Source organism: Pithys albifrons, chromosome 4 (assembly GCF_047495875.1).
Source record: "Pithys albifrons albifrons isolate INPA30051 chromosome 4, PitAlb_v1, whole genome shotgun sequence".
NCBI lineage: Eukaryota > Metazoa > Chordata > Aves > Passeriformes > Thamnophilidae > Pithys > Pithys albifrons.
Window position 1 is genome coordinate 22,131,224 of NC_092461.1, and position 257,325 is coordinate 22,388,548.

A 257,325-nucleotide genomic window follows, 5' to 3' on the forward strand; every position below is an offset into this window, starting at 1 on the left:
AAACTTTTTTCATTTGACAGAAATTCATATAATTTCTTCTAACTCTGAAGATAGTCAGGAGACTTCAGTTTGCAGGTTTTTGATTAGGACCTACTTTCTGTTCATACTGATGACTAACAGGACTCAGTGGTTTAAATATTTTCCGTCAGGAAAAAAATTATTCAAGACATAAATTGCATTTACTCTGAATAGAAGCCTGCTCTGTGAGGTCCTTGAGGACACTGTGGTTATTCATTCAGTAGCATAATACTCTGAAAGTGTAACCCCACCTTTTTCATATCAGCTGTGGGTAAAGACATATTGGCATCTGGCCCACAAACATCCTTTACCATTGAGTTCCTGCTCAGTAAAACTACAGCTGATGGAAACGTGGTCTTTGTTTTGAAAACAGAACAAAGAGACCACAAAGCCAAATACACAAACAAATTCTGGACTAATTCAGCAACTAAAGATATATTTGAAACCTGAGGTCTCAACAAAATGGATATGAATGAGGAGAAACTTCCTACAGCTTCTGTAAAGTCATTGCTGCTTGAAAGTAATGATGTACAAAGTCCACACAAATAATATAGAATGTAAGTATTTCTAATATTTATGGACATTCTTCAAAAAAACCTGTTACAGTAAGTGAAATGAAAATATCCATAAGAAGAGTAGTGTGTTTTATGAATGCTAAGAAAGCAATGGAAAGGTTATCAAGTTTCAGGAAAATCTGGATGATACTAGTAAATTCTGCTCTGGGTTTGAGTTCAAATGCTTTTGTTCACATAATGCCTACTGAAAAATAATTAAGCAAGATGCACCATACTGACTTCACCTATTACATAAATTACATTACCTGTGGAATCTGTTAACACTATTGCAGAGAAGTGATATTATCTACAACATTTATTCTTGAGCTATTTGGAAACCAGCTGCTGCTGGAAAATCTTAACTGAAAAAAAAAGTGTTGTGCTGGTTTTGATACATGTCTGGCCAATCACCAACCATATGAAGTTCAACAAGGGGAAATGCTGGATTCTGCACCTGGGATGGGGCAACCCTAGATATTCATACAGACTGGGGAATGAGATGCTGGAGAGCAGCACTGCAGAAAGAGACCTGGGGGTTCTGGTCAATGGCAAATTGAATTTGAGTCAGCAGTGCCCTGGCAGCCAGGAGGGCCAACCATGTCCTGGGGGGCATCAGGTAAAGCATCGTGAGCTGTTTGAGGGAGGGCAGTGTCCCGCTCTGCCCTGCACTGGGGTAGCCTCACCTTGAACATTGCATGCAGCTTTGGGCACTGCAATATAAGAAAGATATTAAGCAATTAGAGAGAATCCAAAATAGAGCAATGAAGGTGGTGAAGGGCCTTGAGAGGAAGCTATATAAGGAGCAGCTTGTTGGTAAGGTCTGTTTAGCCTGGAGAAGAGGAGGCTGAGGGGAGACCTCATTGCAGTTACAACTTCCTTGTGAGGGGGAGAGGAGGGCTAGACACTGATCTCTTCTCTGTGGTGACCAGTGAAAGAACCCAAGGGAATGGCCTAAAGTTATGTCAGGGAAGGTTTAGGGTGGATCTTAGAAAAAGATTCTTCACTCAGAGGGTGGTTGGGCACTGCAACTGGCTCCCCAGGGAAGTGGTCACAGCACCAAGCTTGACAAAGTTCAAGCATTTGGACAATGTTCTCAGGCACATGGTGTGGCTCTTGGGGATGGTCCTGTGCAGGGTTAAAGGTTGTACTCAATGATCCTTGTGGGTTCCTTCCAACTCAGTATATTCTGTGATTATATGAAAACTTGCCATGAAACACTGACAAAGGCAATGTCAGAAAGAATGTAGCACGCCCAACCCCCAAATCTAGTGATTTGAGAGTGAACAAGTACACTTGATTTGGGTAGATTGAAGCTTACAGTCAAGGTTTCCCACATCACTGCTACAGTCCTAAGAAAAGGACTGGTTCATAATGTGGTGAAGTATGTGCAATGGTCTAGTTGACAAGTGGTGATCAGTCAAAGGTTGGACTTGGTCTCAGAGGTCTTTTCTAATCTAAATGGTTCTGTGATTCTGTGACATTGGGGCTAGAAGTTCTACCTGAGTGAAGTTGCATTAGGAAACTGTTATGGAAGGCAGGAGGGCTCTGCAGAGGGATCTGGATAGACTTGAGAGATGGGCTGATTCCAATGGGATGAAGTTCAACAAGGCCAAGTGCTGGGTCCTGCACTTTGGCCACAACAACCCCCTGCAGCGCTACAGGCTGGGCACAGAGTGGCTGGAGAGCAGCCAGGCAGAAAGGGACCTTGGAGTACTAATTGACAGGAAGCGCAACATGAGTCAACAGTGTGCCCAGGTGGCCAAGAAGGCCAATGGGATCCTGTCCTGTATCAAAAATAGCGTGACCAGCAGGACCAGGGAAGTGATCCTTCCCCTGTACTCTGCATTGGTGAGGCCACACCTTGAGTACTGTGTTCAGTTCTGGGCCCCTCAATTCAGAAAGGATATTGAGGTGCTGGAGCGGGTCCAGAGAAGAGCAACAAGGCTGGTGAAGGGACTGGAGCACAAGTCCTATGGGGAGAGGCTGAGGGAGCTGGGGTTGTTTAGCCTGGAGAAGAGGAGGCTCAGAGGTGACCTCATCACTGTCTAGAACTACCTGAAGGGAAGTTCTAGCCAGGTGGGGGCTGGTCTCTTCTCCCAGGCACTCAACAATAGAACAAGGGGGCACGGGCTTAAGCTCTGCCAGGGGAAATTGAAGTTGGATATCAGAAAAAATTTTTTTACAGAGAGAGTAATCAGGCATTGGAATGGGCTGCCCAGAGAGGTGGTGGATTCATCATCCCTGGAGATTTTTAAACACAGATTGGACGTGGCGCTGGGTGCCATGATCTAGTAAATGGACTAGAGTTGGACCAAGGGTTGGACTCGATGATCTTGGAGGTCTTTTCCAACCCAATCGATTCTATGATTCTATGATTCTATGATTATTAATTTCTCACTATTTTTTCTCTTTTTTTTTCCCCATGCTTGCTTATGTTCTCAGATATTTTCATACAGAGGTTTCTTCTTTCATAGTGTTTGAATAGGTACTCAATGGGACAGGTCTGATGTTTTGTGGATCCTAAGATTCAGCAGTAACCTAATAATTTTGTAGAGAAGAACAAATTTATACTATGGTATTCTATTTTTTTATAGCAGCACTTCTGATAGTCATCCTTGAATTAGCATTTGTTGAATTCATTAGGGAACATTCATATTTGCTAAAGAGCAGATTTGGTTAATAACTCAGTTTTTTTCTTTTATAACATGATTCTCACATTTATAAATGTGATTTATTTGCAAATAGGGTAAGCTGTCAAGGACTGTCTTTAGACAAGAAAATGCACAACATAACAGCAAGGAATGGAATGAGTTGAGAGGTTGAGGTAAAGGACTGTAACATTCAAATAGTAGACTTGAAGGAATTTTCTTTCCTTTCTAATGTGCTAAAAAAAATTGCCTTCACTTATTTTGCACTCTTTGGACTGTCTTCCTTGCCATTTGATATGATAGAAATTCCAAGGACATTAGAGACTGCTGCGTTTTAGACTAGTGACTTGGTAGGAACTCTTTCCTGCTCTTTTCACTCTACATCAGTATTATGTGGACTAAATTCTATTTATCAACTACAAAGAGGTCCTGGTGCAGATTTCCACCCTGTCTAATGTATTCTTTCTCATCTATCAGAATGATATCTCTCTTTATACTTAATGGAGAAAGAAAAAGAGATTTCTCTAAAAATCAAGAAACTGAAGTGCTCTGAACTCAATTCCATCTCCTGGAGGCAATGTCTAAAGTAAGAGCAGATGAACTTAGTTACACAAGTTAAATGCCTGGAGGTAACAATTCCATAATACCACTGACTTCAGTAAGGGATGAGAGCATTAATTAGCACCCAAGAAGTACTCGGGTCTTTGAGAGCTCCATCTGCTACTGTGTAACAAAGATAACCAGCAGCTACCCCACAGCAAACAAAGTAAACAAGACTTAACTTTACAGATTTGGTTTTGTTTTTTTCCTGCAGAAAGTACAACTCGTTTCACAAGAACACCCTGAAGGAGATTCACTGCAAAGACCAATGCAACCAAGTATCAGCTCTGCAGACACGGTCAACCCACAAGCACTATTACAGGGCAAAGTCACTGAAGGCATCACTTCCCTCTGCTTTTCCCTTCTCTCTCTTATGCAGTAATTGTGGAAAGACTTTTTGCAAGGATCTTACACAATCATTTGGATTTTAAGTGGGCTAGAGACTGCAGTGTTTAAAATTGTTCTTAATGTTCACCATCAAATGCTCTTTACACATAACTATCTAAAGGACTTTTTTTTTCTTACAGTTTAAGAGCTTTCCATGGGAGGAACAGAGTAAAATGGGATTATATGCAATGCTATGGTATTGCTGCTATAAAGCTGAGCCTTGGAGGCTGCCTGAAACAGTAGTGGGGAACATAGGAAAATGCAAGCAGTATTTTACAGTTGTAGTGAAACTAAAGTGAGAATTATTCCTGTGAGCAAAGCAATTTTTTAAAGAAATAACTCTACTCTAAAAGTGACATATTGGGCTTCATTCTGTTACTGGATGCTTAGTAAAACTCCTTCTCAGCTGTCTTTTTGGATCACAGGGTCTGTGGTCCTCCACTGCAGGCAGGGCCATTCCTGATAGCATTGGTTAGACAATCCAGAGGGTGCCTTTGAGATGTATGTACCCAGGATTTTGTGCACAGCCACTCCCAGTTTTCAGCAACTATGAATAATGAAAAGACTGCAAGAAGAAATATGGAGGCATGCTTGAGATGTTGTTGTTTATCTTATTATACAGTAAAGAAAGTTCAGTAGCCATGAGTGTGTGCATTACCAACAAGGTGCATGAAGACAGGCTGAGAGAGTTGGGGTTTTTCAGACTCGAGAAGAGAAGGCTCCAGGGAAACCATATAGCACTTTTCACTACCTGAAGGGGTCCTACAGGAAAGCTGGAAGCAACTTTGACCAAGGATGATGGCTTCAAACTGAAAAACAATAGGTTTAGATTAGATATTAGGAAGAAATTCTTTACTCTGAGGGTGATAAGGCACTGAAACAGATTCCCCAGAGAAGCTGTGGATGACCCATCCCTGCAAGTGTGCAGGGCCAGGTTGGATGGGACTTTGAGTAACCTAGTCTAGTGTAAGGTGTCTGCCCTTGGGAGGCAGGGGCTTGGACTATAGACAATCTATTAAGTCCCTTCCAAACCAACCATTCAGTGAGTCTGATTAAACACTGAAAAGGAAGGTAAGGGTGATAAGGCAAATGATCCCACCTAGTGACCCTGCTGTCTGGAGGTTTATTTACACTTTATCTGTTCATGTGGTTTCTACATCAGTAAGTGGTCATATGCCTGGAAGCATACAAGTGTATCATTGTTTGTGTGTGCATGTTACAGAGAGTTTACTGGATTTATTCTTTATATTGTTTGACTGTTTTCCTGAGAATGGGTTTCCCCACTGAAATGGAACCACCCTCTATCAGCTCTGAAAACAGAGCTAACAAAACAAACAAAAAGCAAAGAAGGAAAAACATTCTCTATGAGCACAAGAAGCTGCTTCTCCCTGACAGGCAGCAGCTGCCTGCATGGAGATGAAACTACTGGTTGTCAGTTGCAGAGCTTGAAGACATTCTGTCCTGGCAGTAGAAGCATCCTCCCCATTTACTACTGTAGTGCCCTACTAACATTCTTGAGATCAGCCATGGTACCTTAAGAGATTGCCTGTGTGGAGAAAAATTGAAGGAAAAATGGCAATTGCCAAGAAAGCATAACTTTCAAACTCTGTTAACACACCCGGGAACCTGAGGATGAATAATTTCAGAAACTATATGAGTACTTCATAGCTAAGCACACAGACATGAGCACAGTGTGATGTGATGTCTGCACACGATCTTATCTCAGTGCTTTGGAGAGAAAGGGGGATTTTTTTCAGTTGATGGGAATTTGATATCTATGTCTCCTGAGTATTTGTTGGAAATTTTACTGTGAGGTTTATCTGTTTAGACATGCATTCAGCAAAAACTGGTTTTGTTTGAGGGGTGTTGGGGTGGGATTTTATCTGAATAAGGGTGGGAACAGGCTAGGTTCCAAGTTTCTTTTTTTTTTTTTAATGTTCTAACAGATTCACTCTACCTATTACAAAATGTAATGCATATCAATGTACTTTCAATGAACTGCTCCCCCTCTGAAGAATTCTGATGCCAATTAGAAAGCATGGCTATTTATCTTGTGGACACCTAAGACATGGGGAAATTGTGTGTCATGATTATTGCACCTTTTCTTTTCTCATAATGGACAATATTTTATTCTGCATGGGGGCAAAACATGTAACACATTTCCATAAGTCAAACAATGGAAATGGAAATATATCAGCTGGAGATATAGAATATCTTTTACATACTGTGGTCAAAAATGCAGTTCATATTCAAGTTACAAAAATCTAAGAGACAGGTACTACTTCTGTGAGTGTAGCAATAGTAAATCCCTTGTACCATCTTTTTTTCCCCCAGATGCTTCTGGTCTGTTCTTTCTCGTTAAAAACATAACTCACCAAGGTGCGTAGAGAATTAAGAGATAGAGATCCTTGAGAAGACTGCTTTTAGATTCTGAAATTGAAATTAGGATTTTGTTCAAGCCATCTCTGCAACTTTTGAATGAGGGAAAAGGACTGAAAAGTGAAAAGTAAAAGGTGGGGTAGGCATGAGATGCCACAAAATATTCTCTCTCCATTCCACTGGGAATGGAAGTGTCTCACTTTTTCAGTTGCATTGGTTGACCAGACATGAGACAAGACTGGTGAATGCAAGACTCTTAAGACATGACAAGACTCCAGTTTAAATTTTATATGATTCAGTGCTGGTGAGGGACAGACCTTTTCTCTATGAAATTTAAATCTACTGACTAGATGGGTTCCATTTGCCATTAAATGTCATGAAACATGCTGAGCATGTTATCAGTCAAAGGAGATTATATTTTTAATTGAGCTTAGTATTTCCAGAATGTTTGAGTACTCTGTGGTGCTCTCAAATGCTAATGTTTGTGTTAAGACACCATATTAGCACATATGCAATGTGCTTCAACCCATCCATCATACCATCAGGGCATCCATCTGCCTGGTAACCCTCCTCAAAGGGGGAAGCTGAGCAGCATTTAAATTCAGATCTCATTTTTGCTTAAAAACAGACAAGTACAGGGACAGTCATGTGCAGAGGTTTTAAAAACAAAATCCCCTCTGGATCAGACCTGCCACCTTTGTGGAGATTTACCTCCTTGCAGAAAATAGTGAGCAGCCAGCATGAACTCTTGTGTGCAGAATGGAAATATCAAGCTGATCAACATTTCCGCATTGCTAGCAAGATAATCCTTCATTTGAGCTGCTTATCTGAAATCTGTCTCATGAATCTGATGGGAGGATTTGCCCTAAGTAGTTAATTATGGTGTTGCTAAATTTCCTCCTCTCTCCTTATTCCTTCACTTTAAGAAAAAATCACACAACAATAAAGACTATAAACTTAAAAACAAATGGAACATTTACTAAACACTTATTAAGGCACCTGAAATCATCTTTTTAACTTTCATTCTGATCTTACTCGCTTCCACAGATGCTCAGTGTTGGTGGATTTTCATTTAGAGCTAATCTGGCTGTTCTGATAAAATTGTGGGGTTTGTTGATTGGTTGATTGGTTTTTAGTATGTTTGGAGGATTTTTGTTTGCTTGGCTCTTTGGGTTGGTGTTGATCAGACTAAGGGCACTTAAATGGAGAATTCCTCTGCATTAGGCTAAGCCTTGTCTGTTGTCCTAGCCTGAACCTGGCTATGAGGGAATAGCAGAGACAGAATAAAGATGCTGCCAGATTAATTATTTCTAGGGCATGTGAGACTCTTATAATCTTCTGCTCTAACTTATACTGCAGACAGGAACCATGGTTAAGGAATTTAGGTTTAAGGAATTTAGGAATTTAAGGTATTTTGTACCTAATTGAGATTTATGAGGAAGCTGTAGTATGTTTTGCAATTTTTAAGTGCCACTTTTGACCCCTATGTGATGGTCAAAAAGCATTGCAAGGACATGCTGGCAAGCAGGATAAAAATATACCATGGTAATATGGGAAATAGTTGGGTTCATTTCTCCTGCACATGATAATGTTTTGTCCATGAGGAAACATTTCACTGGTTATTCAGATTTCTCACCTGACCTCTCTAGGAAGATCCTGTTCAGGTTCTGTTTGCACACAAACTTTCTTTTCCCTCAGAATGAGGTCATTATGTTTTTCTTGGTGCAGGCACCAAATGAAACTGGATGTTCACTGTGCAAGCAGGCCTGCCTTAGGATGGGACTTCTTATGCAGCTCAACAAAATGTCCATGTCCTAAGACATGAGAGAAAAGAACTTGAATTCAAGTAGTGAAAGGCATTTCCATATCAGAAAAGAGATAATTGTAAGATTTGAGTTTTACTCAAATAGTTAAAAAAGCTCTCATCTGCCTTTTACTGAGTTGCTAAACAAGAGAGACCTAGCTGTCATGTGGTGCAGTTCTGATCTCTTAGGAAGTTGCTGGGCACAACATTTATCCTGGAGACCTCTCCTGCCCAGAGCTGGGCATGTTGCTCTCTGCAACAATCCAGACCCTAACGCAAAAAGAGCAAAATATTATTCTCACTATGAAAAATTACAATCTCAAAGGGATTGTCTTCTGTCCAACCTCTTTTATGAATTCCTAAAAGAGGCAAAAGTTTCTCTCTGGAAGGTTTAAGATTTTGGGGATGCTCCCAAATTGCCTCTCATTGACTTTGCATAGCTTAATTCTGGATGAATCCTAGAAGTTCCCGCTTCATCCTCAGGAAGGTTTAGACTCTGGTATTTCAAGAGCAGAGGCATAAGTAAATGTTTCATGATGTCATCTGCTTAGGCTTTACACCCCTTTCTCCCCTTCATCAGGACAGGTGTTACCTTACCTCTTACTCGTGTTCATGACTGTTGTAAAATTCTTAGGAGCATACTGAATGTATGTAGAATTTTGCTACATGTGAACTTATTTGAACAAATCAATGTTTCCTGCTAATTACTCCAACCAGGCACTCTCCAGGCCATGTTGAAGTGTTACAAGAGTTGTGGTTAAACCATGACCATAAGCTTTTGTCTTCCCCATGGATTCTAACAGTATGTTCTTGCACAGCATGCAGAGAAACTGTGCAGGGGTCCTAGTCATTTACATCACCATTTACCCAAGACCAAGTATTGAATTATGACAGATTTAGTATGAAACACAGCTTCAAATTTTGTTTTGCATTTAGTTTCTGTTAACACCTGTGTTGAGCGGCTTTAGCCGCCCTGAAGCAGTAGGATTCTCCATGTGTGCCCAGTGGTTTGATGCCCAAAGAAATTTATCAGTTCATGGAAACTTGCGTGGGACTAGCTTTTAACTTGTGTAGGCCCTTGTTACATAGGGTTGTATTTTATTATTACATTTCATAGGAGTTTTGTAACTCGAGCAACAAAGCCTGCAAAAAGAATGTGAGGAAATAAAGTAACTTTTCTTCTGCTTTCTTGAATTAAGAAGTTCTTTCCTAAGGCTATCTACTTAACTGCAGCTGCTGTATGTGCCTGGAGATATTAGAAGAAATGGCATTATAGCTCAGAATAGCAGCTTAATCTCTGGTTTTGATTTCTTCTGTGTTTACTACCAAGCCCATTGGGGCCTTTACGCTACCGAGATTGAGCAGGTTGTTAAAAGCCCATGAGGTGGAGGGTTTGTTTCCCCTTAACTGTTTTTCATGGTTGGTGGCAGGAAAGTTTCTTGCCACTCCCTTCTCTGAGGTTTATGTAATGAATTGATCATAGGCAGTGCTCTTTTTGAACTTGTTCCAGTTTGGCAGAGCTCGGCTGTTCCTGAGTCACTGTGACTCCTGGAGGAATTTTTCCTGACTTTAGATGTAGGTAGGCAGTTTCTCCTTACCATGGGCATTTTGAAAACAGTTCCCAACAAGAATTAGGCTCTTGAAGAGATACTGAAATGCCACTATTGTATCGTCATGCTCTGAGGTTTGAGTCCAAAAATATGGACCAGCTCTGACTCCAGGACACATGTTGAACTTTCTGCTCTCTGTGCTGTGCCTCACTGAACAAGATACTCTAAGTGCATTCTAAATAACTCTGCCTACTAGGTCAGTTTGAGTCTCCTTACATGAGAGTTTTAACACATGTTGTCACTCATGCACTCTGTGTATATATGTGCTTTCTCATAGTCACTGACTTGTTTTCCCACAGACAATACCTAAGTGTATTCCCATTATCCCAGCAAATAATAAACTCAACCTTTTATCAAAAAGTAATGATACCAGATGTAACACTTCTCAAAAAATAACTCTGCAGGCTTCTGTGCCTGGAAGATTCTAGATGCTGAACTGAGCAACCCAGTATTACACTGATAAATAGCCAAAGACAGCAAATTGGAAGTTTTTCTTAGTGGTTACCAGCCTAGGGTAAGCAAAAAGCAGAACTTATCATAAAGTAGCAAACAGTAAGTCGTCAAAGCTGCTAGCACATGTTGAACTCTATTGATAGTCTGGTGGGCTCCCTTCACAGGCAGTGGGTTTTATGATGATGGTAGTGAAACAGTGAAACAGGTTTCCCAGAGAGGTGGTGAATGCTCCATCCTGAGAAACATTCAAGCCAAGCTGTATGGAGGTCTGTGCAACCCGGCCTAGGTGAAGGGGTCCCTGCTTATTGCAGGTAGGTTGGATCAGATGACTTTTAAAGGTCACTTTCAAACCAAACTATTATATGAAATCACTCCAAAGTAACATACTTCAAAGTAATGTATCAAACTGCAAAATCACCCCCAGCCCCCCAAAAAACACCTAACTCTGTATGGTATGGACAGTGAGGTGCATTTGCCCAAACTTCTCTCTCAAACTGTAACTGTAGGCCAGGCAGGGTTGCCTGCTGGCAAGAGGTAACTCCTCTTTTTTTTCTCCTTGAGTCTCTTTTTGAGTTTATGATTCACTTTTTTATCTCCTAAGATATAAAGAAAATAAGGTATATCTGTAACTACTGCTGCAGACTCCCTGGCAAACAGCAGTGTTCTCTCTGTTCTCTGGAGAATTTTTTCTTCTTCCTCTTCACCAACAGGTGGAGCAGAGATGTTTTGCCTCAATCACTCTCCATAGGAACCTTGCAGTAAAAATAGTACACTTGCTTGTTTGTCTCCACAGAAAAGACCCTAAATCTTGGCGTTATTTCCCTAGCCTTTTTTTTGCCAACTCAGTTTTGCCACTTGTGTGTCTGTTCTCCACTGGCAGAATGCAAATATACCAGGTGTTATCAACTGTCAAGGCCTTTTTTTCCCCTCCTTCTAAATATTCAAGGTTGTAAAACAATTTTGCAGCACCTCTAATATAACAGAATCACAGAACCAGCTATGTTGGAAAAGATCTCTGAGATCGTCGAGTCCAATCTTTGACCTAACACCACTTGTGGCAGGAAGTGCCACATCCAGTCTCTTCTTAAACACCTCCAGGGACAGTGACTCCACCACCTCCCTGGTCAGCCCATTCCAATGCCCAATCACTCTCTCTGTAAAGAACTTCTTCCTAATGTCCAACCTAAATCTCCCCGGTGCAGCTTAAATCTGTGTCCTCTTGTCCTGCTACTGGTTGCCTGAAAGAAGAGAGTGATGCCCACCTGGCTACAACTTCCTTTCAGGTAGTTGTACTGAGTGATAAGGTCTCCCCTGAGCCTCCTCTTCTCCAGGCTGAACAACTCCAGCTCTCTCAGCCACTCCTCATAGGACTTGTTTTCCAGTCCCTTCACCAGCCTTTTTGCCTTCTCTGGACCTGTTCCAGCTCCTCAACATCCTTCCTGAATTGAGAGTCCTGGAACAGGACAGAGTACTCGAGGCGTGGCTTAATCAGTGCCGAGTACATGGGCAGAATCACTCCCCTGGTCCTGCTGGCCACACTATTCCTGATACAGGCCGGGATCCCATTGGCCTTCTCGGCCACCTGGGCACACACTGGGTCTTGTTCAGCCTCCTGTCAATCTAAGCCCCCAGGTCCCTTTCTGCCTGGCTGCTCTCCAGACACTCTGTCCCCAGCCTGTAGCGCTGCAGGGAGTTGTGGCCAAAGTGCAGGACCCGGCACTTGGCCTTGTTGAAGCCCATTATAAATAAATAAATAACACCAATAAAACTGCTTACTCTTTAATGTATTTATTCCTATATTTTGTGTAGGATACTCTCCCAAACCTATGCTTTGCTTCCACATTACAGAAAGCAGTCTTTTGAACTGCTAGCAGATCCTAATAGCATGTGTAAATGTTGCACAACATACACATTCCTAAGAATTAATGTTTAACAACAGAGTGCCACCGCTGAGAAGGTATCTGTAAACAGTGCTTGTTTATATGAGAACCCTTAGCATATCTCTGGCGGTGAAGAGCAGATCTCAAAATTTTGCACCTGAGTGACTGATTTAGAGTTGTTCAGCTAAGGCAGGAGAAAGCCAGCTTCCTGCAAAATGAGCATGTGACTTCAATTACATATTTGTAACTTGGTTTTAGGTATTCTAAATGAGGCTGCTTCATTTTAGTCATATTTTGCCTTGTGCAATTACTTTAAAACAAGCATAGGTGTTCAGCTGTGGAATTCAGGTTCACTCAGGAAAATACATATAAACTTCAGGAAAAGTAGAATAAGGTGTTTGCAAGTATGCAAGGCACATACTTTGCCTATGTTTGCTAAGTTCATCTTGGGCCCGCTTATGCAGGATTAACAACTCCAAAGCATTAATTGAGGCCAGTGTCTCATTATAGTACCTAAAGATAAACACAGGGATAGAAGGGTGTTGACATCTTAATGGGTCAAACAATTTAAACATATATAGATATGTAAAAAGAACCTTTTTTCCCTCCATGGCTAGAACAGATAGCACTGTACTTGCCTGTTTTTATTTAGACAAGTCACCAGTGGATCAGGGCTGATGGGCTGTGACCTCTAGAAGTTAATATGTTACTGCAATAATAAAAACAGTGCTAAGTTAGCAAATGTCAAAATTAGCACCTACTCCAGGGCGTTTCTAGTCCAAGTGTCTTTACTGCTCCCCTGTTTCACAGTAATCAAGGTATGCTGCTGTACTGTCATCACAGTCTGAAGACATCACTGCACCACCCTCTTACCCCACCCCACTCCAAAACAGGAAACCCGTATGGGTTAGCAAAGCCTTACACTATCACTCGTTGGTTTTCTTCCCTGTTGTAATCATGATAGCTGTAACCTGGAAGAGGCACGGGGAGACCAAAAGTGTGTCTTGGAGCAGCGGGTTTGTCCCTCTGGGCAAACTGCCTGCCCTGCTGCATATCGTGCAGAGACAAATAAAGCTGCTTTGTGTGAGAAGGTGGGAAGAGAGGAAAAAAAAGAGGGAATAGCTTTGTTGGGTACAGACTAGCAGGCATGATTCCTCCTTTCATAATCTGTGCCAACTTAGATTATCTTGAAGGGACTATTAAACTGCAGTCTAAACTAAGTTTCATCCCATGTACCCAGCATTATTCCTAATTGCTCAGAGACAAAGAGTCTGTTGGAGTCTGGGATTGTATTTAATTATTTTAATACATTGCTCTTTTATTTCCTAGAATCTTCTTGTTTGCTTTCTTTTCTAACTAATGAGATAGACTACACTGCCTTAGTATATACTCAGACTACATAATTTCCATCCTACATACCAGTGGTAGCAGGGATCCTCTGGAAAAAGAAGAGTTTAGTCATTTCATTGAAACACTGCTGCTGTTGTTCAGAAGTGACCTTCCTTCCAGGATGTGACTGGCAGCAACAAGGTCTGGGTTCAAACTGAAAGGAGTTGCTCCAAAAGTGGTGTCTTGAGGCCACACCTGGGCAACAACAAAAATTATACTGAACTCTAGTATTTCAAAAGCAGAGGCATAAGTAAGAGGCAAACATGAGTCAAACAGTTAACAAAGATTTTGAGTTTGTTTTTCTTTTTATTTTTTTGGTAAGAGAGAATAAAAATATGTCCAAGTAGACAAACAGTGTTAGTAACTGATTGTTACAGTTATTCTTTAACTATAACAGTTCATAGTCTTTTTCCTCTAAGGAAGTGATTTCCAGGGTAGACTTTTCCCCATCATCTACAGTAAGTGAAAGCTAAGACATGTTTGGGGATAAATTGTACTGTAAAGCAATGCTCTGGTAACTGCTTGGCTTCCTGATAGCTGTGCCTCTGGCTGCTTTGTGGACCCTGATAGCTCTGCCGAGAGCCCCTTCGCTCTTGGTTGGCTGCTCCCAACCTGGCACAGACATCTGCACAACTCCTGTGGCTACAGGACTTCTACAGTGCTTTAATGCTGAGAACTACCCATGGCCAGCTGGCTGAACTGAACCAAGTGGGGAGCTGGACATGGATCTTCAAGGAGGCAGGAAAACGGGGTTTTTTCTGCCTCCTATGTGTATACAATCTGCAGGACAGAATCTTGTGAATACCTGCCCAATCTGGCTAAGCATAACCGCTAATCTTGTACTTTGAGCTTGATGTTAGCTATTGCCTTATCCTGGCAGAGCAGTTTGCCCAGACACATTTCACAAAATTTCAAATAAATTAGAAAACTATAAATATCATTGTTGAAGTTGCAAACTTTTCCCCAGTCTGTAAACTCCATTTCTCAGCAATGCCTCTCGAGAGCAGTAATACAACGTTAAAAGAAATATTTAGGGCATGTCTGCTGAGGCTTTCTGTTTACCTCACCCGACTGGATGGCAAAAGAATCTCCTCTGGTGGGGTTCAGAACAACCATGGGCTCAGGAACTCAGAATCTTTTGTCTTAGTTTTGTACCTCTCTCTCATCAAAACTGGAAGCTCTGATAACAAACCTACCCAGGGCATTCTTTCAGCTTCCTGCTGCAGCTTCACTTTTATGATGGCATTAGCAGGCTCTTTCATCATTTGCCTCCCCAGCATGTCCCCTTTAACGCTCACATGTTTCACTCCCATTTGATGTAAAAAGTAAAATACTGTTTGGCTTTGCTTAGAGCATAGCAGGGATTACAAAACCAGATATGATTAAAATAGAGCCAGACTGTTCTCTTTTCCAGGAGGTAGTAACATCCTACTGGCTTCACTGCCTTAGGAAAGGAGTTGACCTCTCCTTCCACAGCTTCATTCTGGGACTATCAGCCTCAAGTCCTCAGGGAGCAGTAACAGAGGCCTCCCAGTGGAAGGGTGCTGGATACAAACATTTAAAAGACTAATTTTGCAATAAGACCTTGGGGAATTTTTGGTGTTTGGGATTTGTTTTCCTGCCAATTGCTTTCTTCCCTTTCTCAATCATCAGTCTTTCCCAAGCCTTATCCAATTATTAAAATGTTATTAAGATTTTCACTGGTCACTTTCTTGATACAGATTGCCACAAGACAGTTGAAGAAATCACACTCATTAAAATTTCCTTCCCGGAGTTTGACACAGCCTATTTTATGATCGTACTGTTGGACAACTGCAGAAATACTCATTTAATTCTGAGCTTCTGTGATATAATTTAAACTAGAGATTAGTTCATATCCATTTTGTTGGTGCAGCTGCTAGATTCTGTTTCCCTTGAAAAAACTCCATTCAGGAATAAGTGTTCTGAATCCTGGGGTTCTGATAACAGTTGACCTCAAATATCCTTCGTTTGCCAACAATGAATCCCGTATTCTCACCTGAGTCCACTACCACAGATACTCAAATCCTCACTTTGGCCACTTTGACACTCAAGAATCAAAGAGTGGTTTGGGTTGGAAGGAGCCCTTAAACATCATCTATAGTCCAATCCTTTGGCATTGGCAGGGATATCTTTCATTAGACCAGGTGACTCAAAGCCCCATCCAATCTAACCTCGAACATTCACAATGATGGGGCCACCACAACTTCTCTGAGCAATTTGTTCTAGTCTCTCACCACCCTCACTGTAGAGAACTTCTTCCTTATGGCCGATCGAGATCTACTCCATCATAGTTAAAACTGTTACCCCCTTGTGTTATCACTATACGGCCCTGGTAAAAAGTCTGTCCACATCTCTCTTATTTGCTCCTTTAAGTATTGAAGGGATGCAGTAAGATCTTCCAGAAGCTTTCACTTTTCCAGGCTCAACATCCTAAATTCTCTCAGCCTTTTTCATAAGGGAGGTGTTGCAGCCCTCTGACCATTTTTGTGGCCTTCCTTTGGATCCAGTCCAACAGATCCATGGTTGTCTTGTGGTGAGGGCCCCAGAGTTGGATGGTGTTCTTCAAATGTGGCCTCATGAGAAACCACAGGCATCTGAAGCTTTCAAGGAAGTCAGCATGCAAAAAACAACAACAACAACAAAAAGAAAACAGAAACCCCACAAAACCCCACAAAACCAACCCCACCCACCCCGAAGAAAACAAACCTCTAGAATCATCAAATTATATATGTATGGATAGACATACACATTTTACAGTCTATGTTACATCTATCCGAAAATTCCAGGTTTAGCCATGCTTAGCGTTCATTCACCAGCAAGGAATGAAGTACTGATAAAGCAATAAAGTAACAAATGTAGTTTTCAAAATCTGTATTAGATAGCAGCTTGGAAGTACAATTGTAACGTGCAAATGAACTGCAGTTTTTAATTTTATAGGGAATCACCTTAAAATTGAAAACATGCTAGCAAAGTACTGTGGATTTTCAGTCTCATTCTTGTACACATCATCCTTTTCCAAAGCATAAAATACACCACACTTCAAGTTGGACAAATATTCTTCTATGCTAAGACAATAAAATCTCAGAGAAGGGGGAGGTTACCTCTGCACTGAGGTGACCTGTTGTTTAAGATACATTGTGAGTTTGGCAACAGTCCAGCTGGGATTGGGCAACCCCATAGAGGTAGTTGTGGCAGCCACAAGCCGAGGCTGTGGTGGGGAATGGCATGGGAACCTTCTGCCTGTGGCACACATAAATGTTTGCAGGTGGGACCCCATCATGTTCCTGTATCAGGACAGGACCCGATGTTATCTTCCGCACTTGAAAGGATAAGAACAAGCAAGGGGTTGCTCACACCAAGCACCCTGAGAAACCTTCATGTAATTGATGACAGGCTGCAGAGGTGGCTGCAAGACCCACAGCTGGTTACTCGTGTGCACCCACAGGGGCAGACACTTTCTTCAATAAGTGTTTGGAAAACACTCTCAGACACATGATATGATTCTTGGAGTTGTTCAGTGCAGTCTGACTCAATGATCCTTGTGGGTTCCTTCCAACTCAGGATATTCTATGACTCTATGAACACTGGGGTAGTATGGTACATCAAATGCAAAGTACATATGAACAATTAAAGTGTCACTCTCTGACTTTTAATTTTCTCTTGTAAGTTGCAGATAGGTTGCAAAAAATTTTTTGAGTGAAAGTTTCCGAAGATTTCCATTTGTGTTTTGGTTCAGTACAAATGCTAAATTTAATGTGGCTTTTATGACAGACTTAAAACACAGGTCAGTGCTGTGAAAGCACCTCCATAGTTATTGTAGGTGTTAGTCTAATACATTTTAGGGGGATTTACACCTTTGCCATCTTCTAGTAAAAGAAAAAACTGCATGTAAATCTGAAGGTTCCTTTAATATTGAAGTAGATTATGAATAAGTTTAAAACCAATGTAATCCTTTATATTTCTATGGACATGTGCCTATTTACTTAAGCGTTTGTACCTTTATCCTAGATCCTTCATGGCTACTAAGGCCTTTCTGTGATAGATACTTGCATTGTGAAAAAAGATGGGTCTCTTTGGGACTATTATTTTCCTCTCTTGACATCAATCTCGGTTGAGAGAGAAGAAGGTGGAGAAAAGGTGTGGCTCTGGCTCACTGCCTGCTCTGCTGGAAAGGTAAACTGTGCCAACAGGCTGGGCAGCAAGTGCTGAGCCAGACACCAGCTGCTGCCAGACGAGCTCTTGCCACGCGGGCAGAGGAGGAATGAAGCACAGCCCTTTGCATCACAGTTTGTTTTCTGGGCTGTCCCTGAAGTGACAAAGCAGCATACCACCCTGTGTAGCAAATTCCCAGGAAGCTTTCTAATCTGGTTATGCTAGTCTGCAGCTGGGAACAGCAGGAAAGTAGTTCTCTTTATTTGTAAGTTAGCTGTGCTCCATATTTATTTTTGCAAAGGACTTCTAAGGAGCTACTTTTGTATTCTTAATACCCTGAACTGAAGGTAATTTTCATGCTGTATATTTTCTTGATAGCTGAAAATGGCTCACGTGAAGAAAGGGAGTGTTGTTTCATTTTAGTTATGTAATAATTTGTACCCCTTGTCTTGACTGAGATTTCAGGGTAAGGAGAGCTGGCAAGCCAGGAGAAGACAGAGAAACAAAAAAGATCCAAAGGTTCTTCAACCACATCATGTCAGGTATAGGGTGTTTAAACATGGCAGACTTTATACCTTCAGATTGTCTTTTAGGGGCTAGTAAACAGCAGACTCCTGTGTAGATTCATGTAGCACCAGTACAACTGGCTAGAGGTAGGATTAAGATGTGATTAACTACACATTCAAAAGGAAGAGGGGAGCAAATGAGAGAATAAAGGTTGTGTAGAACAGCCAGTCATTACTGCCTGTGTTTGCAAGTGATGCAAATGATTTAGAAAAAACAGCTGGCATCAGTAGAAAATCACTCAATATCAGTTAGCTTTGGATCAGCACAGTGATAGTGTCCAGATAATCCATATTTTCTCCACCCCTCTTTGCTGGACAGTTTCTCCAATTCTTGAAAACTTAAGGAGAGTTTTTCTGGTTTCTAATTATGTGTTGCTTACAGGAACAGGGTGAGGAAGGTGACTGCAAACCTTTCAAAAGAGAGAAGTGCTACCCTGTTTTGTCCTTGAGTGACCACGTCTGCCCAATGACACCGTGCTGAAACAACTGTCTACTTATACACTTCATCAACATCTCCTGGATTTGTACCACCAGACATCTTTGGAACACCTCCTTCCTCTTCCTTTGCCATACCTTGTTAGCCCTGATCTTCTGGAAAAAGAAATAAGCAGCAGGATTGGTCTCAAGGTAAGTTACCAAAAAGAAAATTATTACTGTCTTGTAACTCATTGAAATCAAAGTATAAAGCTTATGAGAGTAATGAAGCTTTTGTGGGCCTCAGAGAGTCAGGTGACAGGAAAGTCACCCTTCACACCACTGACTATATCATGACATGATGGTGGTTAGAAAAGTTTTCTTATACATGATGTCAACCCAAATATGCTTACAGAGAATTCAAGGTATGGAGGTAAGTTATTTTCTTATTTGCCCCCTCATACTTGTGACTTAGGTCTGAATTATAAGGCTTTATGTATGTCAGAGTTCATCTGCTTTCTTCAGATGCTTTCTTGACAAAAGCACCCATTAATCTATCCTTCAGGGCTATGAGTCTCATATTAATATAATTTAGTGATTCCAACAGGTTCATGAGGTCTGCATTAGGGGTGGGAATGAGTACAACGTAGGCCTTTGGAAGTGCATGTAGCAATTTAACAGCATGCAGCTATTCAAGTCACTGTTCAGTTAATGGGAATTCTAGAGATGAGATGAGACGAGAGGAGATGAGATGAGATGCTATGATATACGATATATCACATATCGTATATGATATGCTATGCTACAATATGTGATATATGATATAACATATATCATATATGATATATCATTATCTCATATGTCATATGACATGCTATGATATTACATGCTATGGTATATGTCATATATGATATACTAGATATTGTATCTATATGATATGTATATTAGATATGCTCAGCTATGCTTTGCTATTCTATGATACATCTAAGGGTCTTTTTTTCCTAAAGAATTAAGGAAGTTAAATATACTATTGGGGACCTTTCACATGCATATAAATCTTTTTGTGCTTTCAGTTGTTGTTGAACTAAGGCAATCATAAATTAGGCAACTCAATAGAAATATTAGCAACCCCAAGCCTGCTACTTTTCTTTTTTTCCATAAATACATATGTATTTGTCTTTATCCATAGTGTGTTAATTTTGACTTAAACACAGAACCAAATCCTGTTTTCATTTATGTTGCTATCAATCAGGACTAACTGAGAGGTTCATCAGATGATGCAAGTGTGAAATGAGAATTATGTAAGTAACTATGAAAGTCTACAAAATCTATGTTGTACCTTATCCATCCTTAAACTCAAAAATGAAACCACTACCTCCTAACCATGGCAACTTTCTAAATTTCATTGAAATACTGTACTGAAAAAAAAAACAAACCACTGTTTAAAAGTGGTAGAAGTTTAACCCAGCCCATGAGCTAAAAGACAGTTGGGGACAATGTTAATAAAACTTTTCTCATAAAGTGTTAAATATTTAGAGAGAGGACTGTCAGTGGATATAATTCTTCTGATTATAGCATGACTATATTATAAATATCAAAAGATAAATAGCTTCCTTGAAATAGAAATCCTTGTATTGAATATTCAGTACAGACACAGCTCACTTCAGAACTGTTTTCTAAGGGCATTTGAGACTAATGTCAAGAACGACTCCAGCAGTTAATAGCTGAAGCCCCACATGACAGTCAGTGCTTCAAAGGCAGCAGGTGCTCCTCACTGCCGTGGCCTTCAGCTCCAGCTGTATGTGCTGGATGGAGGGCTGGGTGCAATGTATGAGAGAGGCACAGGCTGGATGCAGTGGTGGAGGCGTGTGATGTGTACACAATGTGCTGCACAAGGAACACTGGGATCCTGTCACATCCGTAGCTTACAGAGAGGAGTTTTCTGCTTTATTCTGGCCCTAGACTATGCATGGAGCATCCCTACTGCCATCTTCTTGTCAGTCCTGCCTGACTTTACAAAAACCTGGCCTGTCTGTACCCCACTAACTGGAAAAACATCATGCCAAAGTCAAGTGCTGGGCTAAGACCGTATGCCACTTCTAAATAAACTGTTTTCAGATCTGAGGAAAGTTATTTACACAGAAGTCTCATTAACTTTTCCTTTCTGATCATTCTGCTGAGCTGAGTGGCAGAAGATATCTATTTGTCTTTCACAAAAATTCTGAAAGAGAAGGCAATTCTAAGCATTGTAAAACTTATTTTCATTCTTACTCCAGAAAGAGGTAAGGATGAAGGGAATTTTACTGGCATCAGCATCTATGAGGTGGTCAGTCACATCTCTGAAATGCTGCTTTCACAACCTCAGACTCTCCTTGGCATAGCAAACAAAGAGCAAATACCACACAGAGAGGAATGGCTGTGGCTGGGTCATCCTGACCAGCACACCCAGCAGGATTACCCAGCTCAGTACAATTAAATAAGCCTACATAACTTACCTAGTGTTTTGATTCAAATTTGTTTTGTAAAGTAGTCAAGACTTCCCAAAGGTTTTTTTCAATCATATAATATGACATGGTCTTGAAAACTGACTTTATATTTCTCCTGGATAGATAGTATTATTGTCTTCTCTGACACTGTTCAGAGAAGTATGTTCTAAATGTTCAGATGAGCTTGAGTCACACAGCTCTTTAATTTTGAGAAGCATCTTACATTAGCATCTTGCCTAGGAAGGTCCTCACCACAGTTGAGCCCAAGAATATGAGCTTTGGCCCGCTGGGTTTGTGCAGGTAAATATTCTTTCATTAATGTCCATTCAGTTGCAGACGAGGCCTTGGGTTTCAAATCCTGAAAAAAGTTCACATAATAGTATAAAAGAGAGAAAACTGAAGGCTACTTGTCTAAAATACATAGAACAAAATGTTAGGGCAAAATAACTGTTGGGGAAAAAATTAGGAAGAATAAGCATATAATTAATACTTGACCATTAAAACAAAATCCCCAAAGTTCTACAGTTCTTACTCAAGACTGTCTGAGCATATTATAGAGATGTATCAGCTTCAGTCTGAGCTGCGCAGTTGTCTGCTGTGTCCACTTTTAGACACATTTAAAATAGCCCGTGTTTAATTTCCTGATGGCTGCATTGTTCACAGAAATTCTTCTTGCTCTATTCACATCGTGGGTTTAAAGCATTTCCCCATCTCTTTTAGTGTATGTCACATTCCACTTCCTGCACACGTGCACTGAAATACTCTCTAAGGTAAAAGACCCTCCCTTTCCAGAGTATTTTCGCATGGCATGACAGTGCTCAATATGTGGCCCCCGAGCGATGAATCACATGCCCACTCGTCTGCGGGGCTGCTCTGTCCCTCTATCCACCTCACCACTGTCAAGAGCACACCACGGTGTGAAGGCAGGAGTGAACGTTCAAGTAAGGGTTTTCTCAACAGCCTTTTCCATGCAAAGGGTGAGCAAGAGTCTCTAGCTTTCTTCACCACACTCACAATTCTTTTTTGTAGGTGTCTTAAGGCCAAATATTCACTAAACTATTCACTGCCTTCAGTAAGTTTTGGGAAATAAAAGAAGGAATCCCAGAAGGGATCCATCTTAGAACAAGCTGAGAAAGAACAAGACAAAGGACAAGCTTCAGTATATCTACATTCAGAGGAGGCAATTACCTGATAATTCAGAAATAGTATGAACTCCGTCAGCAAAAGCTACACAAAATGTATCCGTCTCCATATTCACATGCTCTTTCACATGGCTTGTCATGTTCTCATAGGATTAGCAGCTTTTTTGGTTCTTTCTTTGTGATCCTCAGTTGACAAGCTTTTTACATACAGGTCTTTAAAACCGTGAAGACAATTAAAATTGCTGTTCCAAAACTCCCAGGTTGTTCAGGGCAGGAACTGTCTTTGCTTTCTGGTAGATCCTGTATTAGTGCAGTTTGGCATTGAGTCACAAAGGAGGCTTCATAGCATCACACAGGACAAGTAAAATACAAAAGATGAAGCAGAAATTTGACAGTAATTTGCCATGTGACTATGGTCACGTCCAAGCACAATATCCTCATGCCCCACTCATTGAGTTAAGATGTCTTTCTGAAGCCAACTCAACTCTTCAGCGGTATTTGATAATGTTGTGTTAGGCTGGCAAGGACTGGCAATGACATGATATTTTTTAAAAAATACTAATAATTTTTATTCATTATTTTGATGCATCTCTCTAAAATTGATATCATTTGCTCAGTTATTTCACTTTTCTAAAAAAAACAGTAGGATCTGTAGGGCCAAATCCCCAAACAAATTTATGAAGTGATGCTCTAGGACTTAAATGGACTAGAAAGCTCTGCAAATCACATTTCCCTTTTTCTTTTTCTTTTGTTTTTTTTTTCCTGTGGAGAGCACAGTAAAAGAAGTTTGTGAGCTTGAGGCTACACAGCTCCAATTGCTATAATTACACAGGCAAGAATTTTAAATTTGTATAGTAAGTCAACTCTCTTACAGGGACTAATGCTTAAATTGCAACTTCTAGATTGCTTAGAATGGGAAAAGGATTTATGTGGTTAAAAATGTGTGTTTGCTAATAACCAAACCTAACCACACTGACTAACTTCTATTCACAACTTTTTCTTGCTATAAATTAGAGTTTGTTATTTCTGCTTTGGTTTTTAAGCTCAAACCTGGTTTCTGATTTTAGGATAGTACTCAAGTGAATCATAGGAAGAGATTATATGCTAGACTAGAGAAAAAGCTTGGTTAACTGGTGCATGTTAGATAACCTGAGCTAATTTTAACCTCTTTTTCCTACCTTATAAACAAATTCTTTGGTATTCGACTCGTCTTACTAGATTCCTTACGTGTTCAGTTATGTTTTTACTATAAACTCAAATTCCTCAAATATAACAGGCCAGTTTTAGCAGAAGAAAAATGTAGCGTTAAAGGTTTGATTCAGTAATACTACTAGCAGTGAAGGTAAGGAAATATAGGAATAACGCTGTAAAGACTGTACAAAAGTATAAATGGAAAATTGCTCTGGTGAGTGACTTATTTTTATTTTTAAAGGCCTAAACTATTTTCCAATGATTTTGTTATCTAAACGTCTAGATTTTCTTAGGAAATATAGTGAGGAGGTCCATCTAAACAGAGATAAAGCTATGCAGACATGAAAGGGTTAAAAGCAATCTAGGGGTGGGATTGAACATGTCAGTCCCACAGATATTTTATGAGACTGACAAATACTTGTACAGACTCTCTCCAAACTAATGCCCTTTGCCTAAAAAATGAGCATAGCATCACAATCGTGAGGATTAAAATGCACACTAGAAATACGCCTTTGCCCTTTTAAAAGCCAGGCCCAGTGCCAAAGGGCCTGGAGAAAGGCAGATTCCAGTGTCGTATCACAGAATGTACTCCCCACATTTCACCCAGTTTTCCGTCAGCTAAATGGAACTGAAGAACAGGAGCAGTAGTTGTTCCAGCTGGCACCCCTGAAATACAAGATCATGAGTTTTGTAATTAATAGGCTTTCACTCTTTTGCTGTGCTATATAAAAATAAATGAGCATAATAAGCAAATACTATTGTGTTATTTTGCGCTTCATACCTCTGCTCAGGTATATCACGGTAGAGTAGAAGTTACAGCTGAGGCAAAAGAAGTCCTTTCAGGTTCTTGAAATAAATGGCACAGTGTAGTTTGCACAGACAGGCGTGAGGGGTCTGTAGATGTTTGGTGTCTGTGCAGCTTTAGCCTCAATTTTTGGATAGGGAAGAGTTCATTGAGATTTCAAAGTAAAAAGGGGAGATGAAAAATGCCTGAATAGATGATGAACAGACCTATGAAATCAAGTTCCCATGATTTAATAGATCACCATTCATTTCTGGAGCTATGTTAACTGAGAGCATGCAGTCACTGAACCAATCCACTTGCAAAAAAAAGTATGTAACCTAACCTATTTATTTTCATAAGGGCACAAATTAAGATCATGCATGTGGCTCATTACCATGGCATGGGGCTTAGATGACCAGGGTAATTACTGAACTGTGGCGACTCAGTCAACTTCTACCCATGGTAACAGGGAAAGTAGAGATCAGTATTTTGCTTCTGCAAATTCGTATTTTTGTTTCTCTACCTACAGCTAAGACTGCCAGCTGCCTCCCTTGCCCTTAGGCCACCTGTCTGTGTGAGGAAGTAACAGAAGTCAGCATTCTTAACTGTCTGCTGAGGAGATGGGTATTAAGGGGAGACCTCAGGTTGCCAAAGCGAGTGAAGACAAAGTTAAGGATGACCACACAGTAATATTTCCCTGTCTGTTATACACCGGGATACATACACAGAAGCAGGTATTTTGAGCATAATGCAAAAGCCTTGTTAGACAAACGTGGACATTTAGAGTAGTATTCCACTCACGCAGTACAGAAAAGATGAACATATCCTTTTTCTTTCTGTTACTGACAAATTATTCCAATGTTTGAATGTTTCAAAGCCTATACTGTCAGCCTGGAGCAGGGGTTTCTCCAGATAGCAATGCCATCATTTGCATACAGCTTCTGATCCAGATCTGCCAAGTCTTGCTTGCTGAAGAAGAAACTCCCACTTTTGGAGCCAAAGAAGCTGCTTGCATTTACTTTGATTACTGAGCTGGCCAAGACACTTTTGAATGGGCAGAATATGTAGAGGTATGAGCTCAAGCCTGAAGGGAGGGAATTGTTTTGGGGGAAGGGATGACCGTTAAGCAGAATCTTGGGAATATCACCAAGGCAGCCAGGTGAAAAGGCAAGTCAAGCAGCATCTCCCATTCCCATTTCAGTTCCTCACCCAAGTTTCCCACCGTCACTTCACAGCCTGCTTGCTCCTGTCTCCTCGTGCCTGTGTTCACTGGTGGCCTGACCTGTCTGCTATCCTCTCACTATAGTCAGGAAAGCAGTGTGACGCAAATGGAGAGGGTTGGAGACGAGGAAACTCCCGAAACGCCAGAACGAGGCCCGGCTGCCCAACGCCGGGGAGGACGAACAGCGGGTACGCACCGCAGTAATACCAGCCAGGCTCCCCCGCCTCCAGCCTGTTTCTCCTTTGACACACAAGTGCAACAGTTGGTATTCTGTGGAAACAGCAAGAGGGGAATATTCTTGAAATGGCACGCAGAGATTTCAACGAGATGCCTGCGTTGCCACGAAGGCGGTGCCGTCGGACGCCCCGCACTGCCCGGGGCGTGGGGCTGCCTTCCCTGTGCTGGGCTCGCACCGCTGCAGAACCTCGGGAGAAACCTGCTGTGCCGTGCCTGCCCGGCCACGGCCCTGCACCCCCTCTCCTCGACCAAAGCTGCTGGTAGTTTTATATTAGTTGTTTGTGCCTCCTCTGAAAGAAGAATAAAACATCTTGAGAACAGAAGTGACGAGAAACATGCCGGAGGTGGCAGAACAAGGGTCTGATCAGAGCGTGAGGCTGAGGAAAAGCGTCCGCTCAACGCGGGGTGCAGCCTGGGACACAGTCGCCTGGCAAGCACCGGGTTTGCCAAGTTCGTGGTAAAAGAGGAGGAGGGTTCTCGGAGGTGCTGCTGGAGGAGGCGTTTGTCGCTCCTCTCCCCCGCTGGTCACCCCATCCCCTTCTCTCCCACGCCGCGGGGGTGGCGTGGGCGACCGCCCCGGCAGTGCCCGCGGGGGCAGCTGCCGTGTTTGCGTTTGTGCCGGCCAGTCACATGGAAACCGGCTTGCAGCGCCGCCGCCCCCGCACGCCGGGGCTGCCCGGGCAGCGGCCAGCCGAGCCCCGCCGAGCCGTGCACCGAGCCCCGCCGTGCCCGGCCGTAGTGTGGCCGGGCAGCCGAGCTGGCAGCGCCCGCGGCGCGGCGTGGCTTCCCTGCCGGCCCGGTAAGACGGGCGGAGGCCGCCTCAGCAGGGCATCCCCGCCCGCGGCCGGGCAGGGCAGGCGTGGGCGGCGGCGGCCCGGGCAGTGCCGCCCGGCGGCGGGGCGGGGAGCGGGGGAGGTGGGGGCGAGGGCGGCTCTCACTCCTCTGCTCTCCTCTCTTCCCTCCCTCTCGGTACCCCCGCCTCCGACCTTCGCCGCTGCCCCGCTGCGGAATCGCGTCTCGGACCGGCCGGTGCCTTAAGTGGCGAGAGGGGCACAGCCATGGAGACCCTTGTGCGCCCCGCGGCCAGCAAGCCTCCCACCGGGTAAGCCCCCCACCCGGGACCCGGGCCCGGCCGGGCACCGCTCCACGGAGCGGCTCCGGACGGCGACAGTGGCCGTGGTGGCCGGCGGGCCGCGGTGCCTTCCCTCCCTTCCTGCCTTGTCTCCCTGTCTCCCTTCCCGCTCTCCCTCCCGCCTGTCTCCCTTCCCTCTTGGGGTAGCGAGACGGAGCCGGCGCGCAGGTGTCGGCGCCCGACCCGCTCCGAGTACAGCCCGAGGGTAGAGGGGGCACGGCGGGGAGCAGGGGCCGGCGGGCGGTGAGCTGGGGTGCAGGAAGGTCAGGAGCGGGAGAAAGTGCCTGCTTCGCCTTTGCCCTGCGGGAGGGGTGCCCGGCCGGGCTGCCGGACCTGCTCCTCTGGCTGCGAGAGCCGAGAGCAGGCTCGGAGCCGGGGCCACGGAGGGTCTCAGGGCGGACCCATCCGGCGGAGGGGTCCGAGGGAGCCCCCGCGGCCACAGAGGTTCTTGCCCGTCTGCCGGAGCGCCAGGACACAGCTGCCAAAAACCTTTGAAAGGTTTTTTCAGCCGTCCCAGCTGTGGGTGCTGTCCCTGGGCCCCACAGCACGGCCACGGCAGAGGAAGTAAAAGCGAGGCCAGCCGCGAATTAAAAAACTTGTCCGAGGTTGGTGGGTGACCACAGTGCCGGCCGGACCCAGCGCACCTGCGGACGCTGCTCCCAGTTCCTCCTACCTTCGGTGACAGGCATCGCTCCTGCAGCACTGTTGCTAAATGGCAGTCAGCCCTAGTGCAAACCATGGCTGGGTTTGGGTTTTTTCAAGAGAACAGGCAAATAAAAGAATGTGCTAGCAGTGAATTTATTAGTCCGTTAATTAAACGACAAGAGCAGCAGCACGCTGAGGTCCTAAGTGATCTCTTTTGTCAGAGTAGAAGCTGGGCAAGTTTTAAGAACTGTGCTGTCTGCTTGCAGCAATTTACTGCTCTAGTTCACACTGTCTGCACGGACTGAAAGAGACTGTGATTGCTTCAGCTGCATTTTTATTTTTAGTTCTAATGTTTATGCCATAAATTTATTTTAAACGAAGTAGGAAACAGCTTTAAAGTACGTGCTAGTGGGCTACAGTAGTTTTCGTTTCCTTAGTTTGTGTTTAATAGGGAACCTTGTAGTGCCTAACACAGAAAGTAGTACAGAGAGCAATGGGTGAAGATGCCATTGTTAGTGAGGGCTGTGGTGATGAAAGTGTGTGCCATGTTCTTTGAGTTGCAGAGAGTGACATAGCTGGCTGCTCTTTTTGGAAATAAAATAATTCCAGTTGAAAATGAGCCTGTTTGATCATGACCTTTTAGATTAGCCTTCCAGGAAAAGCAGTAGATAGAAGGTGCTTCCCCTTCTCTGTGTTTAGTTAATGTAATAGTACAGCTGCTTTCTAAAATCCTGATGATCTATAATGACAATTTACATGTGTGCTTTGAAGAGTAACTCAGATGCAGTGCTGATTAAAAATTTATTTCAATTTCTAGATATCCAAAGATTCATTAAAGAGTTTGAATTTGCAATGGGCACATGTGTTGTTAGTGCACCTCAGAGATGAGCACTGGAGTCTGGGGGAATTTCTGAACAAACTCCTGAATCCTTTATAATCACTCTCATCTGTGTAAACTTTTCTATGGCCAGACTTGGACATCACGTACAGGAACAGAAGTTACAGTAACTACATTAATTTCAGATTGTTCCTGACATGGCTAAGGAGATGAATCTAGTTGTAAGGTGCAGATGCTCTTGTGATATTGTATAACAAAGTGTGTGGTTGCTAATCTGCTCCTGGGGAAGCTGATGGGCAGCACTGTCATGTGCACTGAGGTGGACTGACTGTGTTTTATCTGAACTCCGAATTTCGCCCTTGAAATGCTTCTTGTTGCTTTTTCTTGCAAGTCAGAGGTTCCCAGCCTGAACACGTCCATGCTGTTAGCAGCGGGCTCCACTGAGTGGCTCATAATTGCCCGAGTTGCTAACAGTCATACTGGATGTTGGTGGATATTTGGGCCCTAATCAGATTTTACTTACTCAGTGACAAAATCTCTGCTAGGGTCAGGCAAGTGTGGCGAGAGGACAGCTTTGTCTGTCCTTTTTGGTTTCCATATTAATCCAGACGTGAGCTGCAGGTGTGGACTGTGCCCAGGGACCTCTGGCTGTTAAGGCCGTTGTGCCAGAAATACCTTCCTTTCAATGACAGAAGAAATGGTATACGTGTTTCCAGCTTATTGATTGGGTTAGTTTGCAGTTATGAAAGAGAGGTCAAAATGACTGCAACTTCCCAATTTTAAAAAAAATTTAGGCAGAGCTGTTTTGTCTCTGTGTAAATCATTAACGGCAACGTTATGAGTTTTCCTTGTTAAACAGTGGACAAATTTAATGTCTCATTTGGTGCAGGGTAGAGCTGCTCTGCTCTGTGTGTACACAAATAAATTGACTCTGTGTATTTCATGGCACAGCTGCTTGAGAATCACACATTTAAAAGGATACTGTTGTGGGTTTTTTGTTTTAAATGGCAAAGGAAAACTGCAGTTTGTGCTGGTGTTGCAGGGTTTTCCCCAATTCTCAGTTTAACAAATAATTGTAGACTTAGCACCAAGAATTTTTTTATTACTAATTGCTAAGCATGAGTTTCATAAAGCATTACCAAATCCATAACGCTTTATTTACTTAACTTTTTTTTAGCTTCTGAAGGTGAATTTAAGACAATCAGTAGCATCAGCAGAAATTACAATTTACTCTGTGATCGTGCAACAGATGACAGAAATACACTGGTTTAATATCTACTTCTTTGGTGTCTGCATCTGCCTTTATTTCATGAGAGAGAGCAGAGATGACATAAGTTTCTCTAGGTGTCTTGGTTGGTTACTTTTTTGACTATAATATGACATAACAGATATGCATTGGTCATAAGTGGCACAGCTGGCTGAAGCCTAAAATGAAACTTTACAGGATCAGTTCTGTTCTGCTCTGTTAGGAGCCTTGGAAAGAGCAGAGCATCTTCCCCTTTCCCTGAAGGCATATCCATCTCCCACAGAAGCCAGCAGTTTTGTGGTTCCATCTTCATGCCTTTATGTCTAAGCACAGAAAAGGTTTTTCTGAAGTATGGCAAATGTGGAGAAAGTTTGTATGTTAAAGAGGATGTATGAGCACTTTCTGTAAGTAGGACCATTATTTTCTGATCTTCAGCTTCCTTCCCGTTCTTACAGGGCCTTATAGTACTAACAAATACAGGCACACAGTAGCACACCTACTTTGGAGTGAGTTACCTGATGGATTGAAGTGACCCTGGAAGTCAGTAAAGGGTGTGAAACATCAGTAATGTTTACATGCAGAACCTGGGAAAGCCAACCCCCAGGTACAGAGCAAGTTGCTCATCTCAACTTACTGAAACCTTTCCTTACTATTTTATGCCTTCTCCACCTAGTTGAACAGGTTATTTTGTAAAACTGCACATTGAGATTTTTAAAAAAAAAAACCCACAATTATTCTTGTTAGGGTTTTATTTTCTTGTCTAAATAAGCCTGGAGGGCAGTGTTGTGTACAGAACATCTATGTGAATGTCTCTGTAGCACTGCTTTACATTGTACTCTATCTCACCTACAGGTGTTGCAAGATTTAGGGTATAAAGGAACAAGTGTAGTTAATTTTTAAATAAAAATTGGAACACTGAGCAATTTGTATATGTTTGTTATGTATTTCTATGAGATTCTGTATAATGTACAGAGTAGTGGATGGGCAGTGAGTGAAATTAGAAATGTGGAGTAGCAATGTGGTAGACTCACAGAGTGGTTTGGGTTGAAAGGGACCTTAAAGATCATCTCGTTCCAACTCCCCTGTCATAGGCAGGGACACCTTACACTAGACCAAATTGCTCAAAGTTCTGTCTAACCTGGCCTTGACCACTTGCAGGGATGGGGCATCCACAGCTTCTCTGGGGAATCTGTTTCAGTGCCTTATCACCCTCACAGTAAAGAGTTTCTTCCTAATATCTAAAGTAAACCTATCCTCTTTTAGCCTAAAGCCATTGCCACTTGTTCTATCCCTGCATGGTACCAACTTTGGAGATTGCTGCCTTGACCAGCTGCAAGACAGACACGAGCTTTTGTCATTGTCCTTCATTTTGCGTCCCTATTTGGATCTGCACAGCTTCTGTAGAATTCAGTCAACACTTCTTATGTGTCCACCTGAGACAAGGAGCTTCTCTGTGATGCATTTTTCTGGCACCGCAGTCAGCAGTAGCCCTACCTTCTCTCAGTCTGGGTCCAGAGTACTTCTTTCCATGTCAGTGAAGATACATCACATTAAATAGAACTCTGGTAACAGTGACAGAAGAATTGTGCTTACAATTGCATAGAATGAAACAAGGCAGTTTTTGCTGTGTTTTGCACCTCTATGTGAAAATAACTATTGAGCCAATATACTGTAAGATTTTTATTTTCTGTCGTTACTAATATCTCAGGATTGCCAAAGATAATATTACTAACAGTGAGAGTAAGTTAAATGGTGAGATAAATGCAATGCAATCCAGTTGTGACAGCTGTTCTTTCTGAATTCCAGCCTCTCATTTCTCATATCTTATTTTTCCCACTTTCTTTCCTTTTCCTTTCTTTCAGAAATCTACTAGTCTTGTACCAGAGTAGAGGATGAAATAGAAGGCTTTGTAAAATCTCCTTTATTTCTGGACTGTCTAGAATATTGAGGGTTTGGTTTGACTTTCCCCGTGTCCCAGTCATCTCCCATTACATTCTTTCCATGGTTATCTTTTATACTTTTTTGTCTTGCTCTTTTATGCCACTCCTGCCATTGTTACAGGAAATTGAACCTTCTCTTTCCTACTGTCACCTGCCTCAGTTGTTCTTCATGTTCTTTCTCTTATAATTGCAGATTAATTTTTCTGCAGGTTTTTCTCTTGCATATGTACGTCTTGGTCAAATTCCTAGTCTTCATGGAGGTGGCACTACATATTGATAGGGCACATTTTACTTACCACCCCATCTGGGCTGGCTGCTTCACTAGGGAAGGGGGGGTGTTAATTACAGTTTTGAACACTCCCAAGGGTACACTTTTAGATGATGCTGACCATTACAGAAAACCAACTCCCTAAATATTTATATTGAAGTCAGTTCAGTAAATAAATACATGGCTGCTTTGTGTGTAGTTAATCGGGCTGGAGAAGCAGTATATTTCTTCCTGCTGATTAATTCAGATCACAAAGCATGATTATGGCCTGAATGAATGAATTTTTTTTTGCCTTCAGAGGAATGAAAGTTCTTTTGAATATGTGTACTTATTCTTAAACATCTGTTATCATGTAAAATTCTGTTGTCACAGACTTGATTTATCTTACAAGCATTTATGAAGACTTCCTAACTATACTAATCTGGGTTGAAGAAATGCACATAGGAGACTCTGTATTACTTATATAGGCAAAAGTGTAAACACTTTTACATGATCAGCTGCAGAAGTATCCAGGAGGCCTGTGTCAGAGTCAGGGAAGTACCTCACTTCTCCTGAATTGCAATTCAGTGCCTTAACAAGTATTCCCCTATGCCCAGCCTTTAGCTACTCTGTTAGCATCAGCAAACACTTGATTTTCTGGCAATGACTGCATTCTGTATAGTGCAGCTTTTTGTGTTCCTCTGGCATTGTGATTTCCATGAAAATTGACAGTTTTCACACTTTAATGCTGCTTCTAAGAGATTGAGGGCCCTTAAGAAATTTTTTTCCATAGTGGGTTAAGTCAGCTCCTGCATTAGAAACTGAGAACAGTAAAATCTGCATTTCCAGCCAATATTATGATTTAAGGATCTTTTAAAACTAGCTGCATTTCCAGCTAAGGGAAATTAAACCTCTATTAATATATTAATCCTCTTAATATAGAGAGTGTTTCCAGAGCTGTCAGTTGTCCAGTGAGCCAGGCTGCTTATCATTAAATAAGTGATGCTGGGAATAGTGTATTGTTGTCATAGTTTCAGCATGAGAGTGTCAGTGATGAGCCAGGGACTTAACCCATGCCAAAGAGTGAGTCACAAAGCTGGCAGGGCTGTGCTGCAATGGCACTGGCACACAGCATCACATACCCACTTCAGTCCCCTCCCACCAGAAACAATGTCTTTTCAGTTTCATTAATCCCCCAGATAACAAGCTGTCCCAGGTGCTATGCATTTGTGCTGTGTAGTTATCATAAACAGAGAAATGGGAAAGAAAATGGATTGAGAATGGTTTTTCTGTTCTTGTTCCTTTGTTCTTACTATAGCTTCCAGATTCAATGTCCTTGGGACAAAAAAAAAATAATTTATTACTCCTGCCCCTATAAATTCAAACTGATATTACATGTTAAGCTATGTTTTCTGTGTTCCTTTGGCTGTGTTGTATGGAAGAGAGCTGGCAGTCTCCTTTGACAGTTTCAGTGATGAAATGTGAGTTACAAAGCTTTCTCTAGTGGTCAGAAAATTATACAACCCAGGTATACTTTTTTAAACATCATTAAAGCATGTAGGAAAGGTGAAAATGAAGTGATATAGACTGGTCCAAGGTACTTTCAGATTTGCAGTAGATGAACTGTGTTTTCAGGTTTGGTTCTGCACTCTCCAATGTCGTGTTTTATTAAAGGTGGTTGACCTGTAGTATAAGTATTTAAGGCTGGTTTATGAGTTATTCTGCCTCTCTCTCTCTCACTGATGAAGAGTCCCTCACCTAAGTAATCATCAGTCAGGTGATTAGGGAGATCTCTTACAGAAATCCCACGTTCAGGGACCTAGTTGGCACAGGAAGGGCTGAGGATTAAACCTGCAGTAGCTTTTACTACACTGATTTGCCAGGACCACCCTGCAACCTGGAGGCCTTGTTCTTCCTTTGAGCAAGAAGCCAGAGAGATGTAAGCTTCAATATTCCTGAAGCTGTTGTGGTGTTTCTATAGCAAGCTTTTACTAGTGACTCGAAAGCTACAAAAAATACGGTGTTTCTGAGCCACGTTGGTTTTGTGGTGCTAACAATGAAAACTTCCTTTACACGACAAAATAAACAGATAAGGTGCAAAGTCATGTCTCTGGCATGGAGCTTGAGCAAGAAAATTACATTTAGTATTATCAAATGTTCTAAATATAGCCATAACTAAGGTTCAACTGCAAGTACCAATCCAAAAGTAATTAATCAGATAAGCATTACTTTACATTTTCACCATGGATGACTAACAGGCAGTATGATTCTCTGTTTGCCACACCTGCTTTCCATTTCAGTGTGTTGGGTTTTATTTATATAAATGCATGCTGATCTGATCAACCATTACTGAGGTGTTATTGTGAAGTTGAGCCAAGAGGGTAGAACTCTATTGTTTTTTTCAGTAATCAAGGGTTAATGATTTTTTTTGAAGACTACACAAATACATAGAGATTTAAAGCAGGTAACATTAATGGTTGATGAGATGTTTCATAATTTTCAAGGGCCTGAATATGAATGCACAATTGTTGTGCATTGTTGTCACCATCTCCCAGGTTGTTCCTCCTAGTCTGCCAGTCCACATCTTCCCTGAAAAGACAGGGTTTTTTTGCGGGGTGAGGTGTTTCTTCCTGGTATTTGTGTTGTGTGATGTCAGGAGATAGTGTGATGATGGCCTGAGCAGAAGTTTGTCTTCTGAAGCTGTGTGAAGGCCCCCATGCAAAAATGTACATAAGATCCACCAGTTGCAGAATCATCTTGGTCAAAGCCAACATCTCCAAGCACATGGGAGGAAAGCTCTGTTTTATATTATCTAGATTGCTTTTGTTGTAAAAGCTCATTTCTTCCTTCCTGTCCCATGCATCCCACAACTGGCATTCTCCAGTGCTTGCCCTAGAGGTCTGTTGGGCACTATGACAACAGCTCTCTGAGGTAAGAGAAATTAAACTAGTGAATTCTGTTCAAGACCCTTTAAAATACTCATCTTTTTTTTTGTGACACAGCAACAATTAGTTTTTCCCTACCTTAGTAGGTTCCAAAAAGATTTAAAAAATCCAAATTATTTTATAATAAAACATATTATTTCATTTTTTATTATTTCTGTGCTTAGATGGCTTTTCTTTCTGCCTTTTTCTTTTTACATTTGAGGTTGGTATCTTGCATATGCAGCAAAAATACCACCTAGGTAAATACATCAAGCATGGCATGTCTGATCTTACTGTGCACAGAACATGTATTTTCCCTTCTGTTTTAGTCTGAGTTTGCCATGAAGGAAGTCTCCAAAATCAATAAACAGTTGCAGACAAATTGAAAGAAAAAGGTGTTCTCTATGCTTTTCTTCAATCTCTGTTCTTTTGGCAGCGCTTCATTTCTGAACATCACAGCAATGGTTCAGGTGTTGAAGAGGGAATATCTTGGTGCAAATCCAGATTCTTTCTGTTTCTTTTTGTGGTTTTGAATTCCGTTTTATTTTTCTTTTTTCTTTTGAATATCTTCTCATGGCACTTTTGGTACCAAGCCTACACCTTTATGGATACGAAATAAATTACTGCTGCATTCCCTGGGGGTACAGCTCATGTTTCAGTGTCTGAGCAGTTTTCTCTGCTCTAATAGGGCTGGTGGTGTTGCTCATGGTCATTCTCGACATGAAAGACTACCTGCTAGAATAGGGCTTTCTTCTTGGGAAGGAGGCCAGCCTTTGGCTTCTACCAGTAATAAAATATTGGTACAGTGACACCTCCAGGTGCTCCTAAGGCTGACTCTAGCAATTCATTAAATACAGTTACAAATAGGTCAGATCATGTTGCTAAACTGCCATTCTTGTAATTAACACAGTTTTTGGTTGCTTTTAATTATCTGTTTTTCTTTGACTGTACTGAACTAGAGAATCACTTGGTCACCTCACAGCAACACAGAGCAGCATTGAGTGATAAAATAATGTTATGATGTCAGATGTGACTAAACTTGTGCTTTTTGAGACATCCAATCTTTTTACTACCTTGTTTTTTCGCTCCTTAAAATCTGTTGTGCAGCTTCATTCCATAGGTAAGGACTTGTTTGGAAGGGCACAAGCTGGGACCGTTTTCTGTCCTGAGTCCCAAACCCTTCATTTACCCAGGGAAACTGTGGATTCTCCAGCACTGGGCTGGAGAAGACTGTTAGGTTTTTTGTAAACCAGAAGATATTTTTTACTCCTGTGCTTACATTAGTAAGCCAAGGATTGCTATCTTCAGATTAAGTCTGTTATTCCTGAATATAAAGTGCTAATGCAGAATTACTTCTTCGTAAACCTAGCTTTTTCATTGCGAGACAAACAGACATATCCATGTGTGATGGATAGAGAGTCCAGGATCAAACTTTAAATTAAAATAGAAAAAATTCACCTTTTATATGGATAATTACAGGACAGAATTCTACCTCAAATTCAGAGATTTGTGGATTTTCCAAATTACAGTATATGTAGGAGAAGGATAAAAAGTTATACTGCAGTTTTAAGTATTAAGTTTAATTGATTGGTGTTTTCCCTTCACCTCAAGTCTTGTAGATTGTACCAACTTTGTCAATCTACAAAGAGACTACCTAAGCATAGCCCTGGAACTGTATGTTGATGATTAAACTGTGTCATTATGACAGTAAAGTTACTTTTTCCCCTAACTTCTAAGCAAGTACTATTACTTGAATTCCCGTGGGAACTCTCAAACAGATTTGTGAGAAACAAGAGGATAGTTTCCTAAAAGAGCAATTAGTTATTCTGGTACTAATATTTACCCAGTTTTCAACCTCACAGGTATCAGGAAACATTACTCTTTTAAAGAACATTGATTATACTCTTGATCAAGAATTCTTCTTTCTATAGAAGAAAAAATGTGAATTTTGAAAGTATTTGAATATCAGTGGATGCAAGCTGTTATTTTATTTCTTTGCTTTAAGTAGTTTCGTTTCACAAATACTAAACAATGTCTAAGTGGATATTAGCACTCGGTTCCAGGATCAAAATACAGGCCTTTCCTCTCCTGGCTCAGAAGTAGTGTTTCTTCCTAAATTTTTAACGTTTACTATCCTTCAGCATCATATAAGAAAAAGCAGGGATTTTTCTTAGAAGGACCTTTTATTTTATTTGGTTTGGGTTAGTTTTTTTTTCCTTTAAAAAAAAATAAAGTTTTTTTGAGGCTGTTAGTGTAATATTGTACAAAATGATTTAGGGACCAGGCAGACTCAGAGTCTTTCTGTCCCCACGGTCTATTGGACTCTGTTGGGACAGAGTTGGAGAATCTACTTGCACTTGCCAGAGAATGAAGAGCAGTAAAAGCACTGGCTAATTGTTTAATGCAATATTGGAAATGGGACTTTGATCAACTGCTCTGTAGCACCTTGAATTTATTTGACCTCTTCAGCATAGAGCAGACTGGGCATAACTACACTCTTGTTGGTTTAATATTCAGTTCTTGAGCCAAAGGGCCCAGTGTGTCTTGAGTTTGCTCTGCTTCATTTGCCAAGCTGAGGTGTGCAAATCCCGGGCAGCTTGGCTGAAATCTCTGGCTCTGCTCCTGCATCAGAGAGGTATGAGAGGGACCAACATGGGCTTCACTTGGGCAGATCAGTGAAACAATATGGGTTCACACTGATCTTGTTGCTCTGCTGGGGTTCAGGTTTATATTTTGTGTTAAAGTAACAGCATTTTGGTATCTCATTATAAAAGGAGCAGGGGGAGTGTAAGGTAAAGACAGGTGAGAGCAGTTCCTGTATTCCCCTATATTCTCCATCTGTGGTTGCTTTATTTACATGATGGTAAACTTCAAAGTTCCATCCATCCACTAGTATTCTACAGCTGAAGACCTCTTGGATGTCAACAGTATATTGTTCCTACTGGTTAAGGACAAGGAGGTCACTTGTTTCTGTTCTCACTTGCTCTTTTTGTAAGACCAAATATTGCTGAAAAGCCCAGCTTGTCTTGCCATTGCACCAGCCTTATTTAAGAGTAGTGCTCATCTATATAGTTGTTTCTTTTTTATTATTATGTATTATCAAATTAGCCATAGTTATTTTGGAATGAAATCTCTTTCCATTCAAGTGGTTAAATACCATACTTTCTCCTATTAAAAAGGAGATCCAGGTCTACTGGAAAATATTTTACACAAAACTGCCTGAAGTATAAAACCTGTTTATACAGATACCGTGGATTTCTTGCCATAAAAAGCACCGTAAATTCCCCGTGCTGCTTCATTTTCATAAGGAGTTACTTGAAAAGAAATATTGCTTGTGGTGCATTGCCAATTATTTATATACTAATTTGCTAACTGAGAATAATTTCAGATTTATAAGTTCAGTTTGATATTGAGGTGATAGAGAGTTAAAAAATCTTCAACTATTTCATACTTTATGGTTTAGCTTCAATTTACCTTGAAAGAAACTGGCAACAGTGAATTTTGTTAAACTGTAATGCCTCTTTTTTTTTCTTTTTTTTTTTTGGGGGGGTGGGGAGCTTGCCTTTCAATAAAAGTGGTGTATGTATGAAGAGTTTTGAGTCATTATTTTTTTATTTAAAGTCCCACTTACCTGTATTGTTACAAGACAATAGCTCTGTTCTGTATATAAAATATTAAGCACAGAGTCTCTGTGTGCAAAACTTAGGTGCCAGATTTGAATAGCAGGCCAGGCTGACTTCTGCCGACATTTGAGAGGACATACACATCAGCTTCCAGTACAGATCAGCCCTACAGTCAATGATCCAAACAGTTGAAAAGGGGTGATACATTCTCTTGCTTCTCCTTCAGAGATTATCTTTTGTACTTCAGACTTTGGATTAATTTCAAAGAAATGTCTAGACCATGCAGTTTCTTTTTTGTTTGTTTGTTTGTTTTGTTGTTGTTTGGAGCAGATGGTAACAAACATGTCACTAACATGAAGACTTAATCTACCTTCCCAGCTTGACCAGAAAGGGGGTAGGCAGAGTTACCTGGGAAAACATGATGTGGAAGCTCAGATTCCAAAGAAAACCCTCATGCCCCGCTTAGCACCTGGCTATATCTGTGCAACAGTATTCAAATATTTATAAATCTTTTCATAAGCATTGTTTATTTGAAGACAAAACCCCAAATAAGCAACAGGGGGTTTCCTTCATTAAAGTGCTTATACCAGGCATTATTTATGGTTAAGAGCTCAAACACCCTAGAGAGACTTTTCTTAATTTTCTGTGCTGCTGCTTCTTCATTTTACAGAAGAAACCATCACTGTCTGTAGAAAAAAAAGTGTAAGTTCAGTGGCATTCAGTTGTCCTATAGTAATTATGCAGTTAAAGGAGTAAAAATAGTATGGTCTTATCTTCCCAGCAACCAGATGGTTTTCCTTACAAAATTTGGGAAAATAAGTGAATTGGAGACCTCATGTTCCTTTCTGCCTTCTGAGATGTGTCTGTTGATTTGTTCCATAGTGCTTACCATGGAAAAGACCTCAGTTCTTCAGAATGAAATTATGTAGGCATAGAGAGGTCCATGCAGGAGCTGTTTTGAAGGCTTCTGTGTGATGTTTGTAAGTAGTACATGTGCAGCTGCTTGGGAGTGGTGTGAGGAAGGATCATGGTGTACAGCTTCACTCCTTGCATACAGGTGGTCTCAGTAGCAAGCCTTCTTACTGATGGGTAGCACAAGGCAGAACAAGCACACGACACTGGGTTTACTGTTTTACTGCTCATAGAAAGAAATAGATTTTTCTTTCATCCTGCTGTTTTGGTAGGCTCTCTTGGCATTTAAAGGAAATGTGTGACTGTTTTAGGCATTTTTGAAGATGGTACCATATCTCTGCATTAACATGTTTGTATTTGTCACTGACTTGCAGATGGAAGATTCAAAACTTATGGTTCGGGCAACCATATGTTGATTCATATTGGAAATACACGCTGCTGTATTGGACCTTGCTTCTGGAGCCAGCATGTTCACTGTGTCATACAGCTGTTCCTTCCAGAATTGTTCTGCAGTCTATTGACTTTGAACAAATGCTGCAGTCATGGATGGATTTATGAGGATAATGATCTGACAGACCTTGCAAGCTTGTAGAGTATAAAATTTTCCATACACAGGGAAACTAAGTGTTCTTCTTATATAGGGGGGTGGTACTGCTGTGTTTCTCAAAATACATGTGGAAATTGAGAACTGAGGGGTTTTGTTTTTATTGTTGCATATTAGAGTGCAGCCGCGTTGACATCTGATGCAGACTCAAAATTGCCCGAAATTCTCTATTGGCTTGTATAGCACAATGAGTATGTTTCTGTGTTTTGGCAGTGGTGCCTGCAGATTTCACAAGTGGTGGAATTTGGATCTTCATGGTTTGGTGTTATAGGGGGGTAGTTTAATTATTGGAAAGTACATGTACGTTCTTGAGAGCTTGGAGTAAATAGATTCCACTTGGAGAAAAAATGAAACTGTCCCTTGATAGTGAAGCCTATTTCTCCTGGCCTTTTTTTTTTTTTTTTAAATTCTTTCTAGCAAGTTTCTAATTTTGTGGCATGACAGAAGAGCAGAACCGCGTACTTGAATTTGTATCTGGAGTAAAGTTATTGCTGCATGGGGGCTGCATTATAAAAGCATTGAAGGAGCTCCATCTGCCATGGCTTGTTATCTGACAGCCACATTTTGCTTGGCCTCATGCTTTTTGGTCCTTTCAGGTCTCATCTGCAAGCCTGTATCTCTCTGGCAGAGTTGCGACTCTCCAGGTAGGCTTCAAGTAGCACTTTGGTCTTCTTAGTTGTCCTTACCACTGACATTGGCCCAGAAAATCACGAACTGAGCAGACCCAGGAGTGTGTCTAAAAACACAGCTGGGCATATGGTAAAGGAAAGTTTCAGAAGTCCACAGCTATGTAAATTGCTTTCCTCGAGCCCCTTGTGTTTTTCATTCTTCCTGACACCTTTCAGTTCTCTCTGCTGTCTTCCCTCACTGGGGGTTCCTTTGCTGCAGAAAAAAAAGACAGGAAAATATTATTCATGAAATAACAAGTTAACTTCTGTAGGCACAGTAATAATCATAACATGTTATATGATTAGACAAAAATTGTGCAACCAGCGTGTTATAAGAAACACCTAAATCCCATAAATTTAGGCTTATAGGTAGAATTTAGGCAAGAATAAAATACTAATTTTTCTCAGTCTAATTTCAGGTATTTTCAGCCTTAGACAATATAAGTGTATTCTGCTACACACCTCTGTAAATTATATAAAATTCATAACAAGACATATGACCTCTGGGAACAGATCTAAATATTGCCATCAATTCATTTATGATGTCTTAATATGAGTCTGTGTTTAAATCAGTCTGTAACTCATAATGTGCCATCTTTATTACTCTCTGTATAAAGATGTGTTTTATAATAGAACAGTATTTCAATGAGTACTTAAATGAGAGAACGGAGTATACTGCACTTATTTTTTAAAGTGAAAATGTTTTATTTTTTATAAAGCATTTAATGTTTCATTTCATTAAATTATTTTTGTCACAAAGTGGTATTTGCATGTACATTCTTACAACATGACAGAATTTGTATGTACAGATTGAGTAGATGGAGTTCTATTGGTATAGTACTTCAGTGCATTACTTTTTTCACCCCATCTCAAAACTTGTTAATAATCAAAACAAGTGAACATTGTGTAACTTTATGATACGGTTATATAAGTCATGAAGTTCAGTTTTAGTAATGAAATGTAATATACAAAGAGCAGGGGCTTTTTTATCTACAAACCCAACTTAGTCTTGAGTGAAAGTTCAGAACTTTACTGGTGGCAGTTTACTTTCAGCTTCGCTGGAAAATTGTTTTAACAATTGAATCCAGTTTGGAAAAAGTTCACTTGTGAAAAGATGAGATTTTTCATTTTATAGGACAAAAATACGTGTCATATCTTTCAAGTTTTGCTTTCTTAGTGAAGAAATTCTAGTTTAAATAAACTGCAGCAAGTTACCCTTTAGGGAAGGAGGAGGGTAATTTTTTTTGTTTTACAGATAAACTTCTAATATAAAAAGCTTTTTTCCCCTTTTCAAATCTTTTCTGAAATGACCAAATCAAGAAGACTCTTGTTTTATGAAGCCTGCTTTTGAATAATTTGATTGACTTTTATTTACCTACTTAATCTGAACCATGCCTCTTCCTTATCGTGTAAAGTCGCTTACTGTTTCTAAATATACCCGTGTATTTTAAAGAAGCAAAGCTGTGCGTGAGTACAACCCATTCAGAACAGGGTTGTGGGGTAGGGAGGGACCTGCTGGTAACCCGAGAGCAAGAGCAGATGCTAAATTAGCAGCTGGATCGTTAGTAACAAGTCCACAAATGTCTGCTGGGACATGATCTTCCTTGGGCGCATGTAGTGTGGGTGTGTGGGTTATTCAGAGTTTCTGGCATCTAGTTGTTCTTTACCTGTGACTCAAAGGAAAATTGTGGAGCCATGAGGATTTTGCTTTGTGGAGTGACTGTAACTTGTTTTCATTGACAGTACCAGCTGCATCTATATATTGTCATTATTGTGTGGCATTTTTTATTAAGACTTGTAATTGGAAAATGACTGCAAAGGCAAGGAGATTGCTGACAGCATTTAGTTAGAGAGATAAGTGAAAAACACTTAAAGATCTGTGGAAAAGCTAATAACGCTATTAGGGTAATCCCAAGGTTATATTCCATTTCCACCTTTAAAATAAGTAAGTACTGACCATTGGCTGCAGTTAGATGTAGTTGAGATTGTGACTGGATAAGACCCTAAATTGTGACTAAGGACTATTAAATTATGTGCATTAAGTGGTAGACAAGCAGGAAAATACAAATAAATAAAAGATCACGAGAAAAAAACGAATAAGAGACCTGAATCTGGCTTTACTTCCTGTTGAAAACCAATATATTTCTTTATACTGTAAGCCAGTGATTATATAAATATGTGCTCCACAAGTCATCATTTCTCCATATTGAAGAGCATGTTTGTGTCTAGGTTTTTTTAAGCTTATCAATTTTGTGAAAATTATTCAATTTTCTACTATAAACAGGTGCAAAAATGATACAGAGAGTTAGAAACATGGTATATACCTACTATGTTCCTAATGTCACCAAAAGTACTGTGATTTCTTTGTTGATCAGGTAAAAAAGCCTTCTTGTGGAATGGAAAAAAGCCTTTCAGTTGACCTACCAGTGACAGCCTTGTCACTGGCAGCATGACACTCAACCAAGAGAGTTTATGGTGTTCCAAGGAAGTGACTAGATCAAAACCCTACCCCCACCCCCCGAAAAACAAACAAATCCTCAGATGGACCCCTTCCAAACTCATGTCTAGACACCCACACAGCAGTGATTTAACATATGAAGGCGCTGTATCCTGTTCAGTTATCCTCCTCTGGTAATTCCACTCCTGTACCAGGTCTGACTGAAGGTCAGTTGAAAGTTAAGTCTTTGGGGCTGGCAGTGAGGTTTTCAGTTAGATGTCAGAAAGCTCTCCATGGGTTGTAAAGATGATTCTGCCAGAACCTCCCTTCTAGACACAAACTTCTTGACTATTTCAGAGAGGGATGCTCAAGTCTGGTCTACAGTTCAGACTTGCCTTTTCTGGGGAGGATGAAGAAGAAGGTTTTAAACAAACGGTTTTTATTTGGGAATCATTTTCTGCTTGAAAACACATCAACTAGGTTAGATCTTCCCTCTTTTTTTTCCTCCTTCGGAGTTAAGCATTCTTGTGAAAGTCAAGGAACAGTCAGTGGGTTTATTTGCAAGTACAGAAGTGCCTTGCCCCCCACCCCCAAACAAGTATAGACTGTTTGGGATATTAGCCTAAATATGGAAAAATTTTGAGTTCATATAACTTGTCAGAAAAAGACATATATTGCTTGTATTTGCATGTGTATACAGACATAACATTATCAAGTTTTAATTAACATGTTAATACCTTGGTAGACTAGTGCATATGTGTAAAGACCATATAATGTTACCTGGTTCCAAGTACAAGCATGGAGGTGGTTTTATTTTGGGAAGGGAAAAAAAAAGAGGTTACACTCTGGTAGCTTTATTTTTTTAGGAGTGTGATATTTTAGTTGCCTTTTGGCAAGGAATTGCTTTTCCATCTCTGTACACTCTAATTTAGCGTTATTGGAAAAACAGAGTAGTTTGGTGTAAATCCTCCAGACAGTACACCCCATTCTAGACAGGATTTAAAATGTTCCGCTTCACAGATGATGTGCTGGTTGAGACTGCTGTTGTTAAACAGGTGGGATGGCGAAGGAAGAGAGTTAGGCAGTTCTTTGTGATCGCCAGGCAAAGAGTAGCTACAAATTTGGTGTTTGGGATATTTTTTGAGTTTTAAAAACTTTGTTATGTAACGTAATTTAAAAAAAAAAAATTAGTGTCTCCCTTACAGCAGTTTACTGTGAGCCTTTGTCACTAGCAAAGAGGACACTACTGCTCAGAGAACAGTTGAGTTGTGTACAGTTGTATAGTTTAGCCAGTATACTTCGGTCGCGTAGTTTTCCTCTAAATGACAGGTCCATGTAGTTTTCTTGTATATACACTTTCATGCTTTAAAGCAAAACAAAAATTAGCCTTTGCATTACTACCTGTAAAATCTTGTAGTTAGTAAACTGCTTATTGCTGCATTGATTTGAACCTTCAGTCTTGTATCTGGCATGTTAGTTTTGAAGCTTTGGGTAGTATCTGGCTTTTTTCATTTCCAGTGTTTAATGTCAGGTCTAAATATGAGAATGTACTGTGTGATCTCTCTGCAGGGATGACTCTGCATTACAGAATTTCATTTGATTATGTTTACTTTCCTGAAGACAGCAGTTCTCCAAGATACCTTAACACTTGTCTAACAATTAGGTTTTCTTCATAAACAGGACTTAGGTATTCAGGACCTGCTTAGTCTAATTCTCCTCTACTTTTTTATACCGGTGTGCCTCATTTTCTAGTGCTTTCAGATATTACATATGTGTGATAACAGAATCATGAATGATCTCTAAAGCTTTAGATTGCCCTCTTGTAAATTTTTGGCAGAGTATCTTCAAAGCATGTCTAGGGAAGAAACCAACCATAAGCTGCACTCTTCACTAATTTGTGCTAATTTATATATTTGTAGCTCAGGAGTATTTCAGTCTAAATGGGTGATTTGAAAGACATTACTCATTGCTTTTTATGCCTCCCTGACATCCGATCCTGTCAGATCTCGGAAGCTAAGCAGGGTCAGCCCCGGATTAGTACTTGGATGGGAGACCTCCTGGGAAATGCCGGGTGCTGTAGGTTCTAGTCCTGAGGACTTCACTGGCACCGTCCAAGCTCGCTCGGCCGTGGCAGATGAACCTCAGGACTTAAACGGTGGGGCCAGTTCTGCGCACGCTGTGCCTCACCTAAAATCCACTGCGCAGGCTGGAAGGGCTCACCCACGTGGGGACAGCCCTTCCCAAATCTTCGTTCGCGAAGTTTGGCCATACATACTCATTGCCTTGTATGAGATGTGAACCATAATACAGCATTTTAATATAAATTACATAGTAATTAAAAAACCCCTATTAATGCAGAGAACATGTTTGTAATTTATAATTAAGTATCTCTGGAAATTATGGGAGCTAGCCTGGAAGAGCTAGCCAGTCTGAGCTTTGGTTTTCGACCCTGAGCTTGTTGGTTACAAGAGTCAGTGAGATCAGTTAAGGAGTCTGCAGGACAGATTGTTTAAGACCACATAGGTATGAGCTTACACAGCACTTGGGATTGAACTGTTTACCCAAGTGTATGCATATTCTGTCAAATTTTATATCCTTTGAATTTGTGCTGAAAACAAGCTCCTCTTTGGATGTGGCTGACTGAAGTGAAGTCTCTCTGTAGATTTTTATGTAAAGACCTGGAGGCTGCTTCAGTGCTGTATCTTCTGGAAGAGAAGCAGCACAAAAATTCTTAGCACATGTGTGCTTGGATGCTCCCTATATCCTTACTGTGGTTCTTGAGCTGCTGCAGAAGCTAAAATACCTCAGATATTTAAGTTAGAGCAGCCCCTTGAAAACCTTTATTTGTACATCCAAAATTTTGTATATCTCAGTATTTTGGGGTTTGGGCTTTTTAGCAACCTGCTTGTGTTGGTTTTTTCTGTGGGAAATCTCTTCCATTAGTGTATGGCCTAACAGTTTTGTAAAACTTCTCTGCAAATCAGAATTACTAGACTCAGAAGTGAAGTCAGTTCATGCCCCTGTGACAGGTAAATCCTGCAAATGCAGAATCAACAGCAGATATCCTGTCTGTTTGAACCCAGGTCCTGACAGAGAATATATTCCTGTGCCTGCATTGCATCTTATTGGTTGTGGTGGGGCACAGATGATTCAGTTTTATTACACAGTCTTGGGACTGCAAGGCTAAATTAAAATATAACAGTAGCAAGCAAACTTCAGTCCACCACTGAAATAAAAAAGGAGGAACAGTTGCTCCCACTGCATGTCTCTTGGTTTATATATTCCTTTCATTGTACTGTTGTCCCAGACCCTGACCATACAGTAGGCATCAGTAGCAGATGAGCAAAACTGATGGATTTTGGCATTAGTAATCACAGTGGATTTTTCCAACAGATAACAGGTGTTGGGAAATACAGTTTAGGCATTCAGACAAAATCCCTATGGTTTTTTAACTCATGTGAATGGAGATGTTGAAGACTGAAGTGGAAGAGTGGAGGGTTTATGCTATCTCTAAGTTTGAGGTCTGTTTGGGTTTCCATGGCCTAGGACAAAGAGCCTTGGTGAGGAGAAAAGATATGAAGAAATGCTTGTTGAAAGGTCCAAACAGTTTGGGAGCCACTGCAAGTATTCTCTTTCATTGCATGTTTTAGTACAGATCCCCTGCCCCCCTCAATGTGTTTCATAGCCTTTTAAGTCTGCCTCTTCCATAGCGTTTCTCCTGCTGGCTACACCTAGTACCTGTCAAGCCTTTGTCCTGCTGCTTTTTGCTGAGCTGAGTGTCTGTCTGGCTGCACCCTGACAATTTGCTGCTTTGACTCCATTGCCCAGCAGGAAGCCCTGTTGATGCTCCAGCGACTCAGACCAGGGTACATGTGCCTCTGTGCTTAGCAGGCAGGTGGAAAAAGAGTCTGCTTCTGTGTGCTGGATTTTTCTTGGCCAAGGTATTTCTAAGATAACACAGGTGTTGCCACATATTAACCCACTTCAGAAGAGAGGGTATGTGTGGGTTTTGAAAGCAACAGCATAAACAGGGCAAATCCAGTGCATTTCTGTGGCATTGCGATCCTGTGAAACTTGCCCAGAAGAGAAACTAGCTTGTGGAAAGATTGATTCATACTGTGCAACTGAGGTTTGGCTCTGGGAGAGTATTCCTTTCTACTCTTTTCCTTCTTCTTTTTTTTTTCTTTTAGGGAGGGCTGAGGGTGTGTAGAGGGGCTAGAAGTGCGGGCATTTCCCTTTCATATCCTTGCTGACTGCACATAGAGGAGCTATTGTAACTTAGCTACCAAAGACTCGCTGATGATCAGCTGCTGCAAGTATAAATCCAAGATCAAGAAAAACAAAATGGGGCTTTGGTCCTGCTACGGAAATGGTTTCTCTTTCATTGCCTTAGGAGGATAAGTGAAGGAGGTGTTATACTTAGCAGTTTGAATTAAACTGCTGTTTGGAGTGTTTTCAGGCAAAACTCTCTCCAGGTAGATCATATGGTGTAATGTATCTACCTGACAATGAAAATGCCCTTACAGACGGAGTGTCATAAATACATGAGTTCATAGAGGTCATTATAGAAAAGAAAGGTGGCATAATGGTTTGGATTTCATATTTGAAGAAACATGTGCAGTGATACACCCAAGATAACAAAAGAAGGAAATCTGTCCTTCTGCTTTTTCAGTTTAGTTGTAATTTTCTGCTTTCAGATTGACACTGCTTTTTGAGTGAGTTCCCCTAACAAATAGGTAGGTACAGGTGCTATCTTGTAGGTTTGTGCTGAAATACAGCAGCAAGGGCACAAAGGGAGGTGTTTAAAAGTAGGCTACTGCTTATAACAGCTCATGCAGCTTGTACGTCTGAGATCCTCAAAGTTCATGGGATTTTGATTTGACTGGAAAGGGTTGTTAAAAGGAGAGACTTTACAGATGGTGTCACTTGCCAGTCTTGATTTGGCAAGATGGACAGTTAGCACTGGAGACCGTATGCTACTGTGAAAGGAGGTAATTTTTGTCCAATATCTCCTGGTGACACTGCTTGGGATTTTGTTTTTTGATGTTGCATCTTCTTCTGAGACATCAAAAATACCATTTAATTAACTTTTTTAAGGATGAGTTGTTTTCACTTGGAGAAAACAAAGTGCACATGTTTTATGTGAGCACGGTTTAGTAACGTATGACAGGGAGTTGTCTGTCCTTAATGCCCAATTTTCATCATGAAATACAGAAGTACAAGTTATCTTTGAGATTATGACAGCTGGGGTTGATAAACTTTATATAGAGACACAATCTTTGGGGCATTTCTAAAGTGGTAATGTTCTCTACTTTAGTCTGAGATCAAATTGGTAGTGGGATGGAATGTGGACCTCATTTCCAGGGATTAAATCAGACTAATAGGACCAAGGTTACTCTGCCTATAGCAGAATGTCAGTGTCTTTTCTATAGTAAATCTATAATGCTGTAACATATATTAAAAGCATACCTCAGTGGGATTCCTTTTTTGCTTTCAGTAGTAACTCATTCATTACCTCATTGTGATCTGAAATCCCTCTTTTAGCATATGTTGTTCTTGGAGGCTTGCATGTTCTTCCCCTGCTATGTGCTTTCTTGCTTGTGAACTTGCAATCCAATACGTGTTGCTATTAAAAAGCAATTGTTGCCTTTTTGAACTAATATTGCAACAAACCAACAGGGTTCTTGAGTTTTCAAGCTGATTTTTTTCCAGACTAATTTATGTTCGTAGTTGAGTATATAAGAAACTGATCTGCACCACTGCTGTAGCTGGTGAGAACATCATGTCTACTCCTGGACAGATGTCAGATCTGTTATCTTCTATTAGTCCATCTTTCAGCTCCTCTGCCAGTGCAGTGTTTAAAGTTTTGTTGTTACATGCAAGATTGAACAGTAGAATGGGAAAGAGCAGTTTGTTTTAAGATATCCCTGAAAGCAGAAAGTATTAATGTGCATGTTTTTCCCCCTCCTTTGAAGCTCATGTTCAAACTTGAGTAATTCTGTTAGTTTTCTGTGATAGTTAGTTGGCATTAGATGGAGTGATCATGAGAAATCATGAACTATGATGCTGATTTATTTCAGGTCAACCACTGACATGGCCAGGATTTCCCACTTACCCAGAACATAACAGAAAAGGAGTTCAGGTTATCTAGTCAGGAAGTAAACCAGAGATGAATAAATTGATGTGAGGAAAACCAAAATACTACTTCTTCAGGATCCATGGATCAAACTGTACAATAAGTAGGATTGATACAATGGTAAGCATTTTTCTGTTGGTGAGCACTTTCCACAAAAATACCAATTAACAGTCAGGAAGTTGAGTATGCCTAAGGAGTCTGGTTTTAATTCACCGGTTTCTTAGTTTCTGCAACATAATGCATAATCCTATTATACTGACTGTAAAAAACTGCTTCCGCTTTTCTTTCTTGCTCCAAAGTGGGGTACTGTAGTATATTTATTGTATATGCAACAGGAGTAGTGACAGTGGTCTTTTTTTTTTTGCACACAATGGCTTACTTGTGATACTGAAGATTAGCTTTCAGCAGATTACTGACAGAAAAAGAACAGATACACTGCGTATCTGGCAGTATTAGATTTTCCTGCAGACTCTCTTCAGCTGGAAAGCATGGCCCTTTACACAGCCTTTGGATAAATCTGTATAAAGCATTACTGCCATTCTAAAAAAATAATTAAAAACATGAGAATGAGTTGTTTTAAACTGAGGACCAAGTTGCAGAATGATAGATTTCTCAGTATTAACTAATGAAAATATTTGTAGGTTGGGTTCAGAAAACCCCAACTCTTAATCCCCCAGTGTGTGCAAAGCAGCAAAAGCTAGTGCTTCATTCACATCAGGCCTGCTGTTTTTTGGTTTTTTTTGAGAGAAGTGGCATTTGCTCCCACTCTTCTCAGTTTGTAAACAGCTTGCCTGTTATTAATGGTTATGAATTTTGCTAAAAATGTAAAATGTGACTCCTTATTATGACACAGGTAATTAATAGAAGTAAAGTGTGATGAGAGTGAGCAGTTTAGTAGTAGCAGGTAATGTAGAATAGTGAATGTTTTCAGAGGAAGGGACTTATATCCTGTTCCTTCTTTCCTAGCTTGATTTATCCTTTAACATACTTTTTTCAGTTTTTCTGCTTTGTTGTACTCTGCTTTTTCGGCATCTGGCAGTCCACTTCTGTCTATTCCTTCTCCTTCTGTTTATTTCTTTAATTTTTATTGTCTATGTTCCTGCAAGGTGATTTTTTTACTTTTCCATTTCATAGAACTACAGCTTTCATATTATTACTTTTTTTCCTGATGCCTTCCATCCCAAAGATGCAATTCATGCAAGTCTGTCCTAAGCTACTAGATTCTAGAAGAGTAATGTTGTTGCTTTTATATCTTGGATTTACTGCATGACCAGTAAATTATCATTAGAAAATCATGCGCTGGTTCCTCATTCTCTAAGTTAAAATAAAATGCTATAAACACATTTCATACAGATTCACTTACATTTTGTAATCATAAGCATTTTTAGTTCTGTTTGGCTCACAGATGTTGTGCTCACAAAGTAATAGGGATAGGGATGTTATAGAAATCGCAGGAATGGGTTAATTCATTGGTTAAGGAAGGGTTATTCTATTAATGTCATAGACAATGCTGTTTCTCATACCAAGGGAATTAAACGTTTATGAGTTTTATTTCTGTAACGATTGTTACAAAGTCAGGCAGACAGTTGTTCTCCCCTCCGGCCAATAAAGTTAGCAGAGACGCCTGCTCGCCTCTTGTGATTCGCTGTAATTAGCGCAGTTTTGCCAAAGGAAAGGGGATTTCTCTTTTGGCGCTTGTGTTTGTTATTCCATTGTGAACAATAAGAATTCAAGATCTAAAAATAGTGTTTAAAAGCATTATTTAAAAAAAGTAGTTGGAGCGTCCGCTCCGAAGCGGCGGAGAAGCGCGGGGTGCAGGCAGGCGCTGCCAGCCCGCTGCTGCAGCTCGGGGTAGGTTCGGGGTGAGGGAAGGAGCAGAGAGAGGAGGAGGGAGGGAGGCCCCGCTGCTCTCGGGCAGCAGAGCTCCCCCGGGCGGTGCCTGGACCTCACTGCCCCTTCCTCTGCTACCGTGGATGTGCTCGCACTGAAAACTGCCGGCACCTGACCGAGTGGTTCATTCCTTAAAAATACCGGCATTGAGAGACAAATGCTCGGTATCAATATGAATAATACCTTCCCAGCCACTCACCGCCCCCTCCACAACCCTCTCGTTTTTCTTTCCTCACAAGAGGAACTTAACAGCCTTTACAGATCTGAAAACAGAAGTGACATTATAAACTGAGCATTAAAGAAGTCTGGAGTACCTCTCCTATGAAGACTGTGAGAGAGACTTTGAGTTTTTCAGCCTGGGGACGAGAAGGCTCCAGAAAAACCTTAGAGCAGACAGTATATAGAGCTTGTCTGCCACCATCCAGATGTGTTGCTGCATCCTTGTGCTGTGATACTGTAAGAGGAAGATGCAGTTGCTTTGCTTCAGCATTTGAAATTGAAAGGACCATTCCTTGAGCTGAATTTAAGAAACTGTTGTTTATTTGTTACTTGAAGTATTTGATTTTACTGAATGCTTGCATAGCTTATTTCTGTATTCATAGACGTTTTGTGAGTTCATTTTAATTAAAGAAGAGTCTAGCTTGTTTGAATGGTAGAATTTCAAAGTTTGGTTGAAGTTTCTCTTGGTGTATCACCAGCCAAAGCAGCAGGACATAGGTAAGATTGAAGTCCTCTTGGCAAAATCCTGAGGCAGTGTGTGATCCCATGTTGGTGGCCTTAGAACAAGGAATTCTGCCATCTCTGTGCCAAAGGTGAAGTTTCTCATTGGTTTTCCTAGTTTTCTTGTGTAAGCACGTACTGTGTCTGTCACGGAGTAAAGGTTAACAGGATCGAGAGAGGCCCTAAGAGTTTTGCATTGGTTTTACTGCATAGCTTTTTAGGGCCCAACATGAATATGAGATTTAGTGGGATCTTCAGATATTGCTTTTATTGCCCCTTTTTGTTGGTGTCATTCTACAGGCAGAGACTGTATTGCCTCACACAAGGCTTCTTGCACAGAGCCTAACACTTAAACCACCTTTGGATCTCACAGAGCGCAGCTGCTGCAGATTGGCCTGTTGGTAGATCATAAGACATACTGTCAAGAAACCTCTATGCTTCCACACTGTCTGAGCACTTTGTGTAGTATGCAGGTTGCCAGAGAAGGATGATCTAGAAGAGGTGGAGATGAGATGTGGAGGGTTCTGCTGCAGCAGAGAAATAAATGGGACCTTACTGTCTGGCAGCCTCTGCTTATGCCTCAGCTGCAGATTCCCAGGCAATGTTCTGGACTGAATATGCTAAATGGGAAGTAATGCTTCTTTGTGTCTTCATTTTAGCCAGTGTTGATAATTTTTAACTATATTGTGCCTCACTGGCAAGGTGGTGAGGCAGCAGGCCCTTTTAGGACTGACACAGTCATTTCCAGCTGGCTCCACTGCAGGGCACGACTGAGCCCCTCTCCTGGACCAGTGTGAACCCAGCTCGCTGCTCTCAGTTGGGCAATGGGAGGAAGATGTATGTATACTTGTCCTATAAAAACTCTTTCCCTTACCTGTTCCTCAGTTAATATCAGGAGAATATCTAGGAAAATACTTGGGCTGTGTATGTCTGTGGCTTTTCTTCAGTCTAGCTGAAGAGGGGGCTACAAAGCAGTAGAATTAATTAGCTGTGAAAGCTACTTGTTAAATAATACCAAAGGAAGTCAGACTGAGATGTCTGTTAAAATCACTTTTTTCTTCTTTCAACAGTGAAGGTGCTTAGGTATTGACAGAAATTCCCCTTTTGTATGTATATCCATAATTAAAATTCGAAAGCACACTGCTTGTCTACTTGACACTAATTCCTCATGGGTGTAAGTTTGCTGATTCAAGAGTTACTGCTAGGTGAGGTTAAGGTTAGGTTTTTGACTTTTATGAAGTGGAATTTTTACATGCTAGCACTGATTGTTCAATATTCATGTTATACATGCAGGGTTTATTCCATCCTAAGTGCGTCTCATTCTACTTTGCAGCAGAAATGAAAAGCAGTGTTATGCTACCTGCTATTTTCTGATTAATATCATAAGTATAGGTTCTTCTCTCTTTTCAGGACTGTCCACTTCTACCAGCTATGCAGACTGGCTGCACAAAAAGGGTGTGTGGAATTTGTAAGCCCAACCCAGATATTTTCAATTGTTCAGACTCTTCCTAGTTTAACAATACAGTTAGACTTGTTATGTGACACCATTCATATATGTTTAATTTAGTTGTCATTTGCCAAGACTACCAACATGATGGGTATTCAGTGAAAGATTAAATTTTGAAGTAATTATTTGCTTTGAGAGAAGCAGCAGTGGTGTAATGAAATTCTCTCACTGTTTCTACTCCATCTCTCTGGACCTAATTCTGTGGTCAGAGGCATCTGTGGTAAAGCATAGCTTGCTTTTAACAATAGCATGGTCAGAATAATTGGAATAAAATTGATGCATTAGTAAGTCTTTGGATATTGACAGGGAAATGGGACTGCTGGCAAGTAATATTTTCGCTAAAGTCTGTATGTGTGTACATGAGTACATGTAGGTGTTTGATTCACTCAAGGTGGAATTTTTGTGTTGCTGTTTGTCAGGCATCTGTCAAGAGGCTTCTGCTTCTGGGCATTCATGTGCTGCCTCATGCAAGACCCAAAGCATACCTGTTTGCTAACAGAGAACATGGCTTTTGATGCTCGCAGGCCAGGCAAAAGCTTCCGTGTCCTCTGTTACTGTGCTTCGGAACCTAGCAGACCAGCTGCTACGTCAAATCTTATACATCCTCCTGTGAGGATATGATATTGACGATACAGCCAACAAATTACTCCGGGCTGCACAAATACCTCTAGCATCTGTTTCCCTGGCTCTGAACATCGGCAGTGATGACACAGTTGGTTACGGATCTCTCATGTTTTCCATTATTTTTGCCATGTAATAGCCTACTCAGAGTGGAATTAAAAAAGTTTGGTTGAGCAGTTTCCTAAACACATTCATCTTTCAGTGACTGATCCTGTTCCCAGATGTTGTGAGATTGAATTTAGCCGGCTAGAAGGCCTGAGGCAACTGCAGTCTGAGTTGTCAATATCCTTCCTTAGCAGTCAGCATTCAGGGATGGCCTTCTACAGAGCAACAAGGAGCAATCAGCCTGATTTGTTTGTGTCTGTGCCAGTAGATGTCTCTAACAACTTCTTTATTCATGGTATTGTAGAGGAAGCTGGTAAAAGGTAAAGCAATGCTGTACAGAAGAAGCTGAACCTAAATAATTAATATAATGTATATAGTATTTAATCCTACTTCTCATATATTACCCCCAACTCAGAAGCAGAAACACTGGCATATAGCTTGATAGCATTCTTATTGCATCAGATACATACACATAATATCATTTGAATAAGGGGAGAGCAGCCTTTACAAGCTGTGTGTCCTGTGAAAGTGTAGAACAAGCCTGTGCTTTTGTCAATTATGATGTGCAGTGACTGTGACTGGGGAAATGCTTTTGTTTTCCTGGAAGGAGAGTGCATCCTTCCTTTCCACACTGTTGTGAACAGCCCATGCTGATTCCACAGCACTTATTATCCTGAAGAGCAGGGACCATGCTAGCTTGCAGCTCAAATTGGATGGCATCACTGTTGTTTCTTCAGGACTAGAATTAGAACAGAAGGGAGACAAGTCTCTTTCACTTTTATTTTGGTAGGTGCCACTCTGTTTCCCCTGCCTTGCAGTTTATGTTGGGCTCAACAGAAGTTTTTGAAGGAACCTGACTCCATAAACTGCATCCAAGATTTTCCTGTCCAGAAAAGTTGAGTAAACATTAGAGAGGATGCTAGATCTGGTAGCAGTTGAGTGTTCTCATCTCTCTTTGGGAAGCACAGTGCCATCATGTGTCAAGTGAGCAACTGCTAGGCACTGGCTCATGGAGTGCTCTCTGTATGCTGGTAATTTCACCAATTATCACTATGCCACTGGCCTTCCTATTTCAGAGGAGGTGACCAAAGAGGTTGTAGAGTGTCAGGTCTGACTTTATCTTGTGTCCTCAGATTTCCTTGTCGTCTCTGACTCATTTTAGAGTTGGAAATGATAGAAAGTCAGGGTGGTAATATGTGAAGATAGCCTTCCTTGCTTTTTTTAATTGAATTTTTTTCCTCTTTCTTTTTTTTTTTTTTGCGCATGAGTTTTAGTTGATAGTAATGGTTTTCAATAAGATATAGTAAGAGCATATAAGAGAATTATGCCTTTGCAGATCTAAAAGGCAGCTGGTTGGATGCCCAGGGCAGTACCATGCTGTTGGTCTTAGCATGCCAAGGCTTCTCTGGGTGCCATGCTGCTGATGCTCAGTGTTCTGGTGCTTGAAAGTTGTGTTTAAACCTGGGAACACAGCAAGTGGGGCTGTCAGCACAGAGGTGAAAGTGAGCTCTGCTGAGGTTCTGACAGACTGAAAACTTGGCTTTCTGCAAGGTAGTGGCAAAGGTCTCATTGACTTCACAGAGTCCAGGATACCTTTGTTTTGTTTTTTATCAGTTGTGAGGTAGAAATGGTAGTTAATCACTTCCAAACTCTTTTGTTTTCATTCAGTGTTCCCATGTGGTAGCTTTCAGAGGGGACAGATACCCTTGCTTTAGCAGAGTCTACCAACAGCTTGTGTGGCCATGCAATGCCAGATTTTAACATGATTTTCATAAAAGATGAATTTTATTTCATGATGTTGTTTGCCTGTATTTTCTTGAAAACTACTTGGTTGTGGTTTTTTTCAGCAATTGGTTTGATTTCAGTTTAATTTACAGAAATAAAAGCCTAATCTAATAGCTTTCCATGAGTCACTGGAACGTTGGTGGCTGGTAGAGAGGAGAGGCCTTGTAACCACCCCGTCAGGTGACAGCAGGGTAAGGTCCAGAGTTGAAGACAGTTATTAAGTGCTCCAGAACTGAAAAAATCTTGTGAGACTTTTCACCTTTTTGATATGAAAAGTAATCCAGACAAGACAAGGAAACTGAAGGAAATCAGACATCATTAATACTGCTGTTTCTTTGTTTTTGACAAGGAAGTTGAAGTTTTTTCTGTTGAGCAGCAATTTAGAGCAGAACGGCTCTAAATTATCATGTGGTTTTGTCCTTGCATTTGAGCTTTGTGTGCCTCTTGCCTTTTCTAGTGTAACTATGGCAGTTCACATTACAAAGTAGTCTAATAAATCCCATTTCTTCTTGTGTGGGTTTTGTAGGCTCTGCTGAGTATGCAGCTGGCTCAGGCATGTCTACAAAATCTTGCTATCACTGCTGCAATGCCCCATCAGTACAGAAGAGCAGCCTCAAGCATGTTTGCAATTGGGTTATCTCTGAGTAGCATTTAAAGCTCCTAAGCAGTAGGTATCTTCAGTCCCCTGGTGGTTTTCTCTATAACACATAACACTATTCCTGTGGTTTTCAGTCTGCTGACAGGATGAGGCAAAATCTTGGTCTTACTCTGTGAAGTCCATATTGGTCCCAACTCCTATCTGTCTCCTGTGTCCTGAGCCAGTTCCACACATGAGTAAAATCCCTGATTTGAATGTGTGTGATATAGAGGGAGGGTATTTGGCTGCTTCCTCTCTCATTTGATACTGTCTGGGTGTGTTGACATACCTGATTTATCAAGATTTTCTTCATAATGTGCTGAAGTTTGCACTGCATGAGGCAATATACCGTGCAGTTTATATCATATCCTTTTTTTGTTTTGAGAGATTAAATACTGCATATGCCTACAGGATATATTAAACAGAATTTTAAATTGAAACTAACAAAACAAATAGTTTTTGCTGGCATTTAAAAATCATTAAAATACTTCTAGTCTTACTAGATAAATCAAGGTCTCACTTCAGAGTCAGACTAATCAATTGTTTGGTGTTATAGGTGTATATATCTGTGTTAACATTTGCAGTATTCTTTTTTGTCAGACTTTCTGGTTTCTATATTAATGTAGTTCTCTCACATCTGCTGTAGAGTTGGAATGGAGTTTATTACTTCAGTTATTTTTTTCTTTTAATAAATAAAAATACATGAATTTCCATTTAGACTAAAATTACTTGATTCCTGTCATTTAGAATGAACAGAATATCATAAAATTGAAATCAAAATATATGTGGTTGTCATAAGAAATTTTAGTAAGCGAATCAATACCAGGAAATACACAGAAGGTCAGCTGAAACTGGAATTTCCTGATAAAAGAACATGTGACATCCCATATATACAAGGTGTAACAGCATTTAAGACTGTTGTGCTGAGGTTGGATATCTCTTTATCTCATTGACACTGCATATTTGCTTCATTAATCTTTTTTAATATGTTGCTGTATGTGATTCCTTACTGTCTGAAGGAGTATGAACTAAAACTGAATTATAAATGCTAATTAAGAAGATGATTAAGAGGATTAGGAATGCTGGCATCTGATTGTATTTCTCTGCAAGTAAATTTAAACTGTATCTCACAAAAATACATTGTTAGATCTTTAAGGGGATTTTTTTCTAGTTCCAAAGAGAAGCTTGTTGGCCCTATAGTTCTGATGCTGGCTTCATATATGTCATGTAGTTGTCTACAGAGTTAGAGTTTACAGAATAACTGTAGATTAAAAAATCCAGCAGATTCATGCCTTTGGTCTTCTAGACCAGGTAATGCAAAGTGAGTAAATTGTGCCTCCTTGTTTATCTTCCAAGTATGGCAGCAGATCTGGACTTTTGAATAGATGGGGGGCAGTGGGCACTGGACTTGGATTCAGCCTTCCCTTTCCCGCCCCACGAAATTTGTTATAAGGTCAGCCATGACAAGGTCACAAATGCTTCTCCAAGGGTAAGTAAACTCGAGAGGAAGCAAAGAGAGGTATTCCCAGTTTTAGCAGATCTCAGTGCTGCTGGGAGATAAATGGCTTCAGTAATCCTGCCTGCCATTCTTTGTGTCTCTCCTGCCTGGAACCTTGTAGGTGAAAAAATTAACTCTAGGTTTCAGAAGAAGAACAGATGCCTTCGGGCCTGCAGCCTCTAAAGACAGAGGAGTAGTTGCTATTAATTTAATTTCTGCATAGAAATATGTATTTTTAATCTTCTGGGAAGCCCTTTTGGGTTCTGAGGGGTACTTTGAAACTGGGCCAAGATGCCTATCACTCTGGTCCACAGCCTTTAACTTTTTGTTTGTGTTCCCTTCCGTGGTACTTTAAGGTGTGTAAATTTTCTGATCTCATCACCAATGGAGGTAGATGGAATAACATAGGTGTAATTCTGCAAATTCTTCCTCAAAGACCATTGTTTGCCTGTTTTTGTCGGATCTGTTTGTTATAAGGATGAATAGATGAAATGAACTTCAGTGGTGTATTCCTGTTGTTATTAAATGACAGATTATGATCTGTCAGCTCAGTCACAGGTCTCAATGTTCACTTTAGGAATACATATTTAAACAAATAGTCATGGTAAGCAATTCTTTCCCATCTGCACCTCAGATGGACAAAGGCTGTTTCTAGTTGCAACAGGTATTGGTAGCAATATTTCTATAGTAATATCAGTGGTTTTTCACTGAATTTCCCACTACCTTGTAAGTATATTCTAAAACTAGGAATTAGTCAGCACAGGAAATCACATCTGAATTTTATTAACTATGTGTGTTGTTTTTCTCTGATTCTTTAAAAACTATCCTATCTTCTGTTTTGCTGGGAAACAGAATAAAGCAAGCACTTTACTGCAAGGAGCCCTAATCCACAGTCTTCAGGCCTCTATAGAGTGATTCTCAGTAGGTGGTATGAGGTTAAAAAGCCTGTGGGCACAAAAATAGAGCACAATCTGGGATACCATTGCTCAGTAATACAGTGCAAATGAACCTTGAATTTGCATCTTACTTGACAGTGAAAGTCACCACAGGAGAGTTTAGGAATCAGTGTTTAGGCAATAAACTTTTTTATTCGTTTATTTAAATAGGCATATTGGAGGTGATTGTTGATAAGAGATTAAGAAAGAACAACCACACTGAAATCTGTACAGCACCTATAATTCAAGGGGACATACTGTACAGTGTGAGTATTTCTGAGCCAACCTTAGGCTTGAGTAATCATACCTTTAGTCATTGACCCCTCTAGAAGTAAATTCTCATTGCTGTCATGATTTACTGTTAAAATGATGAAGACTAATGTAATTATTGCGTGTTTATAAAGCCTATTCCAACTAGTAAGTTACCTTTCCAGACCTAGAGAACTCATGGAGTTGTGACATCCCCAGACAAACGTAGCTGACATTAGTGCATCTGAAGGATGTGTGTTTGCTCATAACATGCTCCTCAGAGGACACAATGCCAGCAGTGCTTCCAGCCTGCTTGGAACAAACACCCCTGCCTTTTTTTCATGAGAGTGATTTCCACAGGTGAGCATGAATAGTTAGTCCAGTTAGCCAACATGAACCTGACTATAACTGCATGAGTAATGCTGAGAAATCTTATTATTTGTCTCACCAGGTATTTTAACCTTATGTTTTCTGCAGTTTGGCTATAGTGCCTGCCATTTGCAGAGAATTCAGTGTGCAAGTGGCTGTCTGCATGGTTGTAGTCTACTGTCTGCTAAACTAAGCATACTTAAAACAAGTCTCTGAAGATTAGAGAGCATGAAGAACAGAAGAGAGTGCCCTGAGAACAGGGCTTGGGCATTTGACAGTATAAGTATCAGTATTCCGGGTATCTCTCCAAGTATGTTTGGGATGTTAGCATGGACAGGGTTTTTCGGGATTTTTTGGTTTGTTTGTTTGGGTTTGGTTTTGTTTAGTTTTTTGGTTTTTTTTCTAACCAGTTCCATTGTTCTGAAGTATCAGTAACATAACAGTAATGTAGTTCTCTTTTCCTACTTAAGCATACCACACAAAGCAGCCTCATTTAGTCAGATGGGTAACATTTCAGATGAGCATGACCAATGGGATGCTTTCCTTATGTTTTCCTTACTTTTATTACTATGTTCATTGTTGCTTGGAATGGAAAGGACTAGTAGTTCACTACTTGATGAATTCACAGAAAACATTGTGAATGTGTAGGTAAGGGTGGAAGAAGTTGAAAATATTGGTGCGGATAGGATTTGATGGCTGATCACTTTGCTCTACTAAATTACTGGTTAGCCTGGAAATCAGTTTCACAGCCATTGCTTAGTAATGTTTTGATTTTGATCAGCATGAAACTGGCAGGTAGTTTTAGCTCAGATGTTGGTGGCTAAATTTATTTGAGTACTAAAGTCTAAATGCTGCCTGCCGTCAGCTCTGTTTTGGTTCACCTGAGACTTCTCTGGCAGATGCCATTGTGAAAGAAGTATGGTTTCACCATGCATACCTGTTTTGCTGTTTTTCTACTTTGCTTTTCCAGACCAAATTTTTTGAAGGGAAGGCTTGTTACCCAACGTCCAGCATAAACTGTTAGCATTGTTTTGTTTTGATCAAGTCTCCAGGCTAGAGTTAAAACTACTGGTCTATCTCTGAGAGGTGCAATAGTACTGCAGTTTAAATGGCAGGAATTGTATCTTTCCAAAGTAATTATCTCAGTTGATCAGAGCATAGTGCTATTAACACTGAGGTTGCAGGTTTGATGCCCCTGTGGACCATTCACTTAAGAGTTGGATTCAGTGGTCTTTGTGGGTCTCTTCCAACTCAGAATATTCTGTGATTCTGTGAAACAGTAACTTATCTATGCTTTCTTGCCTTTAGCCACCAAAGACTTCTGTTTTTCTTTAGTATGTGTTTCAGCAGATGAGTCAAATAATTATGTAACATTATTTCATTCCTCTTTACTGATGTGCAACCCAATGGAGTTGTATGGGATGGCACCAGCTCATAGTGTGGTCCTTGCCACACACTGAATGTGTGGGTGGTATCTCAAAAGTCCTGTGATACAGTTATTAGTGATACAGACCTCGCAGTGCTTATTCAGGCAGTGTTTTCATTAACTGCAGCAGGCATGTTCTCAAATTCCAGGGTTTGGCTGTTTTAAAAAAGATTTTCTCTAGGGCTTGTATTCTGTTTTGTTTTGGAAACTGATACAGGTAGATCTGTTAGGCTCCCTAGTGTGACTGTGCTTAGTAACTGTAAAGGCATTTGTAGTCTGCAGTGTTATTCCTTGATCAGTTAAAGCCCGTTCCACAATCAGTTCCATACCTGCTTTCACTCCAAGAGAGGGCTTTCTAAAGTAGCAATGCATGGCCCCTGCACTACAGAAAGTCGGGTTAGACTGCTTATGGCTTCTTCTCAAATGCCCTAAAAATGACTTTGTCATGAAACTGATAACATCAACTGCTCAGTACTGGATCTTGAGTGAACACTTCAGTGACTGGAAGGAGGATATAATGGAAGATATCACACTATGATTCTTAATTGAAAGTGTAGGTGGTGTATAAAAGAAGGTATTTGAGCATACCAGCCATAGGCTAACAAATTATTTGGCCTTCCTGTCAGAAAATGAGCTCTCAGCAGTTCACCATATAATGTCAGTGCAGGAATCTGAGTCCCAGGTGGATGGAAGTCCATTTTCTCTTGTTTGACAGCTACGCATTGTTTCACAAGCAAGGGACTGGCCAGGTCTCTGCCATATGCTAGGACAAATTTCAAACTCTCATGAAATGGGTCATATGTGGGGAGATGTCCCTGGTAGCCAATTGATAACAGTTTACTCACTTGTACCCTTGAGACCAGGAAACTACAGGCCAACACTTGTTAGTGATGGATTGGTTAAGTTTGTGAAAGGTTTGAAATTAGAGACAACATTAGGAACTACTTTATTACACTGTGTGTCATCTCACCTTAACTTGTGTTTATTTTTCTTAAATTTTGCCCTTGGGTGACCGTGATCATGTACTACTGTGGTGGGTTGCCCCTGGCTGGACACCAGGCACGCACTCCCACTAAAGCCACTCTATCACTCACCTCTGCAACTTGACAGAGGAGAGAAAATATAACAAAGGGTTCATGAGTTCAGATAAGGACCAGGAGAGAGATCACTCACTGATCACTGTCAGGACAAAACAGAGTCACAGTGGGGATACTAATTTAATTTAATACTGTCATTGGTTCTGTCAGACAAGGGGGAAGCTTTGGCAGCTTCTCACAGGAACTTCCACTGTTGCCCCCCATGCTCCCTAAACCTGGCCATGCAAATCCCATACAATTTCCATCCTTCATCTTCTACAAATGCTCTCATTCTCTTTGCTTCTGGTTCGGTTTTTTGTTTGTTTTTTTCTTCTGGCATACAGACTTTATTTTTAAATTATGTAATACTGTAGGGGTTCTCATCAATAGAATAAAATGGAAGATCAAAAATATAATTAAATAATTTTCACTTCTTTGCCAAAAACAAATTATTTTTCTTGTCTATTTTGGATGACTTTATCATGCCTGCAAGGAAATAATTTTCATCATGTATGTGTGATCCTGCCTTAAAAATGGAATGAATTTTTAAAAGTAATATGAAATTCAAATAAATGTTTGAACAATTACATACTATACTAGCCAGGAAATTGAGAGTAAAGACTGTTAAAACAAAAACTTATTTTAAAAGCATAAAGTAGGGAACCCTAAGTGTTCCCTGAGCTATATCCACATGGAAGTAATCGCTTTCATTACACTTCCCTGTCTGCTGAAGATTTCAGCTCTTTAGAAAGTGTAACATTTGGAAACAAGTTATTACAAGAGTAGCCTATTTTGGACCTGTAATTTACATGCTATGTATGAGACATTTAAAGGTGCAAGTAACCTGTGTTGTACATAATTGTAATGAAATGGTATATTTAGCCTGAGATAGACAGAGTTAACTTGAGAATTTTCTTTGATTCTTTCCTTTATTTGTTTAATTGATTAATTTAAATGTTACAGATGGCAAAGTGGAATGGAGCTCTAGTTTATGATGTAGGGCTGTCTGGATGAATTCCTCTCTTTTTATTAGTTATGGTCATTATCGTATTCCCCTGATGTCTCTTCTCCATCTCTGGAATTTGCTGGACTTCTGGTTTCCTTTTTCAAAATTCTTGGAGTGCATTTATGTTGGCGCTGATGTGTTTGTATTTACTTTACATTTGTGTTGAGTTACAATTTTTCAGAGCTGCTGCATCTAGAAACTGGAAAGTTTTTACTTACAAAGACAGACCTTGACATACTATTAATTCTGATACAGTGGTTGTCTCTTTCCCTGCCTACGATCTGGATCTTCTTTACTTTGCCATGAGCAAAGAAGAATGAAAAAGGCATTTTCTCTGAAAGATATCTACTTTTCAGGCTGGATCACTAAGCAGGAATTACTTCAACCATTCTGTGTCTTGATGGTTTGGAGTGTGATGTGTGTGCCTCAGTGCTGGGTCTCTGGCTTTGCTGTGCAAATTACCAGGGGGAGGAGAAAGGGAGTGAGTGAGTGAACATACTCATCTGCTTTTCTCCCATAACAAGACTAGGAGTGCAATCACCTGAAAGTCAAGAATATTTTTTCCATGTTTCCTGTTTTTTTCACTCAAGAAACACTGTGTCTGTATTTGCTTATCACTGAGCACTTGCATGTCGGTTTATTCCTCCGAATTATGAGGTGGGGTGTACACAAATGTCACAGAGAAACTCTCTGCAACTGTTTATCCTTGTGCACTGACCGTAATGCAAATTGAGTTGACCAGACTGTGCTAGTTGTTCATTGTATCAAAAATGAAAGTTTCCCATAATTCTGCTATGTTGAGGGGTGAGGGTTGTTTGGATTTTTGTTTTGTTTCCAGTTGGATTTTTCTTGGTTTTGTTGTTTGGTGGGGTTTTTTCAGTTTTGTTGTTGTTGGTTGGTTGGTTGATTGGTTGATTGTTTGTTTTTTTGTGATAGGGTTTTGTTTGTGGGACTTTTTTTCTTCAGGGATTTCTGGAATGTTTTGGTTGTTGTTGTTGCTTGTTTAAAATTGTTAGTGAGAGACTTGGTATAGAAAAGATCAAATTCTACAAACTGGTAAAGCTCCTCCCAAAATCCTGCTGACATCCACGGGATGAAGTCTGCCCTGTTAAATTGTCTTAGTCCAACAGGGCAGAAAGGATTATTTATGGATCATGGTGGAAATATGTAGAATTTCACTGTTTCACTTTCACTGTCTTATTTTTTTATGTTTTAGATCTTATCTCAAGAAAGGCAATCTCTGCATAGCATTGCAATGGGGGTGGAATTCCCAGGACCACTCCTGTTTGAAAGATAACTCCTTTTTTATTTTTGCATAAGATTGTAAAGTCCAGATTGCGTTCTGTTGTTTGGTAGTTATATATTAATAAAATGTAGGTCCAAAGGGCTTCTGTTACCTTGTCTTGAAGTTCATAAGAAACTTTTCTTCATTTCTGTTGTCTTTCTTCATAGTGTTGTACTACTGAAATACTGGTCTTGTTGATCAGTTTCCTTGTTTTTCCATTTTGAGAAGCCTGATGCCTTTACAGAGAACGGTGCTGGTAGGTTATTTATGTATTCTGCCTAATTATTTCATGACTATAGGCATTTTTTCCATTTACATTAAAGTGAGAAGAGAATTCAAGCCTCAGTAAAAGTCTATTAGAATCAGCTGCTTGGTTTTGCTCTGTCTTAAGGATTGGATGGAAGCATTCGTGTAACCTTGAATTAAACCTAATCATAAATTTGAAGTGTTTCCACTTCTAACTTCTCCCACAGACTAAAAGCAGGTATGGGGTCTTAACAGGTATCTGAGTAGTGAGCACACTGAAGGATGTTTGTGGAGAAAAGACGGTTATTGAATGTAATTTAGTTTATCTCACACTGAAGAATGTTATGCAACTTTTTTATAGTATGTTGTGTTTTTAGTGTGGAAGGTACCCATGCTTAAAACAGACTTTTAAACGCACTTTCTCTGGGTATTATTTTAGTGGAGTAACAAAAAGCCTTTTACTGTGGAGTGCTTTTCTGTTGTCCTTTATAACCATTGTAGCTCTGACAGAGAAAGATGAATTCTCTTTCTGGCTCGTTTTCAATAGTATTAACAGGCTTCTAGGCACCTTCTGACTGCAGTTGCTAGAGCCTGTCAGAAAGCAGCTGCTCATGCCAGATCCAAAGTAGAGCTAGATGTGTGGGTTTCAGTCTGCAATTCATGGAGGTTCTTTCTGCTACTGAGATGTTTCAGAAAGTTGGCTAGAAAATGCAAATCTGTGCCATGTATCACTCTTCAAATGTGAACTTTAGAGGGATCTGCTTCCATTGAAATGGTTTGAGATCTGTCATTTGTAAAATGTTGAAAACCAGGCATTTAAAGCAGTCGCAGTGTTTCAAGAGAATATGTAGTCTCTATTGTGGAAAAGTTCGTATGAGGTCACCTGAACTGTTGCTAGGTTAGGGAGGCTGCAGTGGGAATGTTTTCCCTTTTCCTTTCTCTGATGTCTCTGAAGGAAACAGACCTGCCCTGTCCTTTCTGCACAAAAGGAGGATTGTAGTATCTAAAAAGGCCTGTCTGCATAATGCCAAAAAGAATAGGCATTGTTACATGTTATATATAGTTAAAGCATACATCACTGATCAATGTGTAGCTGATACTTTTGTGGGTATGTTGCCTGATTTGCTGACATACTACACACAACACTCCCCTTCCCCCTGCCCTGCCCCAAAGCAGTTTTCTACAAGGTCAGTAACTGCAAAACTGGCTGTAGAGTACTTAAAAGTTGGGTGTTTTTTGTTTTGTTTTTTTAAAGTCACACAATTTCAGAGCTATAAATTAGTATTAAGGTGTCCAGCCTTGTTTGTTCTTGTTCTTTATGTTATCACTAGGGAACAGATATCTTGTATGGCATACTCCTGACTTAGTTCCAGCTCCTTAATCAGCTTCAAAGCTCAGTCTTTCTTCACTTTTCCCCAAGAGTTTCAAGTCTCTTCAGTTTCAGCTGGTTTTGGTTTCATGATTATTTTATTACAATTACTTTATTTCTTTTACCTTTGTTCACTGTGAGATCTGGAATTAAGAAGTCCAGGTAAATCATAGTTACAACTAATTCTGACAGGCTCAGAACACTTGCCTGCTTCTTTTCTTCCCACCCCCTTCGGTACTTTGTCAGAAGCACTGTGTTGGAATTGTCTCCCACATTATAGGACAAGCTTTAAAAAACAAAAATAAAAGCTTGTTTTAAGAAACAGGTTGATGTGAATCTCTTTAGCTACTTATATTGATGCTGTTGGTGTTATGAAGGGCAAGAATTACATCATTTGTAAATTGATGTGATGTCTTTGAACTTTGCAGTGCTTGATTGTAAGGCTGTGTTGGCATGATCTGGATGTGTGCAAAACTCCTATATCTCTCGCCACCTACTTAAAATAATCACTGTAGCTAAATGTGAAGGGATCTGAGCAGAAGATGAATCCAAATTTCTTGTTTTCTTGTTTTTCAGTAGAAAAGAAAGAATTTGTTTCATGGAGATGTAGAAAGTCAAAGTAGTTTGACAAGTAATAAAGCCTTGAACTTCTTATCATCACCTCCTTGGGGAGGAGTGTAGAAGCTGCAAGTTAGTGACTGCTGACTTCATGGCTCACTGAGTGTATATGAGATAAAAAGCAAAAGCCAATATTGGAAAACTTCCAATGGAAGGAAAATTGTTGTATGCAAATAAATAAAGCAGCGCTTCTCCCTGCATATTTGTAGAGAATGCTCTTTGTTGTACACACAGGAAAGGAAAGGCAATATCTTCATCACTGCTCGTTTTGCAGTATCCTGCAGAAGTCTCACTGAAATGTGCGTTTTCAAGGCAGTGTAGTGAATTGTTGCAGTTGACACATGTAATAAAAATTGTTGGTCAGGCGCAATACTGATTAAGAAGTATAGTGCGTTTGGTGTGTTTGAATTGTTTCTGAACTCACCTTTTTTTCTTTTTTTTCTTGTTTTTAATGTGATATAGCTCTTACCATTTTTCTCTGTCAGGAGCTTAGAATGGTAATCCATACTGTATGTTTAGTCTTTTTATCTGTGAGAATGTAAGTTATCTTTTCTTAAAGAAGAGTTTGGTTTGATATTCCAGTTTGTTTTTTTCCCTAAGCACGGTTTTGTCTTTGGCTGATTCAACCACGAAGTTTTTCAGGCTTTTTAGGGTTAGAGTGCTTTTTTCTGTGCTCTTCCTTTCTGGACCTCAGTTTATGTTGTTTGCAGGGTGAAAATGATGTGCAGAATTGTAATCTCTTCTCTTCCTGTACCATAAAACATGAACTTTAAAAAAAATATAGGCAGTAAGCTTGGGTAATAATTTCTGAGTAAATATTTTACTGCTTTTTCCATCTGTTGCACTAAAATCAGACTTAAACTAGGCATAAATCTAGTCAGAAGAGGTCACTGGGGTATTAATCATCAGAGTTAATCCTCTTAGACATGTGTTTGGTATGACGCCAGCTATTCAGAAATTTAACAGCACACATATGTTGCTTATCTGTGTGGCAGCTTCCCAATGAAGTAAACTTTGAGTTTGTGGTGGGTTTATATCTCTGTAAAGTACGCTGCTTGTTTGGTGCAAGCTGATGCAGCTTTTCTGTATAACACACATGGTGCATAGCCTGCTACTGAAGAATGAGCTCCTTTCAGGGTGCTTTCAAAAGTGCTGTAGTCCTGGTGTTGTATGGTAAGAAGTGATATCATTCACAGTTGACCTTTTCATGGTGCTTCCCTGTGAAGTACGATGAGCCAGTTTTAATACTACTAACTCAGAGTAGAGAAGGAGTCAATATTTCAAGTAGAGTAATACTGTGGAACCCAAATATAGCTGAATGAAACCTCACCCTGCCTCCACTCCTGCCATTCTAACTTGGAAGAAACATTGATGTATGTAAATACAACTCTTTCTTGAGTCAGATCTGGACTGGACCCAGTATTTCTGTTTCTCACTTCATAGAAGCATGCTTCCTACTTGACAGAAAAATTATTATATCCTATCCCAATTATGGAACTGATTTATCCCCTGGAGCATGGAAAGCAAGCACTAGGAGTGGGTGTATTATTAAAAAACTAGTGTATTTTTAGAGGGGAGGTAAAAATAAAAGTGCAACTCCATTGAAATATTTCATTATAAAGAAAAATCATTTGCATTACAGGAATGTTTTAAAACAATCTGCGATTATGGCTGAAAGGACATGCATTTCTCACTAGTGTGTTTATACTTTGCAAGAAGTTATTAATTTTCTTGTTGCCTTTATTTCTCAAGGAAAAGAATGAAAGCCCGTGCTCCTCCTCCACCAAATCAACCTTCTGCAGCAAGTAGAATTCACAGTGAGCACAAGTCCCCTGCAGAAACAGCTGTAGTTTCTGAGCAGAACCTTGTGAGCATGAAGGAGAACATGATAAACAGATTGGTGGACTTCACAGTCATTTTACCCAGTGGGGTGGAGCAGAAGAGCACAGTACAAGGAAGGTAAGGCTTTGATTACTTCTCACTTTCTGGAGCCTTTTGTTCCCAATAGGATACTTGCTGATATTGATATCTGTCTTTCTGAGCTATGGGATTTCTCTGTCATGCTCTTTTCTGCATTTTAAGCAGCTGCTGTACCAAAGTCCTGAGAGCCACATACAAATGACCCTCTCTTCTGGGGCAGGAAGGATTTAGCAGCTATTGTGTCACTGTTTTCCTCATGGTTCGCCCTCAGCACATGTACAAATCCATCCCTTTTATGTAGGTCCATTAGGCTTAGGTTGTATCACGTCACATAATCCAGAGTGGGTTTGGTGCAGTGGTTGTTGTTGCTCCTGGCCGACAGCAGTCCTGACAGTATAACTGCCTGGAGTCATGCCAATGAGCAAGCTCACAAGATGAATGATTCCTTGCATTCAGAGGGACCACCTTCACAAAAACTTTGCAGTTGTGTAGACAGCAAAGCATCTACTCATATTTAGAAAGCCTTTTCGATATAAAAGCATATTTATTTTCCATGGAAACAGAGAGAGGTTCTCCGTGTTACTTACTGGGTACAACCAAGGGCAAATTGTATGGGGAAGGCAATTCTGAGATAATTTTCTTCACTGTGGGAAGTCTCTCTTATCCTCATCCTCTCCATGTGAATTGTTTTGAAAGAGGGAGATACTATTTTAAGAAATAATTTGAGAAAGTTTTTTAAATTACATCAGTACTATGATGAAACTGTAGCAAACAATGATGTGGTCAGCAATAGGATATGTATGTGACTGTTGTTAAATCAGTGACGGTGCTTATTTTACATTCTTGGTTTTCAGTAGTTAGTCTGCATTCCTGTAGAACTACTCTCTTTGGTCTGATTTGACAGTCTGGTTTGACTGTTTGCCAGCTAATCTATTTTGATGGCTGAGAAGGATGTGTACAGCAATTGTAGTGCCTGGTACTTCATACTTTCCCCTACTTTTCTGGTAGAAATGAGCATGCACTTATTGACACTCAGGAGACCAGTGCAACTTGTGTGGGTCAGTCCCAAAGTCAAGTTTGAAAGGAAAGTAGTGCTTCTCAGGACTCTCCAATTAAACATGTATTCATAGAGCTTTTATGGGGAGATTTGGACTTAGTGAGGTGAAAAAGAGAACAGGCCTAGGAAGTAGAACATGACATGAAACTCACTGTCCATTAGATCCCAAAGAAAGGTGGTATTTCATTGTCAAGTGCAAGCCACCTGAGAGCTGACAAGATGCTAATATTCATGCAGCACTTTGTATTGAGACATAGGTAATTGCCATATCATTAGAAAATACTTTCTTTTCTCTCAAAAGAACACAATTTCAAAACAAACAGTGCAAGAGCACTATAAGAATGGTGTTTAATGTAAGTTTTTGAAGAACATAAAAGCTAGAGGAGCAAAGAACAACTAGGATAATAAACATTCTGTGTCTTGCACGGGTGTTTATCACTACTTAGCACATACATTGAGACTGAGTATTTTGTTTATTAGAGTCATTAGTTTGTGGACTAAAATCTGAAAGAAATTGCAAAAATGAAACTTCACATACTTCTGTGATGTTATTTGTATCTTCTACATCAGGCATTCTGAGCAACCAAAATGTTCTGTTTGTTGTCTGTGCAGGTGCTCACTTCTCTCCCTCCAGTGTCTGCATGACAGGTCTAGGCCTCTGATTTAGGTGGCAATTAAACTTCTGCTTGTGTTAATGTGCTAATCTGCGTAGCACCAGTGCCTAACCTAGGTAGTAGCTGTTCTCCCTCCGTGCTGTCTTGAAGAGTTGGAGTGGACAAGTTAGTGAGACTGATAGTCAGCTGTGGGAAGTGGAAGATGATAGAAACTGAGGAAAGAGGAGTAAATCATCCTCACAAGTTATGAAATAAGAAAAGGAAACTCTGTAATAAGCCCTGTATTACAGTAGCATCAGTCTGTGAACAGACCTCATGTGTGCTGCTGTTCCCTCTAATTACTGGGAGATGCAATTTTCTGTACATTAACACTGGTTATGCTTTTAGGTAAGTGGAATAGTAAAAAATAATAATGTCAAGAGTATCTGAAATTTTCTGTGGGTTAACTGCCCTAAGTATCCTTGTTATGGTGAAAGTCCAGGCTTTTTTAACTTTTTACATTGTTTTGACATTCTGAACTGAACAGCTGTGAAAATGATACTCAGAGGTAACCATGAAATAATGAAGATATTGAATTTTTAAAAATATGGGGGTTTTTTCGCTTGAGGCAAATAGAAGAGCCAGTGCAGGTAATGAATTTTTTTCCCTTTTCACTCTTTTTATCCAGTGATACCATAAAAGAGCATTTCAGAAAACCTGCTATTGTTTATACCACTGTAAATCTTCAGTATTTTTGTTGCCATCATTAAACTGTTCTGCAAAATCTACTTTTGGGTACCCTGGGGAAATAGCTTTTCTGTTGCAGAAAAATTTGCCAAACCTTGCCCAGGGCATCTTCATAATGAAAAATTGTTCAGTAATTTCAGGAAAGCAGTTCACAGAACAATGAAGTACACTAGACTGTATTTGAAAATATAAATACTGTAGTTAATTAGTATCACTTAAGGTTATTTCTAGATGAACTAAGTTAAAAGAAAAAATTACGTATTTCAATTTGTTCATTATATGTAAGCAAAGCATCATGTTGCTAGTTTAACTTTGTTCTCCATGTAAAAACTTCCTGTAAATATCAGGAAGGTGGCAGAAAATTCTCATTAAATTTTCTTGAAAGACAGTTCAAGAAAAAAAAAGAAAGTTTGTGCTATTTAAAGATATTCTATTGGAATCTGAAACTTTTAAATAGTTTTATTTATAAAAGTTAACTCAATCTGAAAGTTTCTCTTTAAGAGTTTATTGCCATCTTGTAGTAATACAATTTATTTGAGATTTTGGAACTATATAATGCAGATTTTAGTACAAAGCTGAGTCCTTAGAGAGTGTGCGTAGCAAGGGAATAGTATTAAAAACAGCCTTCTTTTTTTGAAATAATTGATCCCTGTGAACTCTACTGTAAAACATGTAGAAGCATTCATGAAAAGCTGTTAGCCTATTTCTACGTGAAAAAGATTATAAAATATCCCCAGAGGTATTCTATGTTTGTATTTTTGTATGAGCACTAACTGACATCAGAAAGGACAGGGAGAGTGTTGACCTCTTACAAATTTCATGTGTATAGATCTGTAGCAGTTCCACATAAACTGTTAACAAGACCGAGAGAGACGATGGCTAGACATTTAGACAGAGTAATAAGTGGAAAAGCTCACAAGAGCTACCAGAAACTTTCTGTTTGTGATTCTCACAGGTAATGCTTTTAATGGATAACCTATAAGTAAAGGGATCATGCATCCGTCTGTGTTCACACTGAGTGACATTGAGAACTTCCTGATCGACACAGATGCAGATATTTAGTGTTAGCAGCTTGAGAATTCAGTGGTATTTGAAATGCATTGCAGAAAAATGGGAGTGTTTGAAGCTAGATGATGTTTGGTTTGAAATTGTCAACACATGGATGACCAATATGCAGAAGGGTAAACTGGACAGTTCTTGCTCCTGCAGTTTTCTTACAGGGTACACAAATTCTCTCAGGCATAAGATGCACAGAGAGCAGGGCACTTGAATAAAGAATAATAAACTAGCTGAAGATGTATGACCATTCTGCAAACACTGGAGGACAGTTCAGTGCAGAGTATACGTTATAGGGAGCATAAAGCTAATGTAATTACAAAAAGAATATTCTCACATAATTCTCAGTCATAGACTTGTTATTACACACTTATACCTCAACATACAGATCAGTGTTTCAAGAAAGACTGAAGGTGTGAAATCAGCCCAGGCTGGTAAAACATGAAAGAGGTATTGTTAGAAAAAGATAAACAGGGCTCATGGCAGAAGGCTTAAAAATTAACTTGAGTAAATGCTAAATAGGAGTCAAGTCAAAAGTACAGTAGTTCAATGTAGGCTAAGGAAAAAAAAGGACTTGCTAGAATAATTTATGTTGGAATGGGCCACTGGAATTCACCAATTCTAGGCAAATTTGAATACCTCTAGGCAAGTTTCTGAATGCCTCTCTACCCCTTTTCCAAGGCTTGACCATCCTCATGGTGACAAAATGTTTTCTTTTACCTAAGTGAAATTTCCTGTGTTGGCACTTGCCTCTTGCCACTTACGCTCTTGCTGTTCACTGACACGAAGACTCTGGCTCTGCAACTCTACTAGTTCCTACTCACAGGCAGCAGGAAGATGTCCCTTTACCCTTTTTGTCTTAAGGCTAAACAAACCCAGTCCTTTACCTCTTCTTGTATGTCATTTTGCTGTTCCTTCTGTGGACTTGACTAATTATGGAAAATAAAAGCCAAATATACGTGAGCCAAATAAGCAAAGAAATAGAAAACCTTTGAGTGTCTATTGATAGTGCTTCCTGAACTTGTTTGGATTCAGCTTGCTATTTAGTGTATACATTTTTGGTTGTGTAGAAAAAGTTTTAATCTTTTCATGAAGCCCCTGATGTATTTTGGAGCATGAGAAAATGGTGACTAATGCTATTTTCTGTTTTTAAGTGCAAATAGTGGAAACATTAGAGATGTCAGGTCACCTCCTTCACACTATTGTATTTCTTTACCAGTCAATTGTCACTGCAGATTCCTAATGTGTCTTTGGCATTGAGCCAAATAAAGAGGATTATTTCCTTCAGTTTGAGTTTTTTTTAATCATAGAATGGTTTGAATTGGAAGGGGCCTTAAAGATGATCTTGATCCAACCCCTCTGCCACGGACAGGAACACCTTTTGCTAGACCAGGTTGCTCAAAGCTCCATCCAGCCTGGCCTTGAGCACTTCCAGGGGTGGGCCATCCACAACTTCTCTGGGCAACCTGCTCCTCACCACTCTCACAGTGAAGAGTTTCTTCCTAATATCTAATCTAAACCCACTCTCATCTTGAAGTCATTACCTCTTGTTCTGTCACTACATGCTCTTGTGAAAAGTCTCTCTTCAGCTTTCTTGTAGTCTCCCTTCAGGTACTGAAAGGCATTTGTAGATGAAGGTAAAAGGTAATAAAAAAAGTCAAGTTTCATTTGATAGAACACAACTTTACCCTGGACATTTATTTCTTAGGTGTACAATGCTGTATTTTAAAACTTATTTCTCTGTGTGATTCAAGGAGTTTAGGCCCAACTTATACCTAAAATAACTCAGTTGTTTTGTGCTTCTTGAAACTATAGGCCTTTGCTCCATTTTACTGGAAAACAACAGGTCACAAGCAGTCTGATGCTCAAACTTGACCACAACTTAAGCACAATATTTATTGCTGGCACAGCAGTTATGCTTTACTGTCCAGAATTAGTGTTACGTGTTGAACAGCTTAGTAACTGAATATCAGGACAGAGCTGAAGTACTCTCCTTTGCTAAGAATAGTCATATGGACCTTCTTGTCTAAGTCTTAAATTGGCTTCACCCTCCAGTTTTATTTCTGTTCTCTAGTATTTGTTTATCAGTCATTAATGTTTGATGTCTGTTACGTAGACTGTGGTCTCTCTACACAAAATTTCAGCAAAGTCTTTCTAAAATAAAAAAGTAAGATGTTTCTTAGCTGAATAGTTGTAAAGGCAGGAGACATTTAACTTACTTTCAGCTTTAGATTTAATTGTTTAGGATCAGACCTGCCTGAATTTCAAAGCAGAGCATGCTCTCTACCAGATCTCAAAAGCAGATTAAAATAAAGTGCAGATCTGCGTGGAACAAGGTGGAAACAAAGGAAGGGCTCACTCTTCCCATCTTCTAAGAGCCATATTCAGCTCAAGGTTAGAAAGAAAAATTGGTCTAGATTACAAAATTCTCTTCTGTGTTTAGTGTCTTTCATCTGGCGTATCTGGCATATACATGAAGTTACTTGAAATAAAACTCCCATTTAAAATTAAGCTGAACTGAATTACAGTTTAGAAGGAAAATTTTTCAGGTTGATGTCGTTGAATTGTGATATAAGAATAAGTTCATTTCAAGGATTTCCCAGGTCTCTTACTTCCCTTGAAGCACATGAATTTTGAATTTTGTTTATGGAATTCCTCTTTCCTCTTCCCTTTTCCCTCTTTGCTTTATACTTTAGAAAGTTTGTGGAAAATTTTCCCCCAAATTTACATTTTGGGAAGAACATGTTATTAATTTTGAAGTTGTTTCCAAAAGCATCAGAGTTATTGCCTAATCTGTACTTTTAAATGGTACAGATGAAGCCTGGGGATACTTTTCATGGAACAGTTGTGTATTCTGAGCAGCAGGCACAGACTGGGATGTTGCAGACTTCCCTTATGGGTTATGTTTAATGCATACATGCTCTGTAATCAGCAATAAGATGCAACCTCAAATCTGGATGGATTTTTGAATTGTCCATTGTCCAGACAAATTTATTCAACCTGCATGATTGAGTCTGCAATTTATTTTCTCATATGGCTGGTGTGGATTCTGAGCTTGTTGTAGCTGTGGTACTTTTGCTGCTGAATGTCTTTTATAATTCCAGTGGTAGATGAGTAGAATCATAAACTTCTGTTTTGATGAGCTGTATTTTTTTTTACATCCAGTTTTAAGAGACAAGGTAACTGTCCAAATTTGAGTGAATTATAATAGTGTTATGCACTACAGAAATATGGTAGCATTCCACTTTAAATGGAAATGTCTAGCACAAAGAATACCATGTATTGTGATTCTGCCATGTTACTTGCTTTTCAGTGAAACAATAGTAATAAGGCTGAAGGGAAACAAGCACATGCAAATTTTAGTTTAAAAGAACTATGTCTTTCAACAGACAACCTAAGATCTGTATGAGGAGAACTGACACTTTTTTCAAATGCTCACTGCTGCACAGTTTAATGAATATTCATATAAATATTGGTGTAGGTGGGATTTTCCTATAGTTTGGATTTAGTCGGTGTAAATGTTTGTTGATTTGTGTGTTGTGTTGCATATGAACTGAACATGGTTGTGAAGTACAGACATTTGCAACGTGGGGACAGTGCCAGAATAAGTCATCAGGGAATAACCTGTTACAGTTTTGATTTAGGTACCAAATATTTGGTTTTAGATGCTCTCTGTGTTAAGAGTTGCACAATGTTCTATTTTTTCTGAAGCCTCCTATACATATTAATGACATTTATCTTCTTTGTTTGATCTTCAGTCATCATCTTCTCACTATGTTCTTCTCTTTTCAGTGAGATCACATATTTCCAATTTTTCAAGCTTGCCATTTTTCCAGCTCACACTGTATAACTCAGTTGAACGTCAAATAGGTTACAGTAAAGAAGGGCCTCACTCTTCTCTTGCATCAAAAAAGCTGTCACCTACATGTGTTTTAGACTTTTGTCTATTAATAAGGAATTGTTCTTTTTCCATTTTTGTTGTCTTTGCCATTAGCTCTCCGGGGTTCTTCACCAACTTCTTGACCAGTTGTTGGAAAACAGTATCCCATACAAAGAGTATTGGCAGCCCCCCAAAGAGTAGTTTTCTAGATGCCAACAGCTTGCAGTTTAATGTGTAATTCTTGAGCCACAGATGTAATGATGGTAGCTAAAAACCTGTGAAGGATTTTATTTTCTTTGAATTTGCTTGCATTTTGAATCTGTATACAGTTTTTCTAGTTTAAACATTAGAAAAGGTGACTTCTTTTGACAAATATACTGCGTATGCACTTATTTTCACTTCTGCTAGAAAACAAATGTGCCATTGCACATGACAGGCTACAGCTACAGCTGGTAGTTTTTTTCAAACTATCTTATTTTGTTAATGACAGACACTGGTTTATGAAACTAAAACTTTTCAGAAAAGTGACCAGTTTTAATAAACATGGTTTTGCTGATCCCATATGGAATTTTAGGCAGGAAGGCTGGGGAAAAAAAGAAAGAACCCTTCAATATTATGGTAGAAGAGAGTTTCTGGGGTGTGAGGGAGTACAGTTCCTACCTGCTATGTCAGGCAGTATCAAGCTCCAGTGAATACTGAGTTATAGACATGGAGTACTGCTGTGCAGAGGCATGAAATGAGAGAGGGACAATTGCTGACTGTTTTAACTTCATGGTTTAAGAATCACATCTGCAGTAAAAGTTACTGATAATGCAAAAAATCAAAACCAAATGTTTTTATACAGGGTTAATATCCTCACCAAAATAAATATGGACAGAATCTCTTACACTTGAAAATACTGCTGGTGACAAATAGATTTGGGGAACTCAAAGTTGTAAACTGGAAAAGTAAATCCTGTCTACTGTTTGTTCCAGATTTAAATGCTCCATGTTGGGTTGTATTATGAGGTGGTTCAAATCTAGGTAGAGTTTACCAGACTGTGAGTGCATAATTTATTTATATCTTGTCTAAATGTTAAATAGCATTTGAAGTGGAGAGTTTAATGTATGGATTTAGGAGATAAGATGCACTTTGTCTGCTCTTGGCTTATGTTGGTTAGTGCTATGATTGGCACTGTTGTCTTCCTCATAGTGAACAGTTAGTTGCCAGCTCATAAACACACACTGAAGTGTGAATATATTGAATTCACATCATTTTATCTGATCTCTTTAGCATTTCAAAGCACTAGCACTGCTCACTCACAAAGATGGTTAACTAGTGACACATCCACAGCTTGTGGGTTTTTTTTTTCTGCCATCTTAAAACTGAGGTACATTTTGTAGCAACTGTTTTTTCTTACGCTAATGGTGAATGTCTTCTTCTTCACAGTAAAGCTGTGATGGATGTATTGGTTGATTTGTGCAGCCAGTATCGCTTAAATCCGTCCCAACATAGTCTTGAACTGAAGTCTTCAGGAACTCAGCAAGTTCTGAGTTACAAGCCAAACACTTTGATAGGAGCACTGGATGTCGAGACAGTACTTCTGAAAGAGAAGGTTCCTGAGGAAAAGCCAAAGCGACCTCTGCCAAGAGTCCCTGAGGTCAGTACTCTGTAGGGCTAAAATGATGCCATGAAACATCATTTCATTCCGATGATTTCAAGCAGTTCTTCCTATCTTTCCATCTTGAAACTGGATGGGAAAGACTTGTTTGACTATAACCTGCTTTACTAGCTTAAGTGTTTTGCATGCAGATTGGTAGATTCTAGTCTAGACATTTAGACAAAATGTTACGTTGCATGTGGTTGGATAGATGGAAATCTGAAGATTGGGGTGATGGAAATTTGCAGTAATGAGTGAAATGAGGGTTATGGGATTGTATGGAGGTACATAGAGTTTTGGTGATATTTTATTTGCCATCTTTATTAAAGATATAGAAGACTGATTATTAATAAGTGAATTTCAAACTATTATGAAGATTCAAAAGTAGTCATTTTCCAAATGTTTGCTGAAATTTTTATTATTCTGAATCAGTATATCTAATTATACTCTCACACCTTTCAGGGTGGGACTTGTGAACATTCACAAATTATGTCTGCCTCTGATTCCTTTTCCCGCTTGGCCTATTCTTGTGAATGTCTCCATAGTGGCAAGTCTGAGATTTTTTTTTTTGAATAATATTTTTTGTGATGTGGGATGAGTTTGCCTAGGGGTGATCAAGACAATATGGAATTCCCTAGTGCATTTCTCATTGTAAGAGAGCTTAGCCATCACAGAGGGGAGACTGATAGTTTGTGTCTGTTTCTGCAGAAATCTGTGAGGCTGGTAGTGAACTACCTGAAGACCCAGAAGGCTGTGGTTCGAGTTAGTCCAGAGGTGCCTCTCCACAACATCATCCCAGCTATTTGTGAGAAGTGTGAAGTCAGTCAAGAGCACATTGTTCTTCTGCGAGATGGCATAACTGGGGAGGAGCTGGAGCTTACCAAGTCCTTGGAGGAGCTGGGGATAAAGGAGCTCTATGCCTGGGACAGGAAAAAAGGTGAGTTGAAACTGAAAACAGTTGCTGCAGGATTATATGATGTGACAACAATAGTATGGGCAACTTAAAAGCATTTGTGCCGCTGTTGCTTTGGGGTCCAGCTGAAACAGCAGAGTGCCATCTCAGTCCAGAGAGCAGCACGAGTTTGTTTAGTGAGCTGTGCCCAGAGCAGCAGCCAGGTCAGCAATGTGCCCATCCGTCCTTGGTTGCTCTTGGGCCCAGTGCCACGCTGGGCTGGACTCTGGCACGATACAGGTTGGCCTGGGGCAGGGCAAAAGGAGGAGCTTTGTTGTGTCCTGGAGCTGCTGTCAGGAGAGGTGTAAGTAACACAGGGGCCTCATCCAGGCAGAGCCTGTCACCTACCTGTGCTGTGGGTTGGAGAGACAGAAAGAAGAGACATGCCATAGACATGGCAGCTGTGAAAGCTGAGACGCAGAGGCGACTGACCAGGGTTTTTAAGAAACAGACTGGATAGGCTCAGAGACGCTTCCCAAAGAGCGAAGTTACTGACTGTTTAGCGAGGAGGAACTAAGAGGTATTTGTATTTAAAAATTTGTTCTCTTATTTATTTATCCTCACTTTCTGTTCTGATAGATGTATTGTAGTAGCAGCTTCTTAGACTTGAGTTTTATCAGCTTGATTACGTATTCAAATAGCATAATTATGTAATGTGCTTTAAAGTATACCAGCTTTAAAAATACACATTGACAAGCACTACTTCCTCTGAGGTCAAAAACTGATGTTCATTAAAATTGTCTCCTGCAGTTTGTCTCAATTGGTATCACTTCCAGCACAGTAAATGTCCTTATTTTTTGTTTAGATAATGTCATTCTTGTAAGTGCTGAGCTGCAGGCTTATTTTTTATTTATAAAGTTATTTATTTATGTTGACGTTCTGTCTCTTCTTTCCAACTCCTTTGATAAGTAACAGTTCTACCTCTTGTGTGAATCAAATTTCAATAAGTTTAGACTTCTGAGTAAACTAAATATCTCCTTTTCCTTTGAATTGTTAGGATGTTCAAAAAAGAGGCTGACAACATGTCATAATTCAATTGCATGTTTGTTTTTTTAAGATATGTTTCCTTGAAATTAAGCTAACCATTTTGGAGCAACGTTTTGAACATGCAGAGTATTCAACAGGATTCTTTCAACATACTTCAGGGACAACTTACAGAGTAATTACACTAAGCCTGCTTTAAACTCTTCCCTTTGAAATGAAAGTGATGGTGTATATGCTCATGCAGTACTGGTCCTCAACTCTGGTTGTAGCCTATACAGTAAAAACCAAGACTTTACTACAGGGCTGGGATTGTAGCAGCAAATTGTATTACACTTCATAGTGGCCTGCTCTCTACATCAGATTTTTTTAATAGTTTATTCTTTTTAAACCATCCAGTATACCTTTCATTATGATAAACCTGATCCTGGGTGTATTTCAGCCTTTTCTGCCTCCCTTTTACTCTTTTCCACGGTGTTTGAGAAAACCAGTAAATGCACATAAAATTTACAAATTTTTTTTCCTTTGTTTCATCAAATTCCTTCTTCCATGTTGTCACTTGTAATGTCCAAGAGGAATAAACCCATTGGTTTCAGTAGCAGTAGGTCTATGAATTTTGCACTGAGCAGGTATCCAGCCTTTTTAATTATCAGAACATACAGATTTTTTTAAACACATTGCCACTAACAAGTAAGGCATCAGATGTGCTGAAAGCATACATTGTGCTTATAAGAGCAGATTCTAGAAAAAGGTCGTCATTCTTTTCTTCTGTGAAACAGAAACACCAAGTGTTTAAGAATCATTAAAAGACAAGCTCTGCTGCCACCTGCTTACTTAATTCGATTTAGCAATTGCAGTAGCTTCATGAGTGAATTGGGAATTAACACGAATGCAGTTAACTGCTTCGGTAGTAGCTCTGCATGTCTGTTGTCAGTCAACTTTTTTTTTTTAATGCTTAGGAAAAAAGTGCTAGAACTAATTAATTAATATTGTGCCTTACAAGGCAATATTAGAAATTTAATGTATTTTCTCTTATCCTTTCATTGCCTGCCTTTTCCAGTTCCTCCATCAAAAACTCAGTCTGAACCTTCTCTGAACTATAGAGGTACTGTACAATGATGCTGAGGGAAAACTGTCTTTCACTTCACACCTTATTTAATGTGGGTTTCGGAGTTAGATCTTTAAGAATGTTGAGTAGTAGACTGTAGAGAAACAAGTTATTTTCAGTCTGTGTTGTCTTTTCAAAGTGTCGTTTATATGTCTGTACCGCTGGTCTGAACAAACACACTTCTGTGCATACTGCCTCTTCAGCCATTGTCATTAAAATGCCAGCAATTAACAGATCCTGCCATTTACCTGTTCTGGGGTGTGATATGTTTCTATACAGATACCAGGCCTCTTCAGGTTACCTAAAGCATGATTAGTTGAGTTTCAGAATTATTAACATTTCAGAGGTCTTTTGCATTGCAAATTCATTTAGTAGCAATGGAAGAATATTTTGAGGTCTCCAAGATCTTTCACTGATTTCAGTTTACATGCAGCAAAGCATTTTAATATCAAATGTATATGTACACGTTGGATAACTGAAGAGATGCTGACTTCTGAATTGTTACAGTAGATGGGCTTTGATTAGATTACTTCTGTGCTTCTATTTCTTGTTAAACAGAAAATGTTTGTGTTTAGTGTATCCTTTTCCCCCACTAAGTCTGTTTTAATACATTGCTTAGATTAATTATCCTCAAGAAAGGTATGGTTGATTTCTAACTGGCTTTACTTTCTTTGCATTACTAGTAGCCACAGCATAACCAAAATAACACTGGGTAACTTCTTTAAATTTTCAGGAGGAAGAAAGGAAGACCACTCCAGTGGGTGGCAGCCACTGAGCAAATCTTAGCAGGTGGCATCTTGTCTTCACTAATGCCAGTACCATGCCCCCTAATCCTCTGTCATTACCTGCTGTAGCTTCCTCTTTTATAGAGCGTAATACTAGAGGGAATATCTACAGTATTTATTTAAGAAAAAGTGGTACAGATTAATAAAGACTCATTTTTGGGGAGGATTACAGGCTGTGTTTAAATCCCAGTTTATGGGCATTATACAATGTAATATGGCAAAGTGATGATCGGCCACTGCTGATGTAGATTATGCTAGACTTTCAGCATTATTTCTGGTTGAAGACTATGTGAATAGGAGAATCAAAATCCATATCTAGTTGCAGCCCAACAAAACCAGCAATTTCTGATGAACAAACAAGAATAAGTTGTGCTCTAGTATTTAAGGAAAGTATTATTTTTTTAGAGTATTTGTTTTCAGTGCAGTTGTAGCCTTTCTTAAGGATAGTTTCTCCCTGTTTTCATTTAGGTTCATCATTTTTACATTTTTGCTGTGCTTTGAAATACTGTATGTGCTTAACACCTTCTAACATCTGGCATTGTTTATATGCAATAGTGATGTATGTGAAAATCCTGTGTTTTGTGTGATATGCAAATATTTATAGACAAGTTCTGGGAGGAAGGATTTTTCTGTATGAAGGAAACCATTATTTTGCATCAACAAAAAAGTAATTTTGAATTTTCTTCTTAATTGTTATTAAACAAATAAAGCAAATATTTACAAAATAAAGTTTTTTCTTCCCTGCAAAATAAATTTTCTCTATGCTACTGGAATACTCTCTGTTTGGAACCAGAGAGAAAGGTTTTCGAGAACTATACAGAGCCCATTAAAAAAGAGTGAGGGAGCTTTATAATCTTTATATTGAATGGGAAACATAGTTATGTTCTGTATCATTTTGCTTATCCAGCTTCTGGATGAGAAAGTGAAGGGGGAAGATGAAGGGAGACTAAACAGTATGAGAAGTCATACAATTCCTTAAGCAGGTTCCAGTAAGTCACATTTTAGCTTTTACAGCCTGAAATATCTATAAATTCCCTTTTTCCCACCTAAAGTAAAAACCCCAAGATAACAAAAGAGGACCCAAGCCAGCTGGCTTAAGTTCTAAGAAGAACCCTGTTTCTGAGGGAAAGATCTTCTTCCTCTTCACAGAGCTTTGTCCAAATCCATGTTGAGAATCATTCCTTTAACTTCACAGTTTTAAGTCACAGCTGTGAATTCTTACATATATTCACCTTATCTTTTTCTTTTAAGTGTTTGGGGTTTTTTAGTATTACAGTAATTTGTGTGTTTTAAGTGAGTCATCTAACAAGCATTTCTGAAGACTAAGCAATTTGCTCATATTTTGTGTTTTAATAAGGGCTACTGAATTGTGATTGAAAACTTAGTATAGTTTACTCCATTTGCCTCCATTAGATTTTGGAACATACTCAGCACAAATAAAAGCTCAATGACAGGGAAAGTGCAGGATCTGGTAATAACTTAGGTAATCTAGTCCATAACATCTCCAGCTCATAAAAAATCCAGCATTAATTCAGGATGCTTTAAAATACCAATCTTTATTTCAGAAATATAAAAACTTTTCTATTAAAATTGTTTCAGAGCCAAATCGAAAAGCTTCAGTAAGCAATGATGCAATAGAAAAAGAAAAGACAAGACTTCTGGGATTGTTTAATGCTGATAGAAGAAGCAGCAAGGTAAGTGTTCAGCTGTGTACTGCTCATTAAAGAGAATGTATTTCTTTCTAAATCTGTTATGTCTGTAGGTGGTGCCATTTGTTTGGCCTGCCTTCGTTTTCCTTCCAGGGAGTAATCTGTTAACAGGTGCATAAACTGTGTAATCAGTGCAGTCTGATGGAGATATCAGCTGCTTATTGAAGGAGTCAAGCCAGCTGAGATTTACTTTTTCCTTTGTTTTTTTAATGCTGCAGGTTCAGTGGGTGTTAACAAAGGGTGGCAGTTTCAAGCAACCTATGTCTGCTTATTAGTAGTGTCCAGATTATCAAATGCATTCATGAAAGAATGGCTATCATATAGAACAATTAAGATATCACGTAGATGTGTCTTAAGACCTCCTCTGTGCATGGGTGATAATCTCTTTTAAAGCATTTATACCTTTAGGAAGCTCTATGCAGTCACGCTATTGCCACCTCCAACTCTGTAAAGCTGATAAATCTGGTTGTAGAAGAAATAACTTGCATCCTGAACTGAAGGATCCGTGTCTGCTGGGATACATATTAGGCATTTTTAATTTTGTTTGTAATCTTAAATTGGAAAATTTAGAAATTTCATATAAAACAATTATCTTCTGTTGAGATGCCTTTATGAAAAATTTTTCACAGAAATAACATACAGAAAAAATTTCTCACTCAACATAGAAAAAATAGTGGGCTTTTAATATCATAATTTTTGCTTTGCTAAAAAACAATTTTGATTGAAAAGTATTTAATATTCTGGGATGTCAGAGTAAAAAGGGAATTTTCTTTTGTCTCATTTAAAGAGCCCTTCAAGGCTTTTAGAGTGGAATTATAACGTGTGTCTGACTAACTGGCTGGCAGTAAGAAACAAATGCTTGTTAATAGACTAGTGTTTCACTTACCTTTCCAGGCTTCTCAATTATGTTCTTAAAACTTTGAAAGCTTTCCAAAATCTCTGTTAGTTCTCTGCCTTTTTGAGTATGATCAGATTTTGAGTGCTTTTGCTGGGTAATAGGTTCCTTCATGGACACTGTGAATTACTGTGTTAAAAAAATCACATCAGTCATAGATGCTGAACTTTTCTGAACATCTTATAAAGGACACATGGAGACTATATTTTATGAGATAAGAAGCCAGTAACTTTCAGAGTGTTTTTCCACCATAAGAAAATATTACCAGTTTAGAAGGGAACAAAAGCATAACTGGAGCAATAATGCCATATCTGCCCATAAGCATCAGGTAAACAGGCGAGCCCAGCTTGAGCCTCGAGAGCGTGCTGTGGGGCTGTAGTTCCTCTGAAAGAACAGGATACATTATGGCATGTAATTTCTGTATCAGAGTTTGTCTTCTGATTCCATTTCTCTGAAGTTGGGTATGAAAGTCTGTGCTACTGGAGCTCTAGCTCCTGAAGCAGATCAGATTTGACTTTTAAAGTATTTATACCTACAGCCTTAGCAAAAGTTGCTCAGAAGCATCCTAATTCTCTGATTACTGCAGTGCATTTCTCACAGAAGAGTGGGATGAGTGTTCCAAGTTTGCAAACTCCTCTCTTTTTTTTCTATTTTTCTTTCTCATGTTTGTTAATCAAAGGCAAAGTAGGCTATGCTCTGAGTTTTTTAAAACATACACTTTAATATATGCTAAGGATATTGAGGATTAATTAAGTTACAAGTAGTATTTGACTTGGGAACTGCGCAAAAAGTCTGAGAAATATCTTCTAAATCTGAGGAAAAGGTGTTTCTTGCTGTTAGTTCTGACAAGTTAATTGATTTTTCTTGTAATTTCTTTACTAGAGTCTTACTTTCAAATGGCAGTTACTCAGTAGTAAAAGAAACTAAATCAGTCACTTTGTTTAGTTGAGCAAGAAAATCACCGTTGCCTTTTCAATACAAACCTCTGGAGTTGGAAACCCAATAGATGGAATAATTACTGAAAACTGAAGAACAGCACAACACACAGGAGCAAATGTTAATTAGCCGTAATACATCTGACTTGGTATGGTGAAAGATAACTAACCAAAACAGCAATGAAACTACTAAACAGATTGAGTAGAATGAGGATAAATTAATTAAACTCTTTCAAGAAAGAATTTTGTAGGTTTATGCAGGGATTGTGATTTCAGGAAACTGGAGTCAAAACCCCAGAGTGCCTAAACTCTGCTCTTTGTGGTCATTCTTAACATTTTCACTCCTCTGCAAGACTTTAAGTTGGTTCCGTGCATTTGTTTTAATTTTTTTGTTTGTTTGCAGTATGATTTGCAGTTACGTTGTGTGTGTGTATGTGGTCATGCGCAGTCTATATTTTAGAACTATTTGATAGGAAGAATTTGCACAGTAGAAGCACTGCAGAGTTGCAGATACTTACGAGGGGAAGGTGGTTTCTTTTGCAAGGGAAGAAGAGTGTTTGCTTGTGTTGCAAGCTGTCCTGGATCAGGTGTCACTGCACACTGCAGGCCTATGCTCAGATTTCCATGCCCACACACATGCTTTCTTTCTCAACTAACTCACTGAAAGCGGTAATTATGATACGACAGTAAACTAGATCTAAGTTTACTAAAAGAACTTTCTGCTATATTGAAAATACCGTGACACAGAATGAAAGCAAAGTCCTATTCTCATGGTTGATACAAATTTATTGAAAGTATTTCTTTAGTTAACTTTGTACTGGCAGGCTTAATGCCAGATCAGGTATCATCTTGTTCTCTCCATTCTAATTTTATGCTGGATCAGTTACCCTCTGTTCTGCAGCAGCTAGCATAAAAAACATAAAGGTGGCATGAACTTCATTTCTTTTTGATGTTAAATGGAGTCATTTGCCTGAGGCTATATCCAGATCAAATTGGCACTGCTAAGCCATCCAGTAGAGCAGAGGTCCTGTGCAGACAATCATGAGATCTAGGCTTAGGCACGGTGTATGTCAGTGCACAGAAACAGTTCTTGATGGACAAATCTGCTTGTTCCTCTGTGTCTGTGGGTATAGCATGAACCAGCAGTCTGGTCCCTGATATTACAGGAATTAGTTACTACCTATTTTCATCCTTGACCAAGACTTGTTTCTTTGTAGTCTGTTCTTAAATCTTTCTGCTAATTAATTTCTTAGCACCTTGCCTACGTCAGGGAATTTTGCAGACTACTTCAGGGTTTCTCAGAAATCAGGTTCAGCACTACTGAGACAATTTTCTGTGATGGGATTTGATGGCATGTTTTCTGCAGTTTTGTTTCCTTTGCTGCTGCTGTGTAGGATACTTGTTTGTGTTGCAGACAGAAGAATACATGAGGATGAACAGAGATTGTGAGGAGGATGTTTTTAGTTCTGCATCTACAAGTGAAGGAAGCTTGGATGTAAGTACTAACACAGCTTGTAGATGCTATTGCATTCCTATTAGATCCTGCAGCTTGAACTAACCAAAAACCGCTGCTGTTCCTGATGCTTAGCTGAGTAGAAGTAGAAATAGCTTTCATTTTAGCAGGCTTAGTTACGTGAGTGTACCGTTTGCATATCTTCATGAAGTTAAAACATAATGCACTGTCTTCAAATATAACTTTCTAGCTTCACTATAAATAAGGCTTCTTTCAATGTTAAATTCTAAGCAGTTGCAAGAAAAAAGTGTTTTAACCAAGGATGGAGGTGTTGTGACTGGAAGACAGTGACAGTACTGTATGATGCAAGAATATGTTTGCCTTTATCAGTGATATTTAAAGGAACTTCTTTCTTATAAAACCCTATCTTTCATTCTGATCCCTATGTATGACTTCTGCACCATGGCAGCATTCCATTTGTTTCATAAGAATCTTGGGGGTGAAGAGTTCTTTTATTTTAAATGCTGGAAATAACAGAAATAATTTTTGTTAGGGACTTCAGTAGGGTTTGGGGTGCTAAAATCCTGTGAACCACATTTAGAAAGGTTTTTAAGTGGCTAACAGATCACCAATTTATGAGGATGTAAGTATCTAATTAGAAAGTATGAATCCTAAATATATTTCCAGGACTGTTCTTGTGGGTTAGTAATAATAATAAATGGCATGTCTCTTTATTGGGGGTTTTTTGATTACTTTTTGATTTCTTCTTACCGTATTTTCAAAAGCTGGAGAAGACTCTGGTGGCATGATAGAAGCCTGAAATGTGAGGCTCAACTCTGAATCCCCCTTTCACAAACAGATCTTTGGAAAAGGAGTGCTAATCTGTGAAATAAAGAACTCACAAGACACGGAGAAGGGTGACAGAAAATTGTGGGGAAAATGGAAGAGTGAGAGAACAAATCCCAGATAAAAAGCATAATATAAAAGGAGCCCAAAAAGAGAAGTTGATGGAGAAGTGATTGAAATGGAAAAGCTGCTTATGACACTCAAAGTCTGGACAACACTCTATAAAGATGAATATATTAATAGATCTCTCTTGCTAAAACAAAGTCCTAGTAGAGGGTGATATGGGTAATTGAAATATATTAGGTAAAATTGTAGAAAAAGCATCACAAGCTCTGCCAAAATAAATTCATCTTGTGGTTTTTATTCACTGCTATTATAAATGAATCTTAGTATCTTTACATCCAAGTACTGGAAGAGATGGAGGAGGAAGAGTAGGGATTACAAGTAACAATACGATGGTAGTTCAGATACTCTCAACTGTCTTTTACCCAAGTGTGTGGTGCTTTCCCTAGAACAGAGATAACTATTTTTGTAGGGAATTTTATAGGGCAAATCATAAATTAATTTTTTTTCCCTTCAACATTGATGAAAAAAATCTTTTCAAAATGGTTTTGAACATGTAGCTGTCTCCTAAAAGCTCAGGTCACAGGGATAAAATAGTGCCTGAAGAGATAAAAATGTTTTCTTTTTATTCAATTACATGAACATGTCAGGGGGTTAATTTTTCCCCTTTCTTCTTAAGAGGAACTAATCTTAAAGAACAATGTAGGCCTTGCTCAGTGTTTATATGTTTCACTTCTGGCTTGACACCTGTATTTGTATGAGCACTGATCCTGCTAAGACATAAGCACACACTTAAATGACTGTGTTGACATAGCTTTGTTGAATTTGGGACTATTCTGTTCAAGCTTGTAAGGAGATGCATAAAAGAAGTCTAACAGATCCACCTAGCATCACTGAAGGTCCATCCTTTTAAGAGGCTAGGTTGGCTTCCAGAAAAAGGACATTTCTGATGCCTTAGGCGAAAAATTGTAAAATACTGTAATCTTGGCGTAGATAACTTGTATTAAGATAAAATTCAAGTGGAAACACCAGTGAAAGGACTTCATACTTCTAAAAATTCAGCTTAGCAGTTCTTATGGGATAGACTTTGAGACCCTTGATCATTTGGAGTAATTTGTTATTCTGCTTGCTCAAATGATACCTGATTTATTTCAGTGTAACTAAGTATCCTTATTCAAAATAAGTGGTATGTTAGATAACCATATATATGACATACACATTTAGAGATCATTATATAGAAGTTTCATTGCACTAAGATAGGACTGTTGGAAAAATATCATCTAGTAAAGGCTTCCTCTTCTGAAGTTACCTCAGGTTGCTTTCTTTTACTGTTTTGGGTCATCTGAAACTATTTGCATTTGCTGTGTGAGGAACCAAAGCCGGTTTCAGTTTTATTTCTGAAGGGAAAATATTTTGCCACTGCTTTCAGCATAATGCCAGGAGATACACTGACTGGATCAGGAAAATTTTTCTTGCCTATAAGGAAGTAGGTAACCTGTGAAACACTACCCTTTACTCACTATTATGTAGTAATGATGTGTACTTAATTGTAGAAAAAATAATGTTTCTTCTCAGGGTATTGATTTGGTTTTTTTTTTTTCTTTTAAACTAGGCAATAGGAAGGAATGGAAGACAGGTGTAAAAAATAAGAGACCCTTAGTGTTTATTCAAGCACAAGTTACATTCACATTTTAACATTCTCAGTGCTGTATTTATCTAATTATTATGGGAACTATTAATGCCTCTAAAAAAGAGTTGTTGATAAGGAAGCAGATTTTCAAAGTCAAAATGGCAATCAACACTTATGCTTGAGATGAAAGGACATTTGTTCACAGTATCAGCAAAAATAAAGGTGAAAAAACAAGAATTTTTTTAACAGCCTAGGGAGAGGGTGTAGAAATACAAAAAAAAAAAGGCTTCTCCATGAAAATCCTAAAGTGCACCAGTTCATTATACCACTCATTAGTAAAGGGCATGAAATCCAACATTGTATTTTAAATGAAGCAGAAATCTTTTCCCTTAATCTGGGGGAAAAAATCAGTTTTGTGCTAAGCAGGTGAGTTTTATATCCACGTCAACTTTTCAAAAATCAAATGCTATTGAAATACGCTGGTATATAAGTACAACATACAAATAAAGCAGTTGGAAGTTGCAGCACAGTTAACTGCATTCCACTTTTTCTGTGCCGAAGGCAGACTGTCAAGGCTGCAGTTTAGAACAGCTGGAGGAAAAAAAGGAACTTGAATGGTCTCTGCCACTTGGTGTCACTGTCCTCAAATAAACACTTCCTGAAATGCAGTATTTGGAAAGCAATCCTAAAATTAGCTGGTTTTATTTTGGGGGCCTTCATGTTTTCATAAACTGAGAGCGAAAAAGCACATCTCCAAGGGCTGAACGATGTGTAGCTCTGATGTGGACTTTGTTTGTGTAATAAATCAGCTTGGGAAAGAAATATTTAGAAGTACAGCCAGGAACACTTATCAGAGGATTTGAAACTTCAGCACAAAGTCTTATCGCACAAGGTTTCTCTAGTTCAAACAGGGCTTCAGGAGTGCAATGCTTCTGAGGACATTCATCAGGACTGTTTTTAAAACACCTAGTCTTCAGTGTTTGTCTGAATATAGGTGTTGCCCATAACAGAATGAATTCATTAAATGAAGCAGGTATTCCAGTACTTCTCTGCTTGATGAGTCTGTCATGCTGTGATTATATATATCGACATGCAAAACTACCAGGAGAAAAAAAAACATGTAATATTAAATACCAAACAGCAGATATGTTATGGTATGTGTGAGTTTTGTAATATGTGTATAATTGCAAGATCATTCTTCAGAAGAAAAGTACTGTGCTAACCTTTGAAAAAAGTCATCAAAACTTCTGGTGCATTAGTAATCTTGGCAATCACTTCTTCAGTGATGACAGCAACTCTTTTCCTTACAAAGGCTTTAAAAGCATATATGATTCAAAGCTTTTTTGTACTCTAACTGTAGTCTATGTCCTCCCTGATGGCAGGAGTTAACAGCATTCATGATACACTTTCCCACTTCAGAATGGCTGGAAAGAAGGATTGAGTACAATTATGTGAATGTGATTTCTCTTTGACCATGTCAGGTCCCAGGTGATCAGCCAATGCAGTTTACTGTCAAGGATTTCATGTCACATGGGCAGGTACTGTTTAAGGCAGTAAGAATGAGAATGCTGCCCATGTCATCTCAATGGAAGTTAACATCCATCCACTTTTAATATTTCCTTGCATCTGACAATTACATTTACTTTAAATTCCTGGTATCACATTCTTGCTTCTTGGTCTCCTGACAATGCTTAGGATGTGTTTATTTGGTATTAGCAGGGTCAAATCCTGGGATAGTTATGTTGCGTTTAGTACAGTTAGAGCTAGCTATATACACTGTCAAAGATGTAGGTTGTGATCTGGCCTTGAAACAATTTTGCTTAGTGTGGTTTTGTTTGTGAAATACAAAACTCAACAAACTGAGTCTGGAGAGTTGTCAAGATACTACAGCAGACAGGTCTGTTCCCCCCAGTCTCTTGTTACAGAGTGCCTGTAAGCCAGGAGTTAGATCCCAGAGGATGACACTAGTGAACATACAGTTATAAATATTTTCATTTGTGAGCTGTTCACATGATTAGAAGCAAAAAAGATTTATTAAATACCATATATCTCAGGATAAGATTCATCATTGTGGCAGAGTTGGTTTTATTTTGCTATCCTGTGATAATCTCTTGGGAAAAGAAACCCAAACCTGTTAACTTACCTTGGTAAGACAAACTGTTTGCTCAAGCCAACTGGCTTGTGACTGGCATTGAGAGAATTCCAGTAGGTAGCAAAGATAACAATGAGCAACTTTATTTCTCCTTGTCTACTGAGGGTAGGACAGGAAGCAGTGTGCTTTATATATAGCAATGGAAATTTATCTTGGATACTAGAGGGAAAAGCATTCAGCTATATGAAGGTTTCACAAGGGAGCAGGTTATTAAAGCAACTATGACATCCTTATCATCATGCGATCTGTAAAACCTCCAAAAACATCTAGAGGATGAGCTACACATACTTGATTCTGTCTCAGAGCAGGTGCCTTTTAGCCAGATTATGGCTGCTGAAGAGATGCATCTGTACTTACCTCCTTTTGTGGTGTGCACTTACAGGATATTAACTGTCTTCATTCATGTGAATCATAGATGTTTTTACATAATATAGTATCTTTAGATTTTTTTTTGTAGTTTGTGACAGCAGAATGAAAGAGCTTGAAACAGTGGCTGCCTGCCACCAGACTTCAAGTTTTTGCTCCAAAGTATGGTGTTACTAGACCTCTTCAAATAAAAGGTCCTTGAAGTTAGTGCAAAAAAAAAAAATCATCTCAGAACCAGCTGAACTACTCTGGCTCAAAAAAAAAAAAAAGAAAAACAGCCTGAGGCAGACACCTGGAATGGAAAGCCTCAGCATCCATGGTTAAAGCATGGTAGAGTTATAAGCTATTAAAGAGTATCTGGTGAAGAGACATGTCGGCTGACCCCTGTTCTGTCTGTGTTACTTAGCTTCTACTTGCCAACTTCATACATTCAAAAATCACTTGTCAGCTCTTGCTCTCACCACAGAAAAGTGGCTTAAGATCATGAGATTTGAAACCAGATCATTAAGGGTGGACTTCCCTTCATTTGGCTTCTGAGCGTTAGATTTGTAGACGTCACATTTCTAAACTTTCTTCTTTTTTTATTTTTTGTATGCATGAGAGTTTTATTTAAGAAAAAAGTAATACCAGGTAGTCATTGGTTACCAGAACCTGTATCTTTACTTAGAACTGCATGGTTCAGAGCAAAATCATCACAATGCACTGCATTCAAGTTGTTGCTTTTAAAAATACAACTCGTAAACTTCAGTTCCTGCAGTGGTTTTAGCAGCACATTTTGAAGGAAAGAAGCGTTCTGAGATGAACACAGGGAAATGGATCAAGTCAAATTGAAAGGGCTTGAGTAGGTACGATCATATCAAGAATAGGAATTGGGAACCACTGTGACTGGCAGTGCCTGTTTTAAATACCCGACAGTGTGGGCATCTGGACACTGAATCTAAACAGCCACGAGTCAGATTTCTTGAAGCCACTGAAATCTGCACAGCAAGAGTTGCTTGTTAAAGTCTGCCCATTTGAGTCTGTTACCTGCCTCTTCTCAAGACTGAAACTTTGGATCAGCTGTTAAATTTAGGTATTTAAAGCTTTTACTCCAGAGGTTTACCACCTACCACTGTTACACAAAGTGTGAGAGAACTAAGTTCTCGGCCTTTAGAGTTATCAGCATCAGAGAATTATTTCTTCCTTTGCAAAAAAACCCACAAAACTAAAGTACTTGTTGGGCTGGAGACTGCCTGGAACAAAGCCGTGAGGTATTCTTCATGTGGGAAGCACCCTTTTGTAAAAATACCCAAATATTCAGTGACTCAGAAGAAGAGAGCAAGAGCAAGCTTAACTCTTCAGACCAGTAATGAAATGCGGTGGCATCTCTGGGTTCCAGTGCCAGCGCCAGAGATGTTTTTCTGTTTTTTATGCTAAGCAGTTGTTACATCCAGCAAATAAGTAGTCACTGCGCTAGAACTGGAGGAGCCAAATGGCCTAATCTCAAGTCTCTCTTTAGCTAAACTCGTGTTCCTGTTCTTGAACAGAGAGTAATCTCACTCTTCTCACAAGAGAGAAAAGTTTGTTTTTTTCTCAGTGAGACAATGGTTTTGGACCTGGATTTACCATATTCTTACTGAATCACTGAAATTGGGGCAGGACTTTGGACTGGACAAGAGGTAAACACTACAGCTGCCTCTTCAAGCACTTAGGTTTTTGTGGAGCCCAGTTGCTTATTTGTGCTTTAAGCACAACTGTTGGGTCAAGCCCCTTGGCTGACAAGGATGGAAAGATTTGCAAGTTTTATGGATCCTGGTGGAGTTTAGGCAGGAGGGTAGAAGCACAGTTTCTCCACAGTTTTCATGCTCAGGATGCCCACAAGCAGAATTCAGGCACCAAAATGGAAGTAAGCACATCAGCGGAATATGTGTCAGGCTTATTGATGGGAAAGCAAAAACCAATGTGATTTAGGGAGGCACAACCTAACAGGAGCACACTAGGTTAGGCTTGTGTATGGCAATTCAGCTTTCAGACCTGGGCTGTATGATGTTGTTCTCTATACTGTGGATGTACCCAGTCAGTCTGGCATAAGTTGGCTCAGATATCTCCCTCGGATGTTTAATTAAGACCTGGTGACACACCCTTAACCACCCAAGTCCTTTTATGTCTGATTCATCTTTTGTTACTGATTTCACTGAAAAGTTCTGAAGTTAACTGACTGGAAAAAAAAATAGAATAAAGCAGCAGCTAATAAGACCAATGGCTTTTAATTTGCATTAATAAAAGCACATTAAAAAATACCCAAAGACAAACTTGAATTCCATTTGAGATTTTTCTAGTGACACCTTAACCGCTCAGGCTTTGCTTTCTTGGTATTTAATATTACCAAAGCCCCTTAATAGTCTATAATAACCATGTAATTCATATTTGGTCATAATGCATTCACAATATTGTTCTTAGTGTAACTGGCAACGATGCAGTGGTGTGGAAAATACCACCTTTAAAGAAAAGGTTATCCCAGGACTGGGCTTTTCTGCGATGGGATAAACAGAGATGCAGTCCCTCAAAAAGTCTCACTTATTTCTGTGTACATAAAATGCATTTTGTGTTTAAGTTTGGGATGGGAATGAGTCAGGGAATTACTCATTTCCACTGCAAAGTACATTTCTATTTGATTTAATGATAGAGACCCAAAATATGTCTTGTAAAGCTTTCCAATGTTAACTACTATAGTGAAAGGATTAGTGTGTATTTATGCCAGTGCCCTTTACTAAATGGAATCAGAAATGCTTAAGTGTATTGTCATCAATTCCATATTTCTAATATAGAATGGAAATTTTTTTAGATAGTAAAGCCTGTTTTTATAGTGCCATAATCTGAATCTCAGGTAACCACGGATTCATTATATTAGTCTAAAATATCCTATTAGCATATGTAGATTTTAGATACAGCAAAAAATTTTCAACACCAGTTCAGGTATAATTTCTTTGCTTTTGCAAACAATTTCTAAGGCATGAGCACTAATAGGATTTGGTTTCTTTCCAGCCTCTTCTGTGGACAGTGAAGACTTGATTTCATTAGAAGTAGTGGCATACAATAACATTTCTTTTAATTAGATGATCTCATGATTTCCACACATATTTGTTCTGTGCATTATTGTTCGTTGGCAAAACTGAGCAGTTTGGTAGCGTGTGAAACCATATGTCTCAATAATGTCTTATGGCAGGTGAGGGAGGATTTGCAAAACATTTGCTGACTGGACAAAATGCATTTTACTTTGATGGGGAAGTTTTCCTAAGTGAACTTTATGGCTTAGTTCTGCCATGCAAAATCAACCCTACATGAGGTTTAGTGGCCCTTCCAGGTCTTCCTTTCACTCAAAGAGTTGTATGTATGATGCAAAGACTGTATAGCACTGAGTATTGTGTTTTTCATCACTAAAAAAGAGGCCCTCTAATGCCTGTAGCCTATGTAGCTGTTTCATATCTTCTTTTTTTCTTTTAATAGACAACTGTTAACTTAGGTTTTATGAAACATACCGCTGCAATACTGATCTTCCCCTCTGAGCTTAGCAGAAAGCATTAAGATAATTTCAGATGCTGCTTTTTCTCTTACTCTCTAGTGTTTATTACCATTTGAATTCTCAGCAGCACGTTGGGATGCAAGCCGAAGAGGGGAAGGAGTGTGGCAAATAGCAGTCAATCTTTTTCAAGGCTTTTACAACAGTGTGAGGTAGTAACACCATCAGTCAATTTCATTTTCTTGAATTTTTTTCAGTCTCACATTTTTAAGCAGATGTCAAAATACTTGAGGAAAATAAGGAAAGTATTTCTGGTTTTGTGAGTTTTTGAGAAAGCCAGTCAAGGCAAATAGTAAGACATAGCCCTGCAAAGCTCTTAAAATAGGTGAGTAGCTGTAGATGTTGGCCCCACTGACTTTTTAAGTGCCATATCTAGCACCTGTTTAAGTGTTTTGCTGCTTCAGTACCTCAGTGACCTGGTGTGAGCCAGGTGCAACGGATGTATAGGTCATGAGCTTGTGTAGGCCGTCTCTGAACTATACTGACATAGCAAGATGGAGAGATTACCAGTAGATTTATGTTGTTAATGTTAAATTCCCTGCACCTCACTCCTCTGATTGTAACATTTTATTCTTTCTGTCGCAGCAAATGCTCAGGTATGCATCTAGATTTTAGTCTTTACCATTTTCAGCACAAAGATGGTGTGATTGCATTGCCTCTAAATGGACCTTATTCTGATTTACAGTTGTTTGCATAGGACAAGAGTCAGGCCAGTAAAGTGCACTGGTGAGGTTTGTGTTGTAAAAACCTAATGGCAGTGGATTTGACAGAAGGGGGAAGGGAAGGAGAAACATTTAAGACTATTTATTAATCAAGAATTCCAGAAGGGAGGCTTTTCTTGCCTTGGTTCTGGCAAATGTACAGATGAGAGATACTGTGCAGAGACTGTTTCTGCACAAACAGAGAAAGCCCTTCAAATGTAAACATTTGAGCAGCTGGCATGGGAGATTAGTGCAGCAGCAGTGGGAGGGGAGTAATAGTGGATAGTGGTGCTGGCTAAATTTAACAAATGTTAAACAAGGTCCTTGTTCTAGTTTAAGGGTTACAGGTCAGAAAGACAATATCAACAAAAATACTGGCAATTGTACCAGTCAGTCAAAATTATTAACTAGTATTTAATTAAAAGCAACTTGCCTCTCCAAAGTTGTGACACCTTCTTCCCTCCTCACCCAAAAAGGGAAGAAAAAAAGGGAGTTTGAAGAATATATTCTGTGTAACCTGATGGAAATAATTAAAAAAAAACAAAAACCACTTTATCCTCCATCTATGGAAAAGCAATACTTTGTGACTTCTTAGTGTTTTAGCTTCAGATTGTGAACCTAATATATCGTTCTACTTTTAATTTCCTGTGGCTGAATATTACATCAAAAGAAAGCATCATGCTAAGCGTGAAAGTAGTTGTAGGATCTTTTAGCTTTCTAGGTGTGTTCGTGTGCCATTTAATGTCATGTGTTTTGGTTTTTTAAACCCTTGCCAAATAGTTACACAGCTAGGCTATATGTCATCGTAGAGTATCTGATCATGCACTGGGTTCTTTGGATTTTGGTTTTTAACCTGTTTATTACTCATGCTTTTAAAACAACTCCTTACCTATTTGTTGTGATCCGGTTCACAAGTCTTTTGTTGGAGGTCCTTTACTTTCCTCATTTCTTTAGCAGACTAAAGTATGAATATCTGGAGCCAAATTTTATGTTTAAAAAATCAAAGATGTGCTTTCTGTGCTGGCCTTGTTAGGATTTTCACTGAGCTTGAAAGTATACTAAAGAAAATGATTTCCTGGAGAAATTACAGTGGCAACATAGTTTAGAGTATTACTGTGTTTTGGCATCATGCAGTTAGAGTAACCATCTGAGACTTAATGCGGAACTCAACTAGAGCCAGTGGAAAAATTCCTGCTGGTTTTAACTGGCTTTGGACCATGCCCTTTTTGAGTTGCTAGCCACTATCTGCAGTAGTCTGGTTTAAAATCCTTTCTCCTTGTGCTACTTTAGGTTCTCTTTTGCATGTCCTAAGATCTTCTGACACTTTTCACTGTCATCTCGGAAAACGCAAGACCTATGTTCCTTTTTGATGAACAGCTGGCGCAGATGAACCTCTTGAAGTTGCTTGATTTATAGAACACTTTCTCACTGGTGAAGGAGAAAACCCCAAAGTAAACATGTTACGTCTTGTAGAAGATGAATTGCAAACAGTGGCAAAGGAAGGGAGTGGCTTTCACCAACCAATAATTTGTTGCAAAAAGTAGGTTTTTCTTTGTTACCTGAAACAGTGTATACCCAGAAGTTAACAGAATTCTCAGCATTGCTTGCCCTGTTTAAGCTATAATTGTGACAATTAAAATCCAAGACTTGTATCTACATTCACAGGTTTTTAACTTCTATGTCAGTTAAATTAGGGCCTGTCTTTGAAAAGTTTCTGCCAAAGCTGAACAGTGGGACCTGCACTCCAGTGAATTGGAGTATTCCAGTCTACAGAAATAAATAGACTGGAGAGCTGTGATTTCTTAGTATTTCATACTAAATTCACAAACGAAACAAGATTATACACAGTGGGAAAATTAGTTTCTTGGGAATAATAAACATTCACAAGTCAAGCTCTGGTGTCATAAGGATATACTGCTTAATTTTAGACTTGTAGAAACTTAGCAGGCTATACTGTACTGCAGAGGAAGATAAAATTATTAATTTATATATACGTATATACAAAGTGGGAAAAAGCTGAAGCAGCTTGGTCTTCAGCACAGCTGTATTTCCAGTTGCTTTGCAGTATCCTATATTCTCACTTCACTTTTTTTGGAAGATAGTGTGGTCTAGACAGAGTTAAAAGGATAATAATAAGTGATCACAATAGGACAAAAAATTAAAGGCCAAGGATGTTAAAATAGTATTGAAACATTACTTTAAAAAACATCAAAGGGAGGGTCTGCTTCTTCATTCTTAACCTGTTCCCCTGCACCCAGATAATGAACTTGCATGATTTTTGCTATCATGATCAGGGTATTGATTATTCTCCAAAGAGGATAATCTTTAGGAAATCCTCCAGGATGGAGAGGCAGCTTAGTTCTCAATTTCATGGTCTCACAAGATTCAGATCCTGAAATTAATTCACTTGTGACTTCTTCAAAGTATTAGCATATGTATTTTTCTATCCAAATTGTTCATCTCCTTTGAGGCAAGCTTAATTTCTGCAGTATCAGTCTGTAGGTATTATGAGACAGAAGGTAGGTTGTGTGACACCTGGATGTGCTCTACCCATTGTCCAGCAGGAGAGTTTTCTCTTTAAACTTTCTCTTCACCCCTTTACTCTTACACCTTGTCCTACTGACTCCTTCTCTTCACCTGTGTACTCCTTACCCCTGGTGTTGATATGGGACTAAATATTCAGCTGGTACAAATCAAAATGGTTTGTTGGCATTAGTACCTGAACATCAAGCTGTAAGCAAAGTAGGAGTTTGTCTTTTGTTTTTTTCTTCTGCAGAGAGCAAAGCTCCTTAAAGGGTTGGTCTGCTCCAGTGCTGCTATTTGCAGTCAGAAGTTTTCCACAGCTAGTCTATGAGCTTGGTTAGGCCACCCCTTAGCATTTCAGGCTCGGCATATTGTACTCAGTGTATAGTAAGGCACAAACATACATGCAGATATCATAATGTGCTAATTGAAGTTAGAATCTGTGTGTGTAAACATACCTGTGTCTGTATGTAGCTACATGTATGTACACACACACATGTGCACATCCAGATATCTGAAAGAGCTAATTGAAACGGTAAAATTCCTGGCTGCTGACTTCTGTTTCATGTTACTAGAATCCTTAGTGACACTGTAATTAGGATTTGTTATAAGATTTGCACTAATTTCAGAGTTCAAAAACTGATTTGTTCTTCTAATTTATGTTTTAAAGTCTTCAGAGGTTATGTTGTTTTTAAGTAATATCTTTGGCAGTTATCATTACAAAGTGTAAAGGTTCCTTTTTGAACATTTCCTTTGACAATTGGGTGATCATGTTTGTCTTCCTCCAGCTAAACACCGGAAGTCACCATATACTTCAAAAGGAAACATTGTTGCACAACTGCATTCTAAATTAAAAAACATTTGTGTCAGAATTGGACTGTAGTGACTGGAGCTAGAAGCCGGATCCCTGAGCTGGAGTAAATTAGAGCAACTCCTTTGACGTCAGAGAAGTTCTGCAGATCTTCGTGAAAAATTACCTTTGAGTTTCAGTAGATTTTCTTCATTCATCAACAGCTGTAATAAGTTGGGATTTTCAGAGGCCAAAAGTCATGTGTCAGAATTTCATCAGGCACTGAAAGATAATGAGAATTGATCATTCATGCTTTTTGTCTCTGAAAAAACTTGCTTAAGGACAACACTTTCATTAAAATGAGGAGAAACACTTTTGGATTTAACTGGAATAAAAATACTTTAAGTAAAACCCAGAAATTACTTCTCCAAAACCAAACGAATGCCCACTCAGAAAACCTCATGCCAGGAACTATTCCATTCATAATTCTGGTCACCATAAAAATTGGCTATGCAACATTAGAGCAGATATTTTGAAAATTGTATGTTTTATGTAAAGTTTCCATCTCCTCCTCCAGTACAAATTGGCTTATCTACAATGAAAATATATAGAGGATGATCAATTCTAGTCATTTAATAGTTTCTATATGTTAAAAGAATTTGCTGAGACTTTTGTCTGCAGTATTTTTTAAAATAGTTTGAATTTCAGAAGGACATATATGTTAACTTTAACAACTCTGGACTTCCATGAACCAAAAACATTGGCTGATTGATTCAGAAGAATCCTAGAGAAAATAAACTCATATTGCAAGAATGAATTCACTTTGCTCAAGACCTCTGATCCTTTTTGTGGTTATTTATGATTGATGAATGCTTAACACCAGTGGAAAAATATCTTTTTCTTTCAAGTTGTCAGGCCTTGCCCTTTTGAACTCCCTGTTTCCTGAAGTCTGTTGCCAGACCATTAATAACAACGGATTTTGATTTTTGGCTTGGTTGTTCAACACTACTTGATTAAGATAATCTATTTTCACATAATGCAAAAGTATAAGTGAAAAAAGAAATCAACTTACAAAAATTTGGCTTTTTCTATCCTTGGTCTTCCAAGGTTACTCTCACTAGGTCTGCTGATGGCCTTTAAAGATTGAGTGTAAATAGCCTTCTTTCAAATGCTCTTTCCTTGTTTTCCTTCTGGCTTAATATTTTTCTGCCTTCTTCCTATACTTGAATTTTGGAGTCCATGTGAATTTTTCCTGTAATTCTTTCTTCTTCATGTTTCTTTAAAATGTCTTTTTCCATTGGGGTCTGTCATTGGCTTTTAGATCTCTCTTGGTAGGTTTTAAAATGATTCTTCAGTTATTTTATTCAGCCTCATTCCAGTCTTAGTATGCATTCAGTCCCTACCACAGAAATATTTATTACATATTCAAAGATCTGTATATCAATCCCCTTTTTCTTTCAGTACGAAATCTTTCCCAGTTTGAGTTCTGTTCATGTGACTTTTCATCCACTGTTTTTGTGACAAGTGAATGTGAAGATCACAATCTTTCTGGGCTAATACATGGGCAATCATGGAGTTTTCTTGCAGAATATGGGTTCTGTCCTGCACAATCTCCTTAACTTATTGTTCCTTCCTCAAGATATGAGGCAGTACTCTTACCATCACATTCACAGAAGTCTTCTGCTTTTTGCTATGCTCCTCTCCTTATCCGCACTTCTGTCTTTGAATTTCTTCAGGGACTTACTCTCTTGTCAAATCTGGTGAACTTGTTCACATTGGTTTTTGCCATAGTGACTGTGGTTTTGTCTCTGTCCTCACTTCCTGTGTTCTTTCCTAATTCTTTCACATCTGCTTTTGTTCCACTTGAACAAATATTCAAAAAGAAACTTGCAGTATTTTCCATGTTGTTTTTTCATTGTTTCCTTTATGATTCACCAAACTCCCTGCACATCTCTTGTTACAAGCACATAGCTATCAGAAGAAATAAATGGTGTGAGTAGTTGAATTTGCTGACTATCTTTTGTTAGCTGTTCCTTTTTGAGAATTTTTTGAATTTAATATTTCTTCCCATTGTTGATTTACATATTTGTACTTTTTACAGTTATGAAAAATCTATTTTCAAAATACGGTGGTTTTTTATAGGCTGAAACATTGTGACTGTGCATTGTGACAAAAAGTGTTGGACTTGTGGAAGATACGTTTTTAGAAGTCTAACCAGAAAAAAGCAAGTCAGCCCCAAGAGGGTGCATTTTAGATGAAAATTGATTCTGGTATTTTCCCCAAATGATATTTTAAAAGGAAGGAAAAGAAAAAAGGAGAATATTCTATGAGACACAAAGTTGTCCACACACTTCTGAAAGTCAAGGTAACTCATTTTACACTTGTATGGAATGTAAACAAACTTTTTCCTAAGCATCTGGCAGCATCCCAGACTGCCTTTTGTGGTTCAGCTTGGCTTTGGACTTCACATAAGATTTCAGATTTTGCCTGCAGCCTGCACTCCTATCCCCCACCTGAGTGACAGGTAGCAGTGCTTGCTTTAAACTACCAGGTAGCATAGAAACATTTGATCCAGAAATGTTTTCTATGCTGTGTTAACGGTGGCTTTTTCTCACTAGACTTCACATATCCAGTGCAAAAGCAGGAGTATTTACATCTTAGGGGTATTCAAAATGCATCTCACATCCAGAAAGTTAAAAAAGAACCCACATTCTTTGTCTGCTATCATTTAGCCTGATGGTATCAGATGCATAGCACAAGAAGGGCATGAAGGAAGTTGGTATGTTTGGGAAGCTTGTGCATATATGTCTGTGAATTCTGTATATGTTGATTTCTGTAAAATGGTATTTCAAGGGACTGGAGATGCATGTGTTTTTTAAAAACATGCTGGGTTTAGGATATTTACTTAAAAAGAGACCTGTGATGAACTTGTGCTAAAGCTTGTGGCTATTTCATAGATGTCATTGGATTTACACCAGTGTTGAAGTATTTCCCAATATTTGTATGTTTCATAGCTTTTTAGCTGTATTTCTGTAAATTGAGAATCTGGTGAGAAGTGGAGTACTAAGTGGAAAATATTTAGGCATGTGTGGTTATGAGCTGAGGTTTTCATTTTGAACGTAAACATACTTGCTTTGCTGATCGCAGTTGTTCAGAGAAGATTGTTTTGGAACCTAAGTTTGTCTCATCTGTGGCTAAATAGCTTCAGATTTCAGCAAAACAATTTTTTAATCCTTCACAGAACACACAGTGATAGAAATTAAATAAATTACGCATTAGAAAGATTTGTAGCAAGTGTATTTTCACTGCAACAAGTTGAAAGTGACTTATTATTCAGAGTGACAGCTCTGAATTAAAGCAGATACGTTTCTTTTGTTTTTAATAAGTTACTCAGCTGTGATTCATGAGGTCCACAGAGTACATGCTTACTGCAATGAGTTCAGTTTCCAGACTGATAGGAGAACACGCAAATCATCTATGTCTGTGTCTTCCAAATACTGATTGGTCTTCCAAACACTTCAGTCTTCTCATTAGTACCATCAGAATTCTGCCTGCTCCCAGCCTCTGAGTTGTTGAGACGTGGGTACCCTCTTCTGTCAAGAAAGCTTATTTTTTGCTAATTCTGTTGGGATACTACTTCTTTTTAAAATATGATTTTTTTAAAGCATACTGTCACTTAAACAGAAAAAGTAATACAAATATAGTGTAAATGAATTCAGCTTTTCTTCTCTTTTCTGCATGTATGGCTGCAATGGGAAAAAAAATACTGCATCCATTGCTCTTGATACTACGGCTTCTTCAGATTGACATGAGTGAATTTGGGTAACAGTAATAGACAAAGGGTTTTTAAGCATGAAGGGTAGTCTGACTTGAGAAAATCTGAACAATGAAACAGGAATCAGGATAATTATTTAGAGGAAATACACTGAATTTTAAATCACCAGAGGTGATTTAAAAGCTTCATTTCTCAAAGCATTGAGGAATCACATCTGTCATAAAATCTTGAAAAAATGTAAGTGATTTGACAATCTCTGAGTTGCTTGATTATTATATATATATTGATGAATTCATAAGTTTTTATTCCACTGCTTTATATGTGTCATTGTACTTTATTCACTCATGGAGAACTCAAATTAAATTTGTGATCTCAGACTGGCAGAATACTGAGGGAGGTGGTATCAGTAGGTACTGATAATAGCAGTGTGGTTGGTCTTGCTGCATTTGATTCTTTCTGCTTGCAGGAGTTTACAGGCATGTTCATGTTTAGATGGAATGCATGTATTCCCAGCCCATGTTTTCTACTCTACTAGTGAGTTGAGTGAAAAGTTTTTATTTCTAAACTTCAAAATAAAATATTTGATAGTTTGTAAGAAAAGTAATGGGCTCACTTGGTGTTTTTTGCCATATTCATTCAGTAACCATCTGATTTTCAAATGGAAAATGAGTTTTGGATATTTCTTTACTTTTCTTATGTATACTATAGACAAAAAGTATAGCACAAACTGAAGAAAGTTCTTGGAAGCTCTCTCTGGTTGAGCAACCTCTGTGTCCTCAGTGTAGTGCACAGGGCCAGAGTTAATACCCACACTTGTTCCCTACTGAGAAATTCACAGTGAACCTAAACCCCTTGGTGTGTTTCAAAAACCTCTTTTTTCCTGGGAGCTTCCATTTTTCCAGTTCCATTCTTTGGGTGGTTGTTCTTTCAGCTTTTCTACTGGAAATGAGGTTGGACACAACAGGAGTTGTGAAGTGAACATAAATATGTTGGAGCGGGAAACCAAAGTTGTACTCTTAGCTGTAGAGACACTTTTCATCACATGAGCTTACCTAAGTGAAGACAAGAAATAATCATGCAAACTTCTAGGAAGGAAAATTATAGTTAAAGTATAAGGAAAAAAATTTATTTATAAGGACAGTTAAGAAGAAAAAGAGCCTGATTGCGGATGGTGCAGACCTGTGTCATAGGATGATTTTAGTAACTTCTGCAGTGACAGTCTGGTCATTCTGCTTGAGTGCTGGGAGATAAAGTAGATGGCTTTGTAACCTCCTTGCACCTGGCACTGCTAGGATTTCTGATCGACAAACTGCACTAAAACGGGAGGAATGTGGTCAGCCACACTGAGGGAGAACTGGCAGCGGCACAGGAGACAGAACGTTCTCAGGCATTTCTGAATCTGGCTGTGTAAGTTTTGGTGTCTACCAAATGACCACAAGATCTGGAACTGCCATCTAGATGCTATAATAGATTAATACAAATGTAAGGTAACACTGCAGTTGTACAAACTTCAAAGTATAACTCAAAGCTCTTACAGTAAAAACTTGAAATCCTACTTGTCAGACATAAAATCAACACAGTGTTGCCTGTGTAAGTTACTGCTGTGGAGACGAAACAGTTGCTTTTCTTTTACTAATGTGATGTGTAACCAGATAATTTCTTTCCAATAGCAAAATGCAACAAGATAATAGAGCAACATTAAGTAAATTGAATAAAAATAAATCTGTTTTTTTTAGTTCGGAGCAGGAAAAGGTTAACTTTTTTTCCTTCTGACTACAGACAGCACAAGTGCTTCAGGGAGTACAAAAACAAACTGTATTCAGTGTGGCTGGAAAGGAAAATCTGAGTAGTCACAATTCTTTTGTTTTACTTTGTTGGCTTTTTTTAAACTGTATCTCCCAGCAATCTCATGACTGCAGTATTATGCTTTAGTTTTGAAGCAGGAGCTTGGATTAATTCAGTTTCTGTATTGTCAAATTTAGTGCTAGTATAAGTAATATCAGCATGATGTCAAGGAAGGCAGCCTTTGAGTTCAGTTTGTGCAGTAGGTCTGACATAACCTGTCTGCTGTTCTAGATGGTCAGTTGTAATCACTTGTGGTATCATTCAGCAAAACAATGTTTGCATTAATAGAGTGTAAATGTCCAACAGTCACAAATATTCCTGCTGTCACTGAGTAGATGAATTTGTTTGCCTGCTCTAAATCTTACTTTTCATATTTATCCATGGTACACTTGCAAAAAAATTGTATCCTTTATAATACTTCTATTTTTTTTTTCTGTTTTGGAAAAATTTAAACCCTTTCTTTCTGCTGATCGCTCTGGTACTTTTGAGTGCTTAAAAACAGCTCAATTGATTACTTTTGATTTAAGATCTTCTGAGAAGGAAATTGCATAACACGGCTGGGAGCTCAAATATGTGAGTTTTGGCAAAGAGCTGCGGAAGAAAGGCCTGGCTGTAGCAACCTAACAAGAAAAGAACTTGACATTTTGAAAAATTTTTATTGACCGGTGTGAACAGGGAACGGGAAGTCAAATCACTCACACAGGCAATCTGCAGTCTCTTCCTTGCTGACCTTTAAATACCACTTAGTGTCATCAGAAAATCAAGGAAATGCTAATAACAGGGCTTTGAGTAAGAGCATTATGTATGAGGGATATCTTTTGAAAACAAACATAAGCTGACTTCCATTTTTATACACATCTATTTTTGTAAAATGGAATTCTCACAGCAGTACAGTCATATTTTTAATAGATTAGTCTTATTTATTAATATGACATTAAAATATTCCGAAGTATCCATAAGATACCATAACTTCTGTTTATTCTTAAAAGAGGAGTAGTTTGAAAAAGATGTTTTATAATTGCATTCTCGGTTGATGACCTTGGAACACGGGCTGGCTTCTGCTTTGTGCTCTTAATCTGTCATGTGTTGAGTTCAGCAGGCTGTGGACCTTGGTAGTCTTGTGAAAAGCTGGCTGCTTGGTGTCTTTTGAAAATGGGACTGATATGCCTACCTCACCAGGTTACTCTGAACCTTCATGCCTCTGTGTTTTTAGTGTGCCTCTTTGCCCTTCAAAAAAGTCTTTGAAAGTTAAAATTTAATTTAGAAGAAGTAATAGGAAAAAATCATAATATTAAATGTTTAATCCCAAAGAAAGCATCTGGTACACTAGAACAAAAAAGAATGTTCCTTAGATTTCAGACATTTAATGAGAGGGCAAAAAACTCGCTGGCAAGTTTAACATGTAACAATGATGAAACCGGATGGCACCATAGGTAGGCACTGTAGCTGCTTCTTGCCTTCTTCCAGTATCTACTTCATGTAGAACATGTTTGTGGTTGTGCTTCAGTATGTGTTCCAGACCCTTGCATGACTAGAGTCTAGCCTGACTGCTGACCTTTGCTGCTGTATCTGGTTTTGTGCAGAGTTTTCTTAATTAAAAAGCAAAACTGTTTTTTGCTAGTTTGCGTTACTTAATTGCTCTTTGAACTGCTAGCAGAGTTCTCTAACACTAGTGGTCTACCAAAGACTGTGAATGTACAAGTTGGGAGACATTTTTAAAAGCTCTTTTTATAATTTATTTTCATTAATTTTCTCTTTATTAATTGGGGGTTTTATTTTTTTCTTTTTTTGTTTGTTTGTTTTGTTATGAAACACATGGTTTCTGTGAACTGATTTGGATTCTGAGCAGAACATTCATGTTAACCTGTTGGTCAAATGAAACAGAGGATACGGACTGACTTTTTTAGCCAGTGACATTGGCTGCAGTTCTTGATCTTGGCTTTCCTCACTTACACTGCTGTAATTTGAGTAATTCAATTGGTTCTTTGATAACAAATTAGAAAAACAAGAAATGAGAGATGGTTGGAGTATTTGGCCTGTACATATCAAGTCCCTGAAATTTTGCTTGATTAATGTTGTGTGCTCTTAATAGTTTCCTTGCTAAACTGCCTGAAAACCAAACCTCCAAAATGCCATGATTTGGAAAGAAACTGCACTGCATCTAACACAACATAAAGTATAAAAGCTGAGTTAGGTGTTGTCTCTCTAGGTTAGTTTTACAATAAAAGACAGGTCATGCCAAAACCACTTGCCAGTGATTTCTGTCTAAGGTTGTTATTTTCTCTCTTAAAGCTAATGAAAAAACTACACACACGGAAGAGCTTGAAGGTCTGCCTTCAGTTAGACAAAGTTCTCATTGCTGAAGGAGAGGGCTTTCAAAACTGCTTTGAAATTGTCCTCATTCCATTCCCTTGAAGCTGTGACAAGTTCTTTCTTTTAGGGGAAGTGTCTCTACATTAACATTCTTGAAATACTTAGTAAGGGAATAATGGGTTTGATATAAAGACTGGACTTGGAAAAGCAAACATAGATAAATTTTCAAGGGGCTTTTTTTCTTTCATTAAAGTCTTTTTGTTATAAACTATTTATAGTTTCATGTAAGTAATCTTTTTTTTTCTTTTCCCTGTGTCTTGTCTCAAAAAATCCAAGCTTTTAAAAAAAAAACAAACAAACAGCATAACAACTTTAAAATGTTTAGTTGCTCATCACTGTATTCCTTCACAATTATCTCTTGACTGGAAAAGGATTCTGATAACTCTTTAGCCAGAAGACCTTGAGATAGAGTTAAATAGCATATTAATTTTAAGCTGTCTATGGCCTATGTTGTTACCAGTACCCTGTATTTGTAGTGCTACTAGGGAAGTCTTAAGGATTTTTTATTACTTTTACACATGTTTGTCTCTTACCAAAATTCCTTAAACTTCTTGTCCAGCAAGGAAAAGCAAAGAATTAATACAGTCACTAAAGCATACTTGTAGAATGCACTTAGAAATTATTTTGTTCAGTTGTTTTGTAAATCTGTCAAAAGAGACTATTTTGTATTTCACTATGTGAACCCTGTCATTTCTGTAGGAGTAAACAAACTTTATTTGATAGAACTAGGTACAATATGCACTAAAATGACTTAGAACTTGTAGCTTACAGATGAGATCATTTTTTCCCCACTGCCCAAGATATAGGGCCAAGAAAAGACTGTATTTCTTTGTAAGATTAGACCTAATCTTTCAAGCTCCACCTTCCATTTGGAGCTTTTTTCTTCATTTGCTATTGATGCTATTCAATTCAGAGAAACTGACTATGAAAAAGATGTGGCCAATACTGCTTTAATCCTTCAGTGAAACTCTAGTCAGGAAGCATGTCCTGTTTGTGCTAAATATATTATTCCAAGATGAAGTGTGCTGTGCAGAATGCAAAATTGGTTGCAGTTGCTTTCACAGGATGCTACAGAAGATGGAACTTTACCAGGCAGTCAGGAGCCTGTATTGGATACATCTATATGCATTGCTCTATTTTTCAGCTCTTTATCCTTCATCAGTGTTTCATCAACAGTCCTAAAACTAAATGAATTGCATTTTTGTGCTTACTGTCCCGTATTGTTAATTTTTGCCCAAGTTTGCACTTGGCATTAGTGGAAAGGAATTATCATGCCATGTTGCATGTCAAATGCACTACAAGCTGCACTCCTACTGTTATCCAGACATCCACTACAATGATGAAGTAGCTATATAATTGAGGCAAACCATTTTCCATCACTTTCCAGATTGGCGAACTTAGGTTCCAACAGCTACTTTTTTCTTTTAATCTTTATTATTTCTTTGTTTGTTTATTATTTGGAAATGATGGCATTTGTGCTAGCCATTAGTTTCCTGTCGGTTTGTATTCTGTGGTTTTGGCCAAAATTCCACCAGAGAGCTTTAGGCTCTTGGTGGGTGAGTTTTGCAAGTGTGGTAGCATGTTCTGTTGTGATAAGAACAGCATTATCAACCATGCTCATCAGTCTGTGTTTCCAGAGTAGCTATTCTGCTCCAGGTCATGGTGAAGTGGTATCAGTGGTGATTCCACTGAAGATATTTCTGAGAAGAAGTTACAGTCTCATAATTAAAAAGTAAAATCTTCAATTTATTGTGAAACGCTCTCTTAAAACAGAAAAAGATGACACAGATTCTGAGAGAAAAGTTTTTGCAAGATTTTATTAGCAGGATAAAAAGAAAACTGTATTGACTTTGAGACAAAACTAATATTAAAATGCAAATTTTCAAGCAATCATGTGTCCTAGTCTCTCATATATATAGATTTAGTACTATATGACTGCATATATTTTTGTTGGTTTATTAATATAAAAATGCATTAAGACCTTGATCTGAAATCAATTACATGTTTTCCATTGATTTTATTAAGTTTTAAGTGAGAACTGAAGTTATTTTTAACATTAAGAAATTATTGAAATAACTTTCTTCTTTCATCTGGGCCTCTTAAAATCCAGAGGGGTGCCTGTCAGGCTTCTTTTCACAAAGATAAGTCGTTGTTTTCAGTAGATTGTAAGTGATTATGCTTGATTGTGCATGTAAATTGGAAACAGTTTAATGGTAGCAGAATTTTTCTTGTGTAAATCTGCAGTGAAGAGTCAGGTAAATCAGGCAGATTGATAAGAAAATAGACAAGCGTGGGACACTGGCAGCATTTTATTAATACAGTGTTCTCATTTAAGAGTAAATCTTGCTTCCAGAAACGTGTAATACTTGTAATTTAAATGCAACTGCTAATGCATTTGTATTCCTGTAATTATGTGTCTTGATGAAGCTTGTATTTTAAATAACAAGCAGCAGTAGCGTTCCCATCAATACTACAGTTAAACCACATAAGGTGCTTATCATGCCCCCTGTATTATTAATGCTGCCTGTGAGCTTTGTTCCAGTTGACCTTTAGAAGTTTCCAAAAGTTACAGTTTGCAATTCAGCAGGTTTGGCAGAGGAACATACATGATTATTCATATCATTGTTTAAACGGTAACCAGATGTGTCTTGTTTTTCTTCTTTCTTTCCCATTGTTTTTAAAGAGTGATGTTAATCCAAGATGTTAATCCATTTGCAGGGTTTTTCCACAGCACCAAATTCTCCTTCAGTGAATTCTCGTTCCAGTGGCCTGGGTCCATCACTGTCCCTTGGTAACATCTCGGGAATGACAGCAAACCCAGAAGTGAAAAAGCGCAGAGCACCTCCTCCACCAGTTGCGACACCAGTATTGCCGAACGCAGACGTGAGAGGACAAGAAAAGACAGCAGCACAGGTAACAGTGAACATGGAATGGGCTTCTTATTGATGTACCGTCATGAGACCTAAAGCCATTCACTGATATTTTGGCTAGCCATTAACTACAGCTGACCAAAACTCGATTTTACGAAATAAAGTTATCAAAACTCTTGGAGTTCTGTACATACTTACTGAGCTTTCTTGAGAGTGCCCCAAGCTTTCCCCCATGTCAAGAATCATTCTAAATCAGAAAAAGTTTTGTGAGGCATTAGCTAAAAGAAATAGGATGAAGAGAAAAAAAGTAAGGCAGAAAAGCTGAACACTGTATAAGGTGACTGGGTATCCTTACTGGCCCAGGCATTCCTGGAGAATGGATCACAGTTGTAATGAGTGACAAAAACCTTCAGCATGCTGCTTTGTCCAGATACTTGTAAGGCTATTATTGCCTGTGTCCCTGTTTCCAGTGCTATCATGGGATACCAGAATATGTGCTCTGTTTTCTACGTTGTGCTGTGTGACCTTTAAAGCCCTGCTCTGGTTTTGCTTTATGAAAGGTCACTGTTCCGCAATACGGTTATTGGGACTGAAAGAGAAATGGGGGGAAGCCTTTCTGAGGACCTAAACCTTTGAAAAGAATAGAGCTAAGGCAAAAGGAAATTGCTCTTGTTTTTGTAGGGACACTCGGGTATATGTCTTACTGAACATGCACAAGCACATTAAGTCTTCTGAGTCAACCAGCAACAAATAGTATTACATTGTAAATGTAAACTGTAAAACTCAGTGTGTAAAGCTGTATACGGATGCCAAGAATACAAGTAACTGATACAGGGAAGGCTGCGTAATGTGGCCTGACTCTTACCCACTTATGGCTTTTCACCTTTGCAGCAAACTTATCTTTGGAAACCAAACTGTCTTAGGGCAAAATGGAGTCAGGAAGTAATCTTTAAGTTCACAATATAGATAGAGGAGAAGGAGAAGTTTAGTTCTCAGTCTCGCTGCCTGTCACTCTTTTATTTATCTGCATTAAGATGTATGTTAAATGCCTGGTTCAGTGAAACAGTGTTTAAGAAAAGATGGAGAAAATTGGAAGAGGTGCTTTTGAAACAGAACTTATTTATAGGCATAGCTGAAGAGAAGTAAGAATGTTTTCTTGCAATATTTGGTGCACATTTTTTCCCAAAATTTGCTTTTTAAATTCCTACTGTAAATATTTTTATGAGGTTTCTTGTGTCCACCAAACATTTAATGAGTTTAAGATAAAAAGATTTTTTGTACAAAAATTCTGTCATTATAATTCCTAAATTTAAACAAGTATGGTAATCACAGACTACATTATTCTGCCCTTCTCTTTAGCTGATCTCCATGCACAGTGCTGCTGAGATTTTAGATTGTGATGCAAAATAATGCTGAAAATCTAAACTATCTTTAAACATGTTAGTATTTTTATTTTCAGCATTGTTGCAAATAGGGGAAAGTGCTGGTTTTATGAAGCTATTGGGAGAAAAGTATGGGTTTTTTATCACAGGTAGCATACAGTACAGCGTCAACTTCAAATCCTCTTAGTCTGAAGGAAAATCTGTTTTGAAGAAGGGAAACAGATGAAGGTTGTGTCAGAGGATTTTCCATAATGAGGTTTATTTTGAGCAAAAGAAATGTCCTGTGTAGCTGACAAAGTCCACAAAGACCACAGTAGATTATGGGTACAGGTGATAGACTATGTTTGGCTGCATTTGTTGGGTAAAGGACATCTCTCTGAAAATGATGGCATAGGTCAAAATATTAGAGAGATATGGTGTGTTTCTGAAGCTCCCAGGCTGAAAGTTGCTTACAGGCTGGCATGTAGTTTTAACAGGAATGCATGGAATACAACTGAAATAAAGCACAAGTTCCACAAAGCAGTAAAAATCTGAGGAAAGAGATTAATTATTCAGTATTATGGCACAAGGTAGCAACAGAGATATTGTTTATAAGAAAACCCAAACAGTTCCATTTTATCTACGTGCAGACTAGCCAGTTTGCTGTGAAAATCGAGTAAAAAATCTCAGGGTGTAAGTTTATTTCTTTAGTTTATGGGAAAGAATTAGCACTGATTTTTTTTTTCAGGGAAGGACGTCAATTCCTTATTAATGGACTTCCTTCCATAAAAAGATAAGATGTTTGTTTAGAAAACTTTATTTATGTGCAACTGTTACTAACAGGAAGATCCTGCAAAAGGGGAACATGTTTATTTCCAGTGAAGCTAGCACATTAATAGAAAATGAAAAAGGTAACATTCTGAACTGTCAGGTTTTTTTCTCTTTTAGTTATCTGGTTCCATAAAGTTGTGTAAGAAATCAAATACTGTAGCTGTTACAAATACCTGTAGTTTGACCTTCCAACCCAATAAGCCCATTATTTTTAATCCATTGTTATGTTTTGGGCCTTTTAAGGACAGATGATTCTTTAGGAATAGGTATCTTATCACCCTGCCTAGTGGTTACAATCAGAAATTTCCGTGTGTATGAACACTGGGGTATTTTAATTTATGCTGTACATTTAGATTTTCTTCACTTCCTTTTCTGGATGGATGATTTACAGCAGTATAATTTTACCATATTGCAGCTTTTGTTCCTGTGGGGCTTAGAATAATTTATCTCCTTGAGGATAAGGCCTCCGCAGTAACTTTATTTCCTTTTTAGTGCAGCAGCATTAGTTTTCCACGTCTGTTTGAAAGTACTGTGCCCTCTGTAACTGTTCTAAATTTCCTCCAGAAAATATTCATGTCTGTCCAGAGTGTGTTGAACATGCACTAGGTAGTTTGCAAAGGAGTGCAGAGTCAAAGAAAAGAATCTACAGATTTCTTCCCTGGAGGCTTCCCCCTGTTGTTTTTTTTTAACATCTTTCAAGGGATGCTATTTAGAATAATGAGAAGTCACTTGAAAAAATGCTCTTCAAAATGCCCAGGGTATGTAACAATTCCAATATGAAATTGAGGTTTGATGCTTAAGAAGCAAGGAGATGCCCTCCTTTCTTAAGTTGCACCATGGAACCCACACCATCCAAAGAGTAGATCAGGCCAGTGTAAGGGTAAGCTAAAACTGAACACTGTTTGCAAACAGTCTCTGTTGTCTGTCATAGCACTCTAGATGGTGTGCTAAGAGAGTTTGGGGCCACCTTAAGTTAAGCACAGTGTAAACTGATTCTCCCATCCCCCACCAAAGCGCAAGCACCATATAGACCAAATACAAGGAGAAGACCTGTATGAATATAACATTGTAGATAGAGTACACAGAGGAAAGCCAAACATGAGATCTGACAGAATTACATGCATCTTCTTAGGGGTTTTATTCAGTGACTAGTCTTTAAAAGAAACCAAAGTGTGTTTTTCTTGGAAAAAACCCCACACTTTTGGAAGACCCTGGAAGAACTGTAAAATTGAGTATTTGAGTCTTTTGAAAGTCAAGAGTATTGTGCACTGGCAAGTCAGTTTTGGGGAATAATTACTTTTTCATTTTTTATCATGGATAGGGAAATACAGAAGTTGGAGTGAGTGGGATGATAATGGTGGCATCAGGGACTTTTTTCAAGAGCCTTTTCTATGAAAAGGAGTAGTTTATTCAGAAAAAGAACATGAGGCTTTTTGGAGACAGCATAGAGTTAGATGAGGGCTCTTCAGTGCCTTCATGAGTATAATAGCTCTGATGTCAACTTCAAAATTCAGAAGTGCAACTTGTAGATTGTGTTGAATGAACTGTGTGGTATTTCAGCTGCTGTGACTTCCTGAACAGAAGCACTGTCATATAATACATAGATGTAACAGGAGGTATCTGTGATTTGTTACTAGCCAGTCAAATTCTTCTACTAACAGATGAATAGGACAATGTATCAGATAGAATAGTCTAACATTTGTTTCATAGACTTGAGTCTTAGTTTTTATATGGCAAGACAGTGAGTTTAAATAAAAAATGTATTGTTTTTAGTGCAGGTGAAGAACTGGATTTGCAGTTTTAGAAGGTTGCATTATAAACCAACACAATTTTCAGGCTCATTCCCATGTTTATATAGTTTCCTGTATGCTGCTATGGACAAACTAATGTATGTAACATACTGTGGGTTTTGCCCTGCTTCCTACATTCCATTTAGATCTCAGACTCTCTAGACTTGGTCAAGGCCATAACTTTAGAGCAGAATACTTGCACTCAGTTTTTTAACAGGGCTAATGTTTTTTTACCACTCATAAATTACTCATTGAAGAGTCTTACTCACATGAATAAAAAGGAATATTGCAGCCAAAGAGAGCCACAGTCTTACTGAGTTCATTGCTGGCAGTTTTCTTTCTCACTGTTCACAGTTAAAATAAACCAATTTTATTCCTAAATGGCAAGTTCAGAGAAACATTTTAACGTAAACAAATATAAATGAGACTTTTTTATCTTTTGTGGACAAAAAATACACTAAAATTTTGCCAAATTTCTTTGTTATATAGAAGATATTTTCAGTAATTGCTGTAGTTTTGCCATCTTAGTTTATGATTTCTTTCACTGACCACCATGTAGGGTGGCTTTTTTCTTTTTTGTTCTTTCCTTTTCAAGTATTTCTGTATTCCTGTCAGTCGTAGCAGCCTCCTGCAATGTGTGCTCTCTGGTTCCAGTGCATATTGCACTTGAAAGAGTTATGATGCTGCTGGCAATCATTGATAGTGCTGCAGAGGTGGTAGGGGCCTGGGTTAGGCATCCTAGACATTTGGTAGCATTTTCATGCCTTTGGTAGCATTGCCTTTCTCACAGCAGATTTTGTGTTACACCACTATTCACTGTCCTTTTATACATAAACCAGTATAAACAGAATATACCAGGGATTGAAAGCTAAAGTTCCCCTTGTTTGATTGAGCATATTAACAAGTGTGTCAAAAGGAGGAAAAATACTCTAGTGTAATGTCCTTCTGCAAGCCATTAAATTTGTGCCAGTCCACAGGCGACCCTGAAATACTTTAAATTACCTTGCAAACAAGACAGCACATAGTGAAAACATACCTGGAATTCATTCTGCCAGCAAGAACCACAGAATAATGTTAAAGTAGTAGAAATAAAGAACAGGTGGTGAAGGAAATGTATTAATACTTTTGTATTGAAATCATAATTAACATGCTAACTTTGTTCAAAGCATTATTGAACTGTGGACTCATCCAGGTTTTCAGAATCAGTCCCCAAATTTGCAGTTCTCAAATTTCCCATGTATATGTGTGTAAGCTACAGGCATGGACTTGGAAGCCACTTGGAACTGTGACTCATTATCTTCCTTAGAAGCAGGATGTATTTTAAAAGTGGCCAAAATTTTTAGAAATGGTTAGCTCAGCTGTCCATAATTAGGAAGCTGATTTTGGAGCTTGAAGTTTTCTGAACTTTTAAGATGTCAGAAGCTACTTCTGGTTGCTCAGCAACTCAGTATCTGGCCACTGTGATTTTAGTATCATATTATTTTTTTACTGTGCCACCTTCTGTTGCAAAAGGAGTTCAAATTGAGATTGTTAATATAAAAATCTGAGCAAGTCAAGCATTTCTTCCACTAATGTCCCTCCCCCAGCACAGCAGGTTTTCTTACACAGTTATATTTTACGCATGTTTGCACAAAGTGATAACCACTCTTCCACCTTGCTTCTTTATAATCTAATGACACAGATTTGTGGTTAGTTGGCTGCAAGGATAATCTTGATTGGTATGAAATCACACTGTTACTGCTGTTCTCCTCAGATTTTCAAAATTACATATTTCCTTGTGGCTGCAAATTAATCCTTAAAGCAATGAATACAGATCCTGTAGGAACAGTGGAGAATAAGTTCTTGGTGTGTACATTTGTGTCAGTGGGGGTGCCATCAGTAGACCTCTCTCTCTGTGTGCCCTGTGATTCTTGAATCTGCTTTGTCCTGTGTATTTCAAATAAATCTGGTATGTCACATGATACTCCTGCAGTTGGCTTTCCTTCTGAGAAACAGATGAGTGTTTAGGAAGAAAGACCCTGTGTTTGTGTGAATGACAGCCTTTTTCCCTAACAAATTCTCTTGCCTCATTTTATGGAAGAGGCATGATACCAGCAAGCGCTGCAGTTGTGGGGAAGTAGAAAGACAGAAGAATCACAGCTGAATGAGAACATCTACCACAGCTTCTTACAGAACTGAGATGTACCATAGGAACATGTCTAAAACTGACATCACCTCTACAAGCAGGGTGCTCTTACCAGTTTGCTGTCTTCTGCCTCTTCCTTTGTGCATCTGCTGTGATTTATTATTGTCATAATTTCACTCTGATTAGAGTCCTGTGTCCCAAGAGTAAAAGTTTCTAATTAGTTCAGAATTACCTAGTTGGTTGATTGTACTTTTGTAGAAATTATTGTAGTCATCCTTGGAGAAGGAGTTTGGGTTTTGTGCTGCAGCAGGATAGGTTTATGCTGTAGGTATTTTATTCCTTTCCACCTAGTACTTTATTTCTGTACTAATTACTAAGGTAATGAGCAGTTCATGGTGAACAACTGATTGTTGTAGTCTGTTTTAATTAGAAGCCCAGAATTTAACAAAAGGGTGGATGGACTCAGATTAGTTATCTCCCTTTCATAGGTTACACCTAAGCCAGAAATGTCTACTAGAAGTCAACAAGATATTGAATGCATGATTTTTTTATCATCTTTCAGAGAGGAAGGGAGGTTTCTTTTGACTAAGAGGTCTTCTGGGTGAGGTCTTCTCAACCTTTTTCTTATGACACATTTCCTTTCTCCCTTGAGTGTTCTCTGAATGTATTTTTGTTTTACTTTGGGGTTTGGGATTTTTTTGGATTTGGTTTTTAATTTTTTTTTGTGGAGCATCCAGAAGTCTCCTTTAGAGGAACTGATACTTTTTTTCACATTCTGAGGAAGGATGCAATGAATCAGTTTCTGCCATAGGAAAAAGCCATTTTTCAAACTCTACCTTTTACTTCTACAAAATGCTGTATCTTCTATGTCACTTCTGAGGTCTTTATAAGTTTCCCAAGGATATAAAAGCAGCATTTGTACCAAAGAAGGAGGGAAAACACTTGACTAACTCTTTAATTTTTTTAAAATGTTGCTCAGAAGTTAATTAATGGCTGGGCTTGTGCACCTTTTTAATTGCTCTGGTTCCATTTTCTTTTTGTGGACAAAGGCCCGAAAATGTGAATAGTACATGTTATTTTTAAAAGTTTCTTTGCCTTTGTTCATTAACTGAGGATGTCATGAGTGTTAGCTATGATCTCCAGTGTTTGTGGAAGACCTGCTAGAATTCTCAGGAAATAAGTGATATCTCTTGACAGTATTTTTGTGATGAAAGCAAGGATATTGTGTCTTTATTAACGATGCTTTTTCCCTGGGACACTGTTCAAGTGACCAGGTTATGTATGCCTTAAAGGAGGAACATAATTTTTTATATTAGATTTTGCATATTAGAGGCTGGAGTGCACATTTTACTGCTGTACGATGCCAGATTAAGAGTCTGGGGCCTTCTTGCACAATTGACATGAAGCAATATTTTGATAAAGGTCAAAGAGTAGCTGTATCTATCTTTGGGTTGATACAGATAAATAGATAATTGTTGATAAACTGATTGAAAATGGATTACATTTATTTCTATTTCAAATCAAATTCATTTAGCAATTGCTTATTTTAGATGTGAATACTGCATGGTAATTACAAAACTTTCTGTTAGGCTTTTAGTAGCTATCTCTTTTTGGTGCTTTTATTCCAGTCTTTCTGACTGAAATTTCATTTAGTGTCTGATTTATTTCATTTATGCATTTTTATACATGTTGAGACATTGTGGGCATGATGGGATCTTTTCCCTTTGCTCATAAAAGCATACAGAAATAATTTATTTTGTCTTACTCTTTGGCCAAAGAGTTGTCTGCTATTCTCCTGGGATGGTAAAACAGTGCAACTTTGTTTTACATTTTTCACAGGTTACGGTTGCTGACATAGGCAGATAATGAACTTCAAGCTTGTCTAACAACATAATTAAGGAATGCATTTTATTTCCTTTGTCTAAGGAGCACACTCTAGTTCCTTTGTTTGAGCAGCAGCTGTGCAAAGTACTCTTCGGATGATGCACTGGAGACTGCTATGCTATCTGAAGTAGAAAAGATTGTATAAAATAATTGTATCAACTGTATCTGTATTAAGTTTCTTTCTCCTATGTGGAGCTAAGAAATAAACAAAAAATTAGTGAATATTATTGTGAAATGCTACCTATGCCACATTCTGGGTTTTCATGAAGAACTTCAGAGAAAACAGGAGAAAGGTATAGTTGGTGTTTGCAAAGTATAAGGGAAATTTAAAAAATACAAGCGTCATATGGCTTCTATATTGGAAAAGTTACTAGAATTATAATAGAGAATTTAATAATAAAGAAATAAAATAGAGAATTTAACTACTTGGCATCTTTGTAAAGATAGTGAATAGGGTAAAAGCATCTTCAGTAAAACAGAAGCCCTGCTTTACAACTTCCTTAAAGTGCTCTTGATGCATTCAGAAAACAGACTGATACATGTGATCTGGTTGATACAAAGCTTCTGGGTTTCCACAAAGGTTCCAAGTTCCCTCATCAGGAATTTCTTAAACCAAATCCATTCCATAATGAGGAAGGTCATCTTAAATAACTGACAGTAAAGGAAACAAAAGAGGAATTACAGGTTAGAATATAAATGTTCCTCTCATGTAGTGGTAGAACATTGCAGCAGCTTTGGAGGCTTTGAGGACCCATGTTCATTGTATTAAGGAGTGACCCAGAAAATAAAGAGTAAAGTGACAAAGTTTGTTGCTCCTACTTAAGTTATCTGACTAGTAAGGACTAAGGCTGAGTATGAAGAGCAACTATTGAAAGACCTTATGAGATTGAGTGCTGGCAGCAGTTACAGGTGAAAGCAGTTAAATTCTGTATAAGGAGGTGTAAAGTGATATATATGAGAAAAGGCTACTCTGAATTTTCCCAAATCCCTTGCAAAATACTGATCTCTCTCTGGCAGGAAAACCTTAGAATCAGAAGACATACTTATTTGAAAAAACTCAGCACAATGGTAATCAAAAAAAGCAAATTGAATTCAGAGTGTTTTAAGAGAGGAAAAGAGGGTAAAATGACAGATTTATTATGCCACTGTATTGTGAGCTTTATTATGCCATCTTAAATACTACAGCAATGTTTCCCTTCTTTCAGAGGGGTATTGCAGAATAGTACAAAACTCATGGAAAGATGTCAAGGGTGATCAAAGGTGTGGAGTAGTTTAGGACAACAGTGAGACTTAAGTAAATCATGATTCTTCATCTTGAAAAAAGTGGCTAAAGACTACAGATAGGGATTTAACTGTTCAACCAGCCATTACAAGGGCATTTGAAACTAGTAGAAAACAGGCAAACCCCCAAAGGCAAAGTATGTGGTTCTTCCTGCAAGTAGTCCACCAGGCTTGATGGACTTAAGAGGAGACTGAACAAATGCTGCAGAAATTACAAACTCATTGTGAATTTTTAGGTATAAACCACACCAGGAAGTCCCTGACTTGAAGATGGTTGGTGACTGCAGAAGTATTTGGGAGAAAGTAGTATCAAACTTGCTTTTCTTCTGCTGTCCTCTAGGTGCTTGTCACAGTCTGTTGCAGAAACCTGAGTAGAACCTTTGGTCTAACCTATGCAGCTATTTTTGGAGAATACTGAAGAGAGCCATACCCAAGTAATTGTCTCATATGATCTGATACCACCCCAGAAAAGGCACTGGCAGCATTCACAATGACTTCACTAGATCTTCTTATCAGTGGTAATTTGATGACCAGGAAAACATGCTTCTCGTTCAAAACAGAAACAGCTGTCTTTGATTGTTATTTCCAATGACTGATCTCTATGTTTTTTGCTCTGAGTGCAAAACTGCATTTGCAGAATGAAGCCATAACTTTTGCAAGTAAATCATATGAGTAATAAGAATTTTGCACCATGAACCCTAAAGCAACTTGCCTGGTGTATGTTTTAAAACTTAGTAATGTAACTGCAGTATCCAAGAGGCCCACAGCTGCATCTCGGAATATTGAGATGTACTTAGGCAGCTTGTATTACAGGTGCCTGGGATCTGTATGGGTGATGTCCAGTGCACTCTACTGAACACGTGCCTCTCACTGACAAAATAAAAGCAGCATGAAAGATTTGATCCCTTTGCATCTGAAATCAGTATCAGATCCAGATGCATACCAGATATATTGTCTTGATTGCAGGTCCTCTGAGGAAGGAACTGTTGGGACACTGCTGTCTTGTGCAATGATGGGGCTACTGTTTTACATAGCAAATGATGATATTTCTACCTTTCAGAAGATAACAAGTTGAATCAATCTCTTCAGTGTGCTGCTTCCCTTTTGTTCAAAAGATCAGGCAATATTTCTTAAACAGTGCTTTTGTTAATGACTCTCACTGAATTGCCTTGTTAAAAAAGCCATATACAAACTATTGCCCTTCACAGACATAAAATTCTGTGATGACATACATGAAGTTTTATAGGAGCAATAGTCTCTGTAACCACCCATAAACATGAAAAGTTTCATATATTTCATATTTCGACTGGAGCTGGCACTGGCTAGTGCTATTCTGTTGCAGCGTCCATTCTGAAGATGTACCAGAACTAATTAGTAGAAACAACAGTGAATAGTAAAAGAAGTCTGTTGTCTTTAAAATGCCCTACACCAGGGTAAATGAATAAGAAATTAAAAGACAGAACCATTAATTTCCAGTTTGAAGACCATTTGTTAATTTTTTTCCTCAAGAACTTTAAACATGGCATTGACTTAGCAGAATGAGAAGTATCCATACTTGTTGATGTCTGACAAAACTGCTCAGATGGCAAACATGAAACTAGCTGACAGCACATCAGATGTTTGCTGTGTAGGTTGGATGCTTAATTTAGCTAACAGCTACACTCTAGTTTGGATAAATGGTACAGGCCCAAATTAAAAGAGTAAAGTGCAGTGATGGCTGAAGGCCTATCTTGCCATCATGTAAGGCATCAAATTTAGGAAGGCTAAAAAAACTGCAAGGGAAAGGGAGTAATTTGTACTTCTTTTATGAGAGAAACAGCTCCAAAAATTAGTTCTGGTGTATGCACACTTAAACACATTAATTCTTTTAAAGTAGTTATTAAATACTACTGCTAGATGATGCATGCAGCATGGAGACTACTTTCTCAACATTTTCAAGGAGTTAAGGTTGTTATATTTTAGTATTACAGAATTTTCTTCTCTATATATCTAAAGAATTCCACTGTTTCAGTCCAGATTACCACCCATCCTCTATACTGCTCCTAATGCCCAACTGTGCTGCTGCACATTTATTTACTAGCAACATGTGTCTCAGTTTGAAAAAAAGAATTTGCAGAAAGCATTATAGTCGTTTTAGGCAACTGGTTTTTTAGGCAGCCAACTTATTTTCCAGCAGCTTTTGTGTCCGTCTTTGTTTTCCAACTCTTTTTTTCTGTAATTTTAAATTGAGTAAGGTGTCCCAGTATGATGAATTAATTAAAAGGACTCTTAGCTTTCTCAGTCAAGAAGGGATTAACTGCAGTTGAATATACTTTTTTCTGATGTTTGGTCAGTATGAACTAGGATGTTAGTGCAGAATTTCCGTGGAGGGTTTCCTGTTAGTCAGAAGGTGCAGCCTCTCAGAAGTGCAAGGAAAGGTATGACTGATTTTACAGTGGACCCTTTGAGAACCTGTTTTAACACAGATAATGTTCACAGTTATGAATTCTGCTTTAAAATTATGTCTTTTTGTGAAAGAATACTGCTTCTTTAGCCTATGAAAAAAAAAAGAGACAAAACCCTGCTGTAATGTAAGAGGAATCCACTGTATGGCTTTATTAAAGTTTTAGGAATAGGTTTTCTGCAACTTTCTCCAGGAAACCATAGCAATGTCAGTCAGTGGTGCTTTAAATTGCTTACCTGCTTTAACTGAAGGCTGGACTCTTTACAGAGCTGAGTTTTCACACTTTGACTTGAATAGGCTGTTTACTTTAGGGGAGTAGAAAATGTAACTTCAAAGTTTTGTAAGATTTCTCCATGTTATACTTTCTTGTTGTTTTCTGAAAAGTAGTCCAGTCCTGCACTCTAACCTGTGTAGATACAACCTCTGAATTGACATCATAGTGACCTGGTGACGGTTGATATGTATAAAAGAACACAAGCAAGGTGAGCTTGCGGTGTCTTTATATTACAATTTAATATACGTCACATAATAATCATACAAGAACACAAGATTTCTTTGACAGAAGGACTTCTGGGTTTTTTGCAAGAAAACATATGTCTTGAGAGTTGAGCCTTTGAATTATGTGCAGGAAAAATCCTTGGAATAGTGTTTCTGCCAGCATCAATAGCATTCTTGATCTTTTGCAATAATCCAGTTGCTTCTGGCTGTGAGTTCATGGTTCACCTGCCAACTGTTTCTGAACAGACTACACTACCTGCCTTGGGAATAATACCACAACTTACCATCTGGTGAGATCATGATAGTATCACTTGACCTCCACATGTGGTCTCTGTCAAGCACTTCATTGAAAACTGGCAAGACATTACGGCCGGAACATACTGTTCTATGCAGCCCTGAATTTTGGCAGGGTTGCAACATTTAGTAAGTAAACTTCATCTGGCTTGCAAATCTCAGGCAAATAGGACAGGCTGATGTCATCGTAAGCTTTAACTCTCATTAAAGCAAAAGTATGTCTCAAGTAATTATGAGGCTTTGTTGGGCACAGTATTTAGGGGAAGTTAATAGACAAAGATCATTTTGAGCGGCAAGACTTCTGAAGAACTACCATTCAGTAAATGATGAAAAATGACCCTAACACTGTGCTTATTTTAGAAACTGGGGTTGCACCACTCTTCAGATTTTGCTTCTAATGCCACCTTACTTAGATCTGAAATTAAAAGGTAAAAAAATTACAGAATAGAAAAATTAACGAAGTAAATGTGTGCTGTGTAAATCAAGTCTAATTTTATGGCTTAATAGCATCCTATTCTAGAGAATGCCATTGTTTAGCTAAATAAGAAAACAAGGGAAAACATCACAAGTATAATCTAGTAAAAGCTGTTGCCTCCTACTTTAAGCTATTTTTCACAGGATCACAGAACTGTTAGGGTTCGAAGGGACCTCTGGAAATCATCCAGTCCAACCCCCCTGCACGGCAGGGTCACTTGGAGCAGGTGACGCAGAAATGCATCCAGGTGGGTTTGGAACGTCTCCAGAGAGGAGACAACTCCACAGTATCCCTGGGCAGCCTGTTCCAGTGCTCTGCTACTCCCAATGTAAAGAAGTTCTTCCTCATGTTGAGGTGAAACTTCCTGTGTTTTAGTTTATGGCCATTGCTCCTTGTCCTGTTGCTGGCAGCCACTGAAAAGAACCTGACACCAATCCTCTTGGCACCCAACTTTGAAATATTTATATGCAATGCTGAGATCCCTCTCAGTCTCCTCTAGACTAAACAGGCCTAGCTCTCAGTCTCTCCTCATAAGAGAGATGCTCTAGACCCTTAATCATCTTTGTGGCCCTTCACTGGACCCTCTCCAGTAGCTCCTTCTCTTTCTTATACCAAGGAGCCCAGAACTGGACACATTTTTGTTCTAGCTACATTCACAGTCATAGCCCAAAAGTAGTGGAAGTGAGGAGAACAGAATGCAAATCCAGTTCCTCTGACTGCGTATCACTGAAGTTTTTCATGTCTTTAAAGGATAGATGGTATAGGTTACTAGGAGAAATAGGCATGTCCTTTTGTTTGCAGTGTGCCCATTTTAATGAGAATACAGTTTCTCAACCCCTGAGACTCCATAGATGACCCCTGAATCCTGCTCAGCTCTGTGTTGCTGGCACTTCCAGATGTGGATAGCAAGCTGTGTGCCATAGTGGGTTTCTCTAACAAGTCTTCACAGCAGGGTCTATTTGTAGTTTTGGATGACAAAAATCTTATACTTGTTGCGGGTAGCTTGATGTAGAGACATGTTATGCTACAATCCTAGTAATACATCCAATTGACACTGTGGTACCACTTTGGTATTCTTCACTTTTCTTGGTTTTAGAAGATTGTGGCAGTAGAGGCTTTTGGCAGCCCTTTGTAAGTGCTGGAAGGAACTACATTCGAGTGGGAGTTTGCAAGGGGCAGTGGGAAGGCATGGCATAGACTACTGACCTTTAACAGTCCCTTCTAACCAAAATCATTCTATGGTTCCATGAAATTGGAAAGGAATTAGAAATTGTCACTTTACTTAACTGCTCAAACCATGTTTCCCAGGCATTCTGTGTGCCTGAAGAAGGTGAGAGCTGATAGAAGGGGGTAGAACACTGGAAATAAGTTTGGTATGTTTTTCTCTAAATTGAGAAGACTGCTAAGGTGATTGCCTCGAACTTAGCACTAAGGACTAGAAATTCAACTTGGCTATCTCTACAGAAGAAAATTTTAAGTCTAGAGGGACATTTAAGCTCCAGGGAAGTATGTCCCTTAGTGGCAGGAGAAAGAGTAGGGTTCTTCTTGTTCCTTGTCCTATGTTTGTGTGAACTGCCTTCTACTTTCTAGCTCTAGCAGATTTTAGGCTACAGCCCATCCCTTTGGCAGAAAATTCAGCAAAGATGCAAAATATATTTTGCAAATCTTTATAAAATGTCTGAGATTTTTCAAGATGGACAAGCAGACCAACCAATCATCCAGTTTATAATCCAGGGGGTGGGACTGAGATAGAAAAGATGATGTATAAAATCCTTAGTCCAGTGCCTTTCCCAAAGGCAGTCACTCAAGAAGATGACATTGATCATATCACACTCAGTGAAAAAGTTGTCGGAACAAATATGAACAGCAGTTGTACTGTGTATTTTACAGTCTAGTTAGTGTTCATTTGTTCTGTTTATTATATAGTTCTAACTAAAGAGATAAGCACAAATATGAAATTAAAATCTGGAGGTTGTTTTTGCCATTTTGTTTTAACTTCTTTAGAGGAGAACTGAATCTTAGTGGTGGTTTTAAAATGAGATTTTTAAGTGTTTTATGGGTTTTGTTGGTTCCCACCCCTTAATGAAGACATAAATGAGGAGGATTACATTGTATTCAGAGAAACGAAGGAAGTTCAATTCTTTGCCAAAGCAAACATCCTCAGACATTTGTAGTCTACAAGTTTCAAGGCATGTGAAAATATTTGGTGTTGTAGAGTGATTTCCTTGAGTGGAAATAATACTGCAGCTAGAAATGAGATTCCGCAAAGAAGGAAATCACAGCTATCTTAGTAATTTAACATCTCAAATTTTTTTATGGATAATATCCTGTCTGACACATTTAACTGAACAAACTAAAGTGTTTAAAGATTAATTTTTAACTGCTCTTGACCGTGACATTTCACAAAGGGTGTATTCAATAAAAACAGATGGAAAAATGAGCTTGCCCCTTTACCTTGTACTGGCTTTCTTGTGTCAACTGGTTTAGCTTTCTGTCACCAATCAACCGAGTAGTCAAGGACATCCTTGACTTTTGTCTTCTTCATTTTATGAATAAAATAGTACAAGAACATAGCAACTTCCATAAAATCCAGTAGTGCTAAGCTTTTTGTCTTTTATTAAGACTAAGTTGTTTCTGCAGTCACAGCTTGATTTTTGGTAATGAATATTAAATTGTGTTAAAAAATCCTGTTTAACGCCAAAACTATATGAGAATTAAAAATTAATCTGAAATTAGGCAACATAGGCAAAATTATTCAAAATTTTGTGCTGTCTGATTAAAGTATTAATGGTAAGGCTATTTTCAGAGGAACGATGAGCTTTGCACCCTAGATCTAAGCCAGATTTCCCATTTAACACAGCACCTGAATGCTTCCAGCAGCAAAGCCACTCAAGCTGAAGCTGTGGGTATGGCTGGGGTGCAGCCATCAGGTGAGACAAACACAGTATGAGGAAGCACAATGCAGAGATTAAAAGTCAGGAGGAAGTGCCCTAACAGAGTGGTGGTGTCAGGATTGAAACATGGTTATCCTTCTCAAAGAGTTGCTTGTTATTATTTTGAACTTGAACACATGTTGGCAGTAGCTTGGGAGTCTCCCATCTAAATCTGTTCCACAGGAGAATGACATGTCCATAATAGCACAAGCTATTGTGTCTAGTCAGTCCAAATATCAGTCATGCTATCCCGGCATACTTACTCATATGACTTAGTTAAAACTAACCCTATTATTATTCATTTTATTGTCAGATGTATGAGAACCAACACAGAACTAAAATGACCAATTCAGAGACACTGCTTGCTAATTTCTGAAGTGTAGTTATTTCTATGCATTTTATCAAAATTACAAGTTTTCCAAATAATACCTTCTTTAAAACTGTTGCCATGTGCTAGAATTTTTAGTACCTCTGTGTAGTTGTTTTTGCAATACGTTGTTGCATTGCATTGGATCCTAGTAAGTGTTTTAAATAGCCCACACAAGTGCCTTCTGCAACAAATGAAAGTAGTTTTTGGGGGTATCAGACTGCTATCTTTGAATGCAGTTTGTAACATACTTGTGGATTAAACATTCATTTTTTGATCAAATGGAATGGGGCACTACTCAGTAAGGAAACAAGGTAGAGAAGTTCAGTGCTGAATAGGTAGTTTTACTCACTGTAACTTACAATGGTCAGGTTCATGAATTGCTCATACATCCAGTTTTGAGAGCTCACTGAATTTTCCTTTGTCGGTGTATGCCAACAAAAAGCCTAATAATGTATGACCTGTCCAGGGAATATTAGACATATGAGTAAATGTTGTTTAAGACACACTAATGTTCAGCTGGGACTTCTGTGGTTTCTAGTGTTAGACATGTTGAACCATCTGTTGTCCTGTGAAAATGCAGAATCAGCTGGGTAGAATAGCTTTTATATCATCAAGTTTAGTGGACAGATCTATGTTGCCATTCAGCAGCTGAAAGATTTATCGCTCTGATTTTCATAGAAGACTCCTCTTGGATCAAAATATTTTCTCCTCAATTGCTTTAAATTATGTCATAGGAAAATATCTTCAAATCTAAACCTATAAATCTTCCTTACATACCAGTCAACCACTTGTCTTTCATAGAGTTCTGGAAAGGATCAGTGCAGTTATGATTATATCAAGAGTTTAAAGCTGATTAATGAAACATGTCTTTTTTCTTCTAGAACTTTTGTAAAAAGCTGTTTAAGTATTTCAAGATTTCTTTAAATCCTTTGTGAAGAGAAAAGGTTTGGGATGGTCACACACGTAGTTTGAGGTGATACTGCTCTTTGGTTACAGGTTAGATCTGATTGTTTTCTGTGGATCGCATTTAAACATTCTTGTAATTCACTAGGCATTCTGACTCCACAGGATATCATCACCAGCAGGTGTATCAGAATCTGGGTTGCTTAAATCAGAATGTTTGTCTAGTCAGTGTGGGGTTATGGAAACCAGTTTGTAATCAGGGCATGGCAGTGATTGAATCCATGTGTTCTGTTTCCAGTCCTTTTTGTTTACTTCTAAAAGTAATTTCTACAGTCACTCACTGTTTCCATGAATAAGACAATTTGTATACACGTTAGCCAGTTCTTCTACAAAACAATAAAAGATCCTGATGTGTAACATTGCATAAAAAGTAGAAAGAAGCAAGAGAGTATGTGAGCTTCCTTCACACAGTTTATATTTTATGCTATACACTTTTTTCTTTGTATATGCTCAACATCTAGGGGACATCCCTTAGAAACAATCCTTATTCCAGACATGATCTTACTGCTGGTATATCAACTGTAGCTATGTTGTGTGAGCAGGAAGAAAATTGTTTTAACGAGAATTTTGTTAAATATCAAGCCTGGAAAATTCTTAGGTTTTTAAGATTTTTCCTTTTCTTTGCAAAATGACAGAGGTGATAGCAAAAAGGAAGAACTGTAGCCATAATACAAGTGGTTTTTGTAATGTTTACAAAAATATTGGGAAGAGTGATTTGGATTTTGAAACACAAACTATGCACTTTTTTTGGACACCTTAGTCACATATTGACTAGATCCACTGAGGGTCTTCCTGTTAAGGCACTGTTAGAACTGTTTAGATTTGTCTATCAGTTATCCAGACTTTCTCCACTAAGTGTGGATGCCAACTATAACACAGATACCTGCAGTTGTTCAAGGAAAACCTATTCCAGGTAACCTAAGAAGGTGCTGTTCACATTTAGTGTGCAAGTCCAAGAAAGTTTTTCCATGGCAACTTTTAAGGTATTCTTCCTTACTTCTATTCTTAGCTGAGCTTCTTGAGCTGAGATCACACAGCTTTTTTTCAAGCTTTTTCTCAGTCCTGCATAAAGTACATGTCTCTTGTGTTTGCACTCTTCTCCTCAGACATCAGTCTTAGGAGAAGGAAGAAAACTTGGCTCGCTCTTCTGGACACTGTTCACAACACAGTACTCGTTGGAGAGTGTCAATTCCTCCTTGGCTATTCAATAAAAGGGCAAAACCTGTTGCTTGAAAGGCAGTAGTTTCCAAAAGGCACCAAAGTGGCCTTCAACGACCAGTTTAAAGGTTACATGGTATTTTTACCTCAAGCCCACAAAAGGCAGCTGGGCTTTTAGTTGTTAGGTTAAGGATTTTTCCCTGACCATCTCACCATTTTCAAATACCTTGGTACTTGCTAGGTTCTTTACCAGTCAAGATATAACTTAAGTGATTATGACATTACAGTACTTTGTTATTTAACAAGGATGACAACATGCACTTTGCAAGGTTGCATTAAGCTCAATTCCTTTTTGTCATTTCTGGCATGAGTGTGTGAGCTGTCCTTAATGGAACAGCCTTGGATACATGTGGCCCTCTGAGTAAGTTATTGTAGAGCAAAATGCTCTGAGTATACTATTGTAGAGTCTTTAATCTGTCTCTGGAGACAGTAGAGTGAGATTTCCCTCTTGGGCAAAGTAGTGATTCAGACAGTGGAAATATGTGGTCAGTGGCATCAAGTGTTGGTAGATAATGGAGGACAGAGGATCACAAATTACTGATACAGTTACAGCTTACAGAAGGAGGATCAGTTTCAGGAGCAGTAAACCTGCAGTGAATCTGCAGGCCTAGTTTGTTCTGTGGATAAAAGAAAGGTTGCATTTGCCAGATGACTTAACAAGTACTTATATGTATAAGTATTTCTGTTAGAAAGTTTAAAAGGAAAGGGCTGATAAATACAAAACCAATGTCTGGCCTGTAACTAGAGGACAGGCAAGGCAAAAACTCTTTGTCTTGATGAATTTTTAGTGGTGGTAACTTTGCTTTCTTGGACCTCCTTTAGTATTTTTCATGAATTCGTATCCAATGCAACCTAACCCAAAGAAAATACTGGACTCTTAAGAATGAGGAAACTTAAAATCAATTTACACGTCCACTTGTACAGTATACAGAGATTGTTTGCAAGTAAGGTGAATGAAATGCTACTGACTGAAAATTTCAAGCATTAGCCTTGTAGGATTCTTTTCTACACAATTTTGACAAGTAACCTTCCCATGATGTTGTTGTTGTACTCTATATTCTAAGATCTTATCTAAACCCCTCAAATTATAATAAATATGTTGAGCTTTCATAGAAGGAAAACATGTTCAGCACATTGCTTAGAAATTCCGTCTGCAAAACTGGTAGTATTTTTCAAAGACAGTGTGAGCCTGTGAGCCATGACATGAGTGTAATGGATGGGTTTTTTTCACCATATGTGGTCTTATTAATATGGGAACAGAAATAACACTATTTGTCAGACTTAGGTCCTTTTGACCCCCTTTATTCATCTCTAGCTCTGTTGATGGTATTAATTAAAGTCGGAGAAGACTTATGAACATCTTTTAAAATTATGTATTTGTTGCATAACAGAATCTGACCTTATAATTTCTTGTTATTAAAAATGCTATATAGGTGAAGCACAAGAGCTAAGACTAGGATATATTCTGTTACACTCAGAGAAAGGTTCCTGGAACAAAGTTTCGATGGAAAATTACTCCCAATAATGTTGTTAAGGCTTGATTTTTTTTATAAAAGAAGCAACCAGCCATAACAAATTATTTTCAAGATCTATTGGTTTTGTATATACCTTAGGGAGAAAGAAACAGAATGTTCTTTGTGCTTTTTCCATTTATGTTTAGCCTCATGCGTTTACTGAAATTGGGATTAAAGAACAGCTACTTTTAACAAATTTTATGACCTGTTCTTGAACTAGACACTTCTTATGCAGATTGTAGTGTGGCTGGCTTTAAACAAGCTTTTCGTCATCTTTGTGGTGTTTGCAAAGTATGCTGCACTTAGCTGACAGTATTAATAAAAGCATTTTTGTGTATGTATTTCATCAAACTTGCATTAATGCAGTCCTGTGGTTACTATTTTCTAAGCTTTTCCTTAACTGTAGCAGAATGTTCATCCATACACCTATCTAATGATCTTCAACATCTATCTAATTTTCCTCCAAGGGTTCAACTAAATAATACATAGAGTTGAAAAAGATAAGCAGACTTCTAACAAGGCTCCTTCGTTCATAGGAAAGCAGTAATGTATCTTTGAGAAATGCGACTATATCAAGCTATAATCTTTTCTATCGTCTCATACTTGGGGAATGGTGATTAGTGATCTCTATCATTTCAAGTGGGAAGAAACATTTTCTTCCTTTCTGCCTTTATTCTCAAGATATCGTAGACTTATCTTTTAAATCACCAGTCTACCCATTTTTTGTTCTGCAGTAAAATGACATTTCTGTCTGGAGAGGGAGGAGTGAATGTGGAAGCTGCAAAATGCCATTAAACAACTGCAAAAGTCACAGTTTCTGCTTGTGAAGTGTTGGGAAAGTTCAGATGCTGCCTGTCTCCCAGATGATTCAAATTCTTCATAACTACTGAATTTTGCAGTCTTTTAAGTAATTAAAATCTCCACTTGGATAATTATCAGGGTTTTGTAAGTTAGTGTCCTGGATAATCAAGATATAGTATTAAATGCTCACATGTTTTTAGTTATTTTAAATGCAGTACAGAAGAATGGGATTTTTTGTCCTAAGAGCATATTTGCCAATTTCTTCTAATATTCATGGAAAAGAATGCAGCATTAGGTGGCCATCCTCCATGTAATTCCTCTGTAAGCCAAAGCCTCATGACTCTGTTCCACTGAACAGAGTTTTCCGCTCAATATTGGACATTCTGTTGCTATAAAAACTGGCAGGTGGGAGGGTGTGTTAGCTGCAGTCAGTTCCTAATCACTGACAGGTAGTTTCTTTGTCAGGGTAAGTGCCCCATCTTAACATGAAGGAACACCATAACTTCAGGCAAAACTTTTTCACAGGAGCTCTAAAATTTTGCTGTATCCATTCCTGAACATTTGGCATGGTGCTCTTTTCTGGATATAAGTCTAAAGTTTTTTAATTTCATCAAGTTTGGTGATCAAAATTTAACTGCAAAATCACTAGTTGCTATTAGCATTCTTTCCCCTTTACTATGCCTATCTTTATCTAGATTGGCCTCATTGGCTTTAGTCATGCACACGTATCCCATGAAAATTTAATATAAAATGCTGAAATAATCCATGATAGTAAGAAGTAAGACCAGCACACCTTTCTTTCCCACCCTTGTTTGCTAAAAAGCTGCAGCTCATTCTGGTTAATACGCTCTGTGTCCAGTGCAGCTACCACCAAGTTTCTCTGTATGGAGGATGCACATTCACCAGGAAGAGGTGGACAGTGTCCAACTGCCATATGGTGTAGTGGTTAAAGCATAATCCTGAAAGGTGGGAATGGAAGGTTTCTGTTTTATAACGTAGGACCCTTCTGAGAGCTTTTATAAAGGAAGGCTAAGTGGGGAAGCCTCTATTCATGTCTAATCTTTGTAAATTTAATTTCTTCTCAGATTTTTCTCAGTCTAGGAAAGGACACCTATAAATGAGTGCCTTTCCTCTGAACTCTGATGACAGCTTTAAGCAGTATGAAGCTACTATTTGTTCAATGAAAGCTTCTACAATTGTATTTTAAGGGTTCATTAATCTTCTGGATTAAAGGAAATATGATTATTATTGTTTAGGTCTTTGAAATAGTAGAAAACCACCAAGCAGTTCTCTATATTAGACATTTTCAGGAATATTGGGACAGACAGAGCAGTTAAGTCAAAGAACTGAAGACCGAGGAATGCCAACAGCATGTCATGTGTAGGCAGCTTCCATTACTCTCTGCCTCAGTTAAGCATGGTACTGTCTTAAGTTTTGCCAGCACTTTTTAAATAAAAAATTCAACAGTTTTCCCTACTTGTTATTATTATTTTTCTGGAAGAAGTAAATAGAGCTAAGTTCCAACAAACTAAGAAAATACTATGCAACCCAATGAAACCCAAGTCACTTGTAATAACATCTTTCATATTTTTAAAAACAGCATAAATTGTATGAAGTCTTGGCATATCAACCTGCATGTTGCAATTATTGGAAGCCAAGGTGTTACAGATCTTCCCAAGTATGTTTGTGAAGTCCAGTAGACATAAGTAGAGTACGGTATGGTCTCATATCATGCAAGCACACTGTCAGGTCTGATTCTTCTCTCAGAAGTCCTTAAACAAGAATTAAGAGGAAAATAAAAAAAAATGAGAGAGAATCTATTCCCTGTACATACCAATTGGAGTATTTAACTATAAGTTAAGATTTGAAGAAATCACTGGAAAAAGAAGATCATGCTAAGGCTCAAGCTTAACAACACACATAGTGTTACACTCTGCTTTGCTGAGCATTCTAGTTCGCTTTTTCCAAAACCATCAAATGCCTACCAGACTGGTATTTCTGCTGTAACACTCATCTGCAGTTCTCATTTCTTTCCTTTTCTGAGGGCAATATTAATGTACCTCTTTAATCTCCAGTTGACACTATAAATGCTTATTATAAATATACTCTCCTGAGAAATTAGGTCATATGACAAACACCTGTTTTTCAGTTAATGGCAATTTACATCAACCAAACATACTCTTTTTTGTGCCTATTTTTCAAATTTGCTAGATATCAAAAGGAGCATCCCTGAATGATTTAAGAAAAAAGAAGAGACGTGCCCCTCTTCCACCAGCCGCATCTGCTCCACCTACTCCTGCCATGCCAAACAGGACAGAAGACAGGGAAGACAAGAGGAAGAGCACAATGGGTGAGAGGTGTTCTTTTCTCCTGGATAATCCCTATGCATGTGCTTTCAATTCTCATTGTTTGAAGTTCCCTTAATTCTGCTATGCTGTGAGTTTGGAAATTTTTGTAACTTGGGGGAAATAATACATTTCTCTGCAGAATGAAAGTCTGGAAATATGTCTTTTTATATTACCTCTTTTTTTTTCTTGTTTTGAATGGCACCTTTCAGAGTACCATAGGGTAGTGAAATGTAGATAATACTTATCACATTTTTTTGAATATTTGACACAAGCTTTATGTACAAAAGCACTATCCCTGGGCCTATTCTGTGCCTTTAAGGTCATGGTCAGTTAGCTAGTAAGTGGAAATACAGAAAATGCCAGTAAATGGAGATTGGCCAGGCAATAGTGAATGCATATGAAGCCATGAAGTGTCAAGAACTGAAGTCCAGTCAAGTTGGTTCAGTGTCTTCTCATTTTCTTAAAACCTGAAGACATTTGATTTTCATGTAGCCCTCCAACAGCTTGACATCAACTGACCATATGCAGTAAAGTTTTTCTTTCCAGTTTGGTCCTCATTTTTAATAGATCCCCTCTGGTGGGTCTTTAGCTAATCAGTAGAAGAAAAGAACTGGTGTTCCCAAAAGAATGCCATACATAGCTGGAGACAGCAAAACAAACTGTATCCTTCAGCTGCATGTGACACCACATTAACTCATACTTGAAGACTGAAAAACATTCTCCTGGACCTCTGTCCTCGTCTGAATGATAGTTTATTGAGATTAGTGGAAGCTCTGCCAGAGTGAGGAGATCGAGAGATTACGCTTTTAGCAAGCAAAGTGATTTTATGATAGGTAAAGATATGAGATAATAACCCCACATATTGAAACTCATTTTTCAGTACATTAAGAGAATCATTCTTCAAGTGCTGTAATGCACTCAGTGTGCTTCAGTTCATGCCTTTGACCTCATGTTTCATAAAGTGCCTAAGACATACAGATACAACATTCTGTCATACATAATTGCTTACATTACAAATGCCTCACAGTTTAGAAAGGAACCTCTTGGCTTTGTTCCAGCATTTATTTTCAGTGGATGCTTCACATTTAATGCCTCAGCATTTATGTAGCAGCAGGAGTCCATTACCGTGTGACACATTCAACTCTATTGACATCTCTTATTTAAACCCTCTAAAGGGGAATGTTATCACTGTGGTATACAGCACAGGAGTTTTCACCAAATTGGCTTACTTTGAATCACTGCAGATGTCATACTGTTGCTTCTTGTGCTTTGCCCTACTTCTGGTCAATTTGATGGCATTTGGTGCTTAACTTTCTTTAAGTGTTCATTTTATTTTGTATTGGTGCTGAAAATATTACAGATTAAATAAAGCAGAGCAGAGCCACTTCTCGTCCATTCAGAACTGTGTACATAAGTGCTTGCTGGCCAGACTCTGCTCATGTGGAATTCTGTAGTATCGTTTACTTTAATGGAGCCTTATTATTTTACACTTACAAAGAACTCATCCCACAGTAGCCCTGTCTTCAGTGCTTTTCATTTTCTACTACTTTCTTGAATGAATATGTTCATTAACAAGAAAAATGTTAAAGCCAGAGAAGGTTGGTAAAACAGCCTCTCTTCAGAGTGCTTGCAAGAAAACAATGAGAAAGCACAGATGGCTCTGAAAGCATGAGAGAAAAGCTGTGAAAAAAGAAAGACTGTAGTGAGGGAAAAAACGTGCTGCAAGAAATAGTCAGCCACATGATGGAAAAAGCATTAAAGCTACCTATGTGTCTCTCAAGTTAGTCACGTGATTCAAAGCAAAAGATCCTATCAAAAATATTCTCAAACTGACAAATTCACTTCAGTATTCAATACTGAATCATTTACTGTGACTCCAAAGTATTGTGCCAGATTTCCTCAAAGCAGTAAAAAGGGTCTTGCACATTTGCCAGCATTAAATTTTGTCTCTGGATGATATTCCTCTGGAAGCTAGTGACTCCTAGGTAGAAAATCTTTTTCCTCGCTCGCAGTGCTGCTTCACTTTTCAGCAACACCAGGACATGAGACTGAGAGTACAGGAAAGATCAAAATAGATCAGACCAGAGATGTCTCTGTGATATCCATCTTGAGCAATGACAAAGTTACGTAAGGCAGGGTATGAGAGCAGAACGAGCAGGTAGTCGTGGTTCATAATGCAAGTGGTTCATAGAGTATAGTGCAAAGATGCTGTATTTAGCTGTTACACAGTGTAGAAGTAATCCCCCAGCCAAAGTTAGGGGCATTACCTTTGATAGATTCAAACACTGTTTTGTAAAAAACAACTTAATTGTCTGCTTCTCTAATGTCAAAATAATAAAAACCTACTCAAAAAAGGAAAACACCAAAACAGAAAAATCTGTAAGATACCTACTTCAAAATACTGACCTGAGGCATCTTCCTCTTTCTCTCAAAGAGTCAGGAAAATAGTCACAAAAAATATCTGAGACATCAATAAATTCAGGCAGTTTTGCACTTCAGAAGTTAAAAATAAAACACATTTTTCAGATTTTCATGCATAGCTATTTTTATTTTTTATTTTTTTAATTCAACTATTTTTCTCCTTCCTTATGTCTGCCAAAACTGGTGATTTAACTGTTAGTTGTAATGTACATGTATGTGCTGGGCTCGATTCTGGTGCCATTGCTTTTGGTTTAAGAAAGACCTACCTTTTTCTTCTCCCTTAATTATTTGGGAGTAAACAAGAGCAAAATTAGACCCAGAGAGATTTTGGATGCGGGCAAGGAAAAATCAATGTGTTTTTAAAAAATAACAGTGAACAGAGTGATCATTGTCTTGCAATGAAGTAACTAGTCAATTGATCCCCCTGTAGGTGATGGACGGCAGGTGCCACAAAAGCCTCCTAGAGGCACCACTCATGGTCCGCCCCAGTTAGTGATACCCCCACCCCCACCTTACCCTCCTCCTGGCAGTGGGATTGTGGATCCAACAGTGTGTTACAGAGACGCAGATGTTACAGCGCCAACAGAGCTGGTACCTAAACGTATGTTTGAAAATATATGTCTTTGCATTTCCATTCTTTCGATGATTGCTTTCAGGAGTAGCTTTTCCAGACTTTCCTCTCTGCTCTCTAGACATCCATGACTGGTTTTCTCCCTTTTTTCAGCCTGTTGTCTTTCAAAATGTCCAATGCAGTGTAACTAATTAATGTAAAGTAAGCAAAACGTTTGTTTGGAGACAGTTTTGTGGATGACACCTGGTCATTGTATAAAAGTATTTAAAAATAACCATCTAGCTATATGGCTTTGTGCAACTGAAAGAAAAAATCTGTTTTATTATTTCCCCGTGTTTGTTGTTCTGTACTAACATTTTTTACGTCTCCCCAGAGACAAGTTCCTTTGAGAGTCAATAGGTTGAAAACTGCAGGGTATCTCCCTTAGGAAAATTAAACCATCTACAGGAGCTGTATATTGTTAACATCTTTCTTGGCACCTCTGGATAGTCTTTTGTGTACTCTCCACCTTGGGGCATAACAGTTATCAGACAAAGAAGTACACATCATTTTCCACGTCCTCATGTACTTGTGAAAAGCGTGTTTTCCTGCTACCTTTTTGTGCTTATTCATTGACTGTCTTTAAATCTTTGTACACATTCCAAGTCTTTGATCATGTATTATGTTCCCTGTGGGCTTGCCCTGCACACCCATGTAGATCCAGTAAAAGCTGCAAAGCTCTCTACATTATGACATCTCATGGACGCACTTCCTTTGAAGGCTAGGAGGGTCCATGGGATAGAGAAATATCTCCATTAGCTACTAAGCTGGCAAAAGATCTCTTTCCAGGACATTTTCTTTACCAAATGTACTCTGTGGGGTAACAGTTTCTCTGATACATTAATGTTAGTGTGTTTGCTGTTGATTACCAACTACATCTAAAAAATTATTTTTCATGTCTGTGCTGAGGAAATACAAATTGATAAGTTTTATTGGGGGAAGAGAAGGAAATTAAGGAGATAATAAGAGAGGACCTGAATCTTACTGAGGAAATAACCTTAAGTCATTTTTACTAGCTTATGCACAGAAATTATATCATACTTAAAATCTTCTTTTTGTTCAAGATACCATCAGCTTGCATATAATGTTTTCTTTATTAAAAATCCATTGTGGCCTTCTTTGCATTAATATTTCTGCGTCATTTGAGTTTCTATTGCTGTTATTTTGCAATGCTTTCCTGATCTACCTTGGTGATCAAATACCTTTTAATCAATGCAGCCCTGATTTAATCAGTGTGATCATTTGCTCTTAAATAAACACAGTCCCTCAGCCAGAAGGATTTGATTAAGCTTGTACATGGATAATAAGAGGTTTTTTTATCCTCACTTTACTGAGAGCAATTGCTTAGTGGGGACTTATTTTAGACTTAAAGCACAGTGTTGGAGAGGGACATGTTTAGGTTTATAATTATGCTGTATCCTACATAGATAGAGATGAGTGTATAGATTTAGACAAGAGAAACATGTACAGATGTACCCATGACAGAGAGCAGCACGTATGACAGATGTTATTTGTATTGCCTAATGCCGTTCTGAAAGGCGCTTAGATACTGTAGCTATTGAGCTATGTAAGAACACAGTTGTGCAATGATGGCTTTTATTGCCTGAGAATGCCTCAAGCAGTGCAAATAGTACTTGGGCGGTAGATTCAAAGAACAACAAAATTTTCAATCTGCCTGACTCTAAGCTCAGAAAATGTGTTTTCTCATAGAACAAGGTGGAAAGGAGGATAAGCTGCTGATGCCAGCTCTTGATGAAAGGCATATTTGTTCTGAAATCTCGTTTTTAAAAAGCTTTGTCTGATGAGGATTGTGGTCGTCCTTTGCTGAGTGAGTGACTGTCAACAGCAATACGTCTTTCACAAGACAGAATTCCCATTCAGAAATTAAAATTCTGTGATCATGTGGAGTTTAAATTCTTACTCCTTATGACCTGCCACTGTCTGTGGGGCACCATGCTTCATCCCTCATTCCTTCTCAGAAAACACACAGTTGTCCCATTGTGCTCTGGGAAACCCATTTTGAAGAATTTTTATTTCACAGAGAATGAATGGTGACAATCATTCCTCATGGAGTTTTCCAAACTTACAGAGTGTAAGTAATTAGTGAATAGGGCTGTTAGTAAAATATTTGGGCTTTCTGTCTCAAATTATAAGAATACCTTCCACAAGCAAGAATACAACAGTTCCTCACAGTTTTTTCTCTTTAATCTTCTTACTGTCATTACATGACCTTTCCTCTTAACTTTTGATATTGTAGAACATTAGCTGCATGTTGTGTGCATGTTTCAGATTATGTGTTTATAGGATCTTTTCTCCTTCCTTATCTTACTAATTAGATTGTTCATGGCCTGTGAGTCTAAGATTGACTGTACTTTGGGAATGCAGACATGGAGATTGTTCCCTCTGTTGCATGGCATTTGGTTATCTCACGTGGTTTCTGAAGTTCTCAATACATGAGCCAATGGTAAGCTCTGTGCTACTTTACCTGAGGTAAAGAATGCACATAATGAAAGACTGCTGCACCTAGACAAGCACTTGAAACATTCTGATTTGAAATGTTGTCAGCTAGCTCAACAGAATAAATTCAGTATTCCTGTGAAACTCCACAGTTAGCTCTTTATTCAGCTACTTATGAACTATCATTAAGATATGCGGTAAGAAATTAAAAGCTCTTGGAAAGAGAGTAAACAATTCACCTGCCTGTAGAGTGAGAACTTGAAGTTAAGTTCTTCATTCTGGCACTGGATAAAGTACTAGTGAACTCAGGATTCACACTGTGTAAGGGCTTGACATTGATTTGGAAATCTCAGAAAGTGTTCTGTCTTTGAAGAAATGAAATCGTGATTTGTACCAATCTTTAGTCATAGATCAAAATAATTGCCCATTGCTTAATCAGAAAGTTTTAAAGGGATGAAGGAGTGGGTATGAACATTTCCCAGTTATTTTGTGTAGATGACATGCATACTACTAGTTGTTGGATCATACCACAGTTAATTTTAAGAAACAAATAGAACAGAAAGGAGCCATGTTCCAGTATCTAATTTTTATTGTTTTTAATTATATCACTGATATATAAACAGGTAATGCAAGCCACTTGTGGAAAGCTATGACAGTTTCAAAAGCAGTTTAGTCATATTTTTTCAGTCATCTTAGATGTGTATCTCGGTCTTCACAGTCATTAGACTTAGTCTCTAAGAGCTAGGCTTTGTTAGCTGGAATCAAAAATAGGTAGAAACACAGAAGAAATTTCATTTTCTTGCATGTGGTTCTAAATAAATTGAGAACTGCAGTGTATTGTGAAGGGATTTTTGCTGGCTTGTCATGGCACACTGCGTCAGAAGGCATCTGTCAAGTCACCCAGTCTTTTGTTTCTTAGAGATGGTCTTTAAAGGAAGAAAACTTGCAGGTGTGACTTAGGAGACTTATACTGCCATATCTACTCTTGTTCATCCATCCTGATCTGAGGCTAAAGAATGAAATTGAATCTCCAGCATCATCTATCTTGTACCTTCTGGAGAATTAAAATTCAGGCCAACTAAAGCAGAATTCATAGACATACTGTATTTCAGTAGCTATTGTGCTGTTAGAATTGAGTGAGCTTATATAGGAACCCAGGGAGTTAGTCTCAGAGCACCTGTGGGAATTCAAATTTTAATGCATGTGCCCACAGACCTACACCTCCTTTGGGCATTGGAATCTTTAATGTTTCTAAGCATGCTAGCCAATCTGTTGACTGACCTACACAGTATTTTTAATGTTATCCTTTTACTCTTTTCCCCTGACAGTTTACTGTTGTGCATCATTCCCTTCCTACACCAAGCGCGTCTGACAGACCTTGCCTCTTCCTATGACCTTCATACTTCTGAACCTCCTGTTGCCTCTGCTACCCTGATTCTTCTGTTGCCTTCCTTCCTCCCCTGCTGGAAAAGAACCTTTTTTTTCTGACTGAGATTTTGGCTTCTTTCATTTTTAAACTCACTCATTTTCTTTTAATTATTATTATTTTTGGCTGTGGTTCATACTCGTTTATGAGATGTATGCTCCAGAACTGAATGCTGTGTTATATAAATCTATATATCAGCCTCAGAAAGATTATCTGTCATTCTTTTCCAAAATATTCTCTTTATTTTGAGCTATGGTTTAATTTGATTTGATATTTCAAAAGAGTGTGGTTTTGGGATGGGATGCCTTACTTTCCATACTGTCTAAAGTTTTAGTGAAAATTTTCTAAGAACACTTTAGTTTTAGTTTCTGCTAGTCTAGGTGCAACATTTTGCATTCTCTATTTGTTCTATTTTTCTTTTATTGCATCTGTTTTGTACCTTTGGAACTGGGCATGGCCTAGTCAAGTTAAAGTACCAGATTCTTTCTATATCTTGACTATCCATCAAGCTGCCAAGAAAAAAAAACAAAACAGGATGATCTGTTGGATCTATAAGGGGCTTAAAATGAATACCAAGAACCAATACCAAATGCACTGATTCATACTCTTTACTTCTGCTTTTACCCTGTTCCTTAGTATGACTAATTTTATCTTGATGCTCAAGATACCCTGTGGAAATCAAGGTGTGTGTTCTATTTCTGTTACAAAGATACAAGCACTGTTTGCTCAAGATAAATCTCATTCCACAAGTCTTCTTTTTACACTTATATTAGGAATAGTCAGTGAGTTCTAATTAAAATATCAGCTCTAGGTTGGTGCTTAGCAAAGCTTCTTTTTACTGAATGAAGCTCTTCATGTGAACAGCCCATAAGACGCATTTTTAATCACTCTGAACTACAAACATAGATTTGATGAGAACTATTCTGACCTTGCATGTACTGGGCTTTAAGACATATTATTTAAATAAGTGTCTTGCAATACATGACTCTAATTTAAATGATGAAAAATTATTGTTTTACCCTCAGGCAAATAGTCATGTTCATCTTGAATCCTTTCCAGGTAGGCAAAATGGAGAACAAGATAGCAAAGCATTCCTACAGATAATGTGAAACATAACTAAAAAGGGTTTTGACAGTTTTTATTACAAATATGACATGCAGTTAGTAAGTTTTCAGTGATTCTTTAGAAAGTATACTTAGTACCCTAAATATCTTCTAATACAAGTGGAGTAGAATTGAGCTCGCTGTACTGCTAGGTACTTTGTAATGCCTACTTAAGAGAGGGCAATGGTTTAATTGTGAGTCTTCTCTTAAAAAAAAAATAGGTGTTCACAATGTCAAGATTAAGAACCTAATTTACCCATTCTAATTACTCTCTTTGCATCCTATTTGTAACTCCATGGAGTTACATGCCCCATGGAGTTCAGACTTGGATAAAAATGAAATAATGAAATGGTAAAACAACATTTTTTATATTGAGTACAATGTAGAAGTACTGTGTATTGTCAAAGCAGTCCTCTGCATTGACACAAGTTTCACTTAAAGGAGGCTGAGGTTTTCAACAAAGTTCCATATATAATGAAAAACTGTACTTGCTTTGAAGGAAGACAGCTATGGTTCCTCTCCATGTAGCTGACATGTTAGCTATTAAAAGTGATCTCTTCTCAGGTGGTTTGTTCAAACTCTTAAAAGCTGTAGGTAAAAAGACAAAAAGTTCATTACTTACACTTAGTTTTCCTTTTCTTTTATTAAAATTTAAAGCTTTTGTCTAAAATATGTTTGCAGGAAATAACATTTTTTGTGGAATTCCTATGTAAAATTTTTTAATGACCAGTTTAAGGTAGCCAGCTCTGCCTTCAGAATTTAAAAAAACAAACAAACAAACAAAAATTGCTTAAGCTAACTCATGTCCTGTGTTTTTATTATGATTTTATAAGTTCCAGGTACATACATGCTATTAAACAGAACTTAAACAAAAAAAAATCTACATCTTTACAAGGAATCATCTTAATTATAAGAAATTTTAATGTGACATTACCATAATTCAAAACCTCCCATTACTGTATGCAGTGTAGGAAAAAACTTTCAGTGACACGCATTAAAGTCAGTGGAATTGCATAGATATTTAGTTTCATGACTGTTAATTCATTAACAGCGTGTGTGCAAGGGGTTTTTGAGAAAAATATGATTGTGGGAATGTGAACTTGCTGGAAGTTTGGTTCATGAGCACCAGCTCAGTGCTGAGGTACAACTGGGGAATCCCTCCTTGTTCCAGGCTTCAACTCAGAGTTTCTAAAGGCTCCTCAATTTGGCTTCTGGAGAGAACGAGAATTTTCCAGTCATTTTCAATAGTAGGGAGGAATGTAGTTTAGGTTCGTTTGATAGAGTCTTAGGTTAGCAGTGATATAAAAAGACAGTGGCTTGATTTTGCTGCTTTTATCTTAACCTTGGAGACATTAGAAGTGTAATGAGAATGAGATGGAGAAGTTGGTAACAAATTGGCTACTATACTGCAATTTTTCATGAAAATGTTATTACCAGAGTAAGAAACACATTTTATATATTCAAGATTTAGCTGCATTACCAAATGGCTTATTAAAATACTGTCCTTCGTGGTAAGATATCTGGGGTGAAAATCAAATAAACAAACAAAAAAATGGGAAAATATCATTGAGGACAAGTAGATGCATAGATTAACTTATAAATCAAAACAAAATCCAGTGTTACCACTCCAATGTCATTGACATTCAGTGCTCTTAGGGAATAAGGACAGATGTAATTTATGATTAAACCCATTCTGATGAATGTGCTCAACTCGTGCGAAATCCAATTAATTAGAAACAGATTAAGCTCTGTGGCGCACAGGATTTTACTGAAATCTTTTTGTACATTGGCCACCAGAGGGAGCCAGTGTTGTCCCAGAGCGGCAGTAGGGAGCAAGCAAGAATACTGTTAAAAGTGGATTTTAAGCTAATAGATCCCACATTTGCAGAAAATTTTTTCAGTTCTTATCTTTTGGAGTCGTTTTTCTCAGCAACTAAACAGAAAAAAAAATTCTCTATTTATTTTAATAAGTCTCATCAAAAATAGGAAAATGAAGATAAAATCATATTTGCAGGTGATGCCACTGTGGCATCTGCCAGATGCAAGTTCAGATTTTTACTCTAATTCTTGCAAGGGGTAGTGGCCTATTGGGTTGGCTATTACATTGCATAGATATTGCCTCTATATTGATGGCAGCTGTGTCCAAGGTGTGCTAATCAGTGCATACGGTTGGTGTATGTACATCAGAGGTTCACAGGAATAGGTCAAGTTTAGTGCCTGTATAGAAAGATTGCATTCAGCTAGAAGGATTTCATCGCCTTGAATCTTAGCATTTTAAAAGTATGACCAGATCAGTTTAGTATCCATCCTTTTTCACAGAAAAATTGCTTCATTACCAGCCATTCAGTCATTCAGAGATTAAAATCTAGGATTCAGAGATTCTTAAAACATTCGTAAATATCTTTTCTACATTTAATGCTTTTTTTCCCTTACATTTAGAATCTTAGAAGATTGAAATTGAAATGAATATTGTCTTTCTCACTGAGCAGATGGACTTTCTTTTTTTCCTTTTCTAGTGACAGGGCTGTAGAATGCTAAACTTTGAACTCATTCCATTTTTATCTTCAGAACACATGCTACTGGTCCAGCACTGAAAGTTACTCTAGGCTGGTAAAATATGGAGAGAATATTCTGAATATATAATTGGAAAAAGAAAATATTTCACTTTTTATTCTTTTTTAACTGGAATTATTTAAAGTTGTCTGTGGCATCTAGACTGCTCCAGTAAGTGCTGAGGGAGAATACTGGTAGAGAAATCACCCAGTTCAAATTGTATGATGAATTGCAAAGACCTATAATACATTCATTTATTAAACATATGGCCATCCAATCTATCATATGCCTATCATCTGTGTCTCTATTCTTCTTTTTAAAAGTAAACTGTGCTTATGATTCTCATGCCCTCATCATTTATGTTTGTAGCCACCTTAAACCCTCTGTATTGTACTGTCCTGGTATAAAAGTGCCTCTTTTTGAGAGTTGGTCTGTGTGTGTATGTATGACAGCAGTTCTGTCTTCCGAACTTGGCTTCCAGTCACTGCCATGACTCCCAATATATATTTAGTACATGCAGCCGGCACCATTTAATTTTCCATACTAAAATATATGTTATTTTAGAAGACAAAATGTAACTTATTCCATCCCTCCAAAATTACAGCCATGTTGTTCTCTGATGTCATTGCAAAACTATGGACTCTCCCCTCAAGGACAGTGAAACAAATTTGCTGTCGCTGTTTATTCATGTGTTATTCACACTTCTTATTAATAAGCTTCTGTCATAGCACCTGTATGGCTGCAGAAGTGCACTGTTAAAGGAAGTTGACAAAACAAAAAGTGACATAATTCATTCTTTGTTTATCCAGAAGGGCTTACACATAATAAATGCTGATTTTTGCTGAGATGGAGAAGAGGGAAGGTGATTTTGTATATTTCTCTTCAAGAATTGACTGCTTTATTTCTTGTTTTTTGCAAATTCTTCTGTAATGCTCTGGATTCAAGTGGTAAATGACTGTTGAAAGGATCGAGCCCAGTAGAAAGAATGAAGCTGAAAATACACTGAATACTTATCAACTATGGGGTCCTTTATAGTCCTTGAATGTACCTCAAACATGAAAGATTTTTTTTCCTGTTCACTTCTAATAAGAAAATTGTAAATTCAGGTCACCAGGTCTGCATCATTTGCTCGTGCCTTGAGAAGGTTCTAAAGAGGGAGACTGAGACCTGGGTACAGCTAATACTGGTTTAAAAGGGAGTGTATTTTGTATTCCCTTACATGTTCACTCTGCTGCCTGCCTGTATTGGAAATAAAACTTGTCATTTTGCAGACTGTTAGCCAGAAGTCAGTCTGACTGTAAGAGAGCACAATTACTTTGAGTATTCAATGAAAATATTTTGTGGTTATGTAAGTATGGGACTGGACCCCACTGGATGAAATAGTCTTTGTAGCCTCATTTCCTGATATTTAGATTTTTAACTGGTTATTTAATTATTTCATGGAGTGTGGAATAAACCTTGTCTTCATTTCCCATTCTGACTAAATATCAAGGCATTTCTCTTCTAATTCCCTTGCAAAACCAGCTTCATAATCTGCAAGTGGTGTGTGGATAAGCTGTGAATGTTTCGTCCAAGTGAAACCAAATTCCCTGTTTTGCTCTTCCTTAGTCAAAATAAGAGCAGTTTAACTGTGGAAGTGGTACCTTTAATAACTGAGTGGCATCTTAAACATACTTTGCTGTCCTTGAATGGTGGAATATGAGGGAATCATCACACCCATACAAATAGAGCGGCTTACACTTTTATCAGTAACAAGCAGGACAAAACCAGTGTTCAATCAAAATGTGAGGCAACTGTGAGAAATTTCATCCTGGGTATGAATTTGAAGTTATGATAGTTTTACACATTAGGTATGGACCAAATCAAACTGCAAGATTAGTATTTGAACTGGCAGTGAAATTTGTAATGCAAGAGCCTACTGATTCAAATTCAGGCAATGTACAGAGTGCTACAGAAAGCAAACTGTTGAACATTTCTGTGTTCTCTGTTCCAGGTAGGTGATAATTCTCATACCAAAGTGCTTTTCCATCCTTAGGGATGCTCATACTCAGCTTTTCCTGTTACCACTTCTAAGTCAGTAAACACTGACTAAAATGTCTACCTGCTTTCTTCTAAGAAATTGGGAATTCTGGCCATGCACATTCACTTCTGGGTTCTAGGGCCTGAGGGAGCAAAAGGCTGAGAGCAGAGACAGCATCTCTTTTGTCAGCTCCTTTTGTGGATTCCATAATTGGTTCCTGGCATGGATAAAATAATTATTTTCTAACCTACTGTACCATAAGCAAAGGTGGGGTGTAATGGGGGACAAAGACCTAAAATAAAAGAAGATGAAGGAAAGAATGAGAAAGGAGGACTATAACAGACAAATACTGTTTTTTCTTTTCTTGTGGTTAAAGGCTGAAAATACAGTTGTTAGATATATGGTAACTTCCCATAAACAATGCAAGACTGGTAGGGGAGTATCTAATTACTTGTTAGAGCAACCAAAGAATTATTTTTTCCACTTAAGAATCTGATAAAAATTATTATTGATTTCTGATTTTTAAAATGTGTAAGTTGACATTTTTCTTCTTTTCTTCCACATTTGTGGTTTTTTTTCTCAATTTTCTCACTTGACAAGAAGTTGAAAATTAAAAGGGAAAATATTTTTACAATTTGTAAAAGCATGAAAATTAATGGAGAAATAGTTTCAGTGTCTTTTCCTTAACTAAATGGAAATATGAAACAGCTCTATTTTAAGCTGTGTCTCTAGGTGAAACAGTCAAGACTTGAATGAATATACTTCTTAAATTATAAGAGTTATGAAGAATTCTTTAAGAATTATAAGGACTGTAAGAAAAAATGGTTACTGGCTTTAAGTTCAAGGTAAGAGCTTTCTTTAGTTAACTTTTAAGAGCTGGGGCATTTTGGAAGGTAAACAAACTCTTACATGACTCCAGAAAGCCCCTCAGTGGACTGCTAAGGATTGTAGAAGGATTAATCTGTATAATTTCCTTGTGTGAAGCAGATGATACTTTGGGGTCTGCTGCATGAATGCATTGGTATTTTGGTTTTGTTCTGAAATCCTTTTTGGGTACTACCAGTCTCAGATGTGTTAAATCAATGCTCAAGAGTGGCACTTTTTTTTTTAACCAGGTAAACCACTTTTTCCCCAAAAAATAAGAAACAGCTTTTTTTTCACAGAAGAGATCTTATTTCAATTAAACACAATGTATGAGAACATTTTATTGATAATTTATAGTTTTAAAATGTATTTCTTTTTACTTCTAAAACCTTCTCTGCTTTCCTTCAGAAGATGAGAACAATATGCTGATTAACTGACCAGTCAGCTAAAGAAACAGCGGCTTAAGTGTCCAAGTTTTCCAAGTGAAAACATTTGTTGTTTTTTTTTTTTTAAAGGATACATATACTGTAATTTGCTTGTTTGCTCCACTCCCTCATGGATGTGCCCAGCTTCCTCTGTACCTGCCAGCATTCCTGTTCTGTATTCATCACACTAATCAATGGGATTCAGATGTTCCTGAAATAAAATCATTTGTCTTCAGTCTGCTTTTACCAAGGACACATATTGTACTAAAAGGGCATTTCTTCACTTTCAGAGTACATTAAATACATACCACTGTTCATAAGACAAGGCTTTGGCAATGTATCAATTGCATTCTTACACACAAAAAGTCCTTGCATGGGGAAACTCCTTCCGTTTTTTTTTTCCACAGAGTTAAATTAGTGCCTGTGAGAAAATTAGCTGACTGAAAGCAATTGAAACAGAGGACTTTAAACTTACATGCTGTAATAGGAAGAGTAATAACAAACCACCAGCTTGATTCTGTGCTAGTTTGATAGGGTCTGCCCTAAGGTGAGTGAAGCATTTTAAAATCCCATACTGAAGTTATAAGCAACCAGGGAATTAAGATAATGTTTGAGCATTACTTTGCAAACTGCACTGTACAAAGTGAACCAATGGCCAGTCACACTTGCTAAAAAAATTTCTGAACATGCTCCTTGGGTAGTGGTTTTAAGAAAAAAAATTAACTGGCTCTTTTGGTTTGGTTTGTTTTGTTTTTTTAATTAGGGGTAAGAATAATAAAGAGAGAAGATAATAATGGATAAAAAAGGGGAAAAAATAGGTGGACATGAAAATTCAGAGGCTTGGAATTCTTGCTTTTTAAAACCAAAATGAATTTAGGATTTGGCAATTTTTCTGTTTTTTTTAATTTTTCTTTTTTGTTTTCTTTTTCTCTTCCCCCAGAACTCATCCAAACAATTCCTTAAGCCATTCTTTTGAACATCTGTATTAATGTCTAAGTTCCCTGGTACCTAAACCCCACCACACTCTGGGTGGAAGTTTTCCTATTGTTCATAGCATTTTTCCCTCAGGTATCCGTGGTAAACAGAGAATGAGCCTTTATGTCAGCATTTAGATGAAGAAAGTCTCGTTGCTCTGTCCTTCTATCTCATTATTAAACTTCTGGAACTGAAGTTCAAACTGTTATCCTTCCTGACTATTTCAGGAGAAGCTGGTATCCAGTTTAAAAATTCCTGAAGGGTTTCATAGACAAAACCTACAAGAGAGTGATCTTCTCAGCCTAATTTCTGTAGGAACCAAGACTAAAAAGAAAGAAACTCAAAGACCTTTCCGAATTTCCCATAGGAAAAATGACCTTTTAAGCTAAGCTATTTAAGCTCGTTAACTCAGGTGAAAAATTCCCCAAACTAGCTTGTCTGTTTTGAGGATATGATCATAGTGAACCTTCAAATTCTAGAAATGGCCCTGCTCCAGCAAAGCACTTAAGCATGCTTAATCAGGTACCCCATTATACAGCATGCACATTATTATTGAATCAACTGTGTAAATGAAAGCTTTAAAATGCTTCACATGAATAAAAATGCAGACAAATTTTCCCTATGGGGATTCATCCCATGCAGGAGATATCTGCAGCTTTGCATTTTAATCAGTGAACGGTCTGATCCTGCTCACATTGAAGTCAGTGGCAAAACCTAACTGCTGCAGTGAAAGCAGGATCTGATACTGACAGCATATAATATGAAAGGCGAGAATTTATTCCAAGTGGGTGTTCAGATGATGACCCATTTCTTGCACCAGGCTATTGTTCAGCAGAGCACCAGAGATGGCACTGCCATTAACATTTTACTATCTGCATATCAGTACAAAGTGTAATATCCAGTTACCACTCTTGCATGTTTGCATTTCTTCAAGTTAATAGGGAAAGAGAGCCCCAGGGCAAAGCATGATTGATGAGATAATTGACTTCATAAGAGGACTGTAGAAGAGCAGGCCAAATTCGGCTCTGACTTAAGTATTCCTATCTCTGCTTATGTCTGAAATAATCTGATGTAGTCCATCTGCTGTCATAGAGGAGTGGTGGCATGGCAGCAGCAGTGCTCTTCTGTGAGCACTTCGTTCTGTACCTCTCCAATATTCCCCTTCTTACTAGGCTCCCAGGGAGAGCTTCAGTGTGCACTGCTGGAAGAGATAACTTCGTGGCTAGAGTGTGAGACGGGGTTCATAGAATCAAAGAATCATAAAATGGTTAGGATTGGAAGGGACCTTAAAGATCACCTCTAGCCTACCAACCCTGCTGTGGGCTATGTGTCTAGTCCAAAGCCCCTGGCTTTAAATGCTTCCAGGGATGGGACATGCACAACCTCTCAGAGCAACCTGTTCCAGTGTCACAATGAAGAATTTCTTCCTCATGTAAAATCTAAACCCAGCCTCTTCCAGTTTAAAGCTGTTCTCTCTTGTCCTACCACTGCATGCCCTTGTAAAAAGTCCCTCTCAAGCTCTGTTGTAAGGCCTCCTTTTAAGGAACTGGAAGATGCCATGAGGTCTACCTGAACCCTTCTCTCGTCCAACCTGAACAAACGCAGCTCCTTCAGCCTGTTTTCACAGGAGAGGTGCTCCAGCCCTCTGATCATCCTCATGATCCTCCTCTGGACTTCATGATACCCTGCATTTGATTCTCACCCCATGCTGTGGTTGCTTGGCTATGTCTGTGTCACTGAAGAAGAAGTTTGTCTCTTGTGATCCTTTCATGCAACCAATTTATAGGCTTCTGCAGCATGTCTGCGGCTATTTCCTGCTAGAATAGACCCAGGGTGCCTGACAGTGTTTTAGGTGGTGAGTGTAACTGGCATGCACTCTCCTGGTCTCACTGCTCTCAGTTTGCCCTCGTTCCAGCAGGGGAGTCTGGTCTTCAAAGTGCCTAGGAAACATCCTTTGAAAATGCTACAATGGCCCTGTGGAAGGGATAGCACAAGACCTTCAGGGAGATGCTCTGGTCCTCAGTTTTGTTCCCTGCAAGAATAACTTTACTGGACAATTCCAGAAGGCAAATTGTCTTAGTGATGAGAAGTGTTCAGGTACTCCAAGTAGTTTCTATACCTGGTGTACACTTTTCTTGACATCATTGAATGTCTTACAGCTGTGAGAAATATAATAACACAGTAATCAAGTGTGAATGTGCAGTAAAATGTGTAATAACTAAACTCAGAAGAGAAACATGCTCTTCTAGGTTAAATTATTTCTGGAAATATAATTGTCAAAGTAAACCACTAGCCCAAGTTTACTGAAAAGCCTGTTGGAGAGGGAAGCAGGTATTCCACTGATTAGGAGGTCCAAGAGGAGTCAGGTAATATACATAAAAAGAGGTCAGACTAGAGCTTTGTGTCTTTGTAGTATGGAGGTGGAGGTGTATGGAAATGTTTTCATATCTAAATTTGGAGCTAGCTGTTGCAAATATTCTTTGTAGGCATTGCATTATTGGTGGTTTGGCTGAAATATGTTTTGGCCAATTAAATGGAGTTGTTTTGTGCCATTCTAATTATAAGTTAGAGAGGTGGTTTTTGGAGGAAAAAATTTTCTCAGGGCTCTGTCTGACTTCAGATTATAGTATAAGTACTATCCTATTAAAAGGTAGAAAGAGATGTAAGGGGAAATGATGGATGCACTGATGCTGGAACTGAAGGGTTGACATCACATATCTCAATAGACTGAGGTACTCTGAGGGTGAGTAGGAAAAAAATTTTGTGAGAGTGATGAAATCCCATTTTGTTTACCATCACTCCAGCCTGGAGTTCGCTCTTACCTTTTGGTATTAAGCAAAACCAATATTTGTTGCTTAGTAAGTCTGCACTGATAGGAAGGGTTTTTTTCTCATTTGTGCAGCAGTTCTCAGTAGAAGTGCTTCTGTACCCAAGGCAGGTATATTTTGTCCCTGTAAACAGACAGCAACTGTTCCAAATTTTTTATTTTGAGGTATGTCATACCTAATCGTTTCAGTAATAGATTATTACAGATTGATCTGATTCTTTTTCACCCTTCCTAACTTTCAAATCAGCTTTAATTAGAAATAAACACACAACTGTGAGTAGAATGGTGTCTCTGTACTATGGAAAAGAGCTCTTAAATCCCACAAGTGTGTCTGTACAAATGTGTATGTGTGTTTGGTTTAGGGCTGGGGTTTTGTCTCTTCTTTACTGAGTTTGCTGGTGGCTAGTTGCTGCCCAAGGAAAGTATAATTACAATACAAAAGTATTTTATGCTTTTCTCCTCTGGCTTATACTATAAATACAGAACTGTAGTAGAGGTTTTATGGAATCGTTAACAGACAAACTAAGGAAGAGAACTGATACAGAGTTCACAAGGGGAAAAAGATGGTGAAGTTTAAAAACAAAAGTTGAGCAAATGGCCTTTTCCCTGTGGTCTTAAAAATCACCTAATAAAACACTGTTTTATTGCATAGGTACACTAATCATTTCTGGTTTTAATCATTACACTGCATATGCTTTTCATGCAATTTTACAGAGTGTGTTCTCTAAGGTGGCTCATGAAAATCACCTTCACAGTCCATTTGTTTAGATTTTGCAGTGTGCATGAATGGAAGCCAACCACTTCTGTAAAGATGTGAATTGCCCAAATCTATCACTTAAGACTAGTAATTCCCAGAAAAAAATGTGGTGAGTGGTTCATTTCTTCACCAGGCTCGTTATATTGGGCAGTTTCTTTAGATCTAGATTTTCCTTTCTGACAGTGGCCCCCAAAGAGCCCTATTATTTATCATGGCCATGTTACCAGTGTTATACATGGTGATTTACGAAGTGCAAGTCTGAAGTTATCTATAACATGCTCTTAAATATACTTCCCTATTATCCTCCTCTTCTAACCTGCTTGTTCATAGTTTTTTGAACTGCATGGATAAGGCACTTTGCCCCTCTCCTCACCCTAAATGAAGGACCATCTAGAGCCCTGAAAGCAGCTTATGAATCATTCTAGCTTGCTGTTAACCTTAGATAGTGAACACCAGGAACTGTTGAGAAAGTCTCCCCATCATACTTCATTGTGTATAAAAGGAAATGAATCGTGCATACTACATTTTCTAAAATCTGTTCTTCCCTAAACCAAGTGGCAATGTGCTCCAGTTAATGAAAGAAAGATCTACTTTGACACATGATCCTTTTTCTGTCTAAGAGCATTTTGCTCTTCGTGTCACTTTTATGACATCTGATCCCTTTGAATAAGGAAGTCTAGTTGCTGGCTACAATGTAGAGTTGTCAGAGTGTCCAAACAAGGCTTTTATAAAAGCAAGGAGCTAGTAGGTTCAAGAGAGTGCCAAAAAGGAGAGGATGAAAAGCAGTTTAGCAATAGCAGCAGCATTTTAGGTCAAAGGGGCTTTGCAGGGGTCAGAGGTTCTTTTTCAGTCAGTAAAGAAAGGATTGTGAGAAAGAAATAGGAATAATAAAGTTCAATATGTTAATTCTTCCCTGTCTGAAAATCTGCGCTGCATTAGATGAGAAGTTTTTCTTAGCTTGTTTGGCAAGTGGTAAAAATAAAGGTCTGAAATGGGAGAGGTTAGCAGACATTTACTTGCAATGGTAGTTTCCTGTGAGTCTTTCAAGAGCCAGCAGACGTTTTAAGTAGTGTTGTTTTGAAAGAGAGACTTCACAATCATCTTAAGTCTACATTTGAAAGAAAAATCAAACATTAGCACATAGACCTTCACAGCTGCTTATATATGGAAAAAAACAGTGGAGGGACTGGAACACTCTTCTGTTTTCGTTCCCTGGCTTGATCCTATCTTGTATTGCCTTTGGTGTAGGAAACACTACTGCCAAAAAAAGCTTTTGTAAAAGTTACAATGCTTTTCTGTTGTGATATCAACTAACAACAGACAAGTTTAACCTCAAGGGAAGAGCTTAACTACCTCAAATTCATAAGGCAGGTTAAATGAGTCCACATTGTGTTTATTTTTCAACCATAGGAGGGTAGATCTAGGTAGCTAAGTTAACTGTCATTAGTTTGGGATTAACTATGGAAATGCTGAAGATTCACAGGGTGTATCTAATAACACTCCACTTAAAAGTTTCTGATGGTATGTCTGGTGACACATGTCCTTTGTAAGTCTTTTAATTTTTGTTATTGGCTGGCATGTAAAGGAATGGATTTACCTCTGTTTGCAGAGTTTGTGCAGTGAAAATGACTGCAATTAAAGAACCTACTGGAAAACATGAACATGGGGCGTAAGACTAGGAAGGAGACTGAAAATACCTCGTTATATGAGAACTGAGAGTCGCATGCAGGACTGTGTGAGTCAGCAACATGCCCTTAGAGTGATGAAGCACTCATCACAGACGAGGTTGCACTAGCAAAAGCACAGCCAGCAGATCAGAGGAAATGTTTATTCCCCTTTAGATGGCTGCCATGAAGCCACATATGAGTCCATTATCCAAAAGCGAGTCCAGTTTTGAGTTCTATGTAACAAGGTACTGACAAACCAGAGGAGAAGCACCAGAGTCTGGGAAAAGGCATCAAATATTTTCATGAAGGTGCTGAGGAAACAGGGCTTGTTCAGCCTGAAGAAGGAAAGGGTAGGGAGAATTTGAATGCCATCTTGCATCTAAAAGAAAAGGAAGAGTGAGCCAGATTCTTCTCTGAGATTCACTGCAAAAGGGTAAGACTGCAACAGTGACGAGTTGCAGCTAGAAATTTCTTAGTTTGACGTTAAAAAAAATATTCCTAAGTAGGAGAAGCATTAGATGTTGCCCAGGGAATGATTCATGATTTTTTCTAAGGAGAGTGTGGGGTGTCTGTGCTTGAATATTTTCAAAGCTCAGCTGCTCTAGGTCCTGAGCTACTTTGTTGAAGCTGGAAGTTATCCTTGCTTTGAGGAGGATATTGAACTAGATGACCACCAGAGGCTCTTTCCAAATGAAATTGGTCTCTGATTCTGTGACCTAAATGAGCTGAGCCAACATTAAGCTGCTCTATATCCTCATTTTGGAGGAGGACTGGAGCTGCAGAGCATGGTATCTCACCTCAGCTCTTCCTGGCTTCACCTTCAGTTTCTGCAAGTTACAGGAGTTGAGAGAGAAGGAGCACCTTAGAGCTCAAGCCATTCCCCCACTCCTCTTATACTATTGTTAATCTATAGCAGTGATCTTTTATATTCTGTTATTTTTATTTATTTAAAAAAAGAAAACATGTAGGCTCAAGTATGCCAAGATGCATGTTGAATTAAAATAGTTTTAATTATGATAGGGAGAAGATCACATTTATTCTTGAGCTTTAACTGCACACTGAATGGTTTTTAACACTTATCTCTACATACAAGTCTTTGATCAATGAGCAAAACAAGTAAAATGTTAAAAGAACACATTGTACCTGTGTGAAAACTTTAAGCAATTCCTGTGTTGTGTTCGTTATCTCTGTAAGTAATTGCCATAACAAATGTTTTCCCATTTCGTCCATCATCCATCTTCCAAGTGTATGAAAAAAATGCACTTTTTCAATACTGGTCTTTGGTGATGGTCTAACATTTTGCTGCCAGTACAAATAATTACAGCAGTGTTTCTTTCTCTTGCTAGAAGTTTTTAAGTACTGTCATTGAAAGAATTATGTTTTAATTTGGGGATCATTATAAGAATTAATATTCTTTAACATCAGGTAGTTTGCAATATTTTTTTACAACTTCATTATAATAGACCATTTGAAGTACAGTAAAGCAATTTTAGTCCATGAAAAGAAAGTTTTTTGGCAGTGGAACAAATGATGAAAGGAATTGTAAAACAATTACCAACTTCTTAGCAAGAGTCTGTTGAGTAAGAGGAGCTCTGCATCTCTAAAACCCCTGTGAAGTTCAGGTTACTCATCATTTAGGGGTGAATCAGCTGTTACATCTTCAAAAATGCTTTTGGATGTACTGTTTCTGTCATTACTGAATGTGACAATAAACCACCAGCAGTGTTGTAAAACCAGAAGGTCACAGTCCTTCTTGACCAGTTACGACTTATACCTTGTGCCCATTGGACTCCGAAGGAGTGAAGGCTTGGGCTTTGGGGACTGATTTTATAAGTCCAAGTGGGATATGCATCTTTTGAACACTTAGGTCTGATTCTAATCTCATTCAAATTCAGTGATAATAGTAGTAATCAAAGTGAGTATTTTACCCATGGTAGTTTTTACCTACTGAATTAAATCTTCATTTCTAAAAGTGCTGATTTGCATTTATACCAGATGAGGTTTATCTGTCTCCCCATCATTGGCATTCTCTATGAGTAATGTGTACATCTATGTGATATGAAACTGCACGAGTGCAGATACAACTCCTCTAAACTGGGAGTTCAGTGTTTTCCTAATTACTTACAGACTATTGAGATTAAAGCGACAAGATCTCTTTTGTGTTAAACAAGAAGCTCACATTCTTTACTCATGAGATACTCTCCTCTTTCCCTCTTGATGATCACTGGCTACATTCTTGCAAGCAAACATCCCAGTCCGTCCCCCTCTGCAAGAAAGCCTTTGTAACTTGTGGTTGACCTAATTGTGCAGCCACAGCACTGCTGCTGCGAATCTGGATAGATCCCTGGTACAGCCCTCATTTGGGCTTAGCAGTGTCTGCACCCTGAAGCAGGACATAGGTAAGAGGCAATGCAGGGCATTGAGGGACTCTCTCCAGTTTCAGTTTGGGGTGAGATGTCCCACAGAGATTTTAGAGTGGCTTGGAGACCATGGCCCAACTTCTACAGCCCTTTCAATATCACACCCCGCCTGAAGCCAGTGAACTGGGTCACATTACTTAATATGTTTGAAAACTCAGTCTTCCGAGGTACAGAAATGTTTCGATAATAGGTTATCTGTGGAAGTTGTTATTTTTGTGTTCATTCCTGAAGTACTTGCTGAATACTCTTAACCTGTATATGCCTACGTGAGGTCATGAAGTTCAGAACCTGAAATTGTCATAGTGTTATGAAAGAGAAAATAGAGGCAAATGTAGAGATTTTTCTTTATTTGGCCAACAAATAACCTCAGTAGCTGCCATCACAGTGATCACACTGTGTTTAGTGTGTGGTGGTTTTCTGTGTGTGCATTCCCTCAGAGAATAAAAGTATGCAAAAATTAAAAGGCAAAATCACATCTACTGCTGAATGTTACCCTATCCTCCATGTAGAATTAGAAAGTTTCATAAGGTGTATTCTGACTCCTGAAGTCAAGACTGCTCAGAAAAGTTGAGGCAGGCTTTTTTCATGTCATGTATCATCACCCAGTAATGCCCATCCATCTTCAGTTTGCACCAGTGAAGACTTAATCAAGCATGTAGAAGGAAAAATAGTTCTTACTTAATCCATCACAGAATGGCTCAAATTTAAAACAGGGAAGTTTTAGTGCTGCTCTTAGCTGAAAAAAGGTTGTTAACATGACACAGAACCATGACAGCCATGTTTTATATGTGTGCTTTCATGTTCAGACAAGTTGCCAACAATTCTTAGTTCAGTGCCATGTGTTAACTGTTTAAAAAATTTTTGAATCTTCTCAGTGAAGGTAAAAGACGGGGAAGTGCTCTGACAAGCTGATAGGCTTGAAGAAAAAGGGATATTTTGGTTTTGCTTGAGTAGAAAGATACCTATTTGTAGTTGTGTGCTTAAGAACAAAACTGCTGTTGAATGAGGAGGTTCTTATTCTGAACTGGGTGATTCAGCTGCCAAGATCTAGACATAACAGGGATCAACTTGAGCACAGACCCTGGTAATAAGGGAATTGGTTTTCATTTTAGTTGTCAATATGTGGGAACAATGGGTTTGGGATCTTGCCATAGAGCAGGGATAGACTTGGGTGTTATTACTACAGTAATACCAAGTAGAGTTGTATGACCAAAAGAATCTAAATCCCTAAGCGGAAAGATGCAGGAAATACTTGCAGGCAGGCAAGAAAAGGGTGAGGAAATGAGAAAGACAGCTAGGGAAGAAAAGGCTGCCATCCTCATGTCAGGATCTGGGAGTAGGTACTTTTTTATAAATTGCTGTGCCAGCTATAGTGCAGAGATCATTTGTGGCATCCAGGTGACTACAGATCTGACCTGTATTAATTATATAGAAATCTCTTTACATCAAGGTAATACTGCATTGTGCATTACTTTAAAATCTTCCCATGTGCTTCTACTCTTCAACTCCCACTCTTTAAATTGATTTCTTTGCTATCCTACTTCTTCCTGGTTTTAATATATTGTAGCTTCTACTAATGTTTTGGTGATGGGTTGTTACTGGGGGTTTTTTTGTTTAAAAGGCAAGAAGGCTGTATACTCTCACCTCTTTATTCACTGTCCATTTTTGAGGGGTTTTATTACTTGATGTTCAGTGTCAAATGATTCATATTTGTGTTTCATGTTGGTGTTTTTCTAACTCTGGATCTGTCATGAACATACTCAAATCCATTCAGTGACACATAGTTCCTGTAATTGCTATTTTAAAATGGAACGATCTCTTGGATTAAATCTAGAATCCAGAGCTAATGTTACAGAAAATAAGGTCAAAGAAATCAAATAACATTGCTTCCAAACTTGCAATAGAGTCTTTGGATCATCTTCCATCATTAATATCAATGCCTGACAGCACTTAAAACTTTAATCATGATTTGCAACCCTCTGAATTTTATTGCTTCTGCTGTCGGAAATCAATTTCAGTACTTAATGGCATCTTGTAACCTCTGTCAAGGAGAATGTTGGCTTGATTTTTTTTCTAGTTTTGCTCAAACCTTCACTGCTCAGCTACACCCTTACAAAATTATTTCTATGACATTCTCTGACAAAGTTATTTTCAATTCTCTGGCTTAAATAAAATGCTTTGGTGTATTCAAAATATTTCAGAAGTACTTTTCGCTGTTGATCGTTTTTGTTGAGCTGTAGCTTTCATGTCTGCTTCAAAAAGTTGTAGATTCTGACCCTAAAATATAGTGAAGTGTATGTTTAATCTTAGTCATGCTTACAGACTTGGGACTTCCCATATAATTAACATCCACCACAAGTGTTTGGAAGCTCAGACCATAAACTGACATTTAATATTTCTTTTGCTTACCAAGGTTGAAGAAGAGAATGGAGCACACTTACAAGTCCAAATTAAACTTTTAGATTAGTCTTTATTGATTCCTTTTGATCAGGAGAAGTATATTTGGGCTTGATTCTGTCTTTTGTTACTCAGTTATTTCAGTCATTTAAGTTATTGACCTTGTTGGGAGTTCCCCTTTAATGGCATAATTGCATGATGAAGTCTAGAGTACCTTTCTTAAGGAAAATTAAAACATTGTATTTTTTACAAAAAGACACAAAAGTTGGTAGCTCACAGGAATAAAACTAAAACAGAATATGAGAAATTGTGCTGTGTCTAATCTTCTCTCAAAATTTTCAACTTTTAATAGAATTGAACATGAAAAGGGCATATCCCTTGATCTTCTTTATAAATGACTAAACATTGGAAAAGTATCTGCTTTAGGCATTCTACTGTCTACTTTTCTGTACACTTATTAGTAGATTTTATATGCTTTGAAAAATAGACAATTGTTATTCTCCCACTTAACACAAAATTGAAATTGAATGGTGGTATTATAAGTGACACCCAGTGGGCCAGCAGTAGCTCTAATTTACAATTTCAGTGTTCTGACAGGGAAATACTGCCCTTTTTTTCTGTATACAGACTTCTTATTAGAAATATCATTACCTGTTTTGCAGAATGGAAGAAGAATAATGAGATTATCTTGTCAAAAGGAATAACAGAAGTGATTTCTTGAACTACATAGTTTAAACTTGGGTCTCATTCTCCAACAAACTGTTCCTGAAAAGTTGTTTCTTCATAGAATTAGGAAAACAGATTTGCTATGAAAGTTATAAAACACAAACTCCACAGAACTGGCATAACAATAAAAGCAAAGCACATAAATTTTGTCACTTTTTAAACAATCTTTATCTTATATACAAATCATAAATTTTGTCACTTTTCAAATCATCTTTATCTTATATAAAAGTATTGAGCTCCCTCCTACCATTTCTAATGTATTTCATGTGGGTTTTTTCCAAATAAAAAGAATAGCTCTCTGATTTATGTACTGATGCCTTTCAGCTAACTTTCTTTGCTGTGTTTCATTTAGAGAGCCTGCTGTCTACACGTGATAATGTTTATGTAGTGGATGACACAGTTCTGGAGCTATCAGAGGTGGAAGAAACGGCATCAGAAAGCAGCTGTTTTGCATCTGAGGACACCACAGAGGACTCAGGTGTTTTGAGTTCCCCATCTGACATTGTGTCTTTGGATTCACAAAATGACAGTATGAAGCTGAGAGACATCAAGCTGGTCAATGGCTACACAAACTCAGCTGAGGTGGATGCGATGTGCGGCACAGAGACAGGGCCTGCAAAGAACACCTCCTGCCATAGCGTGGGATCTGACAGTGCTCCACAGAGGTAAATGTTTACTTGCCACCAGCTCTTGGAAAATGTCTTGCATGTCATTCTTGCAGGGAATCATTCAAGAAAACCAACTATACTTTCTTCTGCTCTTTCATAAACCAGTACCATTGCCAAGTGACTCCTCCCAGTAGAAAGCTCACTGCCAAATCCCCTCCAGTGACATACTTGTAGCAACAGGCAAAGGTCACTTTTTTGTTTAAACTTGTAGTTACATTTCTTGCAAAAGACCACTGCCCTTCAGAGTTGATTTTTTCAAGAAGTCTGAAATAATTTTGTTACAACTTGATTTATATTGCACTTCTGATAGCATCTGGAGTGCTCAAAATGTTACTATATATTGATTCAAAAAATGACATGCAGGTCATATAATGGAAAATTCAAGCCACCAAAAGCTAGGTGGAAAAGGATTGTATGCAGTGAACTTTGGGAATTGGTTTGGGAGTGTGTACATACATCTACATATATATTCAAGTAATGCTAACCTCCACTGGCATTATACCTAGGGGTGGTTTTTTTCAGCATATTTCCTTTTTATTTTTCTTTTTTTCTTCGCATAAACAAACATTTTTCTGCAGTTTTTGCAGGAAAATACAAGAACGTGGAATTTAACTAGAAACTGCCTTCAAGCACAAATTACTCTCACCGTGTTTGTTTGCCAAAACTCACATAGTTGGTGGCATTGCTGCAAAGGGAACCCAAAATTTATAGGACTTTGCAAATACAAACTGCCTAAATAGGAAGCTGTGCCTCCAGCAAGGAGGGTGGCCTGGTAATTCTGACAGGGATCCACTCTGTGTGATGCTGCAGAGTCATGGGACAAGGGCCAGAAATTCCTCTGAATTCTCAGTTGACACGAAGCCTGTGCTTTCTGGTCTCTCTCCATTCAGCTACTAATGTGTAGCCCCTTCATAAGAGCGTGTATCATGACCTAGTTATTTCCTTCCACACATCTCTGAGTGAGAACTTTATCTTGGATCATGCAGTGGGTGATAACTTAGGGATAAATTAGGCCAAAGTCAGTATTGAAGCTATTGGAATGATCTTAGGGGTTTCTTTTATCCATCAGTATCAATGGGGACAAGGTCAAGGCTCACTTAGATAATTGCTCAAAATCACATTTTTCTTGTGATTTGCCATGTTTCAGTGTCATAGCTCCTGATGCAGTTTCTAATGGAAGGTTTCAATAGGCTAGTGTTGTAACTGCATGAATTAAAATTTCAGATGTGATCCAAAAAAGCAACCCATTAATTTCAGTAGACTTAGATTGGTCCTTGTGAGATAAATAGGCTATCCCAACTTTCCTCAAAATGCAGGATCTAAACTGGTTAGAAAAACACTCATGCATGTTCAGTGGGGGAGGAAGATGTTAGCATTTTGTTGAGCAAAGATGTCAAAGCAAAACCCTGTAATAACAATATTAATCACCTACAATATGGGGGAACTTTTTCTGGTTTTTTAATCAAGAGTGACCATACATCATTGTGACACAATCCCTCTTGAAAGTCAGTACTTTCTCCATCTTTCACTTCAGCCAGAGATATATATTCTTTACATTGCATATAGTTTACCTTTGCCACACAAACACACAAAACTTTTACTTGTTGGAAAGAGTACACATAGAAGAGACAGCAGGATGTTTCATAAGCTGTCCAGCAGGACTGCTGATTGGGAGTCTTGCTGAGCCAAAGGAGTGGAAGCTGGAAGGACAGTGTGGTGTACCCACCCAGTGCAGTCAGGGAGGTGGGAACTCCCCCTGCTCAGCTGCTGTGAGGCCAGTGCTGTATGCCCAGTCTTGGGCCCCCAGTTCAAGAGAGAGATTGGCAAACTGGAGAAGGTCCAGAGGAGAGCCACTGGAGAGGGCTGGGGCACTGGAGCACACGGGATATGAGGATGAGGGGAAGCAGCTAGGTTGTTCACTTTGGGAAAGGTATGTGGGCAAGGAGGGACCTGACTAGTCTTCTAAACAAAAGGAGGACTATGAGGCTTCTCAGGGATACACTGTGAAAGGACAGGAAGCAACTGTCACCAGCTGCTCTAAAGGAAATAAAAATTCAATATAAGGTGGAAATTTCTTAAATTGAGAACTGTTAAGCAGTGGAAGAGCTTGCCCAGAGAAGTCAAGGAATCTTCATGTCTGGAGATTCTCAGAATTCAGCCAGGAAAGCAGCCTGCTCTGGCTTTGAAATTAGCCCTGCTTGGAGCAGAAGGTTGGGTTAGGCTTCCAACTTATTTTTTCTGTGATTTTATCGTGCTAAATATTCTGTATTTATCGAACATGTCCATAAGCTAAAAAGAGTCGTTTGGGACTGAAATAGGAAATAGTTGTTTGGAGAATGCAGTTGTTTTTCATAAATGCTATTTATTTTTTAAGCTCTGGGATGGCAAAATTCCATCAAAACAGCTTTAGTGTATAGCAAAAATTTAGCATTTGTGTTGTATTTTAGTCTAATGTCAGCAACCACATAGATTGACATAGCAGTGATACTGATGGTAATATCTTTTAAAATGTTATGCTCTCAGTGTGACGGTAATATTTGAAGGTAAATCCAATTCCACTCCTAACCTATCTTTATAAACAAAACAGCTTTGAAAAATGTGCTCCTCTAAATCTTTTGGATATCGCGTTTCGAAGTTTTCAAAAACCACTTCCTATGTGTAGAAGGAAGGAAAAATCAGTTTTTAAACGTATTTGCATGAAATTCTTGTTAGAATCAGATATAAATCAATTCTGAGTACAATTTTGAGTACAACCAAATTCAGAGAACATCAGTTTCCACTTCGACTGTCAGAACAGCTGCCACCCTGCTAATAAAATGTGTTGGGAACTCTGAAATTGTACATAGTTCTTTGATGAATGGGCTACTTTGAAAACCAAACCAGCCTCTTAAATCCCCAGACAAGTCAAAATGAATTTCATGTGAATAATTGATACCAAGCTATACAGAATTTTTAATATATTTCATAAGCTACAAAACTTAAAGGAAAATTTTAAACAGAGTTTATTCTTTCCTTTCTATCTTCTTCTTGGTACACTAGTGATCCATGTACCAAGATCTAATTGAATTCTAAAAGGAAGATAAGGGTTGGGAATTGGATGAACATGTTGCTACTGTAAGGTAGCAATGGTTAGCAGCAATGAATCTTGAGTCCTCCTTGAATCTTGAGCACTACTGAAGCCAGAAATTTTATTTAGTGACTAATTTGGCCAAGGCTTGGGAGAAAAAGGTTAATAAGAGTAATGAAAACATTTAGCTTGTCATTTTAAATTGTAAAGCTGACTAAAACTTGGGCTTCTCACTCAGTGAAATAACAAGTTCCTAAGAATTTATAATGCTGTGTTACTAAGATTATTTTGTACTTTGTGGATTGTGAAAAGTATTCTTAAAGTGGAAGCAAGTTATATTTGGAGTGTGGTAGGGCTATAAAAAGGTCCAGGTAGTGTTTTGCACATACAAATGTGAAGAACTGCAGTAAAGAGCAGAATCAAGTCCAGATTTCTTACCTAGGTTTGGTCCATAGGCTTAGCCTGTGCTCCAGGAGATCAAGAATATTTTGTCACATTGCTTAATTTAGTTAATGGTATGTTTAGTTTTAAATTCATCTTTCTTCAAGTTTCTAGAATTGTTTTCTGGATGTCCTGGGTGGTCTCTATGTGACTGAAATATCTGATAGCATCAGTATATCACAGCAGGGTCTTTATTTGCTGAAGTCAAGGAAACTTGTGAGCATTTAAGGATATGGTCTTCGACATGTGATAGGTTTGTCAGCACATAACAAGCTAATAGTATGTATGTCTAGGTCAGAAATGGCACACACAGAAATGACAGCCACAGCTCAAATCTCATTCAGTTCCAAGAGAATAGAAACAGAAATTTCTAAAAGAAGGTACATGAATTCTAAAGTTTCCAGGCTTGGGTCTTTGCTCCATGGTTTTGTTTTCCAGTATATGAGAGCAACTTAACAAGTGCACTCTTTTTTGTTTGGTTTGATTTGGTTTTAGAATTCTTCTGCAAGCAATAGTAATCTAAATACACATATTAATTAACAATTAGAATATCAAAGCAAGTGTCAAAACACTCTACCCTCAGTTCTGCCTCTAACCTGTTAAACCATCTTGGTCTCCCTGCCCATGGTATCCCCCCTCTGCCACTGACTGTTTTTTACGATAAAATCCCTAACACAGCTATCGCATCTCATGATACATTTATACAGTGCCTGGTGGAACAGGATCCAGACCTCAGCTGGAGGTGCCAAGGGCTGAACCATATAAATAGTTGACTATATGCAGCATTTGGCTGTGAATGTTTTAATATTAACTGCTGAGTCTGAACATTGTACTACATAGTTCTCTTTATTCATATCCTTTCTTACAGTTGATGTCTTTGTGTTATGTATCTGTTCAACAAATTTTAATATATAGTGTTAAATGAGTAACAAGAAAACCACAGAGAAGCTGAAATGTTGCTTATGTAGCAGTAAGTACATCTCATGATCTCACAGTGTTGCAACCCTGTCCTCCCATACCCCCTCTTTTCCCATCCCTTGTGTGGTGTCATCACGCAAGCTCCTAGGGGTAGGGATCAGACAGTTTTATACACCTATAAAACATCATGCACACCTACTGTCTGGAGCTTTATAAATAATTACACATCAAAAATTATGTTAAAATAATATTATTAAGGATGCTAGGTCACGCGCTCAAAGGTAACTTTAATATTAAGGCTCTCTGTGTAACCTTAGATTCCCCCCTTTAGCCCTAATTTCCCCCTATTGTACAACATGATAACATCTCTAGTTAAAGTGATTGTACTCAATTTTGTTTCATTGTTTCTAAGTTTCAAACTTCAATTAGTAAAACAGGTATACCACTGTTCACTCAGTTAAAATGCTCATCCAGAAACAGGACTATTTAATTTCCTTTTGCTCTTTTTATCTTACTTGTCACGCTTGTATCCACATGCCATGCAGACCTTTACTCATTTCTGTGCACAGTGCCCAAGTGAGATCAAGAGGTGTCATTATCCTGTTTCAGAGAAGGAGAGCTGATGGGCAGAGTCAGGACAGAGTAGTGAACAGTTGCACTGTGCAGTACCACCTTTTTCAGAGGACTGAACATTAAATAGTATTTCATATATCAGAATGCAGCACTACTTTTCCTCAAACTCTGTTCTTAGAATATAATTAATATATAATATTGGCTGAAATAAAATAATAGTATAATTATAGCCATGGTATAAACTGTCACTTGGACTGGCACCTGGCAAAGATGTGTAGTTTTTGAAATTGATAAGTAATTGAAATCAGGACTTTAAAAGGGTGTAAAGACTGACTGATCCCACTGGCCTCTCTCAGAGTCAGATAAACACAAGACCTTAAAATACACAACCTTTTTGTTTTAACTTTTGAAAATACTTTAAATGTATTCAAATATTTTAAAAAATATTTTTAAAAAAAATTTAAAAAATAGAAGTATTTTAAAATGTAAAGGGAACTTTGTAGTTATACAGTTAAATAAATGCAGACTTGTGTGGGACCTTCCAAAGATCTGAAAGGGATTTTCCCCTCCCTTGAGTGTCTGTTTCAGTTAGCCATGAGAGAGGAATATTTTTTCACGTACACCTAGTGGAGGACATAGAGTGGGGGTGAGGGAACCCTCCAGAGATCAGTTCATTCTGTGTGTCTGGACAGAGATTATCCCATTTCCTTCCTTTCTCTTCGAAGAATTTGTTACCTTTGGCTCTGATAGGGGTTGCTGAAGCTACTGGGAAGAGTCCTCTTAGTTACCAACCTGAGAAGTACTTGCTCTTTGCTACTAAACTGTTAGGGTTTTGATGAGTTAGTTTAAAACAAAAGCTTGAAACAATAGGAGTGGGTGAACTTGTTCTGCTTAATTTTCAATGCATTCAAATTTAAATGTTGCAGGGTTTTATATCCCACTTAACAGGGTCAGGAGGGAAGGAGAAGTCAGTAGCTGGAGAGAATTCAGCTGCCAAGCTGGCCAGAGGAAATAAAAATAGTGAGTGACAGAAGGCAGGCAGGAAGGAAATAGAAAAACTGCAATGAAAAATAGCGGTGTATATATATATATTATATATATACCTCTGTGCACAAACACATTCTATATAATTACTTGTCACTTGTAACTATCTCTGAGAAACAGGAGAAAGTTTTATTCTTTTATTTATAGGATAGATCTTATTTTAACTGGGTAAGAACATGTTTTACCTTTTTGAAAAATTTTAAGAGGTAGGAAGGTAGAGAAAGAGTTAAAGTGGAAGGGAGAACTTCAGGGATGAAAAATTATTTAATTATGACCCAGATGTCTGACAGATTTGCAAGCCTCTGCTTCTTACATAGTTTTCCTTCCTTATCTCTGTCTTTCCCTTTCCCCTTGTTCCAGAAAACTCTTTAAATTTGGAAACTCTTGTGCACTCTTTGCTGGCAGATCTTCATGGATGGAAGATATTAAGGATATTATGGTTAAGTAATAGATACTCACAGTCGTTACAGAGCAAGAATACAGATTATCCTTTCTGCTAAACCCATCCACTGGAAAAATTCTGTATGCTTTGGAGCTGTACAGTATTTTAAATATTAGAGCGCAGCTTGAGTTGTTAACGGTGTAGTTCTGACTTCTGAAGAGAAAGACCCTGGTCCTTGCTCTAATTTTTTTGTGGAAACCACGAGGAGTTATTTAACTGTGCCATCTTTTAACTTGCAGTGTTACATTGCACAGGTGATGTGGCTGTATTAAGATTTAAATCATGCTAGTCCACTTGCCTGACTATTTCTGGCAATGCTGTTTGCCTGCAGGCTTTCCTGTTGCGAAACTGTTGCCAGAGACCCGTTCGGGGAGGGGGGAGCAGGGGCGTACTTTCATGTATAGATGTATAGCAACTATGAGCTGCTGCTTATGTAGCAAGCCCCTGGAACTGACATATGTCGTGGCACTCGGGAAGCTTAAATCACCCTTGTATGTAACAGGCTTAGAGATTTCTAGCATTAAAACACAAAATGATACTGTGCAAAAGCATATTCATTTGCTTTCTGGTTAGATTCTTGTCTAGTAACCGTGGAGGAGAACTGTAAAAACCATAAACCCAACTGCTGTTGAAAAATTACTTCATTTTCCTCCTTACGTATATTTGCAAGTTCATATTGTTAATTGGGTGGTAGTATATCTGTGGATACTACTGTGTATTACAGAATTGAAAATTAGTTTAATTCAATCTTTAATGATTTTTATTCAGCACAGGTACAAATGCACTGTAAACACACTTGTGTGTTTGATGTAGCCAACAGAACTAGGAACAGAACACAAATCAAAAAACTTAGAATGGAAATTATACCTGTACCTTGCTCTCAAAAACATGTGCAGCTTTTTTTTATTGCTCATCTGAAAACGTAAAAAGCAAGATTATCTGGCATTCAACAGAATATGACCATGTACTTTTCCCCTTTCCTAGATGCCTACCACTCTATGAAATCTTGCATCAAAAACAAGTGATGACTTTGCTATCTAACCAGTCTTAAGTTTGTTGTTCAGTCTGCAACTTTGGAATTTTAACAGACTTTGGTTAAAAATTTATGCTCAGGTTCACAGGAGGTAGTAGAAGTGGACAATATCATTGGTCAGGTCATAGCTTAGGTGACCAGAGTTCAGCACTTACACTAGCTCTTCTCCTGCTGCTGTTATTCCTTGAAAAGAAATGGAAAAAAAATCATATAGCCTAAGAAATGCAAAGAATGGAAAAACAGTCCCTAAGATTGTGTAAACTATGATTAATCTGAACACAGCTAAATCCATTTTTGAAGAATATTTTGCTACATCACTTACAAAGATATAAACACTCTAAGTTTACTTCATGCCATCTTTCTGGCCTGATTGAATAGTTTTCAAACAGCTTTAGCCATACTTCCTACCACTTAAAATCATTCAGCATCAGTTTCATCTTTAATACCCACCTTTAATACCCACCTTCTATAGACAAGATAGAAACATTTCTCTTTCCAGCATTTGTGTAAGAGGTGTACATCATGAGTTCACTTTAAAGAGGACAACTTTGGGAACATACAGATGGATTAATGTAATTCCCCAGTAACAGACTGAGAGAACTGTCAGAGCTGGGAGGGAAGCCTGGATGCTCCGAAGTCCAGTCTGGAATAACCATGTTAGGTTTTCCATGTCAGTCAGTCCCTCTTAGCTGCCCAAGACACATGTGAGAAGCTGAATGCTCTCGATGTCCACTGAACTGTCTCATAGCTGTTACTATGTTCCTACTGCACGGCGTGCCTGTCTGTATTTTACTTCTTTTGGCATAGGTCTGTCTTCCTTCCCTGGCTAGTAACAGATTCACAGGAGCCATATTCTCAAGTCTTTCAATGTAGCAAATTCTGTGCAAAGAGTGAGATTTCAAATCACATTGACTTAACCTGAGACATTCCTACTGCTGTTTCTTGTTACCTGTTGGCACTCATGTCGGACGTGGGTTTCCCTGTCTTCCAGCCCCAGACAGACATCTTGAATATCCTACAGCATTTAAATTGGCATGAAGTGTCTGTTTTTAGATACTTGAATGTCTTCCTCAGTTCCTTCCCTGCAGTTTGCATAGGTCTGTGTTGTATTTAAACAGTTATGGTGGGAGATGTGGTCTGTACCTCTGGTACCATGCGTGAGGCTCTCCAGAACTCCCAAGAAGTGCTCAGAGAGACTTGGGTCAGTTTTGTTATTTATAGATCCATATGTAAAGCTACCCCTAACTACAACAAAATGGCAGCTTCTCTCATTGCAAATCCCTTGTCTTACCACTGGTTTGGGGTTTTTTAATGCAGCATTTCCAGCTAGTTTTATGGGAGTTTTTTCTCTCTTTTTTAGAATGTAAACTTTCTCATAAATGTCTGTCTCCCACAGCACTAATTTGGTAAAATGCCGCTCTAAGTTTCATTTTGTCTCCAACTGTGCAAATGACTGTTGAGGAGCAATTAGGCGTTGTAGCTTGAGCTCAGTGGAACATTAAATGCCATAGTTTAGTAGTCACTATGCTCCATTCTGTGCTCTTGCACAAATCTCTACTAATCTACATAAGTAATACATGCACAGGCCTTCAAGGAACCGAGCACATTTGCCATTTCAAGTTTGGGCTACTTACTCACCACTGCTGTCTTTTTAGCACCTCATGTTTTACCAAAAAGGCAGAGTCAAGGTTATCAAGTTCTTCCTTAAGTCCAAAAAAAAAAAAAAGGCATGTATGGGAAAATACCACTGGGTAATGTTTATCCAGAATGTAAAACATGGTATCAGAATAAGTCGTATTTTTCTTGGATTCTGGCCAAAACAGAGCTGTCAACAAAAGAAAAGTGGATAGGGTTAGAAGGGAGGAAGGCTATGGAAAAAAAAATTACAGGGCCTTTTGTTTTCCTTTTCCTGTGAGAAAGAGTGTTTTTAGGCATATTTGTAGGTCATTTGATCTACTGGAAACTACCAGACCTTCACCTCACAAAACACATATCCCATGTTAAAATCCCAATGGTAAGAGTTTTAAGAAAAACCCGTGTGGCTTGCTTTGTAGGTGAGTTTGAAGGTACATTGAGGAAGTGCAATTCTGAAGCTCCCTCTGTAACAGCAAATAAGAATCCTTTCACTTTCACTGTATTGTTCTCTTTCCTTCAGAAAAATTCTGTGAATTGGATATTATTTTCTCAGTTGTCCTGACATGGAAATGGAAGCAGAGATTGAGAGGCAAATTATGTGTGGTCATTGTGTAAGAGCATAGGATAATAAAAGAGACCTCTGCTGACTGTTATGCCCAGTAAAGAGAGGATAATTCTGCTATAAGGAATCCCTGAAAGATTCCCACTGATAGATGTGAGAAAAGAAATGGTCAGTGCAATGGGCCTACAGTCTGTGTTTGGAGTGCAGGAATGCTTTTTCCCATCTGAAATATGTTTTTCTAGATAAATTGCCCATAAAATTCTCAACCCAATAGTTCTTCCTATTTCCTGTAAAAAGCCTAGCACAGACAACCTTAGTAATACAAATTTTGGCTGTATTGTAGAACAGTCAGGCAACGGACAGAAAAATATGATCAGGTACCAAAAAAGTGGTGAGCTGGAATGGCTTTTTAGGAAATAGGTCTTGTGACATCCAAGGTTTTGGAAGCAACTTCTCCCCAGTAACTTAGAGAAAGTCTTAGTGTGTGTCTCTTATTTGCCTCCAGCTGTATGCAACTATTCCCCCAGACAAGCTTGGTAAAGAAGAAAGTGGTATTTGCCTTCCATGCTGGATAGACCTGTTGCTTAGCTGGTGCACAGTTTGAGCAGTTCTCCTGTTGAAAATGATCTCTCTGAGTATGCAAATAAATTGCTTTCAAATGCACTTGTAGGAGAGTTTAATAATTTGATAAAACTTTCCACTGCAAAAACAATATGAAATTCCTTCTGTTCATTCTTTCTGCCATCTTCAAGTTGGAAGTTCTGTTTGCCAGTTTTCTCTTCCAATCTGAGTGCTACAGTAAGTTTAAATCTTCTTATCAGATTGCTCAGATGAGCAGTCTTGTGGATTTGCGCATGCATGCGCGCGTGCGTGTGTGTCTGTGTGCGTGTGTGCGTGCATGTGTGTCTGTGTCTGTGTCTGTCTGTCTCTGTGTCTGTGTGCGCGCCTCAGCATACAGAAGGACCGTGGTCTTACAGTGCCAGTTCCCTCCCTTGGAGACTTCAGCTGATTTGTGCCACCATTCTCATAATCCATCACAGGGAAAACTCGGTTTATCATGAATCTTGCAGTGTGGGTGTTGAGCCTGAGCATCATTAGTTCACACTGCCTTGTGGGATTGTTCAGAATCTGTCAAAGCTCAGGTCAATGAAGAAGTTTGAAGAAATTGTATCCCAGTTGCAGAGCACTGTGTCTCTTCCTCCGTATTTAAGCAACCAATAGAGAATTCTGTCTTAGATTCCAATTTATGAAGCCACTTGGGCACACATGAAGCCCTGCTGTCTTGAATTAATCCCACCTGTACGTCCAGGTACACAGGAATGTGTGTATGACAGTTTTGGAAGGTTTTCTTGAAGGTGTATTTTTTTTTCTGTTGATCCCACATACATGAACTCAGTTTTGTAAGTGCAATACAGTTTAGATACAAATAGAAAGATTGGGCTCCAAGACTACTATAAAAGACAAAAAGGAGAGGTGAATGCTAAATAAATAAACAATGAAGTAAAATAAAATAAAATACCTGGGGCTTCAATTTGTGCTTTCAGTTGCTTCTGGTACGAGCAAGGGAAAAATCAAACAATCAAATAGCAAAAAAAGGAAGCTGCATTGCTGGACATAATTTAAATCATTATTAGGAAACATCCCTGAATTTTTATTCAGATTACTATCTTCAATGGCAGCAGAAAAAGTGGCACTTTTGGGCATTTCCATTTGGTGAACTACAAAAAAAAAAGTGTGCTCTGTTACTGTGTCTGTGCTATTAAGAAGTGTTTAATCTTGAAAAGGGCAAATCTACTTCGTCTTGCCAGAATTAGTTTAAGTGTGGCTAGAATAGAAATACTTTTTCAATAGGCTAATCACAAGGGCAAAACTTAGATACAGTGTCACAGGCGGTGACATTTTAAAATCAGGTGAGAAAACTGGAAAAAAATAATTGACCAATGTGAAATCCTAGTTTCAATGAGTTAGATAAGAACATTCTGCTGGTCATGATTTTATTTTCTGGTTTCTAAGTTTTTTCATATTCTCCAACAGATTGCCATACCTTTTTGTAATTATTTTATTATTTTTTGTTAAGATTTTTTGTTACTTTCATTTTATTTTTCTTTTCTTCTTTTAATAAGCTAAGACAACACTTGGCACTTGTTTTGATTTCAGACTTGTTTTAGATCATTGTAGAGCTTCATCAGATTTCTGGCAAAATCAGGCCCCTTTTTATGTTTCATTAGAAACTACTCTCAAGGTATCAGTTTCTCTTTTCCACTTCCCTCCCACCCCTCAGGATGCAGAGTGATTTTCCAACAGTACTTCAGCTGTATTTATTTTTCATTACCAGACAATTTAAAGTGCAGGTGTATTGGTACAGTGGGTGCACAGGATAGCCAGTGGTCTACCTTCAAATTGTATGCATATGCAAAACCTTTGTCTTGGCATATGTGGTATTTCTGCAGTCCAACTGAAGTGAGTACTTCACGTGAAGCCAGACCATTTCTTTTTGACAGACTTTACTTATCCAAATTTTTGATTTCCTGCACACTGAGTATGCTCAGGCAACACCAAGATCCTTCCTATATGTCGATGTGTTAGTATGGTGCTGTGTGTCTCTCAGGCTCCATATTTTTCATACTTTGGGACATGAGTTTCAGAATGCCAGTGGAACCAAAGGGGCTGAAATGATAGTGTTTTAGAGGAACAGTGCAAAGCAAAAAATAAGGGGGAAGACCCATTCTTCTCTTCTTTCTCTAACAGGCAAGATGAAACAATGGCTTTGGCTAAGCATGAGAATGAAGATACATTCATAGCAACACAACTCCAGCAAACTTTGGGTGACCTGGATGAAGATTTAGAAGGTAAAAAAGTGTGTTACCTCTGAAGTACAAAAGAGAAAGAAACAGCTGGGAGATGCAGAATCATCAGCTGTACTCTAAGGCATCCTGTGCGTTTCTCACTAGGATCACTGGGAACAACTTGTGGGTCTGTGGCAGAATGTTTTCCACCCAAAGTGGTTGCTCTCACTTCAGGAGCAGCCACCCTTTATTGGCTTGCACTGAATATTTTTCTACCTGCAGATCAGATCATCATTGTATTTCAGTGTCTGCTGCCAAAAAAAGATGAACAGCAATTAATGGATACATTTTATAGACCAAATTTGGTATGATTTCATTGACTTCAGTGAAGCTAAATCAGTTGTGAATTTAAGTCTGTGTTTAATGAACAGTTCTTCTATTTTGTATTTTATCATAATGAAGTGGAAAAGGATGGGACATTTTTGTGCCAAGTGCCTGCTCTGTGTTAACAAGCATATGTAAAAGTTAAAAATGGAAAAACATGAAACAGTGGGAAGAGAGAAAATGTCATTTTTGTGCTCCTCTTTTTCCTACTGTGAATTAGAAATAGTTCTCTATTATTGGTTTGTCAAAAATTGTCACTGAATACTTTTTTTAAAACTTCCCATCTTTATTTTAGTATTTCTGCAGCGGAGTTGATTCAGATTTGATTTCTTGTAAATTCTGTAACACAGCAATTCCTTAGCTTCTGTGTTGTAACCTTTGATTTATACCAGCAAATCTGAAAGGATATTTAAGCTTCTTGCACAATGAGGCTTGTGGAGTCACTGGAAATAAAGGGTGAGAAGAATGAAGAAAAAAATAAAAGTACTGTTTCTTTGTTTGCTTGCTCAAGGAAATCCTTCAGCTGGGCTGTTGTTGCTAACCAGGTCTGGGAAACATAATTTGGAGTTGCTTGCTGTTTCTGAGAAATGTTTCTCCTTTGGAGTCATGCAGTGAAATGTTTATCACTCAGATAAGTTAGTCAAAGATAAGGTATGAACAATAGATGAAATTCTGCTTTCAGCTGTATTTGTGTTTCCCACTGGTTGAAGCAAGAAGACTTCAGGAATATTTGTCTGATTTTAATCAGCAACCAGACAATATGAAGGACCCATACCTCTCCTTTTTTCATAGTACAAGCATAAAAATATTCCTGTTACTTTTAGTGTAACGAAAATATATGGTCTATTTAAGCTTGTTAGCAGTTTGTGTAATTTAAAGGCATATTGCCTAAATTCTGCCAATATGTAACACTGTATATGTATTTTGCAGCAGTGGATGATATAAGTAACTCTGACTCTGACTACACTAATGAAGCGCTGAACCCACATAGAAGAAAAATTGAGGCTGCCCAAGATATTTCCATTTCTGTTCCAGTAACAGTCATAGATGATGCTCCAGAAGTTAGCACCTCTAACTCAGAAGAAAATCAAGAAATGGAGATGAAGGTTCCGCAAAATAGCTCAATCAACTCTATTAATACAGGATACTTCACAAATAAAAACAACAATGCAGGTTCCTTTGATAAGGGACACACAGGTGGTGGAGCTGTATGCATATCCAAGGACCTAATACGTCAGCAACCATCTGAAAATGAATTCAGTCACTTGCCTGTGGAACAGCGGAGAGATATGTTTGAATCTCTCGCATCCTCATTTGAAAAAAGAACTGAAAAGAACTTAAGACTGGAACTCTCTCCCAAACATGGTGTGAAGTCTGAGGAATGTAAATCTAAGCTGAGTCCATCTCACTGCAAGACCACAGCTGAAATCAATACAGCAAAAGAGAAGATAAATCCATTTAATGAATATAGTAGCAGGGAAAGATCTCTGAAAAAAAGTAAATCAGAATTAGAAATCAAATGGCCACCAGCAAAAAAAGTGGAAGTAGAAGAAGTCCCATCAACACCCACATGGTGTCATCGTGCCCAGAATTCAGGATCAAACTATGAACCAAAAATGGGTTTGACAACCTTTAAAGTTGTCCCTCCCAAACCTGAAGTAAGACATTTTGATAGAGGAGTTTCACTCTCCACTGGTGCCATTAAGATAGATGAACTAGGCAACCTTATAGGCCCAAACACTGGTGTTACTAAACACATACCAGATTCTTCTTCTGATGAAAGTGAGGAAATTCATATTGGGAGAGTGAAGGCATTCTGGAGGTCAAGTTCTATGGAAAAGCAAAGTGATGACTCTGCTGAGCATTTTCCTAAAAAGTCAGCAGTCCCCTCAAGCTCTAAGCCCTTTACTGCAAAACATGAACACAAACCTGTCTGTCTTGCAGTTCCAAAACCTGTAGCACCACAAACTGTTACTACCCAGGTAGCTGAAAGACAGTCTGAGAATGAAAGGACCAGACTGCCTCTTCCAGTTACACAGTCTCAGGTAACACTATTAGCAGCCCCAACCGTTAATAAGGACAAGCTGGAACTTCCATTTACAAAGCCACATAGGAGAACTTCCAGTCAGTATGTAGCCTCTGCCATTGCAAGACACATCAGTGCAACTACCTTCAAGTCTGACACTGTGGAATATCATGAGAAAGATGAAAACAAGCAAGGGGCAGGAGAAGTTAAGACTGAAGCAGAAGTTTCACCAAAAAGATGTATTATTGTGGCCAAATATAGCCCTGTGGAAGCAGAATCAGCAGAAATAAGAGAAACACTTTCAAGTATTTTTACTAGCAGTCAAAAAGCATCCCACAGATTTACACCTGGTGATAATTCTAGCATGGAAAACAAAATAGTTAATATCAGGGCACCAAATCAAGCAACTCCTCTGAGTTTCTATAAAAAGAATGGCAGTGTCCCACTTCCTAAATCCTCTTCAAAGGATAACAACAGTGCAGAAGAGGATCACGGTTTAAACAGCAAACAAAGTATAGCAGAAAAAAAGGCACGTCTCATGTTTGACCAGAAATGCGAGACTTTGACATATACTAATTCGGGTTCATCTCCCAAATCTCCTGATCTCCAAGGAGTCCCATCCTCTTTTGGCTCATCTTTGCGAGTCACTAAGTGGCCTCCTGCTAATAGTGTTAGTTCATTTAAAGCTTCACCTGAGCTAAATGGTGCACCAGCAAATGCAGAGTTAGAACAGGAGGAGAAACCTGATGATTCAGATATTAATGCTGTCAGTGAAGGGGATGTTAATGTGCAGACCAATATCTTTGGACCAAAGAAGAAGTTCAAACCTGTTGTCCAGAAACCAGTTCCAAAAGATACATCACTGCACAGTGCCCTAATGGAAGCCATTCAAACAGGAGGGGGAAAGGAAAAACTCAGAAAGGTAAAGTGGAAACATTTTTTAAGCCTGTTGAAACTGCAGAGCCCTGTATTCACCCTGTCAGACACCAGAGGTTTTATAACTAGTACAGTTGCTGGTGAGCTGCAGAACACAAAGCATTTGAAAAATTTATAATGGCAAAATACAGACCAAGCCACTGCTTATTCTGCATATCCCGCATATTATGCAACACCCTGGCACTAGCAGGTGCATAGACACAGCTTAAGGGAGAGGTAATTGAAGTTATCTAAGAGCTGAACCCTCATTTCAGTATGTTATGTAAAAACAGTAACACACAGCATGCAGAAAGCTTGTAAATACCTACAATGATAAAACCCTGCACTTTGCGTTACTAGGGCATAATTGCTTGCCACTGACTTCATGCTCAGGGAATATGAAACAGCACCTCTAAGTACAGCATTATGATCTACACACATCCCCACTGTTCAGTGTGAGTAAGAGTTTTAAAAGCAGGCCCAAAAAAAGACAGACTGATTAGTCTTCATAGTTTGCATTCTGGTACAAGTGCCAAAAACTGTTTCCAAGCTATCTCTAAGTAAATATCTAATAACAATGTGAGGTTTATTTCTTTCATATTCTAGGTTTCAACCAGTGCACTGAATGGCAATCACAGGAAACCCTCATACACTGAGCCAGAGAACACACGCTTAGCCCTGCTATCAGCAATTAGAGGCCACAGTGGCACCTCAAAGCTGAAAAAGGTAAGAAATCAAGACAGTAAGTGATCTTTAAAGTGCAGTCTGTTCCTACTGGTTGTTTGGAATAAACCCTGATATGCCACAAACTAAATGTTGTGCTGCAAAGGGAGAAGAATGAAGGGGAAACTATATGACAGAAGACACGATCTGACTTAGGTAGAGCGTAGCAGGTACAATTCTTCCTCTGACAGAAAACTTAAACTCTTTCAAATGTGCTTTTAGCTTAGAAAGAAAGACATATAAATCAAAACCAATTACAGAGACTGCACATAGAAGACAAGAAATGTTCCTAATTTTCACATTTAGGTAGTGTTTTTTATAGAATGGCTTGGGTTGGAAAAGACCTTAAGTATTACCTAGTTCCAACCACCCTACCATGGGCAGGGACACCTCCCACTAGGCCAGGTTGTTCGGTGCCGCATTCAACCTGCCCTTGAACACTGCTAGGGATGGGACAACAACTTCTGTGGCATCCACAACTTCTCTGGCCAGAATACGCAGTTAGATTAATGTATTTGCATTGTCTACCATATACATCCATGTACTAGGGCTTCTTTAGGCTGTTTATGTGCTGCTAACATGATGCATGCAAGTTATATGCAACATTCCATCAACGTTCACCACAGCAGGATGATTTCTCCTCTCTGATTTACCTAAACATTAAAGCATCTCTTATTCCTAATAGCCAAAACCTGTATTGTTCTAGCCTTAGTTTTCACTCAGTTGACTAATGCAGCCAAAGATGTATACTTGGCAAGTATGTTCCCATTTCCCTGGTGCAATGACTCAGTTCGTTAGCGCACATCGAGATAGCTGACATTAGATAGAAAAAGTCTCTTCCTGTGTTAGGGAATTACTTCATCCCTCAAATATCTTACTACCCTTGCTGCAGGTAGGGTACAGCTTCCTCTGAGCTTGAGAGCCAGCAGCAATCTTCACACATACTCAATTGCATTCTGCATTCATTGGGAATAAATGTAATTTTGTGAAGAAGAGGCTCTGACAATTATGTGATAGTGTGTCATCACAGAGACCTTTTGGAATATTTTTGTCTAGCAGAGAAGCTTTTGCCATCATCTTAGAGGAAGTTGCCTAGAAACCGTACGCTTCCTTTTCACACCATGTCACCTGTGCTAGTTAAATGACCATGTTTGTATGCGTATGGGGCATGATACAAATGTGCTATGATGAAAGGGCTGTCCCTTTCATGTTGTCTCAAATGTTCATCTTTTATGTAATATGACTTTATGATCATATATATTGTGTTTATACAGTGAAGGAATAGAATACAGGTAGGTGCTCTCTGTGAATTATTTGATGGGAGATGAATCCTTTAATTTTTCACCACAGCAGTTTTGTGCCTCAGTTTCTCTGAGAGCAGGAATTACAATGGATCTGCTTGGAAACCTCCTATTTGGCCCAAGATACTGAATTTCCTAATAATTGCCATACCATTGTAATTCTAACACTTCATCATGGTTATTACTAGTAACGGTGTTAATGGCAAAAGTATCTCTTGAGAAAGTTGATGCACAAGCTACATTAGTCTGAAAGATTGCTTTCTTTGCATGCATTTGAAGTAGGATGAGTTTTCAAGCTGGTAACTCATGCAGAAATTTTAGTTTCATAAATTCCACAGAAACAAACCTGGAAGAATAATCAGTTGATGTAGTTCTCAGTGCTTTCACATGGTTCTCTCTGGTCCTATTTTTTTTTCTTTTTTTTTTCTTTTTTTTTAATGGCTGGAAACTTTGGGTTAAAAGGCATTTTTTTCAATGAAGCTATGTGTGAGAGCTCAGGTCTAGAAGAGTCTCCCTGTCATCTGAAATTATGTCTCTGCAGTCCAAACTGCAAAAAAGAAATTCCTGGGTGGCTACTGTAGCCTTAATATATCTCCCTGATTCCCAAACCCTTGTAGTTGTTTCCAAATTAATACCAAGTCCAAGTTTCTCTCTTACCTTACATGCCAAGGAAAGTTACAGGATGCTGGATCTCACAGTAAATAATGATTGAGTTTCTGAGACAGACTGAAAGCCAAATCCTCAGTGCTGGTAATCATCCCAGCTGAGTGATGTGACTGAGTAGTAACAGATGTTCGACACCATAAGCAAACAAAAGTTTTGTCTGTTTTATATCATTCAAGCAAAGTGAAATAGGCGTACTGAAAGAGCATCAAATATCAAATAATTACAGTTTAGCTGTGCCTGGTATTAATCACCTTCTTTCAACTGCATCATGAGCAGATCTCCTCATTGGCCTCCGAAGAGTTGCAGCATTTTAGGGATGCAGAACTGTCCTTGAAGAAGGCAGAAGACCTTCAGGAAGAGCAGCTTTATATCCCACCTGCCCCTGCTCAGCCACCACCACCACCTCCCACTCAGCTGTCAGCAGTAGCTCCTAAGTCTTCTGCCACAGTTACAGGTAATCCATTGGATGCCAGGGAAGCCCTAATGGAGGCCATTCGCTCTGGCGCTGGAGCAGCAAAGTTAAAAAAGGTAAATACACTTTTATATTTTACAATGAAACAACCTATGCTTGCTGTGTTTTCAGAGCCATTTTTAAGTTGTTTCTTTCTTCCATCAGAAGGTACATGTGCTGTCTCCTCTAACGGAATCAAAGATTAGGAATGTATTTGAAACCTTTGGACAACTGATGAAACACATACGTACATATATGCAACAATTCGAATAGTCAATACTTTTTATTAAAAGAGACCATCAAGAGCACGTGTATAATTTCCGAAAGCATTTTCATGACCTTTTCATTCTTGTGTATCTGAGATAATGCTATGTGTCCTTTAGACAGGTTATTTAAGAAATGTCAGATATGAGACCCCAAAGCAAATTTATGAATAAGTGCTCTGTCCGAATTTCAGTAGTGTGTCGTAAACCTTGGTTCCCAACACTTACACCTTGGTCACGTGCTGAGATCTGTCAGTGAAACTGTGAGGTCAATTTAAAGTTCTGCCTGAACTTAATTAACTGAATGATGTGTGTTTCACTTCTGTGTTCAGCTGTGAATCAGTCAACTCCCAGATTGCTAAATCCTCAGTTGCCTGTGTGTGATTTTTGGATAAATTCACTTACCTCTTTGATCAAAATTTTTTCTTCCTAATCTCAAGTTACACTGCATTTCTTGATAAAGAGGAGCAGATTAATTTGCCTTAGTGGAAGCATCCCAATATTACACTGCATTGTCCAAGAACACACTTTGATTCCAGGATTTTAGGGAGTGTACAAGAGCAGATGTAGTTTTTCCAACACATGATTTAGCTGAATCCAGCCATAAATGTGTAAACAGGTTTAACCTTGCATATTTGTTCTCTTTTAAATAATTTAAAAATATGCTCAGATTTTAACATTCAAGAGTGGCCAAAAAAAATCTAATTTCTGATAAACCAGAAATTCCACAGAATAATACAAATGGCACAAACAAATCAGTGTTTCAGGAAAATTTAAATCAGCATGCTCTGATTTCATCAGAAGTCTGGATGTGCAGCTATTTTCCATGTGAAAAATTACATCTATGTTATGCATACAATTATGAGAAGCACCTGAGTTCACTTGGTTTGTTCAGTTTGGAGAAGGCTGAGAGGCAACCTCATCACAGTCAATGTCTTCCTCAAGGGAGATGGCTGAGGGGCAGGCACTGATCTCTCTGTGGTGACCAATGATAGGACATGAGGAAATGCAGCTGCATCAGGGGAAGTTCAGACGACAGTAGGAAAAGGTTCTTCACGAAGAGAGGGGTTGGTCACTGGACCAGGCTCCCCAGAGAAGTGGTTACAGCACCAAATCTGTCAGATCTCAAGGAGCATCTGGATGATACCCTTAGTCATATGGTTTAGCTTTAGACAGTCCCATGAGGAGCAGTGAGTTGGATTCTATGATCTTTATGGTTCTCTTCCAATTTGAGATACTCTATCATTCTAAGACTACAAATTTTGAAGAAATGAGGCCTTTGTTACCCCAACTGTCATAAAAACCCTCAGATTTGGAGATTCAAGGATACTTCATGCAGTTGTTTTCTAGATCCTTCCAACTGTCTTGTTCTTCCAACCGTATTGCTCTTCCAGAAGTCTCTGAGGGGACCCATGGCTCTGCTTATGAAAACAAGTCTTTATCATATCTTTGTGGATTTCAAAACACTTGTATAACCAGAGCAGGCCATGAATGTGCACCAGATACATATTCTGCTAAATACTGTGCCTGTCTTGTTTCATTTCCAAGACAGAGTAATTTTTACTAGTTTTGACATTGAAACAGCAGAAGAGTACGTGTTATTATGTAGGTCTTTTATGAAAATAGAAGAGAGCAGTGTTTTGTCCAAGACAGAGTGTGATTCTTACTGCTGTGCTGTCCTTTCAGATATTGGATATGCAAACTAGTCTTGTATATGCCAGTCATCATGACAGTTTGACATCTGAGATCTCATGTCCTTGATAACTGATAAAAGTAAAGATATTGTCAGATTTTTCAAAGACTTTCAATCCAGTGTGTACTAATATCTCTTCTAGTTTCCTGCATTAAATTGAGAGCCAAATTCTGATCCTTCCTTGCAGTCGGACAACTTGTGACAGCAAAACTTGAATCCATAGAGGAGAGAGAATACATGATAGCTGCATATTAAAGTTTTCTTCCTTTACCTGTGTCTGAGGAACACTGAGCTTTCTGTAGGCAGTGGCTGACAGGTGATTTTGTGCCAGGGCTGAAGGCTTCGTTTTGCATCCTCTATCGAAGTTCTATGATGTTGTGATATGGAGATACAAGCACAGAGTTATTTTTGGCTTTCTGGAAGATTTTGGTTGCAACAACTAGATAGCAGAGTTCAGTTCACTAATGGCATCTGTTTCTCTTCCATTGTTTTCTCAAAGTTTTCTGGGACAAGAGCTTCTGATGGCAAAGTCATTTATTAGTTAATATTGTGGAGAACTGGGAAGAATCTATGTTCCTTAGTTATGTGTGACTCGGTGCTTATTTATGAGGGGTTATTTGCAGTGGAAGTAGATCAAACAGGGCTGTCAGGGGAACCAAATGAAAAAAGCAATGAATTGCCTAGATAAGGAGCATCCCAACAAACATTTGAGCTCTAGTAATATCTGTGAAAAGGCAGCTCCTCCACTCCTCCCCTGATTACACAGCTGTTTGCTAAAGTCATGAACTTTAAGGTTAAAAGATCCACTATGGAGGAAAGGAGAGAAGTTCTGGAGGCTGACCTTGCCTTGCTAAGAGTCAGGGCCTGCACGGCACTGTCTCTAATTGGGTCAGCCAAAACAAACAAGAGCAGAAATAGGTGCTTGAGGGAAATGCTAAGTATAGGTAAGACAGTATGTGCATAGGTCTTCTGGCACTTCTTTAATCCATTTCTTGGGGTGCTGTTCCTGGTTTGGCAAATAAATCAGTCTTTGTTTTGAAGAAACATCTGTTTTATTGCATACAGTTGCTGTCCACACACTCCTGAAGGAAAATTTGTGTAGGTGCCAAGTCCAGTTGGGCCAGTAAACTGGTTCATCTGTAGTGCAGGGTGGTTCAGAGACCTGCCAGAAAGTGATTACATTACAGATCCTACCCAAAGGGAATGGAGACATAAACATGTCACAGGAATGGGATGAACTTAGAAAACTGGAAAAGACCTGACAATGTACAGGAAGTAACCAGCTTCAGTTTTTGAAGTGGTGTGTCAAGGAATCTGACAGGTGTTCAACACATCTAAAGTGTAACAGCAAGTCAGGGAGGTGGCATCAAGTAAAGCCACCAAGCATGAGGGCTTCCCTAGTGCTTTTAGTATTTAATTGTCTTGAGATTTGAACATGCCTTACCAGCAAGGAGCCTGCTTCCCAGCCATGCAGTCTGCCTCATGTGCAAAGGAAAATCAGTTGATCTAGAAATAAACAGCTGATTTGAAACTAAATTTTGGCTAATTCTGGTGGGCAAAAGTCAGGTCATAGAACTGCACCTTTTGAGCTTCTGATGTTAAAAGTGAGCTAGCGTTTTCCTTAAATTGTGTCAAACAGTACCACATATGTCTCTATGTCCAGTTTTTTACTTTCCGTTTTCCATCTCAGAAAATGCAGAATAACTTAGCTATATTTCTGAAATTCTATATATCAATGCATGTGTATTTTTGTGTTTGTGTAACTTGCCTTGATTTACCATGATTATTTGTGGAATAAAGCCATAACTACACATGCAAATAACCTGTTAGATGTCTAGCTGTAGGTACAGTTGCAGCACAAGTTCATGCAGGATTAAAAATCTTACCCAACAAAAAGAAGCTGTAAAAGTTGCTTTAACTCATATGCTGTCCATTCCTTTTGTACCCAGGGATTTAGTAGAAATACTGCATGGGAATGTGCCTACAAATGGTGGGGGAAGGCAAGTTATATCTCTGAAGAACAAGCTGTTGCTCATGGTAAAATGATTGCTATAGACAGCTTTTTAATGGTATGTGCAAGGGAGATTCTGCAGATTCCACATATTTTCGAATAAAGAATTGCACCAAAGCAGCCTTTTCTGTTTGCTCAGTGAAATTTTAAAAATTTATTTGGCTCCATCTCAGTATCCACAAGCATTCATGCCAATGTTTGGCATCGGCATTCAGTCATATGAACTCTTGATACGTGCAGTGTATCATTCTGTTGGCAGTCAAAGAAGCCAGGTAAGATAATTGCTGCACTCATTGCAATGAGTCCCTGGTGTACACTGGGATAATTTGGAGTTGGTTGTCAACAAGTAACACAGCAATCTGAATTATGGCACATTGAATATCTTCTAGGAAGCATGGCCTAGTTCCATACCTTTATGTCAAGCAGAAGACTATTCTTCTCACATAAGCAGAGACACATAATTGTGAATGAACAAATACTGTTTCTTGCATTCAGTATCTGTGAGTGCAATTATAAGGTTGCAAACTCAAAGCCACAGTTGATGTTGGCTTGGTATGCTGGATATGGGGCAGGAGGCCACACAATAAGGTTGGCCAAGCTTGATATGCAGGTAGTTAAATGAGCCTCTAAAGTGATTCTAGTTCCCATGCACAGTGAGAGGCAGGCATTTGCATGCTGTTACTGTGTTTGAATTGAAAGATAAAACTTAATTTGAACTCTTCACCTTGCTACTAATTTATACCATGACCTATATTTTTGCCTCAAGAATAAAGCTTCTGCCGTGAATACTAAGGCCAAAATGGAAGATTTAGACTAGATTAAATGCATTATTCCTGTTTCAGTTTTGTGGTGACCTTAATGTATATGTCTCTAATAGAATCAAAGATCAGTAACTTTGAATTTGGAGGAGCACCTTAGCATAGGTATTTAAAATAAGCATATGTTTAGATGACCCGAGGACTGGGAAGGAAGATAAGCATTTGTTTAAGTATTTTCCTGAATCAAAGCCATTGGGAGTTTCCTTCATTCAATCAGGAAGCAAAGACCTCATCAATTGCTTTTTATGGTCAGTGTCAGCTAGCCAATACAAAACAGATTTTAATTGTCAGATGTTGCATACCCACAGCCTGGGTTTCTGTTTATTCCGCAAGATGAAGGCATTTCAGACTAAAATCCATCACCTGTGTTCCAGAAATCATGCAATTACAAGACTCAAATAGCTAAGCATATATGAGGTGTGGGGTTTTTAGGGAAGGATAGCACCTTTCATTAGACCAACTGATGGAGCTAGAAAAAAAGCAGGTAAGCTTTAAGTAGTCCCAAGGAGCAGATAAAAGAGACCAAGCTTGGAAAAAGCCTCACAGGAGAATGTTTGATTAACAATGTCAACAGTTGGAGGTTTAAAAATATCTTCAATGATCATGTGCTTTTCTTTGTCACAGGTCCCTCTGCTTGTTTGAATCATATAAAAAGAACAGATAATTGGAAAATCTAACCCCCCGATGCATCCATAATCATTATTCAAGCTCTGAAGTGGTAAAAAACATCAAGAAGTTTAGTTTATTCTCTTGTCTACAAGCCAAAATAAGTTCCAGTTAATTTTCTGTGTGTTCCTGCATAATGGTTCTAAGGGGGAAATATGTTGCTCTGCTGTAAAGCTTCTGTGCCAAGGAATTGTATTTTGCCTCTGAATATTTAAGGTTGCCAATAAACCATTCTTGTTGGCAGGTTAATAAGATTATAAACACTGTGCAGTCCTGTGTTAATACTTAATTGTATTTATGGGCAAAATTAAAAACTTTGCTAGCTATCTGAAAAGTAATACTCATTTTAAGTTGTTAAAATATTTCAAACTATTTCAAACTATTTACTTGCTTCTTATTTGATTTCAAAAAGAGCTGTAAAAGGTTAGGGTGAAAACTAGAATAAAGGTCTATAAAAAACAATCACAAGAAAAAAGTTATCCTACCTAAGTTGTTGTATGCTAGGGTCGTTATTTTTAAAATTAAATTAACTTTATATCTCTGATGGAGCTGTGAGAAAGCAGGCAATCAATAATGAATGTGAGACAGTGTCTGGTGAAAAGTTACTTATGGGATATGATGTATAGAATGCTAATGTGCAGAGATATGCTGAACCCGAGTAACATTCATGGCACTTGAAAAATATTGAGCCACCTTAAAGGATCTCTACTTGCAAAAGACTGTGAAGGTTTTAAATAAGATTCAGAGTCTTGCATAGAGATCCAAGATGTAGAATTCATTCCTGCACTGCAAAAGGTGAAGCTGGGTTATATCAGTAACCAGGACTCTTGTGGACTCTTGTTCAGGTCATGCATAAGTTGGTCCTTTGTGTCTAATTCGTATGGCTGTTGTATGTTGTCTCACAAGTATTTATAGCAGCATCTTTTTCAAAAGTTAACTACTTTGGTAGTTGTTGTTGTACATATTTTGAAAATATTTTGTTGAATTAACTTAAAAAGGACAAATGAAAATGCTTTTTCACAGTTCCTATATTGTAATGAAACTGAAAAAGAGGATTTGTACATTTACATTTTTATAATCATAGGCTAGAGTGGTGGCAGATTACTTTTTTTTTTTGGAACTGGAATTTATAATGTATATCTATGAACTGTTGAAAGCACAAGAATATTTAGCCACCTGCATTTCATGTGACTATATATTATATATTGTAAAATATTGATGTCTGTTAGTGCCACGAATAAAACCAAAATCAAAACCTAACATGGCTTGAAATATTTTTTTTTCCAAATATTTTGCATTTACAGAAAGACATTAAAACTAGAGATGGACTTGAGCAAACCAGTATGGTGTGCTTGATATCTCAAGTCTAATATAAAACATCTCAAGCCAGGAAACAGCTCACAACTAACAGTCTGGTAATGCAGTAGAAATCACCAACTGGAATCAACATGTGAGTTATATACATTTCAATAATGGTGTGATACTGATAATGTTCCATTTCCTCATTAGGAAAGCTAATATATTCAAAATTAAAGTGCTCTGCCACACCATAGGATAAATAAGATCACCTTTGTTTCTGTGATTAGCCTTCTTTTGCCTTAAAAGTCTTCTCAGGTTGCTGAAGATCAGAAATACTAACATGTTTAAAATGTTATCACAGGAAAGGATTCAGTCACTCATAAGTTTGAATGCTGCAGATAGTCCCAGCAGCAGCAAAGACAGCTTGATAGGTGCTGCAAGACAAAATTCAGTGCCTTCTTACTGTTGCCTGAAGGCCCTGGGTGTATAGCCTCTCCTTACTAGTGCCCTTTTGGTGTAGTAAGTTATATGAGTACTAACTTTCCAATGTAAGGAATTCAAAACTAGGTTTTCTGATGAAATTATCCTTCAGGCTTCACAATGCAAAGGTTCTGGGTCTGGATGCTGGCATTGTATAGAGCTAAAGTTTCTAAGTGTTATCCATGTGTAAACTTCTGAGTATTGAATTCCCATGGATAAAACACTATGAAAACAGGTACAAGATAAGAAGATGTCATCTTCACTGCAACAGCAAAAAAAATATTACAAAAAATCCTGAAGCTTCGGTCACACCTCAGACTAAAATGGAGAGGGAGTTCAGCTGACTATAGTAGGACACCTAGGCTGAGTGTTCATTCCCTTCTCATGTTGATGGGAGTTGTGCTTGCTCTTACATTGTCATCCAGTTGCAGTTGAATTCTTGGTAGCAGCTCAATTTAACCCCAAGTGAATGCAGATTTTATTATAAACCCGTTTGCAATGAAGTCTATTTACAGGTATAACCCTTCCATATAGTAACTTTCTATTAAAGGTGTTAGTAGTAATAAATATCTCTGATTAGATACTTAATCATCCTAAGTTAAAAGAAAAACCCTGAAATGTGTCTGGTAAAGACATTGTGTCCTAAACACCAAGTATTTTCATGTATACGGTCCCACATTGTTTGCTGGTGTAGACAAAGCCTGTGTCAAGAGGGTAGTCCCTGACATGTCCTGTCATGGCATTTGTAGCTGCACAGCCTGCTGTGCACAGGCTGCTTTCTTTTCTGAAGGACTGAACTCCCCTTTTGCTTAGTGTTGTCTTCCAGTCTAGATTGTCCCCACATGCTTTGGCCTCAGTTCAACCAGAGGAAAAAGTCTGATATATGCCTGATTCATCTGGACCCTTGTATTGTGTTTTATAGTAAGAGATTAAAATGAGGTGAAAAATGATATCACCAGGTGAACTGAATGGAAACTTTGGATTTGGTATCTTCATTTCTTGTACAAGTATAAATTAATGTTCAGGGCTTAGAGAAATCCAGTGTAATGTCTCAAATAAAAATTTTCATGTCTCCTCTTTTTCTATGTGTTTTTATTAACTTTTTTTAAAATCTTGAGTTCAGAATAATGCCCATTAAGAAAGCATTAAAATCTCTCTGATTAGATATTTAATTTTAAATAATATTGGCTGTCTGCTGAGCTATTTGACTTACAGGAGTTCATTATAAATTCTTTTTTCTTGTAGAAATAGCCTGCTAATGCTAGTCATGCAAAGTATTGGACCTGAAGACCTCTTGACATGCACATCAATCTACAGAGTTTCAGACATGGCAGGGTTCAACTTCCCCACCTAATACAAGTGATTTGCACAATTTATGCTACATTTGCCACAGCCAAAAATTGGCACTTCATCAGTGTGCAGAAAAAAGGAAGAGAACAAGAGATGCATTTATAAAACAATGGAAAATGCCATGCCAAGATAGCTTTCCCTCTAATCTCTTCAGAAAAGAAAGAAGCAGTTTTGTTGTTGGGTGCTGCTTAGCTTTAAGCACGAGGTTTAATTTGAATCCAAAGATCTGCACAAATCTTGATTTGAATTAGTTTGTCTGAGTGAAATATTTATAAATTGGTTCTTTGTTGGTGCAATATGAAAGAGTTGTCTTCTGCAACCATTAATTAGCAACTTTTACATATTTAAAGTATTTATTTGTGTGTATTGTTTCTCTACTCCTCTCTAATCCTCTGCTGAGTTACATATGCATTGTGTATACCAAGATGCTTTGACTCTGAGACTTCCGTTTACATTTATTAGGCTATTCCATTTTTACTCCATTTGTTGCTGCTGACCACACACAATAAAATATGCCATGCCCCTGCTATAGCTTTAGCTGCCATAATGGTTGCATTCCCCCACTTGCAAAAAATTACCTTTGCAGTGAAGACTGAGTTCTTTTTTTAAACATAAAATGAAACAAAAAAAATCCTGGATTTTTAGTACTGTTCACCTGGATTTGGTGCATCACTGTTCTAATCTGCTTTTCTCTTTTTGTTGATGAGTAGGGTATGGAGTTTGATTCATTGTTGATGTCTTCATTTGGTTGGAGAAAGTTTCCATGTAGTTGAATTCCCGGGGTTGCTCATCAAAGTATGCCAAGATGAATGACCCTTTCTAAGAGCAAAGAGGTACTTTTGTTGTTACTGTTAATAAATATTATTAAGTATTTGTTAAATAAATGTAATCAGGCTACATGATGCTGCACCAGATATAAAAGTCCCTTTCTCCTGTATTTGTCTACCAACTTGAGGATTTTTCTGTTCTTTTTTGAACAGTTTCCTGAGTTATTAAAATATTGAAAGACTTCAAAAAGAGATAGAAAATAGAACTACTTAACAGGAATATTGTGTTTTTCACACTTAAGGATTTTAGGAACAACCTTACTTCCATAGTCAGTTCTGTCTCATCACTCATTCCGTATGTACAGGAGCATGCACACACACATAGAGTCTCCTTCATCATTTCAGAAGGTCAGGAATAGTTAAAAAAAAACATTTCTACCATGGGATCCTTTTCCATGTTTAACAGTAGCTTTTTTTGTCCTGTAAAGTGGGAAAGTCAGGGACTAAGTTTTGATGCAGACACAACAGCTATACGCAGTCACTGCTGGAAGCAATGTCAAATCCAGTTCCAGATAATGCTATCTTCAGCTAAATCTTGTCTTTTTTTGTTTTATTTTCTTCTTTCCTTTTTTTTCTGTGGACATATAAAAACATGTACATGCCATGTCTCTTTTCTGAGGTCATTATTGCACTTGAAGCCCTAAAAAGTTTTCCCATAAACAAAGCATAGTGGTGTTGCAGTTTAATACCAGACTGAAAGACAACATTATTCATACACAAACACCATTGTCCAGTTTGCAAGTCAGGAGTTGAAAAAAGGAAACCTTATTGAAAGAACAAGACTGTGGAACATCATTGTCTTCTACATCGGAACCTGTGTTTACTGCAATAGAAACAAAGCAAGCTCAGTGCAAACAGACATGGGTTTCCTTTGTCTTGTTTTATGCATTCAACAGAGGGGTTTCTGTCAGAAACTCTGGCATTTGCCCCTTGTAGTGCTTGGCACGGGTGAGTGGGTCACAACTTCAGGGTTCTGATTTGGGTGGCAAGGGCATCACTCATAGGTTGTGTCACTGGTTTGGGTTTGTTAGTTTTTTTTTTCCTTGTGAAAAGCCAAAATGTGGTTTGATTTAGCCAGTACCTGAGGTGGCAAACCAAGTGCTTCTGCTGATGTGATGCTCTACAGGTGACAGCAGTTGAGGTGGAGAGTGATTCATGGTCCAGCACTTGCCAACTAGAGCAGCCTGCGTAATTTCATCTTCTTAAACCAGAGGTAATGATAATGGTAGAGAGGAAAATGGATGCATCTGCCTTCTAACAGAACTTAGGAGCAAGTAACCTAAAGAGCTGCAGCCCTCCCTGCTACAGTAACATGTAATAGTGCAAATGACGTACAGAGGGTGCCTTGGTAAGCAGCAGGTCTACCAAAACTACTGATAGATCTGAATTTTGGAAGTTGTCAGCAAGATCCTGAGACTGCACATATCTCTGCTAATACAGCTATCTGGTGGGTTAATGTGCTCAAGGCCAGAATCAGCTATCCCCACTGTAGACCCTTTGCTGATAAAATCCAGCCCCCAGTCCTTCAGTCAACCCAGATAGTAGCTGTGCCTGGCACATTCCCTAACCAGCCAGCACCAAACACAGCAGTGGTTTGACTGCCTATGTGGTGCCTGTCCCCTCATTTATTAGCCTCACTTCTAATGTTCCACACTTCCCAACTTATGGAAGCAACTCTCAGAGGCAATTTGCAGAGAGCCAGTGCTGCAGAACTGCAAAGAGTTATATTTTTATGTGTTGATGAATAATTTAGCAACAATTTTGTGTTATGTAAAATTACTGCTTTACTGCTACTGGGGCCAGTGTTTGTACGAAATGTTCTTCTAACCCCAGTTATACAAGTTAAAGCTTGCTAGCTTTATCCTATGCATCTGTCATTAGAATTTTTCCAGAATCAAACTGGGAATCAGAGCAGGTCTCTCATTCCAGGAGAGGGCAGTTCCACATCCTCATTCTTTATAGTCCTGATATAGTCAGTTTTGAACTAAGTTGTGTATAGTGCTGGGTTTTCCCACAGAGAAGATGGTGTGCAGTATTTTTCCATATAAACATCATGGAAATCATCCATCTTCATAGACCTTTGCTTTATATTAAGGAGCAAGCTAAGAAATATTTTCATGCAGACTGGCCACAGGTTTCATCCCCCTACCCTGTGGATGAAGCCTGTGCACTTAGATGGGCTGAGACCCACAGAATATGGGCAGATGTAGATATATCTGGTTTTGGTTTCGGGTTGGAAATCTTTCCTTTGAGAGTCTGCATATTCTGTTGTCACAATGGGATTAAAAGGTTAGAGCATGAAGACAATATTATTGCCACCCAAAAGCATGCTTGTAAAGACAAAGAGAGATTGAAAATCTGAAGTAATTTAAGACAAGGCCACATCCAGAAATGGAGGAACTCACAGGCTTCCTCAGGACTCTGCATCTCAGCTAGTGCTTCTGCTGTACTCTACAAGTGTTGCCAGGAGATGCTTAGTTGCAAATGCAAATATGTTCAAGGCTGAAGGATCAAAGAGCAATTAAATTAAAAACTGCTGACAGGTCAATCTTAATAGTCATTTCCATGCTGAAATAAGTCAATAAATCTTAGCATGCAATAAATCTCACCACATAAAGGTGGGCTTGCATAACAGGAAAATGTAGTAAAATATGGCAATATATTTTATGCAAATACTTTTTAAAAGTAATGAGTAGCATGTTTTATTCATCTTGTCCTGGCATCAAAGCGGTCAAGAAGACATTGGACTTCTGGAATGGGTTAATCCTCTGCAGCAGCAGTATGCTGAGCAGGCAGAATGCCTTCTATTCATATTACTATTTACTTATATTTGTAAATATGAGCCTTACTTGAGCTCCTGAGCCCTGCTGTGTTTGGTACTGTGGAAACACCATGTCAGTGACTGTCCCTGCCCCAAAGACCTTTACAAACTAGAAAAGTCAGAAGACAAGGAGAATGGGAGCAAAGCAATTGTGTGAGTTGCCTGAGGTCACCTGAGATGTTAGTGGCAAAGGCAAAACTGGTGCTTGGGAGTCCTATGTCATTCTTTGGTCCTGTTCTCCAAGTCACGCAGCTTCCTGGCCTATATACTAAATACAGTAAGTACAGATCAAATAAGAAACAAACTCAACCTCTCATGGTATTGTTCAAGCTTCAGAGAGGCAGAGAAACAGCTGTTCAGCTGGCTTTCACACCAGACACCTTAACATACCCTTGTGGTTTTATCTGTTCTCTCAAATGTGTTAAGTATGAAATATTCGATAATGTTCCTATGTACTTGCATCTATAACTAGACACATCTCAAACAAACACATAATACAAGAGGGATTTGGAATCCGGCTGCTAAATTTAAAACAGATTTTCTGCATGGTAGAAGTTCCCTAATCATTAAATAGCTTGTGTCTCCATTACTGCTTCCTGCCCACCTGTAGCTATACTGTCTGCTATCCCCAAGGGAAGACCCAAGAGGGAATAGTTCCTGATACTGCTGCTTCAGCAGCTCCTGAGTGCTTTAACAAGTATCTTTCTATTAACCCCTATGTAAACACAGGACAACAGACGAGGCAGGCAACTCCGGGTGGAGGGAGCATAGATCGTTTTAAATCATTTGCACATTCTAAATCATTGGGCACGATCTGCAAAGAGTAGATCTTGTGTTACATACTGCACTTGGGAGGCGATGGAGCCTATTTCAAGCTAATAAAATTCCCAACGAATGACCCAGCACAGGAGAAGTCCTGTTCTCAAGGAAAAGCCTTACATCAGCACAGACTCACAACTTGCCTTTCTTTTCACAGTGGAAACGCTGAGGATTTTAACCCCAATTCTAAAACAAGTCAAAACTTGGTGAGTGCAACAATTGCACAAACAAAAAAGGGCTTGGGGACAATGTGTATTTCTCCCCACTCTCCCTTCTTTTTTTTTTTTTTTTTTGCATCCATTCAGAAGAACTGGTCTTAGGCTTGTGTGGTCTATGGCAAGAAGCAGGACCTCACTTCCAGCATATTTTTCTGTTTTTTCTGGCAACAGCATAGAGCCCAACCCAGGGTAACAACATGCTGCATGTTCTCAAAACTGGGAACAAAAGGTGAGGATTTCTTGTTTTCCTCAGGATGCAGATCTCATGTTACATGACTAAGGGTGCAATACAAATGAGAATTCAAAAGTAATTTCAATCAGATCCCTTTTCATACCTTTAACCAGAAGAAAGTTTTCCACCATTATCAAAAATGGCGAAAATGCACTTTTGCCTCATATGCCCAGGATAGTGAGTTGTCACCAATAATCAAAGGTGGAACAAGAAAACGTAGGTTTAACTTGCCAGGGGAGGTTTCTCCCAATAGGTAGGTAACAACATGCTCCACAGCAGCAAGCCAGTCCAGCACTGAAGTCTGCCAGAGAAATACCAAATGAAAGACGTAAACCTGGTTTTATAAGAAATACATCCCAGCTCTACCTGACCTGTGCCTAGGAGCAGATTTTATTTTTCAGTGTGTGAGACAGAATTTTCAGAGATGAAGAATCATGAGTCAGACCCACAAAATCATGAGACCAGTATCTAGTATGATGAGGGTTGCAATTTCTGTGTTTAAGGGAACAGGTTCGGCCATGTGGTTTGGTCTGCCTGATTTCTTAAACTCCTTTGTCTATCCATGGGGTGTGGGTATGGCTGTCAGCACCATCCTCTCTCACCCTGTCCCATCAGGCAAGGATATCCAAACTGGCCCCAAAGGCAGTAAGCAGTTCCAGGAGAAGGGATGTTGAGTCAGCACAGTGTTTGGTCAGCCCTAGTGAGCACAGCTTCTCACCCAGCTCCTATCCACTAGTATCTCCACACCAGGCATTAATTGCTGCTTAAAAGGGAAAAGAACCAGAATAAGAAGAATTCAAATACAGTATTCTCTGTGAGCACTGTCATCATGCTGGGAAGCAGCCCAGGCTGCCAGACTACTGAATATTTGACCCACATTTGCCAGTGGGCAGTAAAAGACAGTCCAAGCCAGAGCTCAGAAAATATCCAGCCAGATTATTTACTAAGATAGTTTTTATAGTATTGAGGAGGGGAAAAGAGCCTGTATACAGCTTTTTCTCAGGCCTGGTCAACTCAGATTTTCTACTGGTACAGCTATTTCCACCACAGCTGTGATTTTTTTACTGAAATAGATAAACCAATATAACCACTAGTTGGTGACACTGTTGTACTGGCACAAAGGTGTTTTATACCAGTACATCTTATTCACCTGCTTATATGGAAGGAGAAATTTAGACATAAATAAGCTTCTTCATACTGGTAAAACTGTTTCTACCCCAGGGAAATTATGCCATTTCTACTATAGTTGTATGGTTACACTTTTGTGTGTAGCCAAGCCTTTCCAGTGGTACGCCTTCCATGTAGAAAAAGCCCTCATGGTGACCAGTGCCTCACTGTGCCAAAAAGCAGCAGAAAGTCAATGAGATTATTCACTTATTAGTTATTCCACTGGATCAAGCTATCAAAATCTGGTGGAGGAGAAGAAGTGATTTTCTTTGGTTTTGTTGGCTGATAAAATAGTCCATGTATCTGGCATCAACAGGTAATGGTTTTGCTGATATCTAGAGGCAGCAGACAACAAAAATGAGAGTCAGGTTTTTGTAACACATTCCAACAGGAAGAGTTACTTTTCCAATGTCTGCTTAAGTTAATTTTACAGGAGAGAAATAAAGCTTCGGTAGCAGAAGCCTGTCACTGCTTGACTCTCTGCTTTGGAAATGAGCATCCTTCCCTTGCTCACACCTGGATATCTCCAATTCAACTCAGCACGAAAGAAGTAGAAGCGGAAAGCCATTATCCTGTGAGATAATAGCCTATTCATTTTTCATCACTTTCAGACAGTATATCTTAAGCAGAAAAAAAGGAGAAATACAACTTTTAAGGGGAGTCAGCAATTATGCGAAGATTTTCACCTTAAAATGCCTTGCAAACTCTAGTTATGTTGAAACTCCAGAGTATGTCTGTGCGAGTCTATCCATGTGAATGCTCTGTCCTCTTTTATATGCTCTATGTAAACGCACAAGGAAGATAGGCAACAGTCAGCAGGCCAGTATAACAGGAAAATGAGTAAACTGTGCATAGCAGTGGTGGGAAACAATTGAGCTCCTGCTGTTGGGACTCCTGTGGGAGAGGAGGGAAGGGAAGGACAGGACATTGTCTCTCACAGTGTCTAGTTGCACTCAGAAATGGAGTCAGTCTCTCCATTTATGTGACAAGAAAAGTAACTTGAAGAATGAGGTGGAAATGATTTTATGATTACTTACGGCATTATTGATGGAGTATGCAAGTTGGTGACCCACATCCTTTTGCACTAAATACAAATTCACTATTTTCCTCTCTTAGTCTGTAATAATTTTGAGGTCATTTTGGTAGTGTGAAAAAGGGATTAATTCGCCTGCTACCCTGATGGCCATTATGAAAAAATCACAAAGTCAGAGCAGTAGTTTGATTTTTATGACTGAAGTCTTCTGCAGACATAAGTCTAATATTCAGCTGCAGAGCTCTGTGGCCCTTGAAGCCGAGTTGCAAGGGTGAAGGTCACTGCTCTGCCAGTAATCACATTGCCATTACATGAAGTTTTAATCAGCACATAATTGGGCAGATACAGGTCTGGTACCATACTGTTAAGTACAATGGAATTTGCCCCACAGATGGACTGTAGGTCCTCATTGTTAAATCAGATCTGCCTGTTTACCTTTCAGCAGCAGATTAAACATATGAAATGTGCCATAATCCAGGTTTTCCCACATCAGAGGCTTGAAGAAACCACTTTCCTGTAGCACTGCATATAAAGAGGTAGCATTTCTTCATTTGCCTCACATATCAGAATTCAAGGCAATCAGTCATTCATTCTACATCATAAATAATACATGTACCCAACCAAACACAAAAGGCTGTACTTCTCCCTGTTTTCCCTCCACACTTGAATAAGATCGTCTGAATTTCAAGATGAAATGTGCAGTCTCATATTTAAATCATTAGGTCCCTGTGTGGTATTTTGTCTCATTTTTGCAAGGTCAGGGTGGCCAACATAGTCAAAGAAAGAAAGAAGGATAATGACTTTATCAGCAGGAAAAAATGCAGGGTGAAAAGGAAATAGAGGACCTATAGAAGGTGAAGACTGATGGAGATTTGCAAGGGAGCTGTAAATCAGTTGTTTACAGTGATGAGATGCATCTTCCTTGTGGTACAATGTCCTGCCACAATGAGCCCTCAGCTCGTCTGCCAGTTCTTTCCCAGGTTTTGTTGTGTTTTGCTGAAAGGGTAGCAGTCCAGCTTCCAAAATACATGTGGCAACTTCAGGGAAACTGGAACAGTCACCCAAGAGAAACAAAATTTCACAATATCAGTATGTGGTCAGGAGCTAAAATCTCCTGGTTTCTGAGCAGTTAGTGACTGAATCCCTCTTCAGAGCAGGGAATGGTCCTGAGACCCAGCAAGCCTGGGTTACGATTTTGCCTCCTGAGACTTCCTTCCACCTTGACCCTGGGCAAGTCACTCCATTCTTGTATGGCCCTATTTTCAGGCCTTTGTTTGTACAGGATATCCTCTCTGCTGTCCTCCCCTGTCCTGTCTGCTTCAAAGGAAACCTGCCAGAGAATGAGGAGGTGTCTGAATTGTCGTGCATTTGAAAGCTCCAAATTTTGGGCAGCAGTTCTGATCCTCCTAACATATGCCTATTATAATACTAAGGCAATTATTTTAACCCATCTTCCCTGGATGTGAAACTGCTGATATTTATGGTGGGTTACTGCCTCATAAAGGTGTTGGGGGTAATGTTTATGAGGCACTGGTTAGATTAAGGGTTCTAACTTGTCTTTACTTCCAGATCTCAGCAATTGGTCATATAAATGCACAGGAGTAAATGCTACAACTCTTACTAGTTTTAGCACAAGCAGAAGCATGACCTCAAGCACAATCCAAGTAAGAGTGAGACAAAAATTTGGCAGGCAAAGTACACTATATTATCGTGTCATCTTTATATAACCATTTAACCAAAAAAAATGTCACCTATAAATCCAGATAGAGCTACACAAGTGAACTCTAATGCTAGTTTGCAAAAAAGATTTCCAAAGCCCACATGCTTGTGTATGAGGTTAAATTGTTATCTTGGACCACGAGAACCTGGGCAATGCCAGGACCTCTCTCAGGAGTGACAGCTTGGTGAAAGAATAGCTACAGAAGTGCATGATTAAATAAAGAGTGTTCAATGGGTAACCCTAGCAGAAGTGTCATGCCTTGTCCCCTAGTTATATCCATGGTACATTTTCCCCAACTAGTTAAGTCTTGTATGATTCTCAAATTTGCTCTCCATGTTCTATGATGCTCCTTACAGGACCTGGCAGAGAGGTCAGAGATTTTCAGAATTCAGAGTCTCCTCACAGCCATCACAGCCAGACCATTGTGGTCAACAAACCGCTCACCACAGAGCAGTCATTGGCCCAAGCTGAAGATTATTCATGAGAGGAATAGATGGTTTCCCCCTTCAATTATCTTTTTACTGCTGAAAAAAAAAAAAAAAAGGAAAAGGAAAAAAATCCTTTAATTATATGTCTTTTTCAAGTCCAAGGGTTCAAGATGAACTAGCAGGCTTAAGAAAGAAAATGTCCATACAGGATAAAATGAAGAATTATGAGTATTCAAAACACATGTTCTTTCCTGCTTCTTTTTCTCTCTTCTCTAAATGGCTGAAAGAAGATGGATTGATAAAAATGTTCATGAACAACCCTTTGTACATGACATATCTAGAAATTTAAATAAGTATGTACAATGAGTTATACTGACTGCCTTATATCTAAATTAATCACAATCCAGATGGAATGAGAGAAAGATCTTACTCTCACACACACACTCAAGCAGGTCTCATACCTCCTGAGGAGGTTAAAAAGGAAACCTGTGAAGTGATGGATGAAAAAATAAGAGTCCTCTCTATGTTTATTTAAATATGCATCCTCTGCATTGCTTATCTGAACCCTGAGCTCTTCAAGATGCTGATAAGCAAGACAGACCCATTTGAAAATCTCCAGAGCAGACATCCAGGCCCATGTCAGCTGAAACCCTGTAGTCCACGGAGCCCCCGGGCTCATGTAGAAACATTAGTGATATCTGAAAAAGCATGATGTGTTGCATCTCCACATCTATAGCCAGTGAGAGTCCACAGCTCCCTTCTCTCCTCTGCAAATACTGCTCAAGCATCAATAAATATTACTTGTCTTCAGGTCCTGACTCCTTGCCCAACTTTGTCCTAGGTCTTGTGCCACACAGTTTAAGCCAAAGGGTGAGGTTTTCCTTAGAAACTTCCTCCCTAGCTTCCCTTGCTCCTACTGGCAAGCAACCAGCTCAGCTGCCAGGATAACCCTGGCTCCTTCTGAAAAACAACGGAATGAGCTTGGCTTTCTTTCTCCCAGAGGGCACAGGTCATTCCAGGTGCCTGGATGGCTCAGGCTACCTAGGGGGATTTTTCTGATACTCAAGCAATTCTGGAGGGAAGAAAAAGCCACAGACAACAGGGGCAGGGAACCAACTTTCAAAAGCAGCCTGGTGCAGTGTGCCTCCTGGAGCGTGGTGGAGCCTTTCAGGATTGCCTCAGAGCTGTCTGTCAGGGAGTGAATTCACTGGTGGTGGCCTTAAGCCCTTTATACACATGCCGTCCTAGAGCCAGATGGGATCTGGGCCAGTTTCTGCAGTACTTATGGTCCTCAGGGGTCATTTGATAGAAGACAGTCAAGGGCAAGAACCTGCTCATACTTGGTTCCCTTTAAGCACAGTCCCAGTAACTGGGGGTTAGAGAAGAAACAACCGTAAGTGCCCTCCATCTCCTGCAGCCTCCCTTCTCCTACCCCACCCCAGACTGATTAGTTAAAACTCCACCATGACTGATTTGTCTCACAAATCACCTCCCCCAAGAGTTAAAATCTTGCCCTCCAATCATGAACAAATGTTTCTCAGTGACACAGCTCACATTTTGCTCCAGCTCTGTATGGATGGTTTGTGAGTTGTCACTCTCTTTTGCTGGGTATTGTCTATGTGATTTTCATGAGCTTGTGAGCTTCCTAAAGGAAAATATCCCATGGGAATGTAGAGCTGGAAAGGGTCTTTTCTGCTCTTCTGCTGCAAGTCACTGTTATCCCATTCACAGATCGTCACTTCTCCAGCACTAGGGTTTGGAGCCTTAACAGCAGCTGAAAGACTGTTTCAGTCCTTCTGTCCCTTGTTTAAGCCTAGTCAACATGTGTTCCTGGGCAGTTTATATTTCTTCTATCTTTGCAAATGTTGGAGAAGTGCCGCAAAACTTGTGAGCTGAAAAATGGGACTAAACTTTGGCTTTCATTGACTTCATCTTCAACCACAGAGAGCTCTTAGGTGTGGCCCTGCCTCTCCTCTGCAAGTTCAAACTGCATCCCCATATCAGGCAGCTGCTGCAGCAGGAACAAGGGGGTGTGTTCTCCCCTCTGCCACGATACTAACTCGCTTACAGCTGTGTAGCTGAAGAATGCATTTGCGCAGCAGAATAGCTGGTAGCTATTGTGGTAGAAATGGGATCTCTAGTCTGCTCAGGCTTACAGGTAAGTACCTGCCTGCTTGACAAGCTGTTGTTTTGGGGCAATTTTAGGATCCTCTTGAATTACAATAGTCCAGGCTTAATAGCTGTGATGTCTCTATGATAGAAGCTTCTGCTCAAGATAGGTTTTCTCTTCCGTTATTACTCCAAAAGTGTATGAAGAACTCTTAAAAATGTGCTTAAATTTTTTGACCTCTAAGGTAGTTTTCTGATAGCCCTGTTCATGCCTGCCAAGGGGAGTAATGGAGTGAATTGTGGGATTTCTCTACCTTTTGCTGAAGAGGCAAGGTCATTTATTTTTTAAGAAAGCTTTTCTCTCAGCTTCTGGGAGTTCAGTGTGTAGAAGCAAAGAGCTGAGCACATTTGGGTTCACCTGCATGGTTCTTTGCTAGTGGTAGTGGTACTCCACAGGCTTCCTGCTACAAGGCACAAGTGGCTGGCTTTCCCCAAGTCCTCAGTACTCACATCAAGTATGACAGCAAGAGATATGCCTGAAAGTCTGAGCTGGAAGAAGAAAAAGGAAGAACTTGCATTTCTGAGCTAAAGTTTAAAGAAAGTACATAAACAGCTTTCCTATCTTCTATGAGATGAGGGAAGTGGTCAGGCAGGCAGACTGGACCTTTTGTTGTGGCTCTTTTTAGGGCTTTAAAGGAGTTGAATAAAAGGCACAATTTCATATCTTTCTTTTCTAAGGATGCTGACTATAATAGGTGGGTTATATCTGATTAGAGAAGCAAAATCCTGACAGAAGAGGAAAAGATGTATCATTTTCTGAGGGAATACTTCCTGCTGGTTTTTGTAGCCCCTGGATCAGGCTGTAAACCTTTGGACATGATAAACTCTGTGACCTCCTCATGGGAATGAAAGGTGGTTTGATTTCTTTTTCCACTTTCTTTTTTTTTTCCCTTACTGCTCCAAGTGATATGCAGCTTGGCTGAACACATTAAAGGACATTAAATTACTCAGTTTCCAGAGCTCACTTTCCTTCTTAGAAGGACTGCTTCTTTTTTTTTTTGGCTTAATAATTTGATGCTGCTGTCTAGGGAAAGGTCAGTCTTGCTCATATTGTACAGCATTTCTGAGTATTTTAGTAGATGGGAAAAGGCTGGGTGCTGCCACCCTCAATGCTATACACATCCTGTCTTACACTGAATATTGGAAAAAATTGTCAAAAATTCATTTATAGAATTGAGGTCCATTTGTAAGGTAAAATTTCTCTGTAGAGCATTTTCAGGGGTGATTTCTGTATCAAATAGAGGTGACATCTTAATTGCTGATTGTAGACATATCCTCCTCTTCTAGTGTAAAGACAGCCCCTGCTGAGTCAGCCTTCCTATCGTGGCCTGAACACAACAGCCTGAGCTTCTCTCTCTAATATACTCATCAATTATTTATGTGGTACGAGCTAAAGCAAGAGCTCCTTCTAGGTGGAGGGAGCGCAATGAAAACTTCTGTGGACTTATATCTTCTAAGCCATCATTGGCCAGTCACTGCCTATTACACCCTAGGTACCAAAACTCCAGGAGGAAGACCCAGGATGACCTGACCTGTGTGGTCCTGGGATACAACACAGGTCTCCCACCACTGTTACTGTGCTTGGAATGACATAATCTGTTTTGCTCACAGTCCCACTGACCAGCGTAGGTTGCTCCCCTGCTTCTAGGCACTCTAGTGCCCATCTCCACGGTCACTCAGATGCACCCCACATGACTATTAGGTGTTTGTTCAAGCACGCTGTGAGATGCCTGAAGGCCAGCAGATGCTGCTGACAGGGCCAGTGAGCTGGGCAGCACTGTCAGGGTTGCTGTGGCTTGCTGTGCCCTTTCCAGCCTTTCCATGGGATGGCCTATCAGTCCCATGGCTCTGGGGAGATCACATTGTCCAAACAGGGTTTTGCCCAACCCGACACACATTTTCAATTTAGGACATGTGACCCTATGAAGGAAGAGCTGGATAACTGTGTGCCTCTTGTCTTGTCCTTCCAGCCTCCTTTCAGATATCACATTGCTTGTTATAGCCATGTCACTCTTTGGTCTAGAATCTTTCTGCCATTGCCTTCAGACAGTATTTCCCCCTCTTCCACCCTTCGCACCTCAGCAACACATGTCTGCTCCTTCTGTAACATCTTGCACTAGTCCACCCCTGCCAGTGAAAACAACAGTGATGCCTGCTGATGCCCCATGCATCAATAAAAATCCACTGTTTCAAGAAGCACACCAAATTTTCGTGGCTTTTTGCTGGAGTCTCTGGCACTTAGTTGCAGTTCCCCTAGTGCTCAAAGAAAAACGCTTCCCCTGTGTTGCCTCCTACACTCAGGGGCATGCTCCCTTGCAAAGTCATAATTCCTTCCATGCACACATGCACACTCAAGTGCAAACACACATGCCATGACCCTGCATAGCCACCCTTGGCTCACAGTTCTTCCTCTCCATATGAGCTTTGGGGTCTGTTGCAGGGGTCTGCCCTTGAGTCCACCCACATCACTTCTCCTGTCCATGCCTGCCCTGGTGGATGGGTCATCTCTCATCTCCTACCATTTTACTTTTCCCAAGAATTCTGGAACAGGGTTTCCAATAACACTAGATGAATACTGGTATTTCTCACATGATATAGTCACATCAGGAAAATACTTGAGCTTCTGAATAAGATTGAAATGTGTGCAACAGCTCATCAGCCCAAGTAAACAAAAAGTACATCGAGAGCTATTCTACCAAATTAATGAGCTTAATTTAAACTCCTGCTGTCTTAAAAGTATGTACTTCAGGTTCCTTGTTTCTTTTCTAGTTTTGGAGTCATTCAGTGTAATTGGGAAGACACAGAACTATTTCAGAAATTACAGCTGGCCTTCAAATGACAGTGCTACATCCAGGCAATGGACTGAGAACAGAAAAAGAAAACTAACATAATGCAAAACTCGTGATGAGATCCTGAGCTGTCAACATCAAATACTTCAATATAGTTAGAAGACCAGACATGTCTACCCCAAATGGATACTTGATTTACAGCATCACAAATATGTACTCATGGGTCATTTAATCCCTGCTTCTGAAGCAAGGTAGAGAGAGTAGCAACGACAGGCAGGGATGGGGCACAACTGGAGTCAGGAAATCTTTTTCCCATCATCTTTCCCTGGCACTTCTCACATCTTTGGTAACCAGAAAACCACATGGCTGAGCTTTTTGCAGCACTCCTTTGCTAAAGCAGTTTGTGTGGGTTTTGGTGCTGTTGCTTGTGTGAAGGGACAAGAAATGATGGTTGCTCTGGAGAACTGTTGCATGGAGCACCTGCACAGACTTACACCTCACAGCTGGGCCATACAGTTTACATGCAGCAATAGAAACAGTCACCACAAAAGAAACACTGCTCTGTGGCATTCATATCTTAGTTTTAATCCCAGTTCTGCTCTACTGCCCCTTCTTCAAGACCACAAAAATCAAGGAGATGCTCTGGGCTAAGTGAGGTATTTTTGCATTAGGAGGAGGCTGGAGGCATGGGTAAGGTCTGGGCATGTGGTATGGGAGAGGGCTTGGGGTCAGGCACAGGGGCTAAATGAAGTAGGAAGAAGGTTTTCCACGTCTCTAACCAATTAAGTGAGAAATTAAACCCCCCATGAGAGCTGACAAAGAGTAGATAGGGCACGACTGGGAGGTCGCAGATTGTGCCTCAGCCCTGAGCAAACACCCCTTTCTCCCCTGAGCAAATGTAGGGAGGAGTGGGGAATGAATATGTAGTTTTGGCTCTGGATCTGTGTGGCACCAGCCCTCCATCCCTGACAATTGTGCCTTAGGCAGAAGCAAACAGGAGCCCTGGCCAAAGGGTCAAAGGAGAAAGCCAGGGGAAGTGGTGGGAGGAGAGACACTCCAGTGAAGACCATGGGAGGGAAGCAAGCTCCAGCAAAGCACTATTTTCAGTCCATACAGTCAGGCAGGATTTGTTCAGGGAAAATATATTTCCCCATTATGACAGCTCTGGCAGACGGTGCAAATGTGGCTGGTCCAAAGCCCTGCTCAGGGGCTCACTTCCTAATTAGGAAGAGAATTTAGGAAGAGTTCTTGAATTTTTCGTGTTGTTTACCAACACCCTGGTGGTCATCTTGCCAGAGCAAAGCAATTCTGCACCCTGGAGACCTTTGGTAAAACCTGCCAGAGGAAAGCTGATGGAGAAAGAATTCATGGTACTAATGGTCACGCAAAGGCTCTGTTTGGGCAGAAAGGGAAGCACAGGCTTGGAGCTGACAAAGAACACTAACAAGCAAAGATTTTTGAGTTTGTATGTAAAGCAGAATAATGTACCTTATAGAGGAAGGCTCCATAATCAGACTGTAGGAATGAGAGAGGATCAAGCAAATTAGGAGGCAAATGTAAGTAAAATACAATTCTCTTAAGGAAGGACCTTTTTATGCAACCAATAATTAAGTAGTGGAACTTACTGCCCCAGCTGCTATTATTGAGGTCAGCAAAGAAATGAGATTTAAAAAGGCCTATGAATAATAAAAAACACCAAGCATTGCACTCAGTAGAATAACAAATTACAAGGGATATAAATCACCATGCTTTAGATCTTAAATAACATTAAATTGCCCAGTGATTAGAAGACAACTTTTGCTAGGGGCAGGTTCCTTAGTAATTGCTCATTTTAGCACTTCTTGCCTTTTTTTTTCCTCTGAACATGTGGTGCTGGCCATTGTCTCAACAAGAGAAATGAGTTTAGATGGCAAGCAGACATTTTCTGTGCATGGTATATTGTGGGGAAAAATTTCAGCTTCTTCTCATAGATAAAAATTATTTAAGAGGGAGTTTCCCTTACAGAAATAGTACAATAGCAGCAAAAAACCTGCAGTATGCTATTGTAATCTGCAGTGATGAGAAAAAAACTTAAATTTTGAATTATTTTAGTATTTTTAGCTTCCCAGATTAGTTCTCAGTTTTTGTCACAATTTTGTTGGCTTATGTGTTTTGGACTATTTTTAAGGAGGTCCTAAAAATTTCAAAATAAACACTATGCTTAGACTATTGTATTTTTGTGGTGCCTACTTCTGGCTGCTCTGCCAGGCAAACTGATTTATAGATTGGATAAATGCATGTTGCTTCAGTTGACACACCAGAAATCCTATGTTCAAGCTATTTAGATCCCAGCTCCTTACTAATAGAGATTAATACAGTTCCCTGAGTTAACATTTTCTGGGCTGCCAAAAAGAAAGTAATTTGAAGCAGCTTAGAGACAGTCATGGAGCTGAGCTGGGTACAAATTAAATCAAGGCCTTCAGAGCTCCTCTCGCTGAGGCGTTTGCTCCCTGGCTTGCTTCCTAGCAGGATGCAGGGCAGTGTTACTGACACAGGCTCTCTACAAAAACATTTTACGCTGCTTCCCCAGCCTGAGGTTTTCCATAAGTTTTCTCCATACTCAATAATTAAGCAGGGCTCAGGCAGCACAACTTTGCTGCCCTTGGGAATGTGTATTGGGTCAGAGGTTTTGTAGCTTAGGTCTATCTGTATAGAGCTGTGGCTATTCTGGTACCACTCAGCTCTGCTGGGCACCTCTGTAGGCTCTGTGGCCTTTCAGCATGCTTAGTCCTTTATATTAGTAGGGTTTTTTTCCCTGTAACAATTCATTAATGCCTTCATTTTTTAAGAAAAAGCAATTGCATTACTCTTCTGTCTTCCCTTACTGCAGTACCCCCTGAAATGTAACATCTTACCCTGCTGAGTATCTCTAACCCTTCCCTGAAACTCAGCTTGCCACCAGAGCAAGGCACAGCAAGCTGAAACCAAGTTTGGTCAAATCCCCTTCACTGAGCAGCCACATTGTTGGTATGGAGAGAAACACACTCCCACATGACACCAAAGCTGCTCCTAACTCATGTCTGCCCCTTCTCTCCATGGGAAAGCATGATCAGTCCTGCCCCAGAGAAAGAGACTAATAATACAGTCTCCACTGTTTTGGACCAGCTGCCTTCCTAAAATTAAATGCATTGGAGTGCCTGGCGTTTCTTCAGAGGAAGTGTTTATAAATGTTAGGCAAGGACTTTACACCACCGGTTATCATTTTGCAGGATGTGCTAATAAGGCAATGCTTGACAGAGCACGTATGTCATCCATACTGCACAAGCAAAACTGGTGGCAACATTCATCTCCTCAGAGGGAAACAAGGGAACAACCTGCTGGGTTTAGATTCAGATGGCAAAGAAACTAGAAAATATGTACTTGCACTAAAAGCAGCCTGCATTTTAACCCTGTACTAAGGACGATTTTCAGATTTTCCATAGGATTTTTCACACTTGCCCTATTTTGCACACACAAACACACATGCACACATATTTACTGTTTGGAAAGGTGGGATAGTCATGACTCTTTAATAACTTTTTGCAATTCAGGACAATGTGGTACAGTACTCCCCTGGCACAGCCCTGGCCAAGGTCGGCAGCTGGGTCCTGAGATCTTGGTGGGAAGGGGACATCAAGGGGAACAGCCACACTCAGCACAGTGACCTCCTGGTGCCACCTTATGAATGGACACCCTGTAGCCATATGGTATTTACCTGTGAACACAACTGTTTAGCAAGAGGCTTTGGTTTGTTTTACGTAATATTTCTTTCTCACCACAGGGCACTTATCATCATTTACCTGATTATTTAGTGTCAAATGGTTCTGCTAACTTTATTCAGCTGGGTTCTTCTCAGGGAAGGACGGCTGTTCCCATCCACTGAGTCCTTGATGGAGCAGTTAAATCAGCATGATCCGGCCTTTTTTCTGGGCCACCAGATAAAGTAGATGAAAAATCATAGAGCATTGAGACGAAAAGGACAAGACAATTATTGAGGTTAATGATGTCTTGGATTGAATCAACACCATTTTGGCAGATCACAGGAGGAATTTATGGTACTCAGATGAGAGATTCTGCACCCACGCAGACAACTGGTCATACCTCCCACAACTGTAGTTGTCTGGGCTGCTACATGTAGCACGTAAATCCACTGCTAGTTTTCTATGCAAGGAATCCCATGCAGAACCAAAGGGCATGCGGTGGTCATTTCCCTGATCTGCTCCTCCTCTGCTTTTGGTGGCACTGGCAAATCATGTGGCACCATGGTGTGCACACATGCCTATGTGTGTGAGTGTGCAGGGGCACAAGGAAGAAGGAATGCCCAGAAACATTCTGTCTCAAATGCTTCCTGGAGACTTTTCACTCTTCTGCTACTGCATTTCACTGTAGCTCAAGAAAATCTGCTTTTCCACTGTTGGGCAACTTATTAGGAATATTGTGGCATTGACAAATGCTGGGAAAAGGAACCCTTCCCATAAAGCTCTGCTAACTAACTTAGCAAACATACAGACAGAAAACCATCCACTAATCAAGTAAAGGGTATTATTCAAAATTATACAATTAAATACTTTTTCTCCCCTAACTGATTTAAAATGCGGTTTACCTCATGACAGAGTTCTGCTGGGAAAAAATACTCACTTCAGCTATTGATTGCAAACAATTAACCAAAAATGCTCGATTGTTTATTTGCTTGCAGAAAGAGCCTCATTCTTCCCCCTAGAGAACAGGTAAACTGGCAAACCACTCACCATGACTATTTGCTCATCCTCATTTAAGGGCTGTAATTGATACACGAAATGACGTGATATGTTTCTATTCCCTTGGTGCTGTGATTAGATGAGTGGATCTCTTTTAAACAGAAGAATAACAGAATAATGACTAGCGAATAATAAATCTTTGTTTGCATGCTAATACTCTGTGGAATATCAGGTGCAGTATAAAAAGTGGCTATCCCTCAAACAATTTGCTCAAACAAAACCCTTGTTCTGAATTCAAATACTCTTTCTGCCATATCCAGTCATCTGTAGCCAGAGGCTTTCCAGAGAAAGTGTGTTTCAAGGAATGATTTAAATGAAAATAGGCAGCTGCTTGGATTGCAAAAGAAGGAAGGAGTTCCAAGAATGAGAAACTGCAGAAAAAGGGCCAAAATCATAAAATGTAAATTCGTGTTTTTAGGAATTGTTCACTACTTTTCAGATGAAGGGACCCAGTTATCCTCCACTTGTCCCCAGCTCTGGGAGAAGGGGAGATTGTGAGTTCGATGGGAAGATAATGGATATCGTAAAGAGGCAGCTCCGACCACAGCATGTGCTGCATCATCATCGCTGAATTCAGGCTGTGCCCAAGGCCCTGTGCTGCTGACAGGCCAAGCATAGGCTCCAGTGCAAGGCCAAGGGCCTTTGCTTCTTGAGCAGAAGGGCACAAATTCTGCACCTGCGTGACCTGCCAGGATTCACTGCTGATATTATGATGGAGATCAAGGAGGAGCATGACTTTTAAAAACTGTTACAGGATATGTACATGTGCACAAGCACCACACATGGCTGTAGGTTGCAGACTTGATGTGCCTGTGGCATGTGGGTGCATGTGTGTACATAAAGCATCAGATTGACAACTGAAGTTGGTTTCTAAGAAACAGTTTGTCTCTAACACAGTTTGGGGATGTGATAAGCCTGACTGTTTGCTGAAGCTGAAGAGTTAAAATTGTCGCATGCTGTGCAAGGGATTTTTATACTGTTATATTAATCTTAAATTAATTTTAATCATTTTATTAGATTTACTTAGGTATCTGCTTTGTTTACTTCATTGAATTACCCATTATGAGGACTAGATTTCCCTCAAACGTGGCAATACGCACGTTGCTATAGCTACTCGGGTTCTGGCTATTTTTTCCATAAAGCCAGAGTTACAAACAGCTTCCTGTTCAACCATCTGAAACAGTTCACCCGTAGTATTTGTATTCGTATTTATCTTCGCATTTAAGACCTTGGAAGCTTCTGTTTCATCCTTCTCTTGAGAAACAGTAAGGACCTTTATCTGAGGACAATTAAACTTCACTTACGTACAAGACGGGACAAAAGGTCTTTGAAGAATCCCTTTGAAATTAAGAATTTATGAAAGGCACAGTGAGGGAAGCCTGGAGAAGGACAGGTAAAAGCCCTCCTCTGCAAGAAATAACTATCAGGAAAACAAAGAGGAAAGGCCAAAACCTAAAATGCAGCAGAGGTATAAAAGCTTAACTATCTATAAGGTACGATCTACTAGGAAATCCTAGAAATGAGGAAAGATAGAGATTTCTTACATTTGCTCTCCCACTGATGGAGAAAATCACAGAAATTTGCTTCCTACCAGGGCCAGAGGAGAAATCTGACCTGAAGTGCAATTTCCCCATGCAAAGTCTCACAAGGAAGAATCCTCTAGAGATTGAATACCACCTATCTAGAGTGGTCCTGGTGCACATTGCAGACCGTCTTAATCAACAACCCTCTGACCCTCACCTGTGCACATGTGAGACTCGAAGGAAGAATGGAGGGGCATGTTGGCAAGTGGATAAAGGAAGATGTGAGGAAGATGTTTTGTTGTGCAGACAGGGCAGATGAAATTTTACTGCCTTGGCAATTAGCATGTATCATATCTGACAAAAATTGCATCTAAGAAATCCTTCTTAAATGGCTTCTGATGTTGCTTCACCTATAAGTTTCTTATGCAATGTTCATACCAACAGCCTGACCAAGAAATATCATAGAGGTGGTGGCACAAATGCAGAGTGTGGGGTCATGGGGTGCACTAGACTTTCCCTATTTGTTCTTGACAAGCTGTATAGACATAGCCTAGAATTATCACCATCCTCTACTCCATCGACATCTCTGGTATTTCCTCCAGACCCTGCAACTGGCAGCACTGGATTCTTATTTTACCTGGCATCTGTTGTTTCCTTCAGACCAAATGGTAGTCAGTGTGTCTCATACACTTTAATATCATATTAGCAAAGCCTCAAAATATGTTTGAACACAGGGAATGTGGTTTCCTAAGGTTACACATTGTCAACTGTTTTAAAGTGAAATTCACTGGTTTTGAGTGAGGTAAACAAAATAGGGAACAGAAGAAGTTTCTGCCCAAGCAGGCTTTTAGATTTCAGTCTGCCTGAAAGTCCTTGAAGTTGGTTCAACAAATAGCGACGAAATTGTTGGCTCTGTGAGGCATCCCTACCCCCTTGCAGTGACTGACTGCTTCACCTCAACCAGCCCCAACTGTTTGGCCTGAAGAACTAGCATTTAACCTTGATTTCACATTTAATTGAATGCCAAGTCCAAAGGTTTTTATTATTCAACTGTTTGTCCAAGCAGAAGGGTGTGACTCTTTGAAGAAACTGGGATTTCAGACTTGATGAGTGTCAAGCTACATCCTTATCACCTATTGAATTACTTTATGATTTTTAACAGCACAGAGTAAACTGTCCAGGATGCATAGTAAACCTTCACCATTTATCAGCAAATACTATAAATGTGACCTTAATGTTCCTCATATGAGCTGTAGATGCAGTTCACATTTCCTTGACCCCTGCTGTCACCTGTCTCACCTCTCCTGAGACCTCTCACAGCTCCCTAAGGACACTTTCCAAGAAATAGTCAGGTCCCTTTACTTCTTCCCTGGTGTTATGAACTAAGGATCTCCTTACTTACATCTCCAGGCTACCTTCATGCCAGCTGAGCATGACGCTTGCCCTTTACATGCTATGGGACCTCCATCTGAAATTCAGTTAATGATTTGGGTAGGCATAACTCAAGTATCTCCTTCTCTGGAACACTGAGCCCTGGTTATTCTTTAGTCTCAGACACTCTTTATGCCAGTTTTTGAAAGTGACAATTTCCTCTCTTGCCTCTTCCAGGAATCAGGCCCTCAGCAAATTGCTGTCTTTCAATTGCTACCATCTAAGCTTTGGCTAACAACCCTGCTGCTGGGCTGAGGAGCAGCCTGAGAAGTCACCTTGAAACTATAAAACTGTTTGAGGGGATGCTGCTTAATTAGGCCACTGTTTTGATCTTTCCTCCACCTTAGCCACTACTCATGAGCTAATGTTAATCATTCAGATAAGGATAGTCTGCAGCACAGATACACTGAGGTTATATGATATGCAGCTAAGTAATACATATTGAATCTTAAACTTTGTGCTAAGAAGCTAATGATCAAGTTATCCACATCAAGGACACCTTGACCTGGTAACCTCAACAGATACAGCTTCCCTTTTACCATGGGTGTGATGCAGAGGGACTGTGTTCTTGTGCCAGTAACTAATGATATTAAAAAGCAGTGCTTTGCCCAGAGATCACCATTTTCCCTTCATCTCCCACAGGCACAGTCTTGGTCATTACCCACTATTCCATTAGTCAAATGCCTTCTGGATATCAAGATTCAAAGTATACACAATGTGCATCAAAAACCAATATTCTGACAAAATGTAGCAGGGATTGACCTCTGTAATCTCTTCTATACAGAGACATCTTTATCAACATGTTTGAAAATCAAAGGTAAGAAAGAAGCTGTGCCTTTCCCAATCACTGACAACCTTTTGTCATGACAGCTACTGTCTTCCTTTCTTTACCCACAATAATTTGGTGTTCGGTGCTCTCCCTCTTTTCTCCTCCACTGCCATCATTTTCTTTGAAACCAGTTAATCCTGCTGTTACCCTCTTTTTTTTTAAATACTTTTCTTGTACTCACAGACTTCTAGTACAGAACAACTTACCTTTTTTTCATGTTCAGGAAAGAATCCTTGAACAAGAAAGGATGACAAAGTTTGTCCTTCTATTTCTCTAGCTCCATGCATTTTAATCTATTTATACTTATGGCATCTCCAACATAACATATCTGCTATGGATTCACAGAGTTTGCTCATCTCAGTCTTTACTTCGTAATCCGTATTTTGAGAACTAACAGATTGCCACTATCAAGCAACTATGCTTAAATAGGAAAATATGACATATTTTGAACTTCAAGAGTGTGAGATATTCATCACTAAACTGTTTAGGAGTGAATTTGTTTACCTTAATTTTTAGAAACAAAGAAATGCCTTCGTCATGTTTTCTTGAAGTACCTCATTGTGCAATTCAATTAACTGCACCAAAATAGCAGAATAATAACATTAAATTATACTGGGATACCCTGAATCCCCAGCACACTTATTTAAACAAAATAAATGTTATATCTACAGAAGATTTTTAACAAAGTGTTATGACTACAGCATGTCTTATAATAGGTTATTAAACACAATAAAGTAATATAAAAACATCTGTTCTCCAGAACAATGGTATTTTAACACATAACTTTATTACCAGGCTGCTACAGAAAATGAAAAACTTTAATAAATACAACTGAATTATCTAATGTTTTATGTCCTTATTTTCATATTTGGCTTGGGCATTTTTCAATTTGCAACTACTGACTGCTCAGCATGTTATTGAAGTTACTCAAAGATATATTATATAATTTATTTATATAATTGGTTCCATCAATATGCTGAGTGTTGTTTGAAGTACAGTGATAAAAACAGCTCTCCACACAAATTATTTACAGTCTAGAGAGAGTTGCACGGTCCAGTTCCCTCCCAGCTTAATGCTCAGGTCACAAACATCATTTTGAAATGTTAAAGATTGCACTGGTTTCCAGAAACATCTCTCAATAGTAGCAGGTTGCCTGTGCATCTTTTGCTCAAAGCCTCTGTTGTGGTCATGCAGTGTTACATGGGGTTATGTTTCATTCTGTCTGACACCTTCAGGCACCCTCAGCCTCTTGCTGATGTGCTCCAGAATTGGAAAAAAGTGATTTTGGTTGTGATCCATCTTGTCTCCTGTTCTCACACACTGAAGTGCAGGAGTTTGCCTGCTCAGGAACAATACAAGGGATTTTCTCTGCCCCTTACATCAGTAAGGAAAAACCTGTGTAAATTGTAAAGGGAAGGGATGACCCCTGCCTCAGAAAAGGGGTCTTCTTATAAGCACAGTGAATCATATTAAATGCAGTAACATGGAGGCTGTTAATTAAACCATTATATAAAAAGACATTGGCTTTAGAAATTTATTTGCATCAGGCATTTCTAAAATATATGCTGTCCCACCCAGATTTTTCATGAACTGATATCTCAGGACATGTCTCTATTCCCAGCTATGCAGGGGAGATAGCATTTGTCACGCAGTGAATCAGAGGCAGATGAGGCAAAGCTGATTCCTTCAAGGCAGCTTAAACAGGTTACAGCACCTCATACTGCACCAGGAGCAAACCTAACCACAAGCAGAATTTTGCAAAAAGCAAAGCTTCAGGATTGCTGCTGTTTTGTTCTTACATGAACCAAGCATCAGTCAGCACTCACCAAAACATGTTTAATTTATTGAATTGTTTCATTTATCACAACCACAAGGGTGCTTTAAAGCTTAAAATGTATTATGTCACTAAGAAATGCATGCTCAGAGAGGCAAATTGTCCTGCCATTACTGTCATTACTACAGTCGTTAAAGAGAATAGTCAGAGTTTTAACTGTTCCCCTAATCATTGCATCATATCTTGTTTGTGTTATGGCAAAATATCTTACGGGCTGGTCATCATTCCAAAAAGTGACAGAAATTAATCACCTGCTGTTTTGCTGTGGTCTGGGGACCCTAAGGAACACAGACCCCAAGTCACCTCTCCATCAATGCACGAGGCTGCTGAGTGTACAGTTCTGACTCCCCATGTGCTGGTAGGAGAGGTGGGCTTGACACCACTAGCATTACTAGAAGAGTCCTCTACCTGGAAAAGAGATACACATAATAGACATACACAAAAGATAAGCACATAATCCCAGCATATGCCCTTTGTTCTCTGCCCACCAGTGACTGGGGGTGCAACAGAAAGAAGAGCCAAAGAAAAGGTTAGTTTTCCTGAGGACACTGCCCAAAAGCTGAAGATGTTTTTAGATGGTAACTTTGCAAGGGGACTCAGCATGGGTTTTATCTGGCCAACTGCCTCAAAATGAGTCGCTCTAAATCAGTCCCCTGGAATCCTGGAAATGTAAACCTTTCCTGTCCCCAGCACATGCCAGCATTCACAGCTGCTGAGACGTGGGCATACTCCTGCATCCCAAAAATAAAACATGATCATAGCCAATATACCCAGCCCTTCACCCGAGGCTGCAACTGTCTTAGAGGCCAGCTGTGGAAAATGCAAGGCACTTGAATGATTAGGAAGTGCTGGCTATAGAAGGGAAGAGAACATGGCAAAACACTTTTCATAACTTGTGAGTTGAGAAGCCAGAATGACTTTAGATTCAAACTGAGACATGGCAAGGGCTAAGGTAGACAGAATGAAATGTTTTTGGAGGGCAGAAAGCACTGATGCATTGAGCTATGTCCAAACCATTGTCCATGTCTTCTCTGGGTGGCTTTGATGAAGCACACCACGTAGAGGCTCTGAACCATGAGTTTGGGTGGACTGAGAATTTCTGTGTGATAATCTCTTAGTCCTTATGACAGCCAAGAGAATAATGGGAGAGTGCCACTCTGCTGAAGCCAGGAAAACTAGGAGATAGTATAAAATGCCCACTGGAGTGTCCCATTACCTCTAATATAGTGGACAGCTTAGTGACTTTGACTGCTGATTCACTGGATCTTAGGAAAAATTAAAAAATGGTGAATATTGATTTCAAACTGACAGTGCTCAAACTATGAACTGCTTTGTATCTTGAAGAACACTTCAACTGTAGAAAAAAGAAAACATAGACACAGCCTGTCTGTGCTTTGATCCTGAGAGGTGAGATGATTGCCAGACTCCCATATTATACTGGTAAGGGCTGAGGTTGCTCAGCACCCTGCAGAGGCAGATCCTGGAGCTATTTATGAGGAACATTTGCATGTACTGATGATCTTAACCACTAGCTGAAAGAACACTGAAGTCTGCCAGTCCCAAATACATCAGCCAAAAGTGGTAGTGAAAGGATATTATTTGCTGCTACTGCCTGTGTTTTAAATACTTGATTCTCCAACTGAAAAAAATCTATATAAAAAACAACTTATAAAAAATATTATATCCTGCAAGAACAGTCTCAACACCTTTTGTGAAAGATAAATGGTTTAAGTATAAACTGATACTGTTCAGAGTACCTTCTCTTGTCATTACCGCTAAAATTTTTGGAGCTGAAGTTTGTGGTTGTTCTTTTTAATTTTCATTTTGGGTGGAAGAAAGCTCTGTTTTGAGAGGAAACAGGAAAGATATGAGGCCAAGAAATTTAAGAGAAGACATCACACAGCAACTTCACTCTTCCTACCAGTCATGAAATAATTAAGTATTAGTTCCATTACACTCAGCATTAACCTTTCAGAGTTGAGGATGTGAGTTACACAGATGAATCTGCAGGAAACCTCATCTCCCTATAAAGTAAAGAAAATGAAAGGACAGGTTGCAAAATGCTGACACAGGCAGTAACTTGCTCTTCATGAAAAAAGACAAGGTCAAACTGTGTTGGACAGAGATCATCAAAGGGATGATTAGTCAAGTTATGAACTGCCCAAGATCTAAAGGCCATGTCTGATGCTGTACCCCTTTTCACACATGTCCTGTTGTCTGACTTCTTCCAGGCCCATTGTCTAATCGCATAAAATATGTGGTTGTCTTTTTTCCCCCCACATAGACTGTATAACAGGTAACCAGTAAAAACTCTCTGAGAAAAAAACCCGTTTCATTTCCAACAGCTGTAAGAATTATTAAGCATAACAGAGGATCCTGAGAGAAGAATTTAATTTTTCTGCATATGCTTGAACCCCTAGTCAGTTTAAAATATGACTTTTAACTGCAGAAGTAAACTTTAAAATATTTTTCAGTGGGAAGCCCCACATCCTAATATCCTATGGACTAAAGGACTGTGTCACTTAAGATATGATGCGGAGAGTTACTTATGTATTTGGAAACCAAATTTAGATCAGGAAAAATGGAGCCACCCACAAGGATTCCTCAAAATAATAAGATAATCACCCTGAGAAGGAAAATTCTGGCAGAGCCATCACCATTTTACTACCCTCTACTAAAAGGACTGTTTGGTGCTCAGCTATGTTGCCCATCCATTCTCCCCATCAGACCTAGCTTGTGTTTCTTCAAGACAAGAAAGTCTGATGGGGAGAACTTTTTAGGAGAATTTGCTGAGGTTTGACTACTCATTTGACTTTGGGTGGAATGGTAAGAATCTTGGACTTATCACAACCAGCATCGTAATAGGCAGATAGGAACCAAATTGGTGAAAGAAAGACTGACTTCAAAAAATATGCTGGCCTCTTGCACCCCTGGGTTTGTTTGAAGGATGCACAGCTTCTCCAGGCTCCTACTGACCTCACAAACAGGGTTTTAAGGAGATTCCTCCTTGAGGGACTCATTCACTGAAACACGTTAACACCTGAGGAAAACAAGTCAGGCTGAATAGCTCTGTCTGACCTTACGAAAGAGAAACAAGAGGGTACTATTGCGTGTGCATAATATACTCTCTGGGCTGAAGTGCCCACAGCAGGAGAACATAAGACATATATTGTGAGTCTTATGTTCACACGTGACATAGGATTATTTCACCATAAACTGTTATGGCTTTGTGTTTTATAGTTCTGACAGATATAACTATGAGTACTCAGGACAACAAGAGCCATTGTGTTTTTCTGCATTTGTATAGATGTTCATCTCTGAAATGTCCAGAAATTATTCATTTTCTCTTAGACCAACTAAAAGCAAAAGACTTTTAGTTAAAACCTAAAATAAAAGGTCATATTTTGCAAGAGGCAGAAGAAGACCTTGATCATAGAGTTGAGTTTCTAGCACAGATGCTCACCTTGAGTTCAGTTCAGGAGGCTTTGAGTGCACCATGCTATTAGGCAAACTCTTACCAACACATCCCAGCACTGGTGCTCTACTAACTTGTGTCAGATGCCAAGGATGATCTGGCCCTGCAGTCCAGCTGCCTCCTTCAAACTGAACAAAACTGCATACTTCTCTGGTTCTCCCTGCTGTAGTTTTAGAAAAAATAAATTCTGAAGCAGATGAGAGTAAATAGCACCATTTCATTCTTGCTCTAGATCTGGTAGCCACTCTTCACTTATTTGCTATGCAGCTGAAATCTCATGGGGTAGTTTCTGAGACACAGAAGCTGGGAGCTGAACACAGTGAACTGGATTGTCAGGCAGCTTGGGAGATGTTGCCCTTTCCTAAACTGGGGCAACACTGAAGAATAGGAGACATCCTATTTCCTTTAGCAATAATGTCCTTACTATGTACAGGCAAAACTATTCAGCATATCAGCATTCACTGTTTATCCAGTCAGGAAACATATTATTGCCTCATAAAATGGGACACCTGTCTCATTTTCCAGTAACTATTAACAGCAGCACCATAGAAAAGAATTGTAATAGTGTTATTATAGCAATGTCTGGATGAATCTTATGTGTATTGTGGATGTCAACAAATCATCATCATCATCATCAAACACAACATTTATAAATAATTTCAGACTGATGTGATTTAGACACCACTGCATCCTTCTGGCACAGGTAACAGTACTGAGTACTTTTTCATCCTTCAGTGTTGAGCTATAGAAATGGTAACACTTATCACTTATGAAGTATCTTCCTTATCAGTAGATATCAAAGAATTTCCCTAGGACTGCGAAGTGCCTTTGTAGGGTGCTTCTGTGGCAGAGGAAAGCCAGATACAGACAGCACCTGGTGCCAGTTGCATCAGCTGCAAGACAGGAGCTACAGAAATAGGGTCAGCACCCTGAGACCCATTCTCCAGCACCCTCTCTTATCCACTTAGCAGTGCTTGCTATATAAGGGACAGAATGCCACATCTACTGACAGCTTATATCCCACACAATCTCCTTAGCTCTGCTGCCTGGTTCCTGACCTTTGTTGGCAGAGTACACCAAACCAGGGCTCTGAGAACCTTGTTTAAAAAAGTCACGTACTTCACTCTTCCCTGCTTCAGCCCAGGCAGGAAGCAGCATACAGAAATATTGCACTGAAGGCTCTTCCTGCTGCTTTCTAAGCCTGACCTTCCCATTCCTGTTGCTTGTGGAGAAGGCTCCTGAAGCCTCTGGGTCATGCTGGGCATCTCCAAGCTTCCTCAGGGGCTTTCCAGTTTGTCCTGGGTTTAGCTGAGCTGGGAAATCTGCAAGAATAGCTTTTGTTCTGCTGCTGCTCTATTCCTGTTTCTCAGCCTTACTAAAACAAAAGCAGCACAGGAAACATTTTTTGGTGTTGCAAATGGAAAAGATTTTCCTGGAACAAATAAAAAGGTCAAGTTTGGTTCCTATCAAAACTCCTGAGCATTTGTAGCTCATGGGCCCTTGCTGAGGTGCAGCCACTTTATGCTCAAAAGCCAGCCACTGCCTTTTCACCCAGCTTTAGTCCTTTGTACAGCAATTTATCTTACACATGCAAATAAATGGTTTTTACTAAGTTTGTGGACACAAATCAGGAACTAATGTCAGAGACATGAAAGACAGAAAATGACTGAAGACTCGGGTTTGAGTTTCTTCATGTTTCTCAAACTTTCTGAAATCAAAGCTTTTCAGGTTAAAGCAGCAAAGGATGTTCTCACCAGCAGTATCCAAATGATGCAGTCTGGAACACTGAGCTGGGAAACTGTGACTTCAGTTGAAATTTATATGTTCATAAGCGAGAAAATAAATTGCAAATCACCCCAGTAATTAGCAATAAGGTCTTATACAGCACCTCCATACACTCTCTGTATGTTATTTCTTTAAAAACAAATGGTGCTACTTTTAGAAATAATTCAGCAATTTAATATAAGTGCTATTTTTTGTGTGAATTACTCTGTGATAAATTCAGACTTTTGTGATACTATCCATCTACCATACAGGCCTTGATGAGGGAAGGAAAAATTGTGGTAGTTTAGTTCTGGAAAGACAAAAGCTGCCTGTAGTAGGTTTTCCATCGGTCCTTAGAGGGAAGGAATATGAGAAAGAATATCTAAATATCTAGTCTCTATTTTTGCCTTGATAGAGTTTATACCTTGGTGCAGTCCTAGACTAAACAGTGTGTGGGAATTGAAGGGAAAGAAGGACTTCCACTATTAAGGAAAAATAAGTTTTCTAGAGATTTGAACAGGGAAGTTAACAAGACTTGGTGTTTGAAGCTGATCAGGGTCCTCTCTGACTCAGTTTCAGGACAGATGCTCAGGGATTTTTACAGTTGTAGGGGCTAATAAACACTGTTTGGGACTATCCCAGGAGCCGGCTGAATTATGAGGAGATTTACAAATGTATGTGTGAATAAATAACCTTACAACTTCTTGTAGGACAGCAGCTTTTGTCACTTGAGCTGCTCGTAGGGTCGTAGTCTTTGTTCCTTTAAATTATTTATCTGATCTAAAATTACAAGAGGTGGTTTACTGGGGTTTCTTTCCTTTTTTTTTTTTTCCCCTAATTGCTCTTCAATATTATCCTGTTAAACATTTTCAGTCATCTAGTCCAGGTGGTACAATTATGCGATACAACACAGCGTGATAAAGCCAGTAAATAACCAGAGCAAACATCTTGCAAAATAACTATAGGCAGACATAGCACTTACCCAAACCAGACAGCAAATTTTTGCAACAAATTACATTCACAGTCAAAAGTAGGAAGGATTTCATGACTTCTAAATAGTCCAGAGAAAAGACAGAATGTCAGAGAAATACATGCAATGCTGGTTTCAATACTTTTCTTCCAATATATCTTATTTATGTACTATTTATTGAACTTGGCCTTAAAGTAGAACAAGAACCCATCATGTACATTCTATACCTTATAGAATTTATATTCTCTCACTAAAAAATAGTATTAGTGAATATTAGAGTGTTTCAGATCATAAGTGTCAGTTCTGGTTTAATGAGGAGCATGTATCCATGTTATTTTATCCATGAATAGACAAATTTAAAAGGATTTTCTTCCTGCACAAGACCAGTGTTACATTTAATGCCACAAAGACCACATACTTGTCAAAAATGAACATCAATTTCTGAAATTTGAGTGGTTGCTTAAAAAATTACTTATATATAGTTATGAAGAAAAAAATTGACACTATGGAGCTGATTTCTGTGTAACTGCCCTGAGACTGAAAAATGTAAACAAATAAAAGAATAGAAGCAATAATCCAGTTCAGTTGTGTCTAATGGCAGATAATGTTGGTGATAAGTACTGTAATATGTTCTGCTTTCTTATCAGGAAAGACCACAAATAATGACTAACTACAGATAAAAATAACAATTCCCTTTGCAGACTAGCTTTTTCCCCCTCCAACTAAATGTGGACTCTGTGAACAAGAGCCTTGTGATGATGATGACTTCTGAGTAACTTATGTGTTGTCTAGGAATAAATTTTTAATTTATGACTGTGTTGATTACCCTGGCTGAAAGGGGAAAAGCTCGAAGATCCCAAACCCCCACCTCCTCTGCTTTTTCATCCTCCGATGTTTTATTTTCCCAGCAGGCCAGCTGTACTCTCCTCATACTGTGTGTATTGTTGGGATTATCTTCAGCCATGTGAACTATAAACATGGCTCACTGCAGCCCAGCTAACAGAGTGGCAAAGGGCCAAGAAGGAAAATCATCCTCTTCATCTCAGAAGCATCTGGAAAATGGACTCAAAAAGTGTCTTTCTCTTGGTCTGCTGGAAGTTCTCTGACACCACAATGACAAAGCAAAGTCCACAAAAAAAACACCCCAGCAGTTGTTTGTAGGTGATGGGATATTCCCAGGTAACCATCATGAGCATAATGATTTTGAGTTTAGTTGGGTTTGGGTTTTTTTTTAAAGTTATGAGGGAAAGAAAGATTTGTCTCCATTTCTCATGAGAGGTAGGAATGTTCTTCAGCAACATATTTTCAGAGGCTAAAAGGCAGAACTCAAGGACTCACTTTCCAACCACTATGAATGTGGGTAACACAGTTCCTCTGCATCTCAGGTTTATCACATGTACACATAGAGAATAAATCTGCACACTGATTTGTAATGTGTCCTTGTGGCTGTAATATCTAGTGCTGAGCTTACTGCTACAGAGAAGTATTTTACTTTACTGAAGCCTACCTGAAGAGTAAGGATAATGGCCACAAAGGTTTGAAATCAGTTAATACCCCTGTGAAAAACTAATTCTCTTTAAAACTATTGCATGGTGGAGGCCAAAGCAGAAATTAAGAACATAAAGAGCTCTCTGTATATGTGTCTGTGGATATACTGATATAACAAGGCGTACCAGGGCTAGTTCCTAATTAAAAGAGAATAGTTGTCTGATTAATGGACAGCACCAGATGGCATCAAAGGAGTTGTCTTTTTTAGCTTTACTTAGCCATTCTTCAAAAATGCTTATTTCAGGCTGTGATGAAATTCTCTTCCATGGGGTATCGCCTATAAATTTATGTTCCCTCCACAAATTCCTCAAGTGCCTGGGAAGCAGTGTTCAGAACAGAGCAGCTTATCGACCTTATCATGTACTGTCGTTAATACAAACCATAGTGTTGTTTCCATACATCATATGCATTTTACAGTTTGGTGAAGGAGAGGGAAGGACTTCATCTCTAACCTGGTTACTGATGTGTAGCAATGCTGACGCTGGAGTCAGCAGTGTTGGAGCATATGTGAAAGCCCTATCCCCAGTGACCCTCAGCACATATCTAAACTTTAGATAAAAGGTCAAACTTTGCTTCTGTCTTTTTTTTTTTTTTACACGGAAAGCCAATGTCCTCAGGCAAGCAAGCTACTTTGTTTTATTTTATCGGTTAGTGGAAAGCAGCTGTACTGCTTAGCATAATTAACAAGGAGGTTAGACAGTAATGCTTTGTATACAGTAGTGTTATATGAACCACTAAGGCAAGTAATTGCCCATAAAAACAGTATCTTGTAAAAACAGTGGGGAAAATCCCCCTCTCCTGAAGAATAAAAATAGGAGCACAGTACTTCCTTTTAGTCATCACTAAAATCATTCCCTCTTCAGGATCTTTGAGGCCAGAAAATTATTTACCAAAAAGATTCAGGAAGTAATCCACAGCAATACTTATCGCTGTTTACTGAAAATTTGCAACTGACTGTTGCAAATACATGAAAAATATCCATGTAAAGGGAAGGCAATTTCACACCATGCAGTATTTACTACCTCTCATTGTGTGTCCAAAGTTAGTTTGAAAGATATTACAAGTTGATGTTCCCCATAGTTTCTTGTAAGTTCCATTGTGGATGAGTTTTTTTCAGGTCTTGTTTGACTGTAATGTAATGTCTTCCTACAGGCAGATGGAAGAAAAGCCATTGGTATATGCTCATTCATGATAAAATAGCTATTTCTTTCCTACTGAAGCCAACCAAGGCAAGAGCAGGAGACACATTTTCAGAAATGCTGAACAGGATAACTCAACACTAGCTCCTACTGAGTCATTTATGAAGAAACTGAATGCTGGAGAAAAAGCCAGGACAAATGCATCCCACTTAATCTAAGCTTTTACTGTTTATAATAGAATAGATCAGAACAGACTATTTAGAAGAGACCTACAGTACCCATCTGGCCCAACTGTCTGACCAATTCAGGGTTGACCAAGTTAGAGCTCATTGTTAAGAGCACTGTTCAAGTGATTCTAAAACAGTAACAGGCTTTGGGCATGAACCACCTGTCTAGGAATCCTATTCCAGTGTTCAACCAGTCTTTCAGTAAAGAAATGTTTCCTGATGTCCAATCTGAATGTCCCCAGGTTTGTACCATTGTCTAATTTGTGTTTGATCTTTTTTGATAGAAATGCAGGATGGCTTCTGAAAAACCCAAAGGCGGTAAAATTGAGGATTCATGAGCAGCCACATGATTCACTCCACTGAAGAGATGGTATTCAGTCCAATGAAAGGCCTCTGGCTCACTGCCCTGATCATCTTCTTACAGGTTTTTATAACAGATGATAACCCAAAGGGTTTCTCAGATGTCCCTTGTTGTAGTTTGGGATTATTATGTAAATTCTCTCCCCTGCCACTAACTGCCCATGCCAGCAGTTAACAAAAGAAGTAGTTAACTGCTGATCACCTGGATGGGGGCAGGTTTGCCTCTTTTGTTTTGGGGGACATCTTTCCTTTTCTTAGCTCGGTGGAACTTGGGAGCGGTGGCTTCCGAGGAGGGAAGCTGCTCTGCTGGCTATGGTTAGGGCTTCTGGCTGAGACGCTCTTTTTTCTCCTCACCGTGGCTGTTTCTCCTGGTTCCTGCATCTGGGATCCCGGCCTCTGTTCCAGCCTCACCACCACCTGCACCATCACGGCCTGCCCGCCCCGGCTGGGGCAGTGACCCGGGAGAGAGAGGTGTGCAGCTGCTTTTGCAGGACACGTGGTGGTTCCCCACTTTCAGCTTTCTTTCTCCTTCATCTGGGACAAGAGACACAGAGTTCATCTGGGAGCTCACCACTCATCTGTCTCGCTGGAGAGGGACTGGGAACTACTGGGAACTCACTCCGCAGCCAGCCGGACTGTGACATTTGACACTGGTTAAGTACAACTTTCCTCCTGGAGGGAAACCTGCTGGGTTTTGTTGTTGTTTTGTTTTTGTTTTTTTTTTCTTTCTCTTGTGGTGTTGGGGAAGCGGTTTGCACTAGTCTGTTTATATATAGCAGTTAAGAACAGTTATTCTTCTTGTATTAAATTCCTTTTTCCTTAAATTTTATAAAGAGTGGCATGATTATTGTGGAGAAGGCCCCCTCCCCCACTTGTGGGTAAACATTTTGGGGTTTTTTTCCCCTCAAACCTAAACATATTTTTGGCGCCCAACGTGCGGCTTGTAAACAAAGAAGGATAACTGTTCTTGTGGCACCATGTGGGTATTGAGTTTAGGGTTCATCAAGACCATCCTCTATAATATATTGGCTTTTTGTTCGTACAAATTTATGCCAAAAGGAGCGGCAGGTTTAAGTCTTAACAACAAATCAATGAGTAGAACTCAAATAGCCGCAATTATTATTGAGTTCTTACTCTGGATTTATGGTGCTATGAATTCAATGCCTGTGGGTGTCATTTGGGTGGTGCTATCAAGGCTGTTTTCCTGCTGTAACCTAAGCTGCTACCTCTGGGGATTTAGTAATAATAGTACTGACCCTTGGGAAGGAGCAAAGGGGAATCTTTTCTCCCAACCCTTCGTCCATTCCCCCTTCAAGTCTGCTACAACGGCTTTTGAGATGTTTAAATTCTCCCTGGATGCCAGAGATATCTTGCTCTTTATGGTTTTTCTGCAGGGTTGTATCCTTGTGGCCTACAGTATGTTTGAAGGTAGGGCCAGGGTTATTTGAGAACGCATTCAGAAGCCTAGCCCAGTGAAGGGGGAAAAGAGAATAAAACCCCTGAAGTCACAGTGAAGGGGAAAAAGCAAGAGAGTAAAACCCCTGATATCACAGTGAAGGGGAAAAAGGAAGAGAATAAAACCCCTGATGTTACAGTGAAGAGGGAGAAGGAAGAGGGTAAAACCCCTGATGTTACAGTGACGCAGGATGGGGCTAAAAAGGGGGAAGAGGGTAAAACCTCTGATGTTACAGTGACGCAGGACGAGGCTAAACCAGGTGGACAGTCCAAGCCTATGGAAGTAGCCCCTATCCATAAAAGGAAATATAAGACCAAACCAGCCCGTCCAGCGGATGATGAGGGGGCTGCTGCACCTTCACAGCAAGCAGACCCAGAGCCTGAGATCATCACTGAGCCATTGTCGTTTGATAACCTCCGTGGTTTGCGGAAAGACATTGCTCGACACCCGGGCGAGCCCATCCTGACTTGGTTGATCGGAGTTTGGAACCTTATGGGTGAAACCTTACAACTGGATGATGCTGAAGCCAGGTTTTGGGGGGCTCTGGCCCAGGATGTGGCTATTGAACAGGTGTTTGTGAGGGAATCAAAGCCCCTTTCATTCTGGGCACGACTTCCAATGAGTGTAAGAGAGAAGTTTGTTTATAGAGAAATCCTGCAGGAACATCACATTAAGAAGACTTGGAAGACGATGGAAGAAGGAATTTTACGTCTGAGGGAGATGGCAATGATGGAAGTGCTTTTTGGAAGGGGTGGGCAAACCAATAATGACCCTGACAAGGTCAGATGCACACCACATATGTGGTGGAACCTCTCACACTCGGGGCCAGCTGAATACACGGATTTCTTGGCATCCATGTATAGGGAAGAGAACCAAGAAACAGTGGGGGCTGTAGCAAATAAGCTGCGGATATATGAAGGCATGACCCACAGCCCAATGCAGGCCCATATTTCTGCTGTAGAGACATTGGTTGCAGAGGTAAAGAATGAGCAGAGGAAACTTAGAGAGGAGATTAGAGCGGAGATTAGAGACAGTCTCCAAGTGGCACCAGTGCGAATGAGAACCTCTGAAATCAGAGCCAGACACCCCCCAACCAGAGGAAGTGGACAGACCTCACGAACTGAGATGTGGTACTTCTTGGCCAAACATGGAGAAGACATGGGACGGTGGGATGGGAAACCCACCCGTGCACTTGCAGCCCGAGTACAAGAACTGAAGGAGAATGAAAGAAGGTCAGTGAGAGTAAGTGCAGTCCCAGTTTCCCATGGGCAAGAATCTGACCCACAGGAGGGCACCTCCCAGGTGTACTCATTGAGAAAAGGTTCCGACTGGTACGACCAGGATCAGTGTTAGGGGGGTCCTGCCTCTAGCCAGGTAGAGGCACGGGACAACCAAGTCTATTGGACTGTGTGGATTCAATGGCCTGGCACATGAGACCCACAAAGGTATAAGGCTTTGGTTGATACCGGCGCTCAATGCACATTAATGTCATCAGGACATGTGGGCTCAGAAACTATTTCTATTTCTGGGGTGACAGGGGGATCTCAAGAGTTGACTGTGCTAGAAGCTGAAGTGAGCTTGACAGGGAGAGATTGGCAGAAACACCCCATTGTGACTGGTCCAGCTGCCCCATGTATCCTGGGCATTGACTACCTCAGGAATGGATATTTTATGGACCCAAAGGGGCATAGATGGGCTTTTCGAATAGCCACTGTACAGACAGAAGGGATTGAACAATTGAACTCATTGCCAGGTCTCTCAGAAAGTCCTTCTGCTGTTGGACTGTTGAAAGTTGAGGAACAGCAGGTGCCAATCGTCACCACAACAGTGCACCGTCGGCAATACCGAACTAACCTTGATGCTGTGATCCCCATCCATAAGATGATCCGTGAACTGGAGAGCCAAGGGGTGGTCAGCAAAACCCACTCACCCTTCAACAGCCCTATCTGGCCTGTGCATAAGTCTGATGGAGAATGGAGACTGACTGTGGACTATCGTGGCTTGAATGAAGTTACCCCACCGCTGAGTGCCGCTGTGCCGGACATGCTGGAGCTCCAGTATGAACTGGAGTCCAAGGCAGCAAAGTGGTATGCCACTTATAAATGGGCACAAGACCGAGGGGTGGATTTAACCATGGACATTATCTCTCAGGTTATCCATGACTGTGAGACATGTGCTGCCATTAAGCAGGCTAAGAGAGTGAAGCCCCTGCGGTATGGTGAACGCTGGGATAAGTATAAGCACGGGGAGGCCTGGCAGGTTGACTGCATCACACTGCCGCAGACCTGCCAAGGCAAGCGCTATGTGCTCACCATGGTGGAAGCAACCACAGGGTGGCTGGAGACACACTCAGTGCCTCACGCCACTGCCCGAAACACCATCCTAGGCCTGGAAAAACAACTCCTGTGGCGACATGGCACCCCAGAGCAAATTGAGTCAGATAATGGAACTCATTTCAAGCACAGCTTAGTTGCTACCTGGGCGAGAGAGCACGGCATTGAGTGGGTGTATCATATCCCCTACCATGCACCAGCTGCCGGGAAAGTTGAACGGTGTAATGGACTGTTGAAAACCACTTTGAAGGCGTTGGGTGGAGGGACTTTCAAACACTGGGATCAACACTTAGCAAAGGCTACATGGCTAGTCAACACTAGAGGCTCTGTTAATCAAGCCGGTCCTGCCCAATCAGAACCCCTTCACACAGTAGATGGAGATAAAGTCCCTGTAATACACCTGAGAGGTATGCTAGGGAAAACAGTCTGGATCAACCCTGCCTCAGGCAAAGGCAAACCCATTCGTGGGGTTGTCTTTGCTCAAGGATCTGGTTCTACCTGGTGGGCGATGCAGGAAGATGGAGAGACACGATGTATACCTCAAGGGGAACTTATCTCTGGGTGAACAACTCATATTACTGTATTTGTAAACATTTAAATATTTGAAAGAAAATTTAAGTTTAATGTAGAGTATTGGCATGGAGGAGAATTTAGAGGTGGATAATGTTGTAGTTTATTGTGGAGAAGGCCCCCTCCCACGCTTGTGGGTAAACATTTTGGGGTTTTTTCCCCTCAAACCTAAACATCCCTTTACTTTTGAAAGCTGTTTCTGTCTTTGCCACAAACAGGATGTCTGGAGTGTGTGCCACCAGACTTTTTCATGCTGACTTCCTGCTTGTGCACAAAGGTATTCAACAGAACTGTAAGATGCCAGGATCACAATATATATTACTTAAGTTACAGGATGTATACAAAACTTCAGTATAGAGCCTTACTCTGTGTCAGACCTGTGAACCAATTCCAGGCAGCACCTTACTCCATTTAAAGTATCACTGATTTTGGTGAGGATGTTTTCAATGCTATATGGATCAATAAAGCTGATTTGAGAAGATCTGATCCTGTAAAAAATTTTAGGGCCCCATATAAGAAGGTATATTAACATATGAATTCCTCTGGAATTGTCCATGTTACACAGCTTGTTTGAGCTTATCACGTGTACCAAGCTGTCCAAAAAGTAAGGATTCTAGTCCTATCAAGTCTGTTGAGGAGGTGACCCATGCTGATTGACTATCGAGGCTGTTTATACAATCATTTTGGATTAGACATCCATTTCTGGTGGCCAAAAGCTGATTGAGATAAATTCCCCCCTCCATCCTGTTAGTAAAATTTTATACACATACACACACACACACAAAAAGAAATAAAAGCATTTCCATATACATATGTTATTTATTAATAAATTTGTGTATATATATATATTATATACATATATTTCAACATTTACTGAAATCCATACAAATTATTTTCACTGTAGGGTACTACTTCAAATACAGATATACCTGGCAAAACTTTTAAGACACATTTAATAGTGTTCTGTCTTTTTTTTCCTGATTCTTTTGATCTGTAGAAAGTTACCTGGTAACTAGAATTAAAAGAATAAATAAAACAATGTAGAAAGTTAACTAGTGCTGACTGGCTTTGTAAAGGACTTCAAAGATGTTAAGCATTTGCTACATAGGCAGGATGGTCACTATCTCCCACTCCCCAGTGTGGGGAAGATGGTTCTCTATGGGCAGGTTTTCGCTTTGTCTTTCACATCTGTGTCATCCAGACTTCTGCTAATCATGGCTGGGACATCAGCTGGAATAGAAGGATCACATGGAAGGAAATACTCTTGTTGTGATGCTCTCTGTGAATGCTTTACATTAGAAATACTTTTACATCATAGCTGTTTAGCATGTCAGTGGCTGATTTGGGGGCTGTAGACTCAAGCTGGAGCTTGGGTTGTGGGTGTTTTTTGTTATTGAAGCCTGAAATATTAGACAAACTCCTCAAGCACGTTTCTCAGTGCACTGAAGAGACATGTTAATATTTCAACCTATGACACAAAGTTAATAATATCCTTATGGCTGCTCTTGGACTCCCTCCTCATGGAGACAAATGCTACCCACACATTCCTTTGCCCGATACACAGACAGTCATAACTTGGCGATTAGTGTGGTTCCAAGGTCCAGTGAGATAAATCAGAGAGAAGTACCACATTGCTTTATATAGACTAATAACTTGAAGCAAGTTAGGAATGCAGAGAAAGCTGCATGAATGGATATGTCTAACTAAAAGCTCTCTGCCAAAGATGCCAGCATGGAGCATGAGTGACGGATGGCACCAGCAGAAGATGGAACATAGGAGAACCAGGGAGGAATCTGAAGCCTAAACAATCAAAGATATAAAGAAAGATATAAAGGCAATTTATAAATTCTCAGCTAATTTTGCTGTCTCTGAGATGTGATTAATACAGAGACAATGATAGCACATGGATGTCTCAGAGAAAAATAAAATGGTACTGAGAAGAGAAGCAGAGTTTGTAATTTCTAAACTGAAGAACAGTAGTCTCTGTTTCTTTTTTTTTTAATCAAGCATCATTATCACAAGGGTAGTGTCAATTTTAAGAAGCAAATACTCTCCTGGGAATTACAACAATTGGTATCATGTGTGAGCAGTGTCCATAGAGAAAAGCTCAATTGCCGCATAGGAAGAAAGGAAAAATCAGAACATTCACTTGACCCTTGCAGAACCTCTGAATATGTAAAAAGGATAGTTAACTGTCCTTAAGTGTAGAATAAAATGGAGTTATGCTTTGGCTTGTCTGCAGTAATGCAAGGCTAACAAAAAAGAGAAATAAAAGCGTTCATTTTATATGACGGTTCCATATTTTCTATGCATCCATACTGATTTGAGGTGTTGTCTACTAGATTTTCCCTTCTCAGAAACAAGGACCTATAAAACATTGCCTGTAGATTTATTCTGATTGCTGCTTCTTTGATTGTGAAGCTGAAATAATGTACTGTCCAAAGCCACTAATATTTCTATTGTGACCAGACTTGTCCAGAGTTTTACAATCCTAATTAGTTTCACAGTTGTCTTGTTGTTTTCCTGTACTCCCCCTCTGTCTGCTTGTCACCATCTGCTGTTGTCCACAGTAAGATCTTAAAGCAAGTACCATCTCTTTGTTCTGCCTCTATACAGAGCTTCATAGAAATAGCTCATTATGGGAATGCAGGGCTGAAATTCCTAAACACCATGGCAATAAATGTAGTGGACAGAAAGAATAATGAGTCTTAGAAACAGTGGGAAATGCCCAGCTCCTGGCTTTTGGGTAGTATCTCCTGCTTTTTGACTCTGTCTTTTGTTCCTGTGCCATTTATGCTCAGGCCATTACAAGAATTGCTAGAAGTAGTTAGATGAGCACAGAGAGCTTGATCACAATGCAGCCATCACTTGGGTAAAAAAGGCAAGGATGGATGTGGGAAAGGGAAAAGTGAACATCAGAGCAAATCTTCTTCCAAACTCACACAAAGGCAAATAGGGAAACATCACCTTTGTCAGTACCTGTACTTCAAACTGTCTGCTTGAGGATTTTGTTCTGTTTTCATCAAGCTGAAAACATTTAAATGAAGACATACTAGATGCCAGTCTGTCCCAGTAGGGAATGGATATGGATGTGGATTGTGACAATATACTAAAATGGAGCATTAGCCCTAAGGATAAGTTCTCATTCTTCAGCAGCTCTTTCTCTCTCCAAGAGCTGTCAGTACCTCAGCATAATACTTGATGCATTCTTCCTACTTACTGCACTTCTGTCCCTTATTTCTCACAAGATCCTTATGTTTGTTATTTATACATACTAAGAACATTAGACTCTGGTTCATTTGGTAACAGAAAGAACTGATGATGTAGAAACAACAAAACAAACATGTCCTTTCTGCTGGTAAGTTATGGGTGGCCAGAACTAGGACTTCTGCAATTGAACTTTATTAGAAATTCCTGCATTTTGGCATCAAGATGGTTGCTTAGATTTGTGATAAAGGATATGGAAAATATGAAGGAAATTGATATTTTTCACTACTACTTAATAGAAAAGGCTAAACAGCAGAAGAGGGTTAGTTCAAAGGCCTTGCTTGGATTGAATGTGAAATGTGATTGAATTGCCTCCAAAATCTGAATTTGTGGTTATTAAAAATACAGGAGTTTGGGTGGCAGTGTATTGAACCTCAATGAATGGATTTTGGCACTTGAACAAGTCAACATAAAATGGTGAAACTAAATATTCATGAGGACTGATCTTTTAGAATTCCTTAAGAGACATTCATTCTTGTAGGTATTCATCTTATGTTGTGGTCCGTGGTATTTGGTTGCTCATAAAACTCTTCTAAAGTAAAATTGCATTTTCAAATAAGGCTGAACTTGTTATCTATAAAGGTTTATCAATACTTAATCACTTGTTACAAAGCTTGTTATTATGTTGCTTATTCCCACAGTTCATGCCCAGTTTCAGCATTCTCTCATAAAGTACTTATTCTATACAGCACATTCTTTTATAGGACCATTATATCAAGCTTGTACCATTCTTTTAATCCTATAAAATTTATAAATACATCATTACTATAAAATATAACCTTAGGATGTATTTATTTTTAATGTTTTGGGTATTCACTTCTTAAATGAATGTCCAAATCTGTCCTATTGTTTTAAAAATATATGACCAATTAAGTAAGCTACAACCCTCTTTTAAAGAACTAGACATCTCTGTAACACATGCAGTCTGTCTTAGTGTAAGAAATTGCTGGGTGATGAGCAAATGCTAAGGTCATACTTTAGTTATTTAAGGTGACTTTAAAAGACTGGAACGACTACTCAAAAGATGACAGTGTTCCCAGAGAAGCCCCTAGCAGGGGTAACACAGCAACCCATTGTGCAGGGCAGCAATTAGGAGTGCCAGTGCTGACTAGAATCCTGGGGCGCATTGTTCTTCCTGATTTTCAGGTCATTCCACCCAATGGGCAGATGCTGAGGAAGTCATAATAGAGATTACCAGTTTGGGGATGCCACTTCAACAGGCAACCATGGGTTAGTGTGGGATTTTCACTTGTCTGGACTCTGCTAGAGGAAATAACTGCTTTTGAGAGGAAAAGCTAACTACAATGAACACAAGTATTTGGTGTTGTGTTTGGGGAGATAATTGCCAGTATGCCTCTGGCACCTTTGGGGAGCCATCTGGGCTCACATTCCTTTCTCTTCTAACACCCTGTGATCACTGAGGTAAAGACCGTCATTACCTGCTCTCTGCAGAAGTGTTCCTGGGATGTACTGACTGTTGCACCCAAAGCTTATGGTTACTTGAAAAACTTTAAAGCTGCAGTAAACAACCCAGAAAATGCTTGCAAGCATTTGACAGGCTAGGGTCAGGCAGATTCCCTGGGAGCTGAGTGCTTTGGGTATTCCCCCTGTCTGTGCTGGTGGTTCTCAAAGGTCAGCATGGGGCTCTCAGCAGGGTTTGAGAAAGTAGGAATTGGAAGTGAAAGGCCTCCAAGTTCTGCCATGGAGGGGCGGTTTGGTAAAACCGATCTTTTTCATGAAGTTAGGGCCCCAGCCCGAGAAGAGGTCAATGGTCAGCGTACCCTATTGACACGCTCCTCAGGGAGCAACTTTTCTTGAGTAGTATCAGCATGTTCAGACCCATCTTCCTCCACTTGGGATATTTCTCTCTTCCCCTTCCCTCTGTCTTAGACCAGAACAAATTTGGGTCACCTGTGTTCTCCTTCCCTTCCTTTGTCTTATTTTTCTTCCCAATGTGAGTTGCCAGATTTTCCTGGCAGCAGCACAGTGACCATTGACAAGGGGGTTGATGCATGGTGCCTTTAACTAACAGTGAATGTAAGTAATTGCTGGTGCAATTTACCTAAGAGCATGGTCAAATCTAAGTCACCTGAAGTCTTTGAAACCAACTGGTTATCAAAAAATACAAGAGCTGAAATAGACTTGAAACGACAAAATAACAAAATGATGCCCTATGCCCTGTGTGTTGGGTAATCCAGAGAGGTTTATAGTGGCATCTCAGCGGCTAAGCATGCTCTGCATCTTCATTATGAGGAACATATAATTCTTAGCTAAACTAGTACCTGCAAGTTGAGCAAACTCCTTATGCTTATAAGAAAATATCTCTAATTTCAAGCCAAATCTTATTTTTGTGCCTATGTTTTCCAGAATTTTTCACTTGCTGTACAATAGGTCTTGAGTAGGCAGGAAAATTTGTGGTCAGGATTCTACATGAGTATGTAACTGTGCAGTGGTAAAGTATTTACTTGCAGCAGATGGAATGAGTATGGGAGAACATCTAATGTGGTAATTGACATTAAAATCTAAGGCATTAATTAAATGTGTGTTCTACTTAAGGAGTCAACTAAATGATGAGTGGCAATTAAAAATTATGTCTTTATAATTATTCCAATTCCTATTTGTGAAAGTAGAGTGTGACTGCATATTAAAATATGATTGAAGGTTTGATGACTCCTTATTCTTTCACAGTTTAAACGTTTGCAATTATTTCTCCCTCAGATTAGAGCAATGCATAGTGATATAAAGTAAAACAGCGTAGGCTTGATTCTCCAGTCACTTAAAACAGCTTTAATATTGGCATATGGTGACTTCCTTAAGCAGAGCACTCCTTAGTTAGGGTGATTTGAATGGACAATTAGGCTCAGTATGCTAAATACTGCAAATTCAATATGAACATCTGGAGATGCATTTAAGGATCAATAATTATTTTTTTTAAATAATTTGGTTGGGTTTGAAAAGTCTGCTGCAGCTGTAAGAGTGGAGATTTCTCCTTCCAGATGAAGCAGTGAGGAAAATTCTTTTCCTTCACAGAGCACGAGATTAACCCATTCACAGAAGTCAGGGACTTTTCCCTCAATCTGCATGTCTAATGTATTTCTTTGAAAATACTTAGTATAGCAGATTCAAGCTTTGCAAAAGGGCTGCCTACCTCTGTGTTTGGATTATGTTAACCAGAAGTTGTAATTGGTTGCAATACCAAGACACATTCTCAACCCAATTCTCCTACACTTTCACAATGACTGTGTAAGACTTGAGACAGTGGAAACTTTCCTTCGCTCAGCAAGTTTTTGAAAACTCCTAACAATTTCAGCCAGAATTTTTTTCCTTACCTATTATGCAACCATTAGTATTCCTCATTTTCACTCATTTTTCAGAATTTGGAACAGAAGTTGATTTTGTATTACACCCAAGAATTACAGGGCACAGAAGATGAGCCCTTCCTTTATTTGAATTTTATTTTTATTTATTTCTATTGTGCGTATTCTTTTGCCATTCACCCTTCATACCTGTTGTGGATATGCTGTGGAACCAGCAGTGCAAATCACTGAGAAGGCAGTAAGCTCAAGGCTAGCTGGCAATGCCACTGACTATTTTCACTGCAACTATGAAAAGAAAGAGAACAAAAAGTGTGGGTATGTGTATGTATCTACATGTTTATTTACACACAGAGTCAAGATAAATATTCACTGAAGCTTTAAACCTGGTGCCAAGCTTGAGAAGCTGGTTTTTGTACTGGAGTCTTTCCTAGCACCCAAGGCAAAGGACTCCCTATCCTTGGCTGCAGAGAAGCAGCAGGGCATTCTTGCAGCCCCTGCACTTGCTTCTCTCCTGGGTGGAGAAAAAGGTGACCAAAAGCCTGCTTCACCTGTCTGCTTTTCATCATCTACTACTATTACAAAGCCTCCCTTTCCAGTCTCCATGGCTTTCACCTCTTCTCCTATTGAAATTTCCTCAGCATTTTGCAACAGAAATGCTACCATCTCCCACCCTGAGCCTCTTTGCTGGCTCCCCAACTCTGATAGGCACCCCTGCCTGCTCCTGAGTGCTGCTGCAAACCACTCTCCCTGCCTGTTCCAATTCTTACAACCCACACAGCTCTCCTTACTCTTTCCAGGTGATACACCAGCATTTCTACAATTTCATGTTGTGTTTCTGTCTGGAAAACATCTTCTGTCTTCCAGTCCTTTAGCAGGTCTCAGACATCTCTTTCTTTTGGGTTGACTCCCTCAGCCGCCTGGTGAATTGCACCATGGTGCAAGCAGCTGTTCTGTTTACCTTGTTCAATTAGCTTGTATTGTGCTTTGAATTGAATTTTAGCAGCCCATAATTTGTGAGTATTTAGAATTAGATATATTTTGTAAGCCGTTTGAAAAACAAGGATATCAATCTTCCAGATGGCATAAAACACTGGTTTCTGGATTTAGTACTTCTCAAGATAGAACCTGTTAAAATCGTGCCTGACTGGAAGAGTGGGAAAAAAGCAAGAGGGCAGTCCAAGTGCTGTGCTTCTGGCTTTTGTTTATTCTCTTTTTGGTTTTTCTCTTTTTGTTTTCCTTCCAAGAGGACCTGTTACAGGTGACAGTGGGCAATCAGTTCCCAAATGCACTTAAAAGGTGGTCAGGATGTGCATAAGAAACTAACCAGAGGCTCAGGAACTTCTTGCTCCTCTTCAGGTTAAACAAGATGAAACGAGATGGTGGAAGTGCTGACATTATTTGTGATACTAATTTTACTGATATCATTATTATAAATTCACTAGTATAATCCTATTAAACAGATGTATAATTTAGGATTTTTTTAGTTCAATATATGTTAATGCTGTGAATTATGTCTAAGTCACAAAATAAGGTGATATTTAAGATCAGCTCTCCACAGCCCATTCAACCTTTAAAACAAATCTTCACCTTTTCTTAGTGCCACTCCATTTATATCTTTCTCTGCTTCTAGATTCCTTCTTACTTCGTAAATCTACTGCTCATCATCTTATCTCTCCTGCAAAGCTCCCCAGATCTTTAATCTGTTCAGCCCACATATCATGGACTTTCTCCTTTTTTAGTAGGTGGAACTCAAATATTCTTACTGCCAGGCTATCTTTCTCTGGAAAAATTAGGTGCACATCACAGCTTGCTCCTGATGTGGAACATTTCCAAGTGCTACTCCCTGATGATATTTTTGCCCCAAAGCAAAGAGTATGGTATCATGCCTGGCTTTCCTTCAGCAGAAGACAGCTGATGAAACAGTATGTGAAAGAACAATCTAATCTGAAAGGTCCTTTCCAGGGAGGGGAAAAGTATTTCTACCACATGTAGTAGACATTCAGAGGAAGGCACAGCGTGCTAAATATCAAAAAGAGTAAAGCTGCAGGATTTTGGGCACCATGGAGAGTAAATGCCAGAAGAAGTTCACCTTTAGGTTGGCCAGAATGTGTCTGTGCATGGAGGAGAGAAAGCCACTGACTTGCAATCCCACTGAGCAGATGTCCTACAAGAGAAAGTCCTTTATCTCATAAGCTGCTGCATCAAAAACTCCTCTGACAGCTCAGCACTGCATCACAATTAATACATGCCTATGTTTCCCTAACAGTTTACCCAAGAACTGTGATATACCAGGCTGCATGTCAGTCACTTCCCGAAAGCCCCATAATATTGTACATGAGCTATATGACCCCAGAAGCACGTGCTGAAGCACAGCTGGCAAAACAAAGTATGTACATGGCAGTCTTTCATTCAGCAATCATGTTTTACAGTGTTGACAGAGGAATGTCTCCATGTTCATTTGCAGGTCTCCTGTCAATATTGTGGTATTTATATTGCAGATGCATTTACATGATATTTATGTATTGATTCTGTTTTCATTAACCAGCTTTCCCATCCAGCAGTTGCCAATGAGGCTGGCACCCAGTAATTGCAGATTTAAACTGAACTGTTGTGCTCTTTGAGCCAACACATGGATATGTTTTTGGTGGATGTAAAGGCCAGGCAGTAAGGTACATATGTGCTAGTTATGCTTATTTATCTATGTAGGCACACTGGGCTAGGGGAATCTTAGACAGTTTAAAATGTATAAAGCCTGATTTTTTTTTGTCTGGTGGCAAGTCAGAGGATCACTAACTTTGAGTAGAGACCTATCCCTTCCAAAAATTAGACATGCTGACAAATTACTGCTCTAAACTAATAGCAATGTTGAAGACCTCTCTGCTAACACTATCAGATAAATACATCTACAATCTCTGCTTCCCACATTTGACACTTCTTTAAGGGCTTGCCTACACAGCAAAGTTGTTCTTAAATTGATTTTTAAAAATGTCATCTGTTTTATGAGTGATTTATTTTAACCTAGTTTAAATAGATTCTTTTGAAAAGTACGTGTTTATATAAAACATTAGATGTATGTAAGAATAAAGCTCTGCAGAAACCAACACTATCCAGGTTCTGACTTGGATAGAAATTGGATTGTTGTACAGTTTCCAGTCTTGGACTCAGATGAAGGCCCGCGTTTTGTTTTGGGTTTTTTATAAAGAAATGAAAATGTCTCTAGGCATTTTAAATTAATGCTAAGTTTAAAAAATGACACATATATGTGGGTATATAAAACGATATATATACACATAGATATATATATAACTTCTGTTGACATAACTAATGCTTTTATTAGATGTCTTTATCTTCTAGAGATGATTTCATTGAATAAAATAAAGAGAAGTAAGTGCTATCTGAGACACTCATACAATCCTAGTATTTCTAGACTGAAGTGCTTTCCTCTGTGAGATACAGAACGCTTAACAATTCCTCATCATTGGTATGGTTGTAACTGATGTGACACATCCTTTCTCTGTTGTCCATCCAATGTTCTAATACCAGAGTTAAATAAGAATTGGAACAATTAGGATTTCTCTGGTTTTGTGATGTAGAAGAATAGCAAGTCATGGTTTGTATAAATTACTTCATAGTCACAGTTATATACAATACAGTTTCCTAATGAGGCCAATTCCCTAGGCAACAGCCCAAATCTGTAAATGTCTAAGCACAGAAATACAGCCAGCAGGATGTCTAATTCAGTTTAACCCAGTGAAGATGATTTGGTACTCATAATCACCTCACCTCCATGACCCACAAGCCTGCTTTAACTAATGATTAGTATTAAGAAAGAAAAAAAGTAATCAAAAACTGCTTCTTAAGGGAATTATTTTAAAATCTCCACAATTGCCTTGGGTATTTTACTAATTATTTTTTGAAAAATTGTTTCTCTCCTGAAATGCAAAACAACCTTCAAGAAAAATAACTAAAAAATTATACTGAAGAAACCTTAATTATATTTAATACAATACCTCATGGTTTGAGTAACCAAAGAAGTCTATTTGTGGCCATTTTAAGTTCCTGAAACACAAATAAGTTTCAGTCTTTCAGATCACAGATCACAAGGTGTTTTATTTTTTCTTTGGCTTGTCTCTCAATCATTCCACCTCTTCTCCCCCACATCTCAACTCACCTGTGTGCAAAGAAGTGTAGAAATACTTACGTTACGAATCAGTGGGATATTTTGTCTTGTGAGTCCTTTCAGTCAACTGCATATGTACTTTTGAATTATTGACAACATATGCATGTACTGCACCTTGATCAAAAGTTAGGCCTAATTGATTTCTTATGAGAAGGCTGACTGGACAGCAGTGAGATAATTACATATGGTGATAATGTAGCTCATTTTACATGCGCTGTTATGCATGGTGCATCACAAAGTTGGGCTGTGTCCTGGCAATACTCACAAATCTGAAATTCACCATCCATTGGAGCTGATAATTACTAGTGTAGGTCACTAGAATATTATTGTGAAAACTGTGAGGAAACATCCCCAAGACAGAAGGAAATGTCAAAGCTATTCCTAGAGCACTGCTTCCCAGACATGCCAAGTACTGCTCAGCCTGCCTCTGCCCAGGAATCTGGTGTCAAAGCAGCTTTGCAAGGGCAATAAAAAGAGCAATCAATTTTTACTACTCTTAAAGGACAATGCAAAGCATACATGCTTCAAAGCCAAGCTTTCAAATAGACAGTGTGTAGGTTTTACTAGGTCATAAATGTGTGATTCATTACAACCTGTATTATGTGACAAGACAGACCTCACCTATACATTGGTTGCACTTTCATTCCCAGTAAACCTGCTGCACCATGTAATATTAAACTCCCAGACATGAGAATGAGCAGAAGCTTGAGGAACATACGGGTGCATTGCTCCCTATCTGTCAGAAAACTGCTCAGGGAAATGAGGTCAGCTATGTGCTCAGAAATCATGCTTGAACCTGAGGGAGCCTCTAAATTGTAGTGGGTTTGGCCTTACTTCCAATGAAAGTGAAGGGAAATTCCTTATGCACTGTCAGTAAGGTAGGGTCAGCAGCTTAAAAAAGCACAAAGATAACATCAGGACTTGCTATTTCAGCTGAATAATAAGGTTTCTTTTAAATGCACATAGCGTTCAGTTGTGTAATGGTAAACGAAGGACTAAAAAACTCACCTGTTTGATTTTGCCTGAACTATCCTTCCACTGCTTCTCATTTAGCTTTGATTATCCTACTGCCAAAATCATATGATCCAGTGGAGACCCATTGTTTGATTTAAATGCATGTTATTAGGAATAAAAAGAAATTACTGGCCTTTAGTTATATAGAGGGACTGGTAAGGATTTCTGCTAAGTATGATCTTGAATCTCACTCTGAACATTTTCTTTGCTGCTCAAGTAGAATTGAACTGCCATTCAGTAGAGGAGGAAATTCTCCTAGCACTGGATAGTGTCTCTGCCGTATCATCAGTTTGTACATGAACTCCTTTTAGCTAATTGTGAGCAAAGGATAAAAATAAATAGCTATAGAAAGAAAGCTTCTACAAGTATGTCTCTCTGGAACCAGAATATCCTGGACCTGCTCTTTCCTCTGCAACATGTGAAGGAGACTGCAATTTGCTCCCCTTTCTAACTCCTATAAAGATAGAAAGGAACAAAGTCTCTTTTTTACATAAAATTTAATAGATGAGATTAGGGAGAGTTCTCCAGAAAAGGCTTTTGAGGGAATGCCCTTCACCTTAAAGGCCTCTGTTAGGAAGATCCTAAATATTGCAACAGAATCTAGATGACTAACTACAGAGGTCATTTGAGGACTTAACCACAACACAAATATGTAAAGTCTGCAGGGTCTAAGAACTAATCATCATACAAGGAAGAAACAGTTGTCCAATTTCCCTGTTTCGCTTTTATGGGTCTTCTACCACTGAACTGTGAACTAGTCTGGAAAACCTGGGACTCCTCCATCCCTCATATTTAAAGTCATGGTGTCCATCTCTGGGTATGGGTGGAGAATGAAGTCTCTCATTCTAGGGTAATTCACTGATGGCTGGAAGACATTAGAGTTGTTGACATCTGCAAAATATTTCAGAAATTATGATGATATATAGTGATGAGCACCACAGAGGCCACAACAGACCAGAGCTTCATGGTCACTCAGGAGTTGCATAATTGACGAAGAAACAGGGATTCTTTCCAGAAGATGTCAAATCAAGTCCATGTGTACCAAAGCAGGACTGAAAAATGTGCACTGTGTTCAGCCATCAACTCAAGTAAAAGCTCAGTCAGATTTTCCCATTTACAGCTGTGTCTGATGTCTAGTTCTGCCTTCACTCTGATGAGCTCCTTTAAACTTCTATAAAAATACATTTCCCCTTGTTGTCTTTAACAAGAAAAGACTTAAATTCACATATATTAAATTCCACTTTCCTTGTGCTAATTCTTTTACTGTTGTATCTGCATTCCTACCTCATTTGTCTTTGTTCTCTATCCTAGGCAGGCAGGAGAGCTAATTAATTAATACTCTTATTTTTGAGAGGTAGGAACATGTAGGTGACAAGCAGGGGCATTGCAAGTACTTAGTGAGGTATTGTAGGGACTGGGTGGGAAATGCTTCATCAGAAGTCTGGGACCTCACAGTTTTCAGGCAACAGTGGTTTCATGCTGGGGTCTTGCTGTTCCATCCACTGTATTCCTACACTGGATGTCTGGTCCCTCATGGTAGACCACAGAGTGATCCTCTTTTGGGGGTTTGCAGGAGCCTGTGCTGTTTTGCAGCATAAAGGAATGCTTTTTACATATTAAGCTGCTGCACTTCATATTTTTTGATTGCATCTCACTTCTTCCCTGCTCCTGCCTCATCTACAGATGTGGTGATTGCAAAGCTACCCTTGTAGCTGGCCTGATGTCTTGCATCCATGTAAATGAGGTGTAAACTCCCAGTAAACTGGGCTGCCAAAAATTTAGCCATGTCTGATGAACACAATGATGAGAGGAAAGCAATGAAGGAGACCGGAAAAAGCTTAGAGGAACCGGTGTTGGAAAGGTGTCAGTTGGGATGTCAAGCTTTGATTGTACAGCAAATTATGATCTCTCTATTACTATAGCAAACAGTTTCCATGTCTCATCCCATAGTTTTTCTATTTTTGTTAGAGGTCTTTCTTTGCCATGGATCCACTTTCCCACATAAAAGACATCAATTAGAAATTAAATTCCCTTTTCTCTTCAAAGAAAGAACTAGACCAGCTACAAACCTATTCATTTTGGGGGAGTGGGGGTTACAATCATATTTGCTTATCTTTCTAAATTTTGTTTTCTTTCACACACTGCCATGCAGTACTTGCACGAACAAGGAGGACTGACTAGCTAAAGACACTAAAACTTAAAATATCAAGAGAGCTGTCAACCATAGTGAGTACGTGGGGAGAAGTAGCAATGTTCTTTTATTCTCTTTCAGCTATTGTAAACACATCTCACTTGCAGCAGCACATCTTATCAACAGATGTTGGTTGTTCTTTAATTGCTGCTGTCACTTTAGCTACTAGCAGTTCCTGCTGCTATGGTTCAGTCATTAAAAGGACGCTTCTCCACTATTCTCTGACTGCCCTGCTATCCTGCCCCCTCTCTGCGGGGGGACGGGGGTGTGGAGGTGAGCGTGGGTGCGCTTTCTTCACAGCTTCATATCCCTGCTGCTGTGCTCGCACTGCAGTGTGGGTGTGCGTAGGTCGGTGGTGTAATCCCTCCGTGCTCAGTGTGCACTGCTGACTTGAGGGATGAAAACTGGTGTCTCCCATCTAGTCACAGTTCCCGGAGGCTGCAGGAAAACTGCGTGGCAGGTGCTTCTTAAAGAAAGCTCTTCTCATGCTCAGACAGGATACTCTTTTTATCCTGCATAAAAAGTGGCAAAGAATTTTTCTCCCCATAATCCTCTCAATTTTCTGCTCTTCTCTTACTACCCCCACCACTGCCTTTTCTTTCTCCCATGGGACTGATAGAATCTCAGAGGAAATAAGTAAAGCTTTCCTAATATAGAAGCTCATCTTCTCTGAAACCACTTCACATTCTGTTAATGGAGTTTTGGAAATGTTTCAGTTCTCTCCCTACACTAATACTTTATTCTTTTCCTCTGATAGCTGTCCAAGCACCAGTACCATCAGTTTTCTTAGCTTTATTAGCTCATTTTGTAAAGAAATGCACAGGTAGTCCAACAAAATAATAATAATAAATTGGCTGGAGAGTTTTATAGCTATGTACTCTATTTAAAAAAAATAAATATGCATATGGAGACATCTTTCTGAGACCATTCTTTTATCAGGGTTTTACACAAACATATGTGCTCTACATAAAATAACAGTGCAAGATAACACAGGTTGCTTAATAGATTTACATACGTTGCTTCCCTCTTCCCCTCTTACTCTGACATATGTCTCACCCAGGGCTCTTCTTCCAGAGTCTTTTCACCTTTGTAGATATGCTATCAGTGCTCAATATTTGTAAATCCATTCGCAACACTTTATATAGCAAGAGCACACAGTTCCTACAAATCCTCCATGTAGAAGGGAGTGCTTTTTCTGTGCCTTCCTCCCCCTGGGGAGAAGCAAGGAAGTGTAGAGCAGCAGAGCATGGAAATGCTCTTGTTCTTGAATGGAAGCAGGGTTTTCCACCAGGGAGAAGGTGCAGGTTACTACCAGGAGCAGGTAGACCTGCTGTGCTCAGCACTGGTCCTGCAGGCTGCAGCAGAGAGGGAGGGAAACTCAGGTACCCTCTTGTCCCCTCAAAACCCCAACTTCAAGATGGGGAGAGATCGGAGGGAGGAACAGGGTGAGCAGGGAGCCTTCCACCCTCAAGATAGAAATCATGGGAAGCAAGGACATGCTAAACAGAAATGCTTGTAAGGGTGGGAAGTTAGTGGGAAGAGGAAGAGAATTTCTTCAGAACGCTGGCATCTGAGAAGGCTACAGCTGAATGCAGAAGTATGGGCAACTGATAACAGGAGAAATGCCTGCAGTCGCCCTGGAAGAAAAGTAGTTATATAAAGCATATGAAGTAGGTTTGGTGATCACATGCTTAAAACACACCTGCATTTTGGAAACATTTATTACCAACAATTACCTTCCTTGTGCTTCATCCCAGTTGTCCAGGGTACACTTTCTTGCTCATCCTTTTCCAAACACAACATGTGCAAAAAGAGGAACTGACTGAGGTGAGCACCTCACAAGACATGAACAATTGCTGCAGGCAATGCCCTGCTTAAATGGCTTCTCCCAAATGCACAGGAGGGTGGATAGGAGAAGAGTTGCCTGGGATGGATTTCCATTTCACACACCCTCTGACGGTGAAGACTAATGGATGCCCCAGTGAAAGAATGTCTCAGACCAGCACAGAGAGTATCAGGCAGGTTGTAACAACTGGTTGGTACCCTTTCCGTTTGTGACCCATGTGGATGCCAGCAAGGCAGTTGCTTATCTGTAGTAGAGTTCACCCAAAACTAAAAGCGAGGGCAAGAAAAAATGCCTGCTAGAACAACTTGGTTGCATGAAGTGTAGTTTGGAAAATGAACTGATCTTGAAAAATGCTGGCGTCAGAATTCAGTGTGTATTTGGTGATAGCTGTATGCACAGAGTGCAGAGAGAGGAAAAAGCTAAGGAAAACATTGTGTTTTCTAGCAGAAACACAGAATTAAGGTGCTAGTTTTATGCTGCATTTTCATTAGTGGCATCTCAAAAATACCACTTTCAGCATGCCTTTTTCACTTCTCCCACAGAAGCCCAAAAATTAACATCAGCTAACTAAATTTTCTATTGCTCTGGAGGGAATGTTGTTCAAAGGTGTTTATACATTATTTGTCTCATTTGCTTTTTTTTATTTTACTTTTTCAAAGACCAGTCATAATGAAATGCCTGACTTTTTTTTTTTTTCAATTTTAAGGCATGATTTAATTATTTTTCTCCTTTCTAGAGTTTAAGAGACACACATGTCTGAACAAGCAAAAAACAAAACCCTTCATGCAGAGTCATTTTCCATCAAATTTCACACTGGGCATGATATGCCAGCTCAGATAAAATATGGAAGTGGAAGCCACATGGTCTGGCACACAGCTCACAGGCACAGGCAGCAAGCTTGCCCCCTAGATTGCTTGAGAACATCTTCACCAATTGGATTTTGCTATGTGTGAGAGAATAGTTGTGCCACTCATGGAGATGAGTTCACACTTGAGGGTCTCAATTCATTACTCCCTACCCTGTCCTATATTCCAAGGGAATGGTGTTTGAGCTCATGTATTCTTCTGGCTGCTGCTATGCCACCTGAAAAGGTCAGAAAGGGCCTGCCCCCACCACCTTTTGCTATCTCCCCCTCTTAGCACCACTCCTTCCAAACTAACTGGGCTAAGGAGATGTGCGACTGAACATCCAGAAACACACACTTCCACAGCGAGCGTAGGAGGAGAAATCATAGTCAAGTCTTAAGCTTTTGCAGCCCTATTTCTGCATGCTCAAAGCCCAGGCATCACATTTGCCTGTCTTTACCTGCTCTCTGGCTGCAAAGGAGCGACAACCAGTTTTTTCCCCCAGGCTCAAGTGTTACCACTTACAAGTGGCTTATGCAATCCTGTACGTGAGTTAACTCTACCCCAAACAGGAACCTAAACAGGGTGAAGGTCAATTCCTGCAAAAAAATCCAGTGCTGCTGCTTGGTCTATCGTTCAAATTACTCAAGGTCAGTTTTTATTTAATCATGTTTTCTGCCACAATTTTTTTCCCTCCAATATTAAAAAAAAATCAATTAGATAACGAAGCATATGTAGCTTGTTTTCTTGGATTCTTTCTCAGCTTTTTCCTAAATTGTCACTGCCCCTTTGGACTTCAGTGGGATAGTTGCCAGGTTTCCACAGAGATGCAAACATATTCTATGCAATAAAATATCATCTCTACATGATTTAAGCCCCAAATGTACATGGTGACAGTTTTATGTTTTAGTAATATGAAAATCTGAGATATTGGATGTGAGTATAATTTAGGATATTTCTGTGCCCTGGAATCCAGTTAAAATGCACCATTGCACATGCCGTGTTTCAGTGGTGAAGTATTGCTTGCCTCTGATTGCTGCAGGGTAAGAACTTTATTTTCCTAACCCTTGATTTAATGCTTTCCACCCCCTGTAAAGTGTAACTAATAATGCCCTCTATGTGAGCTCTGGTAGCTGAGGAGACAAGGAGGAGATGGTTGAAGTGGAGAAAGGGAAAGGGGGGAGAACAGAAAGGCAAAAAAGGGATGTCTGCAACAGGTTTAAAAGCATCCAAGTCTTTTTAAAGCCCCGAGGCTGGATATTAGGCCAAAACCCCAATTAGATCATGGCAGTGGAGCTACACTGATTTTGAAGGAGCTGAACCAGTCTGAACCAGCTGAGAAGCTGGTCTGCAGTCTTACATTTAGTGCCCAAAGTGGTTGGAGCAGGGGAGGTTTGAAACTGTACTCCTCACGTAGCACAGAGGGGCCTGCAGGAATAATGTTTGCTTTGGCATGGAGGTAGGTTACTGTAGACCCAACAAGTCCTGAATTGAAAGGCTCCTTTCTGCTCTGAGTGATGGTAACTTCCATAAAGAGAGCAAATTCACCCAGAGATATGCCTTAACCCACATGATTCTTTAATTTACAAGTCTTTGTGCAGTGCAGACATCTAGGTGAATCTGTGTAGGTAGTCTTGCCCTTGTTTTCATCCCTAGATGTCCTGTGTTTCTTTGTAGGGCACAGATCTCATGGTGTTTTCCCTGGATACCTATTCCAGACTGCCTCTTTAGGTACTCGCCAGCAGATAGAATCTGTGTTGGGAGTTGATAAACTCCAATGCTTTTGCAATGCCCCCTTCTACAGCTGTGGGTCTGGCTTAGGGAATAGGAGGTGCTGCATTTCGTCCATCTTCCTTTTGCCACACAGAAAGCCCCTAAGAAGGATTCTCTGCTAGGGCTTTCTGAAATTTGCTCTTTTCTTCCCTCCTATCTTCTTCTCTTTTCCTATGATACTTGCTCTGGCTCTGTTTTGTTAGAAAGATTATCTTCTCCCAGCATGGAAAATTAAGTACTTGTGAGGAAAAAGTGGAGGTAGATAAGAGGATCCTCACATCACAGGCAGCCTCACATATAAAATGTTCTGAGCAGTGCAGGAAGGCCTGAATGAGGGAGGGATGCCGCAGAGCTAATATCCACCCCATGAAGGCCACCTGCTTTCCAAGACCTGAGTAACAAAGTAGAGGACAGGTGGACAGGGAATAGTGCCAGATTTCTGATATAATAACAAGAGGATATCAAAAAAGAACAGCAGGCAACAGGTTTAAAATAGACTAAGATACCACATTATATAACTCATAATGAGTAGTTCATCAGTTTTAATCACAAGATTTCATGAAGACTTAAAAATTGTATGGGTTCAAAACCTGGCTGGCAAATACATTAAATTAAAATATAACTCTCATGCGGGGAATTCCTGAGGCACAAAACATGAAGAACAGGGAACTACTGAAGGAAATACCACTTTATGTTTTATTTGCTGCTAAGTTCTCCCATGACCAACTACATATTGGCCATCTTTCCAGGTAGGGCACCCACTGTTATGTTCACAGGCCCAGTTGGTCAGGTGCTAAGTGCCACCAGACCTGCAGCACTGCCCTTTTCAAGAACTTTGAAAATAACAGGCTAGATCAACTTTCTATCAAGATCAAACACTACCAAGGAATCAGCAATTCCAGATACTCTGTCCAGAAACTCTGAAGGCATTTTTCTTCCATGTAGAGGAAAACAGATGCCTGTGATAGATACTCACTGTACTTATGTATAAAAATGCATAAATGCATGTAGTTGATACGTAGTTCATCCTCGTACTCGAGTCAATAGTAAAATGGATATGCCCAGATATTCCTAGAGAGATATGCCAGTCACTCTTTGTTCCCATCTTCTGGGTTCATGGTGTGCTGAGATTTCTCACCTGACTGCAGCCATGGAAAAGCATCTCAGGTGAGAAAAAGAAGGCATTTTGAAAACCACTGAATGTGTTTTGTGTGGCAAAACTCCAAAGACAACCTTTTCCCCTTAGCAATTCAGAAGGGTGGTGTTGGTACGGACAAAGGACACATACTCACTGTGTTCAGGGATGGATGCCAATCTCTGAATGACTGCACTGTTTACCTCTGATGCCACATCATTTCCCTTCCAACATTATTACAACTGTCACCAGAAATTCTGATCCAGAACATGTGTCCACTGTCTTTTGGAGGTATCTCAAGCTGCTACAGTGCCTTGGCTTTGTTGCAGGCTGGTGAATGGTAATCCCATATCAGCTGAGATTTAGCTGTGTATTAAATGTGGCAACTTGAGCTAGATGCTGGGCTCTCAGTTAGAAATGCTTTATTACTAAAGGACTTGCTTTATTTGGATAACCTGTTATGTCACAGCACATCATGCCATGGTATGGACATTGTGCCATTCAGGCTTCTCAGAATCTTAGGCATGGAAGTAATACTTGCCATTTAAAAGCCACATTAGTAGCATGTCCCTTTTTTTTAATAGCTAGCAACAACTAGAAATGCAGAGCAGACACCACAGCTCACTAATCACGATTTCTTCTAAATTATAGAATCAATGTCATTATGTCAAGTCTTCTTGTTAGGAATTATTGGAAACTTCTCGCTGCTATCTGTCTGGAATAAACGTCCCATGGTCTGAGTGCCCTGCTGTTAGCTAACAAATATATTAATATTGAGCATGTGAACTTATTAATTCCCTGTTGAATGAGGACTCATGGCCTGATAATGTTTAACAATAGAACGGATCATTCATCACAACAAACAGATTATGGGCATTTATAGGAAAATGTAACAGCATATGAAAATTCTAGACTCTGTCACCCTTCCTCACATCAAACTCCATCTCGAAAAGTGGCTGCAACACCTCCTGCCTTCCAATGCTATTCCAGGAGTAGGGGTTCCTCAGTGAAACCACAGTAAAGTATTTACAAAGAGAAGACCAATTTTGTGTTTCTTCTATTTCCCAAATTCTCTTGCTTCAGCTCGCAGAAGCGGATACATAACACAAACCAGAAGATATATAAATCCCAATTCAATATTTTTTAATTGGCAGAGGTTGTGTGATACCTGAACTATGAGATGATGCTTTAGGTTTCTGGGGGACCTCATAGTTCCTGAAGCAAATGAGGACAAGGAAGGAGAATTATTTTCTTTCCGTGGATTCTGTGTGATTGATTTCAATTGGATCTTCAGAGATTCACTTCACTCTGCTTGTGAATTCACACTCTTTCATGAAGAAATATCAGACTCATAAGAAAAATGTATGTCTGAATTAATGTGGTTAATTAATGGGTCTCAGTTCACTATTGAGGTCTGTTCAGTTTGACTGCATGTTTGCTCCTCTCATACTATTTTTTCTGTTTGTCACACACCCCTTTTAAGAAGGAGATGTCAGGGTCTAGGTCTTTGCCCACCTTGATGTAGGCATCTATACAGCTGGCTAACCTTGAATGGTGGCCATTGCTTCATAATATCTGGTATTAAACCTTCAGAAATAATCTGACCAGACTGATCTTGCTATCTTAAGAAGAGAGATGAAGATGTTTTAGGAATAAATTCTCAAATATCAGAAAGATGTCCTAATGTACAATTTATTATGCAATTAACTACCCCATTCTGGGATTTCAATAATTCTTTGGATCTTGTTAAGTTTGATGTGCGAGACTGCCACTTAAACCATTCTGTAACAAATTCAGTATTTGGTTGTTTGTTTTTGTTTTCATTCAAGTTTTCATTGTCTGTAACTATACGTGGGAAAAACTGATGAATGTGCTTTTAATATGAGGATTCTTGGATTGGGTGACTAGATGGGTCTAAAAGTGCAAAGGTTTTGAATACTTACCTTCTTTTTGAGTAAAATCCATCCAATCTCTTTTAGTTTGGCCAAGTAGAGATCTAACCTCATTTCCACTTATATTAATGGGAATTTACCCTCTGTTTCAGTTGGCAGAACCCTCTACTGTCATAAGAAGTGTTCACATCAGAGTTCCAATTTCAGATGGATTTTCAAATTTATAAATTTTAAAAACGTGATGTGATATACCAAAGAACTGGGTCCATGCAGGTACCAAAAGTTTCAAGGAGTTTTATTTGGAGGGAGAGGGAGAAATTACATGTGATTTGAACAGTAGCTGTCAAAGAAAATGGGAATTTTACAGTACTGGGATGAGGGTAGATTTAAGTGGGAGACATGATAGAAGATGAAGTGAGAAAGGGGAGAGGACATCTATGCCTATTGTGAAATGAAAAATCATATTGTATAGGTCAACATGGCTGTGAGAGATGGAGGATAACAAACAAATCAGGATTACCTTAGTCCTCCTTGCCTTTTTAAATAAACCATCATTTCACATGGTGAGGCTTACTTTCTTCATACCCATTTCCATCATACAGATTTAAGTAACAAATTGTTTTTCTTATAAAGAAACACACCAAAACACAAAATAAATCCATGGGTAAGAATACATCACCAGTCTTCTGCTTACTTCAGTCTACATACCCTTTTTTTTAAACTTGTCTTTGCCTGCATGATATTGGTTTCTTGAAGAGCCTGGAGTTGCGAACACCACAAGATGTCCTAAGTTAATTTTATTTTCCTCAGGCATATTTTATCTCACTACTGCACAGAATTGCAGCCACCTCAAGGTAATAGCTCCAAAATGTTTAAAAGACAAGTAAAAACCATGTACTAGCCTAAGAACCTATAGCTATCTTACCCTTTGAGCTTTATTTTCCATCTGAGTTCTCATCCTTTCTGGTTTTCATTTTTTTAGTAATGTGTCAAAATCCAAAGCTGGACAGCAGAAAACTCTCTGTGGTAGAAAGAAGAACCAGTTCTATTGCACTTACTCTCTTGGATCTCTTTATGGTTGGTCACTCATCACAACTGCTCACACTGCACCACTTATCTGTCCTTCTGCTCCTTCTTGTCCTGGTCTACTGTTCTTCCCAATGTCAAACTGCTTTTTCCTCCACAGACCATTTCTTCCACCTTCTCAGCTCCTTCTGGTTCCGTTCCTTTCTTTCTGATGCAGTTTTGCGGCTTGACAAGGCACATGTTATTTCAATTTATACAAATTGATGAGTATGGTCTACCACGTGTTTGCATTGACTTTAGAGATTTTTGGATGTAATCCTCTCCCTGCAAAATATGGCCTGTAAAGCAATATGTTATTTCTTCCTTGTTGGTTCTAGAGTGTTCCATGTAATACTGCAAACTCAGTCCTTGCCTTGCACACAGCATTCAGAAAGTTGCTGAATGTTGCTTCTGTGCTGTACATTTATTGATTGAAACATTCGAGTTGTTGCTTTTCACACTGGTAATTTTAGAGCACAGATGCCTAGCATGTTTACTCACATACCAAGGCTCTCATTTAATGAGCAAAATGTCAAGTATATTGTTATCCACCATAAAAACTGTGAAAAATATCCTTGCCATCTGCAGCGTGCCTTCTGCTTCAGCCTAAAAGACTTTTACAAGCAACTACATGAAATTAGCATTAAAGTCAATATTTATAAATGGAACCACCTCTAAAGGGCCGGATCTTCTCCCCTCCTACATTCCCTGTTTCTCCAGGATCTAATGAGCTGGGGAGGCTGGGTGCAGGAAGGGAGCCAAGTTGCGCCTGTCTCCTGGTTGCAGTCAGCCAGAATAATCTCCCTGCACTAAGGAAGAAGCAGAAGGAGAAGAGTGGTACTAAATGGCATTGACAACATCTGAGGGTCAGATGCTGTGTGGTTGTCAGCTGGCGTAATGTCATTGTCCTTACTGAAGTGATGCAGTAAGCATAAATCAGCATAGTTTGGCTGACTGACATAACACCATGTTTGAGTTATGTTAGCTGAGGATGGAGCCCGAAATAATATTCATGGAATAGATGGTGGATAGCAAAGCTGAAACTGGGATTTGATAGACCACTATCAAAAAAGATAACCTCTTCCATGAAAATGTTTGTTATTTTTCCACCAAATGTGGACAAGGATTGGTCATTTTTTCTGGCTTTTTATGGTGCTCAGGACAACAAAGATCTTGTCTGTCACTAAAGTGTCTAGCTTGTACTGCAGGAATAATAAAACGAATAACTACTACTAATGGATAACTGCTGCTGAGCTCCATGCAGACTGTATGACCTTTTAATTTTGTTCTTGCAAAGCCTTCATCCCAACATGATCAGTGTGTTGCTAAACTGAAATCTAAGCACCTTTTGAAAAATGCTGCTGTCCACTGCTGTTATCCAAACATCCAGAGGCAGCTGAAATTCCAGCTGCACCTTTACGGGCAGAGTTGACGAACCCAAGAGAGAACATGCTCCCTTGGATGGGTCACCAACATAATTTTTGCCATTTGTTCCAGCTGTTCTGCCAAGTAGCCCACATACCCTTGGCTGCACCAAGCTCATATGAACCACAGCCTAGCATGGACATCATGAAAGCTGGTCACTCCCACAACTGCAGGCTAATGAAACAGAGAAAGGTATCATCATCATATAGTCTACACTACCTTGCCTTTTTCCTCCTACACATGTTGAAGAAGATCAGGAAGAAAATTCCTGCAGTGATTAGCAAACATAGCATAAATATTTATCCAGAAAACTCTGGATCAAAGGGATTTTAAAATTTTTATTTACAGTTGTTTAGATGTAAATATATTTCCTTAATTGGACTTTAAGAAGGGCACTCACATGTTTTCTATAGAGCATTTCTAATATAATCATCTCTTGTGCAATTAGGCCACTTGCTAAGCCACAAATCTTATCTTTCACACTGGTGAGTCATGAATAAGGACTGACTCACAAATAGACCAGACAGACAAATGGTAGCAGGAAGGAAATAAGATTGGCTGTGAATAAATTTAGGCTGAAAATTAGAAGATGGTTGCAGACTACCTGAGGAATGCAATTTTGATATAGTTTTCTAATTGGGAGGAACTGAACTGAGAGAGGTAACTTAAATTGCTTTATCATTTAGCTTGATAAGCTCATGAACAGGATTGTACACCAAGCAGGAGAATTTCTTAAGATTGAATTGGACAATAAAAGTCCTCAAGTATTCAGCATCTTTGCCTGCCATGACTACCTGCAATTAGAGTGTTAGTGACCTGCTTACCCAAGTTGTCCCAGCAAGTCCTTTTGTTATCAGTAGTCCTCAGGAATAATATACAGCAGGGGCAGATTGCACAGATACAACTCTGCCAGTGTCATCATACAGTGAAGACTCTATGCAATGCAGAATCCAGTGTTTGCACTGAGAGTTTGCAGCCATGTTGTTGTGCCTGTTGCAAAATCCTCCTCTTAGAGAAAGTAAGAACAGCTTAACTTCCTATGATTGTATTCAAGGGCAAGTTCAATTACAGGGTATGTTATGATGGGGTGCACCTAGTAAGATGGAGATCAACTAATAGCTCTATAAGCTAATGAAATGTTTTCCAGTGTTTGACTAGCACAATGACTTTCTGTCATGCAATCAGAGATCCTGGAAACAGTTGTAATACAAATAATGGGACTTGTGATTTTAGGTTATCCTTTACTGGCTTCTGTGTTTTTCAAGGATAAAAGGAGATCAGAATTTTTGCTGTTGACAGAAGACAATTTTCTTACTTCCTTTGTGTAAGTAACACTGAATATGCTGATGTAGCAAATAATATCTGCTAAATGAACAAAGTCTGTCAAAGCATGAATTTAACTGTGTCTCCCAGTTCCACATCAGCTAAGTTTTGCACCAGTAGCCCTGTATTTAAATGTGATCCTTGCTTTGCTGTGACATGTTGTGACTCAAAAATATTGTTCTTTTAATCAGTCCCTAGAGCATGGATGCACATCCTGTACCATATTGGCCACATCAAGTCTTTTTAACACTTATATCCAGGACACACTTTCCTTTCCTGCATGCCCTTTGGTCTCTGTCCTATCACATGATACAGTGTTTCCCAGAAATATTCATGCTCAGTTATGCAGCAGAAATTCACATGACATGATGTGGAAATTAATATAACCATGTATGATTATCATGTGATATTGGGTGCCTGCATTTCGCTTAATGAGGACCATGTTTCCAGCCAGTGCTCTGCATCTGAATGAAAGGATCTTTCAACTGCAGACATTGGGGCTATCTGACCACAAGGTTCAGTACTAGTATTTTAAAGAATCGCAGAATCAATTAGGTTGAAAAAGACCTCTGAGATCATCAAGTCCAGCCTATGGCTGAATACCATCTTGTCAACCAGATCGTGGCACTAAGTGGCATGTCCACTTTTTCCTTAAACGCCTTCAGGGGATGGTGACTCCACCACCTCCCTGGGCAGTTCATTACAATGTCTAATCACCTTTTGTGTGAAAGAAATTCTTCCTAATATCCAACCTAAACCTTAGGGTCAGTTACTGCTTTCTTTCTGAAAAGTAGTTACTGTTTCAATCTCCTGGAGAAATACTTGTATTTCTTGTTGTCTCTTAACATCTGGTCTGTCCACACATGACAATACAAAGGTGCCCTACCTCATTGCCTTAATGAGTGGGGTGGTAAGTAGACAAAAAATATAAAGACATAAACAAATCTCACTTCAGTTTACTAGAAATAAAGAATAATTGAAATACTAGTGTGTAAAGAATGCAAATAAAAAGTGACTTGTAACTATACCATATGGTCTGCAGAGTTTATAGATCAAAAAATTAAGTCTCACTTGAACTTTCACTTTGACCTCACTGGCACTAGAATGAGATCCTAGTTTATAATGCAGCCTGCTTTCTTGAAAAGTATCCTGTCAGGATATGTCAGCACTGAAACACATTCAGATTAATATTTTAATTAAATTCTATAAAGCAAAACACCATTTCATAAAAGTTGTTTGCTCTTTGCATGCTAATTTTCTGAACTGCTGATTGAAAAATGCGATTTGACTCTTCAGAAACTTGTAATTTTTGTGTCCTATGTAGTTTGCCATTGGTTCATCTTTCTTTTTCTCCTTTGCTAGGTTACATGGTGAAGATCATTATAAAAGTATTTCTGTTTCTAGAGTCCACTTTGGAAAATCCATGAGAAATCGCCCTTCCATAAGCAAGAAATAAAATACTTATGAGTGGAATCCCCACTTCAAATTATGCCAAAGTTCTCACATTTACCTAAGTGCTATTATGACTTTTTCAAACCATGCCATGTATTCCACACACATAATCCTGAAGGTAATGTTGGCTCATACATATTTTTTTAGCTCCACTTCTACAGAGACTTTAGATCCAGTTAAGATTTGCTGTTGTGGGTATGCACTGGAATTTACAGCAAACTTCTTTACTGTGTGCCTGGAGTTGTTCATGCTTGAGAGTTTTGGTTTTGACCTAACGGTGTAGAGAAGAAGGTCTGAGAAATATTTAAGCTTTCTCTCACTCTCAAATTAACTTCTTTATACCATTCCCCAACATTTGGGCTGAAGTTCTTCACATTTCAATATCATGACTGTATTTTTACTATGTCAGGGTAAGAAGTAAGAAAATCTTTCTGCTTTTTCCATTTTAAAAATGCCTCTTTCATTACCCAAGTTTGCTTGGCCCTGACTGGGGAAGCTTACTGACTGCCCATTTATGGCAAGTTTCACCATCTCGGCAAGTTCCCTAGATCCAGCTGTGCTGTAGGGTACAATGCCTAGCAGGTATTCGCTTTCTGAATTTCAGTTCCACTTTAAACAAGTGCTTCACTTGTCCAAGAGGTTCTTTTTGTTGGCAAGTTGTTTCAGGAGCAGCTGACTACTCCCCATGCACTCAGAGGATAAGCCTACAAACCACAACCAGGACTGAGCTGCTCCGGGTCCTGGTCCTGTTACATACTTTCTTGCATGGCTTGGAAAAGTTTCTTTTTGCCAATGGTTTTGTCTCTGTCTCTAATTAGTATCCCTTAACTTCATATGTTTGATGTTTGGGTGTTAAGCTTGTGGCAGAATGCTGGGAATTTAGAGATGCTGAGTTTTCTTCAGATGGAGAATGTAATCTCTTGGAAAACCATGGGCATGGGAATGGTGTAAACCTGACTTTCACATGCATCAGTTTCCTGATGTGCTAAAGCACGCAAATCTTACTAACCTTGCTATCAGAGCACTATAAAATTACATTCATTACTGTTTGCATAAGGCATCAGGTTTCTTAAATCAATACTGCTACTGAAGTACAAAGTAAGAGTACTTCTTGAGGAGGAAGAGGATTGCCTTTTGAGTTGCCATCTGCTCCTGGCCTGACTCCAATTGCTTCCTAGTGAGTAATCTGAAGACAATTTTCAAGAATCAATTTTGTATCACATTTTTGCAATATGACATATGTAACTCTAGGTCTCAAAAAGGGAAGAACAATCCACCAGTAGTCTGCCTCCCATTGTAGAAGCAAATGGTCTAAATTAAAGCATAGTAATTAGCATATTCACTGTATCATCATCCTATTGTCATTCACAAAATGAAGTCTCTATGTTTATTTGTTTGTTTCTTATCATGGCTTTTCCTAAATTATCTCATCCCTGAGGCATGGGTGAAATAAAAGTCGTTTCACATGCTTCTCAAACAATAACTAGTGTAAGAAGATCTCCAAAGCTTTGGGGTGCAGGACAGAGAACCTACAAAGCAATCAATGTAAGACCAATAATGTCATCTATTATCTTAGAACAAGGGCTGCACAGAACAGAACTCACACCCTTGAGGCGGGCACATGCTCACAAAGGAGCCACATTCTGGCTTCAAGGGAGCCTCATTGCTGGAGGCCCAGTTCTGCTAAGGCCTCTTAGCTAAATCTCAGGCTATCAGTGATAAGCGTGCCTTTTCCAGACTTTCAGCTGTGTGAGAGCTTCCTGAGAAGCACCAGTGGATTTCCTCTTCATTGCTGTATTAGCTACTGCAAGACTCTGAGACTTCTCACTACCTGTGGATCTACAGTGCTGAAGATGAAGCTCTGTGCTACTATGTTCTACCACATCTTTGTTTTTCTGTTCCACATCTGCCAAAGCACCAGAAGAAAACAACTAGGGGTGACTTGACCTTAGTAACTCTAATTACAGTTTTTGATAGCTGAATGGACTATCCTCAAAAATGTCCTTCTCAAGAAAGTCACAAATTGCACTAAGAATACATGCAGATTATTTGTATACATATGACAACCCTGGAAAGGATGTCGTTAGAAAAAGAAGAGCCATCACAGTTTTGAGAGGTAAGGAATCATAGAATCATTAAGGTTGGAAAGACCTCTAAGAGATTTCATTTTGTCAGTTTAGCAACTACAGGGCAGTCCTTTCTGTTTGAAAGATTGCTCTCCTGTCAAAGGATGTATATTACATTGGGTATACCACACAATTTGTTCTCCAAGTTTTTCTTTAGAATAAAGATACACTAAATATCTACTTCTGGCCAGACAGTATAAAGTGCAAGTCCCATCAGGATTTGTAAATGAGGCCTTTGCTGACAGATGTATTCTAAGATGCAGCTTTGTACTGACATTGGGAAAAATTGACAGATCTGGCCATTTTCCTTACAATTAGATAAGATGATCCATACTGCATGGAGAAAATGTAGTTTAAAATCTCTTCTTTGCTTGAAGTGAGATACTCTTCCAGAGAAATTGACCTTCTCCCTAGGTTGGATGATATTCTGTCATAAGATTCTTTCAGACTGTCTTATTTAAAAAAAATCCATTAAATCATTAACTGAGAAAAGCAAGAAGAGTTAAAACAGTACATAACAGATAAAACAGCACATAGTAAACCTTTCTTACACTGGAGAATTATAGTCAGGTCTCTACTGTCTTAGCAGGGAGTTCAAACTGCTAAGCCTAAGGGCCTCATGCTCTCTCCTTGGCTGACTACATATTTTTCCAAACAAAAGGAAATAATTTAGATTGGAGAATGACTTTTTACACCTTTAGTGTGGTTGAATAAATATACAAAACTTGTAGGAAGTATACTTTTAAATCACTGCAGGCACAACTTGTATTTTTACAAAAGTTCTCAATACTCTGCATAAGCAGCCAACCCACTGCTGGCTATGGATAGAGCAAAGGAATCTCCAGTTTCTGAGAAATGTTTGGCTGAATTGGCTAAGAAGAGTTTGTGAGAGATTACAACTTTATGACAACAAATTAATTTAGATGATAATGTAGTGTACATATGTTTTGGGTTGGCAAATTTTTGGGTAATTCGTGAACCAGGAAAACAAAATATGACTTCTTGCAAACTGCAGTCAAAATACAAGCAGTCTAGTTTGGACTTGAGTCGATACCTACAATTTGCTCATTTAAAGCCACAGGATGGGAATGCTCTCAAAACTCCACACTGCCTGATCTGAAGAATGGCTTGAGACATGAACTGGTTGCTATAGGGAGTGGTGGTGCCTACAGCACACAAGGAGAACCTGCCTGATACACACCTCAGCTCTGCATCCACACTCTGCAAGCCAACAAAAGGCACACCAACACCTTGCAAGGCTGTGCTGTGCAGAGGTCCATTTTAATTCAGAGAGTGCTAGATCTACACACAGCTTAGCACAAAAACTGAGGGAATATCTGGTTTGGGTCCAATACAGCTAGATTGATGTATCTCCTCTCTCAGCTTGGTAAAACCTGATTCTATGTAATCTCTTCTTGCTTGCACCATTTAAATGTTTCTGTTTGTCAGATGGCAGTAGTTTGATGATCTTGCTACAACTGTGTTGAAAATACACTCCCAAAAGCCTTAGCATGCAAGGCAAGTTATGTCATTGAAGATTTTCTTTTTGTCTTTATTATTATTTTAATTCCCCCTCCAGAAACCAAGAAAAGACTTGAGACGAGATCACTGTTGCGCTAAGATCCCTAAGAGTTTTGCCACTGATTGCAGTGTGGCTGGATTTCATTCTGAGTCACAGTTCTTGTTGCCTTCTCTCCTCATCTGTGGCAAAGCTGTGAATGAACACTATATGTTTTGAATAAATCTTGACTTCTCATGTCAAAAATGAGAATATATAGGATAGTTTGAACTGAATCTCCTCCTATTGCAGTATAATTTTGAATTTTTCTTCCCATCTAGTGTTATCTGGAATCCTAGTTGAAAACTGATGCATCAGGAAAGCAGCTGACTTTGATTTGGAAAAAGTAAACACTTTTAAGGTGCCATTTTACTTGACACCTTTAGTGTCCAAAACGACCCATTTTCTTTATCACTTTATTGAAACTGAGGGAATATAGCAATTTATTATTATTAGTGTGGAATCAGTCGATATGTTAAGTTTGGAGCTAGCATTGGGAACAGATGTTTTTGTAGAAGGGTGGGCTGAATGTATTAGTCTTTTTAATGTCATTTCTGTTTGAATGATCAGTATCACTTAAAATTCCCTTCTCCTCTCCACCACCTTGTGTAACTGCTCTATTTTGTACAGTCCAGGAAGAGCACATCTCTCTCTCTGAAACTTAGAACTCCATCTCAAATTACAAAATGTCCCTGACAATTCAGCCTTTTGAAAAAGCTGTAAATAGAGATATAGCTTACCTAGCAACAAAAAATAGATCTCCACAATGTAGTCTATGAACACAGTGAGTTTATTCAGTTATGGGCATGCCATAGCTTTTTTCTGTTACTAGCCTTTTAAGAGATAGACTACAGAAAAAGTCTTTTCTGTACTCAGTTGATACTAAAAGAAATCTTCTCAATAACAACTGGGCAGATGATGAAGTCTCTAAACTTCTAAAATGAATGTAACTGATGAAGTTTCTGCTGAGTCAGGTAAAAAAGCATAATTGAGTTAATACTGATGGAAAATATGAAAAGTTTTGAAAATCTCAGTCTTTTGATGAATACTGAAATTCAGTCTGTATCCTTTAGCTCATACATCTGTGTTTAGTGAGTGTTTTTACAAGCTTGTTTAGTTTCTTAGTGTTTTGCTTTCTCCTTCCAGCTTTCAAACTCCATCACAGAGTGAGTGATAAAATAATGGAAAAAAAGGATGTAGACAGAAACAAAGGAGAAAGTTTCACACACACACCCCCGCCCCAAAACCTCTTGGTGTTAAAAAGACTTTTCTTGTTTGAACAGTTTTTAAAAATATTTTAAGCATTTGTTTCATGTATAGTAAAAGCAACAGAAATAATTTTGAGTTGGTTTTGTTCCAGATTAAGCCTTATTAAAATTCTACCATGTTAGAAGACTTCCCGTCTATTTAAGGTGAAAAGCTTTGTCCATGACAAAAGAAACTTATTATCATTTCAAAGGTTGGTCAGCACTTTTGCCTATATACCTACTAGGTAATAATGACCATGTTGACCCTTTTTTGACTGCTGAATTCTTTTATCAGTGCATTCTACTAGTTAAAGATCACACTTAATGCCGACTTTCATATAATGCTTTCATGAAAGTTCCTTTGAGAGTGAAAGCAGTGGCCAGAT

The 257,325-nt window shown here is 39.1% G+C and overlaps 1 protein-coding gene across 6 annotated transcripts; it reads left to right on the forward strand.

The window, feature by feature from the left end:
• The first annotated feature begins 26,785 nt into the window (after positions 1-26,785).
• On the forward strand, positions 26,786-186,549 carry COBL (cordon-bleu WH2 repeat protein). 6 transcript variants are annotated; one of them, XM_071553616.1, is made up of 16 exons: positions 26,786-27,039; positions 68,384-68,590; positions 77,313-77,523; positions 78,232-78,460; positions 80,517-80,561; positions 82,949-83,043; positions 86,303-86,383; positions 109,683-109,877; positions 132,827-132,965; positions 135,815-135,985; positions 158,964-159,276; positions 171,743-171,843; positions 173,098-175,112; positions 175,712-175,831; positions 178,072-178,323; positions 183,656-186,549. In XM_071553616.1, the coding sequence occupies exons 1-16, from the start codon at positions 26,996-26,998 to the stop codon at positions 183,671-183,673; spliced, it is 4,236 nt and encodes a 1,411-aa protein (XP_071409717.1). In that variant the 5' UTR covers positions 26,786-26,995; the 3' UTR covers positions 183,674-186,549. The 6 variants fall into 6 exon arrangements, with proteins under 6 accessions (XP_071409717.1, XP_071409716.1, XP_071409721.1 ...); XM_071553615.1 differs by having other exon boundaries at positions 26,787-27,039; positions 173,095-175,112; XM_071553618.1 differs by lacking the exon at positions 26,786-27,039 and adding an exon at positions 64,482-64,654 and having other exon boundaries at positions 173,095-175,112.
• Positions 186,550-257,325: the final 70,776 nt, after the last annotated feature.

Coding starts and splice junctions, on each gene's coding strand:
- COBL (XM_071553615.1), top strand. CDS start 26,996: ATGGAGACCCTTGTGCGCCCCGCGGCCAGCAAGCCTCCCACCGG. Junction 80,562..82,948: donor ACCTTCTCTGAACTATAGAG/GTACTGTACAAT, acceptor AAATTGTTTCAG/AGCCAAATCGAAAAGCTTCA. Junction 159,277..171,742: donor TCTGACAGTGCTCCACAGAG/GTAAATGTTTAC, acceptor TTTCTCTAACAG/GCAAGATGAAACAATGGCTT.